Source organism: Ochotona princeps, chromosome 4 (assembly GCF_030435755.1).
Source record: "Ochotona princeps isolate mOchPri1 chromosome 4, mOchPri1.hap1, whole genome shotgun sequence".
NCBI lineage: Eukaryota > Metazoa > Chordata > Mammalia > Lagomorpha > Ochotonidae > Ochotona > Ochotona princeps.
In genome coordinates, this window is record NC_080835.1 from 47,120,460 (window position 1) to 47,322,601 (window position 202,142).

The window sequence follows — 202,142 nt, forward strand, 5'->3', positions numbered from 1 at the left end:
TGCCTTGCACAAACCAGGATCCCATATGGGCGCCAGTTCTAATCCTGGCACCTCCACTTCCCATCCAGCTCCCTGCCTGTGCCTGGGAAAGCAGTTGAGCATGGCCCAAAGCCTTGGGACCCTGTATCTGCACATGAGACCTGGAGGAGGTTTCTGGCTACTGGCTTCGGATTGGTGTGCACCGGCTCGTTGCAGCTCACTTGGGGAGTGAATCATTGGACAGAAGATCTTCCTCTCTGTCTCTCCTCCTCTCTGTATATCTGACTTGGTAATAAAAAAAAAAAAATCTTGAAAAAAAATTTACCTCAGGGGCCCGGTGCTAGGTGCTATAGACCCATGGCTAAATCATTACCTTGCAGCAGGCACGGGAATCCCATAGGGGCTTCATTCATATCTCGGCAGCTCCACTTCCCATCAAGCTTCCTGCTTGTGTCCTGGGAAAGCAACGGAGGATGACCCAAGTCCTTGGGATCCTGGGACTCTGAGGAGACTTCTGGCTGCTCATTCCTGGCTTCAGATTGGCTCAGTTGTGGCCACTTGGGGAGTGAACCAGTAGATGCAAGATCTTTCTCTCTGTCTCTCCTTCTCTCCATAAATCTAACTTTCCAAAAATGAATGAATGAATGAATGAATGAATAAGTAAATCTTGAACCTAGCACGATAGCCTAGTGGCTAAAATCCTCTTCATGTATCTGGGATCCCATATGGGCACTGGTTCTAATCCAGCTCTCTGCTTGTGGTGTGGGGAAATAAGTGGAGGACGGCCCAAAGCCTTAGGACCTTGCATCTGCGTAGGAAATCCAGAGGTGGCTCCAGGCTCCTGGCTTTGGATTGGCTCCACTCCAACCTTTGCAGCAGCTTGCAGAGTGAATCAATGAACAAAAAAATCATGCTCTGTGTCTCTCCTCCTCTCTGTATATCTGACTTCATAATAAAAATAAATAAATCTTTAAAAATAAGTAAATAAACAAATCTTAACCCCCCCAAAATGGAATTTCTCTCAGGCCAAGTACGGTGGCAGAATTAGCTAGTCCTTCCCTTTCAGGAGCTGGCATCCCATATGGGCACCAGTTTGTGTTTTGGCTGTTTTGCTTCCCATCCAGCTTCCTGCTTCTGGCCTGGAAGAGTAGAGGAAGATGGTCCAAAGCCTTGGGACTCTGCATCCATATGGAAAAATTAGAAGCTCCAGGCTCCTGGCTTTGGATCTGCTCAGTTCCATCCATTGTAGCCATTTGGGGAATGAACCAGTGGATACAAGATTTTTTTCTCTCTCCTTCTCTCTAAATCTGACTTTCCATATAAAGAAATAAATTAAAATTTTTTTCTTGCAGTGCCTTACTCCGCAGTGTGATGATCATCAGTGACACATTCTGTGCTTTCTACATCTTTACATATACTCACTTCCTACCACAGAACCAGTGGGAATTCAACAAGTATTTCAGTGAATACATGAAAAAGGAAAAAGGATATAATAATGACCTTTGGTGACTAAGCCGGAATTGAAATCTCATTCTTTTTTTTTTTAAAGATTTATTCATTTTATTACAGCCAGATACACACAGAGGAGGAGAGACAGAGAGGAAGATCTTCCGTCTGATGATTCACTCCCCAAAATCTCATTCTTGATGATTCCAAAGACAGTCCTCTTTGCGCTATCACATATCCATGTAGATCCAACATACTTGTTTGCTATGGAATTGGAAGAATGACCCAGTGTGCGCAAAGGTAATTTTAGAAGATAATTCTAAAATGTTAGACTTCTCTCCTTAGAACTGAAAGGAAAAAGGAGTGGCAATGCAAAAAGCAGGATTTTTAAGCTTTAGTGGTGGGAACTGGGAGGTAGCAGGGCACGCAGATTTATAGCCAGACTTGCAGAACTCAAGCTTTGGAGAACTTAGACATAATGGGTGCAAGAATCTACCTTGGGAGCCAGAGTTCCTGCATTCACAAAAGGAGCTTGTCCACTGGACCATTAGAAACCAGAGGGCCCCAATTAGCACATTCATCTTATCTGTAGATTTAATTTTATTGTGTCAAGTTAGTGACGTGGAGAATGTGATTTATAACACTGGAATTTTGCAATGTGAACTCCTCCAGGGCGGGGACCATGCTTATATATTTGCAGCAAACAGAAATAATTGGGTACCCAATAAAAAAAATATGAAAGTCAAAGCAAAAATGCTAAACACAAATAAGGAAATTCACCACCCCCTCCAATCCCCATCCCCAGAGCCATGATCATGAGGTATTTAAGCCCCCTAGCCCAGAGCTGAGCAATTCAGAAAAGTGGAAACAACATCAGGGCTGGTCTTGAGTAAGATGGAATTAGATAAAAATCAAAGATGAGATAAGAAAACATGCAGGAGCCATTTGGATAGCTAACTGTTGATATAAACAGCAAAAAAAAAAAAAAGAAATTCTGGTTGCAGGATAAGAGAAGCTTGAAGAGAGATCATCCAGTGATAAGAGTATTTAGCCTTCCGTTCCCAGCCACCATTGAAAGGGAGTAGGGGGGCCCAGCGGCGTGGCCTAGCAGCTAAAGTCCTCTCCTTGAAAGCCCCGGTATCCCATATGGCGCCAGTTCTAATCCCGGCAGCTCCACTTCCCATCCAGCTCCCTGCTTGTGGACTGGGAAAGAAGTCGAGGACGGCCCAATGCATTGGGACCCTGCACCCTTGTGGGAGACCTGGAAGAGGTTCCAGGTTCCTGGCTTCGGATCGGCGCGCACTGGCCCGTTGCGGCTCACTTGGGGAGTGAATCATCAGATGGAAGATCTTCCTCTCTGTCTCTCCTCTCTGTGTATATGGGCTGTAATAAAATGACTAAATCTTTAAAAAAAAAAAAAAGGGAGTAGGGCAGGCTAAAGTCCTTGCCTTGCAGCCTAGCACACACCAGGATCCCATCCAGCTCCCTGCTCATGGCCTGGGAAAGCAGTCAAAGATGACCCAAAGCCTTGGGTCCCTGCACCCACATGGAACACCCGGCAGAAGCTCCAGAATCCTGGCTTTGGATTGGCTCAGCTCCAGCCATTGCGGTCACTTGGGGAGTGAATCAGCAGAGGAAAGATGTTTCTATATATCTGACTTTGCAATAAAAATAAATAAATCTAAAAAAAAAGGGGGGGGAGTGAAGAAAATGGTAGAAATGAAATCCGTGACTGTATCCAGCACTGGAAGCCACTTTAAGCTCATCTGTGTGAGGTAACTGAAGTTCCTCATGGTACTGAAATGTCATACCCTTACTTCTTTGGCCCTTTCTATTTCAAATATTTTGAAACATTTTTTGACAAATTTTGATCCCGCACTGGGCTTCAAGTGCTGGATCCAAATCCAATTCCAGCTTCCTATGAATGTGTAGTTATAGAAGCAGTAGATGATGGGCCAAGTGATTTCAGCTCTGCTACCCATGTGGGGGACCTGGACTGGCTTCCCACATCCCAACCTAGGTTGAGCCCAGTCATAGCCATTGCTGGTATTCAGGTAATAAATAAATATCTACCTGTTTCTCTCTTTGTCATAAACAACGGTTTTTTAAATTTCATAAAACTTATGGATTTTCAGTAAATGTAGTTGTTTAATTTGCTAATAAGTGGAATTCATTTTTCAAGTTATTATTTTTTTTTATTTGAAAGGCAGAATTACAGAAAGAGGAGAGATAGAGAGAACTTCCATCCGCTGCTTTGCTCAGTTTACTAAATGTGACCACATGACTAGATCTGGGCCAGTCCAAAGCCAGGGAACCAGAGCCAGAAACTTCTGGATTTTTACACGGTTGCAAGGGCTGAAGCACTTGGGTCATCTTCCACTACTTTCCCAGGCACATAAGTAGGGAAGTGGAACAAGAGTGGAACAACCAGACTCCAACTGATGCCCACATGGCATGCTGGCACCACAGATGGAGGCTTAATATACTATGCCATGGCACTGGCCCGGGAATTCATTTTTTTTTTTAATTATTTATTATTTAACTTCAGTAATTACATTGTATTATGTGACACAGTTACATAGATACTTGGGTTTTCCCCACCCCTCCCCAAACCCTCCCAGGGAATTCATTTTTTAAAAGTCTTTTTTTAAATATTTATTTATTTTTATTAGAAAGTCAGATTTACAGAGAGAAGGATAGACACAAAATATCACTCTCTAAGTGGCTGCAATGGCCAGAGCTGAGTCAATCTGAAGCCAGGAGCCAGGAGCTTCTTCAGAGTCTCCCATGTGGGTGAAGGGTCCCAAGGCATTGGGTCATCCTCCACTGTTTCCCAGGCCATAAGCTGGAACCGGTGCCCATATGGGATCCCAGGGCGTGCAAGGCAAGGATTTTAGTCACTAGGCTACTGCGCCAGATCCCATGGGATTCATTTTTACAACTACTTTAGATTTTTATTCTACACAACTCAAAATGTAGGAAAATAAACGCCATAAAAGCTACGAGAACTGTTAAAAGTTCTGTTCTCAAGTAAACTTTTTATCTCACTTTTTATTTCTCAGTCTGTAAAATAAAAATCCTATCCCAGGTTTCCAAAATTATTCCAAAGACTAAATGAGGTTTGAAAATATGTGTAACCATCAAAATTAGTATAAGTGTAAGCTTCTGTTGGCATTCAGGCAAGGCTGAGGAGAAAGGACCAAAAGGAAGAAAGGAAGAAAAGTTAAATAAAATGAAGAAATGAGACTTCCGGGAGCCCAGCACGGTAGCCTAGCAGCTAAGGTTCTCACCTTGCACACTCTGGGATTCCGCATGGGCACCGGTTCTAATCCCAGCAACCCCACTTCCCATCCAGCTCCTGGCTTGTGGCCTGGGAAAGCAGTCGAGGACGGCCCAAAGCCTTGGGACCCTGCAACCGTGTGGGAGACCTGGAAGAGGCTCCTGGCTCCTGGCTCCTGACTTCGGATAGGTTCAGTTCAAGCTATTGGGACCACTTGGGGAGTGAATCAATAAATGGAAGATCTTCCTCTCTGTCTCTCTTCCTGTCTACATATCTAACTTTCCAATACAAATAAATCTTGAAAAAAAAATGAAGAAATGAGACTTCCTGCTGAGCACTGGGTCCGGTGGCTGCAGTCTACACAGGCAAGAGAAAATTGTAAAAAGACACTCCTGTATAGAATACTGCCATTAAAGATCATTTCAATACTACATTTCTTTCTTTCCTTTTTAAAATTTGTTACTGGGAAGACAGTTACAGAGACAAGGAGAGACAGAGAGAAAGATCTTCCATCTGCTGATTCGCTCCCCAAATGGCCACAACCATTGGAGTTGAGCTTCTCTGAGCCAATCTGAAGCTAGGAGCCAGAAACTTCTTTTGGATCTCCCATATGGGTGCTTAGAGACACAAGGCTTTGGGTCATCCTCGACTGCTTTTCCAGATCACAGGCAAGGACCTGGATGGGGAGCACAGCAGCCAGGACATGAACTGGTGCCCATATGGGGTCCCGGCGCTTGAAGGTGGAGGATTAGCCAATTGAGCCATTGCAAAGTGTATGTGTATGAAGACATCATGTGATATTCCATAAGTAAATAATTGTTATGTATTAAAAAGTTTAAATAAAAAAAGAAAATAGCCTAAGAATGTCTGTCATCACTTCCCTCAATCCACATAGATCCTGCCACAAACAACCACTGACGTGCCTTTTAAATGAAAATTATATATATTTTTGAAATGCAGTCTGACAGAGAGGGACAGGAAGGCAGACCTTCATTCTATTTTTGGAAAATCTCTCCAGATGGCTGCAAGGGCCAGGTCAGAGCTGGAAGCCAGGACTCCCTCCTGTTGTCCCTCTTGTAGGCAGAGACCCACTGTGTTCTCAAGTACATTATTAGCAGACATCGCTTCTTGGCCTTTTGGCTAAGATTAAGTGTCAAGTACATTAACAGGAAGCTGGAGGGGAGGAGGTGTTTCACTGTGCTTATGGTGCCTGCATCCTGTACCAGGGGGGCCAGGCTCAAGCCCTGGCTCTTCCGCTTCCATTCTAGCCTCCTGTCAAATGGAAGACAGCTTGTGATGTTCCACACACGACCCTGTCATCCACACAACACAGCCAGATCGAGCCTCAGTCTTTTGGTTTCAGACTCATTACTGTAAATGGTTTGAGATGGACCAGTAGATGGAAGATCTCCCTCTCTTTCAAATCAAATCAAATAAAAAAAAATTTTCAAAAAACAAACTCAAAATTGAGCAAGCATTTTGCTTGATGTGTGCAAAAGCTGTTAGGCCCAGATCAGCTGCAGATAAGAGCAAAACCTTCAGTCAAAATCTAAATATGTGAGGTCAAGATCCTAAAGCATTTCTTTTAAGAACTGAAGTAAAAGGGGCCCGGCGGCGTGACCTAGTGCCTAAGTCCTCGCCTTGAATGCTCCGGGATCCCATATAGGCGCCAGTTCTAATCCCAGCAGCTCCACTTCCCATCCAGCTCCGTGCTTGTGGCCTGGAAAGGCAGTCCAGGATGGCCCAATGTTTTGCGATCCTGCACCCATGTGGGAGACCTGGAAGAGCTGCTGGCTCTGGATCGGTTCAGCACCGGCCGACAGTTGCGGTCACTTGTGGAGTGAATCATCGGACGGAAGATCTTCCTCTCTGTCTCTCCTCCTCTCTGTATATCTGACTTTCCAATAAAAATAAATAAATCTTTAAAAAAAAAAGAATTGAAGCAAAAGATATAACATTGTTCTAGTGTTATGCCCTTGAATATAAAGCACACTCAAAGCAATGAACAAAAACAGACCAGTTAAGAGCAATGGTGTGTTGGGCCTAGTGCGGTAGCCTAGTGGCTAAACCCTAACCTTGCACGTTTTGGGATCCCATGTGGGCAACAGTTTGTGTCCTTGCGGCCTCCCTTCCCTATCAGTTCTCTGCTCTTGGCCAGGGAAAGCAGTCGAGGACGGTCCAAAGCCTTGAGACTCGTACCCACATGGGAGACCTGGAAGAGGTTCCAGGCTCCTGGCTTTGGATTGGCTCAGGTCCAATAGTTACAGCTACTTGGGAAGTAAATCAACGGATGGAAGATCTTCCTCTCTGTCTCTCCTCCTCTGTGTATCTGACTTTCCAATAAAAATAGATAAATCTTTAAAGAAAAAAGAAAAAGAGCAAAGGTCTGGTAAGAGTTTATTGAAATGTTCCTGGCATTCTATTTGTTCAGTTTTTGGAGACCCAGAGAACAATAACATTTGTCTATTGGGAGAGTGATTTGAGAAATGCACCCAAATTTTTAGCAGAAAAATTCCTGAGAATATAGTCCTTTTCTATCATAACAATAGACTTGTACACTTCTCTCCTCAAACAAGAAAGCCTAAAGCTCCATTCAGGTCTCAAACATGGGTCAAGAGGCCCATCCACTTGGGCCATCTTCTATTGTTTCTCCAAGCGCAAGCAGGTTGCTGAACTGGTAATGGGAGCATCCAGGTGAAATCGGTGCTCATATGGTTAACATATTTACCTCAATGCGCCACAGTGCAAACCCTTGTAATGTCACTTGGATTAGAAGCAGAGGATTCTTTTTAGCTACCATGAAAGACAGATACCTTGCTTATCAAGTTAAGTTTTCAGAGTAACCATGAGGATTAAAAGATAAATAGTACATCAGATTTATTCTTTTAGCTCAAAATGAAAAGATGTTCTTTTACCTGCCCACTCATAATGTGGGAGTATTTTGATATACACAGGTGGCACAATGGGAAGACTCAAAGGGAAAGTGTTAGCAGCCAGAGACTTGTGGGCCTTAGACTTGGCCTACCTGACAGCCTGTTGCATTGCAAAGCCTGCTTGAGCAAGCAGGGCTACAGCAAGCAGGATATTAGGCCAGAACCTCCTCTGCAAAGCAAGCAGAATAGAACCCACCCTGTTCCTGTTCAGATAATTAGTTCCTCCCCTGTTTCAATATAGATGATTAGTTCCTTCCCTGCTTCAATGAAGATAATTACTCCCAGGAAACCCCTCCCCTTCTCCTGCTTCCCTAGAGTAGAAGGTATATATATGAAGAGTAAAAGTAAAGAGAGAGGCACTCTTTTCCCCCAAGTATGTGTGTCCATGTATTTCTTGGGCCAGCAGCCCGGCATTCCCAGTCCACCCTCAGGGTTTGAGCATCCTGACTTGAAGGACCGGACAGGAAAGCGTCATCATTATGATGTGATTGCTTCGGCCTCAAGACCTAGGTAAGTTTGAACTGAAGTCATAATAGCCTACATGCTAGGAAGGAGATCTATGCTTACAAATTTAGTGGTCTTCATTTTCTAGGAATAAAAGTGAAATGGTTCAGTCGTAGTCTGAGTGTGTCCCTCTATAAAGCTCAATGTGGCAATTGAGGTGGTGGAATCTTCTTTGTGTATTTTTTTTTTAAGAATTATGTATTACGGGCTCGGCAGCGTGGCCTAGTGGCTAAGGTCCTTGCCTTGATCCCATATGGCCGCTGTTTCTAATCCCAGCAGCTCCACTTCCTCTCTATCTCTTCTCCTCTCAGTATATCTGACTTTGTAATAAAAATAAAATATTAAAAAAAAGAATTATGTATTACTATTGGGCAGTCAGAAATACAGAGAGGAGGAGAGACAGAGAGGAAAATCTTCTATCTTGGGCCCGGCGGTGTGGCCTAGCATTGAGCGCCCCGGGATCCCATATGGGCACCGGTTCTAATCCTGGCAGCTCCACTTGACATAGAGCTCCCTGCTTTCTCCCTGGGAAAGCAGTGGACAATGGCGCAAAGCCTTGGGACCCTGCACCTGCATGGGAAACCCAGAAGAGGTTCCTGGTTCCCGGCTTCAGATTGGCGCAGCACCGGCCATTGCGCTCATTTGGGAAGTGAATCATTGGATGGAAGATCTTCCTCTCTGTCTCGCCTCCTCTCTGTATATCTGACTTTGTAATAAAAATAAATAAATCTTAAAAAAAAGAAAAAGAAAATTTTACATCTCATGATTCATTCCCCAAGCAGTCACAGCAGCCAGAGCTCAGCCGATCTGAAGCCTTGAGTTGGAGCCCCTTCTGGGTCTCCCACAGGAATGCAGGATCCCAAGGCTTTGGGCCGTCCTCGACTGCTTTCCCAGGCCACAAGCAGGGAGCTGGATGGGAAGTGGCGCTGCCGGGATTAGAACCGGCACGCCTATTGGAAGCACCACTGGCGCATGCAAGGTGAGGACTTTAGCTACTATGCTATTGAGCCAGGCCTGAAGTGGTGGAATCTTTAAGAGATGATGCCTTGGGGCTGCTGTTGGGACATAACGTATTAAGCTACCACAGGGATTGCCAGCATCCCATATTGGCATCAGTTCCTGTCCTAGCTACTCAACTTCCAACCCAGTTCCCTGCTGATGTGTCTGGGAAATCACTAGAAGATAGCCCAAGTCCTTGGGTGCTACACTGATGTAAGAAATCCCAATGGAGCTCCCAGCTCCTGGTTTTGATCTGGCCCAAGCCTGGAAGTTGTGGCTGTCTGAAGAGTGAAAAAGCAGATGGAATCTCCCTGTCTCTTTTTCTCTCCTTCTCTCTCTATGTAACTCTACCTTTCAAATCAGTACAATCAATTTAAATAAGTAAATAAAGATGTGGGACCTAGTGGAAGGCAACTAGCATTGGAAGACTCTAGTATGGTTCCCAGCGGAACCCCGCTGGTCTTATGAGAGCAGGTTTTTATGCAGCGAGGCTATCCTAGGTATTCGGCCCCTTCTCTCCAGGCCAGGGTTCCCTTTTCATTTCTCTGCTGGGGAGCACTCACCAGGAAGCCAGTATCACGGTATTTGAACCGTGTGGCCACAGAATGGTGAATTAAATAAACCTCTTTGTTGTATCAGCAGAAAACAGACTAATACAGCAATAAAAATGAGAGCTGACCTAAAGACACCCATGCTTTATGTGGCAAAAATGATTGTAGTAAATGATAGAACATCACTGCTCTGAGGCCTGGTAGAAGGAATATAGGTCTCAAAGACAGACTTGCTCTGAACATTAACCTTTTTTTTAGATTTATTTATTTCTATTGCAAAGTCAGCTATACAGAAAGGAGGAGAGACAGAGAGGAAGATCTTCTATTCGATGACTCACTCCCCAAGTGACCCCAACGCCTGGAGCCACACCAATCTGAAGCCAGGAGCCAGCAGCGCAGAGTTTTTCTGGGTTTTCCATGTGGGTGCACGGTCCCAAGGCTTTGGACCATCCTCGACTGCTTTCCCAGGTACAGGCTGCGAGCTGGATGGGAAGTGGAACTACCGGAACTAGAACCGGCGCCCATATGGGATTCCGGAGCATTCAAGGCAAGGACTTTAACCGCTAGGCCAAGGCGCCAGGCCCAAACCTTAACATTTTAGCTTTCTAGTTTTGACAACCCCAGGGTTCTCAGTTTTTCTCCTCTGTGAAACACAATGGTGGGCCTGGCTTGTAGCCTAGTGGCTAAAGTCCTTGCCTTGCATGCACTGAGATCCCGTATTCTCTTCTCTGTAAATGTGCCTTTCCAATAAAAATAAATAAATCCTTTTAAAAAATACATTCCTGGGCCCAGCAACGTGGCCTAGCAGCTGAAGTCCTCGCCTTGAACGCCCCGGGATCCCATATGGGCGCCAGTTCTAATCCCAGCAGCTCCACTTCCCATCCAGCTCCCTGCTTGTGGCCTGGGAAAGCAGTCGAAGACGGCCCAATGCATTGAGACCCTGCACCCGCATGGGAGACCTGCTCACTTGGGGAGTGAATCATCAGACAGAAGATCTTCCTCTCTGTCTCTCCTCCTCTCTGTATATCTGACTTTGTAATAAAATAAATAAATCTTAAAAGAAAAAGACATTCCTCCATAATCATTTCCTAGTTTCACATGGTTGAAGAATTTGCCATGGAGTTGATAATTATCATTTGAGAAATGCTGACCTAAGTCAGTATGATGCTAGGCTGCTATGGAAGAGAACATCAATCACTTATTCATTCATTTGTTTCTTTGCTTCATAAATGTTTACTGAAAATCATTACATAAAATAAACACATTGGGCACAGCGTGATAGCTTAGCAGCTAAAATCTTTGCCTTGAATGCGCCAAGATCCCATATGGGCACCGGTTCTAATTCCAGCGGCCCCACTTCCCATCCAGCTCTCTGCCTGTGGCCTGGGAAAGCAGTCGAGGACAGGCCAAAGCCTTGGGACACTGCATCAACTTGGCAGACCTGGAACAAGCTCCTGGCTCCTGGCTTCAGATCGGCTGAGCCCTGGCTGTTGTGACCACTTGGAGAGTGAAGTCATTGGGCAGAAGATCTTCCTCTCTGTCTTTTCTTCCTTCAATATATCTGACTGTCTAATAAATCTTTAAAAAGTAACAAAAAGATAATGCTGAAAAATATGTTCTAAAACAAAAGGAAATAATAGAAAAGAACCGGTGTGGTGGTATAGCAAGTAAAGCTGCTCACTGTGATTCCAGCATCCTAATATGAGTTTATGAGTTCTGTATGCCACACTTTCTTCCTTTTTCCTTTTTTAAGATTTATTTGTTTTTATTGGAAAGGTGGATATACAGAGAGGAAAAGAGACAGAGAGGAAGATCTTCCATCCGATGATTCACTCCCCAAGTGGCCGCAATAGCTGGAGCTGTGCCAATCCAAAGCCAGCAGCGCAGAGCTTCTTCCAGGTGTCCCACGTGGGTGCAGGGTCCCAAGGCTTTGGGCCATCCTCGACTGCTTTCCCAGGCCACAAGCAAGGAGCTGGATGAGAAGTGGAGCTGCCGGGATTAGAACCGGCGCCCATATGGGATCCCCGGTACATTGAAGGCAAGGATTTTAACCACTACACTATCACACCGGGCCCAGGATGCCACACTTTCTGTCCAGCTCACTTCAAATGTGTGGAAAAGCAGCAGAAGATGGCTTAAGAGCTTAGGTCTCTGTACCCAGATTGGAAACCAGGAGGAGGCTCCTGGCTCGTGAATCCTATCTTCAGCCTGGTCTAGTCTCAGCTGTTTTAGCCATCAAGGGAGTGAACTAGCAGATGGAACGTCTGTTATCATTTATTTTTATAAGAAATATTAATGAAATTATATATAATACATGAGCTATATGTATATGTATGATATTGAAAACATATTGAAGCCAAAGAAAAAAATCGAAAACATTTATCCCCCCTCCTTCTTCTATGCCACGATCCTCCCCACGCTAAGCTGTGGTCCACATGGGCATAACTCCATTTCAACTGTGTAAACAATGTTAAAAATAAGATAAAACGTATTTTAACAAACTTTAAGACAAAACAATATGGCACAGACCTAAGTCAGATCTCACCAAAATTTTTTAGTCACTTTAAATAAATTCATTCAATAACAGGAAGTTGAAACCCAAGAGCACAAAAAATGAAAAAAAAAAAAACAGATAGGGAAAGATGATAAAAATTCATGTGAAGTTTCTATAAAAAGACTATTTAGATAAACAAATATTTGGCAAAGTGTCAAAGAGGAAAAGATTGGAAGGAAACAGAGAAATAGAAACAAACACAGAAGAATGCTTAGAAAGCAATCTAGTACTGACAGCTAAACAAATATATTTGATGGGTAGATAGTACATTCGTGTGAAAACATGAAAGATATGAATGGTCCCAAAATAAAATAAGCTTGGTTGGGCCCGGCGGCATGGCCTAGCAGCTAAAGTCCTTGCCTTGAACGCCCCGGGATTCCATATGGGCGCCTGTTCTAATCCCGGCAGCTCCACTTCCCATCCAGCTCCCTGCTTGTGGCCTGGGAAAGAAGTCAAGGACAGCCCAATGCTTTGGGACCCTGCACCCACGTGGGAGACCCAGAAGAGGTTCCAGGTTCCCGGCTTCGGATCGGCGCAGCAACGGCCGTTGTGGCTTACTTGGGGAGAGAATCATCGGATGGAAGATCTTCCTCTCTGTCTCTCCTCCTCTCTGTATATCTGACTTTGTAATGAAAATAAATAAATCTTTAAAAAAAAATAAGCTTGGTTAGACTGATGTTTCATTAAAAACTACAGTAGGATTGATTTTACGTTGCAGGGCATTAAGATTCCACTTTCGACATCGTCACCCTATGGCGGGGTGTCAATTTAAACGGTGCCCGCTGTGCTGCTTCCAGTGCAGCTCCTGACCCCTCCACCTGGGACAGCAGCCTGCTGCCCGTACAGGAGACCCAGATGCACTTTCTGGCTCCTGGCTTCAGCCTGGCCCAGACCTACCTGTTTGTTGTGGCCGCTGAGGAGCTGAAGCAGTGGATACAAGATCTCCCTTTCTGTCTGGATGTCTGCCTCTGTCTCTCTCTATCACTTTGTCAATCGTTTTTATTATTATTTTTTAAGACATATATTTTTACTTGAAAGACATATTTACAGAGAAAAGGGGGAGATCTCGAGAGAGACCATCCTCAAATGACTACAATGCCTGAAGCTGAGCCAATCCAAAGTCGGGTGCCAGGAGTTTCTTCCGGGTCTCCCGTATGGGTGCAGGGCTCTAATGCTAGAGGCATCCTCCAGTGCTAACCAAGGCCACAAGCAAGGAGCTGAATCGGAAATGAAACAGCCAGGACACAAACTGGTGCCCAGATGAGATGTCAGCGCTGGCAGGAGGAGGGTTAGAAAGTTGATCATCACGCTGAACTCTCTGCCTTCAACTTAAAGAAATTAATAAAAAAATTATGTTCTCAACAAGAAAGCACAAGGATAATCACCATTTTTTTTCTATTTTTTTAAGGAAGAGTGATAACACTTTGCTAGAGGGTTATCTCTCTCTTTTAAATTTGTATTTATTGGAACGGCAGATATACAGAGAGGAGGAGAGACAGAGAGGAAGATCTTCCGTCCGATGATTCACTCCCCAAGTGAGCCGCAATGGCGGGTGCGCGCCGATCTGAAGCCGGGAACCTGGAACCTCTTCCGAGTCTCCCACAAGGGTGCAGGGTCCCAATGCATTGGGCCATCCTCAACTGCTTTCCCAGGCCACAAGCAGGGAGCTGGATGGGAAGTAGGGCTGCTGGGGGCATGAACCAGCTCCCATATGGTAACCTGGCGCATTCAAGGTGAGGACTTTGGCCACTAGGCCACTCCACCGGGCCCTATTTCTTTCTTTCTTCCTTTCTTTCTCTCTTTCTCTTTCTTTCTTTCTTTCTTTCTTTCTTTCTTTCTTTCTTTCTTTCTTTCTTTCTTTCTTTCTTTCTTTCTTCCTTCCTTTCTTTCTCTCTTTCTCTTTCTTTCTTTCTTTCTTTCTTTCTTTCTTTCTTTCTTTCTTTCTTCTTTTTAAGACAGAAAGGAAGAGGAAGATATGTTATCCTCTAATTTACTCCTTAAATGCTTGCAACAGCTACGGCTGGAAACCAGGCCACCATGCAAATTTCCTATGTAGATGTCAAGGATCCAACTTCTTGGATTACCCTAAAGTCTCCAGGGTTATAAATGCAGTCTGTAGCAGAACAGACACTTCCCTGCTCTGGGGACACTGCTAAGACCTAACTTACGAGGTGGCTTTCCAAGATGACTCCTGGCCGTCCTTCACTGCTTCTGGAGCTTATTCTTGAGTGGAAGGATACCTCCAGTTGGGTCTTCCCCCAGCCCAGGAAGGAAATCTCTTTCGGGCTCCAAAAAAAAGGCAGTTCACACACCCAAAGAATTTTAGGCCTTGACTAATTTGCCTCAGCCGTATTGAAGGAATGTATTTTAAAGGTGCTAGAGAGGCAAATACAGTAAAAAGCTATATAAGCTGTTAAGAGAATATTGGAGAGACCTGTGGAAGACTCACCCTGGGCGTCATCTTGGATATAGTGCCCTGTGGGTTTGGGAGTACTGTCCTCTAGAAGGTAATTCTGTGTTGAAGTTTTCCCAAGTATTTAGAATGTATGGGTCTGGGGCAAAAATGATAAAAGGATAATTTGCTACATTCTTTTAGTACACAGTAAGTTTGAATTAAAAGCTGCATCTTGATTGCTTTGGACTTCTTAATGTATTATTATTATTATCGATTTAAGAGGGAAATATGGATAGAGGGAAGAGAGAGAGAGAGAGAAAGAGAGAACACTAGGCCAAGTCTAAAGGCAAGAGTCAGGAACTTAATGCAAAAATCTCCCATAGTCAGAAAAGACCCAAACATCTGAGCCAAGACTGCTGCCTCCAGGGTCAACATCAGCAGTAAACTGGAGTCAGAGGTGAAAATTGAACCCAGACACCCCGATATGGCATGAGAGTAGGCTGCTAGGCCAAATACTCACCCCAGAAGTTTTATACCTGTGAACCAGGGGGACAACAAAGTAGTTTCTGGGCCCAGCGTGATAGCATAGTGGTTAAAGTCCTTACCCTGCACCAGAATCCCATATGGTCGCTGGCTCTAATCCCGGTGACCCTGCTTCCCAACCAGCTCCCTGCTTGTGAAAGCAGTCGAGGATGGCCCGAAGCCTTAGGACCCTGCACCCACATGGGAAACCCAGAAGAGCTCCTGGATCCTGACTTGGGATTGGCACAGCGCCAGCCGTTGCGCTCACTTGGGGAGTGAACCATCAGACGGAAGATCTTCCTCTCTGTCTTTCCTCCTCTCTGTATATCGGCCTTTGCAATAAAAATAAGTATTTTTTTTTGAAAGTAGTATCTATAATCAACCCTTACTAATGTGATACTTTTTCACTCAGACCAGATGGTTAACAACTGATTCTAGCAACCACAGTCCAGCCAGGGTTTGAAAACCAAGACCTCTTGGGTTTTATAGAGGTCCCTGGGATGCTCCCAGATTAGCCAAAATGTTGGCTGAGAATAAAGAAACTCTAGTAAAAATATGAGTTAATGAATATAATGCAATTAAGTGGGTCTATATGATGCAAAAAAACACAGACTTTTTGGTTCAATTTTTAAGTACCACTACAAAAACTATTATCCTTGTATCAGATTTCAACTCTGAATGTGGTGATAGTTCTGAGGCTGATTCAACACCTATTCTGTTTAGAGATCGTTCTCCCTACATCTATCCTGCCTGTGTGGCACCAGGTTTTGCCATAGACTGTGGACAGTCCAGGATTCCTCAGCTGTGATAGGACACACCATGTGCATAACACCTGCCAGGACTACCTTGTGGGAGGTGTGAGCATAAGAGAACCTGACAATGAAACTTGTGATGCCTGTTGTGTGGTCAGTAAACGATTTCTTTGTCTCTGACCTAGGGTTTTTGTCCCTTCTGTCAACATCCACCCAACTGTGGCTTCCTTCTCCCTGTATTTGCAACAGTTTGTAAAGGCAGCTCTTGGCCTAAACATAGAAACCCATTGGTGTGATGGGAGCCACAGGTCCTTTACATCCTATTATGGATTAGTTATGATGCACTGCCATAGCATGTCTGTGGATGCATGCTTGATTCTTCTGCATGTCCAACCCGGAAGCGTAGGGGAACTTATCCTTCTACAAGATAACCCTTGACCAATGCAGAAGGAAAGTGGACATTTCCTTCCTTATCTAGTTCAGATGTTCTGAGACACACGTCACGAATGTGCTCATAATCTTACCATCCCCCTTAGTAGCAGAAAGCTAAAAGCTTTCCTCATTTTGGCTCTTTCCTGGTTTCATTCTGTCTGCACCACAGTCCTCCACTGTGTCTCAATTTCTGCCGTTGCAGCAGCCCAGACTATTGCAATGTCACTTAAATTTTTTTTTGTTATTTTTGATGATGTTTATATAGTTGATCAGAGTGGGAAGGATTGAGGGTTTGTGAAGAGTGGGTATAATCATTATTTTCAAATTTTCTATTTCTGCTTCCTGTTTCTGGGGGAAGAAGGGAGATAAGGGGAGACGCCATACCCAGCCTCCCAACCACCTCAGTACCCAGGGATGGGGGAATGGCCACCTGATACCAAACCAGTGTCTTGGTGTGATGCATGCTCCGAGGACGATGGCACTTTCAATGCGCTAGCAAGATGACTTAAATTTATAAGCCTAAGTGACTTACAGATGCCATGGCAATAAAATTGCAGTGCAGTACAAGGACCGTGTATGCTACTAAGAACATTCAATCTGAGATGTCTGTATGTATACTGGTGATGTCAGATAAAGGCTAGATCTTCCATCCAGCAAACCAAGTTTGGAATTCTGCTACACCCAAACCATTTTGTTCAATGCCATGTTTTCTTTTTTCTTTCTTTCTTTTAAAGATAGTTAAAAAAAAAAAAGAAGAAATGAGTTACAAAAAGAGAAGGTGAAACAGAACCAGAGAGAAGAGAGAGAGGTCTCCTATCCACTGGTTCACTCCTAAATTGGCCACAATGGCCAGAGCTGAGCAGGTACAAACCTGAGAGTCAGGAGCTTCTTTAGGGTCTTGGGCCATCTTGTGCTGCTTTCCCAAGCACATGAGCAGGGAGCTGAAAGTGGAGCAGGCCAAACACAACCCAGTGTCCATAGGGATGTGGGCACCACAGACAGAGGCTTAGCCTGATACACCATGGTGCCAGCCAGTCAACGCCAGTTTCTTAAAGATAAGTGACACTTTGAAAGAATTAAAACCCGAGAAAGAGGGAAGACAGGCACTTCACAGTGGAAGGAGCTATAAATGATCAAACCTGTTTTCATTGCATGCTTCTAAGCTGGGCTCTGTTATGAAGGAAAGAGATGAAATAGTCATTACCTTTATTTCAAAGGCTTGAAATCTAATATAGATGATGTTTTTATCTAACACAGAGTTGGAGGTAAGAAATATTCTTTTTTTTTTTTTTCCTGGAGGGGGAAAGGACAGACATGGAGCAGGATGGTGAGAAATATTCTTTTTCTTTTTAAAAAAAGATTTATTTTATTGGAAAGACAGATATACAGAGAGGAGAGACAGAGAAAAAGATCTTCCTTCCACTGGCTCACTACCCAAATGGCTGCAATAGCCAGAGCTGAGTTGATTCAAAGCTAGGAGCTAGGAGCTTCTTCCGGGTCTCCCACATGGGTGCAGGGTCCCAAGTCTTGGGCTGTTCTTGATTCTTTCCCAGACTACAAGCAGGGAACTGGAAGGGAAGTAGTGCATCTGGGATACAAATCAGTGCTTATATGGGATCCTGGTAGATGCAAGGTGAGGATTTAACCATTAGGCTATTTTGCCAGAAGACATATTCATTTTTTAAAGACTTATTTATGTATTTTTTTTATTGTAAAGTCAGATATACAGAGAGGAGGAGAGACAGAGAGGAAGATCTAATGATTCACTCCCCAAGTGACCGCAATGCCTGGTGCTGCTCCGATCTGAAGCTAGGAGCCAGGAACTTCTTCTGGGTCTCCCATGCAAGTGCAGGGTCCCAAGGCTTTGGGCTGTCCTTGCTGCCTTCCCAGGCCACAAGCAGGGAGCTGGATGGAAAGTGGAGCTGCCGGGATTAGAACCGGCGCCCATATGGGATCCCGGGGCATTCAAGACGAGGACTTTGGCCGCTAGTCCACCGTGCTGGGCCCTGAAGACATATTCTTAAAAGAGGTGAAAATGGACTCTCTTCCGAGAATAGGATGTTATCAATCAGTTATAATTGGGATAATCAGGATGGCTGATGGAGGAGATGGTTCCTGAGCTAAGCCTTGCACACTGAAACGTGTATTAACAATACGACAGGGCAAAACATTCAAGCAGTGGAGATAAGAAAAGCTCTGACATGGGAGACAGCATGGTTCGCAGGATGTGGCACTTAGGATGTTTGGTTACAAATCACCCTTCAGTGTAAGTGATACAGATTTATTCTAAGTCCAAGAAGACAATAGTCTCAATCATGTAGAATTGAAGCATTCCAAAGCAGCTCAAGGAACGATATATTTTGTCCGCATCATTTTCTGCGGCCGATGGGGATGTTCCTAAGGTACTACTCCTGCTTCCACCCCTTAACCCTTTCTGTGCTTCTCAATAGTCAAGATTTCTGTCTGGTCTACGTGTCTGCTACGTCACAGCTTCAGGTGACTGACTCTTCCCTGTGTATTCTTCAGCTTTGACCCTACTGTTGGCCACATGACCTCTGGTTTCAACCTCAGGGAAAATTTCAGTGATCTGGTTAATTATTACCTTGCCTATTGAACAACTCTCTCCAGCAACTGGATAGAACATAAATAGACTCCCTTAGGTCATTGGGATGTGTCAAAGGTGACAGAGCCCTGGAGAATAGAGAGAGGTGACAGAGAGCGCTGTGGGAACAGAAGGCATTGCTCCAATATTAAAGTCTTGGAAATAAAAAGAGAAGTAATGATAGCCTTAAGCACGAAAATAAGTTATGGAGATTTATTTGAGCAGGACAGTAATGTCCAACCACATAAGACTCCTTTTCGTAATCTCCTATTATTTTTATATTTTTACGAGCTATATTTCTGCAGCCAGTGCAGTGGTACAGCAAGTTAATCCTCCACCTGCGGCGCTGGCACCCACATTGAGCACTACTAGTTCTAGTCCCAGATACTCTACTTCCAGTGTGATTACCTGCTTATGGTCTGGGAAAGGAGCACAGCAGAGGCCAAGGCCTTGGACCCCTGAACCCATGTGGGAAACCAGGAAGAATCTTCTGTTCTTAGCTTCCAACAGGCCCAGCCCTGGCCATCACGACCATTTGGGGAATGAACCAGTGGATAGAAGATCTATGTCTTTCCTTCTCTCTAAATCTTTCAAATAAAAATAAATAAAAATTTAAATTGTTTTCCTTTTACTTATTTGAAAGGCATAGTATTGTAGCATGGTAGGTTAAGCCACCCCTTGGGATGCCTGCATTCTCTATCTACAGTGTCTAGTGTCAAGCCCTGTCTCCACTTCGGATCCAGCTTTCTGCCAATGCATCTAGGGGGTATTGTAGCATGATTAAAGTACTTGGTTTCCTGTCACCCACTAGGGAAACTGAATGAGTTCACAGCTCCTGATTTAGATCTAGTTTTGTCTTGGGTTTTCGGGGCATTTTGGGACTGAACTAGCAGATGTAAGATCTTTTTCTGTATGTATCTCTCTCCCTCTCTTTCACTTTTTCAAGTGAACAAAGAATTAAAAATAAAACAAAGCAAAACAAAAAACAGAGAAAGGGGTCCAGGATTATGCCACAGCAGTTAAAACTACCTCCTGGGACACTAGCATCAATGTGAGCACCTGTTAGAGTTCGGGCTGCTCCAGGGCTAATGCAGCTCCCTGCGAATGAGTGGGGGAAAGCAGTAGGTGCTGTTCTTACTGCATGGCACCGACCACCTATGTGGGGGACTAGGAGGAAATTCCTGTGGGCAGCCTGATCCAGCTATGGCCATTGATGTCCTTTGGGGTGTGAATCAGCAGACTAGATTTCTGTCTTGCCCTCTCTGTCTTTATCATTCTGCCTTTCAAGTAAATTAAAATAAAATGGTAACACAAAGAAGGAGAAAGAGATCTCCCACCTACTGGTTCCCACCCTGAATGCCCATGACAGCCAGGAGTGAACCAGGCTGACAACAAGAGTTTCCTCCAGTTCTTCCACATGGGGCAGGGGCTCAAGCACTTTGGCTGTCTTCTGCAGCTTTCTCAGGCCATTTGTAGGGAACTGGACTGGAAATGGAGCAGCTGGGACATGGACCAGTGTCCATATAGGATGCTGGTGTTGCAGGTGGCAGTTTTATTAACTTTGCTGCAATGCCAGATCCGAAACGTATTTTTTAAATTTTATTTTTGATAATTTTTACATAGCTGATTACATAGCTGATTAGGTCAAGGGCTAGAGGGAAGAGGGTGAGACCATTTGTTTCCACATTCTCTTTTTTCTTTCCTGTATCTCAGGGAAGGGGGGAAATAAGAACAGAAGCTACATCCATCTTCCTAACCATCCCTGGGTCCCCCACGTAGGGTGTGCTCCAAGGGTCCTGCTCAAGTGGTTTTGATAGTTCAAAAGTTCTGAATTGCTGTTGAGGTTGGGTATTTGTTGTTAAGAATTGCTCAGGATACCTGCATCTTGTACAGGGAAACTGAATTTGCATCTTGACTGTTTCTGATTCTAGCTTCCTACTAATGATCACTCTGGGCGGCAGGAGGTCATGACTCAAGTCCTTGGGCTACTGCCCACTCATGGGAGACCCGGTGAGAATCCGTGGAACCTAGCTTTAAACTGGCAGAAGGGGGCCGGCAATGTAGGCTAATGGCTAAAGTTCTCACCTTGCATTCACCAGAATCCCACATAGGTCCCACTTCCCAACAAGGTCCCTGGTCTGGGAAAGCAACTGAGGACAACCCAAAGCCTTGAAACCCTGCACTTGTATGGGAGACGTGAACAGGCTCTAGGCTCCTGGCTTTGGATCACCTCCGCTCTGGCCATTGTGGCCACCTGGTGAGTGAATCAGCAGACAAAGATCTTCCTCTCTGTCTCTCCTCCTCTCTCTGTATATCTGACTTTCTAATTAAAAAAAAAAAGAATCTCTTAAAGAAAAAGTGGCTGAACAAAATTCCTTAAAAACAGGTTAAAAAATGGCTCAGTCTTACCTATTGCTGCCATTTTGAGAGTGGGCCAGCAAGTGGGAGAACTCTCTCCTTCTCCTCTCTCTCTGCCTTTCAAATACATGAAAATAAATCAGTAAAACCTTAATGATCCTGGAGATCTATGAGATGTGTGCAAATGTTTCTATGACATTATCCGAGCCCAGAACAATAGCTCGGGGGCTAAAGCCCTCACGTTGTACTCTCCAGGATCGCATACGGGTACCAGTTCTAATCCTGGCACCTCCACTTCCCATCCAGCTCCCTGCTTGTGGCCTGGGAAAGCAGTCCAGGACAGCCCAAAACCTTGGACCCTGCACCCACGTGGGAGACCTGAAGGCAGCTCCTGGCTCCTGGCTTTGGATTGGCTCAGCTCGTCATTGCGGCTGCTTGGGGAGTGAACCATTGGACAGAAGATCTTCTCTATGTCTGTCACGCTCTTTGTATATGACTTTCCAAAGAAAATAAATAAATCTTAAAATATATATACATATGACATTATACAAAATAGTAAAATAGAAAATGACAGCTCTAATATGGCTGTGTAACTCTTTTTTTTTTTTTTTTTTAGATTTGTTTTTATTGGCAAGTCAGATTTGATAGAGAGAAGAAGAGAAAAAAGATCTTCTGTCCACTGGTTCATTTCCTACATAGCCGCAAAGGCTGGAGCTGACCCGATTGGAAGCCAGGAGCCAGGAGCTTCTTCAGGGTCTCCCACGTGGGTGCTGGGTACTAAAGTTTTGGGCTGTTTTCCCACTGCTTTTCCAGGCCACAAGGAGGAGGCTGGACGGGAAGTAGAGCAGCCAGGACAGGAACCAGTGCCCAGATGGGGTCTTAGCACATACAAGGCAAGGATTTTAGCCACTAGGATTGCACCGGCCCAACAAAAATGTAGGGAAAGAAGCAAATGTAATTGTGTTTTGGGTTCAGGACTGCAATTAGATTTTTGTTTCTACAGTATAGTGGCTGATTGCCTAAAATAGAAATTTGAACAAAAGCAAACTATTGTTATACAAGTTTGGGTTCTTTCAGCAGTGTCTGGACAAACAGCTCCTGGGTTCTAGTCCCTCCAGGACGAGTTGATCAGGGACTTATGGGAAGTCCCTCCTACAAAGCTCCCACCATATTGGAATTTCACTTCCCAAGATTCATTTCCCATTGGAATTTTGGAAGCATTTAAAAAATAATAATTGTATTTTAATTATTATTTATTGCATTTTGGAACTGGGTCAGGCAATCCTTTCTGGCTCTGGACAAATGCCTTTGATCTTGAAAATCTACTTGGGCCCTGGGCCCGGTACGGTAGCCTCTCTGTGTATCTGCCTTTCCAATTAAAAAAAAAAAAAATCTACTCGGACCTTCAGGGCAGCTTCCACAGGTCAATGGCTTCCACTGCAACCTGGACAAATTATTTGCCGGTTGGGGCCACTTTACAAACTCCGGTTTAAGACTCCAGCGTCCGAACGGCACCCACGGATACGCGGCGGCGAGTGCGCCTCTGCCGGGCCGCGGGGAAGCCGGCGCTGAGGGCTGGGCGCCGGGGACCTGGGACCGCAGGCCGGCGCGTCTGTCCGCCCCTCCCCAGCCGGCGCCGCTGAGTCAGCCCTTCCGGTCGCCCTCGTCACAGCGCTGACCGACTGCCCTGAGGGTGCGCACGCTGACCATCACGGCCCAGCCATGCGGGGCCTCAAGCGTCCGGCGCGCCGCCCTCGCCCGTCGCCTTCCTGCGCGCGCCGTGACTCAGCCGCTTCTGCTCCACGGGCTGCGCAGGCGCGGCCGCCGCCTTCCGCTGGCCCCCGCTGTTGCTGCGCGCAGGCCTGTACCGGGCGGCGAGGAATCTCTGCTCCTAGGCCTCCTAGGCCGTTGATTTAAAAAGGCTGTGCATTGAGGCAAGGAACCTGCTCGGCCGTTCTGTCAGTTGAGGAGCCGGACGGGGGTTAGTCTTATAATGGAGGCGTTGGACAGCCCCCAAAGTGTCTGGAAGCTGTTTCGAGGCCTCTTGCTGGTGTGTGACACACACACACACACACACACACCCGACCCCCGGCCCACACTCTGGCCTCATTTGCACCCCTGGACGAAATAGAAGTGATCCCATACTTGGTGATGAGTAAGTTGTTGACTTTTGGTTGACATTGAAAGGCCCTTTCCTTGGTATTTAGAGCACTGTAGCCAAGTCTGATTCAAGCATCTAGGATGCGGATTCCTGCCCCCAAACAGCTCACACAGGGAAGGTGCACATGTGCACTGACACCCAATATTGGGCAATAAGGAAACTGAGAAAGTAGGAGCAGGAGAGAAGCAGAGAAGGTGCATCCTGGGAAAAGACTTGATGCCTGATGGCAAGTGTAGCAGGGCTGGGATACTCCGCATCAAGTGGTCCTTTTACCCTGTTGCTGTTACTAGACAACAGAGGCATCTGGCCACATTCCTTGGTTCACTTGTGTGCAGATGCGATGGAAAAGAACATTGGGGTTTCAAAAATAAACATCACCTGATAAAATGCAGATTCTGTATGGGTACCAGATTGTGTCCTGGCCACTCCACTTCCCTTCCAGGTCCCTGCAGCCTAGTAACTAAAGTCCTCACCTTGCATGCCCTCGGATCTCATATGGGCGCTGATTCCTGCTTGTGGCATGGGAAAGCGGTAGAGGACAGCCCAAAGCCTTGGGTCCCTCCTTGTACCCACGGGAGAATCCAGAAGAGGCTCCGGACGCCTAGCTCCAGACTGGCTCAGCTCAGACTGTTGTGGCCACTTGGAGAGTGAACCAGCGATGGAAGATTTTTGCCTTTCCTTCTCTGTAAATCTCTCTTTCCAATTAAAATAATTAAATCTTAAAAAAAAAAAAAAAAGCCCACATTCTGTGTCAGAACTCTGGGTTGGAGCACAGAGCTGCTCCTGATTGATGGAGACCTGGATTGAGTTCCTGGCTCAGGACTTCTGCCTGGCTCAGCCTTTTGTTTGGAACCTAAACTAGTAGATGGGAGCTAGCTCTCACAAATTTTTAAGAATTGTAATCAGTGCCTGGTGCAGTGGCTTAGTGGCTGAAGTCCTTGCCTTGCATGTGCTGGGATCAGATATGGATGCTGGTTCATGTCCCAACTGTCCCACTTCCCATCCAGCTCCCTGCCTGTGGCGTGGGAAAGCAGTCGAGAACGGCCCATGGCTTTGGGACCCTACAGCCACATGGGCTCCTGGCTCCTAGCGTTGGATTGGCTTAATTCTGACCATTTTGGCTATTTGGGGAGTGAACCAGTGGAGAGGATCTTTCTGTCTCTCGTCTCTGTAGATCTGCCTTTGCAATAAAAATAAATACATCTTTAAAAAAATTGTAATCGGGCCCAGCACCGTGGCCTGATGGCTAAAGTCCTCGCCTTGAATGCCCCGGGATCCCATATGGGCACTGGTTCTAATCCCGGCAGCTCCACATCCCATCCAGCTCCCTGCTTGTGGCCTGGGAAAGCAGTTGAGGACGGCCCAAAGCTTTGGGACACTGAACCCACGTGGGAGACCTGGAAGAGGTTCCTGGCTCCCAGCTTCGGATCGGTGCGCACCGGCCCATTGCGGCTCACTTGGGGAGTGAATCATCGGAAGGAAGATCTTCCTCTCTGTCTCTCCTCCTCTCTGTATATCTGACTTGGTAATAAAAATGAATAAATCTTTCAAAAAAATTGTAATCAATTGAGGGTACCATTGTGGCATAGTAAGTTGAACGCTGCAAGCACTGTCAACATCAGATATGACATGGACACCAGTTCTAGTCCCCACAGCTCGACTTCTGATCCAGCTCCCCGCTGATGTACCTGGAAAAGCAGTGGAATATGACTCAAGTGCTTGGGTTGCTGCAATACATGTGGGAATCCAGACGGAGTTGCACACTCCAGCCTACCCAGCATTGGCTATTGGGACTGGAGAATGAACCAGTGGATGGAACATCTCCCTACCTCTCCCTGTCTTATCCTCTGTCTCTAACTCTGCCTTTCAAATACATGCATGCATTGTTTAAGAATATTTTAATTAAATGAAAGAATGGACCACAGAGCTTGAGTATAAGAAAACAGTGTCTATGAGAAATCTATAAAACTGTACTTGAACTTGCCCCAACTCAGTCCTCTGAAACACTCTGTCAGACTTGGGAAGAATAAGGCTGTGTACTGAAGTGGAAGCTGCTGAGTCAGTAGGGGCTCAGCCCTTTTTCTGCGTGGCTTGCTGAAAGAACTGATTTCTATTTTTTTTTTTTAGATTTATTTTTGGAAAGGAAGATATACAGAGAGGAGGAGATACAGAGGAAGATATTCCATCCGATGATTCACTCCCCAAGTGACTGTAACGGCCGGTGCTGTGCTGATCCAAAGTCAGGAGCCAGAAACTTCTTCAGGTCTCCCACACGGGTGCAGGGTCCCAAGGCTTTGGGCTGTCCTCGACTGCTTTCCCAGGCCACAAGCAGGGTGCTGGTTGGGAAGTGGAGCTGCCGGGATCAGAACCAGCTGGCGCCCACATGGGATCCTGGCACACTCAAGGCAAGGACTTTAGCTGCTAGGCCATGGTTCCGGGCCCCGAAAGAACTGATTTCTTAAGAATCAAAGCAAACTGCTGTGCGATCCTCACAAACAGCTGTGTGTGAGGAAGATCCAGGTGTTTGCCTACTGCCCAGAGGTAGATGGGCAGAGAGGAGGTATGTTACTTGGCAATGACAGATTGGATGCCTCAGGGGTCAAGGACACCTTAGTAACATTCTGCGCATGATCCAGATAGTGTTGACTTGGGTTCTTGCAGGCAGAGGGGATGAGGGAACAAAGAGGTAGCAAAAAAAACAATTCAAACAAGGACTGTGATTACAGTTGATTCTAATTTTTAAATTTGAATTAAAAAAATTCCACCATAAACACATTTTAGGTACTATTTATTGTCATCTGCTTAAAAGGTGGCACACCAATGAGAGAAAAAGAGCGTTTCTTTTCTGTTGGTTCACTCCATACGTGTCTGCATCTGGCAAAGTTGGGCCAGGCTGAAGTCAAGAGACCAGAACCTCACCTGGATCTCTCACATGAATGACAGGTGCCATAGCACTTGAACCATCATGGACTGTTTCCCAGGATGCATTAATAGGAAGTTGGATTATAAACAAAGTCGCTAGAACCTAAACCAGTATTTCTGTATAGGATAGAGTCATGTGAAATGGCAGCTTATGGGAAAATGGTTTTTCAAGTTATTACCCAAGGACCAGCATTGTAGCGTAATGAGTAGAGATGCTTCCTATGACCCTGGCGCCCATATGGGCACTGGTTAGGTTCTGGCTGGCCCACTTCTTATGCGGCTCCCTGCTGATGTGCCTGGGAAAGCAGTGAAGGATGGCCCAACTGCATTGGGCTCTACACCACATGGGAGACCTGGAAGAAGCTCTTAGCTCCTGGGGTAGGTTTGGCCCAGCTTTGGCGATGTGTGGCTTTTTGGAAAGTGAGCCAACAGGTGGAAGATCTGTTTCTCCCTCTCTCTGGAATTCTGCCTTTCAAATAAGACACTTCTAGAAATAAATTTATTGCCCAATATTCATGCAGATGAAGTAAAATTAACCCTGTTATTCACTAGAATTTTATAAGGAAGGGATCAGATGTGGCATTGTAGAATAGCACGTAAAGCAGCTGCCTGTGATGCCAGTAACCCATACTGGCATTGGCTGCTTCACTTCCTTTCTTTTCTTTTTTAAAGATTTATTTATTTTTATTGCAAAGTCAGAAATATAGAGAGGAGGAAGGAAAGAGAGGAAGATCTTCTGTCCAATGATTCACTCCCCAAGTGATCGCACTGGCCAGTACTGCGCCAGTCCGAAGCCAGGAGCCTGGAACCTCCTCCAGGTCTCCCACATGGGTACAGGGTCCCAAAGCATTGGGCCGTGCTTGACTGCTTTCCCAGGCCACAAGCCGAAAGCAGGATGGGAAGCGGGGCTGCCGGAATTAGAACCAGTGCCCATATGGGATCCTGGGTGTTCAAGGTGAGGACTTTAGCTGCTAGGCCACTACTCCGGACCCTGCTTCACTTTCCATCTAACTTCCTGCTAATGGCCTGGGAAAACAGTGGAAAATAGTCCAAGTGCTGGGGCCCATGCCACCATTTGGGAGCCCTAGAGGAAATTATAGGCCCAACCTTGGCCCAGCCTTGGCCCAACCAACCCTGGCCTTTTGTGCCTTTTGGAAAAGTAAGCCAGTAGGTGTAAATAGCTTCTCTCTCTCTGTTTCTCTGACTTTCAAATAAATGTGTGTGTGTTTGAGAAAAATTATAGCGCACTTATGATCTGAAAATTGTGCATTTTAGACATAGTATAAACTATGATTCTCAATGTGAACCAAAATTGTGATTTAACTATTTTGGGAAGCTGGGGAAGGAGAAGTGGCATGGTTGTCATTTTAAGTACCACATCGCCATCTAGCACAAAGCAAGATCACAGGTTGTGTTTAACAGATGTCAGAAAATCATATTATTTTTATATATGGATATTAACACCCAGAACGGTTATGGGAAAAAGTGAGGGATGGGGTGGTAACCTTTGCGTTGTGAAGAGAATTGAGACAGAAAATGACTGCTTTCAGTGTTAGTGATATGAAAATATCGGGAGAGTGGGACCAGCAAATGACTCAACTGGCAAAACCTCTATCTGTAAGTGCTGGAAATCCACATGAGCACAGATTTCTGTTCCAGCTGTCTATTTCTGATCCAGCACCCTGATTATGACCAGAAAAGCATTGGAGGATCACCCAAAGTCTTCGGACCTTGTACCCATGTGGGAGACTTGGGAGAGACTCCTGGCTTTGGATTGGCTCAGCTCCAACTCATTTGGGGAGTGATCCAGTAGGTAAAAGATTTTTGTCTCTCCTTCTCTCTGTAAATCTGCCATTCCAATAAAAATAAATAAATCTTAAAATATATATATATTGGAGGGCGGAGTTTGTGACTAAATAAGTTAAATCACCATTGGAAAACCCACCTCCCATGGAGGAGTGCTTGGTTCAAGTCCCTGCAGCTTCGTGCTTCTGATCCAGCCTCTGTTAAAGCACCAGGGAGGCAAACAATGACAGCCCAAGTACTCAGGTCCCTGCTGTCCGTGGGGAGATCTTGCTGGAGCTCCTGGCTCCTGGTTCATGCTGGCTAGTCTTGCTTATTACAGGCATTTAGGGAGTGAGCCAAGTAACGAGAAGATCTTTGCTTCTCTTTTTCTCTTTTTCATTATGCCTTTAGGATAATACATAAATCTTTAAAACACAAAATATTACTTTGCCTTTTAGAAGAAGTAAAGATATGTTAGAAGAGAAAAAATCAGTGTTAGAAATGTCCAACAGTAAAATAATTTTTGTCCTATTTTATATGAAAGGCAGAAAAATAGAAACAGATAGAGATATCACCTATGTGATGTTTCTCTCCGCACAGCCAGGGTTGGACCCGGCCAGGAGCCTGGAGCTCATTGTAGGTGTCCCCCATGGATGGCAAGAACCTGAGTTCTTGAGCCATTGCCACTGCCTCTCAGGGTTGCGTTAGTGGGAAGCTGGAGTCAAGAGCCAGAGTCAGACTTAGAACCTAGGTATTTCCATATAGGCTTCTTAACCTTTGTCTAATGCCTGTCCATAATGTGAATGTTTTTTTCCAATTTTTGTTCATTTCTTTGAGTGGCAGAGACAGAACTCGCATCCACTGGCCCACACCTCAAATGCCTAGAATGATTAGGGTTAGGCTGGCTGAAGCCGGGAGTCAGGAACTCATTGCGAGTTTTCCTTGTGAATAGCAGAAACTGAACCACTCATTAGTACCTCCTGGCTTTCTGCCTACCCATCCCTTTCTCTTTAACATTTGTGTTCCCTCTTCTTTTAGATTTTTTTTTTAAGAAATTTATTTATTTGTTTGTTTGAAGGACAAAGTTGCAGAGAGAGGGTGAAAATCAGATATACAGAGAGAAGGTGAGAGAGAGACAGAAAGATCTTCAATTCACTGGTTCATTCTGCAAGTGGCTGCAACTGCTGGAACTGAGCCAGAAGACAGAAGCCAAGAACTTTTTCCAAGTGTTCCACATAGCTGCAGAGTCCCAAAACTTTGGGCTGTCATTGACTGCTCACTACACAGGGCTATGCTTTTCCTGGTTCAGTCCTTAGGGTTGCATTATACTTCAGAGTAGTTGTATAAGCCAACATTCTACTCCTGGGAAATGATCCATGCATGGCCTGAGTCCTTGTGGTTGCCTAGGCCCAACTAAGAGGAAGAAATGGGGATCTGATACTACAAGGGACTATGGTATTGGCTTTAGACAGTTCAAATCACTCTTGGAAGACCACTGTGACAAACAGCAAGCATCTCAAACAAAAATAACTTTGTTGTTAGATAAACATGGAGAACTCTGACCCAGCAGATAGTCATCAGGATTTCAAATAAGCAGATGGGTCTAATCAGCAAGTGGCAGAACTCTAGCCACTAGGTCAGAGTTCAGGGGCATTCAGTTTCCAAGAATTGGGGACATAAAGGAAGCAGGAGGACCTCAGTTTCAGTTCAGGACACCAGGAAAAGTATTAAGATTCCACTGGAGGTAATAGGCTGAAATCCATGCATTGGAGCTAGAGTCCAAAGAAGGAGCATGGGGACACAGTGCAGTAGCCTAGTGGTTAAAGTCCTTGCCTTGCAACTCCAGGTTTCTATATGGGCACCGGTTCGTATCCTGGCAGTCCCATTTTCCATCCTGCTTTCTGCCTGTGGCCTGGGATAGAAGTTGAGGACGGCCCAAAGCCTTGGGACCCTGTACCTGTGTGGAGACCCGGAAGAAGTGACTGACTCCTGGCTTCAGATCGGCTGAATTCTGGCCAATGGTCACTTGCGGAGTGAATCATTGGACAGAAGATCTTCCTCTCTGTCTCTCCTCCTCTCTGTATATCTGACTTTCCAATAAAAATAAATAAATTTTTAAAAATACAAAGAAGGATATGGTCTTAAGAATGAGGCTGAAGGCCAGGCACGATAGTGTAGTGGTTAAAGTCCTCGCCTTGCACGCGCCGGGATCCCATATGGGCCCCGGTTCTAATCCCGGCAGCCCCGCTCCCCATTCAGCTTGTGGTCTGGCAGGGCAGTCGGGGACTGCCCAAAGCCCCGCATAGGAGACCCGAAAAGCTCCTGGCTCCAAATGGGCACAGCACCCTCCGTTGCGGTCACTTGGGGAGTGAACCATCAGAGGGAAGATCTTCCTCTCTGTCTCTCCTCCTCTTTGTATATCTGCCTTTCCAATAAAAATAAATAAATCTTTAAAAAAAAAATGAGGCTGAAGTTCTGTGAGCTATCTCACAGAACAGGGAGATAAATTTGGATAGCCAACAACCTTGGTAGACAACCTTAGAATGGGGAACTAAAATTGCATAAATTCCAAAAATTTCTGAAATGCCTTTAGTCCATGCCCCTAGGGTTTTATGTCCAATAACTAGATCAAAAAGACCCACAGCTGGTATTGAATGTACCCAGAAGAGGGAAGCAGACGGAGGCTGGCCCCATGACAGGGTCTAACTCAAAATTTAGAGATGTGTGTTCTGTCATTGGAATGCACAGCCTGTAAAAACTGATTAAAAACAATTCAGATGGAATACATTAAGTAACAAAGAGAATCTGGAAAGAATAAATACAATTGAAACCGGATGTTAAATGAGATTTCCCTGTTTTCTTAGTTTTGGAGCTCAGAACAGTAGTAGGTACTGTTAGGCAGTGTAAAGTCTCTTGATGTAAGAAGCTGCTGCTTTTCTAAGTCAAGGCCATTAGGAAATTCCACCTAAGCCATAAGCCAGGATGAGTCAGGGTCGCAAGCCCTATCTATAGAATACACCCGGGTGCAGGTGGACGGTGGCTTAATCGCCGGTTCCAGTAACAGGATGAGCTACTGACACCCGGAGCCCATAAAGATGATGTGTTTGAAGTTTGTTACAGCCCTATCTATTGAGTACACCTGGGTGCAGATGATGTGTTTGAAGTAGTACTCCTTCAGCTGATTAGACGATGTGTTTGAAGTGTGTTACTCTTTAAGCTGATTGCTTTGTTTAGATTTGCGCGGGCTATGATGCATGTAATGACCAAAAGGGCCTATATAATCACTGGCTTTACTCTGGTTCAGGGTCCGACCCCTCCTTGGCTGGCCTGAATGCCCCAAGAACGGTCTGACCCCAGCATGCTGGAGCAATAAACTCTGCTTGGTTTTGCATTACCAGCGAGATTCTGTAGTTTCTGGGGGTGCGGACAAAACCGGACTCTAACAGTACCCCAAGAATACAGAGATGTGTCTGATCGTTCAGGCAGTGTTTGTTCACAGGGTGGCTCACAGTTGATTCTGAAACTGTATCCCATCACTATATCACATCACTTTTATTATTATTATTATTATTATTATTATTTTGGTCTGAGCAAATAAAGTTTTAAAAACAAAACTATTTGAAGAAAACTGTCAAGTGTCCTGTGGTGGAGAGATGTTAAGGAGCCTACACTGTGTTTTAGAGAATTAAGCCATTGCTTGCAACATGAGCATTCCATATGGGCACTGGCTGGGATTTTAGCTGCCCTACCTTTTTTCTTTTTTTTTTTAAGATTTAATTATTTTTATTGGAAAAGCAGATTTACAGAGAGAAGGAGATACAGAGGGACAGGACCTCCATCTGCTAGTTCATTCCGCAAGTGATCGCAACTGCTGAGCTGATCTGAAGTCAAGAACCAGGAGCTTCTTCTGGGTCTCCCATGTGGGTTCAGGGTCCCAAGGTTTGGGCCATTCTTTACTCCTTTCCCAAGCCATAAAAGGTACCTGGATGGGAAGTGGAGCAGATGGGACACAAGCTGATACATATATGGATTCCAAGAGTGAGGATCTGGGGCAGATGGTGTTATAGTAGGCTATTTTCGTACTTGCTATCGCTGTCATCTTCTGTGGGCACTAGTTCATGTCCCGGCTACTTTACTACTGCTCCAGCTTCCTACCACTGCCCGTGGGAAGGCAGCTGAGGATGACCCACATCCTTGGGTTCCTGCACTCACTTGGAAGACCCAGAAGCTCTTGGCTCCTGGCTTCCGGTCAGCTTAGCTCTCACCATTGAAGCCATTTTAGGAATGAATCAGTACATAGAAGCCTCTCTATCCATCTCGCCTCCTCTCTCTCTAAAAATCTACCTTTCCAATAAAAACAAGGTTTTTTCTATTTTTTAAATTAAAAAAAGATTTATGTTCATTTTATTGGAAAAGCAGATTTTTAAAAAAGTTTTTGTTTTTATTGGAAAGTCAGATATACAGAGAGGAGGAGAGACAGAGAGGAAAATCTGTCAACTGGTTCGCTCCCCAAGGAGCCACAACTGCTAGAATTGAGCCAATCCGAAACCAGGAGCTCAGAGACTCATTCTGGTCTCCCAGACAGGTGCAGGGTCCCAAGGCTGAGTCGTCCTCAACTGCTTTCCCAGGCCACAAGCAGGAAGCTGGATGGGAAGTGGAATAGCTGGGACACAAACCGGTGCCCATATGGGATACTGGCGTGTGTAAAACAAGGATTTACCCACTGGGTCATCGTGCCAGTCTCAATGATTTTTTTTAACAAACAAATAAACAAACAAAAATCCCCACAACAATGACAAAGAGATTGAATGTTTTCCATACCAGCAGAGCTTATTTATAGTAGAGGTGGAAAAAGAAAACAAATGCAGTTTTCTTGTATTTTCTCCAAAAGAAGTTTTTTTTTTCTTGCTACTCTCTTTTCTTTTCTTTTTTTTTTTTTTAAGATTTATTTATTTTTATTGGAAAGGCAGATATACAGAGAAGAGAAAAGACAGAGAGGAAAATCTTCTGCTCAATGATTCATCCCAAAAGTGACCGCAACGGAGGGAGCTGCACTAATCTGAAGCCAAGAGCAAGTAACCTTCTCCAGGTCTCCCATGCCGGTGCAGGATCGCAAGGCCTTGGGCCATCCCGACTGCCTTCCCAGGCCACAAGCAGGAAGCTCGATGGGAAGCAGGGCCGCAGGGCCGCCTGAATTAGAATCCACACGTTCAAGGTGAGAACCCCAGCTGCTAGGCCGCCACTCCGGGCCCTCTTGGTACTATCTTTCAAACTCACTTCATTAACTTACCCCTCTTATCCCCTTTGATTCTGGTTTTTGTTATCTACAAGCTTTTCATCTACCATATCTGCTGATATCAGATGAGACTGATATCAGTCTCTGCCTTCCAACTTAGGTGATGCAGACCATATTGCCCCTTGAGCTCCTTCATCATCCTCAGCTCTAGCTCCAGTGACCACAGATCACTTCGTCCCCTCTGCACACATCCACCCTGAGAAGCCCATCTCTCCTCCTGGCTGAACTCCCATACTGAATGCCAGCACCTGAAGTTGTAGCTTTATCAGCAAAACTAAGGCTAGGACTTTAACCACGACGCTATTGTGCTGGACCCAATTCTGGCCATTTTCAAAAAGCCTCACCTTTAACATCACAATTGGATTAAGTCTCTACCCTCAGTCCATGAACCATTAATTTAAGATTTTGGGATCATTGGCTTGGTGCAATAGCATATTAGCTAAAGTCCTTGCCTTAAATGCGCCAGGATCCCATACTGGTACCAGTTCTAATCCTGGCAGCTCCGCTTCCCGCACAGCTCCCTGCCTGTGATCTGAGAAAGCAGTCGAGGATGGCTCACAGTCTTGGGACCCTGCAAGCGTGTGGGAGACCTGGTAGAAGCTCCTGGCTCCTGGCTTTGGATTGGCTCAGCTCCAGCTCTTGCAGTCACTTGGGGAGTGAACCATCGGATGGAAGATGTTCCTCTCTATATGTCCGCCTTTCCAATATAAATTTAAAAATTAAAATAAAAATCTGCCTTTCCAATAAAGATAAATACATCTTAAAAAAAAAGATTTGGGGCCCGGCCGTGTGGCCTAGTGGCTAAAGTCCTCGCCTTGAACACACCCCGGGATCCCATATGGGCGCCGGTTCTAGTCCTGGCAGCTCCACTTCCCATCCAGCTCCCTGCTTGTGGCCTGGGAAAGCAGTCGAGGACGGCCCAATGCACTGGGACACTGCACCCGCATGGGAGACCCGGAAGAGGATCCTGGTTCCCGGCTTCGGATCGGCGCGCACCGGCCCGTTGCGGCTGACTTGGGGAGTGAATCATCGGATGGAAGATCTTCCTCTCTGTCTCTCCTCCTCTCTGTATATCTGACTGTAATAAAATAAATAAATCTTTAAAAAAAAAAAAAGATTTGGGGATCAGAACCCCTAACTTGTAGGCCTTTAGGGGATGCTCAAACTAACATCCAGACTCTAAGCAGATATATGCATGCATTGCATTCAGGCCCTAGAAATTCAGAACCTAATGTAGGCCCTTAATCTCCTTTAGTCTCCTCTCTTTAGCCCTTCATCATTCAACAATTTTTTTTAAAAAGATCTAGTTTTGGACCCAGTGCTGTAGCCTAGTAGCTAAAGTTCTCTGTATGTATGACTTTTCAACAACAATAAAATAAGTCTATTTTTTAAATTTGTTTTATTTTTATTACAAAGTCAGATATACAGAAATGAGGAGAGACAGAGAGGAAATTCTTCTGTCCAATGATTCACTCCCCAAGTGACTGCAACAGCCAGTGCTGCGCCGACCTGTGGCCAGAGCCAGGAAATTCCTCCAGGTCTCCCACATGGGTGCAGGGTCCCAAGACTTTGGGCCATCCTCAATTGCTTTCCCAGGCCACAAGCAGGGAGCTGGATGGGAAGTGGAGCTGCCAGGATTAGAACCAGCACCCATATGGGATTCTGGCGCATTCAAGGCACGGACTTTAGCTGCTAGGCCTTGTCGCTGGACCAAATAAAATAAATCTAAAAAAAACCCAAAAACTAATTTCAGTTTTTTAAATATAAAAATCCACCCATTAGGTGGGGCTTCTCCCTCAGTATCCCCCTTTACCTCAGATACATGAAGGAAACAATATGGAAATAAGTCTTACCCACTTTCCTATAGCCCTTGAAATTTTGTGCCGTAATTAACTATGTAAAGATTGTCAAAAATATAATAAAAAAATGGAAATAAAATAAGAAAAAGAACATCCACCCATTAAACTACTCCCTGACTCATTACATATATCCTGGTGTGTTGCCTGTCAGACCTTGACTTCCTTGCATTTGTCCTGGTTGCAGTCACTAACATGCGTGTTATGTGTTCTTACAATATTCTAGTTCAGGCGCTGTTTTACCACCAGCAGGAAGAGCTTAGGTGCCTCCCCAGTCATTGCAGAATGGAAACAGGCAAGGAATGAGTTGGTGTGGATGAGTGTTCTAGGGCATAGAGTGCTCAAGTGGTGTCTCTCAGCCTCCCATCCTCACTTCCTGATACCTTTAGCAACAACAGGAACTCAAGAGGCCCGACACACCTAAGCCACAGCAGCCTCTGACCTACATGACCTACATTGAAGGTATTTCTGGGTTACAAATATTAGACCTTGCAGCATGCAGAGAAAACCTGTACCAAAAGGATGTGGCAATGCAGCACTGGTTCTGCTGTGGTTAAGACATGAGTGAGGAAATGTTGACGATTAACAAGGAGATGACACTCCTCTCATCCTGGTGTCAACCCTTGAGTCCCAATGCCTGTGACCTCAGTCCTACCAAGGTAGTGCACCTGACCGAGTCACGCCTAATAGGAACACACCTGATGGCTGGGAAAGTGCCAGCAAAGGCAAACTTAGGGGAAGTCTTAGCACATCTTCATGCAATCATAGATAGAGATAGCTTGAACTGGTCCTTGAGAAACTATGCCTGTGAACTTAATCTGGAGTTGGGGAAGCTTAAAGAGCAAAGTAAAGACCCTGCATGGTAGCCTAGGGCTAAAGTTGTTTGCTTGCATCCTCCAGGATCCCAAATGGGTACCAGTTCTAATCCCAGCAACTCCACTTCCCATCCAGCTCCCTGCTTGTGGCCTGGGAAAGCAGTTGAGGCCGGCCCAAAGCCATGGGACCCTGCACCCACGTGGGAGACCCAAAAGAAGCTCCTGACTCCTGGCTTTGGATTGGCTTAGCTCCAGCAGTTGTGGCCACTTGGGGAGTGAACCAGTGGACAGAAGATCTTTCTATGTTTCTCCTTCTCTCTGTAAATCTGACTTTTCAATAAAAATAAAATAAATATTTAAGAAAAAAAAGGAGCAAAATGAGAGGTAGAGGGCACCAGGGCTGGAGAAACAGGCAAGTAGGGATTGGTCCACAGAGTTCTTGGAGTTTGCAGAGGATGAGGAGCCTCAAAGAATTTCATGCGACATGCTCAAATGTGTTTTAGAAAGATCACCCTGGTAACAGCATGAGGAATGATTCGAATAAGGCAAAACTAGAGGCGTGGAGCAGAAATTATTAGAATAATTCCGTTTAAACATCAGAATTCCTAAAAAAAAAAAAAAGCATTTATTTTCATCATCTGAGGAAGGAAAAGGGAAAAGGGCCTAGGCCACCTCTGTGGAACTCCATGGGCATAATACCTTTTTCTGGAGATTTTCTTTTCAGGGCCAGGTGAGAATGGGAAACACATTGAACCTTTTAAAATAAATATGTATTTTTCTGATTTACAAAAGCACACATTGTCATAAAATCCCAAACAGCTCAGAAATATTTAATTTGGGAAGTAAATGTCCTGCACAATCCTATCCACCAATGGTAGCAGCTATTTCTAGTAAAATGCCTCTCACAGTGGGGAATCTGGCTCTTACCGGACAAAGGAATGCTTCATCACTAGTTTCAAAAGGCAATGCAATGGGGCCCAGCGGCGTAGCCTAGCGGCTAAAGTCCTTGCCTTGAACGCCCTGGGATCCCATATGGGCGCCGGTTCTAATCCCAGCAGCTCCACTTCCCATCCAGCTCCCTGCTTGTGGCCTGGGAAAGCAGTTGAGGACGGCCCAAAGCATTGGGACACTGCACCCACGTGGGAGACCCGGAAGAGGTTCCAGGTTCCCGGCATCAGATAGGCGCGCACCGGCCCATTGCGGCTTACTTGGGGAGTGAATCATCGGATGGAAGATCTTCCTCTCTGTCTCTCCTCCTCTGTGTATATCTGGCTGTAATAAAATGAATAAATCTTTAAAAAAAAAAAAAGGCAATGCAATGCTTATATGCCTTGAAGAGTAACTGATAAGAGGTCGTTCAGAGGAGAGAAGATGTATAGAAATTCCTTCACAGATCTGGAGTGGTGGTCTAGCGGTTGAAGTTCTCTCCTTGAACGTGCCGGAATCCCTATTGGTGCCAGTTCGTATCCTGGCAGCCCCATTTCCCATCCAGCTCTCTGCTTGTGGCCTGGGGAAGCCACATGCGAGACCTGGAGGAGGTTCCTGGCTCCTAGCTTCGGATCAGTGCAGCACTGGCCGTTGCAGCTGCTCGGGGAGTGAATCATTGGACAGAAGATCTTTCTCTCTGTCTCTCCTTCTCTCTGTATATCTGATTTTGCAATAAAAATAAAGTCTTAAAAAAAAAAAAAAGAAAAGAAATACCTGGGCAAAATAGAACAAGTGCTGTCAAAGCTTATTCTCAGTCCTGTTTTCTGTCGGGTTCATTTGCCTGAAGCTTGGCTAAGTAGGTGTCTGTTATTTGCTTATATGGAGTCAGAGAGCTCTGTAACCTTACTGTTAGTTAACTGTGTGTTAAACTTTTTTTGGAAATAAAACAAGTATTTTCATGAGGCTGGAAAGAGTTTTGTATTCCAAACAGGCTTCTTTATGTGGTGGATAACAACAAAAGAATTCGTATTTTTATGCCCATTTGCACATCTCAGCAAACTGAAGATGTACCGTGGGGAAATAATAAGGCAATTTAAATGGGTTCCTCTTTGTTGGTTGTTTTTAAAATCAAAGGGAAAAAAAAAATCTCAAGTTAGGGACTTTAAAAATAAGGAAATATGTATTTCTAGACAATTTTTAAAGAATTAAAGAAACCCTTTTTTGGGGAACTTTCTACCATCAGAAATTCTGAATTGTTTCAGGTCAAATATCATTTGGTAAAAAGATATGTCTATTTTTCTTATTTTAATATTAATTTATTCTTTTAAAAATTTATGTATCTGAAAGGCAGAATTAAAAAGAGAGAGGGGAGCAATAGAGAGATCTTCCACCTGCTGCCTCAGTCTCCAAATCTTGGCAATGACTGGAGCTGTGCTAGTCTGGAGCCAGGAGCTTCTTCCTGGGTCTCCCATGCAGATGCAGGGAGCTGCAAGTACTTGAACCATCTTCTGTTACTTTCCCAAGTGTATTAACAGGAAGTCAGTGGGAACGGAGCATCTGGGACTTGAACTAATGATATGGGATGTTGGCGCCATAGGTGGGAGCCTTACTTTCTAAGCCACGGTTCTGGCTCCAAGGGAGTTTACTGTCTCATTCTTCTTAGGCCTGACAAAGTTTCCATGGACTTTGAGGATACCAGTTCCAAAGATGGAAAAATGTCAGAACTGGACTTTTTCTCTTCTGTTATCTCTGTTATTTGTTTGTATCAACCTTGTTTTCTCCTCTGATAATGTGGCTTCGTGCAGAAAGTAAGCGGTCACTAATTGGCCTGATTTTTATACCAACAGCTCTGAAGTCATGGAGTGAAAAAGTCCTTTTCCACTTGTTTCATTCAGAACAACTTTTGAAAAGATCCAGCCGTGAAGATGTGGGGCATCTGCTTCTCTGCTTTCTAACACTGAGCCTGGGAGTTTGAGGCGCTGTGACGTGCTGTTGCCAGGAGGAAAGGGATGTGCTCAGAAGACAAGGAATTCATTTGGTATAGCCCATGTCCATCATAGCACTGCTTAGTAACACCACTTTACAGTAGAGAAATCTGATGCTTTGCTATTTATCTTTTTTATTTTTATTTTTAAAGATTTATTTATTTTTCTTTGGAAAGACAGATTTACAGAGAGAAGGAAAGGCAGAAAGATCTCCCATTCGTTGGTTCATTCCCCAAGTGACTGCAAAGGCCGATCTGAAGCCAGAAATTTCCTCTGGGTCTTCCACAAGGGTGCAGGATCCCAAGGTTTTGGGCCATCTTCTACTACTTTTCCAGACCATGAGCAGGGAGCTAGAAGGAAAGTGGAGACATTGGGGCACTTATATGGGATCCTGGTACTTGTAAGGCGAGCGTTCAGCCAATAAACCATTGTACTGGGACCCTGCTATTTATCTTTTTTGTTTGTTTTATTTTTTTAAAAAAGGTTTATTTAATTTTTAATGAAAAGTCAGATTTACAGAGAGAAGAAGATACAGAGAAAAAGATCTTTCATCCGCTGATTAATCACACAAGTGTCCACAATAGCCAGAGCTGTGCTGATCCAACGCCAGTAGCCATGAGCTTCTTCTGGGTCTCCATTGAAGGTACAGGGTCTCAAGGCTTTGAGCCATCCTCTACTACTTCCCCAGTCCACAAGCAGGCAGTAGGATGGGAGGCGGAGCAGCCAGGACACAAACTGGCACCCATATGGGATCCTGGCACATGCAAAGCCAGGACTTTAGCAAGTCAGCTATCTAACTGGGCCCAGTCTTTTTAAAAAATATATTTATTTATTCATTTGAAAGGCAGAGTTAGAGAAAAGGAGAGGCAAACACAAAGAGCTAAAGAGATCTTTAATACTTCTGTTCTTGGTTCAATCCCCAAATGCTGCAATACCCATGGTTGGGCCCGGCCAAAAGTCAAGAGCTTCTTCCTGATTTCCCATGTAGGTGCAAAGTTACAAGGCCTAAGGCGGTCTTCTGTTGCTTTCCCAGGCACATTAGCAGGGAGTTGGATTAGAAGTTGAGCAGCAAAGATTCCTTCGATGCCTGTGGGGGATACCCATACTGCAAGTCGTGGCTTTACCGGCTGCACAACAGCACGTGTCTCTGCTATTTAGCTTTAATTTAGCAGAAACCATAAATTGGCTGGCTACTTATATTTTATTTATTATAAAATCCCTTCTTATCTGCAGTTCCACTTGCCCCAACTTCAGTTATCTGTGATTAAATATGGTCCAAAATATTAAATGGAAAATTTCAGAAACAGGTAAATCATAAATTTTATTTTATTTTAAAGGATTATGTGGTACTTCTTTTTTTTTTAAGATTTATTTTTATTGGAAAATCAGATATACAAAGGAGGAAAGAGAGAGGAAGATTTTCCATCCGATGATTCACTTTCCAAGTGAGCACAACGGCTGGTGCTGCACCAATCCCAAGGCAAGATTCCTCCAGGTGTCCCACATGGGTGCAGGGTCCCAAGGCTTTGGACCATTCTTGACTGCTTTCCCAGGTCACAGGCAGGGAGCTGGATGGGAAGTGGAGGTGCCAGGATTATAACTGGCACCCACATGAAATCCCAGTGTGTTCAAGGCGAGGACTTTAACTGTTAGGCCATTGTGCCTGGCCCAATTCATAAATTTTAAATAAAATTTATTATAGCATATTACTAAAATTGTTTTATTATTACTTGTCATTAATCTCTTACTAAGCTAATTTTTAACAGTAGCATGGGTTTTGCAATAGTTCATTTTCCCTTTTTTTTTTTTTTTTTAAAGATTTTATTGTTATTGGAAAGCCGGATATACAGAGAGGAGGAGAGACACAGAGGAAGATCTTCCATCCGTTGTTTCACTCCCCAAGTGAGCCGCAACAGGCTGGTGCGCTCCGATCCGATGCCGGGAACCAGGAACCTCTTCCGGGTCTCCCACGTGAGTGCAGGGTCCCAAAGCCTTGGGCCGTCCTCAACTGCTTTCCCAGGCCACAGGCAGGGAGCTAGATGGGAAGTGGAGCTGCTGGGATTAGAACCGGCGCCCATATGGGATCCCAGGGCGTTCAAGGCAAGGACTTTAGCCGCTAGGCTACGCGGCTGAGCCCCATTTTCCCTTTTTAAAAAGGTTTATTTAGGGCCCGGTGCCATGGCCTAGCTGCTAAATTCCTTGCCTTGCATGTGGCAGCATCCCATATGGGCGCAGGTTCCTGTCCCAGTGCCCCTGCTTTCCATCCAGCCCCCTGCTTGTGGCCTGGGAAAGCAGTGGAGGATGACACAAAGCCTTGGGACCCTGCACCTGCATGGGAGACCCAGAGGAAGCTTCTGACTCCTTGCTTTGGATTGGCGCAGTTCCGGCCATTGCATTAACTTGTGGAGTGATTCATTGGACGGAAGATCTTTCTCTCAGTCTCTCCCCTTCTCTGTATGTCTGGCTTTCCAATTAAACACAATAAGCAAATAAGCTTTATTTGTTTTTATTTGAAAGGCAGAGTTACAGAGAGGAGGAAAGACGGAAGAGAGAGGAGAGGTCTCCCATCTACCGGTTCATTCTGTAAATAGTCACCTTGGTCAGAGCTACCCTGGTCTGAATGAAGAAGCTGTTTCCTTTTCTCTCTTTCTCTCTCTGTAAGTTTGCCTTTCAAATAAATAAAATCTTATTAAAAAATATAGTCACAAGTCTAAGATTTATGGCAGAAAAAAACAAGTGCTAGTATCATAATGACTGTGTTGGACTTTGAGGGGCCAGGGCACAATGGCATCAACAGGGAGGACTGACACCTGTGTTAAACCTGAATGATGAAGAGGGAGCCACTCCAAGATTTGTTGACAAGAGCCTCTGAAGCCTTGGGAGTGCAGGCACAAGGACCCAGGGAGTTACCTGGCAACTCTCATAGGAAACTTGATAGTTTGTTGTTTCTATAAGCTTATTAACTCTGAAGGAATCCACTCTCCATCATTCTTTGATGGTTAGTGCATCATTTTTCTGATAACTACCCATTTTCTGAGGGAAAATAGAAAGCAGACTTTTTGATTGTCACATTTCTGCTTCTCAACGAAGAACCTATAATACGCCTTCTTCCAATTGGGGCTCACTGTTTTTATTTATACTTAAAGGCGATAAAAATAGTTTTCATATGGTGATGTCTTTAGAAGTCTGGCACAAAATGTGATTTCACTGAGTTTGGTATGACAGCTGTAAATTGCCACATTCCAGCCTTGGGCTTCAGTAATCTCATTTTCTGTGCGATGGAAACATTCCTTTTTTCAGGTTTTTACAGCGAGAATACTACCAGGAAGCTGACCCTCAGGCAAGTCCCTGGAGGTGTCCTCATAAAGAGAGGCTGATGGCTCACTGTCTCCTTGGACTCCTAACTGGGGAGTATTGCACCCAGGTGCCCTGGTCATTCATGTGAGCATGTGCTGGCCCTCATGAGAGCTTGTCATCCTATTGGGACAGCACTCAGGCAGCATGGGGAGTCCTTGGGGACACGAGTTCTGCTTTGGGAGGAAGGCTTGGAGCCAGTTGGACAGCGAGTCTTCTTCCTCAAGCAGACTGGAGAATCTTGAGTGCTTTGTGCAACGTCTGATTGAAGCACTGTGTAAGTGTGCAATAAATAAGTGGTAACATGTTTCATCCAGTTCCTAGGTAACTAACTGCCATGCATATGTAAATGCTGAAATTAAAACACAGATCTTAGCTTGTTTAGAGGAAATAGTAAATGGCTGCCAATACCCCCAATTCTTAGCCAACCCATCGTGACCCCAAGACTGCTTATTAGTTTTTTCATTAATTTTTAGAGTTTTTTTTTAAATCAAGAAATTCTGTGTGTGAGACCTGTGCTCTGCTTAAGATATACAAAAAAATAAAAAAATAAACAAAGGTATACAAAAATAAACAGGATGGTTCTAAAACTATTGATATATACTAAACCATTTAAATGCCTTTTTTGTTTGTTTGTTTATTTGTATGAAAGGCAGAGCAACAGTCAGAAATCTCCCATCCACTGCTCTGCTACCCAGATGTAATAGCTGGGCCTTGGCCAGGCTGCAGCAGGAGATTGTTTGGACCTTAACTGAGACTCCATAGGTGGGCAGCAGGTATTTGAGCCATTACTAGCAGGAATCCAGTACTCAGCTCAGGCACTCCAATAGGAAATGTGGGCATCCTAGGCAGCATCTCACTGATTATGCAAAGCACTCATCCTCATTAAAATGTTATGATAGGGCCAGTGCCGATGCCTACGGGTAAAAGCTGCCAGGAAACCTTCAGTCCCAGTTATTCCAGTTTAATCAAGCGCCCTGCTAATGTGCTCAGGATAAGCAGTTGAGGATGCTCCAACTGTGTGGAAACAGTACCCAAGTGGGAGACATCTAAGAAGGTCCCGACCTTTGTCTTCAGACTAGCCCGGCTCTGTCTTTTGTAGTCATTTGAGGAGTAATAAGTGGATGGAAGATCTCTGTTTCTCCCTCGCTGTAATTCTGTTTTTCAAGTAAATAATTTGTTTAATATCTATGCATTTTTATTATTTTTTAAATATAAGATGTACAGAAAAGAGGAGAGAAGGAGAGGGAGATCTTATATCCATTGGTTCATGAATAAGCAGCTGTACCTTATGGAGCTGAGCCGATCCGAAGCCAGGAGCCTGGAACCTCTTCCAGGTCTCCCACACAGGCACAGGGTCCCAAGGCTTTGGGCCGTCCTGGACTGCTTTCCCAGGACACAAGCAGGGAGCTGGATTGGAAGTGGTGCTGTCAGGATTAGAACCTGCACCAATATGGGATCCCGGTGTGTCAAGGCAAGGACTTCAGCTGCTAGGCTACCGTGCTGGGCTACCAAATAAATAACACTTAAAATAAAAAGATGGGGCTCAGTGTAGGGTGGTTCTTTCCATGCCATAGGATCCATAAGGGCACTGGTTCGTATCCTGGCAGCCCCGCTTCCGATCCAGCTCCCTGATTGTGACCTGGGAAAGCAGTTGAGGATGGCCCAGAGCATTGCCCAAAGCCTTGGGACCCTGTACCCGAGAGGGAGACCTAGAAGAAGTTCCTGGCTCCTGACTTCAGACCAGCGTGGCATTAGCTGTTGCAGTCACTTGGAGAGTGAATAATCGGACAGAAGATCTTCTCTTTGGTCTCCCCTCATTTCTGTATATCTGATTTTGCAAAATATAAATAAATAAATAAATAAATCTTTAAAATATATAAATAAAAAGCATGAAACAACATCAGCAACAGGAGAAAAAGAAATGAAAAATGCCATGAAGTTAAACAACATGATACTAAATCATTAATATGTCGCTGAAGAAATGAAAATCAAGAACATTCTTGAAGAAAATGATGCTACTGTATGATCTATGAGTCATTGAAGAATTTAATGAGAATTTTGAAGAGATGAAACTAAAAAAAAAAAATCAAAATCCCCGAGATTTAATTTCCACTGATCTTTGTTAGTGAGATATGTCTCCTGTATGCAGCAAATAGATGGATTTTGTTTTTGTTAATCCAATCTACTTATCTATGACATTTGATTGAACAGCTTAATCCATTTACGTTCAGGCTTGATATGAATGGGTGGTAATTTGGTCTTGTCATTTTAGCAGTGGATTGTTCATTGATCTAGTGTTCCGTTGCTATTTTACTGGGATGTTCTTCATATTTATCTTTGGTTTTGGTGGGTGCTATTCCTCTTCTCTGTCAAGAGAACATCTTGAAGTATCATTTGTAGGGCAGGTTTGGAAGAGGCATATTCTTTTAACTTTTCTTTACTGTGGAAGAATTTACTTTCCTTTTCAAAGACAGGAACATTTTGCCGGGTATGGTATCCTTGGCTGACCATTTTTTGCCTTTAGAATCTGGAGGCCTAGCGTGTTTGCTTATTGGCTAAAGTCCTCGCCTTGAACATCCTGGGATCCTATATGGGTGCAGTTTCTAATCCCAGCAGCCCTGCTTCCCATCCAGCTCCCTGCTTATGGCCTGGGTAAGCAGTCAAGGACAGCCTAATGCCTTGGAACCCTGCACTTGCGTGGGAGACCTGGAAGAAGTTCCTGGCTCCTTGCTTTGGATCAGCACAGTACTGGCTGTTGCAGTCACTTGGGGAGTCAATCATCAGATGGAAGATCTTCCTCCTCTTTGTATATCTGACTTTCCAATAAAAATAAAATAAATAATAATAATAAAAAAAGAAACTGGAATATGTTGTTCCAGTCTCCTCTGGCCTGTAGTGTTGCTTGTGAGAGATCTCCTGTGAGTTTAACTGGCATTGCTTTATGTATGAATTGGGTTTTTTTCACATGCACATTTAAGGATCTTTTCCTTAGATTTGATTGAAGAGCTTTTGATGATCATGTGTCGTGGTGAAGATCACTTTTGGTCAACCGTTCTGGGAGTTTTGGACCCATCCTGGATATTGTTTCCCAATTCTTTCTCTAGATTGGGGAAATTTTCTCTTATTATTTCATTGAATACAATTTTTAAAATAAGATTTATTTATTTTTATTGGAAAGTCAGATATACATAGAGGAAGAGAGAAAGAGAGGAAGATTTCTGTTCGATGATTCACTCCCAAAGTGACCACAATGGCCGGTGCTACGCTGATCCGAAGCCAGGAGCCTGGAACCTCCTCCAGGTCTCCCACGGGGGTGCAGGATCCCAAAGGTTTGGGCCATCCTCTACTGCATTCCAAAGCCGCAGGCAGGGAGCTGGATGGGAAGTGGAGCTGGCGGGATTAGAACCGGCGTCCATTTGGGATCCTGGGGCATTCAAGGTGAGGACTTTAGCCACTAGACCATGCCACCGGGCCCAGTCCCAGTTTCTCTCTCTGCAACTTCTGGGACTTCCATAACTCTTATATTTGACCTTTTAATAGTGTCTTTCAATTCTGGCTGAGACTTTTTTGGCTGTAATTCAATTTGTGCCTCCCTTAGCCCTGGTAGGAATCCAACTGCTCCAACGGTCAGCCACTGCCTCAAAAGGTTTGCATAAGTGGGAAGCTGCAATTGGAAGCAGAACCAGAAGCCAGGATCTCTGATGTGGCCTTTGGGGATCTTAAGGTGGCTTATCTGCTAGGCCGAGCTTGTGGCCTATTCAATTCTTACTACCAACTTTGGGTTTAGTTCGCTTCTCTCTCTCTCTCTTTTTTTTTTTTCCTAATTAAATTTTACTGCAGGCTTTTGCTGAGAGATAATGTTACCTTTTTCTTAAAAGATGTATTTTATTTTTATTGGAACATTAGATATATAGAGAGGAGAAGAGACAGAGAGGACGATCTAACATCCAAAGCCAGGAACCAGTAGCCTCCTCCAGGTCTCCCATGTGGGTGAAGGATCCCATGGCTTTGGGCCGTCCTCGACTGCTTTCCCAGGCCACAAGCAGGGAGCTGAATGGTTAGCGGGGCTGCCGGGATTAGAACTGGCACCTATATGGGATCCCAGCACTTTCAAGGCAAGGACTTAAGTTGCTAAGCTACCGCGCCATGTTCCTCTTCCCCTGCCTTTTTTTTTTTTTTTTAAGATTTATTTGTTTTTCTTGGAAAGGCAGATAAAGAGAGAGGAGGAGAGATAGAAAGGAAGATCTTACATCCTCTGGATCAGTCCCTAAATGGCTACAATGACCAGAAGTCAGCCCTCCAACACAGGCCCCGGGGTCGACTTCTGGCTGAGCCTGCCCCTGACCAGCAGTCATGGCATGAGTCCCCCCATTTTCAGACATTTTTCTAAGAAGTCCTCTTTCTTTTCGGTGGATAATGTTATTTGAGAGAGAATGTTTTTGTTTAAGATTATTTTCATTTAACAGGCATATTTACAAAGAGAGACAAAGACAAAGAAAAATCTTCCTTCCGCTGATTCACTCCCCAAATGAGCAAAAAGGCTGAAGCTCAATCTATTTGAAACCAGGGGCCTCTTCTGTGCTTTCCAGGTGAGTGCAGAAGCCCGAGGACTTGGAATATTCATCTTCTGCTGCTTTCCCAGGCCACAAGCAGGAGCTGGATCAGAAGGAGAGCAGCCTGGACACAAGCCATTTTCCATCTGAATGCCAGCGCTAGCAGGTGGAGGATTAGTGTGCTGAGCCATCATTCTAACCCCAGGAGGACAAGAAGTATGCTCATGATTTTGGAATGTAACTGCTCCTTCACTTACATTTATCCTTAAATATACATGTATTTAACAATTGTGAACCTAAAGCCATGATTTTGTACCACTGATTTCAATCCAATATCACAAATTTCATTTCATTTTTTTTTCCCCTCTTCTTCTTTTTTTTTTTCATTTGAAGATTTATTTATTGGGGATTGGCATGATAGGATTTAGTAGCTAAATCTTCGCCTTGTATTCACTGGGATAACACATGTAAGCCGGTTCATACCCTCGCTGCTCTCACTTCCTATGCAGAAGAGCTTTTTGTCTCCTTCTCTCTGTATATCAGCCTTTCCAATAAAAAATAAAATAAATCTTTTAAAAATATATTTTTTTATTGGAAAGATAGATCATATTGACAGAACCTAGAAGAGGAGACAGAGAGAAAGATTTTCTATTTGCTAGTTCACTCCCAAAATGGCCAGAATGACTGGAACTCAGCTGATCCAAAGCCTGAGCCAGGAGCTTCTTCTAGGACTCCTATGTGGGTACAGGATTTGCAGGCTTTGGACCATCCCCTACTGCTTTCCTTTGCCCTAAGTAGGGAGTTGAATGGAAGTAGAACAGCTGGGACATGAACCAGAGCCCATATAGGATCCTGGCGCCTGAAGGTGGGGATTAGCCTATTGAGCCGTCACGTTAGCTTCTCTTGTTTCTAATTCTTTCTTTAAAAAATTTATTTATTTTTATTGCAAACTCAGATATACAGAAAGGAAGATCTTGCATCTGATGATTCACTCCCCAAGTGACTGCAACAGCCGGTGATGCCCTGATCTGAAGCCAGGAGCCCGGATCTTCTTCTGGGTCTCCCATGTAGCTGCAGGGTCCCAAGGCTTTGGGCCGTCCTCAACTGCTTTCCCAGGCCACAAGCAGGATGGGAAGTAGAACTGCCAGGATTAGAACTGGTGCCCATATGGGTTCCCGGGGCGTTCAAGGCAAGGACTTTAGCTGCTAGGCCACCGCACAGGGCCCCTCTATTGCTTTCCCAGGCCACAAGCAGCGAACTGGATGGGAAGCAAGGCTGCCAGGATTAGAACCGGCTCCCATATGGGATCCTGGTGCGTGCAAAGTGAGGACTTTTAACCACTAGGCCACTGCGCTTGACCCATGGTGAAAAATTTTTGATTTCACATTATCCTTATTGTGGTTACTTATTTTCTATCAGTTGGCCATCGTGTAACCATGCCCTTTTTCTTCATTCTGTCTCATGTGCAGATGTCCACTTGAACTGCAGGTTGTCCATATGCTTTTGATTCAGTTTTGACTAGGCTAGTGCTAGTCTAGAGACATCAGTATCCACTGCCTAGATAAACACTCTTCTCTTCCTGCTTTGACTTTGCAGCCTGCTTTCAGATATCCCCTCTTGGAGATATCTTGCGATCTTGTACATAGAAAAGAGTTCGTAGAGGGCAGGCATGTGTTGTGGCAGTTAGAGTGTCACTTGGGACACACAAATCCCATGTCAGAGTGCCTGAGTTCGTGCTCCAGCTCCACCTCTGATTTTGGCTTCCTGCTAGGGTGCGCTGTGGGAGGCAGCAGGTGATGGTTCAACGACTTGCTTCCCTGCTGTCACAGGAGATTCGGAGTGAGAGCTTAGCTCCTGGCTTCAGCCTGGCCTCGTTGCTGTGGCCAGGAACGAACCAGCACATGCAAGAGCTCTGTTTTTCTTTGCCTTTCAAATGCAAGCCTCCTATATTAATTCTTTTTTAATATTAAAATATTTAATTGTATTGGAAAGATAGATTAACAGAGAAAAAGAGAGCCAGAGAAAGATCTTCCATTTGCTGATTCAATCCCAAATAGCCAAGAGCCAGGAGCTTCTTCCGGGTCTCCCACATGGGTGCAGGGTCCTAAGGACTTGGGCCGGGACATAAACCGATGCCCATTGTGATGCTGGCACTTGTAGATGGAGAATTAGCAAGTTGAGCCATCACACTGACCACAGAATATTAATTCTTTTTATGTTCTGAAAGAACTTTAGATGTTATTATATAAAGATGTGCTTTCCAATTGATTCTTGGCATTTGGGCTTCACAATTTTTCCCAACCATTCCCACACTGATTAGAAGAACTCGCAATGCCCAAACTGTGTAAACAGCGTGGTTTATGATGAACAACTGCTTTCCTTCTGGGAGTCTAGAATTTTGGGGGCAATATAGGCCAACAGTGCCCACATTAACAAAAGCCAGTAAAAACCTTGGGCACTTGGGAAAAAAAAAAGCCTTGGGCACTGAGTTTCAAATGAGCTTCCCTGGGAAACAGTACTTCACATGGTATTATATTGTCATTGACTTTTGCAAAAGGAACAAAGTATGTGGCACATAACCTCAGTGGGAGAGATTTCCTACCTGATTTCCTCTGCATTTTGTCCCATGCGCTGTCCTTTGCTGTTTTGGGTTGATATCATTTTATTATCATGAGTCATGACTGAGGCTATTGTCGCAGCCATACTGAGTCCTGGACATTCGGCTAGCTAATTATCAACCTCGGAGCAGGCTTGGGCACCCTCACGCATCTTGCTTGGACTGTGAAAGCCCAAACTGGGCTGCCTCTCTATGAGAATACTGTCCTTACTATGCTTGGTTTTTAGACCTCGGTACAGAACACTGTCTTCATTCCGTTCCGGCTCTCGCACCCTATGTCATGTTGTCACACCTCAGGAACTCTGATCTCATTCTAGCTTTTAGGTACTGTGACCAATGCTGCTGTTAATGCTGGTTTATGTCTTTTTTGTGGACATACATTTTTAATACGATTTAAAAAATATTTTTATTTATTTATTTTTTAAATATTTATTTTACTTATTTTAAGTTATTAATCATTTTTTATGATTTCTACATAGTTAATTAGGGTGATTAGGGACATAGGCTACCAATAGGTTAGTGAGATTATCATTTCCACATTATCTTTTTTCCTTCCTTTATCTGGGGAAACGGGAAAGATAAAGGAAGAAGCCACACCCAGCCTCCCAAATGCCTCTGCAGCCTGGGATGAAGGACAGCCACCTGACAAGATTCCAGGCTCCCCGATGTGGGGCATGCTCTGAGGGTCCTGCTCATGACGTTTTGATAGTTCAACAGTTCCTAATTACTGCCGATCTTGCCACTCCAAGCACAATGAAATCTCTCTAGAAACCACAGATTGACATAGTCCAACTTAGAGTCTCCGTTTGCCCAGATATCCACTGTCAATACTTGGCTAGTGAATTTACTTTATTTTTATTGGAAACTCAGATATACAGAAGGAGAGACAGAGGAAGCTCTTCTGTCTGTTGATTCACTCCCGAAGCAGTTGCAATGGCTGGAGCTAAGCCAATCTTAAGCCAGGAACCAGGAGCTTCTTCCAGGTCTCCCACATGGGTGCAGGGTCTCAAGGCTTTGGGCTGTCCTTGACTGCTTTCCCAGGCAACAAACAGGGAGCTGGATGGGAAGTGGAGCTGCCAGGATACAAACTGGCACCCATATGGGATCCCGGGGCATGCAAAGTGAGAAATTAAGCCACTAGGCTATGTGCCGGGCCCGGATTTATTTCTCTTTATTGGAAAGGCAAATCAGATTTATGGAGAGAAGGAGAGACAGAAAGATCTTCCATCTGCTGGTTCACTCCTCCAGAAGCCACAACAGCTGGGGCTGAGCCAATCTGAAGCCAGGAGCCAGGAGCTTCTTTCGATTTCCCATGCAAGTGCAAGGTCCCAAGGCTTTAGGACCTATTCTTGACTGCTTTCCCATGTTGTGAGCAGGGAACTGGATGTAAGCAGGGAGCAGCTGTACAGGAACAGTCACCCATCCAGGATCCTAGCACCTGCAAGATGAGGTTTAGGTAATTGAACCACTGCACTGAGCCCTTTAAATAGGATTTTATGTATTTATATGAAGCAGGAAGGGAGGAGAGAGAGAGAAACAGGGACAGAGAGACAGAGAGAGAGACACAGAGAGAGTTCTTAGATCTTACTTATTATTTTAAAAGCAAATTTAGAGATTTTTCCATCTGCTGGTTCAGTTTCCAAATGTCCACTAGGGCTGGGGTTCAGCCAGGTGGAAGCTATGAGTCAAGAACTTTGAGTGTCCCATGGGTGTGTCAGGGCCCAAAGCCCTTTGGCCATCTTCTGCTGTTCCAAAGCACATTAGCAGGACTTTGACTACAAGAGTAGTAGCAAGTACTTGAGCCTCTTGATCTGGAACCCATTTCGGATGGTGGCATATAGGTGGAGGCTTAACTCACTGGGTCACAACCCTGGCTTCTGCAGCTTTCTAAAGCTTTTCTTTGTTCCTGTATCTGTCTTGCAGTCATATGAGTAACCTTGAGCTCCAGTCTCTTTCGTAGCTCAGTAACACCACTGCATTCTTTGGGCCATCCCTTCTTGTGCTGTGGTCCAGAAGTGCCTTTAGACAGAAACCCGCTGATGAACATGTTTGTTGGTTTCCCCTCTCCCAAGGATCATATCCCCTGACTGGATGTTTCACTTCACTATCTAAAAACGGTTGCTTCAGATATTTTACCCATCTTTCCAGTTGTTTACAGTAATGGGGCCAATCTGGTACCAATTATTTGTCATGGCCAGAATGGAAATCTCAAACTGGCTTTTTTGATTTTATTAAAAAAATTTTTTTTCCACTGGTTTCTCTCAAGGAAGATAAATAGTGAATTGGAAATACTGGGGGATTTTCTAGGGTATTGGCAATTTTTTTCTTTCTTGATTTCTCAACTCCCTTTTGGGTTTGTGAAGCAAGTTGGAAATTTAAATTATGCCCATTATTTGTTATAGTACACTTTCATAAATGTTTTTCCTATTCTAATATTAATTTTTAGATTCTCGGAACATTTCTTAACTTTTATTAAATAAATACTTTGCTGGATTTCCCAAAGGCTAGGCCTCCAGGACCTGTTGCTCAAAACAAAAAGCAGAAGAGAATGTGTTTATTCTAGAGTTTGGCGGGAGGGACTGAAAAAAGGGTTGGAACTTACAGTAAGTAGGAAGATGTGTTCAAACAATTCAGTAAAGCTCAAATTGTACATTATTTTGTGGAGTAGGTCTTTCTCTCTCTTGTCATTTTCCCTCTCCTCTCTCTCCCTCTCTCTCAAATATCCATTTATCCATTTGAAAGGCAGAGTGATGGCAATGAGGAGGGAGAGAACTCCTGTGTGCCTCTGTGTGCCCTGTGTGCCCTAAAGCCTGCGACAGCCAAGCCTGAGTCAGGCACTCCATCCAACGTCTCCTGTGTGGGTGGTGGGGACCTATATTTCTGACCTAGTACCTGCTGCTTTCCAGGGTGTGCACGGTTGGAAGCTGGGAGTAGAGCCAAGGCTAACACTCAGGCACTCCAAACTCCAAATGGGATGTTAGTGAGCACCCCAACTAGCAACTTAGTGGCTGCTCCAAGTGTCCATACTGGGAGGGAACTGCGCCTGAAGACCACCATCTCAGTAAATAAAGCTTTCCTCTGAGCAGCTCCTGCTTAGGACAGATTGGCTGGGGACACCCCAAGCCAATGAACCTCTAATAGAACCCTTAAGCCAGCTTTTCACACAAGCATCCTGATCATAGAGAAACTGGGGATAAGATGTGTAAGGTAGCGGGTTCATTATTACAAGAGCACAACAGAATGAGTGAGTGTAGCATGTTCAGAGTACTATATATACTTCTTTCCTGTTTATTCATACTGTATTCAAAATTATTTAGATCATTTGAGTTTTTATCAGATCATGAAGGGCTTGAAGATTGCCTCATAGGGGCTGGCACAGTAGCCTAGGGGCTAATGTCCCCTCCTTGCATGTGCTGGGATCCCATACGGCCAACGGTTCCAATCTCAGCGACCCTGCTTTCCATCCAGCTCTCTGCTTGTGGCCTGGGAAAGCAGTTGAGGATGGCTCAAAGCCTTGGGACCCTGCACCTGTGTGGGAGACCCAGAAGAGGATCTGGGTTCCTGGCTTCAGACAGGCTTACCTCTGGCCATTTTGGCCACTTGGGAAGTTAATCAGCCGACAGAATATCTTCCTCTCTGTCTCTCCCTCTCTCTGTATATCTGCCTTTCCAATTAAAGAAATAGAGGATTTTCTCTTAGAGAGCACTCTGGTAGTGATTTGGGAAATTGACCAGAAGAGGGATCATAGGATCTGAACAGAGAAAGGAGATAGTTTCCAGATAAAGTGTTTTTCCTGAATCTATGGCAGTCAGCAAGGAATTTACTCATCCATCAAGTTGAACTTAATGAACATTAAATGAGAATTACTAGTTTTCTTACTGAATTAAAAAGGGAAACTGGTGGTACCATCTTCGAAGATCGTGAATAGGGGCCAGTGCCGTGGTACTGCATATTAAGCTCCCACCTGCAGTACCAGCATCACATATAGAAGCCAGTTCCCAGCTGCTCCACTTCCAAGGCAGCAAGAGCAGGATGGCCCAAGTGCTTATGTCTCTGCACCCAGGTGGGTGACCTGGGAGAAGCTCCTGGCTCCTGGCCTCAGATGTGTCTAGCTCTGGCCATTGATGCCTTTTGGGAAAGGAACTAGCAGATAGAAGATCTTTCACTTTCTCTTTCTCTGTAACTCTGCCTTTTATATATATATATATATATATATATTTTAAGAGATCATGAATGCAGAGAGCAAAGCTGTGTGGAAAGCTATTGGTGGTAGATCTGGGTATTGTGAATTTGGCATGCTTTTGGTGTACTCCTGTGTAAATGTCTGGGAAGGTTTATGTGCAGCATGCTGGCATTTGAGATTGCTAGTGTTCGATGTTTGTCCCCTCCAAAACTCATGTTGAGATCTCATTGTCAATGTAACAGTGTTGGAAAGTGCGACCTGTAAGTGGTGACTGACATGGTTTCTGGGAAGTCGACACTGGCTAGTGGTTAAGACAGCATTTAGGGGTGTGTCCCGCTCTCTCCTTTCAGGAGGCACCATTTTCCAAATCCCTCTCGGGAGGTGCATTCTCCTTCCTTTTTTTTTTTTTTTTTTTTAAGATTTATTCATTTTTATTACAAAGTCAGATATACAGAGAGGAGAGACAGAGAGGAAGATCCTCCATCCGATGATTCACACCCCAAGTGAGTGCAATGGCCGGTGCTGCGCCAATCCGAAGCCAGGAACCTGGAACCTCCTCCGGGTCTCCCACACGGGTGCAGGGTCCCAAAGCTTTGGGCTGTCCTCGACTGCTTTTCCAGGCCACAAGCAGGGAACTGGATGGGAAGTGGCGCTGCCGGGATTAGAACTGGTGCCCCTATGGGATCCCGGTGCATTTAAGGCGAGGACTTTAGCTGCTAGGCCATGCCACCGGGCCCTCTCCTTCCTTCTTTTTCCATTCTCCTGCTCACTTTGCAAGTAAAAACTCCTCTGAAGAAAAAACAAACAAACAGACATCAGTTAGGATGTGTGCATCTTGTATCCCAGTACCTGGGCTCACCTGCCAGCACTGCTTATGATTCAAGTTTCCTGCTAATGCAGACACTGGGCAGCATCACAGCTGAGGCAGGCATCTGAGAATAAATAAGTGGATGGGAGGTCTCGGTTTGTCTTTCTCTTTTGCTCCTCAAAAAAAAAAAAAAAAAAAAAAAGTTCTGTTTTGCTCTTGTGTTTTCTTGCCTTTCTGCTTTCTGAGATGTCCTGATGGATTAGGAAGGTCCTCACCTTGATGTTAGACTTTCTAGTATCTGGAATTGTGAGCCAAATAATTGTGCACTTTTTTTATTTTAAGAAATCTGCCGCACCCCCGCCTCCCAGTTAAAGATTTATCTTATTAATTTGAAAGGCAGAGTTACAAAGGGAGATGGAAGGTGGGTGGGAGGGAAGAGAGATTGCATGACTGGGGCTGGACCAGGTTGAAGTCAGGAGCCAGGAGCTTCTTCCAGGTCTCCCAGGTGGGTGCAGGGGCCTAAGCATTTCCATTTTCTGCTGCTTTCCCTGGTGCATTAGCAGAGATCTGGATTGGAGGTGGAGTGCTCATATGGGATGCCAACTCAGCAGGTGGGCGATTAACTCACTATGTTGTAATATTGGCCCCTAAGTCTCTGTTCTTTTAAATACATATAAATTTGAAAGGCAGATTTGTAGAGGAGAGAGAGACAGGGGGCATTTTCCATCTGCTAGTTCACTTCCCGAATGGCTGTAACAACAGGGGCCCAAGGACTTCAGCCATCCTCCATTGCCTTCCCAGGTCATAAGTAGGGAGCTGGATCTGAAGTGGATTAGCTAGGACTTGAAAAGGTGGACTAGGTGGAGGCTTAATTCGCAGTGCCACAGTGCTGGGCAGGCTTATGTATGATCTCTAATATTTCAAAATTGAGGCCCGGCGGCATGGCCTAGTGGCTAAAGTCCTCGCCTTGAACACCCCGGTGTAAGGAGTTATTCCAATACCCGGTGCCATTCCTTCTTCCTCACAGCTCATGAAGTTCGCGCCGGTCCAGCCGTCCACCAATCAGATGTAACCTGGCATTCCACCTGAGAATCCCACCCCAATCTTCCAGCCCCCTCCCCAACTCCGCCCACTCGCCAATCATCCCTAGGCATTCACCTGCAGGCACCAATCCCCTGGGGGCCTGCCCTCAATCCCTCCCAATCCCCACCCCCTACACCTGGCCGACAAAAAGGCCCCCCCAGGTGCGGCTCTCTCTCTCTTCTCTCTCTTGCTCTTCTTTGCTCTCCCATTTTCCTCCGGCCTCCCTTCCCCCCCCCTTCCCCTCCACCCTGTTCCTGCCCGTTGGACTAAACCTCCTAAGATACCTCGTTGCTTCAGCTCACGGTTAAGAACCAGGTTGTGGGAATTAGCTGCGCGTAATAATATCGTAATAATATCATAATATCGTATGAACTAGAACTCCCAATCTTTTTAAATAACACCCGGGATCCCATATGGGCGCCGGTTCTAATCCCGGCAGCGCCACTTCCCATCCAGCTCTCTGCTTGTGGCCTGGGAAAGCAGTCGAGGACGGCCCAAAGCTTTGGGACCCTGCACCCGTGTGGGAGACCTGGAAGAGGTTCCTGGTTCCCAGCATCGGATTGGCGCGCACCGGCCGTTGCGGCTCACTTGGGGAGTGAAACATCAGATGGAAGATCTTCCTCTCTGTGTCTCTTCTCTGTATATCCGGCTTTCCAATAATAATAAATCTTAATATTTCAAAATTGGCTTTTCCAGTTATATCTTGGAGTGTTTTATTTTCATCACCCACATTATTAGTTTCTTTCTAAATATGATTTTTTTTAAAAAGGATTTATTTTATTGGAAAGGCAGATTTACAGAAACAAAGAGAGGAAGAGAAAGCTTTTCGTCTGCTAATTCACTCCCCAAGTAGCTTCAATGGCCAAAGCTGAGTCAATCCGAAGTCAGGAGCCAGGAGCTTTTTCCGGTCTCCGCGCGGAAGCACGGTCCCAAGGCTTTGGGCTGTCCTCTACTGGTTTCCCAGGTGTAATGACTTGCGTTTATGACAGGGTTAGCAGGGTAAGGGTAATCATTTGCTTGTAAGCAAGAAAAACCGGATTCTCAACCCATTTCTGCCACCCTGTGACGTCCTCAGGTCATAACTGCTTCTTAATCCTTAGTCTCCTGAAACGCAGGTAGGTAAGAATCAAGTTTTCTGTTGTCCACCATCTTCTGGCATCTCTAGTCCCGTCACACAAGAGGCACGTGAAATTGGCGTATAAAGGAATGATGTGAGTCGTCAGCCACTAATCACTCTCAGGCACTTCCGGAGAGGGACAAAGGCTTTGAAGTGCCCGAGCCCACACTTCCGGGATCCTTTGGGCTGCACCTGGTAGGGCTGGGTGAGCGAGCCGCAGCCTTCAGCCTCGGTGCCTGAACTGAGCATGCTCCCCTCCGGCGCGAGGCGGTGCGGGCCGGCGCCCTGACGTGGCTCACGGTTATTGGGCCGGCGCGAGCGCGCGAGGCTCGCGGGGTGGCGCGGGGCGGGGCCTAGTCAGGCTGCGCGTCTCCGCTGGGTCGCGGTGCGCCGGGAGAGGTTGTGTCAGCTGACGAGACCGCGCGGGAAGGGGCTCGGCCGCGGCAGCTCCGCGTCGGACGCTCCGGCGGCGCAGTTTCATTGTTAAGGGGACGCGGCATTACCCGGCTCTCGCCTCCTTGCCTTGTGGTGGCCATGCCGAAGGGTAGAGTTGTGGAACGACCGCAGACGGGGGCGTTGTCCACGGCCCCCGTGCGAGATGGGGCGGCGGGGACGCGAGGGCCCGGCAGCGGAGACCACCTGAAGGGTGAGTGGACTCGAGCGCCAGAACCGAGGCTGACCCAGGGGTTGCATTGTGCGGGGAGGGGCCTCGGAGAGGACAGGTCTCCTCTGCTGGTCTGGTGGGCTCGTGAGGACAGTGGGGGCTGGCCGACGCCCGCGGGTTCTGGAGCACGGGGAGTGAGTGGGCTGGGGTCCCCCCACACAGGGCCGGACCCGGCCGTGACATGTTTTAGATGATTTCAGTAAAAACGAGGGATGACACTGTCTTGTGATGCTCGGGAGAGCTGGAAGGCCCCTTAGCACTCACTGCGTTGTTTTTGTTGTTGTTGTTAACCGGCGAAGAAACAGGCTCAGGGAGTATACAGCTTGAATTGGTTAGCGCACAGTTCACAAGCGGCATTTTACTAGTAGGTACCACTTCCCAGATGATAAGAGCTCCCGGGTTTAAGTCCATGCAGGCGCTACCATTTAGTGTGACCTTGCACTTGTTAGCTTTGAAATGCTCAGTGCCTGGGCTGTAAAATGGGGATAATAATTTTTTACTTACTAGATTGGTGCATAAGGTAAATAAATTGATTAAGATAAAGGAATGAAAATAATGCTGGACTTATGAAAGAAGGGATCAGTAAGTATTATCACTGTTACAGCTGAGATCACATTCTTTTTTATCTCATTTAATTTTTTTTTATTTTAATATAGTTTACATAGTTGAGAAGGAAGTATGCCCATGTGGGCTTCCTGTTAGGGTAAAGAGGGTTGAGCTGTAGAGGAAGGTGGGTCTACAGATCTTTCAGATCTTTTCTTTTTTAATTACTTTTTTTGAAAATTTGTTTTTATTGGAAAGGCAGATATACAGAGAGACAGAGAGGGAGATCTTCCATCTGGTGATTCACTCCCCAACTGACTGCCAACGGCTGGAGCTGAGCCAGTCTAAAGCCAGGAGCCAGGAGCCTCTTCTAGATCTCCCACATGGGTGCAGGAACCGAAGGCCTTGGGCTGTCTCGACTGCTTTCCCAGGCCACAAGCAAGGAGCTGGATGGGAAGCGGGTTCGCCCTTATGGGATCCCAGCACATGCAAGATGAGGACTTTAGCTGCTATGTTACCATGCTGACCTGGATCTTTTTTTTTTTTTTTTTTTTATTCTGATCTGCTGGGAGGTTAAATGAGGGTAGAGGAGATCATTCCTTGCTGTCAAACTACAGCAGCGCTTGAAGGGACAGTCATTTAATGTCAACTTAGAGACCCTGTTATGGGGAAGAATGAGTAGAGGGTGTTACTTGAGTGGTTTTGATAGTTCTCAGAAGTTGTTGGTTTCCTTGCTCCAGGGTTGAGAAAATCTTTCCAAGCTCTGTTGGCTGACCAATTCTACCTCAGTGTGCATCCACAGACCCAGACACTTGCTATAAAGCTTGTTCAGGAGAGTTGTCCAACCTGTTCAGCTTTCCATCCTCTGATGAGGCACTTGAAGTCCTCTGCTGGCCTAGATGAGCTGGCTGTCATGTCCCTTGTGTCTGGTAAATGTACTTTAATGAAAGATTAGGAATGAGGATTGGCATGGTGGCATAGTAGGCTAATCCTCTGCTTATATTGCCAGTATCCCTTATGGTCTCTGGTTCATGTCCTGGCTCATCCACTTCTTTTTTAAATGATTTATTTATTTTTATTGGAAAGGCAGATTTGCAGAGAGATGGAGAAATACAGATATCTTTCTTCTACTGGTTCGCTCCCCAGTTGGCTTCAGTGGCTGGAGCTAAGCCAATCAGGAGCCAGGAGCTTCTTTTGGTTCATCCTCTTTTGCTTTCCCAGGCCCAAAGTTTTGGGACCCTGCATGTGAGAGACAGGAAGAAGCTCCTGGCTTCAGATTAGCTCAGTTCTGTCCATTGCAGCCACTTGGGGAGTGAACCAGAGGCTGGAAGATCTTTCTCTCCCTCACTCTGTAAATCTGACTTTCCAATAAAAATATAAAGAAATCTTTAAAAAAAAATTTCAGGAACAGTCATTTTGAAAAAATTGTTTTACTTATATTATGTGGCAATATGTCATATTTTGCACATAGCGACAGGAGCGTAGTGATGCTCTCTGCCTTACTCCCCATATACTTCAAGGTTAGGACTTGTGATGGAGCTGTTGGGCTCAGTAGTTACGCTGCTGTCTGGGAAGTCTGTATCCCACATCACAGCGTCTGTCTTCTGTGTCTGTTTCCTGCTAATTTGTCCCTGGGCGGCAGCGGTTGGCTCCAGTACTCATGTTCCTGTTACACGTGTGGAAGACTCAGATTTGGTTCCCAGCTCTTGGCTTTGGCCTGGTTCAGCCGCGAATATTACGGACTCTGGGGGATTGAAACAGCCCAGGGGAGATCTCTGTTTCTCTCTTCCAAATTAAACAATTAAAAAAAAAAGTGCTCTAAATGAATTTTGTTGTAATCTGTTGTACTTGAGAAGGAGTGTTGAATCATACTGCCCAGACCTCCATATTTACCAGTTTGTGTGCAAGAAGATCCTCAAAAACTGAATATCACTAATTCAGGGGGATGTTTTTGTCAGTTTTTTTTTTTTTTTTTTTGTCTTATGGCTGTTGGTAAGGTTTGCTTAATTGTAGATTGAAGAATATAAATATTAAAATGTTAATTTTTGTATGTTAATTTTGTTCATTTGTCTATATGTTCCTTCATCTGGCTGTTTACAGCTTGCAATTAGAAATTCTCAGCAAAAAAGCCAGGGTAGTGTTTTGCACTTCAGTTAAATGTTGTTTAATACCCTCTTCCTGAATGATTCTTAGAATTGATTTATTTATAAAGAGAAGAACAATATAGGTTGAGCATCTGTAGTATGAAATTCAATCCTTTTCAAAATCCAAAACTTTGTGAGTATTGATGCAATGCCACAACACAAAGTTCTGACACCTGACTGCACATTACCAGCTTTATTGAAAACACAGGTGCACTGAAAATATATAAAATCACTCTCAGGTTATGTGTTTAAAGTGGGCCAAGAGGTAGATGACTTCTCTTTCTCTCGTAAACCTTACTTTCAAAGAAAAATAGGTAAGCCTTTAAAAAAAAAAGAAGTTTTAAAACAGTATGAAAGATTGGGCCTGGCGCGGTGGCCTAGTGGCTAAAGTCCTCACCTTGATGTGCCAGGGTCCCATATGGTTGCCGGTTCTAATCCCAGCAGCCCCACTTCCCATTCAATTCCCTGCTTGTGGACTGGGAAAGTAGTTGAGGACGGCCCAAAGCCTTGGGACCCTGCACTTGTGTGGGAGACCAGGGGGAAGCTCCTGGTTCCTGGCTTTAGATTGGTTCAGCTCTGGTTGTTGTGGCTACTTGGGGAGTGAACCAATAGCTAGAAGATTTTTCTCTGTCTTTCCTTCTCTCTGTAGATCTGTCTTCCAATAAAAAAAAAAAAAAACTTGAATATATATATATTATATATATATGTGTATATATATATATATATATATATGAGTGAGAAAAGGTTATCTTGTCTGTTAAAAAAAAAGTAGAGCAGGTGAGTTTTGTACTGGTATCCAGGTCATGTCAGATGCTGGCACTGCAGGCAGCAACCTTACCCTATAGTACAGTGTCTACCACCGAAGCCACCTTTTGGGTTATGATCCCATTCCTTCCCAGTAGTATGATGTGCATAGATACTTTTTTGAGGCTAAGAGGAAAGATAATGAAGTTAGAATGATAGTGACTGGCTGGGAACCTAGGCTGATGAATGATATGCCCAGATCATAGAATATTCAAAAAGATAACTTTTATGTTTGGTTTTTCAATAGAGGAACTTGGTCATTGTTATAGAATGTGTTTTAATGAATGAGTATAAGTTATGTTTAGTATATTAGAGCATTAACCTAAGTAATTTGTGTATCAATAGAAATTATAAGTTGTCTGTAAATGAGTATTAAAGTGCAATGGAGATAATACTTCACACTATTAGGTTCCTTAGAATTAAAAATAATTTTTAATTTGATGCTTGATTATTATATATTTTATTGTTAGGTTCAGAAGTGATTGAGAGGGGGGGTTTTATTTTAGTCAAAGAGTCTGCCGGACTGCTTCCTGGCTGGAGACAGCGGGGGACCACTTCCTTGTGCAGGGGTGAGCGCTTGAGGGAATGGCCACTCAGTTTCTACAGCACTGGGCTTTTGTATATCATAGTCTTGGGGAATGGGAAAAGGCAGCAGCTCCTCGGTTTGTGCCTTCCTGCGACAAATAGCACAGGGTACTCAATGTGGTGGGTGTTGACTTTCTGCACAGGGACAAGGTTAAGGTAATTTTGGCATTCCAAACATTCCCGGATGACAGAGAGAACATACAAGCACACCAGTGTGCCTGTCCACCTGTTGACTACCCAGAGTTTAGCTGGGCAAAAGCTGGGAGTCAAGAATGCAACCTGGGATTCCCAAGTGGGTATTAGGAACCCCGTCACTTGCTATCATTACTTCTCATAATCTGCCTTGGCAGGAAGCTGAGTCAGGAGCTGTGTTCAGGAATCAGACTCAGATACTTTAGTATCTAAACACCTGTCCCTTTACAGAATGTTCAAAAAATACAAAATTCTGTTTTGGGCTTCTATTTGCTTACTTACTATTTGCTTACTTAGGCAGAGTGGTTCACAAGCTTTTTTTTTTTTTTTTTTTAAGATTTATTTACTTTTATTGGAACGTCAGATATACAGAGAGGAGGAGAGACAGGAAGATCTTCTGTCTAATGATTCACTGACCAAGTTGCCACAACGACTGGAGCTGTGCTGACCAAAAGTCAGGAGCCTGGAGCTTCTTCAGGGTCTCTGACACAGATGCAGGGTCCCAAGGCTTTGGGCCGTCCTTGACTGCTTTCCCATTTCACAAGCAGGGAGTTGGATGGGATGTGTGATTTCCAGTTAGAACTGGCTCCCAAATGGGATCTTGGCAAGTGCAAGGCGAGGACTTTTGCCGCTAGGCTACCATGGCAACCTGGTTCACAAGCTCTAAGACGTGTGCAGATTACCTTGATAATTTGTTAAAATACAGATTTTGACTCAGTCATGCTGGGATGGGACCCCAGGATCTATTTACTTAAATAATAATAATAATACTAATAAATAGATGTCCCTTCCAGATTCCTGCTTGTGGCCTGGGAAAGCAGTATAGGATAAGCTAAAGCCTTGTGACCCTGCACACATGTGGGAGACCCGGAGGAAACTCCTGGCTCCTGGCTTTGGATCGGCTCAGCTCGGGTCGTTTCAGCCAGTTGGAGAGTGAACCAGTAGGTGGAAGATCATTCTTTCTGTCCCTCCTTCTCTCTGTAAATCTGCCTTTTCAAGAAAAATAAGTATCAAAAATTTTGTTTTGTTTTGTTTTTAAAGATTTATTTTTATTGGAAAGGCAGATATACAGAGAGGAGGAGAGACAGTGAGGAAGATCTTCCGTCCGATGATTCACTCCCCAAGTGAGCCGCAGTGGCTGGAGCTGCGCTGATCTGAAGCCAGGATCCAGAAACTTCCTCCAGGTCTCCCACATGGGTACAGGGTTCCAAAGCTTTGGGCTGTCCTCGACTGCTTTCCCAGGCCAAAAGCAGGGAGCTGGATGGGGAGTGGGGCTGCCGGGATTAGAACCGGCGCCCATATGTGCTCCCGGTGCGTTCAAGGCAAGGACCTTAGCTGCTAGGCCACCGCAAGAGTCCCCCAAAATTTTTAAATTATAATTTTTGGGGTAGATGTATGCATAGTTCTTGGGAAGGAAAGCATTTTCTTAATTTTTTTTTTTATTATTTTATTTGAAAGACTGAGATGCAGAGATCTTCCATTTGCTAGTTCATTTCCTACATGCCCTACTGGCTAGGACTGGGCCAGGCTAAGAGCGCCAGGAGCGCCATCTCAGTCTCCTGAGTGGGTGGGAGCCACCCAAGTGCCTGAGCTGTCATGGGCTGCTTCCCATTGTATATGTTAGCAGGAGGCTGGATGGAAGCAGAGTAGCCAAGACTCAAAATATGTGCTCTGGCATGGGTGGTAAGTGAACATCACCAGTGGCTTGTTGGTATTTACAGACTTGCAGTACTTTCTTCCTTCATTTTAATTGTATTCTTTTTTTTTCCTTTCAGAAAAAGCCAGTGCTGAAGCTGGGTCAGCAAGAATGTCACTCCTTATATTGGTGTCCATTTTCTTATGTGCAGCTTTTGTTATGTTTTTGGTATACAAAAATTTTCCACAACTTAGTGAGTAAGTACATCCAAATAGGAACTGAAATTGTCTTGATGTTTATTACAAAAGCAGACTAAAGGTTAAAATTCACAGGTGCATTTAGCACCAGAATGGATGCAGTAATTATACATCAATTCTTGCGTGTTTTTCCCTTATCAATGCTGTTTCTTAAATACTTCTTTTTACAATTGCCTCTTGATTTTTAAACAATTGCGCGCGTGTGTGTGTGTGTGTATGTATGCATGTATATATGATTGTATTTGAAGATAGGCAGGCAGAGGTCTCCCATTCCACTGGATACACCTCCAGTGCCAGCAACAACCATACCTGGTCCATGCCAGCGTCAGGAGCTGGGATCTTAATCCAGGTCTCCCCTCTGAGTGTCTCTGGGACTCAAGTCCTGGCGCCTTTCTTAGTATGTCTTAGAATAGAGCCAGGCACTCTGCTACAGGATGAGAGCATTTTGCCTGCCACAGAAAAGACTTGCTCCAATGCCCCTCATTGGGGACCCTGGAATGACCTTTGTTGGCTGTTCCCCACCCCAGGCGGTTGGGAGGCTGGGTGTAGCTTCTCCCCTTATCTCCCCCCTTCCCCCAGATACAGGAAGGAAAAAACAGCATATGGAAACAAAGGTCTCATCCACTTTCCTTAACCCTTAACTCTTCCCACCATGTTCAACTATGTAAATGTCATCAGAAATAAAATATACAAAATTTTTTTTAATTAAAAAAAAAAACTTATAATCTTCCTAGCTCAAGCCTTATTTTGCTAATAGCTTTCAAAAAATTTTTAAAATACAAGTATAATGTAAAAACACATTTTATTCATGACTCTGTATCTCAGTCTTTTTAAGGACTTTTTTCTTTAATGATTGATTTTTTTTTTTGAGATTTGTTTTATTTTTGCAAATTCAGATATAAAGAGAGGAGGAGAGACAGAGAGGAAGATGTTCCATCCGATGAGTCACTCCCCAAGTGATTGCAATGACTGGTGCTGTGCCAAGGCTTTGGGCCATCCTCTGCTGCTTTCCCAGGGAGCTGGATGGGAAGCGGGGTAGCTGGGATTAGAACTGGTGCCCATATGAGATCCTGGCACATGCAAAGTGAGGACTTTAGCTGCTATGCTGCCACGCTGGGCCATGATTTGTTTTTCACTGGAAAAGGCATATTTACAGAGAGAAAGATCTTCCATCTGGTGGTTCATTCCCCCAGCGGCCACAATGGCCGGAGCTGAGCTGATCCAAAGCCAGGGACAAGGAGCCTCTTCTGGGTCTCCCAGTTGTGTGCAGGGTCCCAGGGCTTCAAGTTATCCTCAACTGCTTTCCCAGGCTACAGGCAGAGAGCTGGAAGGGAAATGGAACAGCTGGGATTAGAACCAGCGCTCATATAGGATCCCGGCACATGCAAGGACTTTAGCCACTAGGCTACTGTGCCAGGCCCCCTCCCCCAACTGAAAGACATCCAAACTAAGTTATAGGTTCATGAAATAATAAATATTTTCTGTTAATTTCTATTTTGTTGTGCTTTTTTTTTTTTTGTGAAAGGTAAAAAAAATTTATTTGCACTCAGAGAGACCAAAAAAAAAAAAAAAAAAAAAGAATTTCCTTTAGTATTATGTAAAAGACGACAAAGCTGGTCCTGGCAAAGTTCTCTGCTCCGATTATGTACACACTTTTATTCAATCATTGTATTGCTCCATGCCTGACATTTGGTCAATAGTGCAATCTACCACCGATCAGAATAAAACAACCACCCCAGAGCACCTTGGAATTTTATTAGTTTCCTTTCTTTTTTTTTTTTTTTAATTATTTATTATTTAACTTCATTAATTACATTGTATTATGTGACACAGTTACATAGATACTTGGGTTCTCCCCCCCCCTCCCCATACCCTCCCACCATGGTGGATTCCTCCACCTTGTTGCATAACCACAGCTCAAGTTCAGTTGAGATTCCCCCATTGCAAGCGTATGCCAAACATAGAGTCCAGCTTTTTTAATGGCTGTAGTGTCTATAGTGGGTTTACATTTTATAATAGACTTTTTAAAAAAGATTTATTTATTTTTATTGGAAAGTCAGATATACACTGAGGAAGAGAGACAGAAAGGAAGGTTTTCCATCCGATGGTTCACTGCCCAAGGGATGGCAATGGCTGGAGCTGTGCCTGTCCGAAACCAGGAGCCAGTCTCCCACGTGGGTGTGCAGGGTTCCAAGGCTTTGGGCCATTCTCTACTGTTTTCCCAGGTCACAAGCAGGGAGCTGGATGGGAAGCAGAGCTGCTGATTTATGAACGAGCACTCATATGGGACCCCGAGGCATGCAAGTCAGGGACTTTAACCACAGTTAGGCTACTATGCCAGACCAACATTGTGTAATGTACTTGTATTGATCAACATTTTGAATGAAACATACTTTTTTTTCTTGTTTTCTCCGTTTTACTTTTGCTTGTGATAAAAGTTTGTTTGCCCCTCTTATTCATCTAGTTTCACTCCCACATCTGTCAGCTCTGAATAGGTATTTTTTCACAGTGAAATTGGCCAGTAAATACTGTATATCTTGCTCATGTCTGCTATTTCTAAGTAAAAATCTTGACAAACAGTATTTGATAAGAACTTAGAATTTTCCATCCTGGAAAGATAGCATGGAATATATATTGTGTCCTTCCCCCACGGCCTGGGCAGCATCTGTCCCATAAGCAAAGACAGTATATCTGCAAGAAAGGTGCATAGTGGCAGTGTGCATGATAACAGACTGTAAAAAGTTCGTAAGTGTGGATCAGGGTTTGCTGCCAAATTTTAAAAAAATGTTTTGTCTGTCAAAATTTATTTAAGTTTATGAAAATGAAAACATGTTTTGAGAAGTTATGTTACCCAGATACTGTTTGGCACAGTAAGACTGTCCTTGTCTAATCATAAGTTAAAGAACTATGTAAAGGAATGGTGTTTTCAATCTGGGCCAACTTGATGTAGTACTGGGTACTTGAAATATGATTTTTAAAAAATTTTTAAATTTCTTTTCTTTCTTTTTTGATGATGATTACATGTTGTCCAGAGTGATTAGGATTGAGGGTTGAGGAAAATGGGTGAAATCATTGTTTCCTAATTCTCCATTTTTTCTTGTCTCTGGGGGAAGACAAGAGATAAAGGGGGGAGCCCCATCCAGTCTCCCAAATGTCCCAGTACCAAGGAATGGGGAACTGCCACCCAATATCAACCCAGGGTCCTGCTGTAGTGCATGTTCTGAGGGCTCTGACCAAGTGGTTTGGATAGTTCTGAAATGCTGTCTATTTCATGAATCCAAAGGTTAGGCAACCCTCTCAATCATTGACTGCCATCCTTGACCGTAACTCTCCATTCACCCAGATTTTTCCTGTCATTGTTTCCTGTGGGTAGTTCAAAGTACCAAAAAGTTCATGCTTCCTCCTTCCTTTCATTCACAAGTTTTTTATACTTCAAAATTTATAGCTACACTTATTTTAATATTTTTAGTTCTTAGATCAATGGAAAATCCCTTTAATATTATGGAATTTTATATTAATATTACTGTGGGCACTGGTAATTGCATACTTGCGGTTGTATAAGCCATTGCTAGCAACACTAGCATCCTATGGGAGAACTGGTTTGAATCCTGGCTGTGCCACTTCTGATCTAGTCCCTGCTAATGTGTCTGAGGGCTGGCACTATGACCCAGTGGGTACTCCTCTACCATGAAACGCCAGCATCCCATTTGGGAATTGGTTTGTGTGTCTTGGCTGCTCCACTTCTTATCCAGCTCCCTTGCCTATGGCCTGAAAAAGAGGTAGAGGATGGCTCAAAGCCTTGGGCCTCTGCACCCATGTGAGAGATCTGGAGGAAGCTCCTGACTCCTAGGCTTGAATGGCTCATCTCAAGCTGTTGTGGCCATTTGGGAAATGAACCAACTGATGGAAGTTATTTCTCTCTTGTTTCTCCTTCCTTCTGTAAATCTGCCTGTCAAGTAAAAACAAAAATAAAATAAATGAAAACATGTAGGAAAGAAGGAGATCTTATTTGCTGTTTCACTTTGCAAGTTCCTGCATTGGCCAGGCCTGAGACAGGCCTGAGACAAACTGATCTAGGTTCCTGATCTAGCTTCTAGTCAGAACCTGCTGCAGCTCCCAGAAGGCACATTAGCTGGAAGCTGGAATTAGAAGTGCAGTTGGGGTACTGACCCTGTTTCGTAGCAGATAAAGCTGCCACCTGTGACACTGGTATCCATTATGGATGCTGGCTCAAGTCCCAGTTGCTCCACTTCCAATCCATCTCCCTGCTAATAACTTGGGAAAAGAAGCAGAAAATGACCCAAATGCTTGAGCCCCTGTCACCCATGTGAGAGACCAGGAAGATGCTTCTAGCTCCTGGCTTTTTTCTGGCCCAGCACACATGTGGCCGTCTAGGGAATGAGCTAGTAGTTGGAAAAGCTCTCTCTTTCTCTGCCTGTCTTTTGTAATTCTAAAGTTAAAAAAAAAAAAAAAGTACTAAAAAAGAAATGGAACTTGGATTGAAACTAGGCACTCATGTGGGTTGTTGATGTCCCAAACAGTGCTACACCAAATACGTATTGCAAGCATTTGAAATTTATAAATGAGAAATCATTTTAGTAACAGGTATTTTAACTGGACGTAAAGCCATGGTTCTACATAGTCAATTGTTTCATATAAATAAATGAGCGAAATACACATTAAATGCAAATGAGATTAAAGCTTCAAAAAATTAGAAAGTAATTCCAAACAGCAAACTGAGTGCAAATAGTGGAAACAGAAGAGTGTTTTTACCATTTCTGAACTTTGAGATGGGGTATTTCAGATGAAGTGTGAAGTATTAATTCTTCAAAATTCTTTCCTAATTTCTCTTGTCAGTGATGATTGACTTTAGCTTGTCATGAGGATTACCCAAAATGATACTAAATTTATTTTTAATCTGCTAACAGCTGTAGCATATCTTATATTTAATTTAAATTTTAAGTTAGTGTTGGAGCAAATGTTTAACCTTAGTTTGTGTCATCCTTAACTTTTGTGTACAGATTACATATTTCATAATATTACATGAGAACATTAAAAAACATGATTTCTAGACCTTTGTACTTAAAAATTGCTGATTTGAAGTTAGTGTAAATCGAGGCATCAAATCATTTTGGATAAAACTTCATGTGTTGAAATTGACTTAGATATTGGCTTGGCAAAATTCTGTCTTTTAAAGTTTTTTATTTTTATTTTTTTAGAGAAGAAAGAGTGAATATGAAGGTTCCCAGAGATATGGATGATGCCAAGGCTCTAGGAAAAGTTTTATCCAAATATAAGGACACCTTTTATGTACAAGTACTTGTAGCTTATTTTGCTACATATATTTTGTATCCTTTTTCTAATTTTGTTTAAGAAGAGGTTTGCTATTCAATTATACATAACTTTTTCCTTTAAAAGTTATTAATATAATGTAATAGTATTCAATAAAATACTGAAAATTAAAATGAAAAAACATTTTCAGTTTCTCTATCTCCTTAACTCAGTTATTTTTATTTCTGAGTATTCATAATCAGTGCTTTTGTATTCTGTTTACTTTGGTTAACGTTTTCTTTTCCTCTGTATTATTCAAGGTATCATTTTCTTATGTAATGGATTACTTTAATTTACTTACTCAGAGTTAATAGTCACCAAATCATGTTTTGAGTGTTCCCTTGAGTTTGTACGTATGGTTTCATTGCAGTCTTTTGTTTTTGTGTTTACATCTCCTTTGTTGATTTTTTAGTTGCCTTTGTAAAATTTCCTAAGAGAATAATTTGTCATTCAAAGGAATAAATGTTTTTTTAATGAATTTTTTTGTATATATGTATCTACAAATATATGTCTTTTATGGAAACATGTTATATTTTGCTTAGTCAGGAAAATACCTTCATTCCTTGTACCTATTTCTAAACACCCTTGTTATTAGTGATCAGTTTTAATTTGTGGCTTTTAAATTTTATTTCTGAATTTTATCTTTTATTCTTATCTAACCTGTATTTCAAATTTTGACTAATGAAAGATGTTACATCCTGATGTTTATGAAAGTAATTTTAAAAGGTAGATTAGTTACTTTGTTAATTTTCTCAAGTTTGTTGTATCTGCTTTTTTTTATTTCTTGAGTTTCTTTTGGATTGATGGGGTTTTCAAATATAACCTGCTGTAAAATTGAATATATTCTCTTTTTCAAAAAAATTTTGTTAGATTAAATATTATATATCTCGTTCTCTATTTAATCGCCTTAAGCAAATGCCTCGAGTATACATCAGGGACATTTCTTCCAACATATGTAGCTTAGCAACAAGAATATTTGCAAAACATTTTGGTGCTAATGCACACTCTTTGCTGGCGTGGTGAGGATGCATTTGTGTTGAGGTGGTGTGAATTATGTGGGTACTTAATGCTTCCTAATTATCTCTGGAAACAGTTGGGTGCAAAATAATGGGTGCATATTTTTATGACAGGCTATGTGGAGCAGCTATTAGTAATTCAGTTGTATATATTGTGTTTCAAACAAGCTGTAGCTACTGTCTTTTTTTTTGTTAAGAATTATTTTTATTGGAAAGTGAGGTATGTATAGAGAGGAGGAGAGACAGAGAGGAAGATATTCCTTTTGATAATTCTCTGCCCAAGTGGCTGCAGCGGTTGGAGTTATGCCAATCAGGAGCCTCCTCTGGGTCTCCCATGCGGGTGCAGGGTCCCAAGGCTTTGAGCTGTCCTTGACAGCTTTCCTAGGCCACAAGCAGGGAGCTGGATGGGAAGCAGAGCTGCCGGGATTAGAACCTGTGTTCATATGGGATCGTGGGCATGCAAGGTGAGGACTTTAGTCATTAGGCCACTGCACTTGGCCCACTACCATCCTTATTAATTCCATTTGTCACCTAGGTGTGAAATCCTTTAGTGTTAGGTGTATAGATGATTTTGCCTTTATATAGTTTAATAATAAGCTGCAATATTTTTTCCAAGTAAGAAATAAAACTGATTGATCTTTATTGTATGTCTTTTATGAGGTTTTAGGATCATTTTGTGAACAAAGCATGGAATTTCCATTTACTTTGAAAGTCATCGTTTCGCTCAGTTTGTTCCATAGTTTTCAGAGGAATTTAAAGGAGATCCACTAATTCAGCCCTTCAGTTATGTAACTGAGTATTGGTTTTCCATTGGACAGTGTTGTAGCCTGAAGTCTGTATTGTAGAAAACAGTAATCTGTTGGGCCCAGAGCAATGACTCGGTTGGTTAATCCTCCACCGTCTAAGTGCCAGAATTTCGTGTGCATTGCACACACACACACACACACCCCAAATAGTACTCTGGAGGCTTGGCATGATAGCCAGTGGCTAAAAATCCTCACCTGGATCCATATGTGGATTGGCACAGCACCGGCCGTTGCGCTCACTTGGGGAGTGAATCATCAGACAGAAGATCTTCCTCTCTGTCTCTCCTCCCCTCTGTATATCTGACTTTGTAATAAAATAAATAAATCTTTAAAAAAAAAAGATCTTAAAAAATCAACAGTACTCTGCAAAAGGTGAGTTGACTGTAAGATTGGGGTTTTTATTACAAAATGCATTAAATGTTAAATCATCATTTAATATTGTCAATTCATATTTTTCATGGTGTTACTGTTAATATTATGGTGAGTACACACCAGGTTTAGACCATGTTTAATGCCATGTTAAGTCCAGAATTTCTCTTTATTTACACATTTGAGTCTTAGGCTCTGAATGTAAAAAATGGTGCTTTTAAGCTCAGTGAACAGTAGGGAAAGATTTATCTTAGGGCATAGAGCAAAGTTGTGCTTTTGTTTGTTGTTTTGGAAAGTCAGATTGATAGAAGGAAATACAGAAAGAAAGATCTTCACTCATCAAGTGGCTGCAACTTCCAGAGCCAAAGCCGATCCAAAGCCAGGAGCTTTTTCTTTGTCTCCCACATGGGTCCAGGACTGCAAGGCTTTGGGCCGTCCTTAACTGCTTTCCTAGTCCACAAGCGGGGAGCTGGATGGAAAGCGGGGCTGCTGGGATTAGAACCAGGACCCATAGGGATCCTGGGAGATACAAGGTGAGGATTTAGCTACTAGGCTATTGTGCCAAGCCCTAGAGCAAAGTTTTATTTTTGCTTGTTCAGGGCTGATTAATACAAGTGCAATCTTGACTACATTTAAATTTCTAAGATTTTTTTTTTTTGGTCTATTTTTTGTTGTTATCATCTTTCTTTTTTTTTTTTTTTTTTTTTTTTTTAAAGATTTATTCATTTTATTACAGCCAGATATACACAGAGGAGGAGAGACAGAGAGGAAGATCTTCCGTCCGATGATTCACTCCCCAAGTGAGCCGCAACTGGCCGATGCACCGATCCGAAGCCGGGAACCTGGATCCTCTTCCGGGTCTCCCATGCGGGTGCAGTGTCCCAATGCATTGGGCCGTCCTCAACCGCTCTCCCAGGCCACAAGCAGGTAGCTGGATGGGAAGTGGAGCTGCCGGGATTAGAACCGGCGCCCATATGGGATCCCGGGGCTTTCAAGGCGAGGACTTTAGCCGCTAGGCCACGCCGCCGGGCCCGTTATCTTCCTTTTTGTTTGTTTATTTCTGAGGGTTTTTATTTTTCTATTTTAGTGGTAGAGACGGAACTTCTATCTGCTGGTTGGTTTCTCGAATTTCTTTGGTGTTGGATTCTAGTTACTTGGCTGTCACTATTTCTCCCAGGTTGTGGATTAACCAGAGCTGAATATTAATTCTGGGTACTCTGATGTGAGACATGAGTGTCTTAACTGCTATACCAAAGCCTGCCTCACATTTGATTATATCATTTTAGTTATTCCTTAAAAACACTTTATTTTTATTTTGAAAGAGCTGCAGAGAGATTCTGAGAGGTAGTAATCTTTCCATCTACCGGTTCAGTCCTCAAATGGTAGCAATAGACAAGGCTGGGCTAGAGGGAAGCCAAGAGCTCCATTTAAATCTCCCACATGGGTGGCAGGACCTAAAAATTTGGGCCGTCTTTTGTTGCTTTTCCCAGGGCGTTAGCAGGGAGCGGTATCAGAAGTGGAACATCTGGGATAAGAACCATGAAAGATATAGTGACATGTCACAGATAGCAGCTTTATCCACTGCAGCACAGTGTCAGCGCTCCCCACTGTCCCTGACTTGCTTTTTAAATTTCTGATTGGCACAAGAGAAAAAGTAAAATTGAATACCGGAAAAAAAAATTAGTGTTATGTTTTATTTGAATCCATGTATCAAAAAATTTTATTTCTACATATAATCAGCATAAGATTTATGAGATATTTTGCCTTTTTTCATGTCAAGTCTTTGAATTGTGGTATTATCAGACCTGAGTCATTGAACATTTCGGTGTCAGATGCTGATTATGGCTAGTCACCACTGAATTGACCAGTGCGACACAAACACCTTTTTCAGTAATGCCTAATTTCCAAGTTTATGTATAGATTACTTTTAATGTTTCCATTTAACCCTAGCAGTAAATCATCTAATCAGTTTTTTTAATAGTTGGGGAATAGAAAAGAGTTTGAAAAAAAGATTTATTTTCTTGAACAACAGAGACAGATATCCCCAAAACTGGTTCATTCCCCAGGTGCCCACAACAGTCAAGGCTCCAGGGGCACAGAACTCCATCTATGTCCCCTACATGGGTAGCAAAGACACAAGTACTTGGCCCATTAGCTGCTGCTTTCCAGGTTCATTAGCAGGAATATAAATTGGAAGCAGAGTAGCCATCTTGTGGTTTAGCTCAGTATATCAAATTTTATTTTTTAAGGTTTATTTATTTATTTGGAAGAGCAGATTTACAGAGTGAGAGAGAAGGAAAAACAGAGAGGTCTTCCGTCACTACCTAAATGACCACAATGGACAGAACTGAGTGAATCTGAAGCCAGGAGCCAAGAGCTTTTTCAGGGTCTCCCACGCAGATGCAGGGTCTCAAGGCTTTGGACCATCCTCCACTGCCTTCCCAGGGCATGAATTGATGCCCATATGGAATCCTGATTTGTGCAAGGCAAAGATTTAGCCACTGATCCATCACGCCGGGTCCTCACTGAGAACTTTATTTTTTAAAATATTTATTTTGTTTTTATTATTGGAAAGTCAGATATACAGAGAGGAGAGACTGAAAGGAAGATCTTCTGTCTGATGATTCACTCCCCAAGTGACCACAGCAGCCAGTGCTCCACCAATCTGAAGCCAGGAGCCAGGATATTCCTGCAGGTCTCCCACATGGGTGCAGGGTCCCATCCTTGACTGCTTTCCCAGGCCGCAAGCAGGGAGCTGGATGGGAAGTGGAGCTGCCAGGATACAAACCAGCACCCATATAAGATGCCAGCACATTCAAGTCGAGGACTTTAGCCACTAGGCCACTGTGCTGGGACCTCACTGAGAACGTTAAGCAGAGGATAACTATATATGTGTTTTTGTTGTTTCTTTGCTACTCTGGGTTCGTCTTAAATAACTTTTGTTTTAGAATGAGAAAAAAAAATACATATTTGAAAGTCGCAGTTATAGAAGAGTGAGATCTTCCATCTAGGGTGCAGTCCCCCATTAGCTACAATGACCAGCACTGCTCCAGGCCAGAGCCAGGAACTTCTGGTCTCCCACACGACTGGCAGGGGCTCACACCTCACACACTTAGACCGTTTTCCACTGCTGGATTGGAAACAGGACACTATTGGATACTAATGGGTGCCCATCTTGAATGCGGTTGTCGTAGACGGAGGTTTTACTGTTGAGCAATGTCGGTCCTATAACTTTTCTTCAGATATCTTAAGGTAAAAAAAAAATTTATAAATCTTAGAATATATAAAGCCTGCACATATGTAGAAAAGTTCAATAGTGAACTTCTGTGTAGTCATCACCCTCAACAATTGTCAATTTTATGCCAGTCTTATTATCTTTGACTTTGTTTTTGTGGCCTAGTGGAGTACTATGTTTCAGGTTCACAAAAAAAAAAAAAAATCACCTTTTCTAGGACATAATATTAAATATTCAAATGGAGATATTTACACTGACATGTCAATTAATGGTGGACTAGTTGAATCAAATGTAGTAACTTCAAACACCGGAATTGTATATAGCTGTTAAAAAGGGGGAGAAGTATATATACACTGTTAGGAATTAACTCAGGATACTGCTGTGCAGAATAGTAGATAAGTATGCTGTATTGTGTAAGAATTGTGAGTATGTACTTTTTGTTGCACTTTTTTCAAAGGTAAAGAAATATGTAAGAACTAATGAGTATGAAAAAAAGAATGTAATAAGGATAAAAGTCAGCCTCTGTTCAATATTTTGTGGTTTGACTTTAGATTTAAGTAAGTATATGACAATGTCAAAAGAAATAGTAACTTAACGCTATAAAGCAACTTTATACCCAGTAGCATAGCTATTAAAAAATAACAGGGGCGTGGTGTGAGAGCCTAGTGGCTATAATCTTCACCTTGCATGTGCCGGGATCCCATATGGGCACCGGTTCTAGTCCCAGTGACTCCACTTCCATACAGCTCTCTGTGGCCTGGGAAAGCAGTCAAGAATGGCCCAAAGCCTTGGGACCCTGCACCCACGTGGGAGACCTGGAGGAACTCCTGGCTCGTGGTTTTGAATCGGCACAACACTGGCTGTTGCAGTCATTTGGAGAGTTAATCAACGGATGGAAGATCTTCCTCTCGGTCTCTCCTCCTCTGTGTATATCTGACTTTGCAATAAAAATAAATAAATCTTTTGTTTTTTTAAAGGCATAAATGAATTTTATACTTAGGCTTAAGTCCTATCCCCAAGATATCTCATTGTGTATGTGATCCAAATATTTCAAAATCGAAAAAGTCTGCAAATACTTCTTTCCTCAAATATTTCAGATAAGGAATAGTCAACTTGTATAGAAATGTGGATACAATCTATTCAATGTAATGGTTTCTGTATGTATAATTTTTTTTTCCAAAATGTTGGATTTGTCTTTTTAAAATTCCATTAATTATGTTTTAGTCCTTAACTTAAAAGTTAACAGCTTGCAGACGTTTGCTATTCCAGGTTCAATATTTCTCAGTATACTCTCAGGGTTCCTTTATCCCTTTCCTCTAGCCTTATTTCTTGTTTGTTTGGTAAGTATATAAGTAGAAATCGGTAAATTGGAAAAAAAGTATCTTTAAGTCATGAGGATGATGGATGGCATCCTAGCTGTTTTGGCTCAGTTAATGTCCATAAGATACCTGTTAAGTCCCTCTGTAAGGAGGTCTACAGTATGGGTGATTTTCTAGAACAGAGGTATTGTCAGCCTGATTGCATTGTTGTGGTCTGTTTTAGCCTTTTTCCTGTTTTGTTTTGTAATTTAAATTGCTTCTCAGCCTTTTGGCTAAGCTCAAGTGTTTTATAATTCAGATCATCCAATAGTATTGTTGGGCATAGTAAATTAAGTCCTAGAGCTGGGAGTTGTATTTTTAAGCCTAGCAATTGGGTGAAAATTTGTCTTAGGAGCTTTTATTCTTAGATTGAAGGCTAACATTAATTGCTTGGCTACAATCAAGGTTGCCAATTTTAAGTAATCTTATGAGTTTCAACTTGTTCTAGGAAAGGACTAGATCAAATGGATTGTTGATCTCTATACAAGAGTTATCATCCTATCCCCAGAAGAGGGAAATGTGCAGCTTTTCTGTGGGTGAATGTTTCTGTGAGTAGCTTGGCAAAGTATAAAATGCTTGTGTCCTCTTGTTATTTTCCAGTGTTCTGGACTTGGTGCCTCATTTTGCTATATGCTCTCCTATTTAGTTGGGAGGCCAGTTGTGTACAAATACCTAACAGAGAAAGCAGTGAAATGGTCACAGCAGGTAAGCATGTCTTTTCTTCTTTTCCTTTTTTTAAGATTTGTTTATTTGAAAGAGAGGAAGAAACCAAGAAATCTTCCATCCAATGGTTCACATTCCTGAATGCCCGCAACACTCAGGTCTGTTCCAGGCCCAAGGCATGAGCCAGGAATGTCATCTCCATCTCCCACGTGAATGGCAGGAGCCCAACTACTGGTACCATTTTCTGTCTTCAGAGCTGCATTAACAGGAATCTGGATCCCAAACAGAGTAGCCGGGACTCAAATAAAAAGCAGCATTCTAGCATGGGATGCCAACATCCCAAGTGTTAACTTGCCCCTCTACACCGCAGTGCCAACCTGGAACCAGGAGCTTCATGTGGTTCTCTCATGTGGGTGCCGCTTTCCCAGGTGAGCCAGCAGGGAGTTGGATTGGAAGAGGAGCAACCAGGACTTGAATTGGTGATCATGACCTTATGGGATTCCAGTATTACAGATGGCTTTTTTTTCCTTAGATTTATTTATTTTTATTGGAATGACAGATTTACAGAAAGAAGGGGAGAAAGAAAGACCCTCCATCCACTGGTTCACTCCCCAAGTGGCCACAATGGTCAGTGCTGAGTTGATCAGGAGCCAGGAGACTGTTAGAGTCTCCAACATGGGTGCAGGGTTCCAAGGCTTTGGGCCGTCCTTGACGACTGGTTTCCCAGGCCACAGGCAGGGAGCTGGAAGGAAAATGGAACAGCCGGAATATGAACTGACACCCATATGGAATCCCGGTGGATGCAAGGCTGACATTGTGGTATAAATGGGTTAGAGAACCATCTACAGGGCCCAGCATGGTAGCCTAGTGACTAAAGTCCTTGCCTCGCATCCACTGGGATTCCATATTGGCGCTGGGATTTCATATGGGGTGCTGGTCCCCTACAGTATAAATTTAATCAGAGAATTTGAACCTGTTGTAGTGCAGCGAGTTAGTCTATTACCTGCAATGCTGGCATCCTGTATGTGTGCCAGTTTGAGTTTGGGCTTTTCCACTTCTGTTTGCTAATGTGCTTGGAAAGCAGCAAATGAGCACTCGAGTGGTATATAATTGCCTTTCAATAAAATAAATCATTAAAAAACAGGAAAAAATTTAGAGAAGTCACAGTGTTGATATAGAGGCATTGGTATGGTTAGATACCTTGCATATTTTTTTGGTGCTGCATGTTGTCCATGGGTCACAGGAAAACCTCTGTCAGCCAGCTCCTCTAATGTATTTTATCATTGAAAACAATTGTGACCTAATCACTATCTCAGCAGGACTGACAATGGAAGATAAAAGCAATACTATAGTGGAATCAGTGCTGTGGCAAAGCTGGTTAAGCTGCCAGCTGCAGTGCCTGCTTCTTATTTGGGTGCTAGTTTGAGTCCTTACTGTTTCACTTCCAGTTCAGTTTCCTGCTAATGCACCTGAGAAAACAACAGATGGCCCTATTCCTTGGGCTGTTATACCCCATGCAGGAGCTGAAACTTCTGACTCCTGGCGTTGGCTGGCCATTGTGGCCATCTGGGGAGTCAACCAGTGGATGGAAAATATCCCTCATAACTTTGTGTTTCAAATATATAGATAGTTTTGAGAAGTACTGTACACAAAGGACTATCCTAAATTGCTCAGAGAATCTTGTTTCTATAAAGAATAAGAAGAAGCAGACTTGAATTTCACAGGAAGTTAGGATCATCTGTTTTACTCCTGTGTTGTACAGATTAGAAAATTAAGTTTTATGCCCTAAAATCAAAGCAAGGAATCTCTGATTTCTAGACTTCTGGCATAATCCTTTTCGCTTTGTACTGCTTAGATCCTGGATGAGTAGTTTTGCCTGTAAGTTTTTTCTTCGGAATAGCTTTCTTTTTTTCCAAGTGAACTCAATCAGCTATTGAAAGGAAGCATAAACTAATCAGTACTTTATTTCCTTAGATCAATCTTTCTATATCCTTGTTTAACCTCGTTGGTCAATAATGAATGAGTTCATGCATGCAGTGTTTATGTTGATATCATGAAATATTTGAATGACTGGGCCCCCCACACCCACACATACTCAAACCCTACCATTTCAGCCATCTGGGGAGTAAACTAGTGATTGAAAGACCTCCTTCTCTGTAACTGTGACTTTCAAGTAAATAAATAAAAATCCTTAGAAAGGATTTATCTGAGGGCTTGGCACGGTAGCCTAGTAGCTAAAGTCCTCACTTTGCATGTACCCGGATCCCATATGGATGCCGGTTCGTATTCTGGCTGCTCCACTTCCCTCCCAGCTCCCTGGGAAAGCAGTCAAGGACAGCCAAAAACCTTGGGATGCTGAACCCATGTAGGAGACCCGTAAAAGGCTCCTTTTTTGTTTGTTTAAGATTTATTTATTTTTTATTACAAAGTCAGATATACAGAGAGGAGGAGAGACAGAGAGGAAGATCTTCTGTCCGATCATTCACTCTCCAAGTGAGCCGCAACTGCCGGTGCTATGCTGATCCGAAGCCGGGAACCAGGAACTTCTTCCGGGTCTCCCACGTGGGTGCAGGGTCCCAAAGGTTTGGGCCGTCCTCAACTGCTTTCCCAGGCCACAATCAGGGAGCTGGATGGGAAGTGGAGCTGCCGGGATTAGAACCGGCGCCCATATGGGATCCCGGGGCGTTCAAGGCGAGGACTTTAGCCGCTAGGCCACGCCGCCGGGCTGGTAAAAGGCTCTTGAGTGCTTGGCTTTGGATTGGCTCAGCTCCAGACATTGCAGCTACTTGGGGGGTGAACCAGTGGGTGGAAGAGCTTCTCTGTCTCTCCTCCTCTCTGTATATCTGACTTTCCAATAAAAATTAAAAAATATTTATCTGAAAATTTTAAAAATTTTATTTATTCATTTGAAAAGCAGACTAACAGAGAAAGAGAAGCAAGGAGAGAGCTCTTTCATCTGCTGGTTTACTCAAGTAACCAATAGCTGGGGTCAAGTCAGGCTGAAGCTAGGAGCAGGGTCTTTACCCTGGTCTCCCGTGTGGGTGACAGGAACTGAAGCCTGTGGGCTGCCTTCCACTGCTTTTCAGGGCACGTTAGCAGAAAGCTGTATTGGAAGCAGGTGATCTGAAATGCAGTTCCTGCCTTACAGGTGGCAGTGTTCCGGCTGTGTCACAACATTGACCTCTTTCTAAAACTTAAAATTCAGGATTAGATTTGTTCATGTGATAATAGCTTATTACAAAGTAGAGACTAAATTAAACTTTGATCCTAGTTATAATTTTGGCATTTTAATTATAGAATATGATGATTGTGCATGATTCGGTTGATCGGACTCATTGAATGAATTCCCTGAAGTATCAAGAGTTTGAACTGGAAATGTAATATTTGATATTAAGAAAGTTCAATATTTACTTTTGATGATGCTAATCCTTTTCTTTCTTATGACAGGTGGAGCGTCACAGAGACCATCTCATTAACTACATTATATTTTTGAGAATAACGCCATTCCTGCCAAATTGGTTTATTAATATTACATCTCCTGTGATAAATGTACCATTGAAAGTTTTTTTTATTGGCACTTTCCTCGGTAAGACCTGTGGTTCACACTGTGTTTGAGCTTGTTGTGTCTGTGTCGGAAGGTTTCTGCTGCGCCAGATTCAGTGTTGTGTCCAGACATCCAGCACTGCGTAGAAGTCTCGGACACAAGGCCTGGCGTGTGAATAGGTGCTCAGCAGTGTTTGTTGGATTGTGTAGATGTAGCTGCTTTTGTCTTACCTCTTTGAAGAACAACACTTTCTACTAAATACTGTTTTTAATAGCAGCATTTAGTAGGACTTTGAGTAACTTCTTTTTCTTCCTCAGTACCTCTCTGAGAGGAGAAAATATCAAGCTGTTTTTTATTTTAAATTGTCTTTTTCTTTGTCATCAAATTGAGGGTTGAAATATTGACTTTAATTTTCAGTAGAGAATTGATACCGTTTTTAAAATTTAAGCAAAAAATGCTTATGTAACATTTATTGTGGATATTAGCAGAAATATCCAGAATTAAGAATAACGAATACTATAGTTTCATTGAAGTGATACCATGTTTTGAAATTCATCAATAGACATGAAGATTTATTTATTTTGTGAATTTTTGTAGCTCTTTAGCAAGAATGTTCTGCTTTCTTTCCTTGAATTGTTTAAATACTAACAGAATGAGCAGATTTTTTATGTATTGAATATCAATTAAAATTTGTCTTAGCACTTGTGAAAACAGATCTTTTTGAAAAGCATAATCACAATTGTTTATTTTTACTTTAAAATTTGACAGATTAATAATTATCCTTAAAACTACATCTTTGTTCATAATTGCTGTTTCCTACAGTTGAAATTACTAGATCACAGAATATGGTTTTTATGATTATTGATAAACATTGTAAAGTTCTTCTCTGAATGCTTCTCTTGGATTTTTAAAGAGAAATCATTTTTAAACTCTTAGCACAAAATGATGATTATAAAAGGTTGAATTCCTTTTATGGAAATAAACTTTAAAAGCTTTAAATTCTCATGACTTTTTTCCAAAATGGAAATACCTGTAGTCATATTCTTAGAAATTTCGTGCACACAGAAAATTTTAGCTTCTTCTGACATTTTGTGTGTTTTTACAGTGTGGTTTTTTGTTTTTCTTTTTAGGTGTTGCACCTCCTTCTTTTGTAGCCATTAAGGCAGGAACAACATTGTACCAGCTTACAACAGCGGGAGAAGCTGTTTCATGGAACTCAGTATTTATTCTGATGATCCTGGCTGTCCTTTCTATTTTACCAGCCATCTTCCAAAAAAAACTAAAGCAGAAATTTGAGTAAAAAAAAATCATCATCATCATGTTTTTCATTTTTCTGTCATCATCATCATCATCTCAGGATTGGCAGGTGCATCCATTTATGTTTTGAATCACCGCTTCAGTAACTGAAACAAATAATTTGTAAAATAAAATTTTGTACCAGTTTAAAAGAATAGGTTGAAGTGGCAAGGGAAAGAAGAAAGTATAAAATAACATTGATGTACTCTAAAAATTGCTGTGAAGAGTTATGGCAAACATCTTAATTATGGTACTAAAGATAGGTATAAGTAATAGTAATGTGGTAGAAAATATTCAGTTAGTATCTTTTCTGTCTCATACCATATTCTAGATTTTATAAATAGCATTGTAGTTCTTGGTAATATTAGCCTTCTTTCAGCAAATAAACTACGTAAGTAATAGAGTAAGAGATTTACATTTTTCTTCCTCTTTGTTCCTTTGAGGTAATAGATTTATTTAGCGATTGCATTTTAGCTAACCATTGAATATGGAAAAGCTAAGAAGTTACATAGTTTATAACAGTTTTTGTTCTAGATTTTTATCATGCCTTAGTCTAAAATTTGAAATTCTGTTCAGTCCATTTTCATTATTTTTTCTAGCTTTTATGGTATTTCCACTGTGCATATACGAAATATGGATTATATGTTAACGCTATCGTAATTGTTGATAATTCATACACTCAGATAATATTTTATTATGATGCCCCTTCACTATTAAAGAAGGGGATCCAAAAAGCAAACACTCAGTGAATGCAGTTTTTAAGACATTAGATTCTCTTACGTCTGGAGATAGAGTGACTAGACTCAGTTTCTTCTAATGACTAAAATTTACCTCATTTATTTATTAGTTTTCTCAATAAGGAATGTATTATGTAACTATTCTTTTAAATGCATGATATATCTATGAAAATGTCCTGTTTCTGGCTTTTTAGTTTGGGGCTGTTTTTGATTAATGCAGTTTCTCAATATTTTTACTTTTTTTCTAACTTACAAAGTAAAATTAACCTCTCACATGGGAACTACTATACTTAAATTGTTCTAGAAAAATGAAACCACTTTTTGTTACTTGGTTAGTGTTCATGTCTTTGATTCCTTGGTTCTAGAACATAGACAACCTGAACTACTCTCTGTTGGTTTTAGCTCCACTCCAAGACTGTTGTCATGTTGAAAAATAGTTCACCTGTGTGATAAGCCCTTGTATGTTTTGTTGTGAGAGACATAATCATCCTCAAAGCTTGTTTCATAATGTGGATTAATTCTTTATTTTTTTCTATCACAGTATTAACAAATGAATTTATTGTAAATACAAAGAAAATATATTGATTAATATAGTATTCTTATGCCGCCTGGCCTCTTTGTGAAATTATTTATTGTTACTTTTAGTAAGATTTTTTCTTACTGGCCAGAGACTGAGTGATAAAGTTATCGTTATTTTTGCAAATAAACCTACAACACAATCTTCTTGAGCAGAATTCACTAAATACACCTGCATAAAAGATAACGGAGTCAATTTTTATGAGCCTTTTAAAATAAAAGAACTTGAATTCAACAGAAGCCTTGGTGCTCATGTGTACATGTGTTATATTTTCTCTGTTCTTATTGTAAGTTTTTTCCTTTTACTTTTTTTCCTGTTAGAAAACTGTAGCTCCCAATTTATTTTGTAATTTTTAATTTTTACCATTGTTTACTTAGCTAAGAGGGATGCAAGCCTATGTGGGCTTCCAGTTAGAGTGGGGAGGGTGGAGATGTGGAGCGTCTGCAGGGGGGCAAAGGGAAGGGCTGCTCCTCGCTGTTAGACTGTATCCACGCCCCAGGGATGGGGGAAGGTCAGTCAGTGCTGTGCTGCTTTAGAGACCCTGATGGAGGGAAGAGTGTTCCAAGAGCATGACTTGAGTTGTCTTGATCATTCTGAGAAGTTACTGATTTCATTGCTCAGGGTTGAAAAAAATCTCTCCAAAGTGTATTGGCTGAGAAAGTCCATCTTAGTGCATCCACAGATCCAGCCACTTGCTACAAAGCTTGGCCAGGAGAGTGTTCCAGCATGTTGTGCCTCCCATGCTCTAACAGTGTCTAAATGAGCTAGCTGGCTTCCATGTCCCCCTGTTCATCTGGTCCTGATCACCACAGAGGCCCTGTTCTGTTACATGCACGTCAAGGTTGGACTGCATATTTTGTGATTTTCCTTGTGCCTGGGGTTTAAGTCCAACGATTTACTTGGTGCATCTCCCAAGAGACCTTTTCTGGGGGGACCTCAGACTTTTGTGTGTGCCAGCTAGTGCAAGCTCAGATTCAGTCCGTTACCTGCCTCCGCCAGTGTACACACCGACAATTGCCTGGTTGATTTTGCCCCCAGCCCCTTCTCCCATGATAACTGATGGGTGCTCTGACCTAGCCCAGCCCATCCCAGCCGGGTCCTCATGCACAGCAGCAGATGCCACGCCTATTTGGGGCATTACCCAATAACCCCAACTAGGCCTGCCCCCCAGCCCTGGTTTTCATGTGTGCTGGCATGTGCTGTGACCTAGCTCTTTCTGTCCTGAATCCCATCCAGCTCTCGTGTATACCCATGGGTGCTGCAGCTTACCTCGGTCGAACCCACTCCCAGACCCAGCCCATATTTTTAACTGCTTTTTTTTTTTTTTTAATTGGAAAATCAGATATACAGAGAGGAGGAGAGACAGAGGAAGATCCTCCATCCGATGATTCACTCCCCAAGTGACCGTAATAGCTGGAGCTGTGCTGATCTGAAGCCAGGAGCCTCTTCCAGGTCTCCCACGTGGGTGCAGGGTCCCAAGGCTTTTGGCTGTCCTTCACTGCTTCTCCAGGCCACAAAGAGGGAGCTGGGTGGGAAGCGGCATCACAGGGACTAAAACTGGCACCCATAGGGGATCCCGGCTCATGCAAGGTGAGGATTTTAGCTGCTAGGCTACTGTGCTGGGCCCCACAGCCCACTTTTATGCTGGCAGATACTTTTGCCGGATCCAGCCTGAAATGCCCCTAGCCCTAGGTCTGTGCTCACCAATGGGAGTGGCATCCTAGTAAAGGAGTGCCCACAGTTACCCTATCAGGTCCTCTCCCAGCCCAGGATCTTGTGTTTTCCAAAGGTACTGTTGTCCAGCCTGACATGACTTGCACTTGCCTGCTGGTGCTGTGGCCTACCCTGTCACCCTGCATTTACTCTGGTTCTCATGTGTGCCAGTGGGTATGACAGCCTAACCCAGCCTGGCATGCCCGCAGACCAAGCCTACATGCTGACTGATGGGTACTGTAGCCCTGCCCAGAACAGCCCAGCCCAGTCCTGGCTCTCATGCTCATCAATGGAAGTAGCTACCCATCAGGGGAGTCCCTATAGTTCCCCTAGCAGGCCCACTCCCAGCCCTGGGTTTTGTACATGCAAGTGGGTACTGTGGATCATTCTGTCACAGCCTGTCCCCACTCTCAGCATTTACCCTGGCTCAGCCTGGCTTGCGCCGAGTCCCAGCTCTTGCTGGGTAAAGCAGCCTAGCCTAGCCTGGCCCACCCCTAGCCCTAGCTCTCATGTGAACTGGTGAGTGTTGCAGCCCAAACCTGGCTTGGCCTGCATCCTGTCCTGGTTTTTGCTTATGCTGGAGTGTACTGCTGACAGGCCCAGGCTGGCCTGACCTTCCTGCAGCCCTGGCTCTTGTGCTCACCAGCTGGAGCTATAGCCTGGCAGGGGAGTTGCTCAAGTTCCCTTACTAGGCCTGTTCCCAGTCCCAGATCTTGTATAATGGTGGGTGCTGAAGCCCAGCTTAACATGACCTGTGCCCAGTCCTGGCTCTGACTGGCAGGTACTGCTGCTTAGCCCAACTGGCCAGCACTTGTTCTGACTCTTGCCAGCTGGTGTGTTGCTCCCATTTTAGATAGGGTACATTTTTTTTCACTGAAGAGAATATCAAGTTTTGTCAGATTCTGCATTGACTATCAAATAACTGTTTGATAGGCTGATATAGGTATTTTGTTGCTTAAATACAATGGGTAGCTTTTTTTTTTTTTAAACAGATTCACAGATGGCCTGATGCCAAATATAAATTCAGGGTTCCAGTCCCAGCGCAATTAGTGGTTAAATCCTTGCCTTGCACAGCCAGGATTTCATATGGGCACCAGTTCATAACCCCACTGCTCCACTTCCCATGCAACTCGTCGCTTGTGGCCTGGGGGAACAGTGGAGAATGGCCCAAAGCCTTGGGACCTTATGCCTGCATGGGAGACCCAGAGGAAGTTCCTAACTCCTGGATTCGGATCAGCTTGGCTCCAGACGTTGTGGTCGTTGGGGAGTGAAACAGCAAGTGGGTATCTTTCTGTCTCTCCTTCTCTCTATGTGCCTTCTCAGTAAAACGAAATGATTCTTTTTTAAAAAAAATTGAAGCTTGAGCCACTTGTTGAAGTTACACAATTACATAATATACTACTCAAGAGAACAAGGCTGTGTAGTAGAGAGGTAAGCAGACCAACTAGGAAGTTAACGCTAGTAAGATTGTACCCTGTCTAGTCAGTGGCCTCTCAGGTGCTATTTGCTTTGTAACATTTCTAGGACACTTAATAAATACAAATCACAGTATAATAATAAAATGTACTGTAGAAACTTAAATGTCAAACTTGGAATTTATTTCATGGACGTACTTATGTTTAAACATTTCTCATAAATAGAATTTTATCCTCTTGAATCTTTTTTCAAAGGTTTATTTATTTTTATTGGAAAGACAGATTTACAGAGAGAAGAAGATACAGAGAGAAAAAAATCTGTGTGATGATCCACTCCTGAAGTGACCACAGTGACCAGAGCTGAGCCGATCTGAGTCAGGAGCCAGGAGTTTCTTCTGGATCTCCCACACAGGTGGAGCATCCCGAAGTTTCGGACTCTCCTGTGCTGCTCTCCGAGGCCGTAGCAGGGAGCTGGATGGAAAGTAGAGCAGCCAGGAAATGAACCAGTGTCCACACGGGATCCCGGTACATGCAATGCCAGGCTGAAGCCAGACCAGGAGCTGGGAGCTTCTTCTGAGTCTGCCATGTGGGTGCCGAGGTCCAAGGACTTGATCCATCTTGGGCTGCTTTCCCATCAGCAGGGAGCTGAATTGGAAGTGGAATGGCAAGAACTTGAAGCACCCACTTTGGATGCCAGCACTGTAGGTGGAGCTTAACTTGCTATGCCACAGCTCCATGCAGGCATCTTTTTTGTTTTGTTTTGTTTTGCTTTTGTTTTTTAAAGATTTATTTATTTTTTATTACAGTCAGATATACAGAGAGGAGGAGAGACAGAGAGGAAGATCTTCCATCTGATCATTCATTCCCCAAGTGAGCCACAACGGCCGGTGCGCGCCAATCCGAAGCTGGGAACCTAGAACCTCTTCCGGGTCTCCCACGCGGGTGCAGGGTCCCAATACATTGGGCCATCCTCAACTGCTTTCCCAGGCCACAAGCAGGGAGCTGGATGGGAAGTGGAGCCGCCGGGATTAGAACCGGTGCCCATATGGGATCCCGGGGCTTTCAAGGTGAGGACTTTAGCCGCTAGGCCACGCCGCTGGGCCCATCTTTTTTTCTTTTTTAAGAGCTATTTATTTTTATTGTATAGTCAGATACACAGAGAGGAGGAGAGTAGAGAAAGAGAGGAAGATCTTCCGTCCAATGATTCACTCCCCAAGTGTCTGCAACAGCAAGTGCTAGTTGATCCAAAGCCAGGAGCCTCTTCCGGGTCTCCCACACGGGTGCAGGGTCCCAATGCATTGGGCCGTCCTCGACTGCTTTCCCAGGCCACTAGCAGGGAGCTGGATGGGAAGTAGCAATGAAGACATGAACCCAGGCCCATGTATTGTCCTGGCGCATGGAAAGCAAGCGTCTTAGCAACTAGGTTGCTGCTCCATGATCAACTGACCTAAAAAGTAAAAAGGCCTATTCATCTTTGACTAGTTTCTGAGATTTTTATGTGTAGCTATAATGGCACTGGACTACAGAGTTCACTGATTCTGGAAATGAAGTGCAGAGAGTGTAAGCAATATCCTCACATCTCTCAAGTTGGGTTCCAAATTAAAAAAGAAAAAGGAAGAAAAGAAAAAAGGAATAATAGTCAGGATACAAGTATTGACATTGCATTGAGATCCAGCTCGAGTGTTAATTGAGCATGAAACATGTCCACATGGGCCCAGCACAGTAGCCTAGCAGCTAAAGTCCCCACCTTGCATGTGCTGGGCTCCCATGTGGGAGCTGGTATTGTGGCATAGCTGGCAAAGCTTCTGCTTGCAATACTGGAATCCCATATGTGTGCTAATTTTTGTCTGCATCCAGCTCTGTACTAATGTGCTTGGGAGCACAGCAGATGATGGCCCAAATACTTGGGCCGCTACACCCACATGGGAGACCCCAGATGAATCTCCTGGCTCCTGGGGCTGTTGGAACCATTTGGGCAATGAACCAGCAGACAGAAAATCTCTCCCCTACATTCCCATGCAAATGTACCTTTCAAATAAATAAAATATATCTCTAAAAAAAAAAAAAATCCCAGCAGAATAAACTAACAAACTGAGGTTTTAGCAAAGTTGGTGGATATGAACAAATGACCCCCAATTAATAAGATATTCATATAACGGGCTGTGTTTAGGGTTGATTGTTCAGCCCAGCAGTTCAGTTAATGCTGTGATATACCCATCCGATATCAAAACGTTTGGTTCTTGTCCTGGCTCCTCTGCCTCTGAGCCAGTGCTGTAGTAGCGCCTTAATTACTTGGAACCCTACCACCAATGCTGGGGATTTGGATTGAGTTCTGGATTCCCGGCTTCCATCTGGCCGAGCCCTGACTATGGCAGACATTTGGAGGAAGTGGAGTAGCAGATGGAAGATCTGCTTTCATGTGCGTCTCTGTGTCCCAAATTGAAACAAATAAATCTCGTTTTAACAGGCAAGAATAATGAAATACTAAGAAAGCAAGTTTTGGAATCTCATTCTTAGACCAAAAGTTTGCTCCCTGCTCCGTGAAGAAACTTTATATAACCAATAAAGAAGCAACGTTTTCAGTGTGGTTAGGTTTTATTTACTTTTCTTGCTTTTCTTGAGTTTATTATGAGGTCTTTGAGGTCAGGATCATTGTTCATTTGCAGTAAGGTCGCTGAGGTTCCCACCAAGTGGTATCACTTGAAGCAAAGGAAGGTAAAAGGTATTGAGATTAGTGGAGTGGAGGTCAGCAAGTTGGGGGAAGGCTGGTCAGGTGTGTGTGGCAGTTTCAGGAGAAGCTGGGCCTGCAGCGGCTCTGTTCAGTGGTGAAGGGCTAGAGAAACGTGCTGAGGAAGTTCAGTGTGGCCAACCTGAATGTCTTCCGCTTCCTGCTTTGAGAAAGAGAAGTGCTTTTGGAAAGCTGTGTGGGTGAGATCTGAGCTGCCCCAGTCATGAACAATAAGGGTAGTCAAAGACAGAACTCTTTGCCTGACTTGTAAAGCATTTTTCTTGTTGTGAATTTTTTTTAAATGCCAGTTTGCATCTGCTTGAAAGATGAGAGAGAAAAAGACCTTCTGTTTGATGTTTTTACTCCCTAAATACCTGCAGCACATAGAGTTGGGCCAGGTTAGGACAGAGCCATTAACTCAGTCTAAGTCTCCCGGGTGGGTGACAGGAGTCCAAGTACTGGAGCCATGCTCTGCCGCCTCCCAGGATGAGCTAGCAGAAAGCTGAATCAGAAGCCCAGCAGGAAGAACTCTTCATTCACTGGCCATCCGTTACAGCATGTGGGCATCCCAAGTGGTAACCTAACCCCCTGTACAGTATCTGCTTCTATTTGTTTAATGAAAGAAATATGTTATTACAATCATGTGTGGTAGTTTTGTAAACCAATCAGATGTTTTAGCCTAGTCTTACCATTATTCATGTCAAATATTGGACAAGTATGTTAAGTAGGGAAGAATATAGTGGAGTTTCCTGTTTTACAAAATCATCGGAGGGTTGCAAGCAGCAACTGTTATGTTGAAGATCCAAGAATGACTGCTACAAAAATTCTGCTTATTGATAAGTGTTGAAGAACTATGACAGCTATGACCCAGGGCTCGGGAGGATCAGATCTAAGCACCAGAGCAGCCATGCTGCTGCTTCTGCTCTAGAAACCTGGCTTGCTTCCATTGCCCCCACAGTTCCATCACACTGTCCACAAGACAAGGTGGACACTGGTGTCTGTACAACTCTGCCTACAGAATACAGCCCAAAATAGCAGGAAAAGGACCCCTCTTTCTCTCTTTTCCACTAAAATCTCTTGCACTTGCCTTTAAATTGTGGAACCTATTTTGCATGCAGAGCTTTAGCTTGTAAAACTTTGTTGCCTTCCAGCCTTTACAGTACATAAAAGAATAGTCAAAACCACCTAAAATGTATAGGTCCCAGTGTAAAATGAAGAGGGCGGAGCTCTTGTTGAAAAACCAAGGGGAAAATGCCATTAAAGATACTGAAGTACCAGGATTTTTTTCCTTTCTCCATGGTTCCCCCTGGGTTTGTCATGGTGTTTGTATTTCCTATGTAATATTTTTGTGAGTAAAGAAGAAATTGTGGATAATATCTTGAATCTAATATTCCGCTTTATATTGGACAGTGGCAGTTTAAATGCCAATATAAACTTTGAACTTGCCTTGTGGAATCACTGAGATTACCTGCCTCTGCTTTGTAGCTTATACATGCATATGTAGTTATTTAGAAAAGCATGCCACGTTCTTTGATTTTTTATATGTACACTGTCTACCCATAGTCTCTGTCTTTGATTTACTGATATAAGTTAAACAGGACTAAAATGAAAAGGAACTTTGGCTGATCTTGTTTTCCCTCTTTCATGTGATCATTTTCACAAGTGGTTGGTTGATAGAGGAAGTTACACAAATAAGTATGTGATGGATTCCTTTGTGTTTCCCTAAACAGTTACCTTCTTCTCAGTTTGAAGCAAGTTCTGCCTTGAGTGGAAAAGATAGCCTTGTTAGATTGCCAGTACCCCTTCAAAATCACCAGAATTCTCTGCTGCCAGAGTACTGCAAACACTGCATGGGAATAAAGGCAGTAACAACCATGGGTGTGTGTATTGCTTGTACAACTTCTGTGTGTGTGTGTGTGATTCTTTAAACCTGTGGGGGTGAAGAGAAAATTTCCTGTGCCCTCTCAAGGTTTTCTCAAATAGAGTGACACATATTAAATATGAAAGCAGACTTACAAGCTAATTCGTGTGCAAAAGGGGGGATCAGTGCTTGGGGGCCAGCTTTGTGGCATAGCTGCTTTAGCTGCAGCTTGTGATGCTGGGATTCCACAGGAGATTGCCAGTTTGAGTCATGGCTATTCTGCTTTCTATCCAGCTCTCTGCTGATGTGCCTGGAAACACAGCAGAAGACAGCCCAAGTAACTGGAACTCTGCCACCCATGTGGGAATCCAGGATGGAATTTATGGCTTCTGGCTTCAGTCTGGCCCAGCCCTGGTTTGCCATTTGGAGAGTGAATCAGTGGCTGGAAGATACCTGTTTCTTTCTAAGTGTTCTGCCTTTCAAATAAATATCTGAGAAGTCACAGGACCTGGTGTGATAGCATAGCAGCTGAAGTCCTCACCTTGATCGTGCCGGGATCCCATATGGGCACAGGTTCTAATTCCAGTGACTCTGCTTCCCATCCAGCCCCCTGCTTGTAGTCTGGGAAAGCAGTAGAGGACAGCCCAAAGCCTTGGGACCCTGCACCCAACTGGGAGGCCCATAAGAGGCTCCTGGCTTCGGATTGGCTCAGTTCCAGCCGTTGCGGCCACTTAGGGAGTGAATCATCGGATGGAAGATCTTCCTCTCTCTCTCTCCTTCTCTGTATATCTGCCTTTCCAATAAAAATAAATATTAAAAAAGAAAAAAGTCACAGCATATGGTAAAGTTAGAAGAGTATGATTATCCAAAAGCCCAATTATCCAGAAACTTATGTACTCTTTTTTTCCCCACCTGTTGAGAGAAAGATGAAAGAATTCCAGGGAGTAGCAAATGGTTATTAGGTTAGCTTGGCAGTCAAAAATTCGTCTGGAACAAATTTGATGGGTTTACAGAACAGACTGGATTTTAAATGATTATTAGGATATCATCCTCTACCCTATAAAGAGGACCATTTATGTGTGGGAGTGGCCTTTTTGTTCTGATGCTCTATTTTTTTTTAAATAACATAATGTGAACAGATACCATGTATTTCGTAGATACAACTCTAAGAAGAAACTTAAACTTGTCACATGGTGTTCTTGGGCAGCTCTTCAGGGTTGGCCGCACTCAGGTCTGAATACATACCTTCAGTTTAAGTAAATCCTGTTCCCAGTTACTGAACTTTAGATATGTCTCTGCTTTGCATTTTTTAAAAAAGATTTATTTTTTCTATTACAAAGTCAGATATACAGAGAGGAGAAGAGATAGAGAGGAAGATCTTCCGTCCGATGATTCACTCCCCAAGTGAGCGCAACGACCGGTGCTGTGCTTCAAGGCAAGGACTTTAGCCACTAGGCTATGCCGCCGGGCCCCTCTGCTTTGCATTCTTAACTCACATTGAGGCAAGAGGCTGGAAACACATTCCTACAGCAATGATTTTATTCTGTTTGGTTGAAGTCTGAGGTCGCTGCAGTCCTGTTTCAGCAGATCTGGTTGGTTAGATAAGGAACTCTACAGGAAGTCCCTGTGCTGGGAGGTAGAGAAACCAGAGAGTTGGAGGGACCTTGGTTCTTCCCCCGCTTTTTAAAAAATTATTTAGAATTTTTCTTTTTAACATTGTTTACATAGTTGAGAGGCATGTATGGCATGTGAGTCTCCGATTGTGGGTGAAGATCAAGCATAAAGAAGGGTGGGAAAAATGCTTCAATTTTTTTTCCTTGTGTCTGCAGGAAGGGAAGTGGAGAGGGCCACACCTTGCTGTCAAATCCATTAGTGCCTCTGAATGGGGGATGATCGTTTGATGATGCCTTAGAAAATCCAATGTGGGGAAGTGTTCTGAGGGTGTTCATTTGATAGTTTTGAGATGTCAACTTCATTGCACCAGAATTGAAAAATATTTCCAAGATCTGTGGGTTGACCAAGCCTACCCTGGTGCATCCACAAGACCCAGGATCATGTTTCAAAGCTTGGTCAGGAGAGTATTCCATCCTGTCTACTTGCCATCCTTTGATGAGGCACTCAATGTCCTCTGCTGGCCTAATTGAGCTGGCTTTCATATCTCCGGTGTCCATCTGGGTATGCTAGCCACTGCATAGGCATTGGCAACTGAAGCATCCCAGTCACAACATATGCACTCCAAGATTGGACCACATATATTGAGATTTTCTTGGTGGCTGGGGTTTGAGTCCAGTGATCTGGTTAAGGAGTCCCCGAAAGAAACCTTGCCTAGGGTAACCTCAGACTTGACTCTTGTGTGTACCAGCCAGTACAGGGTCAGGTTTGGTCTGTCATATGCTCCAGTCAACACACATATTAGTGGATGCACCTGCCTGGTGAGTTCTGCCAGGAGCCCCATCTCTCCTGCAAAGTGATCACACACTCCAACAGGTGTCTCAGCCTAGTCAGGGTTACCCTCCCAGCTTTTGAATGTGTTGGTATATGCTATAGCCTAGCCGAGTCCATCCCACGTCCCATCCAGCACATTCATGAGTGCTCATGCAGCTTAGCTCAGGCAAACCTACCCCAAGACCTGGCCCACACACATGCTGTTGGGTGCCACTGGCTTGCCCAGCCTGGTCTGCCACTGGCCCTGGCTCTTGTGCTCACCAGCAGGAGCTGCAACCTGTTAGATTTGCCGCTCAAGAAGACTTCGTTTTGCAGGTGGCAGCTCCTCCCAGCATCCAGGTGAACCGGGTGATGACCTACCACGACCTGGACAATGACCTCCTGAAGTACTCGGCCTTTCAGACCTTGGATGGTGAGATCAACCTGAAGCTCCTCAGGAAAGTGCTCTCACCAGAGCATGAAGTCCGCAAGGATGACGTTGGCTGGGACTGGGACCATCTGTACACTGAGGTGTCCTCTGAGCTCCTCACTGAGTGGGAGCAGCTGCAGGCAGAGAAGGAGGACCCTGCAGGAGGGTCCAGGCACACCTGACCCTACAGCCTCTGCTCTAGGTGTGAGAACAAGCACAAAATACTAGAAGGTGAAGACGAAAGAGGCTTGCCAGTCAGTAAAGTAACTTGAATTTTTATATGGACTATTTTGTAAGAAAGAAATATTTATTTTCAGTAGAACCCCCCATTGGAATCCTCCACAATAAATGGTTTATTCTGTGAAAAAAAAAAAAAAATAGATTTGCCGCTCGCCAAAATGTTAGATTTGCCAACCACCAGGGGAAGAATAACTCAGCCAAATATATGAAAAGAATTTAGATGGCCTTTGTTTCAGGGAACCATGGTCATAGGCTTCCTTTTCCCATGCAGCAGAAAGATGTGAAGGAGTGGGGTGCAGAGGAAGAAGAGCTCGGAAGAGACAGGGAAGGGGGCCTTTTAAACTCTCCTTGACAAGGAAGCTGAGACAGGGTTGCCTCGGCCTTTATTGGTGGGGGATATGGGTCTGTGCCCCTCATTGGTGCAACGGTGTTCTCACTGCCTGAGGGGCCCGCCAGAATTCTGCCATCCATTCTGGGTTTGGTTGGAGGTAAACTCCACCCTTCTCCGGCTTCCGTGGTAGCATTCACAACCTAGCAAGGGAGTACCCACAGTTTCCCTACCAGGCCGCTCCCAGCCCCAGACCTTTTTTTTTTTTCTCAACTGAAAAAATGTCATCAGCATGGATTTCTTTGAGGTAATTTTCAGCTAATTATAGAATTTTAATTTCTGCTCAAAGCTGACCTTCAGTAAGTAAGTCCAGGTTTCCTACATTTTAAAATAATTGCTTCTGATTTGTCTTTTTTAAAAAGAATCTATTGGTTTGCAAAATGACAGAGTGAAATGGAGAGCTGGCGTTGTGGTGTAGTGGATAAAGCTGCCACCTGCAATGCCTACATCTCATAAAGGCACCAGTTCATGTCCCGACTGCTCCAGTTCTAATCTACTTCATTGCTAATGGCCTGGGAGAATCAGCAGAGGATAGCCTGAATGTTTAGGTCCCTGCATCCACATGGAAGACCTGGATGAAGCTCCTAACTCAAGCCTGGCCTTTGTGGCCATCTGGGGAGTGACCCAACAGATGGAGGGCTTTTACTTTCCCTCTCCCTTCTTTCTCTCCCTCTTCTTCTTCCTCTCTGTGTAACTTTAAAATAAATAAATATTTAAGGAAAAAAATGGAAAGAGCAATAGCGCATGGTATCTTTCATCTACTAATTCACTCCCCCACTGGCCACAGTAGTAGAATTGGGCCAGGATGAGGCCGGAAGCCAGGAATTATATTGAGGTCTCTCTTGTGAGTGACAGTGGCCCAAACACTCAGGCCATCTTCTGTCTCTCAGGCATGTTAGCAGGCAGCTGGATTGGAAGCCAAATAGCTGACACCAAGTTGGCACTCCAATATAGGATGCTACCACATCACGACATCTGGCTCCTGATATGTGTCTTTAGCTCAAATCTGTTTATTTTAAAAACTCAGCATCCAGAAAATAACTTCAGAACAACCAAATAATTATGAATCACTTGCACATTGATTTTTATTTTCCCAAATTGTAGATTCTTTTTCTGTTTATAAAATGGCACTTGATGAAATGGGTGAAGCTGCTCCCTGCAGTGCTGGCTCCCATGTGGGCACCAGTTTGAGTTCTTGCCTCTCCATTTCTTTCTTGTTTCCATTTCTTATCTAGCTCCCTGATAATGGCCTGGGAAAGCAGTGGAGGATGACCCAATTCCTTGGGACCTTGCACCCACGTGGGAGACCCAGAAGCGGCTCTTGGCTCCTGGTTTTAGAACATCCTAGCCCTGGCCATTGCAGTTACCTGGATAGCGAACCAATGGACAAAAACCTCTCTCTCTATCTCTTTCTCTCTGTATTTCAAATAAAATAAATATTTAGCAATTTTTAAAATATATATAAAATGGTGGGGCCCAGCATGAGGGCTCAATTGGCTAATCCTCTCCGTCACATATGGGCACTGGCTCATGTCTCAGATGTCCCACTTCTGATCTAGCTCCTGCTTGTGGCCTAGAAAAACAGTGGAGGATGGCCAAAGCCTTTGAATTTGCACCCATGTGGGAGACTCAGAGATCCTGGCTTCTGGCTTTGGTTTGGCTCAACTTCCACTATTGGTACCACTTAGGGTATGAACCAGTGGATGGAAGATCTGTCTCTCCTTCTCTCTGTAACTCTGACTTTTCAATAAAAATAAATTGTATACACACACCTGAATGTAAAAGTACATTGAGGTTTTTTACAACTGTCACTGTTGGCTATCTCAAGCTTTTTTCATCTTCTAGAAGTGAAACTCTGTACCCATTACATGGTAATTGCTCATTCCCCTGTCCCACACCAACTCCTGGCAACCAGCATTCTACTTAATGTTTCTATGAATCTATTTAATCTCAATATCTCAAACAAGTGGATCATACAATATTTGTTACAAATGGGCCAGCACTGTGGCACAGAGAGTTAAGCCTGTGATGCCAGCATCGCCCTTTAGAGTACTGGTTCAAATCCTTGCTGTTTCACTTGTGATGAACTCCCTGCTAGTGGGCTGGAAAGCAGATGATCCAAGTGCTTGGGACTATGCCACCTGAATGGGAGACCCAAATGGAATTCCAGGTTCCTGGCTTCCTCCTGCTGTAGCTCCAGCCACTGTATCCATTTATGGGATGTACCAGGTGATGAAAGGTTTATTTGTCTTTCTTCTGCCACTTTCTCTGACCTGGGAAAACTGTAAAGGATGGCCCAAGTGCGTGGACCTCTGAGACCTGGAAGAAGTTCAGGAAGTTCCTGGATTCTAGCTTTGGACCAGCCCAGCTAGCTATTGTAGCCATCTGGAGAAAGAACCAGAGGATGGAAGATCTCTATTTCTCTGTAATTCTGCCTTTCAAAAAACAGTAAACCTTAAAAAAAAATGTGACTAACTTATTTCATTTAGCATAATGTCTTCACAGTTTATGTTGTAGAATCTGTCAGAATTCTCTTTTAAAGCTGAATATTATATGTTTGTATTTGTACATGTGACAAGATATTCACAGCATGCTCACAAGGCTGTTCATGGTCTGATCTCCCTCTCTTTCCTGTTTCTTCTTTGTTTTATTTTACTGACTTATTTTATTGGAAAGTCAGATATACAGATAGGAGGAGAGATAGAGAGGAAGATCTTCTGTCCGCTGATTCCCTCCCCAAGTGGCCACAATGGCTGAAACTGAGCCGATCCAAAGCCAGGAGCCTGGAGCCTCCTCTAAGTTTCCCACGTGGATGCAGGGTCCCAAAGCTTTGGGCCAGCTTGACTGCTTTCTCAGGCCATAAGCACGGAGTTGGATAGGAAGCAGGGCTGCCAGGGTTAGACTGGTGCCCATATGGGATCCCGGGTGTGCAAGGCGAGGACTTTAGCTGCTAGACTACCATGCCAGGCCCCCTGTTTCTACTTTGATGATGGTAAAGCTAGTTGCTGGGGCTGGTGTGGTGGCTCATACACCTGCAAGCACCGGCATTTGATATGAGCATCCATGTGACTCGTGGGTGTTCCACTTCTGATCTAGCTCCCTACTTGTAGTCTGTGGGAAAGTAGAGAAAAATATCCGAAGTCCTTGGGACCCTGCACCCACGTGAGAGACTCAGAAGAAGATCCTGTCTCCTGGTTTTAGACTGGCTAGATTGGCTCAGTTCTGGCCCTTGTGGCCATTGAGGAGTGAATTAGTGCATGGAAGATCTTTCTGTTTCTCCTTGTCTCTGTAAATCTCCCTTTCAAGTTAAAAAATATATATACTGTATTTAAAATATGTATTTTATATAATATTTAATATATTTAAAATAGGTATATATATATATTTGTGTGTGTGCTAGTTGCTGTAACAGGAATGTATAGAAATAGTGGCTTAGAACAACTGAAGTTTATTTCTTGCTCACAGAACATTCCAATTTTGGTATTCTTGGTCAGCTGTAGCCTTTCCTGTATGGGCTTGATTCATAGATCGAGGCAAGGACCTCTCTGTTTCTGCATTTGCCTTCCTTTAAAACCTGAGAATCCTACTTCTAGCTGCTAGATGGCAAAAAAGAGAATCGGGGAGGGGCTTCATTTGCTACTGAAGTGCCCTCATATAGCAACAACATCCAGAAACTCCCATATACATTCTGTTGGTGAGGACTAATTACCCAGCCACATCTGGAAGCAGCAAGGCTGAGAACCATCTCAAAATTCATGCATAATTTTGTCATCATATGCATTTTTCATGATTTTTAAAAGATCCTTTGTAAACATAGATTTGAAAATCTTTTGCATCAAACTTAACTTACCTTTAAACTCCATTTTTCATGAACATTTTGAAGTATCTTTGTATTATATCCCAGATATTTTATTTTTTTTATTATTTATTTTTTTTTTAAGATTTATTTTATTTTTATTACAAAGTCAGATATACTGAGAGGAGAGATAGAGAGGAAGTGGAGCTGCCGGGATTAGAACCAGCGGCCATATGGGATCAAGGCAAGGACCTTAGCCACCAGACCACGCTGCCGAGCCCTATCCCAGATATTTTAAAAATTATTTTAGTCCCCAGCACGGTAACCTAGTGAATAAGGTCCTCGCCTTGAGCTTGCCAGGATCCCATATGGGCGCTGGTTCTAATCCTGGCAGCCCTGCTTCCCATCCAGCTCCCTGCCTGTGACCTGGGAAAGCAGTCGAGGACGGCCCAAAGCCTTGGAACTCTGCACCCGCGTGAGAGACCTGAAAGAAGCTCCTGTCTCCTGGATTTGGATCGGCTCAGTTTCGGCCATTGTGGCCACCTGGGGAGGGAATCGTTGGATGGAAGGTTTTCTTTGTATATCTGACTTTCCAATAAAAAGAAATATTTTTTAAAAATTCTTCTTTTAAAGATGATAATCTGTTTTTATTTGATTCACAGAAAGGGGAGAGACAGAGAAATTTATCTGTTGGCTCATTCGCTAGTGACTGCAATGGCTAGAGGTGGACTAGTCTGAAATCAGGAGCCTGGCGCTTCTTCCAGGTCTCCTATGTGGGTGCAGGGACCCGAGGACTTGGGCCATCTTCTGCTGCTTTCCCTGTGCATAGCAGAGAGGCTGGATGGGAAGTGGAGCAATGGGGGCTTGAACCAGCACTCATACAGGAGTTGGCATCACAGATGGAGGCTTATCATGATACACCGTGACGCTGCCCCTCTTCCATTAATTTTTAAAATTTTTATTTATCCTTATTTTCATTTATTTGAAAGGCAGAATTTTACACCACGCGCACACACACACACACACACACACACACACACACACACACAATTTTCTTTCTGCTCATTCATTTCCCAAATGCCTCTAACAGCCAGCAGTGGGCCAGTCAGAAGCCAAGAGCCCAGAATGCCTGCTAGTCTTTCACAGGGGCGGGGGCAGGGGTGGGGACCCCAAGTGACTGAGTTTTTATCTGCTGCCTTCCTGGGCGTGCATTAGCAAGAAGCTGCATTCTGGAAAGGATTCGGAACGCAAACCCAAATACCCTGCTGCCCGATGCTGGGGTCCCCAGTGGCGTCTTACCTGCCGTGCCAAGTGCAGTGCTCATTTCGGAGAGCCTGATGTGCCTCTGCTTGCACAGCTAGTAAGAGCAGGAGGAGGAATTTAGACATTAAACTGAAAGAGCATTCTGCTCTCTCTCTCTTTTTTCCCTAGTCTATAAGAAGCAATCAGTCTGCCAAGTGTATTTCCTACTGGGAAGGAGATCACTTTACAGTTGAGTATTCTGGGCCTCTAAGCAGTTACATTTCCCTGGACAAATTAATACAGTCACGCTTTTAACTTGCGTTTTATGGGTTGAGTAAGTGTGAGAGGTATTCCAGCAACCAGTCACTCTGGATACACTGGATTGAAAGTTTCCGGATTTAAAAAACTAATAATTGTTTTTATTTGAAAGGCAGATGTTACAGGGAGGAGAGATACAAGGTTTTCCATCCTCTGGTTCACTGTACAAACGGCTGCAATGACCTGAGCTGAGCTGATCTGAAGCTAAGAGCTAGGATCTTCTTCCAGATCTCCCATGTGGGTGCAGGGGCTTAAGGACTTGGACCGTCCTTCGCTGCCTCCCTAGGCCACAAAAGAGCTTGATGGGAAGTGTAATTGGTAGGACACGAACCAGTTCCCCAATGGGATCCTGGCACCATAGGGCAGAGGATTAGTCTGCTACATCAAGTTTCTGGAGTTTTAAGCTGACATTCCTTTTTCAAGTTCGTTTATCTGCATAAATCTGAGTGAGTATTCTCAGTTCTGGTCAAATCTTGTCACTCCTCTCCTTGGATAAGATTCCTTTACTTTCTTCTACCTAGCCATGTCCGTCCATACATGTCATAGGATTGCTACTCCCTCGCTCTTTCCTTCCCCATTCCTCCCTTTCTCCTTTCTTCCTTTCATTCTTCCTCCCTCCCTCCCTTCCTCTCCCTCTTTTCCTTCCTTCCCCCCTCTCCTTCTTCCCTTCCTTCTTCCCTTCCTTTCTTTCTCCCTTCCATCCAGCCTTCTTTTCTTCCTCTTTCCCCTTCTTTTTCTCTTTTTATTTATTTGAAAGGCAGAGTTAAAGAGAGAGAAGTCATGTGATTTCTCAAATGGAGCCATGGCTGGAAGGTGGTCCAGGCTGTAGCCAAGAGCCTGCAACTCTCTCATGTAGCTCCCCAGTTGAGTGCCAGGAGCCGAAGCACTTGGGCCATCAATCACTGCTTCCCCAGGTGCATTTGTGGGGAGCTGAATTGAAGTAGAGCATCTGGGACTGTCACTCCCCTGTGGGATGGTGGTGTTGAAGACAGCAGCTTAATTTCCTGCCCCACAACGCTGGCCCAGGACTTTTTAATTTTTTTTAAATTTATTTGAAAGAGTGAGAGGGAAACAGGGAGAGAGAAATGTATTTGCTGGTTTACTCCTCAAATGGCAGCAGCAGCCACAGCTGAGTCAGCCAAAAGCCACAAATCTGGAACTTCAACTAGGTCTCCCACATGGATGCAGAGAGCCACGAACCGGGGCCATCTTCTGCTGCTTTCTTAGGTGCATTAGCAAGGAACTGGGTAGGAAGTTGAGCTACGGCACTGCTGAAACCACAGAACTGAGCTAAACCATGACATTTAGGATTAAAACTTTACCTGGCATTCAAAGTTGCTCTTTTGTTGTCCCTGTCATCCTCCAGAACTCAGGTCAGAGTAAATATTCCTTCTAGAAGCCTTCCCCAATCACCTGCCAACCCAGAGAGGCGTGCTTGCCAGTCTCTGTAACTGCTCAGTGCCCTGATATCCCTCTACTGCTTGTGTCCACAGGATACAGCAGTATGGGCTGGAGCAGCCTTCCCTCTGAATGGCAAACTACCTTCTCCTCCTGGCTTTTCTCCTATCAGCTCAGGCAGATTAGCTACAGGGAGAAATAGGTGCAATGGCTCCAAGTGATGTTGACTGTGACCTCCAGGCCATCCTCCCTAAGGGGACCAATACTTCAGAGGAAGTAACTAAGAGAGGATCCCAAAGAGTGCTGGCTCACCCTTGTGTGGAGACCAGCTTAGTGGCAGCCTGCCAGAGCAAACCTTGAGCACAATCCTGTCTAGAGCAACACCACCAGCGCTAATAATTAGGGTAACATGGACTGGATGCCTTTGTGTGTGTGTGTGTGTGTGTGTGTGTGTGTGTGTGTGTGTGAGACACTATTCTTATTGCTTTACTGCTACCTGCATTTATCTTTCGTAACCTTTTTTTTTTTAAAGATTTATTCATTTTTATTGGAAAGGCAGACGTACAGAGAGGAGGAGAGACAGAGAGGAAGATCTTCCTTCCGATGATTCACTGCCCAAGTGGCTGCAACGGCGGATGCTGCGCTGAAGCCGGGAACCAGAAGCCAGGAACCAGGTCTCTCACAAGGGTGCAGGGTCCCAATGCTCCGGGCAATGCTCTGGGCCGTCCTCAACTGTTTTCCCAGGCCACAAGCAGGGAGCTGAATGGGAAGTGGAGCGGCAGGGATTAGAACCGGCACCCATATGGGATCATGGGCGACCTTAACCACTATACTATCGTGCCGGGCCCTGTAATCTTCTTGAAAACTACAACTGCTGGCCTCTAGGGATGTGAGGCTAATACAGTCAGGTTTCCAGTGTGAGCATGACTTCAGAGCGCAGAAGCAATCTCTGTAACTCCCAAACTTTGGGCCTCTCATGTCCTTCAAGGCCACTCTTCCCTCGCTTCTGTGGGTCCCAGGATAACAACCCAGAAGTAAGTGAGCCCCCACACTCCCAAGCATCTCAGTTTCCTGCCCTGTTTTTACAAGAAAAGACCTCCGGAATGGTTTTGACCTTTCTCACAGTGGGAGGGGGTGCTGGAGGCTTCCTAGAGGAGAGGGGAAAGGGTGTGGCATGTGGAAATGGGAAAGGGCCTGGGCGCAGAAGGTGGTGTGGGGGGTGCGTGTCAGGGAGCAAGTCTCAGATCCAGGATGCTGTTCCTGGCTTTGTCTCTCGAAGCCCATGTAACCTTGAAGGAGTTCCCTCAGCTTATTTCCCCATCTGTAAAACACGAATCAATTTAACGCCGGCTGGACCACCCCCGAACTAGGGAAAAGTCTCGGTGGGGGCCCGTCTAGGCTGACAGCCTGAGGGCAGGATTGGGTGGGCTTCCAGCGCACTCCTGAGACCTTTGCCGGCAACGCGGCCAGGTTAAAGAAATCTCGGGTTTCTAGCTGGTGGATGAGAGAGGCGCCACAGCACGGCTCAGGGCCCCGGCTCTATGGGATGCACCCACGCTAGCCCTCCCCAAGGCAGTCGCAGCCCTTGGGAGGTGGCGGTTGCGGGCGACCCGGCAGCGGACGGCCGCGCTGCGGCGACCGCCGAGGGAGCTGGGAGGGGGAAGCTGCGGCCGGCGGGGCCCGAAGAGCATCACGTCATCCTTTCCGCTAGGCGCCCGCCCCTCTCCCTGACGGCGCGTGCGCAGGCGCGGCGGGAGGGGGCCGCGGCGGGGCTCTTCCCGGCGCTTTCCGCCCTTCTCCTGGCTCGTCCGGGCCGCGGCGCTCTCGGCTGGCGGCTGGCGGCGGCGGCGACGCAGAGGGGAAGGAGTCCAGGATGCGGCGCGGGGTGGCCCGGTGCCCCCCTGCCCCGTCACGGCAGCCGCGGCGGCCGCGGGGACCGGGCCAGGGCCGGGGGCGGCGGCCCGAGCCGCGGTAGCGGCGGGAGGGGCGGCCTGAGGGCGGGCGGCCGGGAGCCCGGGTGTGGGGGCTCCGTGCCGCTCCGCACGGCCCGGCCCGACTCGGCCCCGGCGCCATGAGCGGAGGCGGCGGCGGCGGCGGCGGCGGCGGAGGGGGCTCGGCACCCAGTCGCTTCGCCGACTACTTTGTCATCTGCGGGCTGGACACCGAGACTGGGCTGGAGCCGGACGAGCTGTCGGGTGAGTGCGCGCCGGGCCCGTGGCGGCCGGGGCGGGCGATGGGGGGCCCCGAGGAGAGCTCCTCCGAACCCGCCTTGTCCCGGGACGCGGGTGTCGTCCGGAGGGCTCCGGGGACGCCGGCACAGGACACCGTTGGGCCGGACGAGGCGTGCGAGCGGCCCTGGGCGCTGCGGGCACGTCCTCGGCGACCGGGAGGAGGGCAGGGTTGAGAGACTCAGGAGTCGAATTAGGGGAAACTTGTCTTCTAAGCACCGTTTAGGGACGGAAGAAGGCATCCCATGTCCTGGTGAAAATAAGTTCCACCTGGACTTGAAACAAAACGAAACAAAACAGAACAACTTGGTGAGTGTATCTGGCCTCTTCCCAAAAAAGGCAGTAACAGCAGTTCCTCAAGACCGTTATAACTCAGCCCCCCTGGGTTTTCCTGCTCGGCCCCTGCGGCTGAGATGTGAAGTTGGCCCGAGGAGAAGGGCTTGCGGCCTCGGGCAATACCCTTCTCTGAGAAGTAATTGTTGTCCTTTATGAAGACCAGGGTTGTGTGTGTGTGTGTGTTAGAGTGAGAGAGAACCAACACGAGAACCTTTTCAAACCCTGTTTCCGATGAGGGGAGATATTGCGGGTGTGAAGATGGGGCCCTGAGCACATCTGGTGTTCGTGGCGGAGTGGTGAGGGTCAGGATTATTAACGCACGTTCCCACCCCATTCCAGTTCTCCATCAGTGGTACCTTATGAATTGGGACAACTTTTTGAAGTTTTTGGCTGGAGCCTCTGTGGTGGCAGGTTTCAAGTGTGTGGAGGCGTGTGTGTTACACTTTTAAGTTATGTCATGCTGATTTGATGGGGCAAACCCCTTTGCACTTTGCTGTCATGTTGTGGTCACTGTAAAGTTTCTCTCTCGAAAGTGAATATCCTGTTGACTCATTTTACTTTACTTCAGAGATGACAGGACAATTTTCTGGGTCATCAGAAAAATTTCAGTTTTTTTTTCAAAGATTTATTTTATTTTTATTGGAAAAGCGGATATACAGAAAGGAGAGACAGGAAGATCTTCCATCCGATGATTCACTCCCCAAAGTGGCTGCAACGGGTGGAGCTGAGCCAATCCAGGTCTCCTACGCGGGTGCAGGGTCCCAAAGCTTTGGGCCGTCCTCGACTGCTTTCCCAGGCCACAAGCAGGGAGCTGGATGGGAAGCAGGGCCTCTGGGATTAGAACCTGTGCGCGCATATGGGATCCTGGCCCGTGCAAGGCGAGGACCTTAACCACTACGCCATCGCGCCGGGCCCCAGTTTTTCTTTTTAAAAAAAGTTGGGTGCATTGTTCAAATGACAAACCTGGACTGTTTCTTTAAACATTAAGATGAATTGATGTGAGAAGATCAGAAAAAAATATTGTTTTCTCAAAAGAAGGTGGGGGGAACAATCAAAAACCAATGGTATTGTTAATATGGTTTTTGTTGGGTTGGCTTTATTATTTCAAGTTTACATTTTGGGGGCTTCAGATATTTTTAATACAGATGTTAATTGTTTAATAGTTCTTATACATATATTAAATTTGCATGTTGATGTAGTTATTGGAATTTGGCTCAGGGTGTTAATGCTAGAGGGTTCTCAGAGAGGAAAGGAAGGCCAGGAAGGCTGGTGGTGCCTGAATCCTAGCTAATAGCTTGACACTTCGTGCTGTGTTCCTCCGTAAGCTAACTACATCCCATTGGCCTGACTGGAGATCTTTAGAAAGCATGAAAAGGTTGAGAAAAATTAAAAGTAACTGAGGTCGGGCTTGGCGGCGTGGCCTAGTGGCTAAGGTCCTCGCCTTGATCCCATATGGCCGCTGGTTCTAATCCCGGCAGCTCCACTTCCTCTCTATCTCTCCTCCTCTCAGTATATCTGACTTTGTAATGAAAATAAATCTAAAAAAAAAAAAAAAAGTAACTGAGGTCTTCTAAACAGAAATTTCAGGGTGGTAGAATAGATCAATGTAATTTTTATTCTGTTTTTGAGTATATATGGAATTGTATAGGTTTGGTTTTAGAACATAATCACTGTGCGATGGTACAGCAAATTTAGCTGCTGCCTGTAGTGCTGGTATCCCATTTGGGCACCGGTTGTGTCCAGGCTGCTCCGCTTCTGATTTAGTTCCCTGCTGGTGTTCCTGGGAAAGCAGCAGAGCATGGCCCAACTACTTGGGCCTCTGCCCCCACTTGGGTGACCCCAGGGAGGCTCCTGGCTCTGGCACGGCCCAGTCCGGGCTGTTGTGGCCATTTGGGGAGTGGACCAGTGATAGGAAGATCTCCCTCTGTTTTTATTTTTTCTCTCTCTGTAACTCTGCTTTCAAATAAGTAAAATAAGAGAGGATGGTTTGCAAATACAGTATAGGAAGGAAGCTGGAAAGTTATTGTTAGTGAGAGCGTGGGTTTTGGGTCAAGTGTTTCTACTTTGCTATTGACTATCTCTGTGACTGGGGGCAAGTTGGGTAACACTGCCAGGAAAAAGAGAATACAAGCAAAAAAAAGTCTTTTCAAGTAGATTCTCAAAAATGTGAAAAAACAGAACAAACAATTCTCAATATTTCATTAAAAGAAAAATGCTCTTCTAGTGAATACCTGTTGTACCATTGTGCAAGTTTATTAGGAGACTAAAGAAAGGAGGTTGAGCTGTATAAAATATGTAAAGAAGGGCATTTCTGTCTTTTTAAATGTGGTTGCGGAAGTGGAATGCCAAGACTATCTAATAGGTGACCTTTGTTAGAATAGGCACTGATTGAAGGACTGTTTTCTCATTTCGGGTGGGTTGGTAGGGGAATCTGGACTACCCAGAGAGAATCTTTGAATAAAACACAGTGGAATACAAATAGCTCTGTGTGAGTCCCTGCTGAGACTCTCCCGGGTGTATTTTTTCTTCTCAGCCTGCCTCATTGCCCCCAAACTGATAATGTCATACTCAGGGAAACTGTAGGAAATGGTGGATTGCATCCAGGTTCTCTAGGAAGGTACTGGGATTATGTGTTCTCTCTAAGGAAATTAAGTTGTATGAGCACACCTGAGGTAGCTTCTAAACTCTGAAAGCCCAGAACCAGCAAGGCAAGCTCTCCAGAGTTCCATTTGGTTTTCTGTAGCAGGATTAAGATTTGCGCCTGTATGTTTATAGTAATAAGTATGGCTTACTGCAAGGAACATGTGCTGAAATCTCTGGGTATTGTAGGAACCTTTCCTCGTCGGCACTTAAGCAAATCATATAACTCTTGTGCAAGTAGATGAGGAAGATGTGAAAATTCTTGTTTTCTGTTCTGATTACTTGAGGAAGTACTTTTGAATTGGAAGGAGAGAACGATAATCTATTGGTAAAGTGCAAATCTGGTTATCTTTTGTGAGTGGTATCTCTTTTTTTTTTAATGAAGATTTATTTTTATTGGAAAGTCAGATATACAGAGAGGAAGAGAGGGAAGATTTTCCATCTGCTGATCCACTCCCCAAGTGGTGGCAGTGACTGGAGCTGAGTCAATCCAAAGCTGGGAGCCAGGGCCTCCTCTGGGTCTCCCATGTGGGTGCAGGGTCCCAAGGCTTTGGGCCATCCTCTACTGCTTTCCCAGGCCACAAGCAAGGAGCTAGATGGGAAGTGGCACTGCTGGGGTTAGAACTGGTGCCCATATGGGATCCCGGGTGTTCAAGGCAAGAATTTTAGCCGCTAGGCCATCGTGCTGGGCCCCCCGGCACAGTTATTTGAAAAGCAGAATTATATATAGAGAGATAGAGAGACAGAAAGAGAGATCTTCTGTCTGCTGGCACTTGGGCCACACTCTACGGTTTGTTCAAGCAGTTAGCAGGGAGCTGAAATGGAAGTTGAGTAGCTGGGACTTGAACTGACGCTCAGATGGGAGGATGGTGCCACAGGGAGACTCAGACTAGTACACCATGGCACCAGTCCCTATGGCTTATTTCTAGCCTTGAAATAGGCAAGGTCTTCCGAACTGACCCACACCAAGTAGTGTCATATACGTGTCCTGGGTTCTTTTGTTATTAACACCAGTTTTCCCAGGTTCTAGCAGAGCTGCTTGCCAAGAATTGAAGAGAAAACGTTGAGAGAAGGATGAATGCGAGACTGGCCAGGATCCTGTATGGGCTTACTTAAAATATTGAGAACACATGAAATAGTCTCTTCATGTCCCTCTTAGTAGAGCAAAGTACTGACTATCTAGAAAAGTTTTAGCACTCATCAGGTCATACTACTGCTTAACCATTTGTGAACAATATTAGAACTTCAGAGTTATCTGATGTCGAACAGTATAACAATTTTGGAAAATATGTAACCTTCTGATTTTTTAGTGAGGAAAGTGAGGCTCTGAGGGAATGGGAGAATACCTGTCTCCCTTGCTGTGTTTCATTCTTTTCTGGTGCTTGAGGATATTTTGCATTCTCTGTAGGAGTCTCATGGGGGCAGAGGCAAGTAAATAGTTGCGTTGCAGGGCCAGAGCAGACATTATTGCAGTTTTTTCTAGTGTGATTGTTCTTTCATACTAAGGAAAAATGCTGTGAGACCAGTGTGGTGTCTAAACAGGCTAATTCTCTGCCTGCAAGTACTGGCATCCTGTATGGCTGTTCACTGGTTCATGTCTTGGCTGCTCTACTTCTTCTTTTTTAAAAGATTTGCTCTTCTATTTTTATTTTTTTTTTAAGCCTTATTCATTTTTATTGGAAAGTCAGGTATTCAGAGAGGAGGAGAGACAGAGAGGAAGATCTTTCATCTGCTGATTCACTCCCCAAGTGAAAGGAGCCAGGAGCTTCTTCCAGGTCTCCCAGTTGGGTGCAGGGTTCCAAGGCTTTGTGCTGTCCTCAACTGCTTTCTCAGGCCATAAGCAGGGAGTTGGATGGGAAATGGGCTGCCGGGATTAAAACTGGTGCCCATATGGGATCCCGGCGTGTGCACGGTGAGAACTTTAGCCACTTGACTAGTGTGCCGGGCTGGCTGCTCTACTTCTAGTCCAATTCCCTGCTTATCAACTGGGAAAGCAGCAGAGGATGACCCAGATCTTTGGGCCCCTGAACCCATGTGAAAGAACCAGAAGTTCCTGGCTCCCAGTTTTAGATCAGCTCAGCTCCAGCCATTATAGCCATTTGTGGAGTGAACCAATGGATGGGAGATTTTTCTCTCAGTCTCCTTCTCTCTGTAAATCTTCCTTTCCAGTAAAATATTTGAAAAGAGGGCCCGGTGCGATAGTGTTGGAGTTGAGCCCAATCCAAAGCCAGGAGCCTCTTCTGAGTCTCCCACATTGGTTCAGGTTCCCAAGGCTTTGGGCTGTCCCTCATTGCTTTCCGAGGTCACAAGCGGAGAGCTGGAAGGGAAGTGGAGCGGCTGGGACAGGAATTGTCGCCTATAGGGGATCCTGATGCTTGCTTGGTGAGGATTTAGCCATTGAGCCATTGCACTGGGCCCTAGGACACATTTGTATATGGCGCAATTTTTGTTTCTCCTGGTTATGTATTTAAGAGTGAAGTCACTCACTCCATGTTGAACCTTTTGAGACAACTACAGCATTTCTGCATTCTCTTGGTGTCTGTATCATCACCAATACTTAGCTATCTTTTTAATCAGAGCCGTCCTAGTGGGTCTGAATTGGTATCTATCTCATGGTTTTAATTTGCAAATCTTTGGTGGCTGAGATGGGTATTTTATTGAAAAGGAAAGAAAGAAAAAAAAGAAAGAGAAAGGAAAAAAAAAGCTGCCCTTCCCATAGGTGAAATGACCATGAAAAGTTTGAGAGTGCCTGGGGTTGGATCCTGTCTGCTTCAGATTCTGGCTCCCTGCTAATGGACATCTGGGAGGCAGTGGCTGTTGGCTTGGGTATTTGGGTCCTACCACCCACGGAGGAGACCAGAATTGCATTCTGGGCTCTTCTGGTTAGCCTAGCTGAGCCTTTCTTGTTTCAGGCATTGGGGAGTAAGCCAGTGCATGAAAGAGCTCTCAGTGTTCAAACAAAACAAACACCTTAGTGAACTAATTTAAAACGGAGTAAATATGAAGTAAGTGGTTTTTTAAAAATTTTGTTTTACTGACTGTTTTTGGAAAAAAAAGTTACAGAGAAGACAGAAAGGGAGAGATCTTGGGTTTTCTGATTCACTTCTCAGTGGCTATAGTGGCTTGGGCTGGGACAGCAATGAATGAATGAATGAAGTTAACTCTGGGTCTCCCATGCGAATGATACATGGACCATGTTCTGTTGCTTTCCTTGGGACTGTAGTATGGAGCTGGTTTGGAAGTGGAGCAGTTGAGCTTGAACCAGTGCTCATGTAGGATGCTAGTGTTTCGGGCAGCAGTTGAACCTGGTCCACCACAACTTGACTCCTAAAAGTGAGTGTTTATTTCTCTTTAACAGTTGATCAATTCTAGACAGATTTGTTATGGACGTCTTAAAAAGGTATCTCTGCTCTGAAGAGATCTCTAGTTCCAGCAAACCTTGAGTGCTAATACCTTTCCCAGGCATCTGTGGCTATTGCTGAAGTTAAGACTGCTGTAGTTGGAGGATGGTGCCTAATTTGAGGCTGTTTAATACTACATCTACTAACTTTAATTGGAGAGACTGAGTATTTTCAGAACGTTAGGAGAATCCTACTTGACTTTCTGAAGTGTGGAGGGTCACATGGAAAATATGTAGCTTTTACTTTAATGATATTGTATCCTGCTTCTTTCTTCTTAGGAGGATATCTGGAGTCACAGTGTTGGGTGCTTACACAGAATTTTCTTAGACTGTTCAACCCTTCCTTCCTAGATTAAAAATAGTTTTCTCTCCCTAAGGCCTCCTCTGGCAACACCCCTTTCCAATCTCATATCCTTTTGTATGCTTATGTCTTGGCTAACCCTGGTGAAAGGATTTGGCTCAATTTCTTGATTCCTCTTGTCAGGCTTGGATTCAGATTATGCTTAAGGGAATCTTAGAAACCTCAGGGACCTGGGTACATGTGAGGAAACCTGTACTTTATGTTTTAGAGTCTTTCTGGATATTGCAAAGGATCCAGTGAGTTAGAGGAAGGCTTGCCTTTTAGATACTGGTGAATTCTCATGGAATTGAGTGTGTAAGCACAGGCTGTCCTTCCCTGGATTTTGAATTCAATTCTTAAAAACTATTTAGTGAGGCAGGCATTAGTCAGGGGTCCATGTTCCAGGTGTTCTGTGCTTGCTGGTGTTAGTTTGGGGGTAGGTTAAACTCTGTTTTGAGTTTGTAAGTGGCAGGGTCCTGGTATGGTAAACAGTGAGAGTGCAGATGATGCCAGATCTCAGGCGGGTTTCAGTGTCCTCCCAGGGGATTACATGGAGTCCCAGGAAGTACAATGGCAGCAGGTATAGTTTAAGCCATCTTGTTACTCAAAGTTTAGCATATCTGCTTGGCTGTCAGATGTGGAGGCTGTGATAACCTTGTGTTTAAGAGGACCAAGTTAGTAGTTTTTGTTGTTTGTTAGTGTGATGGGTAAGTCATGCCAATTAGTCTGTAATGCTGAGAGCCCTGAGTGGTGAGAAGGTCTGTGGAGAGAAGTCTCACCTAGTTTCAGCTTTATTCCAGTCTGAGTGGGGACTTCTTGCTTTGTGAATTGTTCCCAGTTGGTAAAACATAATATGAATCTACATGCATTTATGTTGGTCATAGAATGAAAAAGTTAGATCTAGAAATCAAAGATAGTTTAGTTAGTAGTTTTAGCAGATGCTAAGAATTAATATTTATAAATGACTAGGATTTTGTAATATGCTTCTAAATCAATTAATTTTTTTTAGTCCCACTTGAAATGCAATTTTTTTTTCCAGTTTCATCTGGTAAGTTAGAAATGTTAGAATGTATGTCTTTTTACTCTTCCAGGTAGGAAAATGTCCGAGGCCTGGCACAGTGGCTTAACACACAAACTTCTACCCTGAGGCACCAGCATCCCATATGGGCGCCAGTTCCTGTCCTGACTGCTCTACTTCCTGGCTGCTTATGGCCTGGGAAAGCAGTAGAGGATGGCCAAGTCTTTGACACCCTGTACCTGCATGGGAGATTAGGAAGAAATCCCTAGCTCCTGGCTTTGGATCAGTGCAGCACCAGCCATTGCAGCCATTTACATGGAGCTGGATTGGAAAAGGAGCAAGGACCTGTGTGGTGGCATAGCATCCTAATCCTCTACCTGAAATGTTGGTGTCCCATATGTATGCTGGTTCTTGTCCTGACTGTTCCACTCCCAGTCATCTTTTAGTAATACAACCTACTACGTAACTTTTTGGAACTTGATGTGCTATATATATATATTTTTTATTAATTATTTTGCATTATGTGACAGTTTCATAGGCTCTGGGAATTCCCCCCACCCCTCCCCATGCTCCTCCCCCCTGGTGGATTCCTCCACCTTGATGCAGTATTACAGTTCAAATTCAATCAAGATTCTTTCCTTGCAAATGTATACCAAGCATAGAGTCCAGCTACTTATTGTCCAGATGGGTTGAACAGTTTCTTGGGGAGACCATTTCTGGTCCGAAGTTAGAGCTGGTAGAATATCATCCCAGTCAATTAAGAGTCCCAATATAACAGCAACAGCAATTTGCAACATTATGGAATTGACATGGTTTTGAGTAACCAGTATATTAAAAAAAAAAAAAAAAGGCAAGTTCTTAACCACAACCTGTGATTAGCTCATTGACATTTCAATTTTAGTTTATATACAGGACTGGCTGCTATATACCTTAAAATGGCTATAAGGTACCATTCAGCTGTCTCGTGTCTATTTCATTTTACTATTTAGCCATTTGTTGTGTTGAAGTATGATTTGCTGATCTTGGCAGATTTTAGGATAATCTAGACTGGCTTGTAACTCTAACAAGACATTTGTCGACAATTAAGGTGCAGAACATTTTTTTTTTCGGGGGGTGTGCAGGGAAATCCTCAGCACCATGGTGAGGAGTGAATGTGCTATATATTTCTACAACTTTTCCTAAGTGTTGAATAAGTAAATAATGTATGGATTTGTAAACTCATCCACTGTGGATTAAGCTACCGTGTGACATGCCTGTATTTGAGTGTTTAGGATTGAATCCTGCCTCTGCTTCTTCTCCAGCTTCCTGCTAATGTGTACCCTTGGGTACAACAGGTGATGGCTCAAATTCTTGGATACTTTCCACTCCCCCAATCCCCCCACTGCTTTTGGAGACTAAGTGGAGTTTTCATCTGCTGACTTCAGCCTGGCCCAGCCTCAGCTTTTGCAGTCATGTTGGGAGTGAAACAACAGATGGAAGATCTTTAACTCTGTTTTTCTTCTCTGTCACTCTGCCTTCCTTCCTTTCAAATAGATACGTATATACATCTTTAAAATCTGCAAAAAATGAGCAAGCTTTAAAAATAAGCTGAGGGCCACAGTTAGGTTTAGGATTAAGGCTTAGAATTAAAATAGCAATGGCGATGGAACACTGTATTATTCTCAGATTTTTGTTTTTGTTAAGTTTGTTTTTGTGGGCGGAGGGCTGGCATGATGACTTAATTGGCCTCACGTTGTAAGCTCCAGGATCCCATATGGGCGCTGGTTCATGTCCTGGCTGCTCCGCTTACCATCTAGCTCCCTGCTTATGGCCTGGGAAAGCAGCGAAGGATGGCCCATGTACTTGGGACCCTGCACTCAAGTGAGAGACTAGGAAGAAGCTCCTGGCTCCTGGTTTTTGGATCAGCTCAGCTCCGGCTGTTGCAGACATTTTAGGAGTAAACCAGCAGACAGAAGATCTTTCTCTTGGATGGGGACTCTGGCTTAGCCCAGCCACGCATTCTCCAAGCCCCAGATTTTGCCTGTGCCAGCAGATGGCAGTGCTACGTAGCTCAGCCTGTGTCTTCAGTGTGAGTTGGTGCCTTGGCCTGACCCAGACATGTTCTCTGGTTTGCCTCCTCTAAACCAATCCTTCTCAGCTCCCTTGCCTACCTGCAGTTGTAGAGGCCAGGTTTGTGGAAGACTGGGAAGTCATTCCTCCCCTGTTAAATATGCTCTTCAGCCACTCACACATCAGTATGTCCAAACGCCACTCTCTGGGCAGTCTAAAGCCTCTCCACCTACGGGCCTGGGTGGCATGTCCCAACCTGCATACTTTGCCTTCCCCACATATATTTAAAAAAATATTTATTATTATTGTTTTAGATTGGAAAGGCAGATATACAGAGAGAAGGAGACACGAAGGGAAAGATCTTCTGTCTGCTGGTTCACTCTCCAAGTGGCCACAGTGGCTAGAGCTGAGCTGGTCTGAAGTCAGGATTCAGGAGCTTCTTCTGGGTCTCCTACATGGTTCAGAGTCCCAAGGCTTTGGGCCATTCTCCCTTATGGAATCCCAGCATGTGCAAGGTGATGATTTAACTACAGGGACCACTGTGCCGGGCTCCTCAATTCGTTATAAATTTTTTTTTTAAGATTTATGTAATTCTTTTTGGAAAGTCAGATATACAGAGAGGAGAAGAGACAGAGAGGAAGATCTTCTGCCTGCTGATTCACTCTCCAAGCAGCCACAATGGCCAGTGCTACACTGATCTGAAACCAGGAGCCAGGAACCTCTTCTGAGTCTCCCACATGGGTGCAGGGTCCCAAGATTTTGGGCCGTCCTCAGCTGCTTTCCCAGACTACAAGCAGGGAGCTGGATGGAAAGCGGGGCTGTTGGAATTAGAACCGGTGCCCATATGGGATCCTACCATGTATGAGGCGAGTACTTTAATTGCTACCACACTGAGCCTGAGTTCTTTTTTTTTTTTTTTTTAATTACAGCCAGATATACACAGAGGAGGAGAGACAGAGAGGAAGATCTTCCATCCGATGATTCACTCCCCAAGTGAGCCACAACGGGCCGAAGCGTGCTGATCCGAAGCTGGGAACTTGGCTCCCACGCGGGTCTCCCACAAGGGTGCGGTGTCTCAATGTATTGGGCCGTCCTCAACTGCTTTCCCAGGCCACAAACAGGGAGCTGGATGGGAAGTAGAGCTGCTGGGATTAGAACCGGCGCCCTGAGTTCTTAATAATTCTTAATTGCATCAAAATTTTTTTTCTTGAAGGTAGAGACATATACAAAGATCTCCCCGTCCTCTGGTTCATTTCCTAAATTCCTGCAGCACCCAGGACTGGACCATGCTTATCCTAGGAATTGAGAACTCCATCTGAGCTTCCCACATTAGTGATAGGGACCTAAGTGTTTGAGCCATCCAAAGTGTGCACTGAGGGCCCGGCACAGTGGCCTAGCAGCTGAAGTCCTCGCCTTGAACACCCCGGGATCCCATATGGGCGCCGGTTCTAGTCCCGGCAGCTCCGCTTCCCATCCAGCTCCCTGCTTGTGGCCTGGGATGGGAGGGCAGTCGAGGACGGCCCAAAGCTTTGGGACCCTGCACCCGTGTGGGAGACCCGGAGGAGGTTCCTGGTTCCCGGCATCGGATTGGCGCAGCACCAGCCGTTGCGGCTCACTTGGGGAGTGAATCATCGGATGGAAGATCTTCCTCTCTGTCTCTCCTCCTCTCTGTATATCTGACTTTGTAGTAAAATAAATAAATCTTTAAAAAAGAAAAGACAACAAAGTGTGCACTGAAAGTAAGCTGAAATAAGAGCAGAGGTTATCCAAAGTTATATCGTATCTGTGCTCGGTGCCTTTATCCAATGCAATTTAAGGAGGATACAATTTGGTATTTAGAAATATTCATAATAGACTTTCAAGTGAAAAAAGTCAAAACAAAATCTTGTATTTCTCATTACCACTATGTTAAATGTACACACATACACCCACACAAGATAAAAGCATAAGTAAAACTGGGAAGAACCAATCTGGATGATGAGAACATGAAAAAAAAAATACACACGTACATATATTAAGCTATGTCCTAACAAGTTAAGCAGTGCCATTACATTTTAGATTCAACTGCAACAAATATTCTAAAAATTGTTGCTAACTCATCTAATGCTGCTGCCTGTGATGCCAGCATCCCTTATGGGAGCTGATTGCAGTCTCAGCTGCTTTCCTTCCAATCTAGCTTCCTGCCTTTGCACCTGAGAAAGCAGCACAAGATGGCCCTAGTACTTGGGCTCCTGCCACCACATTGGAGTACTTAGTGCCTGGCTCCAGCCTGCTCCAGCCTGTCTTTGTGGCCATTTGGAAAGTGAACCCTATGTAATCAATTTTGCAAGACATAAACTGTAAAACTAGGGAATACTATTCTCTCTCTCTCTCTCTTTTTTTTTTTAAAGATTTATTTTTATTGCAAAGTCAGATATACAGAGAGAGGAGGAGAGACAGAGAGGAAGATCCTCCATCCGATGATTCACTCCCCAAGTGAGCCGCAATGGGCCGGTGCTGCGCCGATCCGAAGCCGGGAACCAGGAACCTCCTCCGGGTCTCCCACACGGGTGCAGTGTCCCAAGGCATTGGGCCGTCCTCGACTGCCTTCCCAGGCCACAAGCAGGGGGCTGGATGGGAAGTGGAGCTGCCGGGATTAGAACCGGCGCCCACATGGGATCCCGGGGTGTTCAAGATGAGGACCCTAGCCGCTAGGCCATGCTGCCGGGCCCTATTCTCTCTGTTGAATCCCACTAACACAATTTATCTTTAGCTCTCAAGAAACTGTTCCCTGTTTCACTGTGCATCTGTCCTTTTCTTTCCTCAGAACACTCGCAATTCAGCACCTAGGTGACAACTTCCAGAGCCAAGGCTCACAAGAAGCAGCTCCATGGAGAAAGCCAGGAAAAGGGTATTGAATAATTCCTGACAGGCAGCTACGTGGGAGGAGTAGATTGCAAAATCCAAGATTGGGGGGAAAAAATGGCCTGACAGGCATAGTACAGGATATGCTAACAACCCACCAGCAAGTTGTTACATAATTTTAGGCAGTCCAAAAATTGGAACCATTCTTTCATGAACGTAGTTCATTGTCTCAAGAGAGACTCTTTTGGCCTGGTTGGGTAAGGGTAGGTGTGTGTCTTTCATCATATATAATCCTTGTAACAAAACCAGGAAGTGAGGGAGCCATAATTTGAAACTGTTATCAAAGCTCTATAGTCATGCAGGAACTACCCTTAAATCTAGACCAAGCAAAGACTGGAAACTGGAGTCATGCAACAGCAAAATTCTTAGTCAAAGCTGTCCTTCTCAAATATGAGCATGCGTGAAGAGATCTACTGCCTTGTTGCTGCAAGGATTTCTAGGTCTCATCCCATGTTTCTGATTGAACAAGTAAAGAGTGGGCCCAGAAATTCAAATTTTATACAAGTTTTTAGATGGTCTTGATACTACTGATCCAGATATCACAGACTCAAAATCACTGGCCTACAAGTCCCCTCTTCTCCATCGTATTTCTTCAACTCTCCCTCTCCTCAGATCTCTAGTCTTTATCTCCTGCCACTTCTTCCCTCACCACTACCTTAGCCTCACCAACCTTGTGTACATTTCTAATACATTAAGCATACCCCTTGCTGAAGGCCCCGCACAGGCTGTTACTGTCTGCCTGAAGCACCACTCCACAGATACACAGCTCACTGCTTTGATTCTCTGAACTTTCACCTGAAATTAGCACCTTGTCAGTGAGGCCTACCCTGTTGGTTTCTTTAACAATTACAACATTCCCCTCCGCTTTGCCCTAACATCCCCGATCCCATTTACCCTGCTGCACTTGGTCCATGGCTTCTTTGATCTCCTAAGGTATCATGTAGATTAGTTATTATGCTCATATTTTAATTTTTGCCTCTTTTTCCTAAAACAAAAGCTCCACAAAGGCAATTGTAAGCATACTTTTATCATGTCCCCACATCACACTGACAATTATTGGTTTTTATCCCTGACACCAAGACTAGGAGCAACAAGAGTCATCCCTTTGTTTTTTTTTTTTTTTAAAGATTTATTCAGTTTATTACAAAGTCCGATATACAGAGAGGAGGAGAGACAGAGAGGAAGATCTTCCGTCCGATGATTTACTCCCCAAGTGAGCCGCAACGGCCTGTGCTGCACCGATCCGAAGCCGGGAACCAGAAACCTCTTCCAGGTCTCCCACTTGGGTGCAGGGTCCCAATGCATTGGGCCATCCTCGACTGCTTTCCCAGGCCACAAGCAGGGAGCTGGAAGGGAAGTGGAGCTGCCGGGACTAGAACCGGCGCCCATATGGGATCCCGGGGTGTTCAAGGCGAGGACTTCAGCTGCTAGGCCACTGTGCCGGGCCCGAGTCATCCCTTTGTAAACGAGGGCCCTACCAATAAGGAAGTCATTCAAAATGAAAAAGCACATAGCAGGCAACTTTAGAGAAATAAAGAACAAGCTTCCAATTCTTGCTGTATGATCTAGGGCATATTATTTAAATTCCCTGAACTTTTCTTTATTACTCTGCAAGGTAAGTATACTGTCATCTAGTAACTAACATTAAATTGTAAGTAATAAAAAATAGCAACAGCGACGGGTATTTGAAAGAGCAGCTAAGATATCACTTGGGGGCCGGTGTAGTGTGGGGCCCTGCCATCCATACGGAAAGCTGAGCCAGAACTCCTGTGGCTGACATCAGCCTGCTCCAGCCTAGCTGTTACACCCATTGGACAGTGAAACTAGTAGATAGTTCTTTCCTTTTTCTTTTTTAAGGTTTATTTATTTTTATTGGAAAGTCAAATTTAGAGAAAGAAGGAGAGACAAAGAAAGATTTTCCATTTGATGGTTTACTCCCCAAGTGGCTATAGCGGCTGGAACTGAACTCATCTGAAGCCAGGAGCCAGGAGCTTCTCTGGCTCTCCCAGCTACCCTCAGCTGCTTTCCCAGGCCACAAGCAGGGAGCTGGATGAGAAGTGGAGCAGCCAGGACACAAATCTGAACCCATAAGGGATCCTGGCACAAGCGAAGCAAGGACTTCAGCCACTCGGCCGTAGCGCTGGCTTGAGATGAATAATCTTTTTATATATTCCTCTGTCTCTGTTGCTCATTTAAATAAATAAATTCTAAACCCCACTGTAAGCAGCTACTTATGTTGCCTTGTACCTAGGCAAGTGTTACACTGCTAGGAGAAAAACAGCCAATAACTGCTGGGCATTCTAGGCCTGGTTAATACAAAATTTGTATAAACTATACCAGTGTGCTAGTATAGTTGCCTATTCTATTTTTTATTTTTTAAAAGTATGTTGGGGCACCTGGTGTGATAGCCTAGTGGGTAAATCCTCATTTTGCAGGTGCTGGGATCCCATATGGGTACTAGTTTGTGTCCCGGCTGCTCTACTTCTCATCCTGCTCCCTGCTTATGGCGTGAGAAAGCAGTGGAAGATGGCCCAAAGCCTTGGGATGCTGAGCCCAACATGGGAGGCCCAAAGAAGCTCCTGGCTCCTGGCTTTGGATTGGCTCAGCTCTGGTAATTGTGGTCATTGAGGAGTGAATCAGTGGGTGGAAGATTTTTTCTTTATGCCAAACCCTGCCCATAACTTTTTTTTTTTTATTAATTATGTTGCATTGTGTGACACAGTTTCATAGGCTCTGGGATTCCCCCAACCACTTCCCATTCCCTCCACCCACCCATAACTTTTAATTCCGTTTTCCACAAGCTTTTTGAAATTCTGTTTTATCTATCTTATAGTACTCATTGGATTTTGAGTTCCCTCAAGTAATCCAGGAGAATCTCATCTCAGGAGTCTTAGTTGTATCTGTAACATCCTTTTCTTAAATAATATTCAGTGATTTTTGGGATTAGGATGTGGAAATATATTTGTAGGGGACCACTATCAGTACACCTCAGGGTGTCTAAAGCATGTATGGTGAACCTTTTTTTCGTTAGCCTGCCTTCTATTGAATTTCAAATCCCATTTGGTTGCCCTGGAAGGGCCAGGCCAATTAATTTCTCAGGCTTTATGCTGCCCATGGGCTGGACATTCCCCACGCCTGGTAAAGGTTAGGTCTTGAAGTTTTTGCATGTGAGAAAGAAGTAAAGGGAAACAAAAGAGTCTAGGAGAAATGGTGGAAGAGAAGGGACAACGTTACAGTGCTTTGTGTTATGAAACGATGTTAAGAGATACCTTTGGGTTTTAGAACAGATAAAAGTGACTTAATATTTGAAAGAAGACATGTAACATTGAAAAAAAATTCTGGCTGAAGAGACTAGTGTCATGTATAATAGAAAGTATTTCTTTAGCACAGTGATTCGGAAAAACTCAAGATACTGTTGTCTTTGTCATTAGCAGTTATCAACATCTTAAACCTTGTGCTTATGCCAAATTCTTTTTAAAGATTTATTTTACTTGAAAGTCACAGTTGCAGAGAGATTGGGAGAGATAACGAGAAATCTTCCATCTGCTAGTTCATTCTCCAAATAACCACAATGGCCAGAGCTGGACTAGTCCAAAACTGGGAGCCAAGAACTTTTTTGGTCTTTCAAGTGGGTACCTTGGGCTGTGCTCTGCTCCCTTCCCAGCATAAATATAAATGTATTATAAAAACACTTTGTATGGATTTCATTTTTTTTGCCCTCAGACAAACATACCTTTTGGTTTGTTTAAGATTTATTTAGTTCTGGTGTTAGTGTGTAGCAAGTAAAGCTGGCATGCCATATGAGCTGCACGTCCAATCCAGCTTCTTTCTAGTGAGTGGCATGGGAAAAGCAGCAGAGGATGACTTGCGTTTGGGTCTCTGCTACCCAGCTCCGTCTGGGGAGCCAGATCAGACTCCTGACTCCGTGTGGCCCAGCCCTGACTGTTGTGACCATTCTGAGGAGTGAACCAGCAGATGGAGGATAGCCTTGTCTTTCCTTCTGTAACTGATTTTCAGGAGACTTGGAAATGGACTAGCAAGGGCTTAAACCAGAGCTCATAGGGGATCCTAATGTCACAAGTGGGAGCTTTACGTGCTCTGTCACTACAGTGGCCCCCAAACCTACCTTTTCTAAGAACTTTTTAAAAAACATTTTTATTGGAAAGACAAATTTACAGAGAGAAGGAGAGAGAAAGATCTTGCATCACTGGTTCCTTACTCCCCAAGTGGCTGCAATGGCCAGAGATGAGCCAATTCAACCCAAAGCCAGGAGCTTCTTGCAGGTCTCCCACGTGGGTGCAGGGTCCCGAGGCTTATGAGCAATCCACTACTGCTTTCCCAGACTATAAACAGGGAGCTGGATGGGAAGTGGAGCACCTGGGACATGAACTGGCACTCATGGGATTTTGGCCCTTGCAAGGCAAGCATTTAGTCACTGAGCCATCACGCCAGGTCTACTAAGAACTTTTTTTTTGAAGTAACCTCATGTAGTTTTTCTGTTAGATGATTTTATCGTATCGTATCTGAAATCTGCAGTTGATACATGTGATTAATTTCCAGATTTTAAATATTACAAATTGACATGTGAAGATTTGTATACGTAGTTTTTTGGGGGCAGTATCTTTTTTCTTTTATTTTTTGACATTCTTTACATAGTTAATCAGGGCAAAAAGGTTCAAGGGCTACAGGAAAGTGGGTAAGACTATTATTTCCACGTTGTGTTTGTCATGTATCTGAGGTAAAGGGGGAGATAAAGGGAGAAGCCCCACCCAGTCTCCCACCCATCCCAGGTCCCTGATGTGGGGCATGCTCTTGAGGGTCTTGCTCAAGTGGTTTTGATAGTTCAGTAATTCTGAATTTCTGCCAATCTCGTCATTCCAAGCACAGTGAGGTTGCTGAAGAATCCACTGATTGACATAGTCCTCCGTTTGCCCAGTTTTTCACTGCCAACATATGGCTAAGGTAGTTGACTGACTAGTTCTGTCCTCCATCTTTTCATGGTTAGGGTTCTGAGTCCAGCAGTTCAATTGGGAAGATCCCCAAATGTATACTTTTTGTGGATATGCTTTTGGCCTGTTTGGTATGTACTTAGGATTGAAATTGCTAGGTCTTGGTTATATGCATGTCCAGCTTTGGTAGGTACTGCCTGCCTAATTTTTATATAATGGTTGTACCAATTGATATTTCTGCTAGTGCATGAGAGTGTATATTGCTCCTCCTCCTCACCAGCAGTTGGCACTTTCCTTCTTTTTTATTTGTATTATTTCGTTGGTTATGCAGTGGTTTTGAATTATTTGAATTGACATTTTTCTGAGTGACTAATCATGTTGAGCACTTCTTGTAAGTGTATCAGTCATTTGTGTACTTTGGAAGTATCCAGGTCTTTTGCTAGTTTTTGTTTTTCAGGTAGTAGAATTCTTTATATTTTTAAAACGAGTCTTGTCAGTTACATGTATTAAAATATCTTTTTGTAATCTGTGTTTCCTGATCCTGGAAACAAAAGCCATGGGCCAATCTGTCAGTTTTCTCACTCTGTATAGTGTTCCTTATATCTTTACTTTCGCAGGATCTGTTAAGATGTTCTGTGTTCCTTTCTAAAGGTTTATTGTTTTCCCATGCATATGTAGATCTGCAGTCCCAGAGCTAGCCTTTTAAATACAGTGCTGCATCACTGCTCTGTACTGCGTAATAAAGGCGCTGGCCATTTTTCAGCATTCTGCAGAGTGACAGGGAAACTTTTTTTTTTTTTTTTTTTTTTGCTCTCACAGCTGTGCCTGAAGTACAACAAGGCTTTGATATGACTAGTACAATGCTTTTAATGTAATTTTATAAAACAAATGCTAGGCTTTGTGTTTTGATATAGTGTCAAATGGTAAAAATTTGGTGGTTAGTAAATTATGTTAAAATGGTATTATGGTCCGAAGTTAAAATAACTTTCTCTTCTGTTATTTAGGGTAAGATGGCAGGAGAGTCACACATTGTTTATTATTACTTATTTTCACTTTATTTGAAAGAGATAAATAGAGCTCCTATCTGGTGTTTTCCTCCCCAAGTAACTGCAGTATCTAGGTCAAGTCTACGCCAGGCTAAAGCCACGGGCCAGGAGATTCATTCTGGTCTCCCACATGGGTGGAAGGGATCCAAGTACTGGGGTTGTCTTCTGCTGCCTCTCCAGGCACATCTATCAGGGAACTGGATCAGAAGTGGAACAACCAGTAATTGAACCAGAGCTCTGATATGGCTGCAACCATCATAAATGGTAGCTTAACTCCCTGCAGCAGAACTCCAGCCCTGAGAGATTGGTACCACAGCACCAGCCCAGGATTGAGGATGTTTTGACGGGAATGATTAAGATAAAATTTGAGGATGGGGAAGAAATTTGAGTTCTTCGATGAAATGAGTGATGTAGAAGTAGAAACCTGTAAAGGAAATGTGGTTCTAGCAGTGCTTTTTAAAAAAATGGGTGCCTGTGATGCCTACATCCCAAGTTAGAGTGCAAGATTGAGTCCTTTTTACCCTATTTCGAGTCCAGGTCCTTCTAATGTTCCTAGAAAGCAGCAGGTGATGGCCCAAGTACTCAGGCCCCTGCTATCTACGTGGGACCTGGATAGAGTTCTGGGCTCTTAGCTTCAGCCTGCCTGGCTCCATCTGTTGTGGCCATTTGGGAAGTGATCCAGTGCATTAACTGACTCTCTTTCTCTGCCATTCTGCTTTCAAATAAATATTTCGGGATTTTTTTTGTTTGTTTTAAATATTTATATTTGGAAGGCAGAGTTATACAGAGAGACAGAGAGCTCTTTGATCTACTAGTTCACTTCCCAGACAGCTGCAATGGTTAGCTTTGGGCCAGACTGAGGCCAGGAGCTTCTTTTGGTCTCGCACATGGATATAGAGGCCCAAAGACATTCTCCACTGCATTCCCAGACCTTCAGCAAGGAGCTGAATTGGAAGTGGTGCCCATATGGAATACCACAATGACAGATGGAGGATTAGGAAGGTATGCACCATCCTGGCCCCATAAATAAATCTTTTTAAAAATACAAAGCTTGGGCCCAGCAGCGTGGCCTAGTGGCTAAAGTCCTCGCCTTGAAAGCCCCGGGATCCCATGTGGGCGCCGGTTCTAATCCCGGCAGCTCCACTTCCCATCCAGCTCCCTGCTTGTGGCCTGGGAAAGCACTCGAGGATGGCCCAATGCTTTGGGACCCTGCACCTGTGTGGGAGACCCGGAGGAGGTTCCAGGTTCCTGGCTTCGGATCGGCGCAGCACTGGCCGTTGCGGCTCACTTGGGGAGTGAATCATCGGATGGAAGATCTTCCTCTCTGTCTCTCCTCCTCTCTGTATATCTGACTTTGTAATAAAAATAAAATAAATCTTTAAAAAAAAATGCAAAGCTTGGGTCTGGCATGATAGCCTAACAGCTAAGTCCTTGCCTTGAAATCACCAGGATTCCATTTGGGTGCTGGTTCTAATCCCAGGGGTTATGCTTCCCATGTAGCTTCCTGCTCGTGGTCTGGGAAAGCAGCAGCTTAATTTGCCTGACCCCCAATTAAACTCTCAATTTCTTTACTTAGTTAGAAGTACTCCAGGTAGAGAAATCTGTCCTTTTAGTTTATGTGATAGTTTCACATGTTATATAACTTTTTTAAAAAAAGATTTATTTATTTTATTACAAAGTCAGATATACAGAGAGGAGGAGAGACAGAGAGGAAGATCTTCTGTCCGATGATTCACTCCCCAAGTGACCGCAACGGCCGGTGCTGCCGATCCGAAGCCGGGAACCAGGAACCTACTCCCAGTCTCCCACATGGGTGCAGGGTCCCAAATCTTTGGGCCGTCCTTGACTGCTTTCCCAGGCCACAAGCAGGGAGCTGGATGGGAAGTGGAGCTGCCGGGATTAGAACCGGCACCGATATGGGATTCTGGTGTGTTCAAGGCGAGGACTTTAGCAGCTAGGCCACGCTGCTGGGCCCTGTTGATTTTCTTTTCGTTGAGAATTTCTTCTAACTTTTTCCCCTGTATTCTTTCTTTATGAAATATTGTTTGGATTTTAGAGTTTCTAAACTGACTCACCAATTTCCTTCTCCAGTTTTATTTATTTCACCTTATTTTATGGAATATTTCCTCAAATCAGTTTTGCAGCTATTAAGTTTTTTTTGAAATGTATTTTTTTTTTAAGATTTATTTTAATTTTATGGGAAAGTCAAATATACAGGGAGGAGGAGAAACAGAGAGGAAGATCTTTCATCCATTGATTCACTTCCCAGCTGGACACAGCCCAATCCGAAGGCAGGAGCCTGGAGCCTCTTCCAGGTCTCCCATACATGGTCCCAAGGCCTTGGGCCATTATGTACTGCTTTCCGAGGCCACAAGCAGGGAGCTGGAAAGGAAGCGGGGCAGCTGGGATTAGAATTGGCGCCTATATGGGATCCTGGTGTGTACAAGGCGAGGACCTCAGTCACTAGGCTACTGTGCTGGGCCCATATTAAGTTTCAATTTACAACACTATTTTAATTTGTATAGACTTGTTTCTATGATGTTTTTTTTTTTTTGAAAAAAATTTGTTTTAAAATCTGGCTTATTTTTCATGCATTTATAATATATGGGTTTTAAAAAAAATATCAGAGTATTTCTGATAGCTGTGTGTGTGTGTAAAGAAACTTTATTGAAAATGACAATCTAAAGTAGTCTATTTTTACTAGCATTGCAAATATCTTTTGTGGTTTATGTATATATATATTTTAGACTAGTTTTACTGAGTTGCAAACTATGAAGTTATACTTGTTTAAAGTGTACCTAAAGCATATCTCTTTTAAAGTTGTACAGATCAATTTTTTGTTATAATTATTTTCACAATAATAATTTTAGAAATTTTTATCATTCTAAAAAGAAACCTTATCCTTCTCAGCAGCCATTCTGAATCTCATCCCTATGCAACCATAAAGCTGGATTATATTTCTGTAAATTTTCTTTTTTGGATAATTTGTTTAAATGGGCTTGAGTTTTAAAAATCTTTTCAGTCAAATTTATAATTTAGAATGGATTTGTATTTATAGAAAGTTACAAACATAGAGGGTTCTTATATATCTCACAAGGAATTTCCCCAAATATTAATGCCTTATTTTAAAAGATTTATATAAATTTTTTGGAAAGGCAGACTTACAAAGAAGGAGAGAGAGTGAAAGACCCTCCATCCACTGGTTCACTCCCCAAATGGCCATAATTGCTAGAGCTATGCCAGAGTGTAGTCAGGAGCCAAGAACTTCCTCCACGTCTCCCGCAAGGTTTTGGGCCGTCCTCGACTGCTTTCCCAGGCCACAAGCGGGGGGCTAGAAGGGAAGTGGAGCAGCCAGGACACAAATTGGCCACCCACATGGGTCCAAGTGCTTAAAGGCAAACAATTAACCAGTTTAGCCATCTTGCTGGGCCCAATGTCTTACACTAGTATAGCACATTTGTCATGATTAAGGATAAAGTCCACGCTGTATTCAGAATTTGCTAGTTTTTGCCTAAAGTTCGTTTTCTCTTCTGAGTCTTGTTCAGGAAATGTGACATCTAATTGTTACATTTCCTTGGAATCCTGCTGGCTGACAGTGTTCAGACTGTTTTTTATGACATTAGCAGGTTCCCCCTCCCCCGCCCCTTGGTGGTTTTAAAGAATATTGGTTAGATATCTTGTAGCTAGCTGTCCCTTCAGTGGAATTTATGTGTGTATGATGTTTTTCTTGTTATTTGACAGAAACACCATGGAGGTAAAGTACTTTTCTCATCATATCTAGGATACATCTTATCTAAATGATGTGTGTTCTTATCTCTGTTGATGATAGCCTGTTACTGGAGTGTTGCTCCTAGGTCATTTATGTATTTAATTTATTCATGTTCTCATTTTATTTGGAAGGGAGAAAGAGAAAGAAGTAGAGACAGAGAAATTTTTCATCTGCCGATTCGTTCCCCAAATGCTGATAAGCTAGAGTGGATCAGGTGGAAGCCTCAGCCTAGAATTCAAATCCAGGTCTCCTGCATGGGTAGCAGGTTAGAATTACTCCAGCTGGAGTCAGAAGTGGAGCTGAGACTCCCTGGCACTGGGCCGTGGGCTAGGGCATTCCAAGCAGCAACTTCACTGCTGCGCAAGCACAACAGTCATCGTCCCCACCCCCATAGCTTTTTTTTTTCTTTTAAAATCTCCTTTCAATAATTTTATCTTTGGTTTCCAAAAGTTTGTGATGTGCTAATGTGTTATTTGCTTGGTGTTTATTTCTTGAGCTTCTTATCTGTACATTTTGGTCTTTTGACATATTTTGGTCAAATTTTAAAAGCTTATTTGAGGGGATAGGGGAGAGATAGGGAGGAACAGAGAGAAAACACATGAACCACAGAGAGCTCCCATCTGCTGGTTGAACGTCCAAATGTTTGTAACAGCTAGGGCTGGGTTGAACTGAAGCCAGAAACTTCAGTTAAAGTCTCCCATATGGATAGCAGGGACCCAGGTAATTGGGCCATCACTGGCTGCTTCCCAGGAGGTGCAGTAGGGGGAAGCTGGAATTGGAACCTGATCTTAAAGTCAGATCATCCAGAATGGGAGTACCTTAATTGTAGTGACAAATACCTGCCCCACAAATAACCCCTCTTATTTGGTATTATTAATACAGTATATATGTAGCAGACAGATTTACCTCATAAATAGTTTCTAGGAAACAGTGATTACTTAATTAAGCTTCAATGTAACCTGGCATTATGTTTGGTAGTTGTTTTGTGTGATTCAGCATAAATCAGGTTGAGATTTCACCACATAGGTCTCTCTGAGATGCTTTTTGGGATATACATTTTATATCTGCCTTTACCATTTCAAAGCTGTCATTGCCTCCACAGAGGGAACACACCAGCCTAAAGGTACAACTTGTGACATTTTGGTGGAATTTTTGTGATGATTTTTCAGGGATACCACTGTACTTTAGGCTGAAGTTTTGAGGATCTGTTATTCATTTTTTTAACCTCTTCACTTATGTTTATGTTCAAAAGGAGGGAGTTTTGCATTGAGACAGCATTGAGCATCTTTTGACAGGAAAGGAGAAAATAATATTCTCCTAGTTTGGGTTACTGCCAGTCTGGAAACAAGTTATTTAATAGTACATATTTTCAGCTTGTGTGAAAACCTGCCTCTTTAAGTTAATCTGTAAAAGCTCAGATGATTCCTGACTAATGAAAAGATTTTGGAGCTGTGGTGTTGGATTATGGAACCGTCTGAGAAGCTGATGAAAATGTGGTTCTCTCTCCAGAAAAAAATAACACCTATCTTTCATACAAAGTTTTGTAAATCACTTCAGGTAATTCAGGGGTTCTTTGGAAGCTTCCAGACTTAGACATCCCCCACTAAGAGTTGTTCCAATCAGATTAGTCCCAGCAGGCTAATAGCAGTACAAATGCCAGTTTGTTTCTGGCCTGGTTGAAGCAGAGCGAATAATCAAAAGAACCCATTAGTAGTCCTTACAAGACATAACAGACTTTTAAAAAATTTGTTTTGATTTATTTGAACTGTGTTTCCTAGAGACAAATTTACAAATAAACAGTACCTATTTGACTAGGTTTTAAGCTGCCGTTAGAAATGGATCTGTATCTCCAAGTGAGCTGGTATTTGTGTTCTCTGTATTACACTGAAGAATTAGCCAGTGTTTTTAAGGTAGTAGAATAGCATAATTGTGATGTTACATTTCTGGTATTGTTTGAATTTTCAAAGGTCTAAATAATTGAGGATTTATCTGTATGTGACACACAGTTTTCAAGACATGAGTTTCTGTAGGTGTTTCTGAGGTACTTATTTCATGGTTATTCTCAAAAACTCAAGCCCTCAACAAATTATGAAAAATTAAAATTGTTTCAATAAAAAAGATCTTAGGTTTGTGAATCTACTTATTGTGTCAGTTTTCTGACTTTTTTTCTTACCCCTCCCCCCAATTTTTAAAAATTTGTTTATGGAAGATACAGTTAGAGAGAGGGAGAAAGAGATCTTCTATCCACTGGTTCACTCCCCAAGTGGCTGCAACAGTTGGAGTTGAGCTGGTCACAAGCTGGGAGCTTCCTTTCAGGTCTCCCATTTGAGAACAGGGACCCAAGCACTTCAGCCATCTTCTGCTGCTTTCCCAGGCAAATAAGAGGGAACTGGAACAAAGCGGACCAGCTGGGAGTTGAACTTGTGCCCATATGTGTTGCTGGTACTGTAGAAGGTTTACTTGTTAGGTCATAACCCTGCCAGTGTGATTTTCTTTTCTTTTCTTTTCTTTTCTTTTCTTTTCTTTTCTTTTCTTTTCTTTTCTTTTCTTTTCTTTTCTTTTCTTTACTTTTCTTTTCTTTTCTTTACTTTTCTTTTCTTTTCTTTTCTTTTCTTTTCTTTTCTTTTCTTTTCTTTTCTTTTCTTTTCTTCCCTCCCCTCCCCTCCCCTCCCCTCCCCTCCCCTCCCCTCCCCTCCCCTCCCCTCCCCTCCCCTCCCCTTCCCTTCCCTTCCCTTCCCTTCCCTTCCCAGTTTTATTGAAAATTTTAAAATTGCAAAGTCAGATACACAGAAAGGAGGAAAGACAGAGAGGAAGATCTTCTGTCCAATGCAATGGTTAACTCCCCAAGTGGCCTCAGTGGCTGGCCAGAGTTGAGCCGGTCTGAAGCCAGGAGCCAGGAGCTTCTTCTGGATCTCTCACACAAGTGCAGGGTCCCAGTGCTTTGGGCTGTCCTTGACAGCTTTCCCAGGCCATAAATAGGGAGTTGGATGGGAAGCGAGGTTGCCAGGATTAGAACCAATATCCATATGAGATCCTGGAGCATTCAAGGCGAGGATGTTAGCCTCTAGGCCATGGCGCTTGGCCCTTGCAGAGACACTCTTGACAGTAGTGTTTTTTTTTTTTTTTTTTTTTTTTTTTAAAGATTTATTCATTTTATTACAGCCAGATATATACAGAGGAGAGACAGAGAGGAAGATCTTCCGTCCGATGTTTCACTCCCCAAGTGAGCCGCAACGGGCCGATGCGCGCCGATCCGAAGCCGGGAACCTGGAACCTCTTCCGGGTCTCCCACGCGGGTGCAGTGTCCCAATGCATTGGGCCGTCCTCAACTGCTTTCCCAGGCCACAGGCAGGGAGCTGGATGGGAAGTGGAGCTGCCGGGATTAGAACCGGCGCCCATATGGGATCCCGGGGCTTTCAAGGCGAGGACTTTAGCCGCTAGACCACGCCGCCGGGCCCAACAGTAGTGTTTTGTCTGGGTCTTCTCTATCCCTACAGTTCCTAAGGGTTATATGTCTCCCATGGTTACTCAGTGACTAAGCGTGAAATTCAGTTACCTGAATTGTTCTTGACTGTATTCCCATGTATTTTTCTGTGGCATGTGCTGAATTTGCTTGTTTGTACTATGTAGGCATATTTAATATATTGCTTCTTCTTCAACTCCTTGGTAAAATCATTTTTTGGGGGCAGTTTGGGTAAAACACTTGTGGCTTTATAGAAATTTGAAATTGGTTGACTTTTTCATTCTATTAATGTTGTTTAAACTGGGCTGTGAGCATTAGTGGGTCTTCCAGTCAGAAGCTTTTTGTTTTAATGATATGGATTAGAAAATATGAAAGGGCATCACATATAGAAAGCGTAAGTTTGTTTTGTGAAAATTTTGTTTTAGGTAAATTTGTATTGCCTTATGATTTAAAATGTATTTTAGAATGATGTCGTGGTTGGAAAAATCTGAATCGTAATGCTTTGTTGTAATACTCTGTTATTTCATTTATCGTATAGCATTATGCCAGTACATACAGGCTTCTAAAGCCAGGGATGGTGCCAGCCTTTTCATTTCAAGTACGACTGAAGGTAAAAACAAAAAGTTCAGAACACCTAAAACTTTCTGGTGGTTCTTGAATATTTCACTCCAGTGACATTTTGCACCCTTTGGCCTTCTAACTTTCTTGTGCCTCTTGATCATACTTTCCAGATTTGTATCCTTCTAGGTGGTGGGTTCTTTGGTTTTTCCTCTCTTTCTTCCTTTCCTTTAATGTTTCTAATTTCAGTTTATTCTGGTGTTTTTAGGAAGGAAGTGAGGAAACAAAGTAGAATTCCGGAAATTTCAAATGATTCTGAAATAGCAGTTTATTAGATTGGCTTTGAAATCTGTTTTGTTATTGCCATATATTTTAGTCTCTTTGTATTTTTTTCATGATCATAGAAATATATTTTTAGAGTTTAAAATAATCAATTATTCTGTTATGGTTTTAATTGACTTTAAGTAAATTAAATGGGGGAAAAAGATGGATACAATCCTTTATGAGTTCATGTGCTTTCTTATCTCACCCTGCAAAATTAACCACTGGGTTTATAGCAATAATTTCATTTTAAAGAAATGTAAAGATAGGTAGAGTATCCAGTATTAACTTTGCTATACTTTTTCAGCTTCTTTACCGATCTAATAACTTTTAAAGCCTTTCCTACTCCTAGATGGTTGGCATACTAACCTCCTTGCCTTCATTTCTATATCTTCCTGGACTACCAAACTCAGACATTGATAACCCTGTGATTAAAAGGGACCTTGTAGAAATGATTTACTTTTTTTTTTTTTTCCAGGGGAAAATTTTGAGCAGACACCATTGAAAAGAACATTCAAGTCTAAGGTCCTTGCACGATATCCTGAGAATGTAGAATGGAATCCCTTTGACCAAGATGCAGTGGGAATGGTTAGTACTTGTTAGCTACAAGTGTGAGACAATTTGCAGTTTAGCTTCCAGTTGGAATATGAAGCCAGCCTGTGGTTGTAGTGGTTCTATCAACAACCAGTAACTTCTGAAGAAGGGATTATAATGCATATTTTTCATTATTCTGTATTTTGGTCAGTATATCAAAAGATTCAGAATATTTCAAATATACTAGAAAGTCTTAATATGCTTCCATTGTGTCAGTCAAATAAATAATCTTGGGTTAGTAAACTTTGCACTGCTGACTTGTGGGTTATTTATTGCATTGAGACTGCTTTGAGTTTTCTGTAATTCTGCACTGTGCATATTTCAGTGTTATGGTGGAAATGAGAATTTTTGTTTCGTCATGGTTTTAGGTTTAACAATTTATAGTATCATGTAGAAGAATACTGCTATGGATTGAAATACCATCAGCTATGAATCAAGATGGCGGAATAGGGTAAGGACACGTTCATACAGATGGAAAAGCATTTAACCAAGATGAAGCAGAGAGGACATATTTCAGGAAATAGGAAGGGAAAGAACAACAGTAGAGGGGTACCTGGAGACTGACAGACATAGGAAAGCAGCGGACACAACGGTGTGGTGTTGCAGAGACTGATACTCCAGCATGGCGATCTGAACTCCACAGCAGCCGGAACTCCACCAGCAACCAGGTGGGAAGGGACTTTCACTGGGAGCTCGGGTGGTGAACCCAGACAAAGAACTGTCCGTTCTGCTGGTCCGTGTGATTTGACCAGGAGCAGAGACAGAGCCACAGATCTCAGACAGGCAGTGCGAAAACAGAGTGGATTTCACAATCCAGTCAGCCCCCTAGAGCTGAATTGGGTGCCATTTTGCATAAGGAGGAAAGGGCAAGGGAGAGGACGGAGCATGCGCTGAGCTGGGAGTGAGCTCATTTCTGACTCAGTGAATTGCAACGGTGTGGCATTCTACTTGTTCCACTCAGGGCAGGTCTGGGATAGCCCTCGGATCTGGTGGCCAGCAAATCAAGAACCTTAGTGGTTGTACATCAGGCGCCATTTTGGGCACTGTGGCAATAGCTTTGGGACTGCAGGGGACAATAGTGAACTGCGCATGTGCTGATCTCGCGAGAACTTGCTGACGTCAGTGATTGCCCTGGTCCCGCAGGAAAATAATGCTGACTGTGGCATCGAATGGGTCAAAATAGGTCCGTGTGGCACCCAGACCTAACGTCCAACAGGTTCCAGCAAGATCAGCGCCACCAACAACCTAATTATATAGGACACCTGGTGTCTCTCTAATCCTGGGACCTGCTCCAACCGGAAGTGGGAGAAAGGTTGCAGAGACAACAGTGCAGCCTCAGCACAGGAGGTGGAGAGTGGTGTGCCAGGAGCTGGGGCTGTGGAGACCACAGTGGAAATCTGACATAAGAACCCAAACCTGGAACTCGCTGGAGGTTGTGGCACAAGTGGTTGCAAGAAAAGTTGTGTACTAACCCCAATAAGTAAAATCGCATTGTAGACCTGTGGGTGACACAGCTTAGAAGCCTGTCCCAAGGAGAAGACACTGCTAACCAGAAGTATAATGATCAAGAGCAAAAGAAGAGACAAAGGCACAATGAATATTGCCGAAAACTCTCCTGCAAGGGAGCAAAACCCTATGCCAGCCTCAGAGTTAACTGAGGAAGACATTGAGAAAATGGGGCACACAGAATCCATAAGACTGGTTTTTAAAGATTTTGATCAACAATGAGAAGCTCATGCAAGAGTTCAAAGAATTTAAGGAAGCAATAAAGCAAATCAAGGCTGGTGTATCAGAAATTAAGAACACGGTAGAGCAAATGAAGAGTACAGTGGAGAGTCTCCAAAATAGAATGACACAAGCAGAAGAAAGAATCTCAGAATTGGAAGATATTTTCTGTCATCAGGGGGAAGCAAACAAAAAGCTGGAAGCAGAGCTGGATCAGGCCAAAAGAAGTATTCAGGAATTGAAAGACACTATTAAGAGGCCAAATCTAAGAGTTATGGGAGTCCCAGAAGGTGCAGAAAGAGAAGCTGAGTTTGCAAATGTATTTAATGAAATAATAAAGGAAAATTTCCCTAATCTAGAGGAAGAATTGGGAAACAAGTTCCAGGAGGGGCACAGAACTCCCAACAGACTTGACCAAAAGCGATCTTCACCATGACATATGATAATCAAGCTCTCTTCACTTGAACATAAGGAAAAGATCCTTAAATGTGCACGTGAAAAAAATCAATTGACATATAAAGGGGAAAGCCAGTCAGCTCACAGGAGATCTCTCACAGGAAACTCTACAGGCAAGAAGAGAATGGAGTGACATCTTCCAGATTCTAAAAGAAAAAAATTGTCGGCCTAGGATAACATATCCAGCAAAGCTTTCTTTTGTCTTTGAAAATGAAATAAAATTCTTCCACAGTCAAGAAAAGCTAAAAGAATTTGCCTCTTTCAAACCTGCCCTACAAAGGATATTTCAAGATGTACTCTTGGCGGAGAAGAGGAATAGCACCTACCAAAACCAAAGGCAAACGGGAAGAACATCCCAGTAAAATGACAACAGAAGACTAAACCAATGAACAACCCATTCCTAAAATGACAGGACCAAAGTAACACCCATGTATATTAAACTCTGAATGTAAATGGCTTAAGCTTAATCAAACGTCATAGATTAGTAGACTGGATTAAAAAACAAAACCCATCTGCTTATGGTCTGGAGGAGATACTCTTCAACAAAGATTAGCGGAAACTAGATCACATGGGTTTTGTTATTCTGTTAGTTTCATCTCTTCGAAACACTTCCTTCTGATTAAATCATTCAATGACTCAGATCATGCAGTGGCATCATTTTCTTCAAGAAGGTTCTTGATTTTCATTTCTTCAGCTACACATTAGTCATTTAATAGCATGTTATTTAACTTCTTGATGTTGTTAATTTCTTTTTTCTCCCAGATGTTGATTTTGTTTTGTGGCTCTTCATTTAAGGGGATGTGTAGTAGCTGTGTAATGGAGACTGTCATATCTAGTAACATGTCATTTAACTTCATGGCATTGTAAATTTCCTCTTTTCTTTCTATTGTTGATTTTGAATCATGAGTTTTCATTTAAGGGGATGTACAGTAGCTGTGAAATGGAGACTAACATCCAGATGTGAGGATGTAGTGTGGTATGCATTTCTGCTTCCAGACAAAGATGGACTTAGAATGGAACTGTTTACTATATCTTGACAATAGGATTCTGGACTCTCTGCCATTGTCCATGCCCGCAATGATGGACATATGACTGAGTATGAAGAACTATATGTTATTAATGATATAGAGGAACGGGGGGGAGGAAACTGGGGAGGGGATAAGGGAATATGAAACTGTACTATAAAATAATAACAATAATACTAAAATATAAAAAAAGAAAAAAAAGAATACTGCTATGATTATGCTAACCTTCATTCTCTATTCACCTTGTGCTAGGCACTTCAATGACCATTCAATATGGGTTAACTCATTTAATCCTCATGGTTTCCTAACATCAGTAAGATATTTTTAAAAAGAGTTACCTTATGTATTTGAAAGGGAAAGTTAGAGATGAGAGAGAGATTGGTTTTCCCTTTTTCCAGTTCATTCCACCAAATGACTGTAGCTGGGCCAGGCTGAAGCTAGGAGCCAGGAGCTGCATTCTGTCTTCCATATAGGTTCACGGTCCAAAGGTGTGTGGGTCATCCTCTGCAGCTTTCCCAGACACTTGAGCAGGGTGCTAGTTTGGAAGTAGAACAGCCAGAACTTGAACTGTGCTGATAGGAGATTCCAGCGTTGTAGGTGGTAGCTTACTCCATTAAACCACAATGCTAACCTTACATCAGTAATACTAATTAAATAAATGCATATTTTACAGATGAGGAAACTAAGATCCAAAGACATTTAAGTACTATGTTTGGCTGAATCCTCGACTTGTAAGCACCATAATACCATGTGGATGCCATTGTGTCCCAGCTGCTCCACTGCCCATCCAACTCCCTGCTTATGGTCTTGAAAAGTAGTAGAGGATGGCCCAAAGCCTTGGAACCATGCACCCACATGGAAGACCTGGAAGAAGCTCCTGGTTCTTGGCTTTGGATCAGATTGGCTCAGCTGTGGCCATTGTGTCCACTTGCCAAGTGAACCAGTGATGGAAGATGTTTCTCTCTGTATCTCCTTCTCTTTAAAAATCTGATCTGTCTTTCCAATAAAAATAAATAAGCCTTTAAAAAATGTAGTATGTTCAAGTTCAGACGACTAATACATATTGATCTGGAGTTTGGATTTGTCTGTTTATAACCCTTTGCTATAAACACATATTTGGATTGCTGTTAACAGTTTTAAATTTTATTATTCATTTTTATTGGAAAACAGCAGAAAGGAAGAGAAATATCAGCGTTCTGATTTTTCTCAGATGCCCGTAACAGTAGTGGATGGGCTGGGTTAGGCTGAAGCCACGAGCCAGGCACTCAGTGGGTGTCTCATACATGGGTGACAGGTTAAGTACTTGAATATTCATCTGCTATCTGCTAGAGTATGCATTTACAGGAAGCTGGATTGAGTGTAGAGGAGGCACTCAAACCCTGGCATTACAGGGTACTGACATCCTAAGCTTAACATCCAATACCTGTCTCTTCTGTTGTGTTTTTAATAGATTTAATACATTTTAATATATAAATATTATTTATTATATAATATAAAATAATTAGAATTAACTGTTATATATTGTAAATAATCACTAAGTAACATTGTATAAAGTAAATATACATAACTAAATATATATAAACACATGATATATAAATCCTGCAAAATAGACATAATAAGCTGTATTATTATCACTTTATAGATGAAGAAATTAAATCCCAGAAAGCATCAAATGTTTTTTTACTCTAGAATCAACTAGGCTTTGGGAAGTCAAGTTTGAGGCTAATGGATATAATATAATGCACAATGTCCTTGTATTTGTTAACTCAAGCTGCTGATATTTTATTTAAATGGCTAGGTTCATGTCAAACCAGAAAATGGGAAATGATTGATGCAGGTCAGTGTTATTAACTATCCAAGTTTCTTTCTTTCTTTTTTTTTTTTTTAAGATTTATTTGTTTTTATGAAAAGATGGATATACGGAGAGGAGGAGATACAGAGAGGAAGATCTTCTGTCCAATGATTCACTCCCTAAGTGGCCGCAATAACCGGAACTGAGCCAATCCCAAGTCAGGAGCCAGGAGCTTCCTGCGGGTCTCTTACGTGGGTGCAGGGTCCCAAAGCTTTGGGCTGTCCTCGACTGCATTCCCAGGCCACAAGCAGGGAGCTGGATGGGAAGCGGGGCCAGGAGAAAGAGAAGGAGAGAAAGTGAGAGAAAGAGAGGAAGAGCACTTCTATCTACTGGCCAACTCCAAAGAGTCCCACAATGGTAAAGTCTGGAGCTAGGAACTGGAACCAGGAGCCAGGAGCTCAATCCAGGACTCTGTGGGTGATAGGAGCTCAGTTATTTGGTTTATCACCTGCTGTCATCTTGGTTCTGCATCAGCAGGAAGCTGGAGTTGGGAATTGAAGGTAGAAATTGAACCCAGGTACTCAAATGTAGGAGACAGGTGTTCCATCTGGTATCCCAACCACCTAGCCAAGCATCTACCACTGAATGTTGCTTTGATATAAAGAGTTTTTATTAATTACAGTTTTGAGAGCTCGTTAGAGTCTGAGATCATTTATGTAAGTTTATTTTATTTTTAGGTGTGAAGTTTTATCTGTTTTTTGATGTGTTTGTAGCATCATCTCCAAATACATATTTTACTCTGTATCTTGCTGTTATCATTAACCATTTATTGTTTCCTAAATAATTTTTTTCTTACTTTCACATCTATAGATTTTCTTCCTGTTCATGAAATACCCTTCTTTCATTTGTTTACCTGATCAATTTTAGCAAACTCTTATATCTGAGGCTTTTAAAATATATGCAGTCCTGATAACTGCATTATAATGTTAGTTACTATGTGTCTTGCCTTAGAATTAGAGACCTTTAGTGAAGATACACACCTAGCATATTAGGTGCTCTGTGAATGAAAGGATGACTGAATGACTAAACACTTTGAAAAGAGAACTGTCAGTAAGTGTTCTAACTGCTGGTTGCCTTGTTACTTTTTGCAGCTGTGCATGCCCAAAGGGCTGGCATTCAAGACCCAGGCTGATCCCAGGGAGCCCCAGTTCCATGCCTTCATTATCACAAGGGAAGACGGCTCTCGGACATTTGGGTTTGCCCTCACCTTTTATGAAGAAGTGACTAGCAAGCAGATCTGCAGTGCAATGCAGACCCTCTACCACATGCACAATGCTGAGTATGATGGCCTGCATGCTCCCCTTGCTGATGGCCGAGACCAGATGGGTGTGGAGGATGGTGAAGGGACTCTTGGGACCAAGTTGCAGCGCTTCAACTCTTACGACATTAGCCGGGACACTCTGTACGTCTCTAAGTGCATCTGTCTCATCACGCCCATGTCCTTCATGAAGGCATGCCGGAGTGTGCTGGAACAACTCCACCAGGCAGTCACTTCACCTCAGCCTCCTCCACTACCCCTTGAGAGCTACATATACAACGTACTCTATGAGGTGCCACTCCCCCCTCCTGGCCGGTCTTTGAAGTTTTCTGGAGTCTATGGGCCAGTAATCTGCCAGAGACCAAGTACCAATGAGCTTCCCCTGTTCGACTTTCCTGTCAGAGAAGTCTTTGAACTGCTTGGGGTGGAAAATGTGTTTCAGCTTTTTACTTGTGCGCTTCTGGAGTTTCAGATCTTGCTCTACTCACAGCGTAAGTCAGTACTCAGTGGAGATCTATCTGCATAGGACCTCCCTGCTTTCCATGCTCAGATCAGTAGGGCTGACTGTAGACAAGGTCTGTTGTTCTCAACATAACCTAGATCTTTTGCAAGTGGGTGGAAGATGGCTCATTGATGGTTCACATTTCTGATGGGCTGTCATTATGGCCTTAGGCTGTGGCAGTCTGGGTAGGGAACCCTGCCTCTTCATATCCATTCTGATTGAAGCTCTGAAGGAACTGACAATCAGTAGGAGGTGATTGTCGCCGGAAGCTGTTATTTGATCAGTTGTGTCCTGTAGTGCTGTGGAGTTGTTTCTGTCCTTTCATCTGAGAGTAACACTGAGAATTCACAGAGGTCGATCCTTTTCATATTGAGAACATTAGGATATATTGCTTCTTTTTGTTTGTTGAATGTTTTTTTTTCCCAAAGGGATTTATTTTATTTGAAAGCAAAGTAATATAGAAAAAAAAAGAAATGTTTCATCTCCTGGTTAACTCCCCAAGTGACTGCAACCACTGAATCTGGGTTGGGCTTTGGCTAGGAGCCAGGAATCCTATCAGGATCTCATCTGGGTAGCAGGATTTCAAGTGCCAATATCATCCTCTACTACCTTCCTAGACCCATTAACAGGGAGTTGGATGGGAAGTGGAGCAGCCAGTGCTTGAATCAGCACTCACATGGGTCAGCTGTCTACCACAATTCAGGTCCTGTAATTATAATTTTAATCATTTTAATTTTGTTAAAATAGGTGTCTGGATTAAAAAAATTATTTGAAAGACACAGGCATAAGCAGTCAGAGACTGAGAGAGAGAAAGAGAAAGAAAGAGAAAGAGAGACCGACCTTCTGTCCATTAGATCAGTTCTCAAATGTCCACGAATGGACTGGGCTAGTCTGAAGTCAGGAACTAAGAACTCATGTGCTGGGCTCCCATATGGATGCTGGTTCTAATCCCAGTGGCCCCACTTCCCATTCAGCTTCCGCTTGTGGCCTGGGAATACAGTCAAGGATGGCCCAAAGCTTTGGAACTCTACATCTGCATGGGAGACCTAGAAGAGGGTCAGGGCTCCTGGGTTTGGATTGGTTCAGCTCCGGCTGTTGTGGCCCCTTGGGGAGTAAATCAACAGACAGGAGATCTTCCTCTGTTTCTCCTCTCTGTATATCTGACTTTGCAAAAAAAAAGAATAAATGTTTTTAAAAATGATGATTTTCTTTCTTTATATCAATTGGCCTTGTGCTGTAAGGAAAAATATCGTATTATCTCTTGTTTATTACTGTATGGACTGAGAGGTTTTTCTTCTGCTCACAGGTGATTATCACTATAACTCTTTTAATGTTCAGATTTTGTCAGATTTGATCTTCCTCTCTGTCTCTTCTCCTCTTTGTATATCTGACTTTGCAATAAAAATAAATGAGATATACAGAGAGGAGGAGAGACAGAGGGGTAGATCCTGTGTCGGATGATTCACTCCCCAAGTGAGCCGCAATGGGCCGGTGCTGTGCCGATCCGAGCCGGGAACCTGGAACCTCCTCCGGGTCTCCCACGCGGGTGCAGTGTCCCAAGGCTTTGGGCAGTTCTCAACTGCTTTCCTAGGCCATAGGCAGGGAGCTGGATGGGAGGTGGAGCTGCCGGGATTAGAACCGGCACCCATATGGGATCCCGGCGGCGTTCAAGGCGAGAACTTTAGCTGCTAAGCCACGCCGCTGGGCCCTAAAATATATTCTTGAAGAGGGAGCTGGGAAACAAAGTTCACTTAGAAGGCCATTGCAATAATCAGGTGAAAGATGATATTGACTAGGACTAAGTAGTTAGCCATGAATTATTAGTATGAAATGATTGAGTTCTGGGTATGGGTTGAAGGTGAAGTGAATGTGGACAGCCAATAATTAGCTTTAGTTAATTCTTTATGGAGATATTTGCCTAATGTTATTAAATCTAGTTCCTTATGAGGACTCATTTTTTAAATTGATTTATTTATTTTGGAAGAGTTACAGAGAGAGGGAGATATAAAAGCGGCATCTTCTGTCTGCCGGTATACTTCCCAGAGGACTTCAACAGCTAGGGCTGATCCAGGTCAAAGCCAGAAGCCTGGAACTTCATCTCGCTCTCCCTCGTGGATGGCAGTGACTCAGCCCCTTGAGACATCACTTGGCATTCCTGGCCTGCCCATTTCTAAGTTCAAGACCACAATGCCAATGCAGATTCTTTACATGTAGTGTCTGATTTTAAATGTTGACAGCATAGTTCTTGTTATACACTGTAGACCAAAGAAAAAACATCTGTTGGCTTAATGTGGTTTGTCAGATTTCATTTTGCAGTTTCTGGTTAAAATGTGAAGTTACAGACTCCTGTCTTGGTAGGTCCACTGTAGACTCAGACAAGTCCTGTTGCTTCCCAACTTCAACTTCTTGGTTTGAGCTTGAGAAAATAATTTTAAAAAGAGACTTAGTTGAATAACCAAGACTGTCTTGTTTAGAACAGAACAGAGAGAAGAAAGCTAAACTAGGCAGTTGGGGTGTTATAAAATGAAGCTGGCGTGTAGGTGCCTATAATGTAATACAGTGAGAATGCTTAGCAACAAGGAATGGAGCATTGAAACAAGGAACTTAATAAAAAAAAGTTTTCCATCTAAACTACTTCAGATATTTTATGAGTGAATGCAGTTGAGATGGTTTTTCTGTAGAATCAAATTAAACTCAAGACCTAACATCATGATTACGGTGGATAAGAAAAAGCTTTTCCCAAAACTGTTCTTAGACAGTGATATGTATAACTGAGGCTAAAATGGAGTGCATGTCCTTTTTATTGGTTTGATGTAATTATCCTGTTTTTTGTTGGTAGAGGGCTTTAAATGGTTCACATTGGTTTTCTGGAAGTAATTTTTATTATTCAAAAACATCATTCTGACGTGGGTGAAAATGTGGCTCGGAACATGGATTCCCTGCTGTATGTCCTGTCTTCTGAATGGAAAAGAAATGCTACTTAGGGAAAATAAGTACATGCTAAATTGTAAGACTATAAAAATGTAAAACTGGGATCAGCACGGTGGTGTAGCACATTAGTCCTTTGCTTGTGATGCTAGCATACCGTATTGGTGCCTGTTCTTGTCTCAGTTGCTCCACTTCTGATCCAGGCTCCTGCTAATGACCAGGGAGAGCAGCAGAAAATGTCCTAAGTTTTTGAGCCTCTACACCCACTTGGGAGACCCAGAAGAAGCTTCTGGCTCCCAGCTTCAGACCAGCTCATCTCTAGCCGTAGCAGCCATTTAGAGAGTAAACCAACACATGGAAGATCTCTGTCTCTGTAATTATTTCAGGTAAAAGAAATAATCTTAAAAGATCTCTGTCTCTATATTTCTCATTCTCAGGTTAAAGAAATAATCTTTAAAAAAAAGCTTATTAAGCTTTATGGCTGAAGTGGAGGTTTTAACCAATATTTTCCTTTTTTATCTTAAGGATTTATTTATTTGAAAGGCACGATTACAGAGGAGAAAGAGAGAGAGAGAGAGAATATGAGATCTATCATCTGCTAGTTCACTTTCCCTTTCCCTGAGGTCAGTGTTGGGGCTAAAAGTCCCATACCTTTAATTGTGCCTTGACCTATCTCATAACTAATACTCATCCTGACATGTCCAGGAAACACCAGTTACAAATCAACTCATTAGTGTGGAAGAAATGCTGTGGGTTTTATGAGCTGTGTACTAGGGACTGGGGACAGGGACCAAATATGGGTTTGTCACACTAATTTAGACAAGGTGTTTATAGAGGCAGGCATTGTGGTGTTGCTAGTTAAGTTGCTGCCTGTGACAATGGCTGCCTATGACAGCGACATCCCATATGAGCATTGCCAGCTTGAGATCCAGATCCTTCACTTTGGATCTACCTCCCTGCTAATGTGCCTGGCATTAGTGAAAGATGGCAAAAGTACTTGGACCCTTGTGTCCATGTGAGAGATCCAGAAGTTCTCTGAAGATCCAGAAGATTCCTGGCTTCAGCCTAGCAGAGCCCTGTTCATTGCGGCCACTGGGAAATGAACCAACCTGTAGAAGAGCTCTCTCTGACTTGCCATCTTTCTCTCTTCCTGTATTTCTGCTTTTCAAATAAATTTTTAAGAAGCAACAACAACAAAAACGTTATTTACAGGAGTGGGTATTGGGGTGCAGTGGGTTAAACTAAGTGTCAGTTAAAGTCCCAGCTGTTCTGCCTTTAGTTCAGAGTCTATCTGATGTGCCTGGAAGCAGCAGACAATGGCCCAAGTACATGGGTTCCTGCCACTTCAGATGGGATTTCTGACACCCCCTCCCTGCAACCTGTCTAGCTTCTTCCTGGCCTAAGTTTGGCTCTTACAGGCATTTGAGGAATGAATTAAAATCTCTGTGGTTTAACCTACTGTGTCATAATGCTGGCCCAGTCGTAATTTTCTTTGATTACCCAAGAGCAAGGTGATAGGTAGTTTTCAAAGCTTTGTTAACGAGTAAATATAGGATGATATGCTTACCTTCTGTTACTCAGCCAGAATTGTGGGCTGAGTTCTAAGACATATACTGAAAGAGTTTGCAATCTCTGAGGCTGAGCATCTATGTGCAGGAGAAATGAGTATATTTTCTCTTAGGGGAAATGGATATGTAAGAGGGGAAGTTTTTGTTACTTGCATGTAGAGGTGAATGCAAGTCCATGTAGGTGTAGTTCAAAAACATGCTTCAGTGTGAATTTCATGGAATAGTCATAAGGTTTACACTCCTCCTGGGGCAGAGAGCTTAGTACTAGAATGAAGCAAAGGATGACTTTGGGGTACCCTGTGACTTACCTGCACAGACATTGCTTTTTTTTTTCCTTTTAAAATTTATTTATTTTTATTGGAAAGGCAGATCAGATTTACAGAGAGGAAAGACTAACAATTCCATCCACTGGTTCACCCCCGAAGAGGCAGTAACAGCTGGAGTTGAGCCTGTCTAAAGACAGGAACCAGGAGTTTGTACTCCCTGACTCTCCCACACGGGTGCAAGGTCTCAAGGCTTTGGGCCATCCTCACTGCTTTCCCGGACCATAAGCAGGGAACTGGATGGGAAGTAGAGCAGTTGGGACACGAACTGGTGCCCGTATGGGATCCCGGTGAGTACAAGGTGAGGATTTCGCTATTGAGCCATCACACTGGTCACAGCAATACTTTTTGCAGTAGAGTCTAAACCAGTCCAGGGTGGCTGGAGATGACATCTCTCACTGGAATGTGACTGAAAACCTGAAAGGCAGCTTTATAGGTCATTTGAAGCTTTAGGGTCTGGAAATAGAATGAGTCACAAGAAAGATCCGTGAGCTGTTCTGTTCAGGGTATTAGCTGCAGGCAGTTCCACCTACTGTAAATATTTATTGCCATTTGTTCCCTTCCTTTTCAAACTTCCTGATTTACTGCAAAATCATTAAAACTCCTTTACTGAACTGTGTTAGGATTGTTCAAAGTCATGTGGTGGATTTTTAAAGCACAGAACCTTTGTACATCCTATAATCATTTTTTAAAAATTTGTTATTATTTTTTGAGATGTATTTATTTAGGAGTCAACATGATGGCTAGTCTTCCACATGGAAGCACTGGCATTCTGTATCTTTTTTTTTTTTAAAGGTTTATTTATTTTATTGGAAAGGCAGATGTACAGAGAGAAGGAGAAGACAGAGAGGATCTTCCATCCGATGATTCACTCCCCAAGCAGCCGCAACGGCTGGAGCTGTGCCGATCTGAAGCTAGTAGCCAGGAACTTCTTTGTGGGTCTCCAACGCAGGTGCAGGGTCCCAAGCCTTTGGAATCAGGGAGCTGGGATTAGAACCAGCGACCATATGGGATCCCATTGTGTTCAAGACAAGGACCTTAACCGTTACACTATCGTGCCAGGCCCACATTCTGTATCTTTTTAAAAGATATATCTGTTTACTGGAAGGGCAGAGTAATGAGTGTGAGAATCAGACAGAGAGCCAGAAAGGAAAAAAGAGAGTGAACAGTCTTCAGTCTGTGGGTTCACACTCCAAAGATCTAGGACCAAGGCTGGGCCAGGTCGAAGCCAGGAACCAGGAATTCCATCTAGATCTTCCACATGGTGCAAGGGCCACACATGTGGCTCATTTTTTGTTGCCTTCCTAGGAGCATTAGCAGGGAGTTGGGTTGGAAGCAGAGCAGCCAGGATTCAAATTGGCACTCTTGTATGGGTTGCCAGCTAAGAGAAGTAGTGAGTAATAATTGTTTAAAGTCATACTAGAGCAATTCTAGGAGGATAATACTTAAAAAGATTTATTATTACTTTCAAAATTTTTATCGGAATATCAGATATACAGAGAGAAGCAGAGACAGAGAGGAAGATCTTCCATCTGCTGGTTCACACCCCAAGTGGCCGCAGTGGCTAGAGCTGTGCTGATCTGAAGCCAGGAGCAAAGGAGCCTCTTTTGGGTCTCCCACATGGGTGCTGGGTCACAAAGTGTTGGGCCATCCTTGACTGCTTTCCCAGGCCACAAGCAGGAAGCTGGATGGAAAGTGGTGCCACCGGGATTAGAACCAACACCCATATGGAATTCTGGTGCATGCAAGGCGAGGACTTTGGCTGCTAGGCTACTGTGCCAGGCCCAATAGTTCTCTCTTTTGTTTTTTAAAGATTACTTATTTTTATTGGAAAGTCAGATATATACAGAGAGGAGGAGAGACAGAGAGGAAGATCTTCTATACAATGATTCACTCCCCAAGTGATCACAATGGCTGGAGCTGTGCTGATCCGGAATGCAGGAAACCAGATCCTCTTCCAGGTCTCCCACCTTGGTGCAGGGTCCCAAAGCTTTGGGCCATCCTCAACTGCTTCCCAAGCCAGAAGCAGGGAGCTGGATTGGAAGCAGGGCTGGATATGGGATCCCGGAGTGATCAGGCGAGGACTTTAGCCGCTAGGGCACGGTGCCGGGCCCCGGTACTCTTTTTTTTTTTTTTTTAAAGAAAAATAATAAATTCTTTTTATTTTTGGTGAGGGGTGCACACCCATGTGGCTCACCAGTTAGCATGGGGGAGGGTGAAGGAATGGGGGAAAAGTGGATGAAGCAGCTGCCGCCAATCTTTTTTTCTGGTATTTGGGGAAAGTGGAGAGACACCACATCAGTACCCAGGAATGGAGGAAGGCCACCTGATATTATCCCAGGGTCCCTCATGTGGATCATGTTCCAAGGATGCTGCTTAAGTGGTTTTGATATTTCTTGAGATGCTGTTGATTTCGTTGTCCTAAGGTTGAGAAATCCTTCCAAAATTCACTGGCTGATACAGTCCACCTTACAGTCTTGATTTGGCTAGATACTTGTCTGAGAGAGCTGTCCAATTTGTTTTGCCTTCCATGGTGCTTGATTTCCTCTGCAAGCCTCAATGAACTTGTTATTGTATCCCCCATGAGTATCTGGGCATACCGTCTACCTCACAGGCCTCAGCAACCATGGGGACCCAGTTCTGACACAGGTACTCCGTGATCAGAACACAAAGCCTGTGATTTTCACCATGGTTGGAGTTCTGAGTCCAGTGATCCAGTTGGGGTATCCCCAGAAACCTCACCAGAGGTGACTCCAACCTGACTCCTGTGTGTGCCACCAACCAGTGTGGGGTCCAACTCAGTCCATCACCCACATCAGCCTATACACACCCTGGTGGCTGCTGTCACCTGTTCAATTCTGTCTCCCGCCCCATCTCATACACAAACCAGTGGATGTTGCAGCCCAGCCAAACCCTGCCCACCGTGCACTAAACCCTCATGTACACCTGCTGAACTGCAGCCTAGTTGGAGTGACCCCTAATAACCCCTCTGGAGACCTGTTCCCAGCCCTGGTTCCTGTTGGTGTCAATGTGTGCAGTAGGCTGCTCCAGTCTGTTCCACAAGTCTAGTACTCTTATGATTTTAAAATTCATGTTCCTGGGGCTAGCATTCTGGCACAATGTGTTAAACTTCTGCTTGTAGCACCAGCATTTCTTATTTAAGAAAACAAGTCAGTTCAAGTTCTGACTGTTCCACTGAAAATCCAGGTCCCTGCTAATGAGCCTGGAAAAGCAATACAGGATGGCACAAGTGCTGCTGGGTCCCTGCTGTTCCTGTGGGAGACCTGGAAGAAGCTCCTGGCTCCTGCCTTTGGCCTGGCCTAACCCTAGTCATTGTAGCCATTTAGGAACGTAGCTAGCCAATGAAATATCTCTTTTTTAAATTTAAATTCGTTTCTCTTCCCTTTGTAACTTTCCTTTTTAAATAAATGCATCTTCAAAAATAAATGTATTTCCTTGGCCTTACCCTTAAATACCTAATCCCATAATACTATTTGTTTCCTAAATTTAAATTGTAAAATTACTATTTCTGTTTATTTGAGAGGCAAAGAGAACATGACAGAGCTCCCGTCTGCTGGTTCATTCCTCAGTTGCCCGTAGTTTCGAGGCCAGGGCGAAGCCGAAACCTGGAATCTTGAACCTTAATCCAAATCTCTGGTGTGGGTGTCAGGAACCCAACTAGTTGAACCATCATCAATGCCTCCCACCACTGCATTGTTGGGAACCTAGAGCCAGGAATAAAACTTAACTCTAGGTAGGATGTAGCTTTAATCTCTAGGCTAAACACTGGCCGCCTAAATTTCAGGTTTCTTTTTTTTTTTTTTTTGTCAAAAATATATTTGATTTATTTGAGAGGCAGACTTACAGAAGGAAGGAGAGACAGAGAGATCATGTACCTGATAGTTCATCTCCCAGATGGCTAAGCAGCTGGGTCTGGACCAGGCCACAGTCAAGAATTTCATCTGGGTCTTTGATATGAGTGCAGGGACCCAGGTGCATTATTAGCAGGCAACTGGATCTAGAGTGGAGAAGCTAGGACTCGAACCAGCATCATATAAGATGCTAGTGCTACAGCTGGTGGCATTAGTGTCACACCACAGTGGCAGCCCCAAGTTACCATTTTAACTCATTTTATCGGCTTTAAAATTCCATTACTCTCTTAAAAAAAAAAAAACAGAGGTGCAACTTGCTAATTGTTTTGTATTTCCATGTTAAATTTTATTTCCAGCTGAGTGTATGTGCATGTATTTCAAGTTGGAATGCATCAGGATCTCTGAGTTGTTCTGTTAACACCCGGAGGAATCACTCTGAAAATGTCCTTGCAGAGTTATCCTGATCCTTACCACATATGAATTCCAGTTGGAGGTTTTAACTTCTATTTGAGAAGCAAGTATCTCATTTTGACTGGTTTATGTATGTACCTTTTTTCTTTTTCTTCTAGATTACCAGAGACTGATGACCGTGGCAGAGACGATTACAGCTCTCATGTTTCCTTTCCAGTGGCAGCATGTCTATGTTCCTATTCTTCCAGCTTCTCTCCTACATTTCTTAGATGCTCCCGTTCCGTACTTAATGGGCTTGCATTCCAATGGCCTGGATGACCGCTCAAAGCTGGAGCTGCCTCAAGAGGTAAGAGTTCTAGTGTTTTGTTTGATTCTGATCTGGGATTGAGAAAAAGGAGCTTGGGGAATGAGCCCACCATGGTATCATCAAGTTGGTTTTTTTATGTTTGTTTGTGTTGTTTTTTCCCCATTTTGGGAATGAAAACTTTTCAGTAAAAAACAAAAAAAAAACCAAAAAAACAAAACACAATGACTTTTACCTGAATTTTTAGAAAGATTTTTCTTATTTTTGTTAGAAAGCCAGATATGCAGAGAGGAGGAGAGACACAGAGAAATATCTTCCCATCCAGTGGTTTACTCCCCAAGCTGCCACAATGGCCGGAGCTGAGCCAATCTGAAGCCAGGAGCCAGGATCCTCTTCCGGGTTTCCCACGCGGGTGCAGGGTCCCAAGGCTTTGGACCATCCTTGACTGCTTTCCAAGGCACAAGCAGGGAGCTGGCTGGGAAGTGGAGCAGCTGGGACATTAACTGGCACCCGTGTGGGATCCCGGTGGATGCAAGGCGAGGACTATACCAAGTAGCCAGGCCCTGTGACATAGTTTGTAACTGGATATTTTCTACTTTCATTTTCAGAGATAGCCTCTGGGATATTTGAATCTTGTAGTCACTGTAGAAAACCCAGACTGAGAAAGAAATGGCTTTGTGAAGGAGTGGAAACACTGTGAAGGGTGCTGTATATTATGGATGGAGAGTGATAGTACCTTGAAAGACAATTGAAGTGCATCTCAGAAATGATACATTTTTTTTTAAAGAAATACTGGTTTATTTTTATTTGAAAGGCAGAGTTAGAGTGTAAGAAGAAAGGGAGAGAGAAATCTTCCATCAGCTGAATCACACCCCCAAACGATCTCATTGGCTGGAACTGGGCCTGTCTGAAGCCAGGAGCTGGAGCTGCGATGTGAGTGCAGAGCTTGGGTTGTCCGCTGCTGCTTTCCCAGGTGCATTAACAGGGAGCTATGCTGGAAGTGGAGCAGCTAGGACTTGAACTGGTGCTCATATGGGATGCCAGCGCCATAAGCAGATGCTTAACCTTACTTACTACAGTATAGCTGTGGCCTGATACATATTTATATAAAAAAGTTCTAACAGTGCACAAAAGCATGAAGAATAGTGTAAGTGTCATGTCCAGTTTTACTACTCAGGAATAACTTCTTTTAGTGTTTTGGTGGACATCTTTAAACTCTATGATTACTTTCCTCTGTTGCAAAGAATCTTTGAAACAAGACTGGGAAATTCATCACAGCCTGTTCTAGGGTCATTGTCAGGACGTGAGGTAGGGCAAAGCTTGATATATAAAGGGAATTTTCTTCAGAGATATGGAGAGTATACATTTCCTGGTCCCCAAATCAAGATTAATTGTTGCTGCTCAGTTTTGGGGATAAGAAGTCTGAAAAGTCCTTTGTTCCCTTTTGCACCAACACATGAGCTCAGCTGGCCTGAGGCAAGTGCAAGTGCTGAGCTGCCTTTGTGAGGCATCCCTTGTCCTACATTTCTCTTTTGAGCTGCATGTGTGAATCTAGGAAGGAGGCATGTCATCCACAGCTGTGTCAAAGCATTATGCAGAAGAGTTATGAGTAAAGAAGGGAGTGTCACTTTTTGTACTTTGATGTCCTCTCATTTTGTACACTCCTTCAGCAGCCTTTCTTCAGTAATGTGTATGTAGAGCTATGTCCGTAAACAACGCAAGGATAAACTACAGGGAGAGGCTGGCTGGAATTGATGTTAGAAAGCCCATTTCCACCCCCTGCAGGAAGAGATTCCAGAGTTTGGTTTTGGGGAATTTGAGTGTTCACTACCCCAGAGCAATTAAGTCTTTCATGGACTCTCCCAGCAAGGCAACAGGTTATAATAGGAAAAACAGTCACTTAAGAGTTAGTGCCAGGCCCGGCGGCGTGGCCTAGCTGCTAAAGTCCTCACCTTGAAAGCCCCGGGATCCCATATGGGCACCGGTTCTGGTCCCGGCAGCTCCACTTCCCATCCAGCTCCCTGCTTGTGGCCTGGGAAAGCAGTCGAGGACGGCCCAATGCATTGGGACACTGCACCCGTGTGGGAGACCCGGAAGAGGTTCCATGTTCCCGGCTTCGGATCGGCGCGCACTGGCCCGTTGCGGCTCACTTGGGGAGTAAATCATCGGACAGAAGATCTTCCTCTCTGTGTCTCCTCCTCTGTGTATATCTGGCTGTAATAAAATGAATAAATCTTAAAAAAAAAAAAAAAAAAAAAAAAGAGTTAATGCCTCCACCAGACTTGAAGGTGTTATACAGGAGTTGGCCTCTTCTCAGTTGAGTTTGTGGTTGGCTTGTAAATTGTTTCTGTTTAAGTGTTCTATACTGAGAGGCTGTTACTGGAGCCTAGTAATTAAATGACTGTTCATCTGGATTTTTCAAAGACTGGAAGCTCCTGGTTTGATCGTAATCTAGCCAACTCTGAAATGTGCCTGAGCTGCTTGCTTTCCTTTAGACACCTTTGACTAGCAGCATCCACAAACGTGGATACAGGATTTGGAGTTTCTAAAAAAAATTTTTTTTTAAGTTTTGTTTATTTTATTGGAAAGGCGGATATACAGAGAGGAGGAGAGACAAAGAGGAAGATCTTCCATCTGATGGTTCACTCCTCAAGCGGCTACAATGGCTGGAGCTGAGCCAATCTGAAGCCAGGAGCCAGGATCCTTTTCCGGGTCTCCCACGCGGGTGCAGGGTCCCAAGGCTTTGGTCCGTCTTCGACAACTTTCCCAGGACAGAAGCAGGGAGCTGGATGGGAACGGGGGCTGCCAGGATTAGAACCAGCACCCATATGGGTCCCAGTGTGTTCAAGGTGAGGACTTTTAACTGCTGTGCTATTGCGCTGGGCCCAGTTTCTAAAATTCTTTACAGACACTGTCTGGTTCACAGCAGTGTGTGTGTGAGCCTGTGTGTAGCCAACCAGACATTGTTTACTGGCTGCAGTTATTTTTGCTGCCTCTGTGTTTCCTATTGGAGAAATCACTTTTTCCCCCCTAAAGATAGAACTGAGGGGGTAAATTATTATATTGTCTACCTCTTATGGGTCAGACACAGTACCTTGTATGAGACTTAAAAGGCAGGTGATCTTCATGACTAGATGATGTAATTTGTTTATTAGTTTATTTTTTATTGGAAGGGCAGGCTTACAGAGAATGAGAGACAAATCTTTCATCTTTTTTTAAGATTTATTTTTATTACAAAGTCAGATATACAGAGAGGAGGAGAGACAGAGAGGAAGATCTTCCGTCCGATGATTCACTCCGCAAGTGAGCCACAGTGGCCAGTGGTGCGCTGATCCGAAGCCAGGAACCTGGAACTCTTCCGGGTCTCCCACTTGGGTGCAGTGTCCCAAATCTTTGGGCCGTCCTTGACTGCTTTCCCAGGCCACAAGCAGGGAGCTGGATGGGAAGTGGGACTGCCGGGATTAGAACCAGCGCCCGTATGGGATCCTGGTGTGTTCAAGGTGAGGACTTTAGCTGCTAGGCCACGCCGCTGGGCCCAGTCTTTCATCTTTTGATTCACTCCACAATGACCACGACACTGGATCTGAGCCAATCTGAAGCCAGGAACCTCTTCCGGGATTAGCCAGTTGAGCTAGTCTATATTTTTAGTGGATTGATCTGGTAGAATTTATAAACTTAAACTCTTGAAGGAATAAGTAAAAATTAATCAATTTGTAGGTGTGAAACATTTATTGGCCCTTTTATTGGGCAAGGTTTAAAGTTGTTATCTAGTGCAAGAATTCTAGGAAATGACGAAAATTTTTAAATATTTTTATTTGAAAGGCAGAATGACACAGAGAGAAGGAGACTTAGATTTTTCTGTGTGCTGCTTTGCTACTCTAGCAACCACAATGGCCAGGGCTGAGCCAGGCCAAAGCCAGGAGCCTGGAGCATCATCTGATTGCCTCTGTGAGTGAGTGGTGGGGTTCTAAGCACTTGGTCCATCTTCCTTCTTTTACTTTTCCCAGGCCAATTACAGAGTCTGTAGTATTTTTTTTTAAAGATCTATTTATTTTTATTGCAAGGTCAGATATACAAAGAGGAGAGACAGAGGGGAAGATCTTCCGTCCGATCATTCACTCCCCAAGTGACCACAACTCCTGGAGCTGAGCCAGTCCGAAGCCAGGAGCCAGGAACTTCCTCCAGGTCACCGACATGGGTACAGAGTCCCAAGGTTTTGGGCCATCCTCAACTACCTTCCCAGGCCACAAGCAAGGAGCTGGATGAGAAATGGAGCTGCCGGGATTAGAACCAGCACTCATGTGGGATCCTGGTGCACTCTAGGCGAGGATCTTAACCATTATGCTGTCACACTGGGCCCTGTAGTGGAAGTGTAATAGCAGGATATGAACAATCATCTGGAATGTGGATATGTGGATTTCCAGCATTGCAGGTTGCAATTTTATCTTTTATGCTTCATTGGCAGCCCTGAAAATAGGAATTTTTCATAAAAATGGATTTCTGTGCATTGGGTTGAGTAAATAAGCCCTTTAGGCAGACCAGCAGCCATATCTAAAGTAATTCCTCTTGTTCTGTCACCCTGTTGGATGGGCGTCAGCCTTCTCCCTGGGGGCTGGTCAGGGGAATTCCCCTTGTCCTATAGCAGGGGGAATGTTAGGTCCGGTAACACTGTGCTGATAGGGCCCTGGGAGGATTTTGGGGGCCTTCTGCTCCAGAAATGTCTCACTCATAATTTCCCGTTAGTGGAATTGAGGAGCAACCTGGGACTCCCACTCATGTCCCTAAAAACTCCAGGTTGAATGCAGCCTGGGCTCACAGTTCTTTACCTTGCTCTGTCATGTACAGTTCTCATTACTTTTTCTTTAAGCTTTACTACTTTGTCTTACCACTACTCTCTAACGTCTGAGTTTTTTCTTGTACAAAAACAAGAACCCCTGGACAACTGATGTCTAGTAACACCTGTGCCCCTGTCACTCAAGAGGGGGAATGGATTAAGGATCTTTTTAAATAAAGTTAAATGTCAAAAGCACAAGTTCAGATCTTCTAGAAGACAGTATTAATACATACATGACCTATGGGTTGGGAAAGATTTTATAAACAAGATGTAGAAAGCACTAAAAGTAAAAGATAGATAAATTTGATTTTGCAAATTAAGAAAGCAGTATCTTGAAGATCAAAACTAGAAAAATACAGGTTTTAATACACTAAAACATACGTCACCTACAATCAGCATTGAAGTAATTTAAAGAATTCCTGGGCCTGGGATGATGGCTCAGTGGCTAAATCCTCGCCTTGCAAGAATAAGTGCTAGTTTTTGTCCCGGCTGCTCCAATTCCCATTCAGCTCCCTGCCTGTGGCCTGGGAAAGCAATCAAGAACAGCCCAAAGCCTTGGGACCCTGCCACCTGTGTTTGAGACCTGCAGGAAGCTACTGATTCCTGGCTTTGGATTAGCTCAGCTCTAGCCATTGTGGCAACTTGGGGAGTGAACTAGTGGATGAAAGATCTTTCTGTCTCTGCTTCTCTGTTAGTCTGCCTTTTCAATAAAGTAAATAAATATTAAAAAAAAAAAAACAAAAAATGAACAACAGCAACAACAACAAAAAACCTTCTACAAGTCAATAAGGTGATAACTTAGAAAAATGGTAGGCTCAGCATTGTGGCCTAGCAGCTAAAGTCCTCTTCTTACACACTGGGACCTCATATGGACTCCAGTTCTAATCCCAGCAGTCCCACTTCCCATCTTGCTCCCTGCTTGTGGCCTGGGAAAGCAGTCGAGGACGGCTCAAAGCCTTGGGAGCCTGAACCTGCGTGGGAGACCTAGAGGAGGTTCCTGGCTCTTGGCTTTGGATTGGTGCAGCAATGGCCGTTGCAGTTACTTGGGGAGTGAATCATCGGATGGAAAATATTCCTCTCTGTCTTTCCTTACCTCTGTTTTTCTGACTTTGCAATAAAAATAAATTAATCTTTAAACCAAAATAAAGCAAAAAAAAAAAAAAAAGGAAAAATGGTGCAAGCGGCCAGTTTGTAGTACTGGCATCCCATATAGGTATAGATTCTTGTCCCTTTGGCTCCACTTCTGATTCAACTCCAGGGTTAAGGCCTAGGATAGCAGTAGAGGATGGCTGAAGTCCTTGAGACCCTACACCTGATGGGGAGACCCAGGAAAAACTTGTAGTTCCTGGCTTCGGATTGTTCAGCTCCAGCCATTGTGACCGTTTTTTTTTTTTTTTTTTTTTTTTTTTAAAGATTTATTTTATTTTTATTACAAAGTCAGATATACTGAGAGGAGGAGAGATAGAGAGGAAGTGGAGCTGCCGGGATTAGAACCAGCGGCCATATGGGATCAAGGCGAGGACCTTAGCCACTAGGCCACGCTGTCAAGCCCCATTGTGGCTGTTTTGGTAGTGAACCAGTGGGTGGAAGATCTTTTCTTCCTGTCTTTCCTTCTGTCTGTAAATCTGCCTTTCAAATAATAAGTGAGTAAATGGGTTTTACAAAATGGAATATGAAGAAGCACTGCACTAAAAACACATTTGTTAAATTTACTGATTATGGCAGCATAAGTCCAAGATACAATGCCATACCATTTTATTTTCTATTTATTTACAACATTTGTGAAATACATTACTAAATTTTGGAAGGAAATTAGGTAAGAAGTATGGGAAAAATGTTAATTTCCTTTTTCCCCCTCGAGTTTCTGCATTTTTTGTCTGTGAAATAAACTGACAAGAGAAACGTAGCAGGGAAAGTTACAGACATGTTTCATTACATGCCTAAACTCATGTCATAGCTGCTCCAAGAGGGCAAATGGCTGTGCCTTGTTAGAGTTTGACAGGTGGGTTAGAGTTGGACCTCTGTGAAGCAGGGTGGCACAGGCTTGGAAGGTTGAGTGCAGGAGATGCATAGCAAGAGTTGCCTTATGCAGATGAGAATTCTCAAGTCACACACACTTGTGGTTTCAGAGACTCTGGTCTCTTCTTTCTGTGCAGATTCTTTCCCACGCTGAAAAGGAGTTATCTGATAGGAATACCTCTGTCTGCATCCTCTGTTAACTTTATTACTGTAAATAGTTGAAAATGTCTTCTTACAAAAAAAAGGGCAGCTTTTCAGAGCCATTCCTGTGTCTACAGAGTTCTGCAGTTTTCTGAATGACCAGCTTGAATTATGCTGTTGAAATACATTTCAGGTGAAACATTTTCATCTCCATCAGTAGGATAACCTTAGATTGCTAGTAAAAATGAAAATTGTTGGAACCACTTTGGAACAAAACTAGGCATATCTTAGAAAATTGGATATTTTCATACCATATAATAGAGATTTCCATTCCTAGGATATATGCAAAATGATCTTACACATATGTTCAAGAAAACATATAACAGTGAAATACAGTTATCTGGAAACTCAAATGCCCTTTAATAGGAAAATTGATAAGTGATATGTGCATACTGTTGCAGAACAAACTTCTGACTAGTTGGAGACATTGCTACAGAACCCCCAAACTGAGTTCACTTGCCTGACATGCACAAAGCCAATCACATAAGGGTAGTGGAGGAAAATAGGTATTTATTGCAAAACAGAGCCAGGCAATGGGCAGCTATTGCTGAATTCCTGGTTCCCCAAGGAGTTAGTGGTGAAGGTTCTTACAGATTGAAATTTGGGCTGAGACGATGTGATCAGCTCATATGCAAGGTTCTGGTTTATCAGTGGAGTGCATGACCTTCCTGTGGTCAGGGAGGCCATGCTCTGTAAGGAATTAATGGTGGCCACATGGGCTGCAGTTGGTCTGGGGGTTACATGGATGTGGCAGTTACATTCTGCCCAGACCTGTAATCACCGCAAGACAACACTGACCATCAGGGTTCTTACTTGTTAGAGAAGCAAATGACTGCTTGAGTCCAATAAATAGAATCTTGTAAGGCCAGCAGGATCACTCCCTTGAGTAAGTGAATTCCTTCTCATAGAAGACTGGCAAGGATGCAGTTTATCTGTCCCATCAGCAGTATGTGAGATTGCTATCTTGCTTTCAGGAACATTTTTTTTTAAAGATTTATTTCTTTAAAAGCAGAGTTACAGAGAGAGACAGAGAAACAGATCAGCACTGGCTCACTTTCCAAGTGGCTGCTTTCCCAGGAGCATTAGCAGGAGGCTGAATTAGAAGCTGAGTAGCTGATCCTCCAACTGGTGCTCAAATGGGATGCCACTGCAGTATAACTGGCTATATTACAACACCAGCTTCTCCAGGAGTAATCTTAGAGATAGAAGAAAGCGAAGAACTATGAAGACCAGCCACCAGATCTTAACAGTCAGGACTAAGTCTCAAAAGAAAATGGTATGTTTGGGGCTTACATAAGGAGATAGTAACAGGTTTGGAACTTAAACATTTTAATTCCTAATTTTCTTTTTTTTTTTTTTTTTTTTTTTTTTTTTTTTTTTTAAAGATTTATTTATTTTTTTTTTTTTCAAAGTCAGATATACCCAGAGGAGGAGAGACAGAGAGGAAGTGGAGCTGCCGGGATTAGAACCAGCGGCCATATGGGATCAAGGCGAGGACCTTAGCCACCAAGCCACACTGCCGAGCCCTTAATTCCTAATTTTCAATAATTGGTCAAATGGGCCCATAAGCATAGCCTAATGGCTAAATCCTCACCTTTCATCTGCCAGGATTCTATGATTGCTGGTTCATGTCCTGGCTGCTCTGCTTCCCATCTAGCTCCCTGCTTGTGGCCTGGGAAAGCGGTCGAGGATGGCCCAAAACTTTGGGACCCTGCACCCACGTGGGAGATCCATAAGAAGCTCCTGGCTCCTTGCTTGTGACTCTTGGCTTCAGATGTGCTCAGCTGTGGCTGTTGCAGGTATTTGGAGAGTGAACCAGCAGATTTATTTTATTCTTATTGGAAAATCAGATGTACAGAGAGGAAGATCTGCCCATTCATTCCCCAAGCAGCCACAGTGACTGGAGCTGAGTCAATCTGAAGCCACGAGCCAGGAATCTCTTCCAGGTCTGCCATGTTTGTGCTGGGTCTGAAGGCATTGGGCCTTCCTCGATTGCTTTCCCAGGCCACAAGCAAGGGAGCTGGATGGGAAGAGGGGCTGCCAGGATTAGAACTGGTGCCCATATGTGGAGTCCCACTATGTGCAAGGTGAGGACTTTAGCCACTAGGCTATCACACCCGGCTCAAATTGGTCATTTTTAAAAAAGATGTATTTGTTTATTTAAAGGCAGAGCACCAGATGGGGGAGGAGGAGGAGAGAGATGGAGACCATAATCCATTTTCCCTCTCGTGATTTATTCTGCAAATGTGCAGATCAGCCAGGGCTTGGTGAGGCTGAAGCCAGGAGCCAGGAACTCCATCTCTGTCTGTCACATGGGTAGCAGGGGACCAAGCTCTTCTGCTGTCTTCTACCTTCCTTGGTACATTAGCAGGAATTTGTATCTTGTGGAGCACTGGCACTAGAAGTAACACTTCAGTATGGGATTCTGTGTTGCAAGGGGTGTGTAACCAACCCAGTGTTTCTTAATGTCCACCCCTTGTCCAACATTTAATGCATATTTACATTATATATAAAAATTTTATGTTAGATGCTACCAAGTATTTAACTATAGTATCGTTACGTCTTCACCACTCTGCAGCATCAATGTTTTTATTAGTTTATCTCCATTTTACAGCTAAGAAAATAAAATCAGAGAGGTTAGGTAAGTTTCCTAAAGTCATACTTGTTTAAGTTGGTGAGGAGAGTGGAGCTCAGGCCTATTTATAAGTCCCATCTTTACAGTACATTTTATATATGTTAGTTTAAGGTACTTTGCTTCCTTCTCATTTTCCTTATTCTTTCTAAACTTGTTCCTTAATTTTCTGGGATTGTTCATTCTGTTTTTAATTTACAGGCTAACCTCTGCTTTGTGGACATTGACAACCACTTCATTGAGCTGCCAGAGGACTTGCCTCAGTTTCCCAATAAATTGGAATTTGTCCAAGAAGTGTCTGAGATTCTCATGGCATTTGGTATTCCCCCTGAAGGGAACCTTCATTGCAGCGAGAGTGCTTCCAAGCTGAAGAGGCTCCGAGCCTCTGAGTTTGTCTCTGACAAGAGGAATGGGAACATTGCTGGCTCCCCTTTGCATTCCTATGAACTCCTCAAGGAGAATGAAACTATCGCACGGCTGCAAGCCTTGGTCAAGAGGACTGGGGTGAGCCTGGAGAAGGTAAGGTGCTTTCTGTAGAGGAGTCTGTGCTAAGACACTGTCCTGGTGTGGGATAAGAAAGACCAGGTCAGGACCAGCCATGGAGTGGTGAAAGATTGTTCTGCATAGTGAATACTGTCCTACTAAATGCTACTTGAAGCTAAGTCTGACCATCAAGGAGATCCTGCTGTCTTTCTGTGTGAATACTGGCGCCGTGACGTGGAAGGGTGAGGATAGTAGTCTCTTCGAGATCCTTTGCCCTGTGAGGTTCACAGCAACATAAGGTATATAGAGCAGGCATTATTAATAATGTACAATTAACATTAAGAAACCAGGACTTCAAGAGTCTTGGTGTTTGTCCAGGATTAAATGCCCAAGAAGTAGCTAAGCTGAGACTCGCTCTGATCCTCGAATTCTAGTCCTGGGTTCTTTCTCACATCATAGTTAGCTTCCTGTTTTCTGATTTGGATGAGACTATTTACATTCTTGGTTTGTTTATCTCTTTACCCTCCCCATTCATGATGTTATATCACTTTATATCACTTTTCTTTTTAAACGAATGGACCAATAAAATTTTGTTAGGCTCTTTTTAAGAAAGGTTATTTATTTATTTAATTGAAGTAGCGACAGAGAAAGATCAATATTCTGCCTACTGGTTCATTCTCCAAATTAGGCTCTGGGTCAGGCCAACACCAGGAACTAGGAACTCCATCCACATATCTCTTATGGCTGGCAGGGTCCCAGGACTTAGGGCCATCTTTTGCTGATTTCCTAAGCACGTTAGCATGAGCTGGATTACAAGTGGAGCAGCTGGGACTTCAACTGGTACTTCTGTGTTGGATGCCAGGTTGCACGCCTTAGCTTAACATGCTGTACCATAATACTGGCCCTAGTAAAGCAGACATTTTTTTTTAAAAGTCATGACCAATTAAAGAATAGAAAAGTAATTACGAAGATTAAAAGTTTTTCTTAATAGAAGTCCTCAGGGAGAAGGGAAAATGTTATGAGGAGAAAAATCAGTGAAATAAAGTTAAAGAATTAGACCTTGTTGCATTACCTGTATTTTAATTACACGTAGATTTTATGCTTTCTCTCTGAGCCTTGAGATAATGAACACCTCTTCCTTTGGGTGTCTGTCTCCACTTTCTTTGAGTTTCTGGGTCCTTCATGTGAAGCTCTCATTGTTTCTTCTTTGTGTGAGAATCTTAATTTCCCCCCTTTTTGTTTTGTTCTCATCATTTGCTGCTATGTCAGTGATTCGAGTTGTATTTCTTCTAAATAAATTGACCAATATATTCAAAACTGTTGTTTCTTTTTTGTAGCTGGAAGTGCGTGAAGACAGCAGCAGTAATAAGGATCTCAAGGTTCAGTGTGATGAAGAAGATCTCAGGATTTACCAGTTAAATATTCAGATACGGGAAGTTTTTGCAAATCGTTTCACTCAGATGTTTGCAGATTATGAAGTGTTTGTCATTCAGCCTAGCCAGGACAAGGAATCCTGGTTTACCAACAGGGAGCAGATGCAAAATTTTGATAAAGTGAGTGTAATCCTCCTGGAGAAGAGAAATTCAAGAGCTGTGTCTTTAAGGAGTATCTGAATTTGAGATTTTCTTTTTCTTTCATAATATTTTTGGAAACTCACAATCCTTCTGATGTTGTTAGGATAGAGCTTGTTACTGGTTAGGAACAGGTGGACTCATTAATGATTTCTTTTCCTACAACCAAAGGGCTCTTTTAAAGCAGAGATGTACATTTAATTGAACTAGTATTCTGGTAAGATAAGTGGCCTCATTAGGTTAACTGAATAATTTTTACCGTATCAAAGTCTGTTTCAACTTGTATGAGTGTGTTTATGCTTATGTAATGATGAAAGGATTTTTCAGCTTTTTGTTAAGTGTTAGGAAGCTTCAGAGAGGAACTAACGTTCTGCATGCATTGGACATGTTGCCTTTGCTGGTCAAGACTGACCATCAGTAACTTTTGTCTTTTGATTCTGCCAGGCATCTTTTTTATCAGATCAACCTGAACCCTACCTACCCTTCCTCTCAAGATTCCTAGAGACTCAGATGTTTGCTTCTTTCATTGACAACAAAATCATGTGTCACGATGATGATGATAAAGACCCTGTGCTCCGGGTGTTTGATTCCCGGGTAGACAAGATCAGGCTGTTGAATGTTCGGACACCTACTCTCCGCACATCTATGTATCAGAAGTGTACCACTGTGGATGAAGCAGGTGAGGCTTCCTTTCAGCTGTCCTTTGTAGTCTCTTGGATTATGTCAAAAACATGTGCCTGTTTCAAAACATATTAGCCTCTGGCTCTGTTACTGCCTTTTCATATGTAGTTATTATTACCTAAAACATTCTTTCTTCCTTTTTAAAAGAAGTTTTATTATTTAAAAGCATTTTTTCCCCACAGTCTCTCTCTCTCTTTTTTTCCTTCCTGTATCTGGGGAAAGAGGGGAGATAAGGGAAGAAACCACATCTAGCCTTCCAACCGTCTCTGCACCCTGGGATGGGGAACAGCCACCTGACACCACTCCAGGATCCCCAATGTGGGACATGATCCCAGAGTCCAGCTCAAGAGGTTTTGATAGTTCAGCAGTTCTGAGTTACTGCCGATCTCGTCACTCAAATCATGACGAAATTTCTCCAGAATCCACTGGTTGACATAGTCCACCTTAGAGTTTCCATTTGCCTAAGTATTCACTGCCAATACTTGGCTTGGGTAGTTGATCCATTTGTTCTGTCCTCTGTCCTCTGTTATGGAACCAGGTGTCCTGCAAGCTCCAGTGTACTACCATATCCTCCATGTGCACCTGGATACACTGTTCACTGCTTTGTCTGAGTCACTGAGGAGGTCCAGCTCTGACACTTGCACTCCACGGTCAGATGATGGAACCTGCAATTCTCTTCATGGTTGGAGTTCTGAGTTCGTGGTTCAGTTGGCGGGTTCTCCAAAGAAACCTCATTTTAGTTGATCCCAGACCTGATTCTTGTGTGTGCTTGCCAAAACAGGGTCCGGCACAGTCCGTCACCCCAGTCAGCTTATGCACATGCTGGTGGTTGCAATTGCTGGGTCAGTTCTGTCTCCAGCCCTGTCTTCTACACAAACCAGTGGGTGTTGGAGTAAAGCTCAGTCTTGCCCACCATACACTTGGCCCTCATGCAAACCAGTGGGAGCTGCAGTGTAGTCGGAGCGACCCCCAATAGCCCCCACCAGGCCTGCCCCCTGTCCTGGTTCATGTGCCTTCCAGTATGCACAGCAGACTGGTCCCATCTGTCCCACATCCCCTTCAGCTCTCAAACTTGTCAGTGGGCATTGAAGCCTAGTTTGACCCAACCAGCTCTCCTATCCAGCCCACACACATACTGGTAGGTGCCACTCTGTCTAGCCACCCTGCCCCTGTCCTGGTTCTCATGCTTACCATTTGGAGTGGCAACCCAAGAGGGAGTGCCCACAGTTTCCCTACTGGGCCCACTTCCACTCCCAGATCTTATATTCTCCAGGTGGTTCTGTATTTTGACTTGACAGAATTTGCACCGCATGCCAGCATCTAGCAGCTGATGCTGTGGCAAAGCCCAACCAACCCTCTCCCACTCTAATTTTTGCTTGTAGCAGTAGGAACAGTTGACCCAGCCTGACTTTCCCCTGATCCAGTTCACATGAGACCAACAGGTGTTGTGGCTCTGCCTGGTCTGGTCTGCCCTCATCCCAGCTCTCAGGCTCAGCAGTGGGAGTGGTTATCCAGCAGGGGAGCCCCATGCAACCCCTCTACTGGGTTCGCCCCTACCCTTCTACTGGGTCTCGCATGTGCTGGTTTGGGCACTGCAGCCCAGTCTGGCATGGCCTGCCTCACCTCGGCATTTGCCAGTGCATGCTTTAGCCTGGTTGGGCCGAGCCCGCCCCCAATTCCAGCTCACAGTAGTGGGGGCTGTAGTCTAGCCCACCCCAGCCTACCCAGCCCCTAGACTTGGCCTGGCAAACAACTTCTTATCCTTCGACACTATGTCAGTTAATGAGTCTCAACAATGAGTTTGACTGGGGCCAGTACTGTTGCTTGATGGACTGGTCCTCCACCTTCAAACACCAGCATCCCATATGGGTGCTGGTTCATGTCCCAGCTGTTACAGTTCTGATCCACCCTCCCTGCTTGTTGCCTGGGAGGGTAGCAGAGGATGGTCTCGTTCCCCTAGGGGGAGAATTGAAAGAGGGTCCTTGGCTTTAGATCAGGTCAGATCAGCTCTGACTGTTCTGGCCTTTAGAGGAGTGAATCAGTGGTTGGAGGACCTCTCTGTCTCTTGTTCTCTCTGTATATCTGCCTTTCAAATAAAAATAAAATAAATATTAAAAAACACGAGAATGAGTGTCACTGTGATGTTGGATCTAATTCTGCAATAGTTAAGCAATGGTAGTTATTTTTCTTAGATTAGCTACAAGTGCAGAATTGGTGGTTGTGGCTGCTTGTTCGGTTGCTAAATAGTGTAACTAGAAACCGAGATTCTGTCTTGTCTATTCTTAGCATGTTGACCTTCATATTTATTCTGTTGCCTTATGGTTACAAAAGATTCTTTATGTTCATAGTCAAGGCAAGAGGAGGGAATATGGATGCTAGCTCTGTTCTCTCCTATCAGAAAGCAAGAGCATTTATATCAGGGGCCTGAGTCATGTTTTGTGACCATCCTTAAGAGTATGCGAAGCTATCAAAGTGAACGTGGAAGTGGGTATAATGCTGTCCTGAACAATACCAGGTGTAAATGAAGTATGAGTAACCAATTGACAGTGTTTTTTTTTTTTTTTTAAAAAAAAACCTCGCAGTGTGTGTCCTGTGCAACTGTGTGCTGCTAGGCCGAGGCAGCTGATTCCTCTTCTGTGCCTGGGATACTTTCGTGCTTTGTTCTGGCTGCCCCTCTGAACTTTGCTCTTTTAAAATGGCCTTCTCTGGGAACAGCTTAGTGACAGAGACCGTTTCCTCATTCTCCTACTCTCAGTCCTCAAGGGTTGCACTCAGCTTATGCAGATATTAAAAGTTGGCCACTTAATGATCATACCTAGTTTTACTAGGAGAGGCCCCTGTCTAGATCATCTTAGCCATGGAGTAGTCTCAAGTTAAACTATTAGATTTAGTAGTTTTTCAGTTTGCTGTTAAATGTTCAGTGTCTTTTTATGGTCTTTTAAATATAATCCTTTATATATTTTATTTATTTACCAAGTATTAAAACCATCAAGTAAATGCCCACCATATGGTAAGTGCACAACAAACATTTGCCTAAGGAATGGATTATTTTTAGCTTTTGAAGATTCAATTGGCCTTGTTTTATGATCTTTTGTTTTTAAAGATTTATTTATTTGAGCGAAAAGCTACAGAGAGAGGAAGAGAAAGGAAGGGAGATAGAAGGAAGGAAGAGTGAGTGAGTCAACAGATTTTCTCTCCTCTGTTTCTCTCCTCAGCTGCAATAGCCAGGAGTCAGGAGCTTCTTGCAAGTCTTCCACATGAGTGGTATCAGGGTTCCAGACACCTGGGCCATCTCCTGCTGGTTTTCCCAGGCCATTGACAGGGTGCTGGATTGAAAGTGGAGCAGCTTCTTTATCTGTACTCATATTCTTTTTCCTGGGAATGATGCTGTGGCATATTAAGTTAACCCTCCACCTGTAATGCTGGCATCCCATATGGGTGCCATATCAAGTTTTGATTGTTCCACTTCGATCCAATTTTCTGCTAATAGCCTGGGAAGCAGCCAGTAGACCCTGAAGAAGCTCATGGCTTTGGATTGGATTAGCTGAGGCCCTGTGGCCATTTGGGGAATGAACCAGTGAATGGACGGTGTTTGTCTCTTGTCTCCATAACACTGTCTTTGAAATAAGAGTAAATAAATCTCTAAAAAATATTCTTTATCCTAAAATCTACTTTGATATTAATAACTAACTACTCTATGTTCCTTTTTCTTTTTTTCTGGGTTCCTTGGTGTGTGCTAAAGTATTTTTATTATAGTCAGCACATGATTGGCTCTTGCATTTTTACCCAGTTGACAGCTTTAGATTTTAAATGAGGTCTTTTAGACCATTTACATTAGCATGATTACTGATATAGTTAGGATTAAGTCTGTCATCATGTATTTGCCCCATCTTTGTTTCTTTTTCCTTTTCTCTGTCTTGTGGTTAAATTTTTTTTTTAAAGATTTATTTATTTTTATTACAAAGTCAGATATACAGAGAGGAGGAGAGACAGAGAGGAAGATCTTCCGTCCGATGATTCACTCCCCAAGTGAGCCACAACGGCCAGTGCGCGCCGATCTGAAGCTGGGAACCAGGAACCTCTTCCGGGTCTCCCACACGGGTGCAGTGTCCCAATGCATTGGGCCGTCCTCGACTGCTTTCCCAGGCCACAAGCAGGGAGCTGGATGGGAAGTGGAGCTGCCGGGATTAGAACTGGTGACCATACGGGATCCCGGGTGCTTTCAAGGCGAGGACTTTCGCTGCTAGGTCACGCCGCTGGGCCCTTGTGGTTAAATTGAATATTATATCTGATTCCATTTTATCTGCCTGCTTTGCTTACTAGCTGTATCTTTCTGTTGTGTTATTTTAGCAATTAGGATTTACAGTACACATTTAATTTACCACCATCTACTTTCATGTGTAATGAAAGAGTATTAAAAATTGTGTTCCTACTTCTGTTCTTACATGCTGTTGTTGTCATTCATTTTACTTTTACATATGTTATAAATCTGTCATTGTATTATTTTTGTTCCAGCAGTCATTTATTTTTAAAGATGTTCACGTAATAAGAGCAGGATTGTGTCATTACCATTTCTGGTTCTTTTCATTCAGCCGCCTTGGCTTCTGATCTTTTGGCTTGGTCTCCTCAATCCATCTGCCTGTATTTCCTTCTCTGTGCTGTCCTCTTGAAAATTACCACAAAGCAATTAGCTTGGGCATTATAAAGATTATTGTGTTTATTTTCTGTTTCTTCTGTCTTTTCATTGCTTGTTACTGTTTTGAAATTCATTGACTCATGTACTTTACTTATATTTTCTCCCTGTTATTTCAGACAGAAGGGTAAAAAAAAAATTAGTTTATCTTGACTGGAAGTGCGAGAGTAGTTAGTTTAAAACAATGAAAGAAAAGTTTTTGACTTTATTGTATTTCCTTATCCAGAGAAAGCAATTGAGCTGCGCCTGGCAAAAATTGATCATACCGCAGTTCACCCACATTTGCTTGACATGAAGATTGGACAAGGAAAGTATGAACCAGGCTTTTTTCCTAAACTGCAATCTGATGTGCTTTCCACGGGGCCAGCCAGCAACAAGTGAGTCAGTCCCAAAGATTCCTTGATCTAGTTCCCAAGCTGCATTAGAAAGGGTCATCCAATATCCTGGCTGGAGCTGGTATCCCAAGATGACCCCAGAGTTTTATAAAGCTAATATGGAGAAAACCCAGACCTCTCTGGACAAGAAACAAATGACAGAATATCTGTCAGTTCATTTCTTCTTTTTCTTCTTTTTTTTTTAAAGGAAAAATTTGTCTTTACCAGAAGGGCAGATTTACAGAGAGAATTAAAGACAGAGCAAAAGGTCTTTCGTTGCTATTTTTTTTTTTTTTTAAAGATTTATTCATTTTATTACAGCCAGATATACACAGAGGAGGAGAGACAGAGAGGAAGATCTTCCGTCCGATGATTCACTCCCCAAGTGAGCCGCAACGGGCCGATGTGCGCCGATCCGAAGCCGGGAACCTGGAACCTCTTCCAGGTCTCCCACACGGGTGCAGTGTCCCAATGCATTGGGCCGTCCTCGACTGCTTTCCCAGGCCACAAGCAGGGAGCTGGATGGGAAGTGGAGCTGCCGGGATTAGAACCGGCGCCCATATGGGATCCCGGGGCTTTCAAGGCGAGGACTTTAGCCGCTAGACCACGCCGCCGGGCCCTTTCGTTGCTATTTTACTCCCCAAATGGCTGCAACAGCTTTGTTGATCCAAAGGCAGGAGCCTGAAAATTCTTGCAGGTCTCTCATGAGAGTGCAGGGTCCCAAGGATTTGGGTGATGTGCTGCTGCTTTCCCAGGCTATAAGCAAGGAGCTGAATGGAAGTGGAGCAGCAAGAATATGAACTAGCACCCATTTGGGATGCTGGCTCTTGAAGGTGGAAGATTAGCTTGTGGAGCCATGGTGCTGGCCCAAGCTTCTTCCCTCATTGTAGTTCCACATACATGGGCCTACAAAAAGTCAGGCTGCAGGTAAGTTAAAATTTTTCATACCTGGCTCTCATACAATAGCTAGTTAGCTTTGTGTCCTCAGTAAGTGGTGGTTGATATCATTGGAACAGAAAGTAGATATGTTAGGTTACTTTTGAAGGTGAGTGTATCAAAGCCCAGACAGAATTGGTTGCCTGCAGTTTTGGACCTATATGTGAAGTTTTCAGATACTTCAAGATTTGCATGTCTGTATTTTCTTGGGAGTTACCTGGTTCTTGCTCATTTATAGTCCTTAAGCTGCTCTTTCTAAAGATCTTTGCGGTGTCTCTGGTAACTTTGATGGTTACCTGTGCCATACGTTGACCCCCAGGCATTGGAATTTTCTTCTGTCAGTTAATTTTATCTTTCTAACAGGGCATTCTTAATTGCCTTATTTGAATCTGTCAGGTGGACAAAAAGAAATGCCCCTGCTCAATGGAGGCGGAAAGATCGGCAGAAGCAGCACACAGAGCACCTGCGTTTAGATAATGACCAGAGAGAGGTAAGCTACCTTAAGAATGAACCTGCTATCATGCTGTGCATGTGTCCATCTCATGTCCTTGGTCCCTGGTCTGATTGAAGTGCCCAGTAATGACTGCTGTCCATTAAGAACAGTTAGTCGTAGATCTAGTCCTTGAAACTGTCTAGATTTAGCTATGACAAATCAGAATGCTGAGCTTTGCGTACTCACTTATGCATAATATTCATTCCCTGGGTAGGTGCCAGAAAAATGAAATCTGAGAATCTGAAATGAGAAAATTTCCTTTCCTCTCCTTCCGTTATCTCCCCTCTTCTTCGTTCCATTTTGTTTCTGAGAGATTTTATTTATTTGACAGGCAGAGATGCAGAGAGAGATTGATCAACTGATAGGTTAGTCTCCCATCCCTAGTTTACTCTCTGAATGATTGTAAGGGCTAGGGCTGGGCTAGACAAAAGCCAGGTGCCAGGATCTACTTCTGGGTCTCCTATGTGGGTGACAATGGCCCAAGCACTTGGATCGTCTTCCTCCACTTTGCTAGTTGCTTTAGGGAGCCAGATTGGAAGTGGAGCAGCCAGCAAACTAACTCTTTCACAATGCTGGCCCCAGATTAAAAAAAAAGAATTGTTGAAGCTATTTTGTTTGTGTGGTAAATTGGACAAGAAGTTAGTTTAAGAGTGAAAAACAGAAAAAGCTGAATTTGGGTTAGTGCTGTGGATCTCTTTATCTGAAGAAGGGATTATTTATTTTATTCTTGTAAAAACTTTATTTGAAAGGCAGAGTGACAGAGAAAGAGAGAGATCTTTCATCTGTTGGTTCACTGCCCAGATGGCAAACAGCTGGGACTAGGCTGGGCCAAAACTGAGAACTAGGCACTCCATTTGATCTCCCCTGTGGGTGCCAGGGACTCGAGTACTTGAGCCTTTGTCTGTCTTTTTCTAGATGTCTTATCAGAAAGATGATTTAGAAGCAAAGTAGCTGGGACTTGAGCCACCACCACAATACAGGGCTAGGAAAGGGACAGTTTTCCCCTATTTTTTCTGTATCTTAATTTAAAATAGGTAGTCTTGATTTGTAATGGAGAATAATGCTTTTTTTTTTAGATGTTAAATTGATTTGGCTTTTTTTTAATATTTTTATTAATATTTTGCATTATGTGACAGTTTCATAGGCTCTGGGAATCCCCCTCCCCTCCCCCCTGGTGGATTCCTCCACCTTGATGCAGCATTACAGTTCAAATTCAATCAAGATTCTTTCCTTGCAAACATATACCAAGCATGGAGTCCAGCTACTTATTGTCCAGATGGGTTGAAGAGTTTCTTGGGGAGACCATTTCTGGTCCGAAGTTAGAGCTGGTATAATATCATCACAGTCAATTAAGAGTCCCAATGATTTGGCTTTTTAAGATTGATTTACTTACTTGAAAGGCATAATCACAGAGGGAGCAGGAGAGATAGATAAGATACCCTTCAACTGCTGTTTCATTCCCCAAATATACACAACAGCCAGGGTTGGGCCAACTGAAAGCCAGGAGTGTAACACTGCATTCGGGTCTCTGACATGGGTGGCAAGGGCCAAGCACTTGTGTCATCGTCTGCCTTCCCAGGCACATTAATAAGAATCTTGGTCAGAAGTGGAACAACCAGGACTTGAACTGGCATGATTATGGAATGCCATATCACAGATGAGGGCTTGAATCGTTATGCCATACTGCCAGCTTTTACGGACATTTTAGATTTATTTATTTAGGGCCCGGTGGCATGGCCTTGCGGCTAAAGTCCTCGCCTTGAAAGCACCGGGATCCCATATGGGCGCTGGTTCTAATCTCGGCAGCTCCACTTCCCATCCAGCTCCCTGTTTGTGGCCTGGGGAAGCAGTTGAGGACGGCTCAAAGCTTTGGGATACTGTACCTGTGTGGGAGACCCGGAAGAAGTTCCTGGATCCTGGCTTCGGATCGGCACAGCACCAGCCGTTGCGGTCACTTGGGGAGTGAGTCTTCAGATGGAAGATCTTCCTCTCTGCCTCTCCTCCTCTCTGTATATCTGACTTTCCAATAAAAATTAAAAAAAAATAAATCTTAAAACAAAGATTTATGTATTTAGCTGAAAGGTGGAATTACAGAGACAAGAAGAGAGAGAAAGAGAGACAGACAGACATTCTCCACCCACTGGTTAACTTCCCAAATGGCCACAGTGGCTGTACCTGAACTCCGAAGCGTGGAACCTTGAACTCTATTCTCTCACATACATAGCAGGGGCCCGAGTACTCCGGCATCCTCCACTGCTTTCCACTGTACATTTTACAGAGGTGGTTTGGAAGTAGAGCAGCCAGGACTCAAACCTTGCTTATACGGGGTGCCATTTCATAGGCTGCAGCTTAGCCCGCTGCACTGCAATATTGGTTTCAAGGGTATAGCTTCTGAGTCCTCATTATAAGTTGAGTTTCTCAACTCTATAGTCATTTGCTTCTAATAAAGTTTCTAGTTATAAAACTCATGTTAGGGCCCGGCACAGTTGAGCTCATCTAGAGCTAGGAACCAAGAGTTTCTTTAATGTCTCCTACATGGGTTGAGGGTCTCAAGAATCTGAGCTGTCTTCCACTGCTTTTCTAGGCTATAAACTGGGAACTGGATAGGAAGTGAAACAGCCAGGTTATAAACCTGCACCCTTATGGAATTCTGGTGCTTGAAGGTGGAGAATTAGCCAATTGAGCTGGGCCCAAGCTTGTTTTCTTTGTCAAAATCATGGAAACAAACACTTAAGAACATAAAAATGACAAGGAGGTAGCCTTGTCAAATACACAAATAACTTTACTTGAATACTTCTTGTAAATGCCTTTGGAAATGCTGTTTGAGGACCAAAACAAGGTTCTGTCACTGATTAGAGAAAGCAACGATCAATTGTACTTGATGTAACCATAAAGCAACACTATTTGGAAGCCAGAATTTGTTTAGGTCTTGGAGGATGACAGCATTGTTAAAGAGAGAGAACATTTCAAGTAGAGGAAATGGCATGATTAAAGCTTGATGTGTGTTGTGTAATGGAGACTATGGGCAGAGTGTTTTGGAAGAGGGAGGTATGGAGTTAGCAAACAGGTTAGGAGATAGGTAAGCAGTAGCCCCAGTGTTGGTAATTGAACCCTAACTTTGTGTTTGAAGCAGGGGACAGACACCCTAGGGACACTTCAGAGCAGATGGACAGAGTATTGCTGGAGTAACATACGGAGAGTGGGCGAAGCCTAGGGTAGAAATGTTTATCTTGAACCTGGGGAATGGAGGATGTCAGTCCATACTGGAGTGGCTACTGTGAAATTGATTCTTACATAGAGAATCACCAGCATGCCCACTTAGGCAGCACACATACTAAAATTGGAATGAGAATCACCACCACATATGGAAAAGTGGGACATGCACTTGTTTTGAGTTTTCATTCCTATTTTCCAAGTTCTAATGTAACAAGGTTAGAAAGATGTCTTTGATGTGGATAGAGGAGTTAAAATTCCTCCCAGCTTGATTGGGAAGATGGTTTTTTCTGTGGTAATGTAAGATTTGATTGCATTCGCATGCTGTCTATGCATTCTGGTGCAATATGTGATAGTCTTTGCCTCATATCATCAAATCAGTGCATAGTGGGTTTTATAGCAGTAGAAGCAAATCATCATATTATCTCAGTTTTTCTCTTGGATTCGAAAATTTTATTTAAGCTTTGCGCTCCCAACTTTATCTGACACTAGAAAAAAGGTAGGTAAGACAGGATGGCTGATAGTGCCCTCTTCAGGCACCCCTCAGCACCCCTCGGCTGTTTGTGTGCTTGGACAAAAGAGCTTTGTTTTTGTTTGATCTAGAAGTACATCCAGGAAGCCAGGAACATGGGTAGCACCATCCGTCAACCCAAATTGTCCAACCTCTCTCCATCAGTGATTGCGCAAACGAACTGGAAATTTGTAGAGGGCCTGCTGAAGGAATGTCGCAACAAGGTGAGCCATGGCCTCCTGTCCTCTTTATGTTATTTCACTTGGCAGCAAAGGTAAGAGCAGAACTTGACTCTGACATCTCCTTTTTTTTTTTTAAGGGCAAAAAAATTTATTTTTTTTGAAAGGCAGAATTACAGAGAGGGTGGGAAATAGAAAATCTTCCATTTGTTGAATCACTCTACAAATGGTTACAGCAATCAGGGCTGGACCAGTAGAGAACCAGGAGCTTGGAGCTTGGTGCTTCCCACCCAAGCACTTTGGCTGTCTTCCACTGAATTCCCATGTGGGCACATTAGCAGGGAGCTGGATTGGAGTTGAAACAACTGGGATTTGAATCAGCACTGTGTAGGATGCTGGCATCACAGGTGATGGCTTCCTGCCATGCCATAGGCCTGGTCTTGCCAGCTCCTTCTTGATTTAAAAATACGGTTAATGAGGGCCCAGTGTGATAGCCTAGTGGCCAAAGTCTTTGCCTAACATGTTCTGGGATCCTATATGGACACCGGTGTGAATCCTAGATGCTCCACTTCCCACCCAACTCCCTGGTTGTGGCCTGGGAAAGCAGTTGAGGACGGCCCAAAGCCTCTCCCATGGGAGACCTGGGAAGAAGCTCCTGGCTCCTGGCTTGAGATCGGCGCTACACTAGCCCTTGTGGTCACTTGGGACGTGAATCATTGGACGGAAGATCTTCCTCTCTGTCTCTCCTCCTCTGTGTATATCTGACTAGTCACCCTGTGCTTCCCGATGCACCCCCGGCTGGTGAGCCGCTGGGGTGTGTGTGGCAATGGTCCACCGCCCCTCAAGCCCCGAGATAATTTTAGACATCTTACTTGAAATCTGTTGAGTCTTCATTCACACATATTATAGCAAATTAGTTTCACTGATTTCAACAGACCAGTCTTGCATATGTGAAAATGTTTTACTTCTTTGTTTTAATCTTAAAGCAGCAATCTGTTACATTCAGAATCAAAAACTCTCTGGATGCCTCCTGTGTGCTAGGTCAACATGTGTTACTCATTTTAAGATTAGGTTGTTTAGGTGTTTTAGTGTCTTAGTTACATTTAAACTTTTCTTCTGATAAAAAGAATCTTCCAACTAAATCAGCATACTCTAATTTTTATGACCATTAAACTAAGTTGGAGCATTCTGTTCATTAATGGAATAAAAATAATTTCCTGTATTTTCAGGGCTGTTTAAAAAAATATTGGTTTGTTTGAGAAGCAGAATGTCAGAGTCATGTGGTGATTGTTGCCTTCTTCCCTCCTTTGTAACTTTTCCAACATCTGTCTCACTTAAACCTGACCTATGTGGTTTCAGATACAGTCTGTTCTGGTTACCCAACTTGTTCTCTCCCGCCATAGCAGATGTGCTGTGAGATTGTGCATACCCTCTCCATTTGCCCTTGATCTTGCTCACAGTGGTTATCTATCTACTGATTCCTAGACCAAGAGGATGCTGGTGGAGAAGATGGGCCGTGAAGCTGTGGAGTTAGGGCATGGGGAAGTGAACATCACAGGAGTGGAAGAGAATACCTTGATTGCCAGTCTTTGTGACCTCCTAGAGAGAATTTGGAGTCATGGGCTACAAGTGAAGCAGGTAATGGATGCATGGGCTCTCCCTGGAAGCACACTTTCTTCTTTCCTCTGTTCACTCACTTGATTTGCCACATTCTTTTTCTCTAGCTGTTTGGCCTTGAGGAAATTACACACAGTGCTCATAGACTGAGACTTAAAATAGTTCAAAAAATAATAAATAAATGTGATCCAAGCAATTTTCCTTAAAAATAAGCCTTTTAAGTTTGTATGTTTGTCAAACCAATAATAAGAGGCTTCTTCTAAGAGCTGAAGGCCACCCTGTAGGCCCTTTTATTACTTGCCTGGTCTAGAGATAGAACAGAATGAGAACTTGGAATGCTAAAAATTCCAAACATACTCCAAGGGCCTTTGGTTAACTGTGCTTAGCTGGTGGGAAAAGCTCTGTCACTAACATTTCTTTCTTTTTTTTTTTTCCTTCATTGCGGGTATGGACCATGCGGAGAGTCCATCGTCTTATTGTCTAGATAAATTCAGCAGTTTCATTGGGAGACCATCTTTGGTCTGAAAGTAGAACTGGCAGAATATCATCCCCTCCAATGAGATGTCACTACACAACTTCAATAAAGTCACTAACATTTCCTGCTATACAGACCATTTAATCATCTGAAGATTTAATAGAAATCCTCAGGAAATTGAGTAAACTTAACACCCTGAAAACTTCCTTATTTCAGAATATTTAGTTTTCAACTAACAATAAGATAGACAAATTTTACACGTTTTAAGTTTGGGAAGAACTTGAAAAGATTTGAAAATAAGTTGATCATGAAAGTTAAAAAATACATGCTAGTACTAAGCAGATATTTGTCAGGGGCTTATAGTATGTCAAACACTGTTGTAGGCATTTGATACACGTCAGTGAACAAAACAGACCCAGATTTCTGCTTTCTTGGAATTTAAACTGTTTAGTATGGATAGAAAGCAATTGACCATATCTATCCTGCAAAACATTTTTCCATGCTATTGTGCTGTCCATAGTATAACTGTATATTTGAATATCCAAGTGAATACATTGTGATATCATTTCATACCCACTGGGATACCTAAATATAAACAGTAACAAGTATCAGTAAGGAAGTAGAGATGTTGGAGCCTGTGTACATTGTTGATGACAGTGTAAAATGTGGCAGCAATTTTGGAAAACAGTCTGGTAGTTCCAGTTCCTCAGAATGTTAAACAGTTACCATATGGCCAACAAGTCTATTTCTAGATAATATCCAAGGGTTGTTAAGATATATCTCCACCAAAGCTTACACGTAAAGGTTAAGAGCAGCATTATTGGTAGTAGCCAAAAATTTGAAACAACCCAAGTGTTTATTAGCTAATGAGTATAGATATGACCTAAAGGTGGTATTACCATGCAGTGGAATATTACTCAGCAGTAAAGGGATGAAGTACAGACATATGGTACAACGTGGATGAACTTAAACATACCAGATGAAAGCCAGAGAAAAATGGACTCATATTGTGCAATCTCATTTATATAAAATGTTTGGGATGGGTAAGTCTGTAGGAGTCAATTAAGGATTGTCAGAGGCTGTGGGCAGGGAAGATCAGAGAATGGCAATGTGTATGTGGAGTTTTAATGAAAGTATTCTAAAATTAGGTAATGGTGATGGTTGTCAGAAAATAGACATTTAAAAATATGTATTTATTTGAGCGAAAGGACTGTTTTAGAAATAATACTGACAATTTGAATTGATGGGGTTTTTGGTTAAGGTTCATTTTGTGTGAATCCTAGCTTTCGATGCTCTGAGAGTAATGTGGTATCACAGAGCGCATTAAGGGTCTGCGCTTTAGTAAGGGGCAACATTACACATTGAAACAGAAACTGTGCTGATACTTTTCCCAGAAGCCTGAAATCTAAACTGGTGTTTTTCTTTGTGTCCATTCCAGGGCAAGTCAGCCTTGTGGTCCCACCTGTTACATTACCAGGAAAACCGGCAGAGGAAGCTCACTTCAGGAAGCCTTAGTACCTCAGGTAAAGTGACCTCTGTCCCACTGGGGTGTGCCTGCAGCCCTCTTCCCACCGCCCAGCGTGATCATCTGAAGCAGACTGTGCTCTGGAAACTTTTTAAAGATTTATTTTATTTTTATTTGAAAGGCAAATAAAGAAAAGAGAGAGATATCTTCCATCTACTTGTTCACTCCCCACATGGCTGCAACAACCAGAGCTGGATTGGTGTGAAGCCAGGAGCCTGTAGCTTCTCTTTTTTATTTTTTTATTTTTTAAGATTTGTTTTTATCACAAAGTCATATATACAGAGAGGAAGATCTTCCATCTGATGATTCACGTCCCAAGTGACCACAAGGGCTAGTGCAGCGCCGATCTGAAGCCAGGAGCCAGGAACTTCCTTTGGGTCTCCCATGCGGGTGAATGGTCCCAAGGCTTTGGGCCGTCCTCAACTGCTTTCCCAGGCCACAAGCAGCGAGCTGGATGGGAAGTGGAGCTGCCAGGATTAGAACTGGCACATTCAAGGCAAGGAATTTAGCTGCCAGGCCACCATGCTGGGCCTGAGCCAGGAACTTGTTCTGGGTCTCCCATGTCGGTACAGGGTCCAAGGCCTTGGGCCATCCTCAGCTGCTCTCCCAGACTAGTAGAGCTTGGGAGATCCAGCAGAGAGCTGGATCAAAAATGAATCAGCCAGGACTCAAATTGGTGCCCAACTGGGATGCTGGTGCCACAGGTGGAAGATCAGCATGCTGTGCCATTGGTTTGGCTCCTAAGGCTTGGTTTAAATGATCCTTTATACTTCCTTTTATTTCTAACTAAATAAAAATGTCAGTTTGTGGAAATTTTGGAGGTCATCTAGTCCAGGCCCTTTATTTTACAAAAGTAGGAACTGGGTCCGGTAAGGACCCGCATTTACTTCAGCTCACATACTGAGTTAATGAAAGAGGCCGGAGTAGGAGCCAGGTCTCTTGTCTCCTGGAGGGATATTCCCCATGTCCTATAATCCCTTCCAGGACCACCTCACTTCTTCATTTACTTAGCTGCATTCCTCCTCCATACAACCCTTTTTTCTTCACTCTATGCCTGAGTTGGTTTACCTTTCTGCTTTTTTTTTTTTTTTAAGATTATTTGGAAGAGAAAGAAAAAGAGAACGAGAACTTTCCGTCTGCTGGTTCGTTCCCCAAATGGCTGCAATACCTAGGGTTGGCCGGGCCAGTGCCAGGAAATAGGAACTTCATCTGGGTTTTCTATATAGGTGGTAAGGGTCCAAGCCCTGGGCAGCATTCTTCAGCCTTTCCATGTGATTAGCATGGGGCTGAGCCATGATTGCTACTGGCACTGTAATATGGGATGCCAGCCTCACCTGTGCCACAGCGCCCGCCTCAAATATTCTGTTTATGGGTGCAAGAAGCGCATGAGCTGTTTGTCCTCAGCTGTGATTAATATAGGAAGATAATTGGCTAAAAAACAGATAACAATTTCCTGGGTAGCTGTATGAGGAGCTTTTTGGGTCTGTTTTCTGGATGTGAGAGCCTAGTTTTTTGGGGAAGGCTATAGAAGTTACTGCTAAAGGACAAGCAGTGTATGAGAACACTGCTTCAAACACTGAGCCAGGCATGAGGGTGTAAAGATACTGTATGTCTTCTCTTTTTGAAGTACTGATCCTTCTGAAATGATTTCTTGACACATTCCCTTATTCTTTTTTTTAAATATTTATTTATTATTTATTATTTTTATTGGAAAGAAAGAAGGGTCTTTCATCTGCTGGTTTACTCCACAAGTGGCTGCAGCAGCTGGAGCTGAGCCATTCCAAAGCCAGGAGCCAGAAGCCAGAAGCCAGAAGCCAGGAGCCTTGAGCCTTCTCCAGGTTTTCCACATGGGTGCAGAGACCCAAGGCTTTGGACCATCCTCCACTGCTTTCCCAGGCCACACTCAAGGAGTGATGGGAAGTGGAGCAGCTGGGGCACAAACCAGTGCCCATATGGCATCCCAACGTGAGCAAGGCGAGGACTTTAGCCACTAGGTTACTGTATCAGCCCCCCTCCTTAGCTCTTTCGTAGCCCTTTTATTATTTTTTAACTAATATAAAAGAACAGATTTTATGTAATTCATAGTAAATAGTTTTGAGAGAAAAATAGTTTTGAAGGTTTATTTTAATTTTATTTGAAAGAGATCTTCCATTCCCAAATGCCAGCAGACCTAGAGCTCAGCCAGGAGAAAGCTAGGAGCTCAGATCTCACTCATCTTGGGTCTCCCCCATGGGCAGCATGTGCCCATGTACTTGGTGATTAGCGTGCACATTAACATGAAGCTGAATTCAGGAGCAGAGCTAGGACTTAAAGCCAGGCACTGTTTAAATGGAATCGGGCATCCCAGGTGGTATCCTAGCCATAGCATCAAATGCTTATCTTACGTGGCACCTTTTTAAGCTAAAACAGGGTATGAATAGTGGCTCCAAGTGGAAGCACTATTTCCCTGAGTTACAATGACAGCACAGTGGAGGAAAAACCAGGAGATAGACATTCCAGGCCAAACTTGGCTGCTTGGTGACTTAGGCAAAATAACTAGTATCTGTGAAATTCAGAGTGAGAATTGGAAAAGTAATGGTAACTCTCTTGGCTGTCTTATAGGTTGTAAGCGAGCAAAATGAAGTAATATGCCTAAAAATATAAAATATGATCTCTAAGTATAGCCTGATATTTATGAAGTGATTCATATATGTTACCAGTTTAGTCATTTATTTCCTGTAGAAATATGTGATTTGAAATGAAATGAATAGTCACTTATGACCATGACCAACTTTGTTGTTTTAGGAATATTTTTCGATTCAGAACGGAGGAAGTCTGATGCCAGTGCAGTCATGTCTCCCCTAAGGATCTCCCTGATTCAGGATATGAGGTCAGTCTGAGTTCACATGTGATAAGCCTCTAAGATCTTGTTTTCCATTGCTGCTGAGGTATCCACTCTAAGTAACAGGATTTTAGTGGCTGTAACAGCATCGCAGTTAACCAGGAAGCCCTCCTTTTTGGTGTTTTGCTTTGTGGTACATTTGTGGAGTCGGGTTTCCTGGCTAGTTTGAAGGGTTTGCCTGACTTTTTGAGCATAGTATTGTCTCCCCCCTGCTCCGAACCCGTTTTAGAGAACATATCCGGTAGCACTACACTGGAACTGAGAATTTGAAGAACAAGGGATGTATCTTTTCCAATATGGATAGGGCTGCTTTATTAAGCCTCCCTGGCCATACAGGGAGGTATTTACAGTGAGTTTGTGTTACTTAACCTCTACCTCCCTTTTGCATTTCCTCTATAGGCATATCCAAAACATTGGGGAAATCAAGACTGATGTTGGAAAGGCCAGAGCCTGGGTGCGACTGTCTATGGAAAAAAAATTGCTTTCCAGACACTTGAAGCAACTTCTTTCAGACCATGAGCTCACCAAGTAAGCCCACTGCATCTGGAATAGAATGAGATTTTTCACACCTGGTGGGGAAGAACTGGAAACTGTCTAGGAAGAGGGAGTTCTGAGTATGTCACTGCTGCTTCATCCAGCTACAGTCAAATGGTGTATGCAGTTTTCTCCTCCTTGATCTCTATGTCTGCTTTCCTTTTGCTCAGTCTCGCTTTCCTAAAGAGTTTGTGAGAAGGATTGAGCCCTTTTCTCCTTTCTGGCTTCAGGTGACATACATACTTTTTGACGTGATATGTGTCCTCTGTCTCCTTCCTTCCCTGTCCTCTGTCTCTTTCCATAGCAAAGCAATGGAGAATTAAAAGGAGACTTCTGGGGCCAGCGTTGTGGAACACTGCTTTAGACTAACACTGTGTGCAGTGCTGGCATCCCGTATGAGTGCCAGTTTGAGTCCTGGCTGCTCTACTCCCAACCCTATATTTGCTAATGTACCTTGGAAAGCAACAGAAGACAGCCCTACTGCTTGGGTCCCTACCACCCACATAGGAGACCTGCATGGAGTTTCAAGGTTCCTGATTTCAGGCTGGCTCTGTCCTGGCAGTTGCAGCCTTCTGGGGAGTGACCCAGTAGGTGGAAAATGTCTCTACTGTTTTTCTCTCTGTAATTCTGCTTTTCAATTAAATGAATCTTAGTTGTTTTTTTTTTAAAGGAAACTCCTGAGATTTCCCCGTATCTCTTGTTTTCTCTTAAGCCCAGGGCTAAGCCAAAACAGCCAGCATCTTTCCTCTAGCTATTGCCTGTGAAGCCATAGAGCTTATCACGGTTTTCAGTTAAAGCAGGTCCTCTGGCAGGTTGTCTCCCTTTCTGCTTGCCTCCCAGAAAGAGGGAGAGATTAAATTCAAAAGTGTGCTGTCTCCCAGGAGCTGCTGAACCCATGGTTCCCCCTTCCCTGCCCCCTGCTCTCTCTCTGGTCTCTAGTGTTCTTTCTGTACTCCAGCTGCTGGGTGGGATGGGGCCAGGGAGAGATTTAGGCTCTGTGTCTCAGACTACCACTTCTATGTACTTGCTTGTATGCAGTGTGAGATTGGGGTTTTGTGTTTTCCTCATTGCCAAGTATGGTAGAATTTTGGTGGATGATGGTGGGGGCTTAAGATTTTTGCAGGTATTTAGTTTCTTTTATGTCTTTTTTAATTTGATTTCTCTATGAATGTTAAGTCAGAAAAGCAGACCTTGGGAAATTTTTGTGTAAGCTGATTGGTTAAACCTGCAGGTCTGATTTTATTCAGAATGAATATAATGTTTGTTTTGTATGTGAACAGTAGTAAGAAACCAGAGTTAGAACCTTGATGGGGTAGAGCCAACTTGAGAAATTTGGAAATAATTATTGTTGCTTTTTAAAAGATTTGTTTGTTTGAATGTCAAAGTTACACAGAGAGGGGGAAATAAAATAGGGAGATTGAGAGAGAAAGAGATCACACATCAGTTGGTTCATTGTACGTATAGTTGCAACAGCTGGAGCTTGGCCAGGCCAAAGCTAGGAGCTTGAAAGAAACTCCTTCCTGATCTTCCACATGGTTGGGAGGAATTGAGCTACATTCTCTGCTACTTTCCCATTGAGGATGGCCCAGAGCTTTGGGACCCTGCGCCTGCCTGGGAGACCTTGAAGAAGCGCTTGGCTCCTGACTTTGGATCGGCTCAGCTCTGGCCATTGTGGCCACTTGGGGAGTGAACCAGCAGATGGAAGATCTTTTTTTCTTGTCTGTCCTCTCTGTGAATCTGACTTTCCAATAAGAATGAATCTTTAAAAAAAAAAATCTAGAGAATAGTTCTGTCTCTAGAAATCCTACCTGGCCTTGGCTGTGTGGGCACCATAGGCTGATGGGGCGGGCATCATTGTTTCGAGCCCAAGAGGGTAAGGCATAACATCAGGACTTGGGTAGGTCTAGGGCCTGAGGACACAGACCTCAGGAAAGAAGCTACTCTGGGTTTCGTAGAACTGTAGCCCTTTAGAGGTGATACATTTTAGACTTTACTCAGTGAATTTTAACTTCTCACCTGATATTCCAACCTCTGGTCTACTTCAGTGAATAGAAAATGAGCATTTACTACTTCAGATTGTACTTTGGATGGAATGTGGGGAGAAAGAAACTACCTTGCCCTCTTTCCAGTCTTTACTCACACTTCGTCATTTACGTCATGTGCTCATCTTGCTCAGTATGCCTTCAACCCTTTCTTGTCTGTATTTTTGTATGGCTCCTTTCTGTGTCCTTTCTCCTTCTGGTAAATCCCTTCAGGGTCTAGTCAAATTTTCCTTTGCCAGAGTTTCCTGCTGATGTGATCTATTTCTCCACTAAGAAGCATAGAGTTGTTAGAGCATTGATCATCTCTGTTTACCACTGATGTGCTGTATTGTTATAATCTGTTTGCTTGCTGGTTATAAATTTCACTGTGAGCGTGAATCATGTAGCTTTCCTAGTGCTGATCATGTTGGCCAGTAGGAATTCAACCAGTACATAAAAAGTATGTATGTCGGTGCACAGGCTGGAGGGGTGGACAACCTTGGGAACGTGTGTCCTGAGTTTCTGGGATTTCTGTTCAGTCTCTAAGACTGTTTGCACCTTGGAGATGAGGTATGGTGGAGTCAAGGTAGGGGACAAATGTTTATGGGACTCAGTGAGTTATAAATGCCGAAGGAAGAGATCATGTAGAGGCAGTGTGAGCTCTCTTTCTGACTAGTACTAGATAGTGCCCACTTCACTTTCAGCCTGATTTGTATGGCTGCCACAAGCTCGGTGCAGCGTCCTGTTTTTTCCCTCATCAGTCCTTCCATGTTGTTGGCATCAGCAGTCCTCCATTCTTCATGTGCATGCATTCTGTTTGTCCCCTCTCTCTCCCTGTCGATCTTACTTATTCTTAGGATTTATGTTGCTTCCAAGCAGATGACTGCCACAGGTAAAGCTCTAGTTCTGGCATTTCTTCTGATCTCCAGGCTCACACTTACTTGCATTCAGTTATTTCACCTGTTACTTAGAGAAAACAAGAGCAACCATCACAGAGACTTTACTGTAACTAATTTTCTCCCAGATGTACGTTAATGCCACCATTGTTCTCTCTAATGTCCACTCCTTATTCTTTCTCCCTACCTATGTGTAAATTTTGTAGTCAGCTTTTACTTGATACTTTTTTTCTTAAGGATTTATTTTTATTGGAAAGTCAGACATACAGAGAAGAGGAGAGACAGAGAGGAAGATCTTCCATGTACTGGTTCACCCTCTAAGCGGCTGCAATGGATGGAGCTGAGCCAATCTGGAGCCAGGAGCTTCTTCTGGGTCTCCCATGCAGGTGCAGGGTCCCAAGATTTTGGGTCGTTCTCAACTGCTTTCCCAGGCCACAAGCAAGGAGCTGGATGGGAAGTGGGACATGGACTAGCTCCCATATGGGATCCCAGCACATGTAAGGCGAGGAGTTCAGCCACCAGGCTACTGCACCAGGCCCATACTCCTTGTTTTCTTTTATTTCCCACAAATAGATTTTAGATCTTTAGCTTGTGCCCCACCTGTCTCCTTTGTCATTTTTGTTGTTCTGCTTTAGCTTAACCCTCATTTACCTTTTAAAAACTAAAAGTTTGTTTATACTTATTGGAAAAGCAGATATACAGAGAGAAGAAGATACAGAGGGAAAGACCTTCTGTTCACTGGTTCACTCGCTAAGTGGCCACAACAGCCTGAACTGAGGCAATCCAAAGCCAGAAGCTAGGAGCTTCTTCTGAGTCTCCCATACCACAGGCATGATGGCTTTGAGTCATCCTTCACTGCTTTCCCAGGCCACAGGCAGGGAGCTGGAAGGGAAGTGGAGCAGTCAGGATACAAACCGGCACCCATATGGGATTCCAACATGTGCAAGGCAAGGATTTTACCCATTAGGCTATCGTGCCAGGCCCCTCCCCTTCATTTTTTAGCCGGATTAAATTAGATCTACTCAAGTTGGTTGTAGCTCTCTTTACTTCTTAGGTAAATTCTAAAAACCCATCTTTTACAAAACAAACTGAAGTCTAATCTTCCTTTGATTTTAACAAAACTTTTCAGCCTTACTAACAACCTTTGAACCTTCAATTCCAGTTAACCTGGTTTCCATGCCTCCTCATCATCTTGTACAACACTTGTCTAAATATATGCTGTCCTTCAGACCCTTCTGGCTCTGTAAAACCTTCCAATATCATTTAAATTTCCAGGAATAATTTTTTGATTTGAGAACTGATGGATACTCCTATACTGTGTCGTTTACCTGATTATTCACATGGTTTGAGGGCAGTCCCTTCCTTGTCTGTCTAGCACCTGTGTGTGATCGGCCTCAGTTGGTGAATTATCTGTTGAAGGTAACCTAGCGTTAGCTAAGTTAAGGTAGAGCCTTATAGATCTGCTGAATCAAATTTCTCTCTGGTCAAGCAACCCAGTTGCTCCTCTGTTCTCTGTATATGCATATTTCTCTGATGTAGGACTGTACATTTGACTCTTAGTGTCCTCTCTTTGGGGGAAGGTACCATTGTTTTGTAGCTCCAGGGGACCTGAGATGTCAGGCAAACGAGTTGATCTTTGGTGGGTAGGCAGTGGGGATGCAGGAGCCAAGTCTGAAAAGAGGGGAAGGGTTATTACACAGCTCTTCTTTGCCTGTGACCTGGATTGAAGGTGGGAGCTGAGGCCTGGTGGCTGCTGTGAGCCAGTATCCACAGAGCAGTGTTCTCTTTCTCTGTGTGTCTCTGTCTCTGGTTTTTGCCATCTGGCTCTCAGGCCTGCCCAGGATTCAGGAGTAGGTCTGGTAGTGAATGGTTGCCACGCACCATGCACAGGAGTACTATCTTCACTGGGAGCCTGAGTGGATCTGTGTCGTCCCTGACAGAATTTCAGTTAGCCCTCCGTATAGGACAGGAAATTCTATAATCATTGCCACCTGACGTTATAACGAAATCAACCCTTGGACACAATTTTCCTTGTTCCTGTGGTAGCTTAAGTCACTTTATGTTTGGCCCTCAGTTACAGAGTAGCTAGTTTTGTTTCTCTGTAGAGGGGTCCTAAGGAAATTGTGAGATGTTAAGTTTTTCTAAGCAATGTGTTTCCAGAACTGAATATTGTAGCTTCTTTGCCCTCTTTCTATTGAGAGACTGGTGATGTGTTGCCTCCTCTCCAACAGAAAGTTGTACAAGCGGTATGCCTTCCTGCGCTGTGATGACGAGAAGGAGCAGTTCCTGTATCACCTCCTCTCTTTCAATGCCGTCGATTACTTTTGCTTCACCAATGTCTTCACAACTGTCCGTGAGTACTGCGCTTCTCAAGGCGGCTTTGTGAAGGTGACCGAGGCTCACTCACTGTTGCCTTTTTAAAAAACAAAGCTTATCCTTTGTGCTTTCTACATATATTTACCTTTCGCCTTAGTGAGGAAACAGGTACCCTTGGCTTGTGTTTTCTGCAATGCTGTTGCTTCCTCATCCTGAATCTGGGAGGCCTACAGCCTTGGAACTGTCACACTACCTGTGTTACCTTTCCTAAGAGCATTGGTTATCATTAGGATTCATGATTGAAAACTGATCCGAAAGCAATTCAGTACAAGTCATGCATTGATTTAAGAATAGGTGCACTTAGCTTTGAGCCTGCAAATGAGCTTTGAACTCTGATGGTTGGGTGGCAACCCTAGGACGATGAAGATTGGGGTAAAAGGAGTGGTTGATACCTGAAGCTATCTATCCAGGGCTTCTGACCTGGGGCCAGTGCATTAGGGGCCATATTCCGGCCAGAAAGCATGGAACAAGTCAGGCCACCATTAGGTGTAGGAGGGATTCCTGATGCTCAGTGCCTTGTGACTTTCTCTTAACAGTGATCCCGTACCACATTCTGATAGTACCAAGCAAGAAGCTGGGGGGTTCCATGTTCACTGCCAACCCGTGGATTTGTATCTCAGGAGAGTTGGGTGAGACCCAGATCCTGCAGATTCCCAGGAATGTGCTAGAGATGACCTTCGAGGTATGTGTTGCTGCCCGGGGGTGAGGGGAGAAGGACAACCTCAGACTCTCTAGGGATCTGAGTTTGTAACAGTTGCTTTTGGTCAGTTTTCTGCAGGGTTTATCTGAGCCTGTTTTTTGTACAGTATCATGTGTCAGCACAGTTTACCTGTCCTGAGATGATCTGCGGCTGGTACCAAGGCTTGTCCCTGAGGAGAGGAGCCTGCCTTGTCTGTAAAGTCTCTGACTGAAAGACACTTAGATGCCTGGACTTGGCTGCTGAGCCTGAGTGTTCCCAGATATCCTAGAACACATTAGCAGAGCCTACTGCTCACAGGTCCTGTTCTTTTCTAAGGAGCAGCATTTTCTTTTTTTTTTTTTTCAGCTGTGAGTGGTTCTTGAGATGCTTCTGAGTCATTAGCTGTGCCCTGTAGCTACATGGGGCCTGGTTGTGGCAAGATCTGTGCCTCCAAAGACTGTAGTCCTTTTATCCTGGTTTTTTTTTTTTTTTTTTGACCTAACACATCTTTTTTTTTTTTTTTTTCCTGTCTCAGTGCCAGAACTTGGGAAAACTCACTACTGTCCAGATTGGCCATGATAACTCTGGGCTGTATGCAAAATGGCTGGTGGAGTATGTAATGGTCAGGAATGAGATCACTGGACATACCTATAAGTAAGTGTTCCCTCAGCTATACCTTGACACAGTAGGGAAGAGTGTCCCAGGGGCTGTCTCTGGTGCTTGGTTCTGTGAAAGTCTCAAGGTAACCTCAGGTTGTGACAAACTCAGGTGACTTCTTGGCTGGCTCTGCCTCATGCACTTAAACAATCGTTTCAAGTGAAGGTGTGTGACATTGCTGTGCACAGGTCCAAGGCCACCCATGCACTCATGTGAGGACCAAGTGATGGCATGTGGTGGGACAGAGCCATAAGGAAGTCTACAGCCTGGTTCCACAGCCTGTCCCTAGAAATTGACTTTATTGGTGGCTCCTGCTGAGCAGCCAAAGGGAAGGATACTGGAGGAGTAGCTCTGATCTGACAGGCCACTGACTGACCTTCAGGTTCCCTTGTGGTCGCTGGTTGGGAAAAGGCATGGACGATGGAAGCCTTGAGAGGGTCCTGGTTGGAGAGCTGCTCACATCTCAGCCTGAGGTGGACGAGAGACCCTGCCGGACCCCACCGCTGCAGCAGTCCCCCAGCGTCATCAGGAGGCTTGTTACCATCTCGCCCAACAACAAGCCCAGTAAGTGGGATACAGGGCTGGGCCTCTTGCCACAGAGCTGGAGAGTTGGCAGATCTCTGTGAATCTTCAGGTAGGAACCTTGATCCAATCCTAGGCAGCCCCATGAACCCCCTGTGCCAATGACGTGCTGCAGGCGTCTGGCACGTTGCTGCGGGACCGGGAGGGAGAGGGGAGCAGCGAGCCTGCTGCCCTGATGGTGTGTGATCCTGTAGAGGAGTGGACTCTGCTTTTTGACCTTCTCCTGTTTGATTCCCTGGACTCCCAATCAAGTATTGTTCCTCTTTCATTTGCCCAAAATTCTAGGGTAAAATTGAAATTAAACTTTACAAGGAACTCTTAGAGGCAGAACTCTAAGTTAATAGCTTTTCTTTTTCTCAAAAAATGTTAGAGAGCACTAGCTGAGTAAGTACCTCTGCTTCCTAGCAGTCCTGCCCCTACCCTGGGCCCTCCTAGTGTCCTCAGCCTCCGGCACAGCTTGCCAAGGTCTGTAACCTCTCAGACTGTTAGGGGTGTCTGCTTGATTTTTGTTTGCCAGAGCTGAACACCGGGCAGATCCAGGAGTCCATCGGGGAGGCAGTGAATGGCATTGTGAAACACTTTCATAAGCCTGAGAAAGAGGTGAGCCTGCCTACCCATCCAGTCTGAGCCTTCTTGAATGTCTCATTGGGCTTGCTCTTCCAGTTCCATGCACTTGGTCAGCCCAGAGGCCCATAGAATGTATGCCTCAGCTATCTGAGAGCAAGCAGACCCCTCCTTTGGCAGGAGTGGGGTGGGGGCAGTAGGGAGATGGGTGAGCGTGTACACGCGCGTGCGTGTGTGTGTGTGTGTGTGTGTGTGTGTGTTTGCTTTGGGTTGCTGTTTTTCCTCTACACTGTGACCCAGTAGAGCCCCTGGGCCCTAGTGAACAGCGCCTGTTCCTGTCCTCCCCTGACTTTGGTCAGTGACCTTCCTAACATTGTCCTCCTGATGGGGAATCTTCCTCTGTGTGTCTCAGATCCATCATCTGGTCACTTCATAGCTCATCACCAAGAGCTGCTCAGAGCCACAACTGTGCCATGTGTTGGGGGATCAGACATGGTCCCTGAAGGTTCTTGCTGTCCTCTTAGCTCTGGGCTGTGGGTTTGGGTATGCAGTGGTGTATGGGGCAGCTTGGTTGAGACAAACATAGCACTTTCTGTTTTCTTACCCAGCGTGGCAGTTTGACACTGTTGCTTTGTGGAGAATGTGGCCTTGTCTCGGCCCTGGAGCAGGCTTTCCAGCATGGATTTAAATCACCCCGTCTCTTCAAAAATGTCTTCATTTGGGATTTTCTGGGTGAGTTGGGCAAGGGCACAAAGATGAGAAGAACATGTAGAGAAATTGGGAGACCCACTATTTCTCTGGGTCTGTGATATTAGGACTCAAATCAGATGGTTCTCAAATTAAACCTGTTACTTATTTGCCCTGGTTTTCTTGAAGAGAATGACAAAAGCATCACTTTCCCCTGAGAACAAACAGGAAGGATTCTTTCTAGCTATCTGTTGTCTTACATGGGCTTAAGGAGAAAGCCCTTAACTTTATCGTTGTAGATGCCAAAGATTTAGAAATTATTGGAGTTCAGTTGCTATAATATTCAATGTAAGAGGTTTTTTTTCTAAGATTTATTTTTTATTTTTGTTGGAAAGTCAGATACACAGGGGGAAGGAGAGACAGAGAGAAAGATCCTCCGTCTGATGATTCTCTCCCCAAGTGAGCCACAACGCCGATCCAAAGCCAGGATCCAGGAACTTGTTCCAGGTCTCCCACGCGGATGCAGGGTCCCAAGGCTCTGGGCTGTCCTCCACTGCCCTCCCAGGCCACAAACAGGGAGCTGAAAGGGAGGCAGGGCCGCCAGGATTAGAACCGGCGTCCATATGGGATCCCAGTGCATTCAAGGCAAGGACTTTAGCCACTAGGCCACGGCGCCGGGCCCAGTGGGAGAATTTTAATGCAAGAAACTATTCTTGGAGTTTTCTTATATCTTCAGGCTAAGAAAAAGGCCATTTTTATGTCAAGGGTCGTATAAATAAATGTTAAGAAGTAAGGATAGAAAACCTGAGGTCATTTGGAAATGTGATCCATGATTCCGGAACATCAGTGGTCTTCTCATTGACTTAGTTGCATGGACTTGGAGAGTGACTGACTGCAGGACAGCCAGGGACAGGTTTGGAGAACCTTTGTCACTGCAAACTTTTCTACTTTCCTCAGAAAAAGCACAAACCTATTATGAGACATTGGAGCAGAATGAAGTTGTCCCCGAGGAAAACTGGCATACAAGGGCCCGGAACTTCTGCCGATTTGTCACTGCAATCAACAACAACCCTCGGAATATCGGCAAGGATGGCAAATTCCAGATGCTGGTGTGCTTGGGAGCCAGGTACTGAAGTTCTAGGGCCCTGAGTGTGTAGCAGCGAGCCCAGGAGCTGGTGCCATAGGTCTCGTGATGCATGGCCAGGCAAGAGGAAGCTCCCTGATGCAGGGGAGTTCCTGAAGGCCTTCTGGGGATCCTTCATTCCCTTCATGTAGCCTTCATGTATGTGTGGGCTACTGTGGGAGTGGACATGAGAGTGTGACTGTCACTGGGGAAGAGTGAACCACATTTGGATGGGGGAAGGATCAGACTTGACCAGCCAGGAAATTTTGAAGTCAAGTTTATCTAGTATTCCTTCAGTGAAGTTTGAATGACCTTATGGAAGGTCATTGGAGGAGTCCAAAATGAAGCATAGTCTCCATCATTTAGAAGCTCATTTGTCCTAATTTAAATACAGTGCAAGGCAGAAGTTTATTAAGAGTCTACAAAGGAAGTGCACATTCCTAAGGTGTGCTGAATAATGACAGGAGAAGTCTCAGAGGACCCAGGTTGAGGCCGTGTTTGAGGTTAAAGCCATTAATGGAAAGTAAGAGCAGTGATAGGAAAACAGTTGAAAGGCAGGTAAGAGCCTTGTGGGCCTGGGTTAGAGGAAGACTGCTTTTGTATTAGAACAAAAAATTGTTTAATCAGGAAACTGAAATAGTGTTAATCTTCTGTGATGGTAGTATGCATCACAGTAGATATCATCATTCAGGAAATATTCTGTTGGCTGGATGAGAGAACACAACGTTCAAGTGAAGTTAAGGCAATGGTTAAGGCCATATAACGGAGGGAGTTGACATACTAGTTGAAAACAAGACTCTAGGGGCTGGTGTGGTGGTGTGTGTAACAGGCTGATCCTTTGCCTGTGGATCTGGCATCCCATATAGGCACCAGTTCATGTCCCAGCTGCTCTGCTTCCCATCTAGCCCCCTACTGTGGCCTGGAAAAGCAAGAGGATGGCCCATGGCCCCAGGCCCTGAAGAAGCTCCTGCTTCCAGCTTTAAACAGACCCAACCCTGGCCTTTGTGGCCATTTCAGCAGTGAGCCAAGAAATGGAAGCTCTCTCTGTCTCTCTCACCCCTCTCTAACTCTGACTTTCAAGTCAAGTAAATAAATCATAAGAAAAGAAAAAGCTGTAGGAGTGGGTGTTGAGCCTAGTAGCTGAGATGCCATATTAGAATGGCTGGGTTCCAACTCCAACTCCAACTTCTGACTCCAGCTTCCTGCTGATACAGACCTTGGGAGGCAGTGATTGGGTCCCAGCTACCTTCATAGGAGAACTGATTTACATTCCCAGCTTATGGCTGTGTCCGCAGCCCAGCCCTGGCCATTATGGATATTTGGGGAGTTAATCAGTAAATGGGAACCTTTCCTATGTGTCCTTCTGCTTGTTTTAATAAAAAAAAAATCACACACAAACAAAACAACCTTTAGAGCCACATTAACTAGGTTCACATCCCAGGTCAGCCTTTTTGCCAGCAGTGTGATATTGAGCAGACTGTTTAATCTGTGTATGTTAATTTAGTACCTGCTCTTATCATAGGGTTTTCATGAAGGGTAAGTTTCTTGGAGAGTGCAGTATGTTCTAAACGCAAAGATGACTGTTGAGATGGATGAATAGTGGTGCCTGCAGTCTGCTGTCTGCTTGGTAGAGGTGTTGCCTGCGGAGTGGGAGGCGGGAGAGGAGGAGCAGACCTGGGGGCAGAGCTGAGAAAGCATGGGGTAGCTCACTGTTTGGGCTGAGGGGCTGCCATGGGGACCAGTAAGGCCTCTTCACTGAGCTCTGCCCATCTCCAGCTTCAGATTGGTTCAGGGTTTCTCCTTTGGCTTTGAACTGACTGTTTCTTTTTTGTCTTTTGCTTCTCTGACCCACATGGACCACTTCTGCCCTTCTAGAGATCACCTCTTACATCACTGGATTGCCCTGCTGGCTGACTGCCCCATCACCGCACACATGTATGAGGATGTGGCGCTGATCAAAGACCACACACTTGTCAATTCCCTGATTCGCGTGCTGCAGACATTGCAGGAGTTCAACATCACGCTGGAGACGTCCCTTATCAAGGGCATCGATATCTGACCTGCCAGCACCAGCCGGCAGCCGGACGGAGAAAGACTGAGCCTGCAACTCGGCCCCTCCTTCCAGAGTTGTGCAGGAGACAGAGAGGAGGTGTACACTCACTGTAAAAAGAAAACTAGAGGATTTTTGGAATAAATAATCTATTTTAGAGTTTATTTGCTGATTTACTTTTTACACACTTTCATGTGAGAGAGTAATATGGAGAGGGAGCGAGGCTGGTGCCGCTTATTTTAAAGCTGGTACCCTCCCTCGCATGGCCACGTATGGGGAGCCCTCAGCACCCCTGAACTGAGCCTGGCGCCTCGTGCAGGGCAAGTCTGCCCTGCGTGGGGCGTGAATGAGGCCATTCCACGTCGTTTTTAAACTGATGTTTTCTATATTAACATTATTACTAATATTTGGCTTTCATGGGCCACACAGGTGTGCTGAGCAGGAAGCCCCTTGCTCCAATCAAAGGGATTTTTAGTCATGCCTGTGAGCAGGCACTGCCCAGTCAGTCCTGTGGCTTTCCTTTTTTGTCAGTATTATTTGGGAAAGAGACATGCCGGGACCTGCCATCATGCTGAAGATCACACTTCCTGTCGGCACACAGTTGCACAGTAAACATAAGCATGTTTTAACAGGTTTTTCTTTATATTTTTCTTTTTTTTAACATATTATTTATTTAACTCGTCATTGTGTGTTTTTTTCTTTTGTTAAAGAAAGGAAAAACTTGTCACAGTCTAACTGGCTATGTTGTTATTGTTAAATTTATATTGTTTTGCAATTTAGAAACCAGCTACAGTATGGCCCACTTAATAAAACACCTGAAACCAAACTGTGTGGATGCTGACTTTTCAGGGAAGGTTGTGAGCCATGGGAAGGGGAGGGCACAGTTTGGCCTGATAAAGTTGGAGTGTGGCACCATCTCCATCCACCAGCCAGCTCAGAGCGGCTGGGCCACTCAGGATACTCTGAAGGCCTGGGACCCAAGCATCACCAGCAGCTCTCAGAGCTGTTAACTCAAGTGGCTAATTGAGAGGGATTGGACAAGAGTTATTTTCTTACTCCATAGAAGAGGAGACTAAAGCACAGAGTGGGAGAAGATGTGGCCAGGGTTGTAAAGATGGCCACTTGACAGCATAAACCATTTCCTAAGAGAATTAGGAAGACTAGGTGTGAGAGAATAGGACACAGGACATCCTCTGTCTTGAGGAGAAAAAACTGCTTTTTGGAAAATATTTGTTTATTAATAGAGTTACAGAGAGAGATTCTGTGCCCTGGGTCATTCTCCAAATGGCTGCAGTTGTCAGCACTGGGCCAGGCTGAATCTTCATCCCGGTCTTCCTGTGGATGCAAGCGTGCAAGTACTTGGACCATCCTTTACTACTTTGTTAGGTGTATTAGCGGAGAGCTGGACTAGAAGTAGAACAGACGAGGCTTCAGCCAGCACCACTAGCTGGGATACTAGCATCGAAGGTGATGACTTAGCCCTCTATGCCACAGTTATGATCCCCCCCAAAGCTCTTTCTGGACAGAAACAGTAGTTTTTCCAGGGATGCTGGGTTGTGTAGCTTCATCAGGGTTCCGGGAACCAGCTTCTTTCATTTTATTTTTCACTCGCACTCCTTTGCAAGAAGCTCCAAAAGTGCAGCTTGATGAAATAGAGCATCTCAAGCCAATTAGTGTTGGCTTTTATGCGTCTCTGCTTTGCAGGTACTGTTCCTACCTGGAATGCCTTCCCCTCACCTGCTTCCTGTTTACTACTGAAGGTGTACTTGGAGTCATCTGAAGGCTTTCCGAGCCTCCTGGGCAGAGCTGATCATCCCTCTGTTTCCCCTTAGGCTCTTAGCTGCTGATGCCTCCTCTGCGCTGTCACTGCCTGTTTGTCTGTTGGGTCTGTTTCCTGATTCTGAGCTCCTGGGCAGCCGAGACAGTCTCTCCTCCCTCTCCAACTTATGTGCTTGGCAAGTGGTGCATGCTCAGTAATAACTGAGAATAGGGGAGCAAATCCTGAGGCTAGCCACAGTTCAGTATGCTGCCGGCAGGGGGTCGAAGTGGGCCCTTCTGGCTGGGGAGGTGGGAGCAGCAAAGAGAGCGGAGCAGAGAAAGCCAACTGTTGGCCATGCAGACAGAGCAGCTGGCCAATCAGACGTCTGTGCGTACTGTGGATCTGGGCGCGAGCTGACCTTACCTCTGGTTCTTGGCCACTTCTGTGTCCTCTGAACTCAGCAAGGTATATGGAGATAATCCCAGCTTGATAATTGAAGAAATTGAGGCTCAGAAAAGTTGTCATTTGCCCAAGACCACACAGCTTCTTCCAGGTTGAACTCCCACAAGGCTGGGCTTTTCCTTGGTAACTTGTTCCTTAAGTCTCTGCTCAGTTGTCCTTGGAGAGAACTGCCATGATCACTCTAAAATACCCTCTAAAATATGTAACTGCCAGTCCCTTCTGTTATGTGTGTTACTCTTCTGTACTTTTCTTGTTATCACAAGCGCTAATTGCTGATTCTCAACGTAAGTTTTATAAAGGTAGAACTTGGTCTGTTGTGCTTTGCTTATTTAGGATCTGATACAAGCTATATGCCCAGGATACAACTGAGGGAGAAGTGATTTTGTTGTTGCTGGTAAAGGTTGCACAGCACATCACTGACTTCTTGCTTGCTACTGTGACCATGTGTTTGTGTACACACTGGAGACAGTAACAGTAACTGTGCACGTCGTAAGCTCAGGAGGAATAAATAAAGGAGAGGAATATTTATGATGAGACTTTGAAAAGTTTATGGAAAAATGAAATTAAAGGGTAAGTTCACTTTGATGTAAAAAGAATTTTGAAGTCTATTTATGAATGTTGTCATAATGCACATTTTCCATGGTTTTTTAAGACTCCTGATAGCCATGGCATTCAGTATTTTTATTTATTTTGCCTTGAAACAGGCACTTTTTAGTTTGATTTTCTGTTTTCCATGAATGTTTCAAAGCACCCGCTTAGAACAGTGTCAGGAGTGGGTGGTGCTGAGTATCGGTTGTCACTGTTGTGTCAAGCCCTGTCCTGGTTCCCGGCCCATAGAGATGTCTGAAACTTAGACTTGTCCTTGTGGATCTCAGAAGCAGGTGCTGTAGGGGGATCTGCCACCAGTGGAGGCACTGAGCACTTTGTGTTCCATTCCAGGCTGAGGACAGTTAGACAAGTGGCCATTGTGTGTCAGGAGAACAGAACAAAGGCATGGATGGCTGGAAGCCCTGTGCGGAAGTCCAGAGTCAAGTCTGAGCTGGGGGGCGGGGTGTGGTCATGGGCTCTGCATCTGGAATGAGGGAAACAGGGCTGACGGGTGTGGCGGGACATTGCACAGGTGCTCAGGTACTGACTGGGTGACTAATCTAGCTTTAGGCATACCAGCAGGAGCCCTATCACAGCATGTGGCATTGCTCCAGCATGCTTCCATCTCCAAAGTGTGAGTGCTGCTCTGGGCATGACAATTGGAAGTTTCTGGCCAGGCACTGTGATGCAGAGGTTAGTGTGTATGTCAAGAGCAGTGTGCCCCAGGGAGCAGGGACTGCCCAAGTCACTGGCAGTGTGCTCCTGACCAAAGGGCCTGGTGGCCCACACTTAGCAGATCTCTTCCCACCCCTGTGATGTGCCCACAGGTCTGGGGGAGAAGGGCAAGGGAGCGTTTTTGGCAGAACTGAGGACTACTTCCTCTGCTTTCAGCTTTTAGGTGCTAGTGACCCGAACCAGTGACCAAGCCATTGCATTATGTGGTGGCTAGTGTAACTGGCCTGAAGATTGTGGCTCTGCATGGTGGATGTGCTGCACCCAGCACTCAGTCACATGCCTCAGTGAAGGTCACGGTCAGCCGGAGCAGCACAGGAACAAGCCTCTGCAGCAGGTGCAGTTGAGAAGGTGGGTGTGAATATGTTGTGTAAACGAGGGCTCACTTGTGGCCCTCTTTCTCCATGCCTCTAGCAGCTAATTCTGCTATGAACGTTTTGCTTTCTGTTGTTTTGTTTTGTAATCTGCTGCACATCCTCTTTGGAATGATGCATGATAGAACAGAAGACACTCAGTATTTTTTTTTAAAGGTTTATTTTTATTGGAAAGTCAGATATACAGAGAGGAGGAGACACAGAGTGGAAGACCTTCCGTCTGATGATTCACTCCACAAGTGACCGTAATGGCTGGTGCTGCGCCCATCTGAAGCCAGGAGCCAGGAACTTCCTCCAGGTCTCCCACACGAGTGCAGGTTCCAAGGCTTTGGGCCATCCCTGACCGCTTTCCCAGACCACAAGCAGGGAGCTGGGTGGGAAGTAATGCTGCAGGGATTAGAACTGGTGACCATATGGGATGCTAGCACATTCAAGACAAGAACTTAGGCACTAGACCACTGTGCCGGGCCCAAAGAGAGCATATACTTTGTAATCACTACCAGGTTAAGCATAAAGCTTTACCCACAACCCCTGACCACTCGATTCATCTGCAGTGTCTTCCCTTTGTGGAGGTGTGCTTACTAGCTAAGAGACATATGAAGGTACTTCAAAGATGGGGGGAAGTGGAACTGATAAGTTTATTCTGCACAGAAGTATTTTTGAACTCCTTAATTTTTTCAAATGTGCATTTTTCATGAACTTTTGAAGACTCCCCGGATTTCATGGATTTTAAATGCTTGGATTTCAGGTTTTTTGAATCAAAATTAGATGTATTCTAATCACTTGTAATCAATTAGATATATTCTAATTCCATTTTCCCACAGACTTTTTTTTTTTATTGCAACGTTAGATATATAGAGAGAGGAAGAGAGAGAAATATCTTCTGTCCGATGATTCACTCCACAAGTGACTGCAACGGCCAGTGCTGCGCTGATCCAAAACCAGGAGCGAGGAACTCTTCCTGGTCTCCTGTGCAGGTGCAGGGTCCCAAAGCCTTGGGCCGTCCTCGACCGCTTTCCCAGGCCACAAGCAGGGAGCTGGATGGGAAGTGGGGCTGCCGGGATTACAACCGGCGCCCATATGGGCGCCTTCAAGGCGAGGACTTTAGCTGCTAGGCCATGGCACCGGGCCCATCCTACAGACTTTTGAAGTACTCCAACAGTGTCTAGTTTTCACATTGTTTTGATGCTAGTAATCAAGGCATTTTGAGCAAATAATTCAGGGTTTGTAAAGCTAGGACGTTCTAGTTTACTTTGTTTTTAAATAGAACAGCTTTTTGAGAAGATTTTTTCCCCTACTATTTGACTTCTTAGAAGAATTTGTGGGAAAGGCAGGTAAGTACTATGTTCCTCTTAATTTGCCAAATTTTGTAATGAACTGGTTATATGTTACTCTTAGAAGGTGACTATTTTTAAAAATATTATGAACTTCTTGTGTTCTTGTAGAGTGACTTAGCCTGTATTCTCTGGAATGCTTGCAGGATCATGGGACTAGTCCTGGTCAGGCAACAACAGGCCCAGGTTTGAATCAGGCCTCTCCTTTCCCAAACTGTGGCCTTGCAGCCCTGCAGAGACCTCTGGGCTACCGCCTTAGACAGAGGCCACAGCATTCCATAGACTTCAGCAACCACCGTGATCACGCACATTTAATCCTTAGGACAAATCCCTTTGGCTAAATCTCTCATTTGCTGCTCCGACCCTTGCTGATACGGAGTACTGTGTCGTACTCTGTCATGGGGTCCACCTCCATCCTCTGGCCTCATGTGATGTTCCTGCACCAGCAGTTAGGAGACTGGTCTGACAACCGCCATTCACCAGCCTCCTCCAGCTTTGCCTTGGGGTGACCATGTGAAAAGGCATGCCCAGGCCTGTGTTCAGAGAGCTCTCCTCAAGGCTTAGACAGCCAGCAGAGCCAGAAGCCACTGAGTGTCCTGGGAAGAACTCGGAGCCTCTGAGCTGCGACCCCAACAGAGGCACATGATGCTTCCTCCAAGTTACAGCCCTCAGAAAGTGTTCCCAGGAGGCAAGCACACTGGTAGGAGTTTTCCTGTGCTTTAAATTTTAAGACCTAGAGTTGCAGATGGATAAATGGTTCCAAGGCTGTTAATTAGATAGTTTAATGTTTATGTTTATTTGAGAGGCAGAGAGAGAATTTGCACCTATTGGTTCATTCCCTAGATACCTGCCATGCTACAGCTGGGCCAGAGCCAAAAGCTGGAGGTGCAATTCAGATCTCACACACGGGTGGGAGGGACTCAACTGCTTGAGCCATCCATGCTGCCTCTTCAGAGTTGGCATGGCCAGTAAGAGATGAAGTCAGGAGCTAGGCCTGGGTGCTGAACCCAGGCACTCTATGTGGGCATCTTAACCAGTGTAATAAACACCTGCTCTGTAAACATTTACTTATGGAGGCTGTAAAGTTCAAGATACAAAGATAGAGTTCTAGCTACATTTTTCTGCTTGCGGCTATCCAATTTCCCAAGCACCATTTATTGAAAGGACTGTCCTTTATCCAATGTGTCATTTGTCACAGATCACTTAGTGTGAGATGCATCAGTGGGCTTTCTATCTTCTTTGGAAACCGCTTTGTTTATTTGAAAGGCAGAGTTAACAGAGAGAGGGCAAGAGAGGCAGAAGTTTTCTATGAGTTTTCCATTGGCTCACTTTGCAAATGGCAGCAACATCCAGGACTGGGCCAGCTGAAGCCTTGACCAGGAACTCCATCCTGACCTCTCTTCTGGGTAGAGGGGCCCAGGCACTTGTGCTTTCTTCAGGTGAGCTGGCAGCTGTGGGGGATGGTGGTGGTGCAAGTGGTGGCTCCGTCCGCTGCACAAGAATGTGGTCACTTGTTTGTGATCTAACCACACTCCCTGTAGTGTGTCTGTCTTGGAGGACAACCGTGGCGGAGATGAAGTTTCACAGTTTGTGCTGGACTGGGAATGTCTCTATCTCTCCATTCCGCACGACAGTTTTGCAGTGTGCAGGTACTTGAAATTTTTTTTCTTTCCTTTGGTGCTATGGAAGTCTTCTCTTTCTCTGTTAGATTTCTGCTGAAAAATTCGCAGTTGGGTGAACATTCTTGCATGTTGCTTGTTTCTTTTCTCTTGCAGCTTTAAGCATGCTCTATCTTTTAGTCTGGTCGAACTTTATTGTTTTGAGATACTCTTGGTTGAGTTGAATGCGACTGGTAACTTCTGACTTTCATGTACCTGGGTAGTTGTGTCTTTCAGTAGGTTTGGGAAAGCTTCCATTCTCATTTCTACATGTTTTCTCTTCATAATGCAGTTACTTTCTTTCCTAATGCTATCTTCTTCATTCTTTTTTTTCTCCTTCTCTGTATTTTTCTTTATTGAAAAGTAAGATATACACAGAGGAGGAGAGACAAAGAGGAAGATCTTCCATTCATTGATTGACTCCGCAAGTGACTACAACGGCCAGTGCTGAGCCGATCCAGAGCCAGGAGCAAGCAACTTCCTCCAGGTCTCCCACGCAGGTTCAGGGTCCCAAGGCTTTGGGCCATTCTCAACTGCTTTCCCAGGCCACAAGCAGGGAGCTGGATGGGAAGCGGGGCTGCCAGGATTAGAACTGCAGCCCATATGGGATTCTGGCACGTGCAAGGTGAGGACCTTAGCCACTAGGCCATTGTGCTAGGCCCCTCTGTATGGTTTTAAAATTCTTTCTTTAAGCTTGTTAATTCTTTTGTTTGATCTAATCTATTAATTCCTTCTAATCACATGTTTAATTTTGTTTAATATACTTTTCAACTCAAATATTTGGTTTTCTGAAATTACTTCTATTTTTCTAATGTTCTCTGATAGAGTCATCTACCATTTTTTTAAAAGATTTATTCATTTTATTACAGCCAGATACACACAGAGGAGGAGAGACAGAGAGGAAGACCTTCCGTTCGATGATTCACTCCCCAAGTGAGCTGCAATGGGCCGATGCGCGCCGATCCGAAGCCGGGAACCTGGCTCCCACGCGTGTCTCCCACGCGGGTGGGCCGTCCTCAACTGCTTTCCCAGGCCACAAGCAGGGAGCTGGATGGGAAGTGGAGCTGCCGGGATTAGAACCGGCGCCCATATGGGATCCCGGGGCTTTCAAGGCAAGGACTTTAGCCGCTAGGCCATGCTGCGGGGCCCCATCTACCACTTTTGTTTTCTTGATTTTTTTTTAAGGAGTTATTTATTTTTATTTGAAAGGTAGATTTTTACAGAGAGGGAAGGAGAGACAGAGAGAAGTCTTTCATTTGCTGGTTCATTCCCCAAATGGCTGCAGTGGCCAAAGCTGAACCGATCTGAAGCTAGCAGCAGGAGCTTCCTCCTTACCTCCTACTTGGGTACAAAAACCTGGGCCATCTCCACTGCTTTCCCAGGCCGTAGGCAGAAAGCCAGATGGGAAGAGAAGCAGCCAGGATACAAATCAGTGCACATATGAGATGCTGGCAACTGCATGCAGAGGATTAGCGCATGTAGCACCATGCTGGCCCCTTTTGTATCTTTTTGAGTTTGAAGCTGTGCCAGGCAAAACTTGGGATCTGAAGATCCAGGTCAAGTCTTCCACATGGCTGGTCAGGCCCCAACTACTTGAGCCATCACCTGCTCAGAGACAGATCTTACATCTACTTTTTCAGTCCCCAAATGGTCAAAGACATTAAAGCTGGGCCAGGCTGAAGCCAAGAACAAGTTTTCTGTGGTCGTCTCATGTGGATGCAGGGACTCAAGCACTTGGCTCCGCTCCCACTTTACAAGGTTGCATTAACAGGGATCTGGGTTGCACGTGGAGCAGCCGACTAGACTGGAACTGGTCTTCGTATGACCCCATCACAGGTAGTGGCTTTTCTCACTAAGCCACAGCGCCGCCTCCTGGCATTCTTTGTACCTGCCTTCCCCAAATTCTGTCTGCAGGTTTTCTGAGACTCTGGATACTGCTGCTATTTCAGCACCAGGTGGCGCCCTAAACTGAGTTGTGCGTTTAGTCGGCTGATGATGTGTTCTGGCTGGTTTAACTCCAGAGGGCACCCGTATCCCAGGTCTGCCACAAGGTATGCCATTCAGAATGAACTGTAAGCAGCTCCATCTGTGAGCACTGGCAGGGGGATCAGAGAGCTTCCAGCTTTTAGCTGGTGCATGAAGCTCTGAGACCAAGCCTTCTCCATAGCGACCAGCTTCTGGCTCTCCTGTCTGTTCCTCATTGGACAAAAAGGGTGCTGGAAGTGGTCCCCTGATCAGAAGAAGCCTTAAAAGGAGGGGGTCGCACCTGTGCTAAGCCTGGACAGGAGGCGTCAACACGTTCATGAGGGGAGGGTGGTGTGATCAGCTGGAACGCAGGTTCCCTTGGCACAGGAGATGTGGACCTGCTGCTGAGCATAGCAGCTCTGTGGAGCTCTGGTCCTGACTCAACCTCCAGCCCCTGCTTGGCACAAGGGGCATGGCCTGAGCTTAACACAAAGCAGGAACCCATGGGAAGTCTCTGGGTTCATAGGATTTGACATTTTTATTCACTCCACAACTGATGCTGTTTGAACAGCCAGTTTCCAACCTTCCTGGTCCCTCATGCAAATAACTGGATTACCAAGTGATGGATAGTCATTACAGAAGATGCACCATCCTAGCACATGTAACAGGAAGACAGAGGCCCTGGCTGCAGCTGCTTGTTCAGATGGAGGGAATGACTCATGAAAGGCTCTTAATGGTCTTTGGGGGGCTGTAAAAGGTCAGAATTTTTTTTTTTAAAAGATTTTATTCATTTTATTACAGCCAGATATACACAGAGGAGGAGAGACAGAGAGGAAGATCTTCCATCCGATGTTTCACTCCCCAAGTGAGCTGCAACGGGCCGATGCGCGCCGATCCGAAGCTGGGAACCTGGAACCTCTTCCGGGTCTCCCACGCGGGTGCAGGGTCCCAATGCATTGGGCCGTCCTCAACTGCTTTCCCAGGCCACAAGCAGGGAGCTGGATGGGAAGTGGAGCTGCCGGGATTAGAACCGGCGCCCATATGGGATCCCGGGGCTTTCAAGGCGAGGACTTTAGCCGCTAGGCCACGCCGCCGGGCCCAAAGGTCAGAATTTTCTCACTGGAAGAAGCAGGTTCCACAGGGAGATCCCATCCTCCTCCACAGGAGACAGGAAGGACTTGAAGGATTTGGCAGCTCAGTATCAGGTAGGGGCCCAGAAGTTACACAGCCTGGGTCTGGGGGCACACATAGGGACATCCATGTCCTCTGCTGGTGTTGAGGAAGGAGGCTGTCCCGTGAGAGTCTCCCCCAGGAGCAGGGATGGCCATGACACACACGCACCAGGATGTCCCTGCTGAGTGTGAGTTGTTTTGGAGCTACGTGGAGCTTTAGGCCTCAGCAGTACCTTGTGTGGGATGGTCTTTGGGAGAAAATAGAGAAGGGTTGGTGTTCCCAGCCTCGTTAACCAAGAACAGAGGGGGATGGCTGTGCAGAGCAGGAGGCCAGGGAACACAGAACAGCAGGAAGAAGACTGAGAAGGAAAAGGTGCCATCAGTGTGGCAGCTTGGCCACCTGGGGAGGTGCCTGCAATTGGCATAGTATATGGAAGAGCTTAGCCCTTCTTACTGTTACAGAAATTAGGATTTTTTTTTTAAGATTTATTTTATTTTTATTACAAAGTCAGATATACTGAGAGAAGGAGAGATAGAGAGGAAGTGGAGCCGCCGGGATTAGAACCAGTGGCCATATGGGATCAAGGCGAGGACCTTAGCCACTAGGCCACGCTGCCAAGCCCAGAAATTAGGATTTTTAAAAAAGATTTATGTTATTTTTATTTTAAAGGCAGAGTTACAGAGAGGAGAGACAGAGAGGTCTTCCATTCATTGGTTCACTCCCCAAATGACTGCAATGGCTGGAGCTAACTTGCTCTGAAGCTGGGAGCTTCCTCTGGATTTATCATGTAAGTGCAAGGACCCAAGGACTTGGGTCATCCTCTGCTGCCTTCTCAGGCTGTAAGAGGGAGCTGGATCAGAAGCGGAACAGCCAGAACACAAACCAGCACGTAAATGGGATGCCAGTCTTGCAGATGGGAGATTGGCATGCTCTGCCACCATGCTTGCCCAGCACTTTCTAAATATGCAAGGAAAGGATGACTTCTTCAGACTGGAGGATTAGGGGATATAAATATGGCAGGTTCATGAGCTTCAGCAAATGGCATAAAGTGAAAAATCCTTCTATACTCACCAGGAAGAGAGAACAGCACATGTTGCTGTGTTGCCCTTAGATGCTTATCCATGCATACATATACAACTCTATGATTTCTGGTGTGCGACTGACTTAGCATATAACTCATTTTCTAGTTCTGTGTTTCCATGTAACGTGATATTATGAGCTTTCTTCTGTTCTGATAAAGCTTCCTTGTTGGTATTTCCAGGCCGGTGTGAAGAGACCGTCACTAATCTGCCCAACCTCACAGCCAAGGCTTCAGGTTTTGACTTCAGCTGTGTCATTGTAAAGGTTAGATATGCTCATACTTTCAAGAGTCACACAATTTTGTACCATTTCCTGTGAACAACAGCCATCTCTCACCCATTTCCCTTCTCTGCCTCCCCAGAGGCAGCTATGTTCACCTCCTTTGTGGTGAATGATTTTTGTGCTGATTGCTGCCTGCTGGCTTTTCATCCTCAGATATTGTTCCTTGTGTTGGATATTAAGGCTTTATCTCTCCTCCCTCCGTGACGCACAGGAACACACCCATTCCACGTTCTACTGTCCAAATGAACTGATATAGTGGTTTTGGTTGATAAATCTACAGAGCCTGTGTGACTATGACCTCAGTACTGTTGCCGCTGCTGCTGGCTGCCTGGCGTGGTCAAATGGTGCAGTGAGCTTCCCCAGCAGGATTTCTTCATTGGAGTTGTCTTGCATTGTGGATTGGGTCCTGGAAAGCAAACCCTAAGAGATGGCATCTAGAGTACAGAGTGTTTACTCAGGAGTGTCCTGAGACTGATGGGCTTGGTGAAGGGGAGAAGCTGGCAAGGCAGGCTCCAGCGGCTCTTCAAAGTTGGTTGAATTTCCCTGTGTCAGTCACTAAGTGAAGCCTGAACTGGTTGCCAGATTCTCCTCTCTTCGCTTGACATCAGTCGCTCCATACATTCCTGCCTCTTAGACGGGTCTAGCCTGGACTTGTGGTGAGCTGCAGCCGTGCTGGGGCTGCCCAGGGCCCACCGTCAGCCATGGCTGTGTTCACTTTCTCTTCATGGGTTCCATGCCTCCCTCTTTCCCAGTTTATTCCCTGGTTTAGTGGAACCTGTGTTCTGGAAATACCCCTAGAGAGGCTGTTGTTGGGGTAACAGTGGGTGAAGCCACCACCTGGGATGCCAGCATCCTATATTGGAGTGCTGGCTAGTCCTCTTTTCATCAAGCTCCCTGCCAATGTGCCTGGAAAGGCTACAGAAGATGGTGCAACTACTCAGGCCCCTACCACCCACATGGGAGACCCCAGATGGAATTCCTGGCTGCTGGCTTCACCCTGGGCCTCCCCAGCCCCAGCTATTGCGCTCATTTGGTGGGAGACCAATGGATGAAAAATCTCTGTCTTTCCTTCTCTCTCAATTGCTCTATCTTTCAATAAATAAATCATCTTTTTAAAAATATCCCTAGAAATGTATGCAATGTAACTTTTTGGAGATTTCAATGTGCTTGAAAATTGTGTTGTTTGTTTTTACAAAGTCCTTTGGAAAAAGATCAGATTTCCATATTGCCCCAGTTTTAAAAGCGTTGCCTGGAGCCCTCCAACTCTATATTACTACTGAAAACTCAGAGCTGTTGCAGTGTTTGAGCCTTTGCAGGAGATACGGATTTATCTTCTGGGAGCTTGTAGGATCTTTTTGTTTCTCGTAATGAAATCTGCCTGGGAGTGTGTGTGTTCGCCCACTGCTCACTGCCTGGGCCCTTTCAATTCTTTTGGAAATTCATGAGCCTTAGTTCTGGGAGCTTTTATTGCATTGTTTCTTGGGTGATTTCCTCATCTTCCTTCTCTGTTTTCTCTGCCTGAAACATGTATTATTGATATATTATGTATTCTGTACACAATCTTAACACTCACTTGTTTTTTCATCTCCTTGTTGTTGTTGCTTTGTTTGTTGTTTGTTTTGGGGGAGAGTGTATCATCCAACTTAGTTGTATCATCCAACTCTTTCCTAAGTAAGATTTTTTCATTTGTTTGAAATACTTTTCAAGCAAGTATTTCTGATTCTACTGAGTCAGAGAAAGGTTTATCACCTTCTGGTTCATTCCTCAAATTCCCACGACAGCTAGGCTTGGGCTGGCCAAAGCCAGGAGGCAAGAACTCCAGCCAGGTCTACCACATGGGTGACTGGGACCCGAGCACTTGAGCCATACCCAGAGGCTTCCCAGGATGTGCATCAGCAGGAAATCCAGTCAGAAGCAGTGCAAGGACTCGAACCCAGGCACTTCCACTTGGTGCAGCATTTACCACTGCACCAAATGCCTGCCCTGCTTTTTAGGTTTTCACAGTGAAGTGGAATATAAACATCAAGGTATACAAATCACACACACACACACGTGTGTGTGTATACAAATGTGTACATATAAACGTGTGTATACACACATATATATATGTGCGGGTGTAGGTATACAAATATACACATGCATACATACGTACATAATCATAAACTGAAGACATTTGCACATTTTCTAACCAGGCCAAGGAGTTGAATGCTGTTGATCCCACGCCTGTCTCATACCCTTGACCTCACCTTCAACTCACCACAAATGGCATTATGTGGTTTGAACTTTTCAGCTCAACATTAATTTTATGAATCATTTAGATTTTTTGTGTATGTGGCTGAAATTCATTCACCCTACTTGCTGGAGAGCATAAATAAATCATGTTGTATGTTGTAAATGAGTATTTGGGTTTTGTGGTATGGTAGTTATTCATTCTAAGAGGCTCTTCAGAAACAGGCAAAACATTGTGGAAAAAGCTTTGAGAAAAGCAGATTTTCACAGCAACCATCCATAAACGTGACTTTTGAAAAATCTCTTAGAATAATCAGCTCAGGTAAAAATGGAAAAAATCCAGGAGCTGAGCTGTGCTGGCAGAGAGCTGTTGAGAGTGTTCAGACAAAGGACGGGGCCTTGGAGTTGCAGGTGCTTTGGATCACTTGGGCTCTCAGAAGTGTTTACTGGCCCTGAAGTGACTGGCAGTCACTGTCTGTCCCCACTGATGGCCGCTGCCTGGCTTGTCTCCCCTCCCAGAGAACCAGCATTTGTTTGGGTTCTGGGCAGTTGGTAACTGCTTGAGAAGGTGGCTTTCTTTTCTAGCAGTGAAAGGGTTTGATTTAAAGCAGTTGTGAGAATACACTTCCTTCTTGTCAGTGCTCTTACAAGAATGTAGCTCGACTCTGATGAATGAAATTAAGGGCAATACCACCTGG

At 44.1% G+C, this 202,142-nt stretch overlaps 2 protein-coding genes across 2 annotated transcripts; both read left to right on the forward strand.

Moving 5' to 3' along the window:
• Positions 1-57,109: 57,109 nt before the first annotated feature.
• TMEM41B (transmembrane protein 41B) lies at positions 57,110-82,768 on the forward strand. Its single transcript, XM_004593797.3, has 7 exons — positions 57,110-57,418; positions 63,480-63,597; positions 68,817-68,945; positions 75,601-75,694; positions 76,313-76,417; positions 79,823-79,961; positions 81,050-82,768. The coding sequence occupies exons 1-7, from the start codon at positions 57,307-57,309 to the stop codon at positions 81,217-81,219; spliced, it is 867 nt and encodes a 288-aa protein (XP_004593854.2). The 5' UTR covers positions 57,110-57,306; the 3' UTR covers positions 81,220-82,768.
• A 19,484-nt stretch (positions 82,769-102,252) lies between these two features.
• On the forward strand, positions 102,253-188,634 carry DENND5A (DENN domain containing 5A). Its single transcript, XM_058663403.1, has 23 exons — positions 102,253-102,677; positions 129,163-129,234; positions 129,982-130,091; positions 136,247-136,904; positions 146,176-146,363; positions 156,209-156,526; positions 157,828-158,043; positions 158,506-158,740; positions 163,662-163,812; positions 165,142-165,235; positions 169,055-169,186; positions 170,627-170,779; positions 172,672-172,756; positions 175,543-175,627; positions 176,039-176,167; positions 181,322-181,443; positions 182,003-182,148; positions 182,681-182,799; positions 183,185-183,366; positions 183,902-183,984; positions 184,557-184,680; positions 185,593-185,761; positions 187,634-188,634. The coding sequence occupies exons 1-23, from the start codon at positions 102,554-102,556 to the stop codon at positions 187,815-187,817; spliced, it is 3,879 nt and encodes a 1,292-aa protein (XP_058519386.1). The 5' UTR covers positions 102,253-102,553; the 3' UTR covers positions 187,818-188,634.
• Positions 188,635-202,142: the final 13,508 nt, after the last annotated feature.

Bases quoted from the DNA above. Each gene is read 5' to 3' on its own strand.
- TMEM41B (XM_004593797.3), top strand. From the start codon at position 57,307: ATGCCGAAGGGTAGAGTTGTGGAACGACCGCAGACGGGGGCGTTGTCC. The intron at 68,946-75,600 runs GTATCCTTTTTC...AAAAGTTAACAG, and splicing joins TATTTTGCTACATATATTTT to CTTGCAGACGTTTGCTATTC. The intron at 76,418-79,822 runs GTAAGCATGTCT...TTCTTATGACAG, and splicing joins CAGTGAAATGGTCACAGCAG to GTGGAGCGTCACAGAGACCA.
- DENND5A (XM_058663403.1), top strand. From the start codon at position 102,554: ATGAGCGGAGGCGGCGGCGGCGGCGGCGGCGGCGGAGGGGGCTCGGCA. The intron at 183,367-183,901 runs GTAAGTGGGATA...TTTGTTTGCCAG, and splicing joins CTCGCCCAACAACAAGCCCA to AGCTGAACACCGGGCAGATC. The intron at 184,681-185,592 runs GTGAGTTGGGCA...TACTTTCCTCAG, and splicing joins CTTCATTTGGGATTTTCTGG to AAAAAGCACAAACCTATTAT.